The sequence below is a fragment of the Salmo salar genome, chromosome 01 (genome assembly GCF_965601325.2).
Source record: "Salmo salar chromosome 01, fSalSal1, whole genome shotgun sequence".
NCBI classification, from domain to species: Eukaryota; Metazoa; Chordata; class Actinopteri; order Salmoniformes; family Salmonidae; genus Salmo; species Salmo salar.
The window spans coordinates 81831964-82086223 of NC_138291.1; the positions used below are offsets into that span (position 1 = coordinate 81831964).

The 254260-nt window shown below is 41.1% G+C and overlaps 9 protein-coding genes and 1 pseudogene across 13 annotated transcripts; 8 read left to right on the top strand and 2 right to left on the bottom strand.

Moving 5' to 3' along the window:
* The first annotated feature begins 3112 nt into the window (after positions 1-3112).
* LOC106612469 (nucleolar RNA helicase 2) lies at positions 3113-22910 on the top strand. The gene is made up of 14 exons (XM_014213631.2): positions 3113-3281; positions 4239-4472; positions 6291-6431; positions 6555-6627; positions 8861-9039; positions 12966-13083; positions 15507-15692; positions 15850-15995; positions 16570-16719; positions 20964-21125; positions 21241-21594; positions 21759-21893; positions 22075-22119; positions 22450-22910. Exons 1-14 carry the CDS (start codon positions 3198-3200, stop codon positions 22678-22680), a joined length of 2238 nt encoding a protein of 745 aa, XP_014069106.1. The 5' UTR covers positions 3113-3197; the 3' UTR covers positions 22681-22910.
* Positions 22911-23143: 233 nt separating this feature from the next.
* LOC106612476 (interferon regulatory factor 1) lies at positions 23144-25968 on the bottom strand. The gene is made up of 8 exons (XM_014213663.3): positions 25838-25968; positions 25357-25456; positions 24499-24678; positions 24293-24385; positions 23989-24141; positions 23814-23866; positions 23584-23677; positions 23144-23450 (listed from the first exon to the last, which is right to left on the bottom strand). The coding sequence occupies exons 1-8, from the start codon at positions 25922-25924 to the stop codon at positions 23371-23373; spliced, it is 840 nt and encodes a 279-aa protein (XP_014069138.1). The 5' UTR covers positions 25925-25968; the 3' UTR covers positions 23144-23370.
* Positions 25969-40649: 14681 nt separating this feature from the next.
* Positions 40650-42880, top strand: LOC106611525 (KIF-binding protein-like; annotated as a pseudogene).
* Positions 42881-48294: 5414 nt separating this feature from the next.
* On the top strand, positions 48295-63806 carry LOC106612465 (uncharacterized). Its single transcript, XM_014213617.3, has 3 exons — positions 48295-48507; positions 57483-57621; positions 62997-63806. The coding sequence occupies exons 1-3, from the start codon at positions 48435-48437 to the stop codon at positions 63205-63207; spliced, it is 423 nt and encodes a 140-aa protein (XP_014069092.1). The 5' UTR covers positions 48295-48434; the 3' UTR covers positions 63208-63806.
* Positions 63807-68221: 4415 nt separating this feature from the next.
* On the top strand, positions 68222-87241 carry vps26a (VPS26, retromer complex component A). Its single transcript, XM_014213605.3, has 9 exons — positions 68222-68417; positions 72730-72879; positions 82454-82529; positions 83001-83157; positions 83375-83539; positions 83692-83798; positions 84001-84069; positions 84250-84392; positions 85023-87241. The coding sequence occupies exons 1-9, from the start codon at positions 68415-68417 to the stop codon at positions 85134-85136; spliced, it is 984 nt and encodes a 327-aa protein (XP_014069080.1). The 5' UTR covers positions 68222-68414; the 3' UTR covers positions 85137-87241.
* A 2055-nt stretch (positions 87242-89296) lies between these two features.
* Positions 89297-96468, top strand: supv3l1 (SUV3-like helicase). 2 transcript variants are annotated; one of them, XM_014213570.3, is made up of 15 exons: positions 89307-89797; positions 90184-90261; positions 90391-90498; positions 90622-90736; positions 90914-91082; positions 92124-92235; positions 92663-92740; positions 92956-93047; positions 93243-93423; positions 93622-93715; positions 93948-94167; positions 94285-94365; positions 94451-94627; positions 95256-95404; positions 95582-96468. In XM_014213570.3, exons 1-15 carry the CDS (start codon positions 89512-89514, stop codon positions 95988-95990), a joined length of 2349 nt encoding a protein of 782 aa, XP_014069045.1. In that variant the 5' UTR covers positions 89307-89511; the 3' UTR covers positions 95991-96468. The 2 variants fall into 2 exon arrangements, with proteins under 2 accessions (XP_014069054.1, XP_014069045.1); XM_014213579.3 differs by lacking the exon at positions 94285-94365 and having other exon boundaries at positions 89297-89797.
* A 1125-nt stretch (positions 96469-97593) lies between these two features.
* On the top strand, positions 97594-126923 carry hkdc1 (hexokinase domain containing 1). Of its 4 annotated transcripts, XM_014213559.3 has the most exons (18): positions 97595-97899; positions 101831-101993; positions 106217-106365; positions 117518-117637; positions 119583-119678; positions 119808-119907; positions 120011-120194; positions 120374-120529; positions 120667-120900; positions 121021-121325; positions 121548-121696; positions 121781-121900; positions 122045-122140; positions 123847-123946; positions 124037-124220; positions 124791-124946; positions 125597-125830; positions 126118-126923. In XM_014213559.3, exons 1-18 carry the CDS (start codon positions 97837-97839, stop codon positions 126245-126247), a joined length of 2739 nt encoding a protein of 912 aa, XP_014069034.3. In that variant the 5' UTR covers positions 97595-97836; the 3' UTR covers positions 126248-126923. The 4 variants fall into 4 exon arrangements, with proteins under 4 accessions (XP_045579192.2, XP_014069034.3, XP_045579191.1 ...); XM_045723235.2 differs by lacking the exon at positions 101831-101993 and having other exon boundaries at positions 97626-97899; XM_045723234.2 differs by lacking the exons at positions 97595-97899; positions 101831-101993 and adding an exon at positions 103536-106090.
* A 6842-nt stretch (positions 126924-133765) lies between these two features.
* Positions 133766-176925, top strand: hk1 (hexokinase 1). The gene is made up of 18 exons (XM_014213546.3): positions 133766-134059; positions 147695-147857; positions 165755-165903; positions 166059-166178; positions 166665-166760; positions 167130-167229; positions 168504-168687; positions 168841-168996; positions 169143-169376; positions 169676-169980; positions 170567-170715; positions 170945-171064; positions 171545-171640; positions 171954-172053; positions 173029-173212; positions 173345-173500; positions 173605-173838; positions 174124-176925. The coding sequence occupies exons 1-18, from the start codon at positions 133997-133999 to the stop codon at positions 174272-174274; spliced, it is 2760 nt and encodes a 919-aa protein (XP_014069021.1). The 5' UTR covers positions 133766-133996; the 3' UTR covers positions 174275-176925.
* Positions 175339-180470, bottom strand: tacr2 (tachykinin receptor 2). Its single transcript, XM_014213591.3, has 5 exons — positions 179816-180470; positions 178474-178668; positions 178126-178276; positions 177668-177864; positions 175339-177468 (listed from the first exon to the last, which is right to left on the bottom strand). The coding sequence occupies exons 1-5, from the start codon at positions 180211-180213 to the stop codon at positions 177270-177272; spliced, it is 1140 nt and encodes a 379-aa protein (XP_014069066.2). The 5' UTR covers positions 180214-180470; the 3' UTR covers positions 175339-177269.
* A 3202-nt stretch (positions 180471-183672) lies between these two features.
* tspan15 (tetraspanin 15) lies at positions 183673-229466 on the top strand. The gene is made up of 8 exons (XM_014213536.3): positions 183673-183935; positions 200133-200318; positions 202473-202547; positions 217623-217718; positions 220990-221106; positions 225172-225222; positions 225435-225551; positions 228068-229466. The coding sequence occupies exons 1-8, from the start codon at positions 183852-183854 to the stop codon at positions 228239-228241; spliced, it is 900 nt and encodes a 299-aa protein (XP_014069011.1). The 5' UTR covers positions 183673-183851; the 3' UTR covers positions 228242-229466.
* Positions 229467-254260: the final 24794 nt, after the last annotated feature.

Sequence of the window (254260 nt, forward strand, 5' to 3'; positions counted from 1 at the left end):
CTTCAAATCAAACTTTATTTGTCACGTGCCGAATACAACAGGTGTAGTACCGAGGAATGCTTACTTACAAGCCCTTAACCAGCAGTGCAGTTCAAGGAGTTAAGAAAATATTTACCAAATAAACTAAAGTAAAAAATAATAAAGTAACACAATAAAATAACAATAACGAGGATATATACACAGGGTACTGCCTCATTATTGTTATTTTATTATGTAATTTTTTTATTCTTTTTTACTTTAGTTTATTTGGTAAATATTTTCTTACTCATGATTCGGTCTTCTTTTTATTCCAGGTTCCCATTTGTCTTGAAAGCACCTTAACCATCAATCCAGTTAAATAAAAAAGCTAATTATTTCAATTTATACTCAGCTATGCTTTGCAAGTGATACACAAACTGATCTATTTTGTTATCAAAGCTCGAGTTTTCAAATATAATATGGTCTGAGAATACAATATTGGTAGGCCAGGTATATAGCCAATATGCTGTGATAATGTATTAGGCCTACTGCACAAACCTCATTCCTACAGAACTGTTTTTATTAGGTTAATGTTACATTTTTGTTATGTCATGTTTAAAGAAAACAAAGGTTGAGACGAGCACGCAAATGCTGATTGGCTGACAGCCATGGTATATCAGACAGTATACCACGGGTATGACAAAACATTTATTTTACTGCTCTAATTACGTTGGTAACCAGTTTATAATAGCAATAAGGTACCTCTGAAGTTTGTGGTATATGGCCAATATACCACAGCTAGGGGCTGTATCCAGGCACTCAGCATTGCATCATGCATAAGAACAGCCCTTAGCCATGGTATATTGACCATATACCACAACCCATCGGCCCAGAATATCATTGTGTTTGTCTGGTGTGGGCGCCAGGTAGGCTAGAGGTTGGCCAGCAGTCCCAGGATTGCCAGTTCGAATCTTAAGTCAGTGAGTGAACTGTCAACTGGAGGGTTGCTGCCGACATCTAGTATCAGTTGCAACCAATGACATACATTGTGTGTACGAAATATTTTTTCCATAACCAAAAATATTGTATTTTCAGCTGTTTGAAACTGATAGTAAAAGATGCAAAAACGAAACTGAAGAACAGGAAGCAAAGAAATCACACACATAGAACAAATCTACGCTTCTTAGACTTAATTTTAATGAGAATGAGAGATCTATAGCTCACATGTCTATGTGAATTTGGTCAGGTCCCCCAAAGCTTTAACAACTTCTTCGGGATAGCCCCCTTTTTTTCAATTTTTGCCTAAAATGACATATCCAAATCTAACTGCCTGTAGCTCAGGCCCTGAAGCAAGACTACGCATATTCTTGGTACCATTTGAAAGGAAACACTTTGAAGTTTGTGGAAATGTGAATTGAATGTAGGAGAATATAACACAATAGATCTGGTAGCAGAAAATACAAAGGGGAAAAAAACTTCTTTTTTTCTACCACCATCTTTGAAATGCAACATAAAAGTCCAAATTCTAGCCATCACTCTAATTCCGATGGTGTCCACAAGATGGCAGCAGTGTATGTGCAAAGTTTCAGATGGATAACTTGAAGTATCAGCGAACTACATGACATTTAGTGTGAAGTCACCCAGGTATATTTGGGCAAATCGTGAAGGAGACATTTGCATTCATATTACATTTTTCTGCAAGAATATCGTCAAATCTGTATACTTGGACTTTGATTTAGCTTTTCCAGTAATAGTAGCCATATTATAAGTTCAACATTTGCAAAACAACCAGTTTTCATAACTTCATAACTCTGAATATTCTTACAATTTTGGTCCAAAAGGAAAAGGCATGCTGTCGCACAAGGTTAGCAGCTACATTTCGCGACAGATACAGGGTTTCTGGGCCCAGCTCATTGGCTATCTAGCTAGCTTTGTTTGACCCCAATTGGTGCTTATTTGACAAAGTTAGAGTCGATCAAGTGTAGACCGCCGCGTCATCGGCGTGCCATGAAGGTGTCGCTCTCTGACCAAATTTGGTGTCGTATAGGATATACTACACCCCTAAAGATATAGTGAAGTCTGGTTACGTTCTAGGATGTAAATCTCTGAGGAATACATACGGACATGATTTGACTGGTTGAAACAACGTTTAGGGTTAGATTTTCACAGATTCCTTTCTTTGCAAATTGAACAAGTGGGAATACAAAATCGATGCATGCTATATGGACCTTTTTAAGACATGAAAAAGGATTTTATCTAACAAAACAACACTTCATGTTATCTCTGGGACCCTTTGGATGATAAATCAGAGCAAGATTTCAGAATGTAAGTACACATTTCACCTTCAGAGGTGAATTTATCAAACCTATCACGGTGAAAAAAGTGTTTTGTTGTTAGGAGCTCTCCTCAAACAATAGCATGGCATTTTTTCGCAGTAAGATCTTGTACACTGCCAATGATGAAGTCTGTAAAAAGACTTAGATAAGCACATGTGACATATGAAAAACATTAATATTTCTCTGGTAAAATATATACACACACTAACTGTACAAAACATTAGGTACACCTGCTCTTTCCATGACATAGACTGACCAGGTGAATGCTATGATCCCTTATTGATGTATCCTGTTTAATCCACTTCAATCAGTGTAGATGAAGGGAAGGCAAGGCACCTAAATTGCTGGGGCGCTGCATTGCGGCAGACGTAGTCTAATCTTGGTCGCAGTTGCAAATGAGAACTTGTTCTCAACTAGCCTACCTGGTTAAATAACGGTGAAATAATAAAAAATAATCTCTAAGAGGTGTTGGGATAAAGCAAAAATACAAAATAATCTGTGTACTCTGACACAGGAAAGCCCATCAACATAGAAATATCAATGTGTTATGACTCTGGCTTTCCATCATATCCCTAGAAGTAGCAGAAATATATATGTTGTACATCATTTTTCATAAAACCATATGTCTGCGCTGTTGAGAAATGAACATGTATGGAGTCCAAGGCGCATAAAGCACCTACAAAGAATACACTAATCTTTATAAACTAAAGAACAAATTTAAAGTTCCACATCACGGCGTGCAAGTTGCATTGTACTGGCTTCCAATGGGAGGTCCATTCTACCTACTTAATTTCTATGCTTGTAAAAGGTCTACCTCAACACCGCACAGTGGTGTAGTTCCTTTCTGTACGCGTGCCCGTAGGGTTAGCTAGTGTCCACTCGAAGGGAAAACAACCCGGGAAGATGCCATCAAAGATTATTTTTGAAACCGAAGACATCGGGATGGAAGGTGAACTGGACATTAGTGCGGGCAGTACGACACCCAAAGTAAGTAAAATAGAACACAAATAGCTGGTTGTTTACGTTTGCTAAAACAGCCGAAACTGCGTTAGCACCGACTGTTAGCAGCTACCGTAGCTTGCTAGTTACATTCTACAGCCGCATGGTAGCTAATTTAACGTTATGTCATATTTCTAATATTATTTCCATTACGCTAGCTAGAGGTAAGGAAAATACAAGTAGTTCGAGATTTAAATATCTGTCAATCACTGTAGAAAGTAGGTAGCGCCGCACATGACATGTTCATTGCTACCAGTGCACGCAGCCTCGTGCCCATGACACGTGTTTAGCTGATCTTCATAACAGAAGGATCAACGTGCCTCGGCGTGCTCTGGTACAATCACATCCGATCAATTTGTGCAACGTACAGCACTTGATGACGTTGCTGGACATGTTGCCATTCTAATGCCATGTTCAAGACAACTGGGAGCTCGGTAATCTCCAAATTCAGTGCTTTCAAACAACTGGGAACTAAGACAAAAACGGTCTCCGACTGGGAAATATCGATTTGAACGGTCATCCAACTCGGCCCTCTTTCTATACCTCCGATCTGAAGATCCCTGACGTCGTGATTTGACTTCGTAGTTTGAGTTCTCAATTGTTTTGAACGCGGCATAATTCCGCGTTCACATGCTAGTTAGAACCAGGAAACTCAGAAATGCCCGACGTTCTAATTGGTTGTAGTTAGACACACGTGCAAGGTTCATTCAGGTAAGAAGAGTCCGAGTTCCAACTATCAGTTGAACTGCAGCAAACCTAGCAAATCAGCATTGAACTTGCAACTATGTATCCAATACAGTATGTCAATAATGATCCATCTGTCATTCTACTCAGGTTCAAGTTCACTAGCGCTGTTATGTGGTAAGAAATGTAGCTATACATTGATATAGCTTGCTACTATTCTTTCCCCTTAAACTAATCCATGGCGCACTGTTTGGTTTGTAGAAAGTAAAGGAGAAGAAGACCAAGAAGGGAAAGAAAATCAAGAAACATAAAACAGTTGTTGAAGAGGAACCTGACTGTGAACCTCCTGTTCCCAAGAAGAAGAAAGAAAAAGTGGACAAAGCAAATGGGGATGTGAACAAATCCATTGATGTTAATGGAAATATTGAATCACCTTTGAAGAACAACACATCTTATTCCAATGAGGAGTCTACAGACAATGACAAAGCAACTGAGGTAACTTATAGTATGTAGTGTTTTGTTAACCTCTATGGGCTAGGCGGGACGAATTCGTCCCACCTACGTAACAGCCACTTGAAGCCTGTGGCGCGATTTTTCAAAACCTTAAAAATCCTATTACTTCAATTTCTCAAACATATGACTATTTTACAGCTATTTAAAGACAAGACTCTCGTTAATCTAACCACACTGTCCGATTTCAAAAAGGCTTTACAACGAAAGCAAAACATTAGATTATGTCAGCAGAGTACCCAGACAGAAATAATCAGACACCCATTTTTCAAGCTAGCATATAATGTCACAAAAACCCAGAAGACAGCTAAATGCAGCACTCACCTTTGATGATCTTCATCAGATGACAACCCTAGGACATTATGTTATACAATACATGCATGTTTTGTTCAATCAAGTTCATATTTATATCAAAAACCAGCTTTTTACATTAGCATGTGACGTTCAGAACTAGCATACCCCCCGCAAACTTCCGGGGAATTCGCTAACATTTTACTAAATTACTCACGATAAACGTTCACAAAAAGCATAACAATTATTTTAAGAATTATAGATACAGAACTCCTCTATGCACTCGATATGTCCGATTTTAAAATAGCTTTTTGGTGAAAGCACATTTTCCAATATTCTAAGTACATAGCCCAGGCATCACGGGCTAGCTATTTAGACACCCGGCAAGTTTAGCACTCACCAATATCAGCTTTACTATTATAAAAGTTTCATTACCTTTTGTTGTCTTCGTCAGAATGCACTCCCAGGACTGCTACTTCAATAACAAATGTTGGTTTGGTCCAAAATAATCCATCGTTATATCCGAATAGCGGCGTTTTGTTCGTGCGTCCCAGACACTATCTGAAATGGTAAATCAGGGTCGTGCGCATGGCGCAATTCGTGACAAAAAAAATCTAAATATTCCATTACCGTACTTTGAAGCATGTCAACCGCTGTTTAAAATCCATTTTTATGCCATTTTTCTCGTAGAAAAGCGATAATATTCCAACCGGGAATGTCCATTTAGCTAAACTGAGGAAAGTAAACAAAGCTTTCGGTCGACGCGGGCACGCGCCTGAGTCTCACAGTACTGTAACCAGCCACTACCCAAACGCGCTACTTTTTTTCAGCCAGAGCCTGCAAAGCCACGATTCAGCTTTTTGCCGCCTTCTGAGACCCTATGACAGCCGTAGGAAGTGTCACGGGACAGCTAAGATCCTCACTCTTCAATAAACAGAGACAAGAAGAACGACACCTTGTCAGACAGGCCACTTCCTGCCTGAAACCTTGTCAGGTTTTTGCCTGCCAAATGAGTTCTGTTATACTCACAGACACCATTCAAACAGTTTTAGAAACTTTAGGGTGTTTTCTATCCATGTGTAATAAGTATATGCATATTCTAGTTACTGGGTAGGAGTGGTAACCAGATTAAATCGGGTACGTTTTTTATCCAGCCGTGTCAATACTGCCCCCTATCCTAAACAGGTTAAAACATTCCTACACTTAGTACTGCATTACAACGGATGGCTATTTATTTATTTTGATATTTACATTTTAGTAATTTAGCAGACACTCTTATCCAGAGCGACTTAGTGAGTGCATACATTTTCATACTGGTCCTCCATGGGAATCGAAACCCACAACCCTGGCGTTGCAAGCGTCATGCTCTACCAACTGAGCTACACGGGATATCTCTTATCAAATACATTTATTTTTGCTCGTCTTAAAATAGGAATGAATATAATCAAATGTTAATTAGTAATCACCATGGCAAGGCATCTTTACTATGTCCCATTTTGTCATTACCAACAGAGAAAGAAGACGTCAGAAGAAGTTGTCAACAGAGTGTTGCCTAAGACTCCCAAGCTGATCGCACAAACTAATGGACATTCCACGACGACAACTCCAGCACAATCTAGCGAAGACTCCGGCAGTGACGGGGAAAAAGAAATCGTGAGTCTTTCCCAGTGACATTCTCATTCATCAGTGAAGATGTAGCATGGTGGTTTGTGGAAAAACAATTTAAATGAGTTTTTAAGAACATTGTATCAGTGTGTTTCTTTTTCATGCCTTTAGGAGACACCAGAACAAAAAGAGGGAGCCTTTTCAAACTTCAGAATCTCCCCCAACACCATCAAACTACTTCAAGGTATTTTTCCTTGTTTGTCAATTTTCATGCAACTAAAATGCTGTTTGAGTTGTTACCTATTTTTTAAAGGTGTAATCTATTATTTAATAACCTCTTACATCTAGACGTTCCGCTAGCGGAACACCTGCTCCAGTATCCAATGATAGGCGTGGCGCGAAATACAAATTCCTCTAAAATCCGAAAACTTCCTTTTTTCAAACATATGACTATTTTACACCATTTTAAAGACAAGACTCTCGTTAATCTAACCACACTGTCCGATTTCAAAAAGGCTTTACAGCGAAAGCAAAACATTAGATTATGTCAGCAGAGTACCCAGCCAGAAATAATCAGACACCCATTTTTCAAGCTAGCATATAATGTCACAAAAACCCAGAAGACAGCTAAATGCAGCACTAACCTTTGATGATCTTCATCAGATGACACACCTAGGACATTATGTTATACAATACATGCATGTTTTGTTCAATCAAGTTCATATTTATATCAAAAAACAGCTTTTTACATTAGCATGTGACGTTCAGAACTAGCATACCCCGCAAACTTCCGGGGAATTTACTAACAATTTACTAAATTACTCACGATAAACGTTCACAAAAAGCATAACAATTATTTTAAGAATTATAGATACAGAACTCCTCTATGCACTCGATATGTCCGATTTTAAAATAGCTTTTTGGTGAAAGCACATTTTGCAATATTCTAAATACATAGCCCAGCCACCACAGGCTAGCTATTTAGACACCCGGCAAGTTTAGCCTTCACCAAAATCAGATTTACTATAAGAAAAATGTTATTACCTTTCCTGTTCTTCGTCAGAATGCACTCCCAGGACTTCTACTTCAATAACAAATGTTGGTTTGGTCCCAAATAATCCATCGTTATATCCAAATAGCGGCGTTTTATTCGTGCGTTCTAGACACTATCCGAGGAGAAAAAAAAAAAAAAAGGTAAATCAGGGTCGTGCGCATGGCGCATTTCCTGACAAAAAAATTCTAAATATTCCATTACCGTACTTCGAAGCATGTCAACCGCTGTTTAAAATCAATTTTTATGCAATTTATCTCGTAAAAAAAGCGATAATATTCCGACCGGGAATCTGCTTTTCGGTAAATAGAGGGAAAAACAGAAAGACTGGGGCAGCCAGTGCACGCGCCTAAGCCCTTTGTCCTCTGATAGACCACTTAGCAAAAGCGCTCGTGTGTTTCAGCCAGGGCTTTGAATTACGTCATTCAGCTTTTTCCCGGGCTCTGAGTGCCCATGGAAGCCGTAGGAAGTGTCACGTAACAGCAGAGATCCTTTGTAATGGATAGAGATGACAAAGAAGGGGAAGAAATGGTCAGACAGGGTACTTCCTGTACAGAATCTTCTCAGGTTTTGGCCTGCCAAATGAGTTCTGTTATACTCACAGACACCATTCAAACAGTTTTAGAAACTTTGGAGTGTTTTCTATCCAAAGCTAATAATTATATGCATATTCTAGTTTCTGGGCAGGAGTAATAATCAGATTAAATCGGGTACGTTTTTTATCCAGCCGTGAAAATACTGCCCCCTAGCCATAACAGGTTAACAAGAAATTTGTGGAGTGGTTGAAAAACTAGTTTTAATGACTCCAACCGAAGTGTTTGTAAACGTCCGACTTCAACTGTAAATATATGGATGAGCGATGGCCGAGCGGCATAGGCAAGGTGCAGTAGATGGTATAAAATACAGTATAGACATGTGATATGAGTAATGTAAGATATATAAACATTGTTTAGTGACTTGACCCATTTATTAAAGTGTCCAGTGATTGGGTCTCAATACAGTATATACATGTGATATGAGTAATATAAGTTATGTAGGTATTATTTAGTGGCATTGTTTAAGGTGACTAGTTATCCATTTACTTAAAGGGTTATTTCAGGATTTTTCCAGTGAAGCCCTTTTATCTACTTCCACAGAGTCAGAAACTCATGGATACATTTTTTTTTCTCTTCATTCAGTATGAAGGAAGTTAAGAGGTAGTTTAGCACAATGACTGGAAGTATATTCTATCTTTTGCACACTTGTGCTAATGCTAGTTAGCAACTTCCTTCAAACTGTATGCAGAGACATAATAATCCATAAATTCATCTGACTCTGGGGATGTAGATAAAAGGGATTAATTGTCAAAATCCTGAAGTATCCCTTTCATTTCTGGTAAAACAACTTTAATTCACTAACCTACATTTTAACTTTATTTTCCCCCTAGCACGAGGCATATCTTTCCTCTTTGACATCCAAACCCAAACCTTCAATTCAGTGTATGAGGGAAAGGATGTAATTGGTCAGGCAAGAACAGGTACTGGCAAAACATTAGCTTTTGCCATTCCGCTGATCGAGAAAATCCAAAATGACCCGGATGACAAGAGGCGGGGCAGAGCCCCAAAGGTAGGTCTGCTGCAGATTCTGCCATAAAATATTCAGCATTTTCTGTTAGTGCGAAGATGTTGTCAATTGCATATTATTACTGAGTAGTTTGGGTCCTGGATGCTGATTGGCTGAAACAGCATGCCAGCAGTGTGTACAGTGCCTTAAAAGTAATCACTCCCCTTGACTTTTTCCACATTTTGTTGGGTTACAGCCTGAATTTTAAATTGATTAAATTGTGTTTTTTTTTGTTGTCACTGGCCTACACATAATGTCAAAGTGGAATGTTTTTTGAATAAAAATAAAATAAATTTTTAAAAAATTAAATGGAAGGCCGAAATGTCTGGTGTCAATAAGTATCCAACTCTTTTGTTATGGTAAACCCAAAGTTCAGGAGTAAAAATGTGCTCAACAAATTACATAAATTGCATGGACTCACTCTGTGTGCAATAATAGTGTTTAACATGATTTCTGTAACACACACACATACAATTATATGTAAGGTCCCCTAGGTGATCAGTGAATTTCAAACAGATTCAACCACAATGACCAGGGAGGTTTTTGCAATGCCTCCTACAAAAGGGCACCAGTTGAAAAATGTCTATCTCAGCAAAAAAAAGAACCGTCCCTCTATCAGGACCCTGTCTTTCGAAGATAATTCGTAAAAATCCAGAACTTAAGATCTTCATTGTAAAGAGTTTAAACACTGTTTCCCATGCTTGTTCAATGAACCACAAACAATTAATGAACATGCATCTGTGCAATGGTCGTTAAGACACTAACAGCTTAAAAACGGTAGGCAATTAAGGTCACAGTTATGAAAACTTGGGACACTAAAGAGGCCTTTATTCTGACTCTGAAAAACACAAAAAGAGATGCCCAGGGTCCCTGTGTGAATGTGCCTTAGGCATACTGCAAGGAGACATGAGGACTGCCGATGTGGCCAGGGAAAGCAATTGCAATGTCCGTACTGTGAGACGCCTAAGACGGCGCTACAGGGAGATGGGACGGACAGCGGATCGTCCTCGCAATGGCAGACCACGTGTAACAACACCTGCACAGGATCGGTGCATCCGAACATCACACCTGCGGGACAGGTACAGGATGGCAACAACAACTGCCCGAGTTACACCAGGAACGCACAATCCTTCCATCAGTGCTCAGACTGTCCGCAAATAGGCTGAGAGAGGCTGGACTGAGGGCTTGTAGGCCTGTTGTAAGCCATGTGCCTATGGGCACAAACCCACCGTCGCTGGACCAGACAGGACTGGCAAAAAGTGCTCTTCACTGACGAGTCGCGGTTTTGTCTCACCAGGGATGATGGTCGGATTTGCGTTTATCGTCGAAGGAATGAGCGTTACGCCGAGGCCTGTACTCTGGAGCGGGATCGATGTGGAGGGTCTGTCATGGTCTGGGGCGGTGTGTCACAGCATCATTGGACTGAGCTTGTTGTCATTGCAGGCAATCTCAACGCTATGCGTTACAGGTAAGACATCCTCCTCCCTCATGTGGTACCCTTTCTGCAGGCTCATCCTGACATGACCCTCCAGCATGACAATGCCATACTGCTCGTTCTGTGCGTGATTTCCTGCAAGGCAGGAATGTCAGTGTTCTGCCATGGCCAGCAAAGAGCCCGGATCTCAATCCCATTGTGCACATCTGGGACCTGTTGGATCGGAGGGCTAGGGCCATTTCCCCCCCAGAAATGTCCGGGAACTTGCAGGTGCCTTGGTGGAAGAGTGGGGTAACATCTCACAGCAAGAACTGGCAAATCTGGTGCAGTCCATGAGGAGGAGATGCACTGCAGTACTTAATGCAGCTGGTGGCCACACCAGATACTGTCTGTTACTTTTGATTTTGACGACCAAATCAATTTTGAAGGCCAAATCTACACTGGAGTTGCTTACCAAGATGACATTGAATGTTGCAGAGTTACGGTTTGACTTAAATCTGCTTGATAATCTATTGCAAGACTAGCAATGATAAACAACCAAGTTGACAGAGCTTGAAGAATTTGGAAAGAATGGGCAAATATTGTACAATACAGGTATGCAAAGCTCTTATACTTACTCAGAAAGACTCAGCTGTAATTCTTCCAACAATTGTTTACAGACAGATTATTTCACTTATAATTCACTGTATCACAATTCCAGTGGGTCAGAAGTTTACATACACTAAGTTGACTGTGCCTTTAAACAGCTTGGAAAATTCCAGAAAATGATGTCATGGGTGTAGAAGCTTCTGATAGGCTAATGGACATAATTTGAGTCAATTGGAGGTGTACCTGTTGATGTATTTCAAGGCCTACCTTCAAACTCAGTGCCTCTGCATGACATCATGGGAAAATCAAAAGAAATCAGCCAAGACTTTAGAAAAATAATTGTAGACCTACACAAGTCTGGTTCATCCTTGGGAGCAATTTCCAAACGCCTGAAGGTACCACGTTCATCTGTACAAACAATAGTACTCAGTAAACACCATGGGTCCACGCAGCCGTCATACCGCTCAGGAAGGAGACGCGTTCTGTCTCCTAGAGATGAACGTATTTTGGTGCGAAAAGTGCAACTCAATCCCAGAACAACAGCAAATGACCTTATGAAGATGCTGGAGGAAACAGGTACAGAAGTATCTATATCCACAGTAAAACGAGTCCTATATCGACATAACCTGAAAGGCCGCTCAGCAAGGAAGAAGCCACTGCTCCAAAACCGCATAATAAAGCCAGACTACGGTTTGCAACTGCACATGGGGACAAAGATCATCCTTTTTGGAGAAATGTCCTCTGGTTCGATGAAACAAAAATAGAACTGTTTGGCCATAGTGACCATTGTTATTTTTGGAGGAAAAAGGGGGAGGCTTGCAAGCCGAAGAACACCATCCCAACCGTGAAGCACGGGGTTGGCAGCATCATGTTGTGGGGGTGCTTTGCTGCAAGAGGGACTGGTGGACTTCACAAAATAGATGGCTTCATCAGGAAGGAAAATTATGTTGATATGTTGAAGCAACATCTCAAGACATCAGTCAGGAAGTTAAAGCTTGGTTGCAAATGGGTCTTCCAAATGGACAATGACCCCAAGCATACTTCCAAAGTTGTGGCAAAATGGCTTAAGGACAACAAAGTCAAGGTATTGGAGTGGCCATCACAAAGCCCTGACCTCAATCCTATAGAAAATCTGTGTGCAGAACTGACAAAGCGTGTGCGAGCAAGGAGGCCTACAAACCTGACTCAGTTACACCAGCTCTGACAGGAGGAATGGGCCAAAATTCACCCAACTTATTGTGGGAAGCTTGTGGAAGGCTACCCAAAACGTTTGACCCAAGTTAAACAATTTAAAGGCTATGCTACCAAATACTAATTGAGTGTATGTAAACTTCTGACCCACTGGGAATGTGATGAAAGAAATAAAAGCTGAAGTAAATCATTCTCTACTATTATTCTGACATTTCACAATCATAAAATAAAGTGGTGATCCTATCTGACTAGGATTAAACGTCAGTAATTGTGAAAAACTGAGTTTAAATGTAGTTGGTTAAGGTGTATGTAAACTTCTGACTTCAACTGTATGTAAATTGTATTTCTTTTTCAATAAAGTGAAAAAAATTGATTTAATCCGTTTTGAATTCGGGCTGTGACACAACAAAATGTGGAATAAGTCAAGGAGTATGAATACTTTCTGAAGGCACTATGTATCGGACAATATACCACAGGTATGAAGCAAATCTACTTGTTTGCTGTTATATTCATGTTGGTAACCGATTTATAATTGCAGTAAGGCGGGTATCTGTTTTACATTTTTTGGGGGGTATATGGCCATTATACCTCACCCCGTCGTGCCTTATTTCTTAAGAATAGTTTTGTGGAGCATCCATAATCTTTTGACCAGAAGGCTCCCGGAACGCTTTGTTTTTCCCATCATTAACCGGTTCTTTTTTTTGTAATTTTGTAGGTTCTGTGCCTTGCTCCAACGAGAGAATTGGCTATTCAAGTAGCCAAGGATTTCAAGGACATGACAAAGAAACTGTCTGTTACCTGTTTCTATGGTGGAAGCTCCTACAACCCTCAACGTGAGTAGTATTCCTACAATTGATCTGGTAAAAAAAATTGGCTTCATTGCAAAGTGCCTATTATTTACGAGTGACTGCGGGTCCGACCTTTCAGAACCTTCCCAACAGTTAAAGGTTCCGAAGTCTGCGCATGTGACTGAGCCTCACTCCACACACAATCGTAGAGATAACGCTACTCTGGCAGATGTTGCTTGTTTTTTAAAGTTAGATCAAAGCTTAATAAAGATCACATGTATTCTACATAATAGAACAGGATATAATACCATAGTATAATGTCAGTGTAAGATAAAAAAAAAAACACCACCCATTTCTTATGAAATTTTAAGATGATTGTGTGAATGGTCGCATTTTTCTCATGTGGCCACAACAGCGAGCGAGGCAAAATACAGTGAGGGGAAAGAAGTATTTGATCCCCTGCTGATTTTGTACGTTTGCCCACTGACAAAGAAATGATCAGTCTATAATTTTAATGGTAGGTTTATTTGAACAGTGAGAGACAGAATAACAACAAAATAATCCAGAAAAATGCATGTCAAAAATGTTATATATTGATTTGCATTTTAATGAGGGAAATAAGTATTTGACCCCCTCTCAAACAGAAAGATTTCTGGCTCCCAGGTGTCTTTTATACAGGTAACGAGCTGAGATTAGGAGCACACTCTTAAAGGGAGTGCTCCTAATCTCAGCTCGTTACCTATATAAAAGCAATCAATCAATCAGATTCCAAACTCTCCACCATGGCCAAGACCAAAGAGCTCTCCAAGGATGTCAGGGACAAGATTGTAGACCTACACAAGGCTGGAATGGGCTATAAGACCATCGCCAAGCAGCTTGGTGAGAAGGTGACAACAGTTGGTGCGATTATTCGCAAATGGAAGAAACACAAAAGAACTGTCAATCTCCCTCGGCCTGGGGCTCCATGCAAGATCTCACCTCGTGGAATTGCAATGATCATGAGAACGGTGAGGAATCAGCCCAGAACTACACGGGAGGATCTTGTCAATGATCTCAAGGCAGCTGGGACCATAGTCACCTAGAAAACAATTGGTAACACGCTACGCCGTGAAGGACTGAAATCCTGCAGCGCCCGCAAGGTCCCCCTGCTCAAGAAAGCACATATACATGCCCTTCTGAAGTTTTCCAATGAACATCTGAATGATTCAGAGGACAACTGGGTGAAAGTGTTGCGGTCAGATGAGACCAAAATGGATCTCTTTGGCATCAACTCAACTCGCCGTGTTTGGAGGAGGAGGAATGCTGCCTATGACCCCAAGAACACCATCCACACCGTCAAACATGGAGGTGGAAACATTATGCTTTGGGGGTGTTTTTCTGCTAAGGGGACAGGGCAACTTCACCGCATCAAAGGGACGATGGATGGGGCCATGTACCGTCAAATCTTGGATGAGAACCTCCTTCCCTCAGCCAGGGCATTGAAAATGGGTCGTGCATGGGTATTCCAGCATGACAATGACCCAAAACACACGGCCAAGGCAACAAAGGAGTGGCTCAAGAAGAAGCACATTAAGGTCCTGGAGTGGCCTAGCCAGTCTCCAGACCTTAATCCCATAGAAAATCTGTGGAGGGAGCTGAAGGTTCGAGTTGCAAAACGTCAGCCTCGAAACCTTAATGACTTGGAGAAGATCTGCAAAGAGGAGTGGGACAAAATCCCTCCTGCGATGTGTGCAAACCTGGTGGCCAACTACAAGAAACATCTGACCTCTGTGATTGCCAACAAGGGTTTTGCCACCAAGTACTAAGTCATGTTTTGCAGAGGGGTCAAATACTTATTTCCCTCATTAAAATGCAAATCATTTTATAACATTTTTGACATACGTTTTTTTAATTTTTTTTTTATTCTGTCTCTCACTGTTCAAAAACCTACCATTAAAATTATAGACTGATCATTTCTTTGTCAGTGGGCAAACGTACAAAATCAGCAGGGGATCAAATACTTTTTTCCCTCACTGTATGTGCTTTGATTGAAACTAAACATAGGTAGGCTATGCTACAGTTTGTTAACACCATCTGCTCTAATTCACTCGCTGCACATAATTCAAAACAACATTGTAGGCTACTTCGAATTTGTAGCTTATAGCTAAAGTTGATCTAAGTGCATATCCCCATGAAACTGATTGAGATCAAATGATAGTTATACAGATGCTGCATGGATGTTTTACCGGTGAAATTTGAAGAATTATCATCCGTGATTGACAGTGAGAAATGTGAAGTGAGGTTCTCTACGGGTAGAGCAAAAGTAGAGAATCCAACACATGCACATAAGCCACACGGCCCCAGCCGCCGGGAAGCGGGGTGCAGAAAAGTCAGATCCTCAGCCTTATTTTTTGGGTGAAAAGTAATACTGTAAATTGCATATGGTTAAGTTGATCATATTTGTGGAAAATTGTTTTTTTCCTCCTCAGTTGATGCAATCCGCAGTGGCATCGATGTCCTAGTGGGAACTCCAGGTCGTATCAAGGACCATCTACAGAATAACAAACTGGACCTGTCTCAATTGAAGCACGTTGTATTAGATGAAGTGGACCAAATGCTTGATATGGGCTTTGCAGAACAGGTGGAGGAGATACTTTCTGCATCTTACCAAAAAGGTAATGAGACGTTTTCATATAGGATTGTTTGATTTTAGGCCATATGCTGTAGGTTTACCTTAGGTTGGATGGGAGGCCTTGATAGTATACCTCATCAGTAGTACTGAGTCAGACGATAGTAAATGCACACATCTGATCCAATGTTTTCTGTGTGCAGACTCTGAGAGCAATCCCCAGACCCTGCTCTTCTCTGCCACATGCCCACCATGGGTGTATGTTGTGGCAAAGAAGTACATGAGGCCAACCTATGAGCATGTGGACCTCATTGGCAAAAAGACCCAGAAAGCTGCCACCACAGTAGAGGTAACAAAGAAAACATATGTTATGCTTTCAACAAGTGATGTTTTATTTTGATTGACAATGGTTTCCACTTTGGTTAAAATATTGGTCAGACTTAAGATTAATTCAGATGAAAATGTTGCTCTTTGAAATGTACATTTTAGAAAACAAATGTATAATTTATGCCTTTTTCTATTGAGTAACGTGAAGCCACCAGGCTGCTATTAATACTTTTTTTCCAGGTCATGGACATTTCGTTAATAGTTGCATGATTCTTAAGAAATGTACAACAAGTTTCTTAAATATCCTACTTGCTGAACCAGTTTCCTCTGGCTAAAGCTATGTGAGCCACATTTTTGCCACTTCTGACACACGCAACCCAGTTTCCATATAGCAGAGATATTTAACCTGCCTACACGCCGTCTACATTATTCTGTGGTTCATGTCAAACTGGTAAAATACCACACAATACTGACTTGGCAGTCATTTAGAAATGGTTTTTATTTTATGTTTGGTTCACTCGGGCCGACTGAACATTGTCGTTTTCACACTTATCAGCACTTTATTAAACGTTCTCCGTCTCTTGCTCCCCACCCAGCACCTTGCCATTGCGTGTCACTGGTCTCAGAGGGCTGCAGTCATTGGGGATGTGGTCCAGGTGTACAGTGGCAGCCACGGCCGCACCATCGTCTTCTGTGAGACCAAGAAGGATGCCAACGAGCTGTCAATGAACACCTCCATAAAACAGGTACCAGAAACCTGCCATAGCGTTTTTTTTATTTGTTACACAGTGCATACAGAACATTTGTGAGGTATGGCATTGATACCAGGATCAGAGCCAGTCCTGACCTCCCAGGGGCCCTAAGCAAAATTCTGCTAAGGGGCCCTCCTGCCTGACCCATGAGCCATGTAAACCATTTGCCATTGTCACACCTGACACCCCAGTGCTCCCACTACAATCCTCCCTCATTTAAAACAGCTTGCTCCATCTGTGGATCTAAGAATAAGTAGACCTATACAGAATGAGGAATAAACAAACAATATTTATTGAATATAATATTTCCTATAGAATCTTAAGATAAGTGAATATTAACATTAACATAAGAAATTGTAGAAAATATAAAATTGAGAAAATAATCAAATATAACAGTGAGCTTTGGCTTTGCTGCCTGGTAATTAGTCCAGTCCTCACAATATTATACAATTAGCTTTGTCTATACAATGTAAACATAAGCCTATAGGCTATGGCTGCAGCTATATGTCTTAAAATAGTAAAATAAAACCTATACATCTGTGTGATTAACTTTGGTTCCCTCTACAGCCTGGGCATTTTCAGCACCAGTCCATCTGGACTGTCTGGAAGAAATTAAGAGTATGTCACATAGTTAAGCAGTCATTTACAGAAATGCACTTCTGCCATACAATCTTAAATGTTACTAAGTGTGTAAACATTTGAATGTTTGAATTAAGATCTTACCAAAAAAAGAATCCTCTTCTGCACTTTCTTGAGGCAAAATCATCAATGATGTCATCATGATGGCCAGATGACTCAAAACGTTCCTGTGACATGGAAGACCTCGGGTAGTTTTTTTGAAGCTCCTCTCTGCCGATGTTACTGGTAGGGTGACTGCAATTCTTTGGGCTATCCAAAGGTTAGGATAGAGTTCCTCCAGGTTTTTCTCACAGAGAAAGGAAAGCAGCTCAAAGGCAGTCATCTTATCTGATGTCAGATCAAGTAAATTCTGAATCTCGTGTGCCAGATCCATTCCACTGATGTCACAGTCATCTCTGAAGGTTAGAGTATTTTCAACTTCCATGCAGTGAGCCTTTAAAGATCCACGGGACATCTGAGAGGCAGTGCTGAAGTTCAGCAGCACTCCATATTTGGTTTTCACCTGGTTGAGTGTTTCAAATCTCTCATCCATGGATGTCACAGCAGAGTCGTCCACAATGTTGAAGTAGTTGACTTCAAGGTTTTTCAGTGCATCAGTCACTGGTATATCAGGAGCCTCATGGCTTAAATGCCTCTTGCTGTTTCTCAGTCTACTCTCTTTCAGAATAGCCTCCATATTAATTTCTTCATAAATGCTTTTAGCTGTTGTCTGGGCCTCAGCGAATCCTGTTTCCCGGTATGTAGTGAGGGAGGCCTTTGCTTTTTAAATTCACTGCGATATCCAACTGCATTGAGGCGGATTGGAGGAGCTTGTTCACCTTGTTTGTCATTCTCATTATCTCACCATACGACACAGTAAATCAAGAAGCGGTAGGACCCAACTTACTCTGCAAGTTCTTCTGCCTCCACTTTGGCTACAGGATTGTTGATCATCTGACTGGCTTCCAGTAATGCCTCCCAAACCTCAGAAGCCTGATACCTGATTGCATGAACACTTTGGAGCCTACTCTCCCATCTTGTCACTCCATGACTTCACGGTTATGTTCACATGTTTCCTCAAAACACTCCCATCTTTGTGTGCCAGCTGAAAAGAACGTGAAGAGCTTTTGCACATGCAGCATCTGCAATGACAAGGTTTAGAGTATGTGCTCCACATGGGACGAACACGGCTCTGGGATATTTTTTGAGCGGTCTGGCTTGTACTCCTTGGTGCTTGCCCTTCATATTGGTCCCATTATCATAAGCTTGCCCTCTGCCATCTTCAAATGGAATCTTCAGTTCGTTCAGCTTATCTAAGATGACAGTGGACAGATTCAAGCCTGTTGTAACCTCAACATTCACAAAGCAGAGAAAGTGCTCCTTGATCTCTGGCTTTCCCTTTAAAGCCACACTTCTCAGAATAATGGACATTTGCTCCTGGTGACTGTCAGATATACAGTCCAAGATAATGGATAAGTTCTTTGAGTCTCTTAGTTGAGTCACTATTGCTTCCAGAATCTTGTCACTCACAATCTGTATCAGCTCATTCTATGCGCACTTCCCAAGGTAATGAGCATGTGTCTCTCCATCTTTGATTTTGCTGAGATGATTTTCCATAACGGGGTCAAATTTTGCCAGTAATTCAACCTCTTTCAGGAAGCTTCCATTATCTGGTTGGAAGAGTTTGTCTGATGAACCTCTGAATGCTAGGTTTCTTTCAGCCAGAGACTGGGTGATACTTATTAAACGTGTAAGGACATCCTGCCATCTCTTTCTTTCAGCCTCAAATTGTCATTTGTATCCGGTCAAGAATCTGTTCCTGACTTAGGCGCAGATCAAGTTCTCTCCACTTAATCATATTGTTTGTGTGTTCAGGACTACCCACATGGTGTTTCAGAATGGCGTTGATATTTGACCAGACATTCGCACCTTCCTTTTTTTGTAGTCTTTTAGAAAAGAGCTTACAGCAAAACAATACAAAGCGTAGTTTTTGATTATGAAAGCCAGCTCCTGGTCATCTTTTCCCCATTTGACAGCTGTCTCTGTAATAAGCCTGAATGGAAACTTCTTCTGGACTTGTCTTTAGGGTAAGAAAAATTCAATCTTGGTTTGAATGGACCTTTGCACGCTAATTATGTTAAGACTGGGGGCCAATCTGCTGGGTAATTTGGTGGAGCCGCAACTGTTCTATTAGGGTCTGAGCTGCTTGTATCTGATACTGGCTGTACACCTCTGGTTGTGCTAGTACTGGCTGAGGCTGCCTGTACTTCACCTGGGTCTGTGTTAGTACTTGCTGAAGACGGTTGTATTGGGTCTGTGTTACTATTAGCTGAAGCTAGCTGTACTGGGTCTGTGTTAGTACTTGCTGAAGACGGTTGTATTGGGTCTGTGTTACTATTAGCTGAAGCTAACTGTACTGGGTCTGTGTTAGTATTTGCTGAAGCCCGCTGTACTGGGTCTGTGTTAGTACTGACTGAGGCTGGATGTGGATCAACAGGATGGATGGATCCACATCCAGACTCAACTGAGTCTGTGCTTGAACTGGCTGATGATCCAGCATCTCCTCTATTGACAAATGTAAGCATAGTACCTGTAAATTATAGGTAAAATTAATAATAGTATTGTTATCAGCTACATTAGGCCCATTCAAACTGGCTCCCCCAGATTTCATTTTATACATTTTCAAATATAAAATACTATTTATACTATGGCTTGGCTGAGTACTTGATGGTTATTATTTACTGAGTGATGTGCATCCATATTTCCCAGTATGCCCAGCTAATCAACATTTTAAATTCAATATATAAATCAATGTCAGTCCATTGCTTTCCGTCTTGCATTAGTCCAGAGTTATAACTAAACCTTGACTGAGAGACTAGATAATCATTGTCTTGTTTTAAAATGATGTGCACCTATGAGGAGTGCCATCACGCCCCTATATTGTCTGGACTGGTCCCCACAGAGGTTGCTGCTGGAAAGCGCGAGTTTCATTTCGTTCACGTGGTTATCTTTTCCAAGCTGCAGTTTATAAACACCGTTGCCCGTTGGCGTTTATCAAACGTAATAAATAGTTGTATTTCCCTCTCACTTTTGTCAGGCACAAAGTCACAGGACACAGCACTGGAAGTGGCTGGCAAGCAAGCAAGACAAAGACAGACCAAGAGATGCACTGCCCAGCTAGGTTAGCATGACAGACAGACTAGAGAGAGATGCACTGTAAGCTAGCACATCAACTTAACATTCATGTTATTTGCTGACATCAATCTTGGAGAGAACACAAATTTACCTGATTGCTGTTCCCGCAATTCACTCTCATTGTGTTTTTTTTCTTTTCTTTTCGTGACCAGAAGGATAGTTCTGCTTCATCCTCTCATTGAAGTTGTAAACATTGACACCCACTTTGACACGAGGGGGAGGCGGGGCCCTTGCGTAATTTGCAGGGCCCTACGCAAATTGCGTAGTGAGTGTATAGGGCCGCCTGGCTCTGACCATGATAAACATGGAAGGTTAGACCTTGAGATGTAAATTACATTGAAAATGAAGTGAGGTAGTTGACTTTATTTCTAATGGGTTCATTGGCTGATTCATTATCTGATTGTGATAAATGTTGAATGTTACAGAGTTCCCAGTCACTTCATGGGGACATTCCTCAGAAGCAGAGGGAGATCACATTGAAAGGCTTCAGAAGTGGCACCTTTGAGGTCTTGGTGGCCACCAACGTTGCTGCTCGTGGGTTGGACATCCCAGAGGTAGACCTGGTTGTGCAGTGCTCACCCCCAAAGGTAGACAAATACTGTGATAACTGTTCGTTTGCTCTTATACCTGTGTAGGAACACTTTAATTGATCTAGTAAGAACAATGTATTAAAACATGACCGTTGCTTTGACCCTCTACCAGGATGTGGAGTCATACATTCACCGGTCAGGTCGCACTGGTAGGGCTGGCAGGACAGGCGTCTGCATCTGTTTCTACCAACGCAAAGAGGAAGACCAGCTCCGATACGTAGAGCAGAAAGCAGGAATCACATTTAAGAGAGTTGGAGTGCCCACTGCCAATGACATCATCAAATCCTCCAGTAAAGACGCAGTGAGGTTTTTAGACTCTGTGCCTCCCCAAGCCATTGAGTACTTCCGTGTGTCTGCTACCAAGCTGATTGAGGAGCGTGGGGCCGTGGATGCCCTGGCTGCCGCCCTGGCACACATATCAGGTGCTACTGCCCTGGAGCAGAGGTCCCTCCTCAACTCTGACGCTGTGAGTGTTCAGGCTCTACTAACTCACACATTCAGTGCCATTTATATGCAGCAATTGAATAATGAATGACATGTTGACATGTAAATGCCCTGAATGGTTTAAAATGCATCTTGAATGGTTTGAACTTATATTTAATGTTCATGTTTGTTGTTCAAACCTTCCAGGGCTACACCACAATGACAATGAACTGCTCCCAGGAGCTGCACAACATTGGCTGCGCTTGGCGTGGTCTAAAGGAGCAGCTGGGAGAGGAGATTGACAATGTGATCCGGGGGATGACCTTCCTCAAGGGCAAAATGGTAGGCTTTTCATTTAATGTGCCTCAGGTCGGGAGGGGACAGGTGACATCTCTGTTTTCATCTTTGAAATAAAACCACCCTCATTTACTGTTGGTACTATAATGACAATACTGTTGAGACTAATTGACTTGCCTAATGTTAAGTGAAAATATTAATATTATGAGTGAATTTTGTTTTGCAGGGAGTCTGTTTTGATGTTCCAGCTGACAAAGTAAAGGAGTACCAAGTAAGTAGAAAGCAGAGATACCTTTCCTCTTAACTGTGAGCAATTGGACACATGTAAAAGGCTTGGTGTAAGGTGATTCAAAGCTAAGAGGAGCAATTATCCAAGCCCTTTTTTTTTCAAACAGAATTTTCATCGTGTGCAGTTTGGAGTATTATTTCCCCAGCCGTACTGTCAAGCTTTGTATGAGTGATGCTACTCCTCAAGTTTCACAACAAAAGCAATCCCTCATTCGTAAAAAAACAAAACAAAACAAAAAACGTAGATAATGTGGTTAGTAACACAGAGACACTATTGTACTTGTGGTGACCACTCCAGTTTTATTTTCCTCAGGATGCATGGCAGGATGGTAGGCGTTGGCAGCTGTCAATCGCCACAGAGCTCCCTGAGCTGGAGGAGAAACAGCGCATGGGTGGTGACCGTGGATACGGACGCTCCTTCGGTGGACGTGGTGGTGGAGGACGGGGGGGTGGCCGTGGCTTCAGAAACGGCAGCGGTGGTGGCAACTGGAGAGGAGGTGGAGGAAGTCATAAACGCAGCTTCAGCAGTGCATTTGATTATTAACCACAGACTTCCCGTTCTCTGGACTGATGACATGGCTGTCTGTTTCCTGCACAGCAAGCTGGTGGTTTTTACTTGTGTTTGTGGGACTGGCTAACCCTGTGCCCGAAAGTATATCCCCAAAATATGTATGAGCTGATTGCTTTGCAATTATATATTTAACTATCTCTACTTGATAAACTCATTCATTGGAATGAGATGTTTTTTCATTAAAGGTGGTCTGAGGAATGAAATGGTTATCTGCTCTATTTTGGGGGGGGGGTTTCTTTCTTTTTTGTACCTGCTCCTTTTTATCCTAAAGAAAGAAATTCCTCCATGGACATTGCTTTATGTATCTTGAAGGGCATTTCCTGAGATACTGTGCTAATACTCTCAATTTAAGTTTCTAGAAGAGTTTGTAGTTATAATGAAAACAACTTTAAACATATAGGCCTTTTGTCAATTTAAGTTTAATAAAAGGCAAACATTTTAGGGGAAAACATCTATTCTACAATGACAGTCGTTACCTGTTCAGCTTAATGTGTTAAACTCAGTTTTTAATGTACTGTATGTGCTCTCAACTGCTTGGTCAGTCTTCCAGTTCATCTGAATACAGCATTATAGAGTTGTGCCTGGCTTGGAAGAAAAATGTCTCCACCTTTTTCAGGGATTTTAGCACGGCAGTCTGTTAGATGCATGTTGATCCCACTCGTCTTATAGAAGTGGTCTTTGCTGTGCACTGTGTGTGTAGCAATCGGTCTGTAAGGGATACCCCAAGTAATCCATATCCTCACCTGTAGAGTGGAGGATAAACATATTGAGAAGAATTTCCCACCCAAAAAAGTTAACCATATCTGAGGAAATTATTTGAAAAAGTTGTCTGTTTTAGAGAGTAAAGAGAAAGTAGGCAGTAGCCAAGTGCCTTACAGTAACAGTCCACCCAGCCGGTGGCTGCTGCCCTCCAGCTTCTGTTTTCATTAGACTGGCTCCAGTGCTCTATGGTTTTTAGGTGGTCAACTATCTGCAGGAGCACATATCACTGGTTTAAAATTATAGATGCATGGAATGTCATTTTAATTTATCTACATATATTAGCCATATTAATGAGCTTACAAATTACAATTCTGAAATCACAGTAACTTCAACTGCTAGTTTACCTTGAACACAGCCTCTGCTTGCTCATTGTCGTCAGTGGTAGTATCAGATCTTTCTGTAAACGTAAAAAGGAGGCCATGCATAAAGTTATTTCTAGAAAGAAAAAACGTTATGCGCTTGAACTACTTTTGTATGTACATACATTGGCACTTTAGCTATATACTTAGCAGCTCTTACCATGCACTTCAGGTGTTAAGGAAGACTGGTGAGAGTAGGACTGTTCTGGTGACTGTTCATCCTTTATGGTGTTGTAGGGAGGGTAACTGTCATTGACATGAAATATACCAGGGCTGTGACTGGCCTGCCCGCCTCTATACTTCAGGAAAACCTCTATGGAAACAGGGGTGACTGATGCTTAATTAAACATTGAATTTGACAGAAGGCTTGATACCAAGAGAACCCAATTCACTGATCAACACGCCATAAGAGAATGCAGGACAGTGACTTTCTGCCAATACACTATGTAGTTAGTTGTCCCTACCTGCAAATCTATCCAGTGGCGCACAAGAACCTGCCTGAGTTTCTGAGAGGGAGATCAAATTTTGTTTTATGGCAACTTCTGACTCCTTTAGTCCTAGACAGCAACAAAGTAAATGGCAGCAAATAACATATGACTGTCATTATTATCACTGGGCTATAGTCCGTCATTGAGATGTTTACTCTTGATAGCTTTCTAAAGCTACTCACCTTTTCTTTGTTTGGTCATTTTAATAACAGGCAGCATCATGTAAACCCTAAACGCATTACTGCCCTTCTTGATGCTCTTGTCTTGTAGCTCTTTCACATCGGGTAAAGAGTTCAGGGCACATCGGAAGTTAGCTTTCCATGTCTTTGGATCAGGCTTGTCTATCCCAGGTTTGTATCTGCCTTAAACCAAAGGGATAAAATGAATTAATCAAAGCAAAACTGAACAGTTTCATTTTACATACAAGCAAGGATGAGAAAGTATTGTTTTATCCCAAAGGTTCTCACTACTGACTTGGAAAACATGCACAAATAGGTCAATTTGTTGCCCTTGTCAGTACAGAAAAAAATTGTGGCAATTGATAAAAACATTCATATCTACAACAATGGAAATGGATTTTCCCATCCATAGATCTGAATAGATCATAAAAATGTTGTTGTGTGATGTGTTTACAGGCAGATGGCTTTTCAGGGATTCAGTTGCTATGGCCATTGAACATTGAAGATGAGAATAAGATTAAAATATTTGATAAGGTTTAATCCACAAGGGTCATGTAAAAATGCAGAACTCTGTTCTTTAGGTCCATGATCCAAACACTAGACACAATGAAGTGGATATTTAGTGCTGACCTGGATGTATTATAATTTATAATATCAAGTATCAGTGACAAATATTGGAGCAAGCAAACTGATACATTTGCTGCTATTCTAACTTGCTTTAGAGATGTGATAAATGCACTTTACTGGCAACGGACCATGCGAAACTTGGGTATACATAATACCTTCATGCCATGGTGGAAGACAGCTTTTCATGGTGCAATCAGAGAGCTTTGTCCATTGGTGTCTGAACTTGCTTCTTACCTGTGTGTATCGCCCAGTTTCGGAACAAAGTGGCGTCCTTGTCTATATTCCAACCATGTCGAGCCGCGTGCTTCCAAGGAATCTGAAAAACTTGAGCTGTCTAAAGATCAAAGCAGAGTAGTCCAAATGGTAAACCTTTTATCTTTCACATCTGGACTGTGACAAAAGCAGTATATTCCCAAAATAAATAACTGAGACCTCTATTAGAGAGGGGACTTAAATTATATTGGCTATAACCAGAAAGATATTTCACTTGAGATATGATACCTGTTGGATATGGACTTAAGCATTTTCTGGTGTGAGTGAAGTCTTACATAAAAATCTTGCTTTTGTTAGATATTTTGTATCAGACGTTGGACATAAATGCATTTAAGTGTACAGAATAACCATACTACAAATATACAAGAACAAAAGCAATGACAATCTGGATTATGACATTTTTATTGTAAAATGATTTAAAACATCTGAAACAATGTTTTACCTCATCACGCCAGGTGACCCCTGGGTATTTCCCTGACTGTATCTGCTCCTCAAGCCAGGGTCGCAGTCTTAGACGACCTTGATGCATCTTCTAATGAACCTAGGGTTGCAGTCTGCCTTACTTCACACCTGACATCCAATAAAACACATTTTGTACCAAAATGTATTTGTACTATGTTCAACTACATCAACGTCTTGTCCAGGGGATTCAGCATTCAGAACTGTGCTTGATAAGTGAGTATGTGTATGTCCTGGTGATTATAAAATGAGTTGAGGAATGACCCTAAATAGTCAGGTGAATCTCTCAAAGATTATAACAAATAGAAATAAATACTGCATGACAGCTTTTTTCTTAAACGATCCCACTCAACTAGTTATACAACTGACTCAATTCTGCAATCACCATGCACAATTTTGTCCAACTAGACTGCTTTTCAGACATGAACCAGACCATGGTTAATAATGACTGATGTCTATGTTTTGTGATACTTATCCTTTCATATTTGACTATAATTGATCCCCCACTGTTTAGAATAATCCTGATAATAGCTACTTCACTAACCTGCGCATGGAATCCTCAAACCTCCTGTGTGCTCGCACTGACGGGTTTCCTTAAACTACAGGTGCCCACACTAACAGGTAGTTAGGAAACTCTATTACACCCACACAGCACCCTTTAAGGCCCCTCCTCTATGTACAGTGGAAAGAAAAAGTATGTGAACCCTTTGGAATTACCTGAATTTCTGCATAAATTGGTCATAAAATTTGATCTGATCTTCGTCTTAAGTCACAACAATAGACAAACACAATGTGCTTAAACTAATAACACACATTATTTTTTTTTCTTGTCTATATTGAATACATCATGTAAACTTTCACAGTGTAGGTTGGAAAAACTGTGTGAACCCCTAGGCTAATAATGACTTCTCCAAAAGCTCAGTCAGGAGTCAGCTAACCTTGAGTCCAATCAATGAGACGAGATTGGAGATGTTGGTTAGAGCTGCCCTGCCCTATAAAAAGCACTCACAAAATGTGAGTTTGCTATTCACAAGAAGCATTGCCTGATGTGAACCATGCCTTGAAGAAAAGAGATCTCAAAATACCTAAGATTAAGAATTGTTGACTTGCATAAAGCTGGAAATTGTAACAAAAGTATCTATAAAAATCTTGATGTTGATCAATTCACGGTAAGACAAATTGTCTATAAATGCAGAAAGTTCAGCACTGTTGCTACTCTCCCTAGGAGTGGCCGTCTTGCAAAGATGACTGCAAGAACACAGCGCAGAATGCTCAATGAGGTTAAGAAGAATCAGCTAAAGTGTCAGCTAAAGACTTACATAAATCTCTGGGACATGCTAACATCTCTGTTGACGAGTCTACGATACGTAAAACACTAAACAAGAATGGTGTTCATGGGAGGACGTCACGGAAGAAGCCACTGCTGTCCAAAAAAAACATTGCTGCACATCTGAGGTTCGCAAAAGAGCACCTGGATGTTCCACAGCGCTACTGGCAAAATATTCTGTTGACAGATGAAACTACAGTTGAGTTGTTTGGAAGGAACACACAACACTATGTGTGGAGAAGAAAAATGCACAGCACACCAACATCAGAACCTCATCCCAACTATAAAGTATGGTGGAGGGAGCATTGTGGTTTGGGCTGCTTTGCTGCCTCAGGGCCTGGACAGCTTGCTATCATCGACGGAAAAATGAATTCCTAAGTTTATCAATACATTTTGCAGGAGAATGTAAGGCTATCTGTCCGCCAATTGAAGCTCAACAGATGTTGGGTGATGCAACAGGACAACAACAAAAAACACAGAAGTAAATCAACAACAGAATGGCTTCGAGAGAAGAAAATATGCCTTCTGGAGTGGCCCAGTTAGAGTCCTGACCTCAACCCGATTGAGATGCTGTGGCATGACCTCAAAAGAGCGGTTCACACCAGACATCCCAAGAATATCCTGAACTGATATGGTTTTGTAAAGAGGAATGGCCCAAAACTCCTCCTGACTGTTGTGCAGGTCTGAATGGCAACTACAGAAAACGTTTGATTGTTGCTGCCAAAGGAGGGCCATCCAGTTATTAAATCCAAGGGTTCACATACTTTTTCCACCCTGCACTGTGAATGTTTACACAGTGTGTTCAGTAAAGACATGAAAACGTAACATTGTGTGTTATTAGTGTTATTAGCAGACTGTGTTTGTCTATTATTGTGAGTTAGATGAAGATCAGATCAAATTTTATGACAAATCTATGCAGAAATCCAGGTAATTCCAAAGGGTTCACATATTTTTCTTGCCACTGTACATTATATACAGAAATATGACTCCCACACAAAAACAAACTTGGTTGTAACAACTTGTAGCCTTACATACACTAAGTATAGAAAACATGAGGAAAACCTTTCTAATATTGAGTTGATACCCCTTTTGCCCTCAGAACACCCTCAATTTGTCGGGACATGGGCTCTCAAGGGGTCGAAACCATTCCACAGGGATGCTGGCCCATGTTGACTCCATTGCTTCAGACATTTGTGTCAAGTTGGCTGGATGTCCTTTGGGTAGTGATCCATTGTTGATACACATGGGAAACTGTTGAGCGTGAAAAACCCAGCAGCATTGCAGTTCTTGACACACTCAAACTGGTGCGCCTGGCACCTACTACCATACTTAGTTAAATCTTTTGTCTTGACCATTCACCCTCAATGGTGCAAATACACAATCCATGTCTCAATTGTCTCAAGGCTTAAAAATCCTTCTTTAACCTGTATCCTCCCCTTTATCTACACTGATTGAAGTGGATGCAACAAGTGACATCAATAAGGGATCATAGCTTTCACCTGGATTCACCTGATCAGTCTATGTCATGGAAAGAGCATGTTCTTAATGTTTTGTACACTCAGTGTATAACAGCGCTTTGGTCGGCAAAGCTTTATGCTAGAAACAAGCTGTAAAACACCCAGGAAAGACCTGACTCCAATGCATATGGAGATATCATTGATCCATTTCTTTGACATTCAGATTCTGAGCTACAACCATAGTGGAGGAGACAAAAAATGTAATCTAATTATGTCACTATAAATTGATTAAGTTATTCACTTTCTGATTAAGCTATTCATAGGGTGGTGAAAGTGCAAATACTGCTCAGTGGCCAGGATGTGGACCATCAGACAAGACAACGCTTTACGTGAGGAGTTCTTAAATTTATGAAGATAGTTTGATTACTGGCATATAAATTGACAAGAGAAAAATACCATCTTGAGATATTATTTCAATGAATAACTTGCATGAATGTTGTGTGATGAGGATGGATGGATACTGTGCCATGATATTGTTTGTTTACCTAATGGAACTTCAGTGTCGTGATAGAGTGTTGAGAGCTTGCAGTTTGGCTCATTGTGGCATACGGCAAAAAACTGTATCTTGTCTCCATGTGTCCACTTTCTGCTCAAGATTAATGGTCAGATTCAGTGGAGGCTGCTGAGGGGAGGACGGGTCATTACACTCGATTCTAGCCAGTATTATGAGCCGTCCTCCCCTCAGCAGCCTCAGATTTCACTTGTATGTGTAACAGTATTGCTTCCGTCCCTCTGAGTGGAATCCTTTAAGAAACCCTAAAGACTAAGGCTTTTTTTTTGCCATTTTTCATTACCTTCACATTTTGGCTTCTACAGGCATTTATGTAATAGGCACCATCAACTGTTTTAGGTCTATGTATTCAGCACACTGTCAGCTACAAAAAATATATGTCAAAACAAAGTTTTGAGACGCTTACTGTATATGAGTGATAATGTGCCATAAAGGCAAAAAAAATCTAAAAACTCATATTGAAATTCTTTGTTTTTTATTGGAAAAGCACTGCAAACTATAATGAACAAGATATCCAACACCAGATTGTGGTTCACCCAGGTCTTGAGTACCTCTATAAGTTTAAGGGGGGAAAAATTTCAAACAAACCAACATCTACTGTCCACTGTCCACATGTGCTTTTCAACAGAACAAAAATCCCAATCACACAGAATTGCCATGTCTTTCACTCACATGTTATGCCACAGTTGGAAGCCATTCCTAATGTCACATTGGGTCACCTCATTAGTGGGACTAGTTCCCCATCCACTGGCCTTTCATGTGTATTGCGCCTTAGGGAAAGACTTTATAGGCATTGTTGTTGTACATGAAGTTGCAGCTGAATTTGTTTTTGTTAAAGGGTCCTGTACCATCTCTTGTGGGGCACAGTGTAGTACCAAAGATTTTTACAACTACACCAAGATGGGGCTTCCGAGTGGTGCAGCAGTCTAAGGCACTGCATCTCAGTGCTAAAGGCGTCACTACAGACCCTGGTTCAAACCTGGGCTGTATCACAACCAGCTGTGATCAGGAGTCCCATAGGGCAGCGCACAATTGGCTCAGTGTTGTCCGGGTTAGGGGAGGGTCTGGCCGGGGTAGGCAGTCATTGTAAAATAAGAATTTGTTCTTAACTGACTAGCCTAGTTAAATGAAGGTAAAAAATGTTATAATAATAATAATAATAATAATAATAATAAAACCTGTTGTTTCAAATGGGAACAAATGAGTCACAGTGGGCAGAACAAGCAAGGAGGTGGGCAGAGCCAAACAAGAGCTAGTGAGATCCTATTGGCGTGTTCTAGCAGACATTTGCTTATTTCCTTTAGGGAACGCCTACTCTGTGATATACGTATGAGTAATAACTCAGTTCGCCTTTGCTCTACTTCTAAACAAAAATTACTTTGGCAAAGTGTAAAGTCTACAAAACGCAGTCCACTCTGTCCGTAACAGATTTTAGTTTTGTGAACAGAAAACTGTATTGAGATCAAATGTTTAATTGATGAGAAAATCAGCAGAATGTTGGCCAAAATCCTTCTCGTTCCATCTTATTTGGTAGTGAGTGGAAACGTCAAGCGGATGTTTCAAATTTATACATCCGGTGAAATATCTGGCTCATTGTTCTGTCTGTGGTAGTACTGTAGTGCCCATCTTGTTTGGTCTGACTCATCTCATCTTCTTGACTAAAATAAACATTTATTTAGAAATTAGTTCTACATTGTAAAAATGTTGCCACATTTCAAAAGCAGAAAATCCTTCATTACCAACATATTTTTTTTTTCAGTGGTGTTTTTTTCCCTCCATTCAGCTCAGTGGTGTGAAGGGGTTAATGTTATAACTTGCCCACCAAGGTAAAGACAGTTTCAGGTTGGATATTCGAAGGATATTTGCCTGTAGATTTCCTTACATCCACCAACAGTAGTTAGGGACCGTCAACATAGTGACAAATCAAATTTTTCAAATTTCAATAGCTCTTTAACCATTACTCCTAAAACATTCAAATCTGGTTGTATTTAACCCGATGGCATAGACACACATTGCACACACTTTTTTGTTGTTGATTTACATCTCGCACTATTTTAAATTATTTATTTTGATTTTTGAATTTCAATAGCTCATTGGTCATATGACCTACTGACTTCACACAAGGTTCAGAATGTCCACTCAGTTGACCTACACATTTCACACCCTTTAGTTTATCCATTTTCATCTCACATGATTTTACATACATTTTTCTAAATTTAAAATGACAATAGCTCCTTGGTCATGTGACCTACTGACTTCAAACAAGGTTCAGAATGTACACTCTGTGTGCCTACACATTGAACACCCTTTAGTGTGTCCATTTTCATCTCACATGATTTTACATGAATTTTTCAAATGTAAAATGTCAATAGCTCCTTGGTCATGTAAATAATATCAAATATCAATGCAGTATGACGAACTAGCCATCCATTGTGTTATATCATAAATTGTCTTACATCTTACATGCCATCACTGTTGTCAAAAGATTATAAACATGTAAATATAGTTAATTACCCAGTCAGTCTTTGGGCCACATCCAGGTTCTTTATCAGTGGCACACATGAAGCAGTTGTTGGCTTTGTTGAACTCTAAAATCATAGGTATGAACTGAACATATGGCTGTCCCACACAATGACATAAAAATAAAGAATTAGCATTTACTTAGAATTAAATGTCATTACAAACCAGACATTTTCAGTATATCCTCAGCCATTTTTTGTGTTTTTGTGAAGGTTCTATATCAATTTGGGAGGGGTTGTTGGGTAAGTTCTGTGCAACTTCCTTAGTGACAAAGCCAGCAGCCAAGACAGCTTTTCACAGTATGTCATAAAAAATGATTACACTTATGAATGTATGTAAAATGCTAATATGTATTAGATCCAGTACAATGGAATAACTAAGAGCTGAATTTGAATGCAGCGTGTTCCGATTCCTCCTTCTCTTTCTGTCCAGCAGGGTCAACCAAAAACACTTGGCCTGATGGTTTATGCAGATACTGGGGAAGCAATATAGAAATGTATTGATCCCTTAAAATATTTTACTATTAAATGACCCATATCACAACCCTCGTACCCCTTCACAAAAATGTACCTAAATCAATTTTGGAAAAAGGATTTTACTCACAATGAACTTCCAGTGGTTCGGGTTCACGTTCAAGAAACTCATGACAGCATTGTAGTTACTGAAGTTCACCTGAAATAAATATTTTCACATGCTTGCCACTAAGCCAAAAATGTTTTATCAATAGTTAATCCTTTAAAATTCCACTAACAGATTGTATAAGTACCTTTGCCAGACTTTGCTTGCGCACTAAACTTCTTTCTCCATTTAGAATGACTTGGGCTGAGTAGTGATTTAGGATGTAAATCTTTGTCCCGTGACCGCAGCTTTTTGTGATTGCTTGAAAGTACCATTCGATTGTCTGTATAAGGAGAGAAAGTAAAACCACAAATGCTTTGAATGTGAAGAACATTATACAAATAATTAAGCATAATCTAAAATACATAGACATTTCACAGAATATTGGTTAGTTAGAATGATTGTTAATTGAGATTTAAAACAAAAGCAAATACATTTGTCTAATATATTCTGGCCACATGCAATTTGTTACATACAGTTGAAGTCGGAAGCTTACATACACTTAGGTTGGAGTCATTAAAACTCATTTTTCAACCACTCCACACATTTCTTGTTAACAAACTATAGTATTGGCAAGTCGGTTAGGACATCTACTTTGTGCATGACAACTAATTCACTGTATCACAATTCCAGTGGGTCAGAAGCTTACATACACTAAGTTGAATGTGCCTTTAAACAGCTTGAAAAATTCCAGAAAATTAGGTCATGGCTTTAGAAGCTTCTGATAGGCTAATTGACATCATTTGAGTCAATTGGAGGTGTACCTGTGGATGTATTTCAAGGCCTACCTTCAAACTCAGTGCCTCTTTGCGTGATATCATGGGAAAATCAAAAGAAATCAGCCAAGACCTCAGAAAAAATAATTGTAGACCTCCACAAGTCTGGATCATCCTTGGGAGCAATTTCCAAACGCCTGAAGGTGCCACGTTCATCTGTACAAGCAATAAATAGTACTCAAGTATAAACACCATGGGTCCATGCAGCCGTCATACCGCTCAGGAAGGAGACGCGTTCTGTCTCCTAGAGATGAATGTACTTTGGTGCGAAAAGTGCAACTAAATCCCAGAACAACAGCAAAGGACCTTGTGAAGATGCTGGAGGAAATGGGTACAAAAGTATCTATATCCACAGTAAAACAAGTCCTATATCGACATAACCTGAAAGGCCACTCAGCAAGGAAGAAGCCACTGCTCCAAAACCGCCATAAAAAAGCCAGACTATGGTTTGCAACTGCACATGGGAAAAAAATATCATACTTTTTGGAGAAATGTCCTCTGGTCTGATGAAACAAAAATAGAACTGTTTGGCCATAATGACCATCGTTATGTTTGGAGGAAAAAGGGGGAGGCTTGCAAGCCGAAGAACACCATCCCAACCGTGAAGCACGGGGGTGGCAGCATCATGTTGTGGGGGTTCTTTGCTGCAGGAGGGACTGGTGCACTTCACAAAATAGATGGCATCATGAGGGAGGAAAATGATGTGGATATATTGAAGCAACATCTCAAGACATCAGTCAGGAAGTTAAAGCTCGGTCGCAAATGGCTCTTCCAAATAAACAAGCATACTTCCAAAGTTGTGGCAAAATGGCTTAAGGACAACAAAGTCAAGGTATTGGAGTGGCCATCACAAAGCCCTGACCTCAATCCTATAGAAAATATGTGGGCAGAACTGAAAAAGCGTGTGCGAGCAAGGAGGCCTACAAACCTGACTCAGTTACACCAGCTCTGTCAGGAGGAATGGGACAAAATTCACCCAACTTACTGTGGGAAGCTTGTGGAACGCTACCCGAAACGTTTGACCCAAGTTAAACAATTTAAAGGGAATGCTACCAAATACTAATTGAGTGTATGTAAACTTCTGACCCACTGGGAATGTGATGAAAGAAATAAAAGCTGAAATAAATCATTCTCTCTACTATTATTCTGACATTTCACATTCTTCAAATAAAGTGGTGATCCTAACTGACCTAAGACAGGGAATTTTTACTAGGATTAAATGTCAGGAAATGTGAAAAACTGAGTTTTAATGTATTTGGTTGAGGTGTATGTAAACTTCTGACTTCAACTGTATATATGCCCTGTTAGGGAGATTAAGTATCATACATAAGCTGTTATGTAGTCAAAAAAGTGTGTTATTGCTGACAATACTGTGTTTACATGATGACACATCTTCGCTATTTACTTTAAAGTGACAGAATAAGGGCCATAAATATTCAAGTGTATGTCATCAAAAACATTCAACTACAATTCCAGTTAACTACATAATGATATTACATGTCCTTAGACTTGGTTAGGTGCACATCTAATGTACTTGTTCATCTTTCATACTGTATGAATTTTTTTACACAATACGTTTAGAATTGTGATTAGAAAAATGCATATTGTCATGTTATGACTAGTATTTATTACCTCACCCATAAGCATTTGTGGGGCTGCAGAGTTTTAAACTCTGAATGATGGAGAAGGAAAGAGGACTTTTTGTCTGTAGACCTCACAACAGCAACCGCCACCTTGCAATTGTTTCTTCGCCGCAGAGCTGTGACCTGCAATATGCAAATGAAACACATTTAGAAGAGTTATTGTCCTCTTAAACATGAACTGAAAACAAAATATCACAATCCTTTAACATTTGGGGAAAAAAACATTGTCACTGTGCTTGCATGTCATCTTTCTAGTCCTCTAGAGTCTCTGCCTCACCTTCTGTCCCTCTGTCTCTGGAGTAATGAACTAGTTGGTGTTGACTGAATTTCTGGCCATCATCAATATTTCCCTTTCCATTGTCATCTTTATTTGCCAGTTTCATGACACGCTCTGTTTCTAATGTGTTGTTAACTCTGTCATTTTGTTGTTGTTTTATGTTTTCTGTAATGACAATAAAAAGTTAATTAATCACTATGTCGATTCCTTTACGTCACTCAGAAATACAAAAAGCTATCAAAATGTAAGTTGATCACTGCACAGGAAAACTGTAGTTTCAACGTGTAGTTGTGGTTGGAATGTTATACATTTTGGTGTTACACAAAGACATAGGAATTTATTTTTCCGTCAAATAACTATATTCATCAGAAAAGGAAACCCTCAAATGCACTATAGCATTTTGTAAGTTGTCTGCAGGTGGCTTGTTGTGAATGCACTCAAATATCAAGTCATTATCAAGTTATGTAAACTGCATGCTAATACTCACAGTAGAAGGATTTGTGTTAATATTCAGTATACGAAAGTGATGCTATGAAAATGATTATTTCACGTTATCAAGCTCACTCTGACTGACAAATCCCTGCCTATTACTGTGATTAAAAAGAGCATATGAAACATTGTTTTTCATGAGGCCCACCTGTGCGCCTTCCTTTAAGCACCTCTGTTTGAACACCTCTCCTGTCCTTGATCCATACCACATACAGCCATTTGCGGATCTTTTCAGTGTCCATGTGAAAGATAGTTATTGCGAGGCTGAAACATTTGTTAATAACTTTAAAAAAAAAGTTGAACACCCATGTAAATGAAGGCCTGCAAAGCTTACAGATTTAAGTCTAATAGCAGTAGATGAAAGTAGACAAACATCAGACTGTGTGATATGAAGGCATAGTCAGTGGACATTCTGAACCTTGTTTGAAGTCATTAGGTCACATGACCAAGGAGCTATTGAAATTTTAAATGTAGAAAAATGTAAAATCATGTGAGATGAAAATGGACAAACTAAAGCGTGTGCAATGTGTAGGCCCAATGAGTGGACATTCTGAACCTTGTTTGAAGTCAGTAGGTCACATTTTTTTATTTTTTTTATTTCACCTTTATTTAATCAGGTAGGCAAGTTGAGAACAAGTTCTCATTTACAATTGCGACCTGGCCAAGATAAAGCAAAGCAGTTCGACACATACAATAACACAGAGTTACACATGGAGTAAAACAAACATACAGTCAATAATACAGTAGAAAAATAAGTCTATATACAATGTGAGCAAATGAGGTGAGATAAGGGAGGTAAAGGCAAAAAAGGCCATGGTGGCAAAGTAAATACAATATAGCAAGGAATGGTAGATTTGCAGTGGAAGAAAGTGCAAAGTAGAAATAGAAATAATGGGGTGCAAAGGAGCAAAATAAATAAATAAATACAGTAGGGGAAGAGGTAGTTCTATTGGCAAAATTATAGATGGGCTATGTACAGGTGCAGTGATCTGTGAGCTGTTCTGACAGCTGGTGCTTAAAGCTAGTGAGAGAGATAAGTGTTTCCAGTTTCAGAGATTTTTTGTAGTTCGTTCCAGTCATTGGCAGCAGAGAACTGGAAGGAGAGATGGCCAAAGGAGGAACTGGCTTTGGGGGTGACCAGAGACATGACCAAGGAGCTATTGAAATTTTAAATTTTAAAACATTCATGTAAAATCATCTGAGATGAAAATGGACAAACTAAAGGGTGTGCAATGTGTAGGCCCACTGGGTGGACATTCTAAACCTTGTTTGAAGTTAGTAGGTCACATGACCAAGGAGCTATTAATATTCGAATGTAAAAAAGTTTGTACTTTAGTTATGCTCCCTAACTAATTCCACTAGAAATACAAAATGCTGCTCACATTTCCACATATTTATTTGCTTTGGAAAGCGAATTAATGTCCAAATCGTGAAAATAAGACCTGTGCAATGTTGTGCGCAATTTTTCCAACATCATGACACTTATTTGGAGTCTGTGGCTCAAGTGGTTTGAAAGCTATTGAGGTTTGAAAGCGTGAATATCCATTGAATATCCAACCTGAAACTGTCTTTACCTCGGTAACCTGCCCTATGCTATTGTTTTCTTGTAATGGTACCGGTTTGGAGGAAGTTCTGTGCTGTGAAAATGTAGCATATTTGGCATTCAATGTACATTTTCTGTGCTGTAGCCTATAGGCCTATTCTAATATAAAATAAACCCTGTATCACCAAGTGTGTATATTGTCAATATCAATATAGTGAAATAATACAATGCCTTGGGGTTGAGGAAAGTTCTGTGCTGTGAAAATATAGCATAGTAGGCTACATTGTTGATTTTTTTTGCTGTAGCCTCTAATGATATAGGCCTTTTTCAATATAAAATCAACACTGTATCACCAAATGTGTATATTTGAATTTACAATTGAATTTATCAATTAAATATATAATAACGGAACAAAGTTATTGTAGACTAGGCTAATAAAATGCATTGGACGCTATGTTATCGACACAGTAAATAGTAAATGTTTTAAAATAAACCAAATAGCCAATGCGTTACGACACAGTAAATATTTCCAAATAATATTACAAGTATAACAAGAAAACTGTCTGGATCAGATCATCTCTTTCCTTCTTACATTTCTTCAAAGTCGCATCTAACTGTCACGTCCTGACCAGTATAAGGGTTATTTGTTATTGTAGTTTGGTCAGGACGTGGCAGAGGGTATTTGTTTTATGTGGTTCGGGGTGGTGGTTTATTTAGTAGGGTGTTTGATTTATTATTTTCGGGTTTTTGGGTACTGTTCTATGTTAGTGTATTTCTATGTTCTGTGTAGTTTTTTGTATTTCTATGTTTTGTTTATTGTTGGACTCTCAATTAGAGGCAGGTGTTTTCTCGTTGCCTCTGATTGAAAGTCCTATATATGGGTATGTGTTTGGTTTAGTGTTTGTGGGAGATTGTTCCATGTATAGCTTATGGCCTTACAGGACTGTTTGTTTGTCGTTGTGTTTGTTTGGTGTACATGTTTATTTAGGTTTTTCCTTCTTTCCGTAATAAAAGAAGATGAGTACACATATACCCGCTGCGTTTTGGTCTCAATCCGACGACATCCGTTACACTAACGCTTGTTTCGTGGTGAATGATTTACTTACCATACTTCTTCATGCACAAAACAAACAAAAACATAACATGTCTGCCTCACCACGACTCGGAGTTCCATCACTCACTTGCAGCGTTCAAAACATCTGGGAACTCGGATAATATAGAATTCAATTAGCTAACTGAAAAATCCCATTTTGTTTTTTTCCCTAAGCACTACACAGCTGATTGAAATAATCAAAGCTTGATGATGTGTTTAAAATTAAGCTGTAGGGGCAGGACCAAGTTTGGGAAACCCTGGTATGGAAAAAGGCCCGAGTTCCCGAGTTGGAATTCCGAGTTGAATGACCGTTCAAATCGATCTTTCCCAGTCGGAGGTCATTTTTTTCCCGAGTTCCATTGGTTTTGAACGCACTGAAGTCGGAAATTTCCGAGTTCCCAGTTCCGAGTTCCCACTTGTTTTGGGTGGCATCTATATGTACTGAGTGTGACCAAGGTTCTATTCTTTAGGCACCAACCGAAACCAAACAGACTGAAACAGGGAGGGACTACCTGAAGTTCTCCAACACTAAACCAAAGACAGTACAGTATGAAGATAAGGAGAAACTGTTTTTTGAATGTTTTATTATTCATATTTTAACAGGGGGTAGATCAGCTTTAATATTGCGGATAGATTGTAGCTTCCATCAATGTATACACTACCGTTCAAAAGTTTGGGGTCACTTAGAATTGTCCTTGTTTTTTTTTAAAGAAAAGCTATTTTTTTGTACATTAAAATAACACCAAATTAATCAGAAACACAGTGTAGGCATTGTTAATGTTGTAAATGACTATTGTAGATTTGTTATGGAATATCTACATAGGCGTAGAGAGGATCACTATCAGCAACCATCACTGCTGTGTTCCAATGGCATTAGAGTGTCTAGTTTGAGAAACAGACACCTCACAAGTCCTCAACTGGCAGCTTCATTAAATAGTACCCGCAAAACAGCAGTCTCAACGTCAACAGTGAAGAGGCGATTCCGGGATGCTGGCCTTCTAGGCAAAGTTCCAGTGTCTGTGTTCTTTTGCCCATCTTAATATTTTATTTTTATTGGCCAGTCTGAGAAATTGCTTTTTCTTTGCAACTCTGCCTAGAAGGCCAGCATCCCGGAGTCGCCTCTTCACTGTTGACGTTGAGACTGGTGATTTGCGGGTAGTATTTAATGACGCTGCCAGTTGAGGATTTGTGAGGCATCTGTTTCTCAAACTAAACACTCTAATGTACTTGTCCTCTTGCTCAGTTGTGGACCGGGGCCTCCCACTCCTCTTTTTATTCTGGTTAGTCAGTTTGCACTTTCTGTGAAGGGAGTAGTACACAGCGTTGTACGAGATCTTCAGTTTCTTGGCAGTTTCTCGCATGGAATACCCTTCATTTCTCAGAACAAGAATAGACTGATGAGTTTCAGAAGAAAGTTCTTTGTTTCTGGCCATTCTGGCCCACAAATGCTAATGCTCCAGATACTCAACTAGTCTAAAGAAGGCCAGTTTTTATTGCTTCTTTAATCAGAACTACAGTTTTCATCTGTGCTAACATAATTGAAAGAGGGTTTTCTAATGATCAATTAGCCTTTTAAAATGATAAACTTGGATTAGCTAACACAATGTGCCATTGGAACACAGGAGTGATGGTTGCTGAAAATGGGCCTCTGTACTCCTATGTAGATATTCCATAAAAAATCTGCCGTTTCCAGCTACAATAGTCATTTACAATATTAACAATGTCTACACTGTATTTCTGATCAATTTGATGTTATTTTAATGGACAAAAAAAATAAAATGCTTTTCTTTCAAAAACAAGGAAATTTCTAAGTGACCCCAAACTTTTGAACAGTAGTGTATGTCTGCATCATTTCCAATCCCCCATATATTTTGGGGGTAAATATACAGTACCAGTCAAAAGTATGGACACACCTACTAATTCCAGGGTGTTTCTTTATTTTCACTATTTTCTGCAAAACTATTGGCTACCAAAACTATGAAAAAACACATAAGGAATCATGTAGTAACCAAAAAAGTATTTAACAATTCAAAATATATTTTAGATTTGACATTCTTCAAAGTAGCCACCGTTTGCCTTGATGAAAGCCTTGCACACTCTTGGCATTCTTTGCACACTCCATTGCTTTTCCAACAGTCTTGAAGGTATGGTGGTAGGATATTTGTTTATTTATTTTTCAAGCAAACTATAAGGGAGTTGTACTCCAGTCTAGGAGGTGCGAGAATGCAACATATTGGATGCCAACCGCCGTTAAACCTCATCGAAGAAGAAGACCGCTCTCGTTGACTTCTCAAACCCCAGCCTGGTCTGTTTGGTCTGTTTCGCAAGCGTTCCCGGAAGTGTTGCGATGTTGCGCCTCTGGGTTTAGAAACTCTGTGACTTAACGCTCATGCATGTTTTCTGTTGCAAAACGCATGGCTACCGTGTGCCCTAATCTAATGAATATGACCCTACCCTAAATGTTGTGGACTGACATATATATATATATTTTATCAACTGGGTATACTGTGGGCTGGTAGGGATGAAATTGAGAGAACCCAAGGATTTTTGGAAACTGCAGAAACAATGTATATTTGTTACATGAAAGAGGTAGGCATGAGACTGTCTATGTGCAATTTGCCTGCCTATGCATAATTTGCCTACATTATCATTTTCTTTCTGGGAGAAGAGCAAGCAGCAGCATCATTGTCATCAGGCCTCATCATCTGTCATCTGGAAGGCCAGCTGTGGTGCATTCTATATGGTTTACTGTTCCGGCAGACTGAATCCTATGGCATCTGTTTAAATGTGACCATGACAATTCAGACTGGATAATCTATTGTTTTATTTCACAACATAGGATGGGCAACCCCCAATGGACCTCACTGAGTTCTTTGTGGCAGAGAAAGATGCATTACCACAACAGGAGAGGATAAAGAGGTAGGGAAGTCATTCTTGTGTTGAGTCTTTCATAAATGACAGAAATAAGTGAAGTTGCTCTTTTAACTTTAACTTTTCACTCTCTTCGAACAGATTTCAAATGGCCTACACCCACACACTGTACTATCCTGCACAAATGTACAAGAACTTGGAGCTGTATGAGAAAGCTGGGGGCTACTGCCACAGCACTCTTCAGAGACAGCTGGAATTCAACCAGTTCATTCCTCTGGAATGGGCCATCAACGCTGCCACGTTATCGCAATATTACATCACCAAGGTAAATTATAAACTGTATGTAATCTCTTCATCAAGATTAATTACTTATCATTTCTTTGCAGTGCGTAAATGACTTGATTTCTTTAAAATGATATTTTTATAGATTAATCTAACACATCTTTCTCTTCCCACCACTTTGTCTGCCAGACCCTCTACATGGAGGGCAGGCACTGTCTATCTGCTGCCATTGTCATAGCAGGCCTAGCTGGAGAGGTCCCCTCAGAAGCCGCTGCCCAGGAGAGTAAGTTCTCACTCTAAAGTCATATACTCAGCCTTGACTGTATATGTTCATTCTGAAATGTTTGTATGTTGTCGATCATTCTGTACTCATTAACACACATCTCAAACCTTTGTGTTTAGGTGAAGATGAGGCTGAGAAGTGAGACCAACTTAGACAGAAGAAAGACGAAATTGCAAGGTGTTGGATAAAATACTGTCTTAATTTGTTGCAAGATGCCAAGAAACTTCTCGAGGTAATTTAGACATCTTCAAACAATATGTAATTTTGTAGCTGATTAGCCTATATTGTGAGACAATATCTAATTTGTATGCCTGCTTCTCTGTACAGGACAACATTGGAGAGCTAGAGGTGGATCGACAGGCAGAGCTGAGAGTGACGCAGCTACAAGAGGAGGAGGAGAAGGAGAGAGGAAGGAAGAGTGCTGTTCTGTTTGGTTCCATTGACACCTTTGACTCCATCTGTGGCCTGGAGGAGAAGGTGAGTTGTGTCTTCCCCGTCAACTTTGAGGAGGCCCGCGCCATCTTTCTGGTTGGCCAGGCCTACGTAAACCAAGCTAAGGAGTACTTTGAGATGGACGGCCATGTCACAGATCACATTGAGATTCTGCAGGACCACAGCGCTCTCTTCAAGGCCCTGGCATTCTTTGAGGAGGACCTGGAGCGGCGCTGCAAAATGCACAAGCGGCGGGTGGACATGATGGAGCCCATCTGCAAGACCTGAACGCCCAGTACTACCTCCTCATCTGCTGCCAGCTGCAGTTTGAGCTGGCCGAGGACCTACTACTAGATGATGGATCTGAAGCTGTCCATGGCCAACAAGCAGGACGACCTGGACGTGCACAAGGTCAAGAAGTTTAACCACCTCTGCTCCTCCTCCACCAAGTTCTACCAGATGTTCCTCGACTGTGTCCGCTCGCCAGAGGGCAAGTGGCCGGATAAATTGGAGGACGAGGTACTGAGGCCGGTTCTTGTGGCTAAGTTCCGTGTGGCTTGTCTCCACAGCAGGCTCATCTCGACCAGCACAATCATTCAGCTGGAGAACCTGAACCGGTCCCTGGAGTGCTACAACTTTGTGGTCCAGTACTGCAAGGACAACTCAGAGGCCAAAATCGCCATCGAGACAGAGCTGGAGCTGAGCGAAGAGATGGCCAGCCATCTGCCCCTCAAGATCAACCGACTCAAGGCAAAGTTGGCCTCCTCTAACTGATTCTGAATGTGCCCTAAACTCCACACTACAAAGCCTGGTTAAACACCCCTATCATATATTAAATAGGTCATTCTCCTCAACCCCCATTTGATGTTCTGCATTTCCTGATGACTAATTAACCACTGAAAATAATTAGTTATATGCATGATGCCACATTCATTCCCTAATTTATTTGTTCTCCTGGCTGATTGAAAATAACTATAATGTTGTATGGTTTGTAGATATGTAGCTAAAAACAATATAATGGAAACATGAATTAACTGATGTGATATTTATTTTGAAAAGGATCTGTCTATTTCCAACTGACTACCGAAACCATAAATAAACATAACGTGCAAATAACCTTTTCTTGCCTCTCAAAAGCTTTCATTGTTGGAAGTTGCTTGATGTATATGAATATTTATTTCATAAAGGAAACATTTTATTGTAACATTCACACAAACGTGTAATACATTTCTTAAATAAGAAAAGATTGCCATCGATAAATGGACCCTAAAACAGCTTAGACAGACTTAGATGTACATAATTGTAACTTTCAGGTCCTGTGAGTAGTTAATTACAATTTTAAGAGGCATATATGTGTATCTGTGCCAAGATGTATTACCACTTCAGCTCTAAATATACTTTGAATGCAAAACCATCCGAATGTGAATTCTCTAGAGTGACACGTAAACAGAGCTGTGGATAGCATTTAGCTCGTCTTGGTATGACTTGGCTGTAAGATGAAACCTCAGCCTGACAATGACAGTGCAGTCTTCAAAACCCCAATGAAGAAGTATTTTCCTTTCTCTGTGTGTGCTAAAGAGAGATTACAGACCGCAATGACAGCTGACGAGCATGCTTGTTATTTTATAAACATTCCAAAATAGTAGCTAATACTTATTTTTATTAAAGCAAAAGCTGATTTCGGTGGCAAGGTGGAGAATCATTATTTTTGTGGGTCAAAAATGTGAATTTCATATATTTTACTAAACAAACATGGTGTCCACAATAACAAACTAAAAGAAACAACAATATTATAATTGAAACATGCTTTCTCACTGCTCTAGAAATATGACTGGTTTAAGACATTTAATTTACTAGGTCATCAAACTGCACATCAAACACTTCTGTTTTTGCTCACCTAGGGTATTTTACTCCCACTGATATTTGAGACAGACAGGCAGCAAATAATTTAGATGACCTCATTCACTGCAGTTTTAATGGTAGTATCGTTAGTGTCACGACTTCCACTGAAGTCGGTCCCTCTCCTTGTTCGGGCGGTGTTCGGCGGTCGACGTCACCGACCTTCTAGCCATCACTGATCCCTTTTTCATTTTCCATTGGTTTTGTCTTGTCTTCCTTCAAACCTGGTTCCAATCCCATCAATTACATGTTGTGTATTTAACCCTCTGTTTCCCCTCATGTCCTTGTCGGAGATTGTTTATTGTAAGTGAATGTGTACGTCTGTACTGGTGTGTATGTAACAGTATAGCTTCCGTCCCTCTCCTCGCCCCAACCTGGGCTTGAACCAGGGACCCTCTGCACACATCAACAATTGACACCCACGAAGCCGCGGCCCTTGCAGAGCAAGGGGAACAACTACTTCAGGTCTCAGAGCGAGTGACGTCACCCGATTGAAACGCTATTAGCGCACACCACCGCTAACTAACTAGCCATTTCACATCGGTTACATGTACTGGTGTGCGTCGGGTTATGTTTACCCATTGATTTTTATTATTATGTTTTCCGGTGTTTTTTGTTGTTGTTGTAATAAACTGCGCCGTTGGAAACAGTTATTTCTCTCCTACGTCGGACTTCTCTGCCGCCAGTTAAACACCCCTTACAGTTAGGAACTTGTCTAAGCAGAAAATAAAATGTCTCAAATATCTACCTTTCTCCAGAAAATCTTCTGTTTGCGTAAGTGCTCAACATAATGGGATGGTTTCCTGCAGACACAGATTTAGCCTAGTCCTGGACAACTATTTTTTTTGTTATGGATATTATCCATTGAGCTTGCTTTTTATTCCAGATGAGGATTGATCTGAAAAACAGCATGAGTACAAGTAACATAAACAAACACTTGATTATCAGTCATAAAATGTATAGTGGTATTAGTAAAGTTAGTCCAATAGTTGAAATATCCCAAGAAATGTGTTTTCATGGGATATGTGGTTGAAGGGTAAAGTATAATTTGTAAGTCGCTCTGGATAAGAGCATCTGCTAAATGACTTAAATGTAAATGTAAATAATGGAACTCTAATGAAAATTGAGGAGATTCCCACATCTGGATGAATGTAACCTTTATTCTGACAGCAGGTAGCAACAGGAAGATTGAGATAAATATGGAGCAGACATAAGGGGGTGGAAGACCAGACAGCATACTCAACACAAGGAGAGGATGAGGCATAATGGCACCTACAGATGCATTTGACTAAAGACAGTTGAAACAGTTCAGGAGAGAGAGAGAGTCTGGATTATCAGATGACTGCTTAGAAGAAATTAGAGGATTCTCATGTAAAAGAAAAATATATGGAATTTGGTCTCCAGTGCAATCTTTTCTGAAGAGGACAGTTTGGCAGAGCTTTATGTTTAGACCCATAAGAACAGTTGCAGTCAAATATATTGGCACCTTAGCACGATTCACTATTTTAAAATAAGTTGAAATTTAAAAACTTTGTCTTAACACATGTATTTGTTTGATTTACAACTGCACAGGACCAAGAAAACAAATCTAATCTGAAATTGAGATTGAGATTTTATAAAGTTATGAGTTGCAGTAGTGGCGTTGGATGTCTCAATAAAGAGATTGAAATGTAATTTCCCGAGGAAAGGTAAAATGGCCCGATACACCCACATCCTGTATCCTCTCACAGCTGAAAACAAGCGTTCATACACATCCACATGACCCTTTCAAAATAAGAATTTCAAGAGAACAATTAACATGAAAGAGATCAATCATCATACTTTACAGTACAGTGTAAAAAAATCTAGCTGGTCCAGCTCAAGATCTTTTAGTAAGTAGTTCCACAGCCTTTTTGAGTTAACTAAACTTTTTGGAGGAGTGTTGCATAAACTTCACATGAGAGTAAAGGACTGTCTTGTTTAGCGAGCTGTACCGCTTCCTCCTGATTTGGCTCATACCAGGACCTCTGCCTCACAAACACATGTGACTGCCCCCCTGAAAGCGTCTTACCCAGTTGCGCAACCGAAACGCTACCTATTTGGCAGCGCAAGTGGAGACACTTCAGGCTGAGGAGTGAGTTTCACAGATCCCCATCTGCTACATTCACCCCCCCAAACTCACTCAACAGCGCAACTGCAAACTTAATTAGTTAACTTAATTTTCCTAATTAAACTCAGATAGAGCACATTCAGCATTTTTCATTAATGTACTAAGATTTTATATGACTTAAGGTGACCAAAATAGGTAAAGTGCTTAGATTGCTTGTCAGATGCATCTAATTCTAATATTCTCACCCTTGTGTATTTTGAGTATGGCTTGTAATGCACCAAGTTGTTTGGTGTTTTCCACAGTTTTACATTCCAGCAGTCATTTGTTTTCCGACTCAAACCACATCCAAGATGGTGACTAACCACACTTCAACATTTCACTTGTTACCAATAACATCTGTAATATATAGTATCCATACAGTCACTTACAACAATATACACTACCATTCAAAAGTTTGGTGTCACTTAGAAATGTCCTTGTTTTTGAAAGAAAAGCAATTTTTTTGTCCATTAAAATAACATACAATTGATCAGAAATACAGTGTAGAAATTGTTAATGTTGTAAATGACTATTGTAGCTGGAAACTGCAGATTTTTTATGGAATACGTAGGCGTACAGAGGCCCATTATCAGCAACCATCACTCCTGGTGTCCAATGGCACGTTGTGTTAGCTAATCCAAGTTTATCATTTTTAAAGGCTAATTGATCATTAGAAAACCCTTTTGCAACTATGTTAGCACAGCTGAAAACTGTTGTTCTGATTAAAGAAGCAATAAAACTGGCCTTCTTTAGACTAGTTGAGTATCTGGAGCATCTGGGTTTGATTACAGGCTCAAAATGGCCATAAACAAAGAACTTTCTTCTGAAACTCATCAGTCTATTCTTGTTCTGAGAAATGAAGGCTATTCCATGCGAGAAATTGCCAAGAAACTGAAGATCTCGTACAACGCGGTGTACTACTCCCTTCACAGAAAGTGCAAACTGGCCCTAACCAGAATAGAAAGAGGAGTGGGAGGCCCCGGTGCACAACTGAGCAAGAGGACAAGTACATTAGAGTGTTTAGTTTGAGAAACAGATGCCTCACAAGTCCTCAACTGGCAGCGTCATTAAATAGTACCCGCAAAACATCAGTCTCAACGTCAACAGTGAAGAGGCGACTCCGGGATGCTGGCCTTCTAGGTAGAGTTGCAAAGAAAAAGCCATTTCTCAGACTGGCCAATAAAAATAAAATATTAATATGGGCAAAAGAACACAGACACTGGACAGAGGAAGTTTGGAAAAAAGTGTCATGGTCAGACAAATCTAAGTTTGAGGTGTTCAGATCACAAAGAAGAACATTCGTGAGACATAAAAAAATGAAAAGATGCTGGAGGAGTTCTTGACGCCATCTGTCAAGCATGGTGGAGGCAATGTGATGGTCTGGGGGTGCTTTGGTGGTGGTAAAGTGGGAGATTTTACAGGGTAAAAGGAATATTGAAGAAGGAAGGCAATCACTCCATTTTGCAACGCCATACCCTGTGGACGTCGCTTATTTGGAGCCAATTTCCTCCTACAACAGGACAATGACCCAAAGCACAGCTCCAAACTATGAAATAACTATTTAGGGAAGAAACAGTCAGCTGGTATTCTGTCTATAATGGAGTGGCCAGCACAGTTACCGGATCTCAACCCTATTGAGCTGTTGTGGGAGCAGCTTGACCGTATGGCATGTAAGAAGTGCCCATCAAGCCAATCCAATTTGTGGGAGGTGTTTCAGGAAGCATGGGGTGAAATCTCTTCAGATTTCCTCAACAAATTGACAACTAGAATGCCAAAGGTCTGCAAGGCTGTAATTGCTGCAAATTGAGGATTCTTTGACTATAGCAAAGTTTGAAGGACACAATTATTATCTCAATTAAAAATCGTTATTTATGACCTTGTCAACGTCTTGACTATATTTCCTATTCATTTTGCAACTCATTTCATGTATGTTTTCATGGAAAACAAGGACATTTCTGAGTGACTACTATGAATTAATCTATTGGATTATCTATTGGGTCAAAGAGAGAATTTTGATGATTCAAATGATGCTATGTGTCAACAGATTATGGTCTACTGCAGTTTTACAGTGGGACTACCAATTTTTATAGCCGTTGAATGTTCAGATATACTGTATTCATCATCTTTATTTAGGCTATATCTACGTTATTAACTCAATGTGGTGAACGTCGGCATGCCAGATATGGAAGACAATAACTTTCCACTGCGGATGTTAAACTTCTTACGAAGACGTCTGGTTTCAGGAAATAATGACGCATATATGGGCAGGGTTTGGAGACATTCAACAGCACGATTAAGTGTATTTAAGAATATTCACACAGAGGTTATTCTTTAAAGGATATATTGACGTCTTCTCATTACAAAGGAAATAATGAAGGGACTACTGAATTTGAAGATCTGTCTGACACTGGCTGTTATTTTCTTTCTCGCAGATAACGGATTTGGTAAGTAGCCTATTCAAATAAATAATAGGCTATATCAAATGTTTGGATTAGCCACATGTTGGGTTCTACAGTATTTAACTGTTGAGAAAAGTAAGTAGGTGTAGTTACGGATTTGTAACAATAACATTTATGTTGATTAATTCATGTTGAAAACGTATCTGAACTTCTGCTATCAATTTGATGTCTGCTTTTGGCACGCTTGACAAAATACCCTAGGTTGCTGACAAAATGTCACGAAACCGCGTCTGTGTATTTTCTGTCTGAAGGATATCTTTTTCACTACCAGAATAAAGTATGAGTAAGAGTATTAAAACATTTGAAGAACCACAAATTAGAACAATGCACATGTTGCTTATAACTTTAATCTGCCATTTAAAAGGGGTGGTTGCATAAGTGAAAGTGTAATTTGATCGGAAACGTTTTATTTTAATGGGTCCTTATTACAGCGTAATTACATATGGAATTAACCTAACAATTATTGTAATTACTTGTAATAATTCATAGTTACACTGTAATAACAATATGTAACTGTTGGTAATTGCAGTCTGTAATTACAGAGGTATAACAATGAATGCATGTTACCCAAGCGCATACACACACGTTTTTATAGCCTAGATTCAATCAGACAAGTACATATATAATCCATTTTAATTTCATATGATCTCTTTGGGCCTAGGCTTTGTAAATATTTGTCCTATCACTTTTAATATGTATTACCTTTTAATGTGGCATAAACACAACCAGTCATAGTGTTTTCATCTGATTGTCAAACAATCACTTCAAAAAGGCTCTCCTGTAGGGTACCAGCGCATGTTCGTCCACGCATTGTGCTCCTGCAATTTGATGAATGGAAAGAGACATCCGTCACAAAACACCCAAACGTGTATTGTAATGACATTCTGCAATTGTCATTAGGTTTACACAGCCTGCATTGATGCAACCACAGCTGTCCAAGCGCGTCTCGGTCGTTGCCACTTATCTCCGCTTGTCAAAATGTAATTTTTTTAATGTGGCTGACATGCGGTAGTGTTAAATAATGGTGTAAAATAGCCTATATTTTTCATGTGATTTTGTGTTAATTATTGTGATAGGCTCACGTTTTACCGGTACAGCACACCCCCAATATTTATTTTTTCCGTGATGCTGTACCAGACCATACCGGCTTACTTTCACCCCTGGTTATGGTTAAACTTGTGAAATAGTCAATCGTAATTGCCAAATTGTAAGCCTATTAAGCTTGGTTGAATAATGGTTTATAAATGCACTTAAAATGATCATAAGATAAACTCTTATTCCATCATGTAACCTTGCAAGGGTTTCGCTGTTGAGGAGCATTATCACTTTTTAATGGGATGCATTGGTGCAATTATTTATTTATCCCAGGAATTAAGGCATCATGTCAAGATTTGCCTATCTGTGCAACACGCTCGAAATAAGAATGACCTCGAACATGTCGAACGTGTTGACACTGGCGTCATGTGACAGTGCGCAGAGAATATTGTCGAGTAGGTCAGTGTGCAAATGCCACTTTTAAAACAACTGGGAAATCTCCGGAACTCGGAAAAAAATTATCTCTGACTGGGAAAATTGTTTTGAAAGGTCATCCAATTTAGAATTCCGAGTCGGAAACTCTGGCATCTTTCCAGAACTCTGACTTTCCGACCTGACGTCATGATTTGATCTGGTTTTTCCGAGGTCCCAGGTGTCTTGTAAGCACCAAAAATCCAGACATGAAAGAAACAAAGTGTTGTAGGTCAAAAACATCAACATGAGAGAGAAAGTATAGTTTCCATGCAACTTATTTTGCTTTTTTGAACACATGAATTCTGCTGAATGATTTAGCATAGGTAGTTAGCTTGCTAGCCTAATGTTAGTTAGCTAACTGTAACTACCTAGCAAACGTTAGCTCATGTTTTTGTTTGACCTACCAACAAGGTTAGCTAGCTAGTTACCATCTAATATAGTTTTTTGGGGATTAGCTAGCATGCTAACCTTGAATAACTAGCTAGCTAAAGCTGTCAATTATGCTATGGTCGCTACTTGCTAGCTAACTAGCTAGCTAACGTTAGCTTGGCTCGATGGTCTTATCTTCCCTGAACCTTGGGTATAACGTGAGACACACCCAGCATGTTAGCTAGCTAGCTACTTGTGTCAACACACTATGAGTAACGTTAGTGCATTTTCAATGTAGCTAATAATTTAACACTAGATAATTTATCAGCACAGATAGAACAGTGAGACAGATATTTCACCGGATGTGTAATTGTGAAGCATCCGGTTGGCGTATCCACTCACTACCAGTAGCCAGCAGTGCGAGAAGATTGATTTTGGCCGACATTCTGATCATTTTCTCATCGATGAAACATTTGATCTCCTACAGTTTTCTGTTTCCAAAACTAGAATCTGTAACAAACAGATTGGACTGCGTTTTGTAGACTTTACTCTTGCCAAAGTGTAAAAAATGGAGTTGTTTAGAATGAGTGCAAGGGTGAATCGAGTAATTGCACACGCGCACTTCACAGAGTAGGCGTTCCCTAACGGAAATATGCAAATAAATGCTAGAATGCGCCAATAGGTTCTCACTAGCTTGTGCTTGTTCTGCCCTCTATGATTAATTTGCTCCAATTGGAAACGACAGACTCTGATCTATCTTGGGTTAGTTAAACAAATCTTTGTTATTAGTGTTAGCAAGCACTAATATGGCAAGTGGGATATCACAACAAACTAGCTAGGTAGTTAGGTAGGCCAAGCTATGCCTAAATCATAGAAATCATGATGAAGATAACCAGAGGTAATGGTGTCTATGCTAAATTGTCATATATATTCTTCTTCTCTACCACAGATACCTACAATTTATTTATTTATTTTTTATTTATTTTATTTCACTTTTATTTAACCAGGTAGGCTAGTTGAGAACAAGTTCTCATTTACAACTGCGACCTGGCCAAGATAAAGCAAAGCAGTTCGACACATACAACAACATAGAGTTACACATGGAATAAACAAACATACAGTCAATAATACAGTAGAGAAAAAAAAGTATATATACAGTGTGTGCAAATGAGGTAAGATAATGGAGGTAAGGCAATAAAATAGGCCATAGTGGCGAGGTAATTACGATATAGCAATTAAACACTGGAGTGATAGATGTGCAGAAGATGAATGTGCAAGTAGAGATACTGGGGTGCAATGGAGCAAAATAAATAAATACAGTACGGGGATGAGGTAGTTGGATGGGCTATTTACAGATGGGCTATGTACAGGTGCAATGATTTGTGAGCTGCTCTGACTACTGGTGCTTGAAGTTAGTGAGGGAGATAAGAGTCTCCAGCTTCAGCGATTTTTGCAGTTCGTTCCAGTCATTGGCAGCAGAGAACTGGACTATAAGGTCTCTGCTTACAATAAAAAAACAGATGAAGACAAAGACAGTTGTCAGTTTCCATTTTGTAATGTTAAAAAGGGAAGAAAGAGACAATCCTGTTTTTCTAAATTATCTGTCTAGGCCAGTGTTTCCCAACTCCAGTCCTCGAGTACCCCCAACAGTATTTACATTTTTATTGAAGCCCAGGACAAACACATCTGATTCAACTTTTCAACTAATCATCAAGTCCTCTACCTCCCTTATCCTACCTCAGTTGCACACACTGTATATAGATTGTTCTATTGTATTATTGACTGTATGTTTGTGTATTCCATGTGCAACTCTGTGTTGTTTGTGTTGCACTGCTTTGCTTTATCTTGGCCAGGTCGCAGTTGTAAATGAGAACTTGCTCTCAACTAGCCTCCCTGGTTAAACAAAGGTGAAATAATATAGATATATTTTTAAATTAGTTGAATCAGGTGTGTTTGTTTGGAGCTACAACAAACATGTGTAGTGTTGGGGATACTCCAGAACTGTAGTTGGGAAACAATGATCTATGCTACTCACCATACTGTAGGATACAGATTTATGTTATTGAGTAGGCCTATATCTTTGTTTCGTCTAATTAATAAATGTATTAACAATAAAAAAATCCTTATTATTATTATTTACTAGTTGAGGTACACCAAACCATTTTTGATGTACTCAGAGGACCGTTATTAGCATGTTTTAACCACTCCAATACAAATGGCAGATTATCAGATACTCAACAAGATTTCATTATTACTGACACAGGACCCAAGTGGTAAATATATTATCTATAATGTATTGTCCATGTAAAAAAAAATGTCTGATTAGGTATAAGGGCCTCCAATTGTTTAAATGGACTGGATCTTTATTAGACAAGTACTGGAAACAATAGAACACTATGAAAAATCTGGGAACCAGGCCTGGTATTCATAGCTGACTTTGAAAAGGCTTTTGATAAAGTACGACTGGAATTTATGTATAAATGCCTGGAATCTTATACAAGGGGTTAATAAAAACTGTCAAGAGGAGTAAAACAAGGTTGCCCACTATCAGCATATCTATTTAATATGGCCATCGAAATGTTAGATGATTAAAATCAGATCCAACAATAATATCAAGGGCCTGGAAATCCAGGTCTTAAAAACAAAGGTGTCATTGTATGCTAAAGATTCATGTTTTCTTTTAAATCCACAAATTGGATCCCTCCTCAGCCTCATAAATAATCTAGATACTTTTTCTAACGTCTCTGGATTCCAACCAAATGTATGATATGTTTACAATATTAAGTATTGAATCACAAAAAATTACAACTTTTACATTACCGTGTAGTTTACCGATAAAATGGTCTAAAGGTGAAGTGGACATCCTCGGTATTCATATCCCGAAAAAAAGAAATGATCTCATTACAATACATTTTAATAGAAAGTTTGTAAAAACAGATAAGATCGTGCAACCGTAGAATTGAAAATACCTGTCTATTTGTTGAAAAATCACCCTGATTAACTCTTTAGTCATATCCCAGTTTACCTATTTGCTTATGGCCTTGCCTACACCTAGCGACTTGTTTTTTTAAAATGATATGTGCAAGAAATATTCAATTTTATTAGGAATGGCAAGCCAGACAAAATTAAACGGGCCTATTTATATAATGAATATGTCACGACTTCCGCCGAAGTCGGTCCCTCTCCTTGTTCGGACTCCGTTCGGCGGTCGACGTCGCCGGCTTTCTAGCCACCGCCGATCCACTTTTCATTTTCCATTTGTTCTGTCTTTGTCTTATCACACCTGGCTTCACTCACCAATCACTTGTTTATTATTTAACCCTCTGTTCCCCATGTTGTATTTGTGAGTGATTGTTATTTTGTTACGTGGATTATTGTCAGGCGTTGTACTTTTGTTTTAGACCGTGTTTTTGGCACTTGTATGTGTTATGCGCTGTCATTTGGTAACCGGTATTAAAGTGTGTCTGTTTATATTACTCTGCTCTCCTGCACTTGACTTCGCCTCCCATATACACGCATTACAGAATATGAAATCAGAGGGTAGAAATTATTACATATAAAAAAATTGACCTCTAACTAAAGGCAACAGTCATTCTGGTCGCAGGTTCAGGAATGGTTGAAGAATTGCAACATTTACTTGGAGCTAACTCTGCAAATAGCACTGCTGGGTTAAAAAGTCATAGTAAAGGGCCTCCCAAGTGGCGCAGCAATCTAAGACACTGCGTCACTACAGATCCTGGTTCGATCCCAGGCTGTGTCATGGCCAACCAGGAGACCCATGAGGCGGCGCACAATTGGCCCAGCGTCGTCCAGGTTAAGTGAGGGTTTGGCCGGCCAGGTTGTCCATTTGTTTGTAGGTATTTTCACTTGGTAATGAGTAATAAGTCATTACATACAACATTGAGTGGCGATTTTGTAGATGGGTTGGTAATTATAGCCTAGTGATCCTCCAACCTTTGTAATCTCTGACTCCCAGTGCATCTGTCCAAAAGAGATTACAGCCTTGGGACAGTTATTACTGAATCAGATGCAGCTGAGAAGAAACTTAACACTAAATTGGTGAATTTAGTGGAAACTTGCCCATTTGTAACAAGCATTTGCTGTTACACATCTGTAATTACAGACTCCAATTACCACCAGTTACATGTTATAACAGTGTAACTATGAGTTATGACAATTAACTACAATACTTGTTACAGTGTAATTACACTGTAATAAGGACCCCTTATTAAAATAAATTTGTACCTTTTTGGTTTAAAAATACAAATAAGTTGACCTATATCAATTGTCGAATGCAGTAATGGTCCTGTCCAACAAAGACTTAAGCTGTAGGCTACCTATTATTTATATTTTTTCAAAAGCAATAATTTACTCACAGATTGCAAGAACAAGTATCCTGGCAAGAAATGGGCAAGCGTCTCAGAGCAGGAGTGCTGATCAGGTCCCCTCTGTCCACTGTGGTCTTAAAGGCATAACTGATCCCTAATCAGAACTCCTAGTCTGCTTGGTACATAAGGCCCCAGAAGAGTTTAGATAGAGCACGTGTAAAACTCATTCCACTAAGGGCCGAGTGTCTGCGGGTTTTCGCTCCACGCTTGTACTTGATTGATGAATTAAGGTCACTAATTAGTAAGGAACTCCCCTCATCTGGTTGTCTATAGGTCTTAATTGAAAGGAAAAAACAAAAACCCGCAGACACTCGTCCCTCCGTGGAATGAGTTTGACACCCCTGCCCTAAACCTTTTCAGGCCTATTGATTATGCACAGGCTGCAGGCATTATAATCAGCATCGAGATGTGTAGAAATGAATAACCTTAGTGTATGTAGATGACAATACCCTTTCAAGCACAACTACAACTTGATGGCTCGCAATAATCACTTCAATCAAGTTCCTTTAGGTTAACACTATAAAGCAAGTCACTGTGTCCTGTTACTTTGGTTCTAGACAAATATTTACCAATTTCTTGCTACAATAGCAGATACAATGGTTATAAGCATGTACAGGTAACTGCCAAAATCGAAGAAACACCAACATTGTAATGAATACTCAGGGAGAAAAAGGTGTAGATTCACACGCAGAGCATGGCAGATGTTTATTAAGCCTTCCCAGAAGGCAGGAATTGTGGTCACAGGCAGGCAATGGTCAAACACAGGTAGGCAGTCAAAAACAAGCAATACCTCACAACCATACAAACAGAAAGAACTGAACTAAATACGGAGCTGATGAGACCAGGTGAGAAACGAACACAGGTGAAATCGATGAACAAAAATGAAAGACAGGGCTACGTTCCAGAACACAAAGAAACAGGGCTTACGTTCCAGAACACAAAGAAACAGGGCTTACGTTCCAGAACACAAAGAAACAAGGCTACGTTCAAGAACACAAAGAAAAATAACACAAGTTTGACTAAGAAAAGAAAAGCAGAACCTTACAAACATAGTGTCTTAATAACGTGTTGGGCCACCACGAGCTGCCAGAACAGCTTCAATGCGCCTTGGCATAGATTCTACAAGTGTCTGGAACTCTATTGGGGGGATTCTTACACAATTCTTACACATTCTTACACAGGAAATTCCATCATTTGGTGTTTTGTTGATGGTGGTGGAAAATGCAGTCTCAGGTGCCGCTCCAGAATCTCCCATACGTTTTCAATTGAGTTGTGATCTGGTCACTGAGACACACACACACACACACACACACACACACACACACACACACACACACACACACACACACACACACACACACACACACACCATTTAAACCCTCGATGCTCCTTTCAGACCCCTATTTGCTTATTTCAAAGTCATTGATATCTCTTCTAACCATGGTAGGCGAAATAATGGGCAACTGGACATCTTTATGCAAGACCCTAAGCATGATGGGATTGTGGTGCCAGGACAACATTCTCTCCCTCAACGTGATCAAGACAAAGGAGATGATTGTGGACTACAGGAAAAGGAGGATCGAGCACGCCCCCATTCTCATCGATAGGGCTGTAGCTGAGCAGCTTGAGAGCTTCAAGTTCCTTGGTATCCACATCATCAACAAACTAACATGGTCCAAGCACACCAAGACAGTCGTGAAGAGGGCACGACAAAATCTATTCCCCCTCAGGAGACTGAAAAGATTTGGCATGGGTCCTCGGATCCTCAAAAGGTTCTACAGCTGCACCATTGAAAGCATCCTGACGGGTTGCATCACTGCCTGGTATGGCAACTGCTCGGCCTCCGACCACAAGGCACTACAGAGGGTAGGGCGTACGGCCCAGTACATCACTTGGGCCAAGCTTCCTGCCATCCAGGACCTATATACCAGCCAGGCGGTGTCAGAGGAAGGCCCTAAAAATTGTCAAAGACTCCAGCCACCCTAGTCATAGACAGTTCTCTCTGTTACCGCACGACAAGTGGTACTGGAGCGCCAAGTCTAGGTCCAAAATGCTTCTAAACAGCTTCTACCCCCAAGCCATAAGACTCCTGAATATCTAATCAAATGGCTACCCCCCCCCCCCCCCCCATTTTTCGCTGCTGCTACTCTCTGTTATTATCTATGCATAGTCACTTTAATAACTCTACCTACATTTACATATTACCTCAATTACCTCGACTAACCGGTGCCCCCACACACTGACTTTACCGGTTCCCCCTGTATATAGCATCGTTATTGTTATTTTACTGCTGCTCTTAAATTATTTGTTACTTTTATTTATTTTTTGTAGGTATTTTTCTTATAACTGCATTGTTGGTTAAGAGCTTGTAAGTAAGCATTTCACTGTAAGGTATACCTGTTGTATTCGGCGCCTAGGTAAGTAAGCATTTCACTGTAAGGTCTACACCTGTTGTATTCGGCGCATGTGACAAATGCATCAAATAACATCACATTTAATTTAATTTCATTTGATGTTACTCAGGAACCACACCTGGAAGCACCTGCTTTCAATATACTTTATATCCCTCATTTACTCAGTTTCCTTTATTTTGGCAGTAACCTGCATTTCATATTCAATAGGAATATTGTCCATGAAGATTCTCTGTCACAAATGAGTTATGTTTATATATTGTTATTCCCTTATGAAACACAGGTGCTCCAGCAAAAGGTAGATATATGTGGGTTAAGTGCAGGCCAGACACCAAGAATCCCAACTGTGAGACACAGAGGGGTCCCTGGATGGACTTGCCTGGGCCTCCTGACAGACTCCCTCCATTTGCAGTAAAGGATATGTAAGTATACGTCATTGCAAATGTATTTATCAGGAGACCAAAGCTTGATGGGCTATTGAATTTCAGAATTGAACATAATGTGATAGAATTGTCCTGACTAAGTTAGCTTCTTTGCTCCATTGTTTTTGATGAGATATGTCCCCATAAAGGATTGCAATAATAGACTTGATCAATAACATTTCAGAATTTTCAAGAATCATTATACAATTTCCTGTAGTAGGAAATGTTTTTTAATGACAGAATCAGTCTGGTAGTTGCGTACTGTGACTTGAATGGCCTCATATTATTTCTCATTCCGAGAGTGATGGTAGCATACAAGAAGTAAGCACTTTATTGACTTACTACTATGAGTTTAAACTACACTCTATGGTTCTAGATTATCCTGCTGAAAGTTGAGTGTTTAAACTACAAGCCATATGAATTAGGTGATCTAATTATACATGGGTGAAGGAGCACCCAAGCATTAATATCTGCATTAATTATATTACAGCAGACAGAAGAGAACAATATGTACTCAGCTCTGTTAAACATTTTCACTATTGAGGAAGCTAGACATTTGCTATCATATGGTTATTTGCTATCATATGGCCTAAGACAGCGCTTCCCCTTTAGTGGTTTAAGTCCTCAGCAAGACATTGTATCAGTTAGAAAACATCAGGACCCAAAAGGGTTGGATCTCACGAAACCCTCTTCCCTATACTGTAGGTCGCACAGAAAGGGCTTATCATTATAAATTCCCTCTAAGCATGTTAAAAAAAACATTGGCAAAAAGTCAGGAAATACTGTTTAATTATAAATGTTGTGTACTACGGTTGTTAAAAGTACCATGCAAACAGAAGCATCGGTAAGTTTACTAATACGTAATATCTGTACTTTACTATTTAAATTTTGGACAACTTTTACTTCACGACATTCCTAAAGAAAATAATGTACTTTTTACTCCATACATTTTCCCTGACAACCAAAAGTATTCGTTACATTTGGAATGCTTAGCAGGACAGGAAAATTGTAAAATTCACACACTTATCAAGAGAACAACCCTGGTCATCCCTACTGCCTCTGATCTTTACATTACATTTTTATATTTAAGTCATTTAGCAGACGCTCTTATCCAGAGCGACTTACAAATTGGTGCATTCACCTTATGATATCCAGTGGAACAACCACTTTACAATAGTGCATCTAAATCTTTTAAGGGGGGGGGGGGGGGGTTAGAAGGATTACTTTATCCTATCCCAGGTATTCCTTAAAGAGGTGGGGTTTCAGGTGTCTCCGGAAGGTGGTGATTGACTCCGCTGTCCTGGCGTCGTGAGGGAGCTTGTTCCACCATTGGGGTGCCAGAGCAGCGAACAGTTTGGACTGGGCTGAGCGGGAACCGTGCTTCCTCAGAGGTAGGGGGGCCAGCAGGCCAGAGGTGGATGAACGCAGTGCCCTTGTTTGGGTGTAGGGCCTGATCAGAGCCTGAAGGTATGTAGGTGCCGTTCCCCTCACAGCTCCGTAGGCAAGCACCATGGTCTTGTAGCGGATGCGAGCTTCAACTGGAAGCCAGTGGAGAGAGCGGAGGAGCGGGGTGACGTGAGAGAACTTGGGAAGGTTGAACACCAGACGGGCTGCGGCGTTCTGGATGAGTTGTAGGGGTTTAATGGCACAGGCAGGGAGCCCAGCCAACAGCGAGTTGCAGTAATCCAGACGGGAGATGACAAGTGCCTGGATTAGGACCTGCGTCGCTTCCTGTGTGAGGCAGGGTCGTACTCTGCGAATGTTGTAGAGCATGTACCTACAGGATCGGGTCACCGCCTTGATGTTAGTGGAGAACGACAGGGTGTTGTCCAGGATCACGCCAAGGTTCTTAGCACTCTGGGAGGAGGACACAAGGGAGTTGTCAACCATGATGGCGAGAACATGGAACGGGCAGTCCTTCCCCGGGAGGAAGAGCAGCTCCGTCTTGCCGAGGTTCAGCTTGAGGTGGTGATCCGTCATCCACACTGATATGTCTGCCAGACATGCAGAGATGCAATTCGCCGCCTGGTTATCAGAAGGGGGAAAGGAGAAGATTAATTGTGTGTCGTCTGCATAGCAATGATAGGAGAGACCATGTGAGGATATGACAGAGCCAAGTGACTTGGTGTATAGCGAGAATAGGAGAGGGCCTAGAACAGAGCCCTGGGGGACACCAGTGGTGAGAGCGCGTGGTGCGGAGACAGATTCTCGCCACGCCACCTGGTAGGAGTGACCTGTCAGGTTGGACGCAATCCAAGCGTGGGCCGCGCCGGAGATGCCCAACTCGGAGAGGGTGGAGAGGAGGATCTGATGGTTCACAGTATCAAAGGCAGCAGATAGGTCTAGAAGGATGAGAGCAGAGGAGAGAGAGTTAGCTTTAGCAGTGCGGAGAGCCTCCGTGACACAGAGAAGAGCAGTCTCAGTTGAATGCCCAGTCTTGAAACCTGACTGATTAGGATCAAGAAGGTCATTGTGAGAGAGATAGCAGGAGAGCTGGCCAAGGACGGCACGTTCAAGAGTTTTGGAGAGAAAAGAAAGAAGGGATACTGGTCTGTAGTTGTTGACATGGGAGGGATCGAGTGTAGGTTTTTTCAGAAGGGGTGCAACTCTCGCTCTCTTGAAGACGGAAGGGACGTAGCCAGCGGTCAAGGATGAGTTGATGAGCGAGGTGAGGTAGGGGAGAAGGTCTCCGGAAATGGTCTGGAGAAGAGAGGAGGGGATAGGGTCAAGTGGGCATGTTGTTGGGCGGCCGGCCGTCACAAGACGCGAGATTTCATCTGGAGAGAGAGGGGAGAAAGAGGTCAAAGCACAGGGTAGGGCAGTGTGAGCAGGACCAGCGGTGTCGTTTGACTTAGCAAACGAGGATCGGATATCGTCAACCTTCTTTTCAAAATGGTTGACGAAGTCATCCGCAGAGAGGGAGGAGGGGGGGAGGGGGAGGAGGATTCAGGAGGGAGGAGAAGGTAGCAAAGAGCTTCCTAGGGTTAGAGGCAGATGCTTGGAATTTAGAGTGGTAGAAAGTGGCTTTAGCAGCAGAGACAGAAGAGGAGAATGTAGAGAGGAGGGAGTGAAAGGATGCCAGGTCCGCAGGGAGGCGAGTTTTCCTCCATTTCCGCTCGGCTGCCCGGAGCCCTGTTCTGTGAGCTCGCAGTGAGTCGTCGAGCCACGGAGCAGGAGGGGAGGACCGAGCCGGCCTGGAGGATAGGGGACAGAGAAAATCAAAGGATGCAGAAAGGGAGGAGAGGAGGGTTGAGGAGGCAGAATCAGGAGATAGGTTGGAGAAGGTTTGAGCAGAGGGAAGAGATGATAGGATGGAAGAGGAGAGAGTAGCGGGAGAGAGAGAGCGAAGGTTGGGACGGCGCAATACCATCCGAGTAGGGGCAGAGTGAGAAGTGTTGGATGAGAGCGAGAGGGAAAAGGATACAAGGTAGTGGTCGGAGATTTGGAGGGGAGTTGCAATGAGATTAGTGGAAGAACAGCATCTGGTAAAGATGAGGTCAAGCGTATTGCCTGCCTTGTGAGTAGGGGGGGAAGGTGAGAGGGTGAGGTCAAAAGAGGAGAGGAGTGGAAAGCAGGAGGCAGAGAGGAATGAGTCAAAGGTAGATGTGGGGAGGTTAAAGTCACCCAGAACTGTGAGAGGTGAGCCATCCTCAGGAAAGGAACTTATCAAGGCGTCAAGCTCATTGATGAACTCTCCAAGGGAACCTGGAGGGCGATAAATGATAAGGATGTTAAGCTTGAAAGGGCTGGTAACTGTGACAGCATGGAATTCAAATGAGGAGATAGACAGATGGGTCAGGGGAGAAAGAGAGAATGTCCACTAGTGAGAGATGAGGATTCCAGTGCCACCACCCCGCTGGCTCGATGCTCTAGGGGTATGCGAGAATACGTGGGCAGACGAGGAGAGAGCAGTAGGAGTAGCAGTGTCATCTGTGGTAATCCATGTTTCCGTCAGCGCCAGGAAGTCTAGGGACTGGAGGGTAGCATAGGCTGAGATGAACTCAGCCTTGTTGGCCGCAGACCGGCAGTTCCAGAGGCTGCCGGAGACCTGGAACTCCACGTGGGTCGTGCGCGCTGGGACCACCAGGTTAGAGTGGCAGCGGCCACGCGGTGTGAAGCGTTTGTATGGCCTGTGCAGAGGGGAGAGAACAGGGATAGACAGACACATAGTTGACAAGCTACAGAAGTGTTGTTTCTTGTATTATTGTCTCTTGTGTCTTTAGAGAACTGTTTCACTTTGATATCCTTTTTTTCTGTCCTGATTTTCTCTTTCTTTTCTTCTGTTAACTAGATATTCTGGTGATCTGAAAGACTCACTAAACACATGCTTCGTTTGTAAATAATGTCTGAGTGTTGGAACATGCCCCGGGCTATCCGTAAATTAAAATAAACAAGAACATTTTGCCATCTGGTTTGCTTAAAATAAGGAATTTGAAATTATTTATACTTAAGTATATTTTAGCAATTACATTTACTTTTGATACTTACGTATATTTCAAACCAAATACTTTTAGACTTTTACTCAAGTAGTATTTTACTAGGTGACATTCACTTTTACTTGAGTAATTTTCTATTAAAGTGTAATGAGTAGACCAAGGTGCAGCGTGGAAAGTGCTCATATTTATAGTAACTCTGAACACTCAAACAAAATAACAACCCAAGGAAACACGAACGTCACGTTCTGCAGGCTTACTGAGCTGTACAAAAACAAGATCCCACACTGAAGGAGGGAAAAAGGGCTGCCTAAATATGATTCCCAATCAGAGACAACGATAGACAGCTGCCTTTGATTGGAAACCATACTAGGCCAATCAAAGAAAAGAAAAAAAAGAAATTTGACACATAGAATGCCCACCCCATGTCACACCCTGACCTAACCAAACAGAGAAAAATGGCTCTCTCAGGTCAGGGCGTGACATAAGGTATCTTTACTTTTACTCAAGTATGACAATTGGGTACTTTTTCCACCACTCTTACTATGAAACAAATCCAATGTAGTGACTGGAGTAATAAGTGTTTCTTCACAGGTATTAGAGCAACTTTTTAATGTTTTACAACAGATTCATCTAAATGTGTTTATTTTCTAATTTACTTAGTTGATAATGTAAGCAAAGGAACACTATTTCAACAATATATTCTCTTCATAGAACGGTTTTAGAGTTATCACTCAGCCTTTCTTGTTAATCACTTTGTGAAATATTCTTGATTCAATGCACAATTCAACTGAATACGACTTAAGGCTCCCAGACAAAGGAAGCAGGGATGATGGGAGTGTAGAGACGCCCCAGCCTGTGCTGTAGTGAAAAATCACAGGAAGAGCTTAGAGGATGTAGACTGTAATGACTAATGGTCCTGTGCTTTTGTTTTTCTTCCAGAGTGCTGGAAGAGGGTGGCTCCGAGCTAGAGCAGTCAGGCGAGGGTTCTGACACTGGAATCCTCTTCACTGAGCAGGGCTCTGGCAACCAGTTGGCCAGTGCAGATGTGGACGGGATTGACTACTCTGACTTTGTTTACCCACAGAAAATGACCATGGATCAGGCTCTGCCTCCTGCTCGGGAATTGAAAGAGGATCACCTGATCCTGTAGCCTGCCAGAATGCAAAATATTGAAATGTTGATGTTAATCTGGTTGTGTAAAATGAATTGGCTCTTGCAACCTCTCAAGATTACAGTAGCACATGCTTTTTGACCCAGTTATTGATGCTTGGCTGTGTAAGATTGTATTTAATCTGATTTAGGTAACTGAAGTGTAGTTATTTTCCCATGGAACCAAAGAGATTAAATTAGTCTTCCGTGTGTTTTTTTCTGTATTTTTATTATTATTTGTAATACCAGCCAAGAATGTTAATAATTAGATTTTTAAACACGATTTTCAGGGGTATATCGTGCTTTTATTGTTTTACATTTTAGTCATTTAGCAGACGCTCTTATCCAGAGCGACTTACAGTAGTGAGTGCATATATTTGTTTACATTTTAGTACTGGTCTCCTGTGGGAATCAAACCCACAACCCTGGCATTGCAAGCGCCAGGGTCTACCAACTGAGCCACAATGAAAACTATATTATTCAGAATTTCCACGATGGTCACAATCTAACATGATATCATTCCACACTTGTATTTTCTCATCCGAGCAAAATGTTTTGACAATTTAAACGATTAAATAAACATATGTTTTAATCATCCAATGATTTATAACTCAAATACTGTTTTAGAGAGGATATGAGCTCCCTATGCTTCTGTAGCGGACATGAGTCGGGCTCATGGTCTCGTGATGAGGTAGTCATGCCTGTGACTTCAGAATCAGTCACGCTCAACACCACATGGTATTCCCTGTTAGTCTAATGGTCAATACATTGGTTTCTCCTGTGGGAGACCATGGTTCAGATCCAGTGGCAATGGGTGCCGTTTAAGATGAGGGAGGACGATTCTTTTTCTTATGAGCATGGCCTTATTTCAATTACAGCATATTGGATGACTGTCATTCATTCCATTCACCCAGCTCAAAGTAACATCGATAGGTTTAGGCTACAACATGATACTCAAATTTTCTCTACACCCATCAGGAGGATGCTACAACATAGCCTATGAATTAATGTTTTTAATGTAGGTGCACACAGGTCGAGAGACAAATTTGAGGTGACAGACAGTGACACACTGCCTTGCATACACTTGCCTGCATCTTGCTGATCTAGGGCTTAATCATTAGTCCAACATTTGCAAACAATAATTTCTATTTGCAAAATTAGGGTTGTTTATGCCCGTTTCATTCTGATTGCTCCTGTCTAAGAAAAGTTTTTCAACAGAATCGACAGAATGAATACACCCCTCATCACACTTAAACACAGTTCACTTTCATAGCAGCCACGTTGTATTCCTTCTCGCATCTACACACTCTCCTGCTCTCACCTTTTCCCTTTGCTTGTGGACTTCAATGCACAATACATTAGCTGTCTGTGACCAGGTGAAAAAACCTTTCCAAGCCAAACCACATCATAACCGCTGACTGCTACACACAGTCTACATCGTTGTCACCATATTAGCTAAAGTAACATCATAGTCAACATAGCCAATAGAACTAACGTGTTCGTAACCCTGCTAATCATGGGGCGGCAGGTAGCCTAGTGGTTAGAGCGTTGGGCCAGTAACAGAAAGATTGCTAAATTGAATCCCTGAGCTGACAAGGTAAAAATCTGTCGTTCTGCCCCTGAACAAAGCAGTTAACCCACTGTTTCTAGGCCATCATTGTAAAGAAGAACTTGTTCTTAACTGACTTGCCTAGTTAAATAAAGGTATAAAAGAATTAAATCATGCAGTACAGTGTATAGTCAGTAAGCAGTTTAGCAATTACACCGGTGGGCCCAGTGGCAATAAATTAGGTAAACCTTAACTTGACTTAGAATAGTTCCAGTGTTGTGTTGGATAGCCAACTAGCTAACATAGCATCCCTCTGTTTGAGTAGACTAAACTAGCTTGCTGCATTTGCTAGCGTTGAAACTAAGGACAAAATATAGCTCTTGTTTCTCCATTTTTGAAGAAATTAATTTGTTCAAAACATTTCAACTATTGTCTATCGCTCTCTTTGAGTAAACTACTCACCACATTTTATGCACTGCAGTGCTAGCTAGCTGTAGTTTATGCCTTGATTCTCTTATGCCTTGATTAATTCTCTGATCCTTTGATTGGGTGGACAAAATGTCAGTTCATGCTGCAAGAGCTCTGATAGGTTGGAGGACGTCCTCGGGAAGTTGTCATAATTACTGTGTAAGTCTATGGAAGGGGGTGAGAACCATGAGCCTCCTAGGTTTTGTATTGAAGTCAATGTACCCAGAGGAGGACGGAAGCTAGCTGTCCTCCGGCTACACCATGGTGCTACCCTACAGAGTGCTGTTAAAGATACTGTAGACCTTCATTGCATAACAGTGATTTTTGCTCAATTACTTGATGACGTGAATATATTTAGTATAGTTTGATCTGAAAAGGATAGCTTTTAAATGTTTCACTATTTAAACTTTTATGAAATTCACTGAGGATGGTCCTCCTCCTCCACTGTTCAGATCCCCACATGACACTTCCACCACACTGGGTCATTTCCTGAACTGCCCATAGTCTGTTATCACACCCTTGCGTTGAATATTTCCCTGAGCTTCGTCTGTAGAGTTTCTCATGACTTAGAAAACCTCTGTTACAAAATATATTAGCCTGTCATGAGTTAGTAAGCGGCAAACGCACTTGCCTCTCTTTAACAAAACCTTCCAGATGAGAATGCAGGATAAAAACACTAGACTGTATTGTTCCTTTTGGTACACACATAGTAGTGCACAGGTTTTTGTATCTTTAGCTTCAAGCTATAATGTTGATCTCACAGACTGTCAGTCTTGCATTCATTGATCCATCTTTGAATTTGAGAGTGGTTACATTTCTCCAGGCTGAATAACGAATTAAGGATTGTGCATTTAAAGGTGCAAGCCCACTCCACCTATTCATATGACTTTAGGTCACATGATAGCTCATGGATTTTAAAGTGTGATGTTGCAACAAGAGGATTTACAGTAAACATTTCTCTGCCAAAATAAAAGTTTACTGAGTAACGCTGGATGGTCACACAGTGCTATATATATCAAAGTGAATAGCCATAATCTAAATCTTTTGGAAAGAAAGTTACTGTAAACAATAGAGATAGTGCCAAAACCTTCAGAAATGTATTGTCATCCGCAAACAGTGCGTGTTAATTTACATATTAATGTTCTTGAATGCTCCTTTCCAGGTGAAAGCGATTTTTAGCCTATGCAAGCTGCTTTGTTATCATTATTTTCAAACTCAGGTGACACTTCGAAAAGAGATCTCATTCTCAATGTGATAACCTGTCTAAACAAAGAATTTATCATTTTTTTTATACATCTGCTACCTTCACTTTTTCAAATCAAATCAAATGTTATTTGTCACATGTAGCGAATACAACAGGTGTAGACTTTACCGTGAAGTGCTTACTTACAAGCCTGTTCCCAACAATGCAAAGTTAAAAAGTGGGAAACATTTGCTAAAAATAAATAGTAACACAATAAAATATTGAGAATATACACAAGGAGTACTGGTACCGAATCAATGTACAGGAGTACGAGGTAGAGGTAATTGAGGTAATGTGTACATTTAGGTATGTGTAAAAGTGACTAGGCAATCAGGATAGATAACAAACAGAGTAGCAGCAGCGTATGATAGAGTGTGAAAGTGTGTGTGTGTGCATTGTGTGTGTGAGCGTATGTGTGTGTTGGAGTGTCAGTGTAGTATCTGTGAATGTGGGTGGAGTCCAGTGAGTGTTCATAAAGCCGGTGCAAGATAGTCAGTGCAAATTAAAAGGGGTCAATGCAAATAGTCAGGGTAGCCATTTGATTAACTGTTCGGCAGTCTTATGGCTTGGGGGTAGAAGCTGTTTGGGAGCCTTTTGGACCCAGACTTGCGTTCCAGTACCGCTTACCGTGCAGTAGCAGAGAGAACAGTCTATGACTTGGGTGGCTGGAGTCTCTGAAAATGTTTAGGGCCTTCCTCTGATACAGCCTGGTATAGAGGTCTTCGATGGCAGGGAGCTCAGCCCCAGTGATGTACTGGGCCATACGCACTACCATCTGTAGCGTCTTACGGTCGGATGCCAAGCAGTTGCCATACTAAACGGTGACACAGCTAGTTCAAAACTTTTTAGGGATTTGTGTCCCTTCCACGGGACGGTTGAGTTAACGTAGGCTAATGCGATTAGCATGAGGTTGTGAGTAACAAGAACATTTCCCAGGACATAGACATATCTGATATTGGCAGAAAGCTTAAATTCTTGTTAATCAATCTGCACTGTCCCATTTACAGTAGCTATTACAGTGAAATAATACCATGCTAATTGTTTGAGGAGAGTGCACAATTTTGAACATAAAGTTATTAATAAACAATTTAGGCACATTTGGGCAGCCTTGACACAAAACTTTGAACAGAAATGCAATGATTCGTTGGATCAGTCTAAAACTTAGCACATACACTGCTGCCATCTAGTGGCCAAAATCTATATTGCACCTGGGCTGGAATAATACATTTTTGCCTTTCTCTTGCATTTCAAAGATGGTACAAAAAAATACAAAAGAACGGTTGTTTTTTTCTTTGTATTATCTTTTTCCAGATCTATTGTGTTATATTCTCCTACATTCCTTTCACAGTTCCACAAACTTCAAAGTGTTTCCTTTGAAATGGTACCAAGAATACGCATATCCTTGATTCAGGGCCTGAGCTACAGGCAGTTAGATTAGGGTATGTCATTTTAGGTGAACATTATTTTTTAAAAGGGGCTGATCCTTAAGAGGATTATTTTAAGACGCTGTCAATGTTGCAGCTGTAGAACATTTTGAGGACCTGAGGGCCCATGCCAAATTTTTTCAGCCTCCTGAGGGGGAAGAGGCGTTGTCGTGACCTTTTCATGACTGTGTTGGTGTGTTTGGACCATGATAGATCCTTAGTGTTGTGGACACCGAGGAACTTGAAGCTCTTGACCCGCTCCACTACAGCCCCGTCGATGTGAACGGGGGCGTGCTCGGCCCTCCGTTTCCTGTAGTCCACGATCAGCTGCTTTGTTTTGCTGACATTGAGGGAGAGGTTGTTGTCCTGGTCCTGAGCAAAAAAAATGACTTGACTAGACATGGGACTTTTATTTTGAAATTTCTGTGTTGCCATTATTACTGCTCTTCTCGTTTGTATCATCACAAGAATTAGCAACACGGAGGCTAGCTAACTAGCTGTCTACAACTGTTTAAACAGCTGAAATGGTGAGTTCAAAATGAAAGAAGTAGCACGTCACTATTTAATTTATACATAAATAGAGATGTACTAAAGCCAAGGTATTGTCATCCTTTGGCCCTTTAGTTATTTTTTATTATATGTCTTGGCTAACAGCTAGCCTAGTGTAACGTTATATGCACAGGTCGGAGGCCCTGGCTGGAACACCACTGTTCTTCCTAGCTTGGTAGATAGTTTTGATTCGTGGCAATTGGCTAGATTAGCGGTTATCTCGTTTCCCACTGATTATTATCCCCGCAAGCTGAACATTTAGTTACACATAAAGCATTAACTAGATGGCTAATGTTAACTAGTTACTGCCTCATCGTCTTGTCTGAACGTCACGAGAAATGTTGACTGCTAAACGTTAGCTGTCAAGCGTGCGATTTGCCTTTAGCCCATGGCACCTCTAACGGAATTAGTCTTCACTGTAGCATGTTTCATTATGTAATTTAGCTAACTAGCCAAAACACCCATCTGTTAACTAGCTAGGTAATTATCAAAGTCCCATAAATTAACGTAGCCCCATGGGAAATATATCTGACTCGGTACCTACTGGGGCAGTTGTTGCAGAAACTATTAAAAAATAGTTCCGCCATTTCCTGGTTGCAAAAACATTCTAATAGTTCGCCTAATTTCAGTTTGTGACAAAACAAGCCAAGTATAGTGTAGAGAGTCATTGTACCATATAAAACGCTGTGAAATATATTTTCCATATCCAAAAATATTGTATTTTCAGCTGTTTGACGCTGGTATACAAACCCGAAAGTAAAATACGCAAAAACTAAATTTAACGGGAAGCATAGAAATAGAACAGATCTATCTACAGCTTCTTAAACTTGCTTTCAATGCGAATGACAGATCTATTACAGACGTTTGCTATGTGAATTTGGTTGGGTCGCCCCAAAAGTTACATGGTGCAGTTAACACATCACTTGTGGTATGGTTTTGGAAGCATAAGGACCTTATCTTGCGGTACCAGAGCACCAAGTCTGGGACCAAAAGGCTCCTTAACAGCTTCTACCCCCCAAGCCATAAGACTGCTGATCAGTAAATCAAATGGCTACGCAGACTTTTTTTTTTTTTGCACTGACTCTCTTGCACAGGCTCAATGTACACACTGGACTCTAACCGCACACTCACACATACTACACTGACACACCAACACACACACGCAAAACGCACACATATGCATGCATATTTAAGCCATATACATTCACATTCCTTCACACTCTTCACATACGCTGATGCTACTCTCAAATCAAATTTTATTGGTCACATACACGTGTTTAGAAGATGTTATTGCGCATGTAGTGAAATGCTTGTGTTTCTAGCTCCAACAGTGCAGTAATATCTAACAATTTCTCAACAATACACACACTACAACTAATCTAATGTAAGGAATGGAATGAAGAATATAAATATTTGGATGAGAAATGTCAGAGCGGCATAGACTAAGATACAGTAGAATAGAATACAGTATATACAGTTGAAGTCGGAAGTTTACATACACTTAGGTTGGAGTCATTAAAACTCATTTTTCAACCACTCCACAAATTTCTTGTTAACAAATTATAGTTTTGGCAAGTCGGTTAGGACATCTACTTTGTGCATGACACAAGTAATTTTTCCAACAATTGTTTACAGACAGATTATTTCACTGTATCATAATTCCAGTGGGTCAGAAGTTTACATATGTAACAGTGTAGGTTCCGTCCCTCTCTTCGCCCCAACCCGGGCTCCTTGCACACATCAACAACTGACACCCCACGAAGCATCGTTACCCATCGCGCCACAAAAGCCGCGGCCCTTGCAACGCAAGGGGCAACCCTACTTCAAGTCTCAGAGCGAGTGACGTCACCGATTGAAACGCTATTAGCGCGCACCACCGCTAACTAACTAGCCATTTCACATCGGTTACACTCACCCCCCCTTTGACCTCCTCCTTTTCCGCAGCAACCAACGATCCGGGTCAACAGCATCAATGTAACAGTGTAAGTTCCGTCCCTCTCCTCGCCCCAACCTGGGCTCGAACCAGGGACCCTTGCACACATCAACAACTGACACCCATCGAAGCATCGTTACCCATCGCGCCACAAGAGCCACGGCCCTTGCAACGCAAGGGGCAACCCTACTTCAAGTCTCAGAGCGAGTGACGTCACCGATTGAAACGCTATTAGCGCGCACCACCGCTAACTAACTAGCCATTTCACATCGGTTACACATACACTAAGTTGACTGTGCTTTTAAACAGCTTGGAAAATTCCAGAAAATTATGTCATGGCTTTAGAAGCTTCTGATAGGCTAATTGACATAATTTGAGTCAATTGGAGGTGTACCTGTTGATGTATTTCAAGGCCTACCTTCAAACTCAGTGCCTCTTTACTTGACATCATGGGAAAATCTAAAGAAATCAGCCAAGACCTCAGAAAAAAATTGTAGACCTCCACAAGTCTGGTTCATCCTTGGGAGCAATTTCCAAATGCCTGAAGGTACCACGTTCATTTGTACAAACAATAGTACGCAAGTATAAACACCATGGGACCACGCAGCCGTCATACTGCTCAGGAAGGAGATGTGTTCTGTCTCCTAGAGATGAACGTACTTTGTTGCGAAAAGTGCAAATCAATCCCAGAACAACAGCAAAGGACTTTGTGAAGATGCTGGAGGAAACAATATCTATATCCACAGTAAAACGAGTCTTATATCGACATAACCTGAAAGACCACTCAGCAAGGAAAAAGCCACTGCTCCAAAACTGCCATAAAAGAAGCCAGACTACGGTTTGCAACTGCACATGGGGACAAATATCATACTTTTTGGAGAAATGTCCTCTGGTCTGATGAAACAAAAATGGAACTGTTTGGCCATAATGACCATCGTTATGTTTGGAGGAAAAAGGGGGAGGCTTGCAAGCCGAAGAACACCATCCCAACCGTGAAGCACAGGGGTGGCAGCATCATGTTGTGTGGGTGCTTTGCTGCAGGAGGGACTGGTGCACTTCACAAAATAGATGGCATCATGAGGTAGGAAAATTATGTGGATATATTGAAGCAACATCTCAAGACATCAGTCAGGAAGTTAAAGCTTGGTCGCAAATGGGTTTTCCAAATGGACAATGACCCCAAGCATACTTCCAAAGTTGTGGCAAAATGGCTTAAGGACAACAAAGTCAAGGTATTGGAGTGGCCATCACAAAGCCCTGACCTCAACCCTATAGAAAATTTGTGGGCGGAACTGAAAAAGCGTGTGCAAGCAAGGAGGCCTACAAACCTGACTCAGTTACACCAGCTCTGTCAGGAGGAATGGGCCAAAATTCACCCAACTTATTGTGGGAAGCTGGTGGAAGGCTTCCTGAAACGTTTGACCCAAGTTAAACAATTTAAAGGCTATGTTACCAAATACTAATTGAGCGTATGTAAACTTCTGACTTCAACTGTACATATGAGATGAGTAATGCAAAATATTGAATCATTATTAAAGTGACTAGTGTTCCATTATTAAAGTGGCCAGTGATTGCTAGTCTGTGTATATAGGGCAGCAGCTTCTAATATGCTAGTGATGGCTATTTGGCCTTGAGATGGAAGCTGTTTTTCAGCCTCTCGGTCCCAGCTTTGATGCACCTGTACTGAACTCGCCTTCTGGATGATAGCGGGGTGAACAGGCAGTGGCTCGGGTGGTTGTTGTCCTTGATGGTCTTTTTGGCCTTCCTGTGACATCGGGTGCTGTAGGTGTCCAGGAGGGAAGGTAGTTTGCCCCCGGTGATGTGTTTGGCAGACCGCACCACCCACTGGAGAGCCCTGCGTTTGAGGGCATTGCAGTTGCCATACCAGGTGGTGATACAGCTCAACAGGATGCTCTCAATTGTGCATCTGTAAAAGTTTGAGGGTTTTGGGTGCCAAGCTGTTTATTATCTATGTATAGCCACTTTACCCTTACCTTCATGTACATATTACCTCAATTACCTTGACAAACCGGTACCCATGCACATGGACTCTACCAGGACTGTGTTTAAACGGGTTTAAACAGTGTACAGTTATTTTGCATTTGTGAAATTATTTTCATGTAGTATGAAAATAGAGGGATTTATATTTCTAGAACCGTACTGCAATTGAGATTTGATTCTCATTTAGTTGGAGTATTTGGCTGTTTTGGCTTCCAGAGTCAATTCAACCTTTAAGCAGAACATGTAAGGTCCTTGGACTAAGGAGAAACGTTAAGTTCCTTTAGTCCATTATTGAGAGAGCTATTTCTGATTGTATGTGCCTTTTAAGTTGATTGTAAAGTCTTCCTGTTTTTCAGAGTTTCCTGGGTGGTTTATTTGGTCCTGTGTGTGAAATTGATGTCCTACTCAATGATGCAGAGACTAGGAAGACAGCAGAACTCAAGACAGAGGATGGAAAAGTGGAGAAGAACTATTTGTTTTATGACGGAGAATCGGTCTCTGGGAAGGTGAGCATTGCACACAGACACACATTAGGGTTTCCGTTAGGACATTTTCAAACATTTGCCAAAATATGGAAATCTAGGAAATATATAGTTGGCTACGAATAATATGGATGAGAACTCTCTTGGTAGATAGTGTGGTCAACAGCTTATCATAAGGTACTCTACATCAGGTAAGCAATACCTCAAGACTTCTTTAATATTAGACATCGCGCACCAGCTATTATTGACAAATAGACACACACCCCCACCCCTCATCTTACCAGACGTAGCTTCTCTGTCCTGCCGATGCATGGAAAATACCGCCAGCTCTATATTAACCGTGTCGTCGTTCAGCCACGACTCGGTGAAACATAAGATATTACAGTTTTTAATGTCCCTTTGGTAGGATAATCTTGATCGTAGGTCATCCATTTTGTTTTCCAATGATTGCACGTTGGCCAATAGAACGAATGGCAGTGGCGGTTTACTCACTCGCCTACAAATTCTCAAAGGCAGCCTGACCTCCGTCCCCTTTTTCTCCATCTTCTCTTCATGCCAATGACGAGGATTTGGGCTCGTTCCCGAGAAAGTAGTATATCCTTCGCGTTGGATTCGTTAAAGAAAAAAATCTTTGTCCAGTTCGAGGTGAGTAATTGCTGTTCTGATATCCAGAAGTTATTTTCGGTCATAAGAGAAAGTAGCAGCAACATTATGTCCAAAATAAGTAAAAAAAAAATAAAAAAAGTTACAAACACGAAAAAACTAACAAAACAGCAAAATTGGTTAGGAGCACATAAAGCGGGAGCCATCCCCTCCGGAACCAGTTCGTAGCCGTCTATTTACCACCACAAACCGATGCTGGCACTAAGACTGCACTCAACAAGCTGTATAAGGCCATAAGCGAACAAGAAAATGCTTATCCAGAAGCGGCACTCCTAGTGGCCAGGTACTTTTAATGCCGGCAAACTTAAATCGATTTACCTAATTTCTACCAGCATGTCACGTGCAACCAGAGGAAAGAAAACTGTAGACCATCTTTACTCCACACACAGAGATGCATACAAAGCTCTCCCTCACCCTCCATTTGTCAAATCTGACCATAATTCTATCCTCCTGATTCCTGCTTACAAGCAAAAACTAAATCCAGGAAGTACCAGTGACTCGATCAATACGGAAGTGGTCAGATGACGCGGATGCTAAACTACAGGACTGTTTTGGTAGCACAGACTGGAATATGTTCCGGGATTTCTCCAATGGCATTGAGTATAATAACACCTCAGTCATCGGCTTCATCAGTAAGTGCATCGACGACGTCGTCCCCACAGTGACCGTACGCACATTTCCCAGCCAGAAGCCATGGATTACAGGCAACATGCGCATCGAGCTAAAGGCTAGAGGTGCCGCTTTCAAGGAGCAGAACACTAATTCGGACGCTTATAAGAAATCCCGCTATGCCCTCAGACGAACCATTAAATAGGCAAAGCGTCAATACAGGACTAAGATTGAATCCTTCTACAGTGGCTCTGAGGCTTGTCGGATGTGGCAGGGCTTGAAAACTGTTACGGACTACAAAGGGAAACACAGCCGCGAGCTGCCCAGTTCCTCACTTCGAGACAAGCAACACTGAAGCATGCATGAAAGAACCAGCTGTTCTGGATGACTGTGATCACACTCTCAGTTTCCGATGTGAGAAAAACCTTTTAAACAGGTCAACATTCACAAAGCCGTGGGGCCAGATGGATTACCAGGACGTGTACTCAAAGCATGCGCGGACCAACTGGCAAGTGTCTTCACTCACATTTTCAACCTCTCGCTGAGTCTGTAATACCTACATGTTTCAAGCAGACCACCATAGTCCCGGTGCCCAAGGAAGCGACGGTAACCTTACTAAATGATTACGTCGGTAGCCATGAAGTGCGTACCACTCCAAATAAACGTTTTTTTTCTTCACGTTTTCAAACAGTCCATTTATATTTTCCAACAGGGCTATACATTTGGGTGAGTTTTTTTTCTCGCCTGAGTAGCCTCGTTTCACTGCCAAAAATAAAATTAAACCATCTAGTGTTCAGCGAAGTAACAACACACTGGCAAATACAGGTATCCTTGTCAAATAATTAACATCCAATCACATTAACCGTTACTCTATCCCGGGAATTCCACTAATGGTCCGTATGTAGCCAAACGTAGCTGCTTCTCATTCCGTTTGCTCGAAAATGTATAAATGGTTAAAAAAAAGTAAGGCCCGCGTCCATAGACACACATACCATCTCTACTGGTAGTACTGCTACTACCAGCAGTACTGCACCTGTCGACGACACAAGTTGTTCTGCTTCCACGAGCACATCCAATGCTAGCATCAGTAATTCTACATTTGTTGGTAGCCCAGCTAGCATGGACACTGACAGTTCTAAAACTGATGTAGCCTAAGAGCTACTGCCCTCTTACCCGGGAAAGCACCCGCAAAACAGACAGGGACATTGGACCATTTGAAGAGGTGCAAATATGACGAGAACTACATTGATTTGGGGTTCACTTATATTGGAAGTAGTGCCTTTCCTCAGCCACAGTGTGTTATATGTGCAAAAGTACTATCTCACAACTCGATGAAACCTTCACTCTTGCACGGACATTTAGAAACAAAACATGCCAATTTGAAAAATAATATTTCGTTTTTTGAGCAAGAAAAATACTTTTGAGTAGTAAGACATGTATAAAAGAAACAGATACCATTAATAAGAAGGGGCTTGAAGCATCTTTTATGGTGAGCTACCGAGTGGCTTAGACAGGCAAGCCCCATACTATTGTGGAGGACTTAATTCTTCCTACTGCTGGGACAATGCTGGGGGAAAAAGGCCCAAAAAACTATACAGACAATGCCTACATCAAACAACACTGTTTCACGACGCATCTGTGACATGGCAGGAGATGTTTTGAAACAATTACTGCTTCGCATACAAGCCAGTGAATTCTATACGTTACAGCTGGATGAGTCAACAGACGTGGTGGGCTTGGCACAGCTCCTGGTATATGTCCATTACGTTTATGGGGGGTCAATTAAGGAAGACATCCTCTTCTGCAAGCCACTGGAAACTAGGACAACAGGAGAGGACATTTTTTAAGTACTGGACAGCTTTGTGACATCAAATGGACTTTGGTGGTCAAGATGTGTTGGTATCTGTACTGATGGCGCAAAAGCCGTGACAAAGAGACAGTGGAGTGGTAACGCGCGTGCAAGCAGTTGCTCACGACGCCACTTGGGTACACTGCAGCATTCACCGAGAGGCTCTTGCTGCCAAAGGAATGCCTGACAGTTTGAAAGACGTTTTGGACACTACAGTGAAAATGCTTAACTTTGTTAAAGCAAGGCCCTTGAACTCTCATGTATTTTCTGCACTATGCAATGATATGGGCAGCGACCATGTATCACCTTTACAACATACAGAAGTGCGCTGGTTATCAAGGGGAAAAGTATTGACACGTTTTTTTGAATTGAGAGACAAGCTTAAAGTTTTCTTTACTGACCATTATTTTCACTTGTCTGACCGCTTGCATGATGACGAGTTTCTCACACGACTGGCCTATCTGCATGATGTTTTTTCTCACCTGAATGATCTGACTCTAGGATTACAGGGACTCTGTGCAACTATATTCAATGTGCGGGACAAAATTGAGGCTATGATTAAGAAGTTGTAGCTCTTTTCTGTCTGCATTAACAAGGACAACACACAGGTCTTTCCATCATTGTATGATTTTTTTTTTGTGTGCAAATTAACTAAAGCTTAGGGACAATGTCAAATGTGATATAGCGAAGCACCTGAGTGAGTTGGGTGCGCAATTACGCAGGTACTTTCCTGAAACGGATGACACAAACAACTGGATTCGTTATCCCTTTCATGCCCTGCCTCCTGTCCACTTACCGATATCTGAACAAGAGAACCTCATCGAAATTGCAACAAGCGGTTCTGTGAAAATTTAATTTAATCAGAAGCCACTGACATATATTTCTGGATTGGGCTGCACTCCGAGTACCCTGCCTTGGCAAATCGCGCTGTTAAGACACTGATGCCCTTTGCAACCACGTACCTATGTGAGAGTGGATTCTCTGCCCTCACTAGCATTAAAACTAAATACAGGCACAGACTGTGTGTGGAAAATGATTTAAGACAGACTCTCTCCAATACAACCCAACATTGCAGAGTTATGTGCATCCTTTCAAGCACAGCCTTCTCATTAACCTGTGGTGAGTTATTCACAATTTTTGATGAACAAATAAGGTTTTATATGTAAGATGGCAAAATAAGACTAAATTATTGATTATTATTATTTGTGCCCAGGTCCTATAAGAGCTCTTTGTCACTTCCCATGAGCTGGGTTGTGACAAAAATTCTCACTCATTCTTATGTTTAATAAACGTATTGTATAGTGTGTGTGTGTGTGGCAGGCTTACAATGATGGCAAAAAAACAACATTTGAGAGTGCGCTGACCCTGGTGGTAGAGGGGTACGCAGCTGGAGGTTGAATGTTTGAAGGGGTTCGGGACTATAAAAAGTTTGGGAACCACTGCCCTAGACCCACTCCAATTCGCATACTGCCAAAACAGATTCACAGATGACTCAATCTCACTCCACATTGCCCTTTTCCACCTGGACAAAAGGAACACCTATGTGAGAATGCTGTTCATTGACTACAGCTCAGCATTCAACACCATAGTGCCCACAAATCTCATCACTAAGCTAAAGACCCTGGGACAAACACCTCCCTCTGCAACTGGATCCTGGACTTCCTGACGGGCCTCCCCCAGGTGGTTAGGGTAGGCAACAACACGTCTGACACGCTGATCCTCAACACTGGGGCCCGTCAGGGGTGTGTGCTTAGTCTCATCCTGTACTTGTCCGTGTGGCCAAACACGACTCCAACACCATCATTAAGTTTGCTGATGACACAATATAGGGAGGAGGTTAGAGAGGAGAACAACCTCTCCCTCAATGTGAGCGCGACAACAGAGCTGATTGTGGACTACAGGAGAAGGCGGGCTGAACAGGCCTCCATTAACATTGACGGGGTTGGAGCGGGTTGAGAGTTTCAAGTTCCTTGGTGTCCACATCGCCAACGAACTATCATGGTCCAAACACACCATTTTTAAAGATTTTACCTTTATTTAACTAGGCAAGTTTGTTAAGAACAAATTCTTATTTTCAATGATGGCCTAGGAACAGTGGGTTAACTGCCTTGTTCAGGGGAAGAACGACAGATTTTTTTGCCTTGTCAGCTCGGGGATTCGATCTTGCAGACTTTCGGTTACTAGTCCAACGCTCTAAACACTAGGCTACCTGCCGCCCCACCAAGACCGTCGTGAAGAGGGCATGACAACACCTTTCCCCCTCAGGAGACTGTTTGGACCATGATAGATTGTTAGTGATGTGGACACCAAGGAACATGAAACTCTCGACCCGCACCACTACAGCCCCGTTGATGTTAATGGTGGCCTGTTTGGCCTGCCTTTTCCTGTAGTCCACGATCGTCTTCTTTGTCTTGCTCATATTGAGGGAGAGGTTGTTGTCCTGGCACCACACTGCCATCTCCCCCTTAATAATCACCAAGCCTCGGTGTGAAAGAGCAAAATATCATCACTTGATGATCCCATATATCCAGTGGAAACATCATAAAATACCTTTCCCTTGCTCAAAAAAAGCTGTCTGTCCCGAGCTCACTGTCGTGGGAAACTCTGAGGGCCCAGAATAGGCTAGTTGATGCAAGTTTGCTAGAGACCACTTCGGGCCTGACCCAGTTCATTGATTTGATACGTTGCACTTCACTAGCGACAGCTCAAGTGAAAACAGATAGTAATGGAGGCAGACAGGCTGAGTAGAAAGATGAATGTGATTGAAAGAACCAGAATTTATCAGTATATTTTCTGTTTTTATTTGTCGTCTTTTGGTATTTTTACTTAATTGACAATGGAAGTTATAGTCCAACGGCTGAATTGGCCATCTCTGAGTTCCATGCGCTCATTTAGGCTATTTAGCCGCCAGTGATCACGGTGTAGCCTATCAATGTGTCCATATGGTAGAGGCTGGTGCTCTTGCAGTAGTTGACTTTTAAATGGTATATTTCATTATTTATTTTTTATTTTACCCCCTTTTTTATCCCCAATTTCGATCGTGTCTCATTGCTGCAGCTCTCCAACTGGCTCGAGAGGCGAAGGTTGAGTCATGCGTCTTCCGAAACATGACCCGCCTAACCACGCTTCTTAACACCCGCCCGCTTAACTTGGAAGCCAGCTACACTGTTCAACTGATGACCGAGGTCAGCTATAACGCGATGAGCCAAGTAAAGCCCCCTCGGCCAAACCCTCCCCTAACCTGGATGACGCGTGGCCAATTGTGCGCCGCCCTATGGGACTCCCGATCACGGCCCTTTGTGATACAGCCCGGGATCGAACCCGGGTCTGTAGTGACTCCTCTAGCACTGCAATGCGGTGCCTTAGACTGCTGTGCCACTCTGGAGGCCCATATTTTAATCATTTTAATTACGATTTGACTAACCACGTGACAATGATTTTGAGAAACAAAAATTTTAATATTGAAATGAAACTGTTTCACGAAAATGCATATATGAAAATCATAACTGACAAGCAGATCGGTAGAAATGGTTGGATAAATTGTATGCTTCCTCAATCTTGAAACTCACACGCCGCCTAAGAAGTCTTTAAAAAATAAATGCCTCCAACTTTTTATGGTCGGATATTCAAGCAAGGTAAGACATGCCTCATAATATGAAGTTAAACATTCAGGTTTCAAACAATTAAGTAGGTTTTCAAAATGCATACTGCCTCCAGCTCAGCTTTAGTTTTTTCTCCCGGTTAATTTGGCCGGCAACAATTTGAATTTATCCGTTTTTCTTTTTTTTTGTCAAAAGCTGGCAATTACCGGCTAACTGAAACCGTGACACACACACATGGTATGACATTATGATGGCGATCAATGCTGTGCATCGGACTGCTTCCTATGTCAATGTGTGCTATGCCAATTAATGATGTGCAGTTCGCAAATAATTCGTTATTTTTCAACAACTCTTTTTACTGACTTGAGTCATGATACGTTTTTCTGAGTGACTTGTTTAATCTGCTGGCCGCAATGAGTCCTACAGCAGAATTGATAAACTCAGCAAAAAAAGAAACGTCCTCACTGTCAACTGCGTTTATTTTCAGCAAACTTAACATGTGTAAATATTTGTATGAACATATATGGCAGAACACTGACATTCCTGTCTTGCAGGAAATCACGCACAGAACGAGCAGTATGGCTGGTGGCATTGTCATGCTGGAGGGTCATGTCAGGATGAGCCTGCAGGAAGGGTACCACATGAGGGAGGAGGATGTCTTCCCTGTAACGCACATCTTTGAGATTGCCTGCAATGACAAGCTCAGTCCGATGATGCTGTGACACACCGCCCCAGACCATGACGGACCCTCCACCTCCAAATCGATCAAGCTCCAGAGTACAGGCCTCGGTGTAACGCTCATTCCTTCGACGATAAACTTGAATCCAACCATCACCCCTGGTGAGACAAAACCGCGACTCGTCAGTGAAGAGCACTTTTTGCCAGTCCTGTCTGGTCCAGCGACGGTGGTTTTGGGCCCATAGGCGACGTTGTTGCTGGTGATGTCTGGTCAACAGGCCTACAAGCCCTCAGTCCAGCCTCTCTCAGCCTATTTGTGGACAGTCTGAGCACTGATGGAGGGATTGTGTGTTCCTGGTGTAACTTGTGCAGTTGTTGCCATCCTGTACCTGTCCTGCAGGTGTGATGTTCGGATGTACCGATCCTGTGCAGGTGTTGTTACATGTGGTCTGCCACTGCGAGGACAATCAGCTGTCCGTCCTATCTCCCTGTAGCGCTGTCTTAGGCGTCTCACAGTACGCACATTGCAATTTATTGCCCTGGCCACATCTGCAGTCCTCATGCCTCCTTGCAGCATGCTTAAAGCACGTTCACGCAGATGAGCAGGGACCCTGGGCATCTTTCTTTTGGTGTATTTCAGAGTCAGTAGAAAGGCCTCTTTAGTGTCCTCAGTTTTCATAACTGTGACCTTAATTGCCTACTATCTGTAAGCTGTTAGTGTCTTAACGACCGTTTCACAGGTGTTCATTCATTGTTTATGGTTCATTGAACAAGCATGGGAAACAGTGTTTAAACCCTTTACAATGAAGATCTGTGAAGTTATTTTGATTTTTACGAATTATCTTTGAAAGACAGGGTCCTGAATAAGGGACGTTTCTTTTTTTGCTGAGTTTACATGCTTTTACATGTTTAGAACTGATAATTTATCGTATGGTGCAAGAATTAATTCAATTACTATGAATACTATGATTAACACAGCTTTATAGAACCAAAACATACACAGCCTCTGCTCAACAAACTCAAACTCCAGAACAAATCGTTTTGGGGGCTGCAGTTTGCAAACGATATTGTGCTTATCACCCTCACAGCAGTCAAGCAATGCATTCCGCCAAGAGTCGTTCACAATCTTGCCCGGTTGCGGCCACAACTAGACCTCGTTTCAAATGTGTCAAGAAATAGTCTTATTTGTGTGCCTAGCAATCAACAAATGTATGCTGAATAAATATGTAAACGCAACATGTAAAGTGTTGGTCCCATGTTTCATGAGCTGAAATAAAAATTCCTGAGATTTTCCATTCGCACAAAAGCTTATTTCTCTAAAATTTTGTGCACAAATTTGTTTACATCCCAGTTAGTGAGCATTTCTCCTTTGTCAAGATAATCCATCCACCTGACAGGTGTGGCATATCAAGAAGCTGATTAAACGGCATGATCATTACACAGGTGCACCTTGTGCTGGGTAAAATAAAAGGCCACTCTGTTGCAAGAGAATTTGTTAATTTCTCTACCATATGCCACCTCCAACGTCGTTTTAGAGAATTTGCCATTGTCTCTAATCGGCCTCAAAACCGCAGACCACGTGTAACCACGCCAGCCCAGGACCTCCGCATTTGTCTTCATCACCTGCGGGATCGTTTGAGACCAGCCACCCAGACAGCTGATGAAACTGAGGAATATTTCTGTCTGTAATAAAGCCCTTTTGTGGGTAAAAAGTAATTCTCATTGGCTGGGCCTGGCTCCCAAGTTGGTGGGCCTGTGCCCACCCATGGCTACACTCCTGTCCAGTCATGTGAAATCCATAGATCATTAGGGCCTAATACATTTTATTTAAATTGACTAATTTACTTTTATGAACTGTAAACCAGTAAAATCGTTAAATGTTGCATGTTGCGTTTTATATTTTTGTTCAGTATACATTGTTTAAAGCACGCTTTTACAAGCCTCAGTCACAAATTATATCTCCAATAAACCCTCTATGGTGAACGACGTGAAGGAGAGGCTTGTAGAAGCATGACTCAAGTTTTCAGTTAATTGTTAGCCAGTGTGGGGTCCTGCATGCTCTGACTCAAATGAACATAAATGAGTCGAAAGATTTGTTCTTTTGACTGAACGAGTCGAAAAGATCAGAGACAGTAAAAAGAGCCAAACTTCCCATCACTAATGCCAATATCCGACAACTTGTTTGTTTTCTTTTAAGGTGAATCTCAATGTGAGGCAGACAGGCAAGAGACTAGAACACCAAGGGATTCGAATTGAGTTTGTTGGGCAGATTGGTGAGTTTATGTTAATTTATATTTTGATATTATAACCTTGCAGCAGCGCACCACCTCAAACACCAGCCATGCATTGTTTATTGGTTCACAAACCAAGTGCACTGTCGGTCTCATTTAAGCTAAACGGCTTAGCAAACCATGTGCTTGTCATGTGAAAACTACAGTGGACTACACTCCACACCACACACCCTGGCCTGGTGGCAAAGTGTTTCTGTGAAGACTCCTTGACCATTACTGAGGGTTCAATGTTGTCAAACCGACTGAGGAAGTTTTAGGGAAGCCTTCAAATAACACACTATTTTCTCTGAACGTCTGATCATAGGCCAATCTAGGTTATTAGATTCAGGCCTACTTCCTTATTTATAAGTTTGTTCAAATGAATGCGTCCCGGATTTGCCTATTGGAAATATTAGGTTCCTGTGTGTGATGAACCTAACATAAGTGTTTAAACTTGTGCTCTATGTCTTTCAGAGCTTTTCAGTGATAAAAGCAACACGCATGAATTTGTGAACCTGGTAAAAGAGCTTGCCCTGCCAGGGGAGTTGACTCAGAATCGAAGCTACGACTTTGAGTTCATGCAGGTGGAGAAGCCATATGAGTCTTACGTTGGAGCCAACGTCCGACTGAGGTTAGCTCACAATATTCTCTCATACAAAGCCAGATATTCTCTGCATTGTCCCTGAAACCAACCATTCTATTCTACACAGCTTGAGATGATCAGTGAAACTGCATTAGATGGCTTCTTGTCATTGCTACAGCCGCCTTGTTATGAATATATGCACTGTGTCATTTGAAGTTCATTTGCATTGTAAGCCAGCCATAACTCCTATTGTTATTTCCTACAGATATTTCCTCAAAGTGACAATAGTGAGGAGACTGTCTGATCTGGTGAAAGAGTATGACCTCATTGTCCATCAGCTGGCCACTTACCCTGATGTGAACAATTCCATCAAGATGGAAGTTGGTATTGAAGACTGTCTACATATAGAGTTTGAATACAACAAGTCCAAGTAAGATGTATACCATAATGAGAAATGAATGCATTCAAACACCTTTTAAAAAGCATAGCATAGTAGCACATTCGCGTGTCAAAATCTCTTATCAAATTCAGAATTATAAAAATGTAACTTAATTTCGACCTGACCCTAATCTGTCTTCTCAGATACCACTTGAAAGATGTAATTGTGGGTAAAATCTACTTCCTTCTTGTGAGAATCAAAATCCAGCACATGGAACTTCAGTTGATCAAGAAGGAGATGACTGGAATAGGTGAGATGAGGCTTACTTGGGGAGAGAGTTCACTTAAACGGCATAAGGTGTTGCTTTATTTTTTAGATACTTTTTTATTTGAAATTAGTGAATTCCATATTTTTCAAGTTTTGTAAACCTAAAACTGTCCCTGTAATCTTGGCTTTTGTTTTAAGAACAGTGTGAAGTAGATGTATTTAGTCATGTGAAATTCCTTTCCCAGGTCCTAGCACAACTACTGAGACAGAGACTGTTGCCAAGTATGAGATAATGGACGGAGCCCCTGTGAAAGGTAGGCACAATATGGTGTTGGTGTGAATGTCCCAATATTATGATTTTATCTATTTTATGTTATTCGACCCCACCAAAGCAGCATAATGTTTTCAGGACTTGTAGTGTACATGGAAATCTATCTCTTCTTGCCATTTACCTTGTTTCAAAATCCTCTTTATGCCTGTCCTTTCCCTCTTAGGAGAGTCTATTCCCATCCGTCTGTTTTTGGCTGGCTACGACCTCACAGCCACCATGAGGGACGTCAACAAGAAGTTCTCTGTGCGGTACTTCCTCAACCTGGTGCTGGTGGATGAGGAGGACAGGAGATACTTCAAACAACAGGTACAAAACCTGAAAGCCAACCTCCATTTACCTACCTGTCTGTCGTACAATCAACTACCTGTCTGAGTGTACAAAACATTAAGAACACCTTCCGAATATTGAGTTGCACCCCTCCCTTGCACCCCTCCCTTTTTTGGGGGGTGGACCATTTTTGATACACATGGGAAACTGTTGAGTGTGAAAAACCCAGCAGAGTTGCAGTTCTTGACAAAAACTGGTGCACCTGGCACCTAATACCATACCCCCACACTTAAATCTTTTGTCTTTCTCATTCACCCTCTAAATGGCACACATACACAATCCATGTCTCAATTGTCTCTAGGTTAAAGAATAATTTTTAAGCCTGTCTCCTCCCCTTCATCTAGGCTGATTTTAAGTGGATTTAAAAAGTGACATCAATAAGGGATCATAGCTTTCACCTGGTCAGTTTGTCATGGAAAGAACAGGTGTTCTTAATGTTTTGTACACTCAGTGTATGTCTGGCAGAAACATTACAGTAGATAAATATTACAGTAGTTTGAATTAGGCCAATATTATTATTATTGAAAGCAATTATCTTCTCTCAATATGAACATTTTATAATAACTTGAGAGGATCAATCTGACTCTTGTTGACTGTCTCTATTACCAGGAGATTGTTCTGTGGAGGAAAGCTCCTGAGAAAATAAGGAAACGGAACTTCCACCAACGCTACGAGTCTCCTGAGCCACAGCCGACCCTTACTGCTGAGCAACCCGAAATGTGAAGACCACTGGAAACAGAAAATGATTCTGATTATGCTTAAAGCAAACAAGGAGAGGGGGGCGCAACTCGACACATGCAAGGTGAAAATAAAGCGTCAGACAGCCATTTAATACAACTACCTTCTGCAAGGTTACAGTCTCTTGCTGCTACACCTGAATGGGCTGGGTCTACTCTGCTGGCCGCAGCAAGCACTCTTGTTAGCTTACTGTATGGACTCGTCTGTTTGACACACAATGGAAAGCACTGGAATGGGAGCTACCATTTCTTTTATATTGCAAAAAGGTTTGACCTACCCTTCCTGTAAAATATGCACTTGGTTAGGCTCAACACTGGGGACATGACGTACAATCATACACTACTAGATATTGCAAAGGATGTTCCAGTGCATGTAGGCAGGTCAAATTGAATATGATGGGTTAATGTTGATTTCAGCGTTGGCTGTAAGGTCATGCTGTAAGACAATAGGCATGCTTTGAGCTCAAAGGGTGCCATATTCATAATTCACTGAAATACAGTGAGCTTCAAAAGTATTGGGACAGTGACATTTTTGTTGTTGTTTTGGCTCTGTACTCCAGCACTTAGGAATTGAAATGATGGTGACTGGGAGGTTAGTGCAGGCTGTCAGTTTTAATTTGAGGGTATTTTCATCCATAGCAGGGGAACCGTTTAGAAATTACAACACTTTTTGTACATACATATGTGTATTAAAGTAGTCAAGTTTAGTATTTGGTCCCTTATTCTTAGCAGATTATTTTGTGCCCAATAGAAATTAATGGTAAATAATGTATTGTATCATTTTGGAGTCACTTTTATTGTAAATAAGAACATAGTGTTTCTAAACACTTCTACATTAATGTGGATGCTACCATGATTACGGATAGTCCTGAATGAATCGTGAATAATAATGATGAATGAGAAAGTTTGAGACACATCTTACCCCCCACAAAAATGCTAAGAGTTTAGCATGTCTTGGGGCTATGATTTGTGCGTCTAACTTTCTCATTCATAATTTTTCCATTTTTCGATTCATTCAGGACTGTCCGTAAACATGGTAGCATCCACATTCATGTAGAAGTGTTCAGAAACATTCTATCCTTATTTACAATAAGAGTGACTCCAAAATGACACAATACATGATTAACCATTCATTTCTATTGGGTACAAAATCTGAAACGCAACCAAAACAAACAGCAAATGCATCCAGCAAGTTTGTAGAGTCACAAGCTTAATGTAATCATTGCGTGCTAGGAATATGGGACCAAAAACTACACTTTTGACTACTTTAATACATAAGTGAATTTGGCCCAATACTTTGTCCCCCAATTTTATGGGACCATGTACAAAAAGTGCTGTACTTTCTAAACTGTTCACCCGATATGGATAACAATACCCTCAAATTAAAACACTTTAACCTCATAGTCATTGTATAATTTCAGATCCAAAGTGATGGAGTACAGAGCCAAAACAACAGTGTGTCACTGTCCCAATACTTTTGGAGCTCACTGTATGTAAAAGATTTCTATCTCCTAAGTTATTTAGTGTAGAACCTGTAGTTTTTTTTTTTTTTTTTCACTTCACTTTTTCTTGTATTTTGTGCTTTTCTTTTTCGAAATGCAAATATACTGTATATTAATAAATGCTTTTGCTAGTGGCATTGGATTGAGGCACTACAAAATGCTGTTTTAAATAAAATGATTTTGATCAACGGTTAGGTCCTACATGTATATCTGTATGTCATGTTCGATGATGGTTGAATGGGTACTTAAATTTATTTTGGTTTTGTCTATATTTAGAGAAGTGCCACTTTACATAATTTCCATAAGGATACATATTTAAGCTCAGATGGGGCTGTGCTACAATCACGTAACAATGTTGTTATGTCTTCATTTCTGAATACTATACAGGCAATATTGTTTTGTTTTTTTAGTTAAGTGCCTGTAAGGTCATGAAGAAACTTTTGCCAAATACTGGCCTGACTCACCATTGCATGTTCACCACATTTTATACTGTGTTCAATATGTATCTGACTTGTGTGGACGTTGAACATTTGTATATATCTAGCCTCAGTCTATATCCATCATCAATTATAAAAGAAATGCAAATTTATACTTATGTATTGGAGTGAGGTCTTTAATACTTTCTCTGATGACTTATTTCAAAGATGATATCATGCTGTTTACCATTGAAATAAATGGTCACAGTTCCAGTCTAGTTAAGGGGTGGCTCTCCCATAGACACCAATGCAATAGCAGCTGGGTCTGGTCTACTTACATTGACTGTATATCACGTGTCAAACTTCATTCCATGGAGGGCTGAGTGTCTGCGGGTTTTCACTCGAACCTTGTAATTCATTGATGAATTAAGGTTTCTAATTAGTAAGGAACTCCCCTCACCTGGTTGTCTAGGTCTTAATTGAAAGGAAAAACAAAAAAACCTGCAGATATTCGGCCCTCCGTGCTGAGTTTGACTCCCCTGCTTGTATATGAACTCGGAAAAAAAAAGAGGGAGTGGGATGTCTCGCTTCATGTCCTGTCTCTGCTTTTATTAGTGTTTCCAATTGGTCCGTGCTATCCAGGATCATTAGGACATCCCTACTCCATTGACGTTTGAATGTAAAATGGTTGAGATTAGGTAAAGGTTATGGTAATCGCGTGTGGCCATACCTCCAGAATCAAGTCAGGTGAACCAGTATATGTGCGTTAGTGATAGGCATTCCGAGTCTTTTGGGTGAGACGGCTCATTTGGCTCCGTTCATGTTAAAGAGCCGGCTCATTTGGCTCCGTTCATGTTAAAGAGCCGGCTCATTTGTCCCCGTAACGGCTCTTCATTCAAAATCGATATACAACTATGATAAAATGGCAAATCTCCAATTTAAAGCCCGAAAGAAAGGCTACCATTTTCAGATGGTAAAATGCCAGCTCAAATAAATATTTACCTGGCCAAGTTATTAGATTTTTTTTCTTACACTGAAAAAAATCAGAATGGATCAGATTGACACACTCCCCACTATTTATTGTTTCTGCAGTGAGGATTCACACTCTTTAGATAGTTATTTATGCATACTGCTACTACTATAGCTGTGGGAAGTAGGGGTGCTGGAAAGTATTTTTCTCCCTCATACAGGAGCACTAAAGGCCTAGTTTCATATTTTGTTTATTTATCAGTAGGTGTTGCATCACCCCTACTTCCCGCGGCTATGGTAACAGCAGTATGCAAATCAGGGAGCCAAATGAAAGGCTCTTTCACCGATGTGATTCAGTTCGCGATGTTCACCAAAAATATCTGTTCAAAAAGAGACTAGGTCGCGAACGACGCATCACTATGCTAGGTTAATGTATATGGTTAGAGATCTCTAACGCCCAGAAAGCTCCGATTCCAAATCATATTCACCAGCTATGCAAGAGTTATAATATCAAAATACGTTCGTTCATCACCAAATAGGGGTTCGCTAAGCAGCAATCTTAATTTACTCCCTTTACAATCGGTATGTACTTCCAAAAAAGGTCTAAATAAAAATGTACAAGCAACCTAAAAAATGCCTATTCGGCACCTTCAAGGTATAATGTTGGTAAATGGGAGTTTGCACCGGACCTTTATGGGCGTTAGAGATTTCTAATGCACGGGTTAAAAGGGTAGGGATCCCAAGGATTCTGGATAGCGCTTACATTTTCAATCCTGGTCTTACCTACACACTGGTTATATGGATTTAACTGGTTATATGCATTCAAATAAAAAATGTTTCACAATATTGTGTGCCACTGATCGCACTCAAATGCTGAGTCATAGTAGGCATTCTATTTTCGTGATTGAAATGTCAATTTGCTGCTTCAGAGAGTTTCTAAACCCAGAGGCAGAACATCACATGACATCGCCTACAAGTGTTATCGGGGATTTCTTTGGGAGAAGCAGTTTCTGCCTATCTTTATACTGTACTGTCTTCGATTTGTTTTCATTTTCCTTTTCTTTTTTCGCACTTTGACGTTTTTGGGGTCCGTTTGGTTTGTGGAATTTATGCACTACAGATTTACCAGAAGTATTATCAGTAGACTTGTGCTGCCATAATACATGTATTATTTGAATGTATCATCAAGTCATTTCTATAGAAACAGTTTGTATATTTTCTAACTAAAGCACTGCATTTTGTGAATTAATATAATAAACACATCTAACAAATCGCTACAGGCATATTTCTGGACTGCAATCCAAACAAGGGTCCTCCTGCACGTTGTATCACAGAATGAAGCCGACGTTGACTGTCCTCTGCAAAGTGTTACCAGGGAAAAGATTGATCAACTGCAAAATGGGACATTGAAAAGTGTTTATTGACACAAACCAGACAAGGCAACATAATCGCGGACTATATCTAGCAACTAAGAATGTCAATAAACCGCTGTATGCTTCTGTTCTCACGAGTACAACACAGAATATGCGCCATATCTGTACGAAACACAAATGCTCTGGTGGACAGTCGTTGTGTACACTTTGGATCTATAACGTTATTGAAAGGGTCCTTGTCTGGTTCTGTGTCCACCCGACAAGGTGTTTCTTCAAACAGTTCGTCACGACCACCAGACACCTCACTATTTGTGCCTCTCAGTATTAAGAGTGATGTCGGCAGTGATGGGGCAGTGGGAGCTGAGCTCACGCAACCTTTGGACAAAAGTACTGTACATCCATATTGTAGTGCTAACTGTTAATGTTGATTGCCATCTACACAGATTAGCTGTCAATTGAAAACTGTCAGTATATCTGTAGCTGACTGCTACTAAACTGTTGATGATATCCTCCACTTAGCTGTCATCAACAGGCTAACGTTAGCCGTTGGCCCTGAGACGTGGCTGTATTCTAACTGTATGCTATGGAGTCTACAGTCATGTCTCAGTCTGAGACTTTTCAAGATCTTATGAACTGCTGGACAAATGCCCTGTCAATAGATATTTTGTAAACGTGTTCGCTGTGACTTGCTTTCAATAATGTTTAGCCTATAGCTTTAAGAATAGGTCTACTGTATGGCAATTTTACCAGACCCATGTGGTTTCTCCTAACAGATGAACTTCTCAAAATGTTGAACAAGTTCTACAAAAGGAAAGAGATGCAAAAAATTGCAGCGGATCAAGGTCTCGATGGTGAGAACAACATAATCATTTCAACTGGCTGGCATAACGGTCTGGTACTCTCATCAAATATATTTTTTGTGATGATACTTCTCCAACTTGCCTTATGGTCATACTAAAACATTGATCTCTCCATGTCAGCTCGCCTCTTTCACCAAGCCTTCATCAGTTTTCGGAAGTATGTGCTAGAAATCTCTATGCTCAGTGCAGACCTTCATATCATCTTCAATGACATATGCTGTGGAGCAGGTGAGTTCAACACTGTGCTTATCATTTACGGAATCAAGTGATTTAAAGAAACTGCAAGTTGGAACTTAATTCCAACCCCTCACACCCTGTCAACTGATGAGTGTTTTTGCTTGTTCTCGTCAGGCCACATAGATGACCTTTATCCTTACTTCATGAGACATGCCAAGCAGATTTTCCCCATGCTGGACTGCATGGAGGATCTACGCAAAATCAGTGATCTGCGTGTACCAGCTAATTGGTAAGTATCACACGTCATCTTTAGGTGACCTCAACTATCTACACAATGTGTGTGTGTGTATATATATATATATATATATATATATATATATATATATATATATATATATACACAGTGCCATGTTCATACAATACTCCACACAACTGTCTTTCAGCCATCCACTTGAATGTTTCCCAGGTACCCTGAGGCTAGAGCCATCCAGAGGAAAGTGATATTCCATGCTGGCCCCACCAACAGTGGAAAGACCCATCATGCAATTCAGAGATACCTGGCTGCCAAGTCTGGAGTCTACTGTGGACCGTTGAAGCTGTTAGCACATGAGATCTTTGAAAAGAGCAACAAGGCTGTTAGTATAACCCCTCTTTCACTAGTATACCCTTCCATAGAGAGAATACGTCATTTAGAAGGCTTTTTGCATACTGTGGCAAATGGGCAATTCCATGCTAATGGAATTATGTTGAGACTCAGATTTTTTACTTTAAAATGCCAAACAGAAACCATTGATTTCAAGGTTTAACAAACCATACAACTCAGTGCACAATGACTACTTTAGACTACTTTGGCCAGCAGCATACCACCCTGCATACCACTGCTGGCTTGCTTCTGAAGCTAAGCAGGGTTGGTCCTGGTCAGTCCCTGGATGGGAGACCAGATGCTGCTGGAAGTGGTGTTGGAGGGCCAGTAGGAGGCACCCTTTCCTCTGGTCTAAAAAATATCCCAATGCCCCAGGGCAGTGATTGGGGACACTGCCCTGTGGAGGGTGCTGTCTTTCGGATGGGACGTTAAAACGGGTGTCCTGACTCTCTGAGGTCATTAAAGTACCCATGGCACTTATCGTATGAGTAGGGGTGTTAACCCTGGTGTACTGGCTAAATTCCCAATCTGGCCCTCAAACTATCACGGTCACCTAATAATCCCCAGTTTACAATTGGCTCATTCATCCCCCTCCTCTCACCTGTAACTATTCCCCAGGTCGTTTCTGTAAATGAGAATGTGTTCTCAGTCAACTTACCTGGTAAAATAACAGATAAATAAAAAAAACTATTTACACAATACATAAAAATGCAGATGCAAAGTTTTATGGTAAAATGTATTTTATTCTCCTGTTTTTGTAACATCTTCAGTGGAAATTGTTGAAATTGGGCCTTGTGAATAGAGTTCTATGGTTTGTTCAACTTTTAAATCAATGTTTGGTATACATTTTAAAGTGAAAAATATGAGTCTCAACATAATTCCATTAGCATGGAAATGCCCATTTACCTTGAAAAAATTGAAGTAAAATTTGTTTATCTAAGCGTTTCTTACCAATAATTTCCAAAATGTTTAAGTTAATTCTCAGAGCACTATGTCAAAGGAAGATGTTAAATTTCCTTTTTGTTTCTCCCAGGGTGTGCCATGTGATTTGGTGACAGGAGAGGAGAGAACATTTGTGGATGAGGAGGGGAGACAAGCTGAGCATGTGGCCTGTACTATCGAGATGTGCAGTGTCACAACACCATGTCAGTATCTTACCTTATCGCTCAACTTGTTAAACATATTTAATGTACATTAGGGCTGCATTCAGTCTTCAACGAGGTCCAGAGGGCCGCACTGAAAATCGGTTATATTTCCTCGCTGTCAAAATTTGCCAAAAATAGTCCTCTATCTATTGTTTTGGGGATTTCCGATGCTCCCTGACTATCCAGCTTTCATTCAGGTGATTTTTAGCGAGCTGGACACAGTCAAGAAGCTGTAGGAGTGTAGGTCCATTATAATTTCAAAACAATTTCAATTTGGTTTTAGTCATTTTAAAGTATACCATTTGTTTGACACCCTTGATTTAAGTATTAGATTCATGTTCTGATAGAGCTCGATTGCATTTGACGTTTCTTATTACCATCTGAGTGTTGACTAACATGTGAAACGTGTCTTGTGTGTTTTTTCTAGATGAAGTTGCGGTCATTGATGAGATCCAGATGATCAGAGACATATCGAGGGGATGGGCCTGGACTAGGGCTCTTCTCGGTCAGTAACTTCACAGTGACAGTTAGGACAAACTACAGGCCATTGTTAGATCACAAAATCAGAATATTTGGTTGCACTTTGTTATGGTAGATAAATGACAAGCTATTTATTAAGTCAATAATGATAAGGTAAAATGATGATTTCACAGTAATAACTAATGGATTGTTCTTTTTCCGCTTTCCCTCTTATGCCTTTACTCTGTGTCCCGGGAATAGGTTTGTGTGCTGAGGAGATCCATGTGTGCGGAGAGCCTGCAGCTATTAACTTTGTCACAGAGCTCATGTACACGACAGGGGAGGAGGTGGAGGTGAGTCTGGCCAATCTAGTGAACATTAGTGTGTTTGGCTTCTAATGAGACTGTTCCCGTCATCATGTCATTAACATGATTATACTGAATATCAACGGTCTTATCCTATGAGAATAAAAACTCGGGATTCTAGACCGGCTCCCAAAAAATACTTGTGACGTCAAGTGTCTTACAGTTGACCCAATCTACTGGTAGGTTCGTAACTACAAGAGGCTCACTCCTTTCTCAATCCTGGACCATGCTGTGGAGTCTCTGGATAACCTGCGACCAGGCGACTGCATCGTATGCTTCAGCAAAAACGATATTTACTCCATCAGTAGGCAGATCGAGATCAGAGGCCTGGAGTGTGCGGTCATCTACGGCAGCCTTCCACCTGGTAAGGTTGTTTTTAGATGTCAGTGATTGAGGTGATGGAGAGTTAGAATGGTGTGAAAAATGTAAAATACGGACATTCAACTTGTTCAGGTGCTGGACGGAAAAACAAATAACTGATATACTCCCGCTGTGACATTACTCATCCTTAAATGTATAATAGTGTGTATCATTAAAGCTCTGTAAATTATATGGTCAACAGGCACCAAACTATCTCAAGCAAAGAAGTTCAATGACCCAGAGGACCCGTGTAAGATCCTGGTTGCAACAGATGCCATAGGGATGGGACTAAACCTGTGAGTTGACCATTGAAACTGATTTTGTTAGCATATTGTTGAAGCCTTCTTTCATTTTAATTTATCGCTGACAATACATATTACGTTTGAAGTACATTGTTCTACAGATTGTCATAAAAATACTAAACAGAAAAAATATACACATTTCTTCCATGATTAGATGATTTTTGGTTTGCTGTAAAGTTGTAGTTGTTGCCTCTATAAGCGCGCTACCATGTCCCTCCCACACTAGGAGTATCAAGAGAATCATCTTTAACTCACTGGTGAAACCCAACATCAATGAGAAGGGTGAGAAGGAGCTGGACACCATCTCCACATCTCAGGCTCTCCAGATCGCCGGGCGGGCCGGACGCTTCAGCTCCATCTTCAAAGAGGGCGAGGTCACCACCATGCACCGCGACGACCTGCCAATCCTCAAGGAGATACTAAGCAGGACCGTGGACGCCATAGAGGTGAGGAACAGCACATGGGCCATTTCTGAATTTTGTCCTTCTGTTCGGACTATTCAATATCCTTTATTTTATTTAATGACAATCAAATATGACATGGTGTTAATTTCCTAATCCTAGACAGCTGGGCTGCACCCCACAGCAGAGCAGATTGAAATGTTTGCCTACCACTTACCTGATGCCACCTTGTCCAATCTGATAGTACGTTTCTTTACTTCATTGCAAAAAAATTATATTGAATTATTTGTGTTCATTTAAAAGTAACCCATTTTCTTTCTACCCCCAGGATATATTTGTGAGCCTCTCCCAAGTTGATGGTATGTACTTTGTGTGCAACATTGACGACTTCAAGTTCCTGGCTGACATGATCCAGCACATTCCCCTCAACCTGCGCTCTCGATATGTGTTCTGCACTGCGCCCATCAACAAGAAGCAGCCCTTTGTGTGCACCTCCTTCCTGAAGGTAGGAGCAGAGACATGTTTACAGAAGAATCCCTTTCCCATTAGCAACACTTGTTTAAACATCTGGGCCCGCATTCAGAAAGTATGAGTAGGAGTGCTGATATAGGATCAGCATTGCCTTTAAGATCATAATGAATAAGATTGTATGGACAGGGGGGACCTGATCCTAGATCAGCACTACTACTCTGAGACACTTTGTGAATACAGACTTTGACCTCTGACTGAATTAGACTGGTTAACACCCTAATTTCATGTTATTCAGGGATAGGTCCACCATTTGGAATATAGAATTTGTCATAGGAAGCACATGTCCTTGCTTGAGTCACGCCATTGATTAATATTCTGGCATGACGTTGCCAGTTTGCCTCTGATATGAACCGTCTCACTGGAACTATAACAGCATTGATAAGGTTTTATTGTTGGTTGTTGGGCTTTAAGGGACGGGACATGAGTGGTGTTCAGGCAACAGTATTGATAAGATCTGTTGTGGATTGGATGAATGACATATTACTGTGACTATGGTCTAAGTGTAATCCTATTGATAAGGTTTATAGCACTATAGTGTTTGGGGCTGGATGATGAGACTGATTGGGAGAGCGTCACATCACACACAATCTCTCCGTGTCCAGTTTGCCAGACAGTTCAGCAGAGATGAGCCCCTGACCTTTGACTGGGTGTGTCGGCACGTCAGCTGGCCGCTGGTCCCACCCAAGAACATCAAGGACCTGGTGCACCTGGAGGCTGTCCATGACGTGCTAGACCTCTACCTCTGGCTCAGGTGATTTCATCTCTACCTTACCTATACCAAACCATTCACCAAGCCAAATTACCAATTGCTCTTGTGCTAATAGTCATCACAGAATTGAGTAACACAATGTGTATAATGAGGTCATTGATTGTCTTTATTGCAAATAATCTCAATTAGATAGTAATAATCCTCTCCACATGTCGCCAGCTACCGCTTCATGGACATGTTCCCGGACGCCAATCATGTCCGAGAGATTCAGCAGGAGCTGGACAGCATCATCCAGGTGGGTGTGCGCAACATCACACGACTCATCCGAGCCACAGAGACCAACGCCCCCCCGGGGACAAACCCGCTGTCCAACCAGAGGAGGCTGGGGCCCAGCCCAGTATCCCCAAGGAGGGGCCGAGGAGCCCCCAAGGCCCAGGACAGTGGAGTAGAAGGTTCGCAGCTGGACAAGTCCCTAGGCTCCCGCCTGGTACAGGAGGGCTTACTGACTCCTGACCTCCTAAGGCGACTTCAGAAGGAGTGGTCCAAAGTGCACCGCCAAGAGGAAGAAGGAGTCAAACTGGTTGCGGGGAATAATAAAACGAAAGGGAATAAGAAGAAAAAGAAGTGACCGTCCCAGTTTCTGCCTGAGGTCCTAACTAAAACGGAGCAGGTTTTGTCTCATTTTGACTGGACTTCATACCAGGCGGTGTCATGCATTTTCAGTGGCTAAAGATGTGATTAATTGTATGTGTATGCCCCAGCTCCTTTGTATACCTGCTCAAAAACAGATAGTCATTGTATGGGAAAAAAGGTGATGTAAAAATCCAAAGTAGTATCTTATCTTATTACACAGTCATTTTGCGGTAATCTTTTCATTACTTGAAAAGTAAAGTGGTTGACTGCATCTTCATGTAGACGGATAGTCTGTCTCGCGCAGCAAGTAATGACAATGTTACACTATGTGCCCATCACATGCTTGGGCTAGCCTAGTGTAACTGCCGGAAACTCAAATGTTACCACCAGTGATTTATATGCCCCTATGTATGATTTAAGGAATTGAAATACCATAAATGATAAGGTGATTGATTAAAAAAAGTGTAATAATATTTTTGTTTTGATGAGGCCTTTTGTATTTATTTGATGTGAGACATAAGGTGGAGAATGTCTCTATAATAATTTGACACTTTACTCGGTAATGACAATGTTGTAGACCTGTCATACAGCTTCTTAACCTATCAACAATTGTTAAATGGTTATAAGATATGTCATGACAATGATTTTCTTGCCTTTTGACACGGCTTATAACACCTTAATTGTGTCATGACCATTTCATAGACCATGTGACAAAGGTCATGAGACACTTTCAGGCCATGTGCTGCATTCAAAGCATTCTCTGCAATGGGATCAGTTTTAGCCACTTTCAAAACACAACAGCCATTGGGAGTTAGTCTGGTTGACACGACCCACTTGATTCAGTGCATGGAGAGTTGTGGCTACACTGGTCTGGAAGTGAGGCAGTTTGTTAATGCAATATTCTCTCAGAAATTGTACGACGGGTTTGATTGATTCACTCATGTATTTTGTGCCTTGGGGGTTGAGACCTCTTGTTGTTAGGATTTGAAAATCCAACTGTTGTAATGGAAGGGAGTGGCACTTGGGGGCTGTGTGTGGCTTTGGGTGTTTGAGTGAAAAAGACGGAGAGCCAGTCAGCCCCCTTCATTATCAACACATTGTGCAGAGTCCGACAACATCAAAAAGACATTCCAGACTTTGAGGACTTTGAGAGTTAGGTGTTTGCCAGACTAACTGGGAGTGAGAACATGGACAGAATTTCATTATTTACTAATTTGTTACAAAAGAATCCCAATATTTGTGAACTGATTGAAGCTGTTGTTTAGAAGTTTGGATATGATGATGACGTTTCAACCTTCTGAATTGTTAGAAATGGAACCAGTGAGCACCCTTATACTGGGCCTAAAATAACCCTAGATCTTCCAACCAAGGTACCCATTATAAAAACATGGCCTTGATATATTGATCTATGTTTCCATTTCTATTGTTGAACCCATCCTTGTCTTTTGAATTAGAAATGGTAAAAGACCCCATGGTTCCAAAGGAAAGTGATCTTTGGAACTGAGCCAAGGCATTGCTAGGAGAGATCCAAGAAGTAGACCAGTAAGAGAGAGAGCTAGGAGCTAGGCTATTAATTATTGAGCCAATGGAAGGGCTGGTTATGGCTTAACTCGCAAAGTCAGGGAGAGGTGGAAAACAATCCACTGAGGGAGAAAAAAAACACTCATACCACACTCACATTGGAGCTGAGGGGACAGAGAGCAACAAGCTCATGGACTGAAACTGGACAGCTTCAAGAGAGGAAAACTGTTAATATCTATGAGATTATTCTGATTCAGGTTGTATTGCTTTGAGCAGAGACATTAGTTGCAGGATATAATTTACAGGTAACAGAAGTGAAGATGTTTGCGGTGCACTTGCTCTCTTTCTATTTCTCCAAGCTGCAGGAGGACCAAATCAAGAAGGTGAGACATTTCTGAGATGTCAAGTGTTGTATTTGATCAGAAGTTTGTTTGTTATGGTTATGTATACATACTGTAAATAGCCTAGTTACTATAGAAATACAGATTTTGGTGATACTGTAATCATGTCAGTTGCATGTAATGCATGGGCAGGATTACTTTTTTTGTATTTTCTCCAACAACTTGTTTGTGAATTACAGCGCAAAGGATGGTTTAGAGTTTCTAGAGAGAGAAACATTTGGCTAAAATGTTAGTTTGTAGAATTTAAATGATATTTGCTGGAGTTTCCAAATAGTTCATAGCAGTATTTACTGCAGTCTACAGGATTACTGTAAATGTATTTCATTTATGCCTGAATGTGAAATGTCTGAGTCAGTTGAAGCCTTTTGATGAGGAGGCCCTTCATTCAGGTATGAAATCCTGACTGGTGTGGTGGCTTAATGGGGCTACATTTATTTCACAATGTTGCTTAAGGAATGATTAACCATCTTGTTGCATTACTCATTTACACGGATAGATAGTAGGGATTGCAAGACAAAAGGGGACCTTGTCCTCTGAAACCATGTACATTGGAAAGGGATTTGTCATCACAGTTTGACAGCTTTACTGATATGCAGTGCATTCGTAGAGTATTCAGACCCCTTCAGTTTTCCCACATTTTGTTAAGTTACAGCCTTATTCTAAAATTGATTAAATGCATTTTTTTTTCATCATAAATCCACACACAATACCCCCTAATGACAAAGTGAAAACAGGTTTTTAGAAATGTTTGCAAATGTATAAAAATGTGAAATACCTTATTTACATAAGTATTCAGACCCTTTGCTATGAGACTTGAAATTGAGCTCAGGTGCATCCTGTTTACATTGATCATCCTTGAGATGTTTCTACAACTTGATTGGAGTACACCTGTGGAAAATGTAATTGATTGAACATGATTTGGAAAGGCACACACCTGTCTATGTAAGGTTCCACAGTTGACAGTGCATGTCAGAGCCAAAACCAAGCCAGCCATGAGGTCAAAGGAATTGTCTGTAGAACTCTGAGACAGGATTGTGTCAAGGCACAGATCTGGAGGAAACCAGGCACCGCTCATCACCTGGCCAAAACCATCCCTACGGTAAACCATGGTGGTGGCAGCATCATGCTGAGGGGATGTTTTTCAGCAGCAGGGACTGGGAGACTAGTCAGGATTGAGGGAAAGATGAACGGAGCAAAGTATAGAGAGATCCTTGATGAAAACCTGCTCCAAAGCGCTTAGGACCTCAGACTGGGGTGACGGTTCACCTTCCAACAGGACAACAACCCTAAGCACACAGCCCAGACAACGCAGGAGTGGCTTCGGGACAAGTCTCAATGTCCTTGAGTGGCCCGGACTTGAACCCGATCGAACATCTCTGGAGAGACCTTAAAATAGCTGTGCAGCGATATTCCCCATCCAACCTGACAGAGCTTGAGACGATCTGCAGAAAATAATGGGAGAAACTCCCCAAATACAGGTGTGCCAAGCTTGTAGCGTCATACCCAAGAAGACTCAAGGCAGTAATCACTGCCCAAGGTGCTTCAAGAAAGTACAGAGTAAAGGGTCTGAATACTTATGTAAATGTCATATTATATACATTTGCAAACATTTCTAAACCTGTTTTTTGCTTTGTCATTATGGGGTATTGTGGGTAGATTGGGGGAAAAAACTATTTAATCCATTTTAGAATAAGGCTGTAACGTAACAAAATGTGTAAAAAATTAAGGGATCTGAATACTTCCTGAATGCACTGTATGTAAAGAGTTTAATGTATTATATTCCATGTTTTACTTTCAAGTAGTCAGCTGTGTGGTTGTCAGCTGTGTGGTTGTCATCAGGGGTTGAATCCGTATTCGGGATGAAAACTATCCCATAATTGATGACTTTGGCATGATCATTTAAAACCAAAATACTGCATTCAATTCCTTTTCCACCGCATTAGTAACAGTTAAATCCCATGTGTCTTAGCCTCTTTAAACTCTTTCTTCTCATGCTCTGTATTCAACTGTTTGTTTGGTTTTGTTTGAAGTGTGGATACAGGAAACTAGAAGATGACTTTTTATTTTTTTCCACAGATGGGCCTCTGAGAAAGCATGGGACAGATTTGATTTTGGATTATAGGAGTAGTTTCAGTCATTATTCTGAATCATTCACACTTGCAAGGCTAACTTTACAATATTTATGTTTGGTCCTTTACTTGGATATAGTCAAGTCATTCTATAGCTCTGTAGGTTCTTTGTCAGTTACAATGGGGGGGAAAAAGTATTTGATCCCCTGCTGATTTTGTACGTTTGCCCACTTACAAAGAAATGATCAGTCTATAATTTTAATAGTAGGTTTATTTGAACAGTGAGAGACAGAATAACAACAAAAACATCCAGAAAAACGCATGTCAAAAATGTTATAAAATGATTTGCATTTTAATGGGGGAAATAAGTATTTGACCCCTCTGCAAAACATGACTTAGTACTTGATGGCAAAACCCTTGTTGGCAATCACAGAGGTCAGACGTTTCTTGTAGTTGGCCACCAGGTTTGCACACATCTCAGGAGGGATTTTGTCCCACTCCTCTTTGCAGATCTTCTCCAAGTCATTAAAGTTTAGAGGCTGACGTTTGGCAACTCGAACCTTAAGCTCCCTCCACAGATTTTCTATGGGATTAAGGTCTGGAGACTGGCTAGGCCACTCCAGGACCTTAATGTGCTTCTTCTTGAGCCACTCCTTTGTTGCCTTGGCCGTGTGTTTTGGGTCATTGTCATGCTGGAATACCCATCCACGACCCATTTTCAATGCCCTGGCTGAGGGAAGGATGTTCTCACCCAAGATTAGACGGTACATGGCCCCGTCCATCGTCCCTTAGATGCGATGAAGTTGTCCTGTCCCCTTAGCAGAAAAACACCCCCAAAGCATAATGTTTCCACCTCCATATTTGACGGTGGAGATGGTGTTCTTGGGGTCATAGGCAGCATTCCTCCTCCTCCAAACACGGCGAGTTGAGTTGATGCCAAAGAGCTCCATTTTGGTCTCATCTGACCACAACACTTTCACCAGTTGTCCTCTGAATCATTCAGATGTTCATTGGCAAACTTCAGACGGGCATGTATATGTATTCTTGAGCAGGGGGACCTTGCGGGCACTGCAGGATTTCAGTCCTTCACGGCGTAGTGTGTTACCAATTGTTTTCTTGGTAACTATGGTCCCAGCTGCCTTGAGATCATTGACAAGATCCCCCCCGTGTAGTTCTGGGCTGATTCCTCACCATTCTCATGATCATTGCAACCCCACGAGGTGAGATCTTGCATGGAGCACCAGGGCGAGGGATATTGACAGTTCTTTTGTGTTTCTTCCATTTGCGAATAATCGCACCAAATGTTGTCACCTTCTCACCAAGCTGCTTGGCGATGGTCTTGTAGCCCATTCTAGCCTTGTGTAGGTTTACAATCTTGTCCCTGACATCCTTGGAGAGCTCTTTGGTCTTGGCCGTGGTGGAGAGTTTGGAATCTGATTGATTGATTGCTTCTGTGGACAGGTTTCTTTTTTACAGGTAACAAGCTGCGGTTAGGAGCACTCCCTTTAAGAGTTTGCTCCTAATCTCAGCTCGTTACCTGTATAAAAGACCCCTGCGAGCCAGAAATCTTTCTGATTGAGAGGGGGCAAATACTTATTTCCCTCATTAAAATGCAAATCAATTTCTAACATTTTTGACATGCGTTTTTCTGGATATTTTTGTTGTTATTCTGTCTCTCACTGTTCAAATAAACCTACCATTAAAATTATAGGCTGATCCTTTCTTTAGCAGTGGGCAAATGTACAAAATTGGCAGGGGATCAAATACTTTTCCCCCCACTGTATTTGGCTGAAGATCAGTTGCACAGTGACTCTCCTACTCTTTGCCCCCCCCCCCCCCACCAGGTGGACAGATTCCTGTATGCCATGCGTCTCTCCGATGACCAGTTAGTTGACATTTCAGCTCGCTTTCGTGCAGGCATGGAAAAAGGACTGTCCAGTGAAAGCAATGCTACAGCCGCGGTCAAGATGCTGCCCACACATGTCCTCTCAACCCCTGATGGATCAGGTGCTGACATGTCACTGATGACATTAATTATTGAAACTACTGCTTTTGTCTGTCTGACACCATATACAGTGCATTCGGAAAGTATTCAGACCCCTTTACTTGTTCCACATTTACAGCCTTATTCTAAAATTGAATAAATTATTTTTTTCCCCTCCTCAATCTACCCACAATACCCCATAATGACAAAGCAAAACAGGTTTTTAGAATTATTTACAAATGTATTAACCTCTTACATCTAGACGTTCCGCTAGCGGAACACCTGCTCCAATATCCAGTGATAGGCGTGGCGCGAATGACAAATTCCTCAAAAATACAAAAAATTCAATTTTTCAAACATATGACTATTTCACAGCATTTTAAAGACAAGACTCTCCTTTATCTAACCACACTGTCCGATTTCAAAAAGGCTTTACAGCGAAAGCAAAACATTAGATTATGTCAGCAGAGTACCCAGCCAGAAATAATCAGACACCCATTTTTCAAGCTAGCATATAATGTCACAAAAACCCAGAAGACAGCTAAATGCAGCACTAACCTTTGATGATCTTCATCAGATGACACACCTAGGACATTATGTTATACAATACATGCATGTTTTGTTCAATCAAGTTCATATTTATATCAAAAAACAGCTTTTTACATTAGCATGTGACGTTCAGAACTAGCATACCCCCCAAACTTCCGGGGAATTTGCTAACAATTTACTAAATTACTCACGATAAACGTTCACAAAAAGCATAACAATTATTTTAAGAATTATAGATACAGAACTCCTCTATGCACTCGATATGTCCGATTTTAAAATAGCTTTTTGGTGAAAGCACATTTTGCAATATTCTAAGTACATAGCCCAGCCATCACGGGCTAGCTATTTAGACACCCGACAAGTTTAGCACTCACCAATATCAGATTTACTATTATAAAAGTTTGATTACCTTTTGTTGTCTTCATCAGAATGCACTCCCAGGACTGCTACTTCAATAACAAATGTTGGTTTGGTCCAAAATAATCCATCGTTATATCCGAATAGCGGCGTTTTGTTTGTGCGTCCCAGACACTATCCGAATGGTAAAGAAGGGTCGCGCGCATGGCGCAATTCGTGACAAAAAATGTCTAAATATTCCATTACCGTACTTCGAAGCATGTCAACCGCTGTTTAAAATCAATTTTTATGCAATTTATCTCGTAAAAAAGCGATAATATTCCGACCGGGAATCTCCTTTTCGGCAAACAGAGGAAAAATCACAAAGACGGGTGCGGCCAGGGCACGCGCCTAAGCCCACAGTCCCTTGATCGGCCACTTGAGAAAGGCGATAATGTGTTTCAGCCTGGGGCTGGGATGACGACATTCTGTTTTTTCCCGGGCTCTGAGCGCCCATGGAAGACGTAGGAAGTGTCACGTTAGAGCAGAGATCCTTTGTAAAAGATAGAGATGGCAAAGAAATTCAAGAAATGGTCAGACAGGCCACTTCCTGTAAAGGAATCTCTCAGGTTTTGACCTGCCATTTGAGTTCTGTTATACTCACAGACACCATTCAAACAGTTTTATAAACTTTGGAGTGTTTTCTATCCAAAGCCAATAATTATATGCATATTCTAGTTACTGGGCAGGAGTAGTAACCAGATTAAATCGGGTACGTTTTTTATCCAGCCGTTAAAATACTGCCCCCTAGCCATAACAGGTTAACAAATGAAAAATGGAAATGTCACTTTTGCATAAGTATTCACACCCTTTACTCAGTACTTTTTTGAAGCACCTTTGGCAGTGATTACAGCCTCAAGTTTTCTTGGGTATGATGCTACAAGCTTGGCACACCTGTATTTGGGGAGTTTCTCCAATTCTTCTCTGCAGATCCTCTCAAGCTCTGTCAGGTTGGATGGGGAGCGTGTCTGGACAGCTATTTTCAGGTCTCTCCAGAGATGTTCGATCGGGTTCAAGTCTGGGCTCTGGCTGGGCCACTCAAGGACATTCAGAGACTTGTCCCGAAGCCACTCCTGCGTTGTCTTGGCTGTGTGCTTAGGGTTGTTGTCCTGTTGAAAGGTGAACCTTTGTCCCAGTTTGAGGTCCTGAGCACTCTGGACAAGGTTTTCATCAAGCATCTCGCTGTACTCTGCTCCGTTCATCTTTCCCTCGATCCTGACTAGTCTCCCAGTTCCTGCTGCTGACAAACATCCCCAGAGCATGACGCTGCCACCACCATGCTTCACCGTAGGGATGGTGCCAAGTTTCCTCCAGACGTGCCGCTTGGCATTCAGGCCAAAGATTTCAATTTTGGTTTCATCAGACCAGAGAATCTTGTTTCTCATGGTCTGAGAGTCCTTTAGATGCCTGTTAGCAAACTCCTGCCATGTGCCTTTTACTGAGGACTAGCTTCCGTCTGTCCACTCTACTATAAAGGCCTGATTTGGTGGAATGCTGCAGAGATGGTTGTCCTTCTGGAAGATTCACCGATCTCCACAGAGGAACTCTTGAGCTCTGTCAAAGTGACCATCGGGTTCTCGGTCACCTCCCTGACCAAGGCCCTTCTCCACCGATTGCTCAGTTTAGCCTCGACACAATCCTGCCTCGGAGCTCTACGGACAATTCCCTAGACAAATGCACTGTCAACCTTGGGACCTAATATAGACAGGTGTGTGCCCTTCCAAATCATGTCCAATCAATGGAATTTACCACAGGTGGACTCCAATCAAGTTGTAGAAACATCTCAAGGATGATCAATGGAAACAGGATGCACCTGAGCACTATTTTGAGTCTCATAGCAGAGAGTCTGTATACATGTAAATAAGGTATTTCAGTTTTTTATGTATAATTTGCACAAAAAAAATGTCAGCATGGGGTATTGTGTGTTGATTGATGAGGATTTTTTTATTTATTTAATCCAATAAGGCTGTAACGTAACAAAATGTGGAATAGTCAAGGGGCCTGAATACTTTCCAAATGCACTGTATACAAAAGTATGTACTCTAGACACCCCTTCAAATGAGTAGATTTGGCTATTTCAGCCACACCCGTTGTTGACAGGTATAACAAATCAAGCACACCGCCATGCAATCTCCATAGAAAAACATTGGCAGTAGAATGGCCTTACTGAAGAGCTCAGTGACTTTCAACGTGGCACCGTCATAGGATGCCACCTCCAACTCAGTTTGTCAAATTTCTACCCTGCTAAAGCTGCCCCGGTCAACTGTAAGTGTTGTTATTGTGAAGTGGAAAAGTCTAGGAGCAACAACGGCTCAGCCACGATGTGCTGGCTCACAGAACAGGACCGCCGAGTTTCAAAACCTACTCACTACCATGTTCCAAACTGCCTCTGGAAACAACGTCAGCACAAGAACTGTTTGTCGGGAGCTTCATGAAATGGGTTTCTATGGCTGAGCAGCTGCACACAAGGCTAAGATCACCATGCGCAATGCCAAGCGTCGACTGGAGTGGTGTAAAGCTCTCCGCCATTGGAATCTGGCGCAGTGCAAACGCGTTCTCTGGAGTGATGAATGACGCTTCACCATCTGGCAGTCCGACAGATGAATCTGGGTTTGGCGGATGCTCGGAGAACGCTACCTCCACGGATGCATAGTACCAACTGTAAAGCTTTGTGGAGGACGAATAATGGTCTGGGCATTGTTTTTCATTCTTCGGGCTAGGCCCCTTCGTTCCAGTGAAGGGACATTTTTAATGCTACAGCATACAATGATGTTCTAGATGATTCTGTGCTTCCAACTTTGTGGAAACAGTTTGGGGAAGGCCCTTTCCTGTTTCAGAATGACAATTCCCCGTGCACAAATTGAAGTCCATACAGAAATGTTTTGTCGGGATCAGTGTGGATGAACTTGATTGGCCTGCACAGAACCCTGACCTGAACCCCATCAAACACCTTTGGGATGAATTGGAACGCTGACAGCAAGCCAGATCTAATCGCCCAACATTAGTGCCCGACCTCACTAATACTCTTGTGGCTGAATGGAAGCAAGTCCCTGCAGAAATGTTCCAACATCTAGTGGAAAGCTTTTCCAGAAGAGTGGAGACTGTTATAGCAGCAAAGGGGGACCATCTCCAAACCCATGATTTTGGAATGAGATGCGGTGTCCACATAATTTTGGTAATGTAGTGTATGTAACAACTTGCTAATCATAAACTTAATAAATTCAGTTATATGTGACAGGAGGTGTAGTGCTGTTTTATGAACAGATGGTCAGTCAAAGTTAAAATTGTGTTGTCTCCACAGAGAAGGGAGAGTTCCTGGCGTTAGATCTGGGCGGCTCCAAGTTTAAAGTGCTCCAGGTGAAGGTGTCTGAGAATGGGAAGAGAAGGGTGGAGATGGAGAGTGAGACATACCCTATCCCAGAGGAACTCCTGAACGGTAGAGGGACTGAGGTGAGTAGAATGCAGGGTTGGGGAGTAACGGATTACATGTAATCCGTTAGATGTAACGGATTACAGAATTTCAGAAAGGTTTGCGAAAAAATCTTTGACACTTTTCTGTTTTCTCAATGACATTCAAATCAGCATTGAAAAGAGGCGCAAGTTTAAGTTTACCAGCAGCATACCACCCTGCATCCCATTGCTGGCTTGCTTCTCTGAAGCTAAACAGGGTTGGTCCTGGATGGGAGACCAGATGCTGCTGGAAGTGATGTTGGAGGGCCGGTAGGAGGCACCCTTTCCTCTGGTCTAAAAAAAATCCCAATGCCCCAGGGCAGTGATTGGGGACATTGCCCTGTATAGGGTGCCGTCTTTCGGATGGGACGTTAAATAGGTGTCCTGACTCTGTGGTCACTAAAAATCCCATGGCACTTATCATAAGAGTAGAGGTGTTTATATACTGCTGAAAAAAATAAAGGGAACACTTAAACAACACAATGTAACTCCAAGTCAATCACACTTCTGTGAAATCAAACTGTCCACTTAGGAAGCAACACTGATTGACAATAAATTTCACATGCTGTTGTGCAAATGGAATAGACAACAGGTGGAAATTATAGGCAATAAGCAAGACACCCCCAATAAAGGAGTGGTTCTGCAGGTGGTGACCATAGACCACTTCTCAGTTCCTATGCTTCCTAGCTGATGTTTTGGTCACTTTTGAATGCTGGCAGTGCTTTCACTCTAGTGGTAGCATGAGACGGAGTCTACAACCCACACAAGTGGCTGAGGTAGTGCAGCTCAACCAGGATGGCACATCAATGCGAGCTGTGGCAAGAAGGTTTGCTGTGTCTGTCAGCGTAGTGTCCAGAGCATGGAGGCGCTACCAGGGGACAGGCCAGTACATCAGGAGACGTGGAGGAGGCCGTAGGAGGGCAACAACCCAGCAGCAGGACCGCTACCTCCGCCTTTGTGCAAGGAGGAGCAGGAGGAGCACTGCCAGAGCCCTGCAAAATGACCTCCAGCAGGCCACAAATGTGCATGTGTCTGCTCAAACGGTCAGAAACAGACTCCATGAGTGTGGTATGAGGGCCCGACGTCCACAGGTGGGGGTTGTGCTTACAGCCCAACACCGTGCAGGACGTTTGGCATTTGCCAGAGAACACCAAAATTGGCAAATTCGCCACTGGCGCCCTGTGCTCTTCACAGATGAAAGCAGGTTCACACTGAGCACGTGACAGATGTGACAGAGTCTGGAGATGCCGTGGAGAACGTTCTGCTGCCTGCAACATCCTCCAGCATGACCGGTTTGGCGGTGGGTCAGTCATGGTGTGGGGTGGCATTTCTTTGGGGGGCCGCACAGCCCTCCATGTGCTCGCCAGAGGTAGCCTGACTGCCATTAGGTACCGAGATGAGATCCTCAGACCCCTTGTGAGACCATATGCTGGTGCGGTTGGTCCTGGGTTCCTCCTAATGCAAGACAATGCTAGACCTCATGTGGCTGGAGTGTGTCAGCAGTTCCTGCAAGAGGAAGGCATTGATGCTATGGACTGGCCCGCCCGTTCCCCAGACCTGAATCCAATTGAGCACATCTGGGACATCTTGTCTCGCTCCATCCACCAACGCCACGTTGCACCACAGACTGTCCAGGAGTTGGCGGATGCTTTAGTCAAGGTCTGGGAGGAGATCCCTCAAGTGACCATCCACCACCTCATCAGGAGCATGCCCAGGCAATGTAGGGAGGTCATACAGGCACGTGGAGGCCACACACACTACTGAGCCTCATTTTGACTTGTTTTAAGGACATTACATCAAAGTTGGATCAGCCTGTAGTGTGGTTTTCCACTTTAATTTTGAGTGTGACTCCAAATCCAGACCTCCATGGGTTGATAAATTGGATTTCCATTGATTATTTTTGTGTGATTTTGTTGTCAGCACATTCAACTATGTAAAGAAAAAAGTATTTAATAAGATTATTTATTTCATTCAGATCTAGGATGTGTTGTTTAAGTGTTCCCTTCATTTTTTTGAGCAGTGTATATAAAATGTATATCTCCATTGATTCTTGAAGAATATAACTTAGAAATGCCTCATGAGCTTTGTTCAACTGTCACTCTCCATGAGAACCCAAAATATAAGCTTGGTTTTCTCCAATTTTTGTAAACATTGTAAATGTAAACAAACACTGTAAAGCCTCATAACATATTTAAAACTATAATGTTGATATCATGGATGGTCAGTCCTTGCATCCATAGCTCTGTCTATTAATCTGAGAGTGGTTACATTTCTCCAGGCCCATCCCTCAGCTTTTTACCAAAACAGAGGTGGGGTGCCCGTTTTGTTATTGTTTCATCTGTGGATTTGCCCTTTAAACAGCTGCATATTATCAAGATATCAAAGTGTCACCAACAAAAAGGTAAACAATAGGCCTATAGCAAATGCAGCATATGACATTAATTTTTGACATGTAAATAGCACTTTTCAGTAGTGCTCAAAGCATGCCATTCTATGAGCACAGCATTTATTTTTCAACTCGAATCAATGAGCCCAATCAGTCCTCCATGACAACAAATACATAAACAACAGAGTAGGTCTGGCTACTAAGTCCTTCATTTTGGGGTTATGCTCAGGTAAAACAATTTGGCTAATCTATACTTCCATATTTCTAAGTCCTTTTCTTGAAGATCAAGGGGTATAACATTTATTAGAATGACTGGAATTCTGATAGATTTTGGTTTTTAATGTAAAGATATCATTTAATTGTATTATTATATGTACAGTCGTGGCCAAAAGTTTTGAGAATTACAGAAATATACATTTTCACAAAGTCTGATGCCTCAGTTTTTATGATGGCAATTTGCATATACTCCAGAATGTTATGAAGAGTGATCAGATGAATTGCAATTAATTGCAAAGTCCCTCTTTGCCATGCAAATGAACTGAATCCCCCAAAAACATTTCCACTGCATTTCAGCCCTGCCACAAAAGGACCAGCTGACATCATGTCAGTGATTCTCTCGTTAACACAGGTGTGTGTTGACGAGGACAAGGCTGGAGATCACTCTGTCATGCTGATTGAGTTTGAATAACAGACTGGAAGCTTCAAAAGGAGGGTGGTGCTTGGAATCATTGTTCTTCCTCTGTCAACCATGGTAACCTGCAAGGAAACACGTGCCGTCATCATTGCTTTGCACAAAAAGGGCTTCACAGGCAAGGATATAGCTGCCAGTAAGATTGCACCTAAATCAACCATTTATCGGATCATCAAGAACTTCAAGGAGAGTGGTTCAATTGTCAAAGGGCGCCCAAGAAAGTCCAGCAAGCGCCAGGACCATCTCCTAATGTTGATTCAGCTGCGGGATCGGGGAACCACCAGTACAGAGCTTGCTCAGGAATGGCAGCAGGCAGGTGTGAGTGCATCTGCACGCATAGTGAGGCGAAGAATTTTGGAGGATGGCCTGGTGTCAAGAAGGGCAGCATAGAAGCCACTTCTCTCCAGGAAAAACATCAGGAACAGACTGATATTCTGCAAAAGGCACAGGGATTGGACTGCTGAGGACTGGGGTAAAGTCATTTTCTCTGATGAATCCCCTTTCCGATTGTTTGGGGCATCCGGAAAAAAGCTTGTCCGGAGAAGACAACGTGAGCGCTACCATCAGTCCTGTGTCATGCCAACAGTAAAGCATCCTGAGACCATTCATGTGTGGCGTTGCTTCTCAGCCAAGGGAGTGGGCTCACTCACAAGTTTGCCTAAGAACACAGCCATGAATAAAGAATGGTACCAACACATCCTCCGAGAACAACTTCTCCCAACCATCCAGGAACAGTTTGGTGACGAACAATGCCTTTTCTAGCATGATGGAGCACCTTGCCATAAGGCAAAAGTGAAAACTAAGTGGCTCGGGGAACAAAACATCGATATTTTGGGTCCATGGCCAGGAAACTCCCCAGACCTTAATCCCATTGAGAACTTGTGGTCAATCCTCAAGAGGCGGGTGGACAAACAAAACCCCACAAATTTTGACAAACTCCAAGCATTGATTATGCAAGAATGGGCTGCCATCAGTTTAAAAAGGATGTGGCCCAGAAGTTAATTGATAGCATGCCAGGGCGGATTGCATAGGTCTTGAAAAAGAAGGGTCAACACTGCAAATATTGACTCTTTACATCAACTTCATGTAATTGTCAATAAAAACTTTTGACACTTATGAAATGCTTGTAATTATACTTCAGTATTTCATAGTAACATCTGACAAAAATATCTAAAGACACTGAAGCAGCAAACTTTGTGGAAATTAATATTTGCGTCATTCTCAAAACTTTTGGCCACGACTGTAGTAGAAAGCGATGGGTTAGAGGAAGCCTACATAACCAAAGCATAAAGTAAAATGTAACATCCATATATGGCCAGCTATGTAACCTTTAACGTTGATTTATCCAGCAATAGATGTCGTTCAATTGGGAACATACATTTTTGTCTTCTTCGAATGCCTTTTTTTATAGGTAAAGTAATCTAAAAGTAACTGAATATAATCAGATTACGTTACTGAGTTTGGGTAATCCAAAAGTTTCATTACTGATTTAAGCAGGTAACTGTAATGGATTACATTTAGAAAATAACCTACCCAACCCTGGTAGAATGACAACAGATGTTGTTATGCAGAGAGACATAAACTGTTCAAAAATGGGAATCATTCAAACCTGCACTGTTAAAAAATTGTAAAACAAATAAAATAAATGATGGTAATGTACTGGCAGCCAGTTACCTGTAAGTTACTGTAAAAAAAAGGTACAGTATGTTACCATACATTTCAAATAAACTTTGGTTTAACAATACATTACTGTAAAGAAAGCACTTCTTTACAGTAAAGCACTTATTTACAGTAATGTACTGTAAAAAAAATAATCTGGAATGAATGATAATATTCTGTTACTTTTTTTAAAGGTAAGTGGTACACTGTTTAGCTAAAATAGTGTAAACCTCTTTAATCAATATGATTACATTTGATGGCGCCAGGGGAGATGGCTGCCGTTTTACGGGCTCTTAACCAATTGTGCTATTATGTGTATGGTTTTTTTGTGTGTGTTTTTTGTAACTTATTTTGTACATAATGTTTCTGGCACCGTCTCTTATGACGGAAAATAGCTTCTGGATATCAGGACAGCGATTACTCACCTCGTACTGGACAAACAAGTCGGACGCTAAGAATGTACTTCAGACATCTGACAAGGCCCAAATCCCCGCCATTCGCATGAAGAAGTGACGGAGATATCGGGGACGTAGGTTGGGGTGCCTTGTGAGGATCCGACGGCGAGTGAATAATCTGCCTGTACCATCAGTCCTATTTGCCAACATGCAATCATTGGATAACAAAATGGATGAGCTCCGATCAAGACTATCCTACCAACGGGACATTAAAAACTGTAATATCTTATGTTTGACTGAGTCGTGGCTGAAAGACGACATGGATAACATACAGCTAGCTGGGTTTTCGGTCCATTGGCAAGATATAACAGCTTTGTAGGCCTATGTAGCCAAATTTTTATCTATGATTGTATGCTATCATTCATGTTTTTTGTATGTTATTTTTATATCTAAAAATTAACCATCAAGCCATGATTACAGACACCTGTGTGTGTCCTTTGACACTATATAAACTAGTGACCTGCAGTGTTTGTCATTATACGCTGATGAAGACAGCTAGTCTGTTGAAACGTTAAATATTAGGTTATTAAATTGCATTAGAGGTCCTAAAGTGTGTGGCTCTCCTTTTCTTTTTTAAGATAGAACAGCTGCCTCTAATAAAACAAGGGGTGCAGTCAATGTATATTTGTAAACAACAGCTGGTGCACAAAATCTAAGGAAATCTCAAGGTTTTGCTCACCTGAAGTAGAGTATCTCATGATAAGCTGCAGACCACACTATTTACCAAGATAGTTTTCATCTATATTCTTCATAGCTGTCTATTTGCCACCACAAACTGATGCTGGCACTAAGACCACACTAAATAAGCTGTATACAGCCATAAGCAAACGGGAAAATACTCATCCAGAGGCGGCGCTCCTAGTGGCCGGGTACTTTAATGCAGGGAACTTAAATCCGTTCTAATTCATTTCTACCAGCATGTTACATGTGCAACCAGAGGGAAAAAACTCGCGACCACCTTTACTCCACACACAGAGACGCGTACAAAGCTCTCCCTCACCCTCCATTTGGCAAATCTGACCACAATTCTATTCTCCTGATTCCTGCTTACAAGCAAAAACTAAAGCAGGAAGCACCAGTGACTCGGTCAATAAGAAAGTGGTCAGATGAAGCAGATGCTAAACTAAAGGACTGTTTTGCTAGCACAGACTGGAATATGTTCCGGGATTCTTCCGATGGCATTGAGGAGTACACCACATCAGTCACTGGCTTCATCAGTAAGTGCATCAATGACATAGTCCCCACAGTGACCGAACATACATACCACATACATACATACACTGGCTCCGATGCTCGTCGGATGTGGCAGGGCTTGCAAACTATTACAGACTACAAAGGGAAGCACAGCCGCGAGCTGCCCATTGACACAAGCCTACCAGACGAGCTAAATTACTTCTATGCTCGCTACGAGAAAAATAACACTGAAACATGCATGAGAGCATCAGCTGTTCCGGACGACTGTGTGTTCACACTCTCCATAGCCGATGTGAACATATCAACATTCACAAGGCCGCAGGGCCAGACGGATTACCAGGACATGTACTGCGAGCATGCGCTGACCAACTGGCAAGTGTCTTCACTGACATTTTCAACCCGTTCCTGACTGAGTCTGTAATATCAACATGCTTCACCATAGTCCTTGTGCCCAAGAACACTAAGGTAACCTGCCTAAATGACTACCGGCCCGTAGCACTCACGTCTGTAGCCATGAAGTGCTTTGAAAGGCTGGTCATGGCTTACATCAACACCATTATCCCAAAAACTCTAGACCCACTCCAATTTGCATACCACCCCAACAGATCCACAGATGATGCAATCTCTATTGCGCTCAACACTGCTCTTTCCCACCTGGACAAAAGGAACATCTATGTGAGAATACTATTAATTGACTACAGCTCAGCGTTCAACACCATAGTGCCCTCAAAGCTCATCAATAACCTAAGGACCCTGGGACTAAACACCTTCCTCTACAACTGGATCCTGGACTTTCCGACGGGCCACCCCCAGGTGGTAAGGGTAGGTAACAACACATTCGCCACGCTGATCCTCAACACAGGGCCCCTCAGGGGTGTGTACTCAGTCCCCTCCTGTACTCCCTGTTCACTCATGACTGCATGGCCTGGCATGACTCCAACACCACCATCAAGTTTGCTGATGACACAACAGTGGTAGGACTGATCAACGATGAGACAGAATATAGGGAGGAGGTCAGAGACCTGGCCGTGTGGTGCCAGGTTAACAACCTCCCCCTCAACGTGATCAAACAAAGGAGATGATTGTGGACTACAGGAAAATGAGTACAGAGTACCCCTCCATTCTCATCAATGGGGCTGTAGTGGAGCAGGTTGAGAGCTTCAAGGTCCTTGGTGTCCACATCACCAACAAACTATCATGGTCCAAACACACCAAGGCAGTTGTGAAGAGGGGCACGACAAAGCCTATTCCCCCTCAGGAGACTGAAAAGGTTTGGCATGGGTCCTCAGATCCTCAAAGTTCTACAGCTGCACCATCGAGAGCATCCTGACTGGTTGTGTCACCGCCTGGTATGGCAACTGCTCGGTCTGCAACAGCAAGGCACTACAGAGGGTAGTGCTTACGGCCCAGCACATCACTTGGGCCAAGCTTCCTGCCATCCAGGACCTCTATACCAGGCAGTGTCAGAGGAAGGCCCTAAAAATTGTCAAAGACTCCAGCCACCCTAGTCATAGACTGTTCTCTCTGCTACCGCATGGCAAACAGTACCGGAGCGCCAAATCTAGGTCCAATATGCTTCTTAACAGTTTCTACCCCAAGCCATAAGACTCCTGAACACCTAATCAAATGGCTACCCAGACTATTTGCCCCCCCCCCCCCCTACAGTTATTTTATTGTTGCTCCTTAATTATTCGTTATTCTGCCATTTTTTAAATTTATTTTCTTAACACTTATTTTTCTTAACTGCATTGTTGGTTAAGGGCTTGTAAGTAAGCATTTCACTGTAAGGTCTACACATGTTGTATTCGGCACATGTGACAAATTTAATTTGATTGGCTGACTTTTCAATATGACCCCACCTGGGATTTGAGCTCACAACCTCTGGATTTGGGGTACGCTGATCTTTCTACTGTACCACAAAGTCTGTAGCATTTTACAGATTCATTACCTATAATAAATCTCTGCACTTTGCACTTTTTGATATCTGCGCTGCGCTTAACTGTTATCTGACTAATCTCTCATAATTTATTTAATTTACTTATTTCAGAAATGTTAAGGTTTGCTGTATAGTTGCCTCATGTTGGTGGGGTATATTATTTTGTATTAATTTTACTCCTGAATCACTATGATACATATAATAGCTTTTCTTGAGTGTATTTAAAAAAAAAGCTGACATTTACTTTGAAGTCCGAAGTGTAGCAATACAGGTGAAATCACTTATTGACACAGACATGGTGGTGTAGCAGGAAGATCGTAATACCATGAACCAGGAGGTTCTGAGTTCAAATCCCAGGTCAGGTCCTGAGGACATGCTGAATAATAATTACTTTATAAATGAACGTACATGATTAAGTGTATGTCAAAGTGTGTCAAATATGTAAGTTGAAAAGACAGCGACTTTGTAGGGCATCACCTGTAAAACCTCATGAAAAATATCCACGTGAGACTTGTGGTGTACTCCTCAATGCCATCACATGTTTCACCTGATTAAACACGTGAAAGGTTACAGTGCATTCGGAAGGTATTCAGACCCCTTGACTTTTTCCACGTTTTTTTACGTTACAACCTTATTCTAAAATTGATAAAATACTTTTTTTCCCTCATCAATCTACACACAATACCCTATAACGACAAAGCGAAAACAGGTTTTCAGAACATTTTGCAAATGTATTAATTAAAAAAAACGTATCTTATTTACTTAAGTATTCAGACCCTTTGCTATGAGACTCGAAATTGAGCTCAGGTGCATCCTGTTTCCATTGATCATCCTTGAGATGTTTTTACAACTTGATTGGAGTCCACCTGTGGTAAATTGTATTGATTTGACATGATTAGGAAAGGCACACACCTGTCTATGTAAGGTCCCACAGTTGAAAGTGCAGGTCAGAGCAAAAACTCAGAAACAGGAATGTGTCAAGCACAGATCTGGTTGAAGGGTACCAAAACATTTCTGCAGCATTGAAGGTCCCAAAGAACAAAGTGGCCTCCATCATTCTTAAACAAAGTTTGGAACCACCAAGACTCTTCCTAGAGCTGGCCACCCGGTCAAAGTGAGCAATTGGTGGAGAAGGGTTTTGGTTAGGGAGATGACCAAGAACCCTGGCCTTCCCTGTAGCTCAGTTGGTAGAGCATGGTGTTTGCAATGCCAGGGTTGTGGGTTCAATTCCCATGGGAGGGGCATGTATGAAATGTATGCATTCACTACTGTAAGTCGCTCAGGATAAGAGCGTCTGCTAAATGACTAAAATGTAAATGTAAAAATGTAAAACCCTGAAAATATTTGTGCAGCGACACTCCCATCCAACCTGACCGAGCTTGAGATGATCTGCAGTAAAGAGTGGGAGAAACCCCCCAAATACAGGTGTGACAAGTTTGTAGCGTCACCCAAGAAGACTCGAGGCTGTAATCATTGTCAAAAGTGCTTCAACATAGTACTGAGTAAAGGGTCTGAATACTTATGTAAATGTCATATTTCAGTTTTTGTTTTTAATACAATTTCAAACATTTCTAAAAACCTGTTTTTGCTTTGTCATTATGGGGTATTGTGTGTAGATTGAGGGCAAAAAAAATTATTGAATCCATTTTCAAATAAGGATGTATCGTAACAAAATGTAAAAAGAGTCAAGGGTCTGAATACTTTCCCGAATGCACTGTATGTGGTCATGGGAACATTTCACATGTGAAATCATTGTGTTTCCATAAGGGATGGCAGATTTTTTTAAAATGTCTTTGAAATCTGAGCCATACATGTAACGTGCGTCGTATAGAGGGGACCAAGGCGCGGCGTGTTGAGTGCTCATGATTATACTTTAATGAAAATGAACACTTATACAAAAGAAACAAAACGACAGTCAACAGTTCTGTCAGGTTACGTGAACGAAACAGAAAACAACTACCCACAAAACATAATAGAAAAAAACCCAACTTAAATATGACCTCCAATTAGAGACAACGCGAACCAGCTGCCTCTAATTGGAGATCATCCCAAAAACCTCCAATATAGAAATAGAATAATAGAACTAAACATAGAAACAAAAACATAGAATGCCCACCCATATCACACCCTGACCTAACTAAACAGAGAAACAACAGCTCTCTTAGGTCAGAGCGTGACAATACAGCTCGGAAGTCACCTTTCACTGAGAATGGACGCTTTTTCCTTCTGTTCTGTTCTAATCTATTTGAAATTTCCAAATTGCCATATTTTCTGTCATTGGTTGGCTTTCCACAGATACTTTTTTACCAGAAAAGTCAGACCCCCACTTACTCAGAACTGAATCATCACACATTTCATCAGGATCTTTGTGTCTGGACATTTTTGGTTAGTCAACACAGCTCCATTCTGTTCATTTCCCAAGCACTGTGATGACGCACATGACAAATCAGCTGTTTTCTTAGCTGAATCTCTAGTTTCAGTGGAAACAAGTACACTAACATCTACTTGTCTATCTTTGCACACAGATCTACGCCTATAAATATACAATCAAATAATGATTATGGAGCTTGACAGGGAAGCTGACCTTTTAGCAGTGATGCCATTTCATCAAGAAGATGCAGCAGGCATCTGTGCTAGCATTTTCCCAAGGATGCTGGGCAGTTCTGTGGGCAGGGTTCGAGAGAACTAATAGGTCTACAGCATAAAGGAGGCCGAAGTAATTCAGAAGGAATCAGAGTACTTTACTCATTTTGAGTAATCAGATTACATTACTGTAATTAGTCACAGATTACATGTTGTAAGTAATCTGTCCAACACTGTCTCTTTTACAGATGTTTGACCATGTTGCAGAGTCTCTGAAAGACTTCCTGCAAAAGAAGCACATCAACCAGAAGAGGAAAGCTTTGGGCTTCACCTTCTCTTTCCCTTGTGGACAGTCCAAAATAGATGAGGTATTTAAGCCATATGGCACGAGAGGGTGTGGTATATGGTCAATATACCACGTCTAAGGGCTGTTCTTAAGCACGACACAACGGGGAGTGCCTGGATACAGCCCTTAGCCCTGGTATATTGGCCATATTCCTCAAACCCCAGAGGTGCCTTATTGCTATTATATATATATATTTATTTATTTTATATTTAAAAAATAGATATATTTTACCTTTATTTAACTAGGCAAGTCAGTTAAGAACAAATTCTTATTTACAATGACGGCCTAGGGACAGTGGGTTAACTGCCTTGTTCAGGGGCAGAACGACAGGTTTTTATCTTGTCAGCTCGGGGATTCGATCTAGCAACCTTTCAGTTACTGGCCCAACGCTCTAACCACTAGGCTATAAACTGTTTACCAACGTAATTAGAGCAGTAAAAATAAAAGTTCTGTCATATCCGTGGTATACGGTCTGATATACCACGGTTGTCAGCCAATCAGCATTCAGGCCTCGAACCACCCAGTTTCAAAAAGGCTTTACAGCGAAAGCAAAAGATTAGATTATGTTAGGAGAGTACATAGCCAAAAACTATCACACAGCCATTTTCCAAGCAAGCATATATGTCACAAAAACCCAAAACACAGCTAAATGAAGGACTAACCTTTGATGATCTTCATCAGATGACACTCCTAGGACATTATGTTATACAATACATGCATGTTTTGTTCAATCAAGTTCATATTTATATCCAAAAACAGCTTTTTACATTGGCATGTGATGTTCAGAATATGCATTCCCACCCAAAACTTCCGGTGAATTTACTAAATTACTCATCATAAACGTCGACAAAATACATAACAATTATTTTAAGAATTATAGATACAGAAGTCCTTTATGCAATCGCAATGTCAGTTTTTAAAATAGCTTTTCGGCGAAAGCACATTTTGCAATATTCTGAGTACATAGCTCAGCCATCACGGCTAGCTATTTTGACATCCGCCAAGTTCGGGGCTCACTAAACTCAGAATTACTATTAGAAAAATGGTATTACCTTTGCTGATCTTCGTCAGAATGCTCTCCCAGGACTGCTACTTCCACAAGAAATGTTGTTTTTGTTCCAAATAATCGATAGTTATGTCCAAATACCTTTTGTTTCGTGCGTTCAGGTCACTATCCAAAGGGTAACACGCGAGCGCATTTCGAGACCAAAAAATTCTAAATGTTCCTTTACCGTACTTAGAAGCATTTCAAACGCTGTTTAAAATAAATTTTTATGGTATTTTTCTCGTAAAATAGCGATAATATTCCAACCGGACAATAGTGTATTCATTCAAAGAGGAAAAGAAAAAATAGCATGGTCGCGTGAACGCGCATATCCAATCTCTTTGTCACCAGGCAGACCACTGACAAACTGAGCTACTATACTCTGCCCAGAGACAGAAGACGCCCAATCCGCTTTCTGAAGGCTTTAGAGAGCCAATGGAAGCCTTAGAAAGTGTTACGTAACCCCACAGATACTGTAGTTTTGATAGAGAATCAAAAGAAGAACTACAAATTCTCAGACAGGCCACTTCCTGCTTGGAATCTTCTCAGGTTTTTACCTGCCATATGAGTTCTGTTATACTCACAGACACCATTCAAACAGTTTTAGAAACTTCAGTGTTTTCTATCCAAATCAACTAATAATATGCATATTCTCGTTTCTGGGGAAGAGTAGTAACCAGTTTAAATCGGGTAAGTTTTTTTCATCCGGCCGTGAAAATACTGCCCCCTATCCCAAACAGGTTATCACTCCAGAAATATCAGATGGGCTCCAATTGATTATCAGTAAAAATCAGATACCTGCAAAGCCACTTTCATATGATGTAACAGAATGTGTGAACTGCATTGACAAACTTGTTCATTGTGTGACTATCTATTCAGAATGTAATCCTTGCTTTCTTTCAACAATCAAAACCTGTTTTAGGGAGTGCTGTTGTCATGGTCAAAGAACTACAAGGCCAGAGGAGTCCTGGGGACCAATGTGGTGCAATCCTTGAGACAGGCCATTGATAGAGTCGGGGTATTAAGGGAGATCTTATTCACTACTTATTATCACTCATTTCATTTTTTTCTTGCATTTCTGTATATACTACAGTATATATATAAAAAGGAATTTGTCAATTAAAACACCAGCCAACACTGTTTATAGGGAACCAATGTGGATGTCCTGGCCCTTGTTAATGACACAGTGGGAACCATGATGACCTGTGGCTATGACGACCAGCGTTGTGAAGTGGGGGTCATCATAGGTCAGCCTGATATTAATTTGCACCCTTCATTCAGAATGGTTGTTTCATTGTCAGTATTATCAGCCTACAAATAGTCTTTCTCACCATCGCTATGTAATCTCAGGCACAGGTACTAATGCTTGTTACATGGAGGAGCTGAGACACATTGACCTGGTGGAAGGAGACGAGGGCAGGATGTGCATCAACACAGAGTGGGGAGCCTTCGGGGACGATGGGGCACTCGATGACTTCATTACACATTTTGACCGAGAGATTGATGCTGCCTCCACCAACCCAGGGAAGCAACTGTAAGCACCAAAATCCATAACCAACCATATTGGAAATACATTAAGTATTAGATATCATTGTAAAAATTCTGAGTAAACCAACGATATGGTTTCCCTTTATTTACAATTGACGGAATAGGGGCCTTACACTAGTAGGAATGTAAATAATGACTGTTAACACTAGTGTGTTGCTCTGTTAGGTTTGAGAAGATGGTGAGTGGGATGTACATGGGGGAGTTGGTGAGACTCATTCTGTTAAAGATGGCCAAGAAGGGACTACTGTTTGATGGCAGAGTTTCCAATGCTCTACGCACCAAAGGGAAATTTCAAACCAAACACATCACTTTAATTGAACAGTAAGAGCATTTTCCATGAGTCTTAATGCTCACACTATAAATATATTGTATATAATTTATTTGTACTAATTTTCACAGACATTATTCAGGGAAATGTATGTTACACTTTGACAACTATGTCAGAACTATACTTCCAGGTACAAAGACGGGCTGAAGAACACCAGGGAAATCCTTACAGAGCTCGGCCTTTCCCCCTCAGCAGATGATTGCCTTGCCGTCCAACACGTCTCCACCATCGTGTCCTTCAGGTCAGCTAACCTCTGCGCCGCTGCGCTGGCTGCCATCCTCACCCGCATCCGCGAGAACAGGAAGCTGAAGAGCTTGCGGATCACTGTTGGGGTTGACGGAACTGTCTACAGAACACATCCACAGTATGTAGCCATAAGTCACGGAAGGTTTCTGCTCAGAGTGGCAGTTTTCCTCTTTGCCTGTGAACGCTGACAATAAACTCTCTCCCTCTCTGTCTCGCTCTCTCTTTCTCTCCCTCCCAGGTACCCCAAGAGGCTCCACAAGGTGGTGCGCCGGTTGGTGCCAGAGTGCCATGTGCGCTTTGTGCTGTCTGAGAGTGGTAGCAGTAAGGGGGCTGCTATGGTAACAGCGGTGGCTCAGAGGCTGGCGGCCCAGAGGAGGGAGATCAATGACACTCTTGCTCTACTCAGCCTGAGTCCAGAGAACCTCCAGCAGGTCAGGGACAAGATGAGAGTGGAGCTAGAGAGAGGCCTTAGGAAGGATTCCCACAGAACTGCCTCTGTTAAAATGCTGCCCTCCTTTGTGTACAGGACACCTGATGGGACAGGTGAGAGGACTGGCTACAGATTGCTATGCACTGGATCTAAAGGTTTACCTTGTTGTTCATAATGCGGAAAGTTATCATGTTATTACCATGCTATAACCCATTATTACACTTTATTCTGTACCATCACCTTAACAGTTTATGAAATGTTGCTGTCTAAAATCACATCATTAGGTGCAAGTTGTTTCATTTCAAGTCAAGTGATTACAATGTTTATTATTGCAGAGCGAGGAAAGTACTTGGCTTTGGACCTGGGAGGAACTAACTTCCGGGTGTTGGTGGTGAAGATCCGGAGTGGAATACGCAAGTCTGTCCGCATGTACAACAAGATCTACGCCATCCCTCTGGAGATCATGCAGGGCACAGGAGAGGAGGTGAGCCCACACACACCCCACCACCCCCCGCTGACTGCTAACTAGGTCCCTAACCCCTTAGCCTGACAAACTCTTTGTTTCTAGCTGTTCGACCACATTGTCCAGTGCATCTCAGATTTCCTGGACTACATGGGGATGAAGAATACTCGTCTCCCGCTTGGTTTCACCTTTTCTTTCCCCTGCAGACAGACAGGAATCGATAAGGTAAAAGTACAATCGTCATGATGACGAAATCATCCTCAATGCCAAAGAATGGCAGTTATTTCAATGACCGGTGTGCTTAATCAGGGTAAGTCATTCCATTATTAAGTATGTTACCAGTCTCCATTGTAATACTTCCTTCCTCAGGGAAGTTTGGTTAGCTGGACCAAAGGGTTCAAAGCCACAGACTGTGAAGGAAATGACGTTGTGGAAATGCTCCGAGAGGCTATCAAAAGACGGAATGTGAGTGAAATGGAACAAGACCCACTGTTCTCTGTAATAGGTAGTCTGGAAAACATATACTATTGCCCATTATGAAAGTGAATATATACACTATCGTTCAAAAGTTTGGGGTCACTTAGAAATGTCCTTGTTTTTGAAAGAAAAGCAAGTTTTTTGTCCATTAAATAACATCAAATTGATCAGAAATACAGTGTAGACATTGTTCATGTTGTAAATGACTATTGTAGCTGGAAAGGGCAGATTTTTCTTTTAATGGAATATCTACATAGGCGTACAAGAGGTCCATTATCGGCAACCATCACTCCTGGTGTCCAATGGCACGTTGTGTTAGCTAATCCAAGTTTATCATTTTAAAAGGCTAATTGATCATTAGAAAACCCTTTCGCAATTATGTTAGCACAACTGAAAACTGTTTTGCTGTTTAAAGAAGCAATAAAACTGGCCTTCTTTAGACCAGTTGAGTATCTGGAGAATCAGCATTTGTGGGTTCGATTACAGGCTCAAAATGTCCAGAAACAAAGACCTTTCCTCTGAAACTTGTCAGTCTATTCTTGTTCTGAGAAATGATGGCTATTCCATGCAAGAAATTGCCAAGAAACTGAAGATCTTATACAACGCTGTGTACTACTCCCTTCACAGAACAGCTCAAACTGGCTCTAATCAGAATAGAAAGAGGAGTGGGAGGGTCCGGTGCACAACTGAGCAAGAGGACAAGTACATTCGAGTGTCTAGTTTGAGAAACAGATGCCTCACAAGTCCTCAACTGGCAGCTTCATTAAATAGTACCCTCAAAACACCAGTCTCAACGTCAACAGTGAAAAGGCGACTCCGGGATGCTGGCCTTCTAGGCAGAGTTCCTCTGTCCAGTGTCTGTGTTCTTTTGCCCATCTTAAGCTTTTCTTTTTATTGGCCAGTCTGAGATATGGCTTTTTCAGCATCCCAGAGTCGCCTCTTCACTTTTGACGTTGAGACTGGTGTTTTATGGGTACTATTTAATGAAGCTGCCAGTTGAGGACTTGTGAGGTGTCTGTTTCTCAAACTAGACACTCTAATGTACTTGTCCTCTTGCTCAGTTGTGCACCGGGGCCTCCCACTCCTCTTTCTATTCTGGTTAGAGGCAGTTTGCTCTGTTCTGTGAAGGGAGTAGTACACAGCGTTGAACGAGATCTTCAGTTTCTTGGCAATTTCTTGCATGGAATAGCTATCATTTCTCAGAACAAGAATAGACTGACGAGTTTCAGAAGAAAGGTCTTTGTTTCTGGACATTTTGAGCCTGTAATCGAACCCACAAATGCTGATGCTCCAGATACTCAACTAGTCTAAAGGCCAGTTTTATTGCTTCCTTAATCAGCAAAACAGTTTTCAGCTGTGCTAACATAATTGCAAAAGGGTTTTCTAATGATCAATTAGCCTTTTAAAATGATAAACTTGGATTAGCTAACACAACGTGCCATTGGAACACAGGAGTGATGGTTGCTGATAATGGGTCTCTGTATGCCTATGTAGATATTCCATAAAAATCTACCGTTTCCAGCTACAATAGTCATTTACAACATGAACAATGTCTACACTGTATTTCTGATCAAATTTGATGTTATTTTAATGGACAAAAAAAAATGCTTTTCTTTCAAAAACAAGGACATTTCTAAGTGACCCCAAACTTTTGAACGATAGTGTAGGTCAAAGTAATATTTTGTTTCCTGTAGGAATTTGATCTTGACATTGTTGCTGTGGTGAATGACACAGTGGGCACAATGATGACATGTGCATATGAAGACCCCAAGTGTGAGATAGGACTCATTGCTGGTATGTAGGGCCTATTCTCAGCCTTGTTGGTTTTACATTGTACTATAGAGTGACGTATGTATGATCTTAGTGTGAAATGCTGCCCCCTAGGGACGGGGAGTAATGTGTGCTACATGGAGGAGATGAGGAACATTGAGATGGTGGAGGGGGACGAGGGACAGATGTGTGTGAACACAGAGTGGGGCGGTTTTGGCGAGAATGACTGCATCGAGGACATCCGGACCAGGTTTGACAGAGAAGTAGATGAGGGGTCATTGAACAACGGCAAACAAAGGCAAGTTGTTAACATCCAAACCTGACTGACCACTTCCTGTACCACTACAGGACACATCCAGACCTGACTGACTACTTCCTGTACCTCTAGAGGACACATCCAGACCTGACTGACCACTTCCTGTACCACTACAGGATACATCCAGACCTGACTGACCACTTCCTGTACCACTAGAGGACACCCTGGTGCCAGGGATTGTCATTCAATTATTTTCTTATCCATAGCTCAGTCTAAATCTAATGTGAATTAGTTATTCAACCATGCTAAAGGGAGATGCTTAATTAATGTTTGTGGACACTGTCCCATAATCCGGTTTGGTCAAGGTTCTACAAGTATCTACATGATAAATGCTAAATATTAGTTATTCAACTGTGCAAAGAGATATGCATTATACTTGATTATGCTTATGGGAATTTTCCCTAACACATGATCGTTTAAAAAGGCTTGATTAAAATTATGCTTGACCATATTTTGGTTAATTGGAGGTCTAGACTATTGGCACAGTGAAATATTGAATAATTGAAGCTGTTTTGCATGTCGCCTATTTCATGTCATATCCTGTTGCCCCAGGTTTGAGAAGATGACCAGCGGTATGTATTTGGGGGAGATAGTGAGGCAGATTCTCATCGACCTAACCAGGAGAGGTCTTCTGTTCCGAGGCCACATCACAGAGCCTCTGAAGACCAGGGGCATCTTCGAGACCAAGTTCCTGTCCCAAATAGAGAGGTACAGAGTTGTATAAATGATCACGTAGTACAGCAACTCAGGCCTCTAATAGTAGACAGATCGAATGTAAGTCCACATAGGATATAGGATTACTAATATGAATATTTGAACATATGCTTTTAAAGTCGGTTAGGAATACTTAAGTATTTACAGTTGCATGAATAGGCTTTTATACTATGGTTTCCAGAAACGTAACAAAACGTTTTGCAACAGAAACCGTTTACTCCAAACGGAAAACATTTCAGTTTCTATTGGACAAATTCAGGTGGGTCCCTCCCTGTTTTGTTCTGTTTGCTTATGAATGCCTCTGTTTGGTTCCTTCGGTTCTGAGTCCCTGCCCATCTTCCGAAAACATTTAAAAAACCTACCTATTCACAAAGTATCTTGATTAATCCCACAGGACCCCTCACCCCTACCCTTGTGTTTCTCGCGCTTGTCTTTTCTTAATAGCACTGACTTTGCTGATAGCTACTTTGAGGAAACAATTACTTACTATGATTTGTGGTTGTCTCTCCTAGCTAGCTACCTTAAGATGAATGCACTAAATGTAAGTCGCTCTGGACTAAAATGTAAAATGTAGTGAATAGGTGTACAAGAATATCCAGATGTACAAGAATATCAAGTGTGTGACTCCTCTATCTCCTACCCAGTGACCGGTTGGCGCTACTGCAGGTGAGGTCCATCCTGCAGCAGCTGGGTCTGGACAGCACATGTGATGACAGTATCATCGTCAAGGAGGTGTGTGGTACAGTGTCTCACCGGGCGGCTCAGCTCTGTGGAGCCGGAATGGCCGCCATTGTCGACAAAATCAGAGAGAACCGTGGGCTGAACCAAATTAACATCACCGTGGGGGTGGACGGAACACTCTACAAGCTGCATCCACAGTGAGTAGCCACCAGGGGCAAGGGATATTTAGATTTAACAGGGTTATAATTATTCTTGAACAGACTGCAGAGTTTTGTTTATGTCGTTTTATTTTTATAGAGAGAGAAGGGGAGATAGTATTTCTGGTCAGATTAGAGTGCAAGGAAGGAAGCAAGGAAATCAACCCACCACCTCTAGGGGCAACATGTAGCCAGGAGTCAAATTAAGCCCTAGTTCAGACTTTGGCACAGTTTTAAAGAGTTTTAAAGCACAACACATCTAACACAGTACCTCTTGAACTGTGCAGCTTTTCCAGAATCCTCAAGGACACGGTCAAGGCTCTGGCGCCACAGTGTGACGTGGAGTTTGTCCTATCAGAAGATGGCAGTGGAAAAGGGGCCGCCCTCATCACAGCTGTGGCGCGTGGAGAAACTTAACACAAGATTAGACCTCGTGTATGCACAGTTTTTTTGTGCCAAACACACAAAGGAATTGGGACCCTTGTGGTTCTTTCTAATCGTCGTCTGCCATTGTAAATGTAATGTAAGGAAGGTGTGATGCTGTGCAATATTCTCTGGCCATAGTACCACTGCAATATAATCAAATAGCTACTGTTAAAATTCTGTCTGTATTTGGATTATCCACCTCTACACTGCTATACCTATCCAGACCCTCTTGCAAAACATTGAATGGGTTAGGACGAAGGGGAAGAGGTAGGGAGCAGATTGAGACTCACTGCTACTATCTAGATGTGTTATTGCGTTGTTTTGAAATGGTCCTCATGCTCTCAGCAGACAGGAACAGCAATGGGAGTGGCCCAGAGCAGAGGGAGTTGGAAAATGGAATGGATCAGACTGGAATGTCATAACAACACTATTCAGCATTGTGATGATCTGGTGGGTGAAGTCTGAGGAAGTTAAACTTGCAACTTTGTTCAAGCTCTCCATATGCAACAGAGTATGTGTCAACTTGTATGATGCTTTTTTATTTTAGATATCAACAGGACTAATTCCACTTATATGAATATATTAGTACTGAAGGAAATCCCTCTCAATGTACAGAATATACCCATTAAAATTATCTGTATTCAATAAACTACTCCAAATAATACAATTGAAATGCCAAGTTTGTGGAATGTATCCCTTCTCTGTAGAGATTCTAGCATGTGTTGAGTAAGACATATTGGCACTATCAGTGGCTTAAAGCTGTTTCCAAATCTATATTCAATTGTCACATCGTGTAGAATTCAATTACACAACCCCGTTAATAATTTTGAGTCATATCCTGGGTTACAACATTGGAATGCCCCCTCTTATATTGCCTAAATTAAGCCCCTAGTGGGATAAAATGGAAGCGTTAAACCAGGGCAGCTGCATGCTACGTCAACAGACCATGCGCAGTAGTAGAGGGAACCTCACTCACACTAATCCCTCTCTGTCCTAGCAGTGATCTAGCCTCCTGGGCTAATTATTCAGCTCACTTCACACCTCGCAAAACCAGAATCTAAACAGCACCCCTGTGGATAGGCATGTAAATAATATAAATACTATGCACTGACATACATGCCCCCTGTAAATACTGTATACAGCATAGGATGATTATTATGATTGTGTCTGGCAGATTAAGTGTAGCCTTTGTTGCTCCTTTGGCTGAAAATATTTGGGTGCATTCATTCAGTATTCTTGTTTGTTATGTTGTAACAGTAAGAGCTTTCAGTCAGAAATATCACAAGGGGAATCAGCATAGATGTGTGGTTCTGAAGGACTACAGACACACTGGGCCCAGCAAAGTAGCGTAGTCACCGTTTGATTATATAATGAATCACCTTCTCTTAAATCCCGGCCAATCCTATCTGGAGGAACAAGTTCGTAGCACAGATTTACATTGAGATTATCTAATCTTATTGAGGAGAAGACTTTCCCTTTTCTTTCAACCATGGAGAACATGAAGAGGATGAGAGAGGTGGCACGATGCGCCCTTTTTGGGTGAGGATCATAGCCCCCCCCCTCTCTCACCACAGGTTTATGACGGTCATAAATACCAAAAGTCCCTTCCCCACTCTGCCAAAATGAAAGCTGTGAATCCCTTTGTTACCACAGAGAAAGACTTTGCAGTATGGTAACGTCAAAAGGTTGAATAATGTAACAATATTTCTGTATTCCAAGCAGTTGGAGTGGTCCGTGGACACTTATTAAGGAGCAGTCATGTTGAGTTTGTTTCATTTGGGGACAGGAGACACACATTACTGTTTATTTGTTTGTATACACTTCTCAATTATGGGGTTTGCACCTGAATGTTGTATAAAATGAATGATTAAATCAAATCAAATCAAATTTATTTATATAGCCCTTCGTACATCAGCTGATATCTCAAAGTGCTGTACAGAAACCCAGCCTAAAACCCCAAACAGCAAGCAATGCATGTGAAAGAAGCACGGTGGCTAGGAAATACTCCCTAGGAAAAACTCCCTAGAAAGGCCAAAAACCTAGGAAGAAACCTAGAGAGGAACCAGGCTATGAGGGGTGGCCAGTCCTCTTCTGGCTGTGCCGGGTGGATATTATAACAGAACATGGTCAAGATGTTAAAATGTTCATAAATGACCAGCATGGTCAAATAATAATAATCATAGTAGTTGTCGAGGGTGCAACAAGCACGTCCGGTGAACAGGTCAGGGTTCCATAGCCGCAGGCAGAACAGTTGAAACTGGAGCAGCAGCATGGCCAGGTGGTCTGGGGACAGCAAGGAGTCATCATGCCAGGTAGTCCTGAGGCATGGTCCTAGGGCTCAGGTCCTCCGAGAGAAAGAAAGAAAGAGAGAATTAGAGAGAACATATTTAAATTCACACAGGACACCGGATAAGACAAGAGAAATACTCCAGATGTAACAGACTGACCCTAGCCCCCCGACACATAAACTACTGCAGCATAAATACTGGAGGCTGAGACAGGAGGGATCAGAAGACACTGTGGCCCCATCCGATGATACCCCAGGACAGGGCCAAATAGGCAGGATATAACCCCACCCATTAAGTTTGACTACTTTTGAAAATATGAAATGTGATGTTAGCCTTCTAAATGAGAGTATGGTTTTTCACATAAAGTTTTAACTAGTCAGTGACCACGCCCCCGTGAGCACAGACATTATACCCAAACGTCATGGAACCACCCCCCAAGTCGAGTGCTTATAAAGACCTGTACTCTGGAGCGGGATTGATTTGGAGGTGGAGGGTTCGTCATGGTCTGGGGCGGTGTGTCACAGCATCATCGGACTGAGCTTGTTGTCATTGCAGGCAATCTCAACGCTGTGCGTTACAGGGAAGACATCCTCCTCCCTCATGTGGTACCATTCCTGCAGGCTCATCCTGACATGACCCTCCAGCATGACAATGCCACCAGCCATACTGCTCGTTCTGTGCATGATTTCCTGCAAGACAGGAATGTCAGTGTTCTGCCATGGCCAGAGAAGAGCCCGGATCTCAATCCCATTGAGCACGTCTGGGACCTGTTGGATCAGATGGTGAGGGCTAGGGCCATTCCCCCCAGAAATATCTGGGAACTTGCAGGTGCCTTGGTGAAAGAGTGGGGTAACATCTCACAGCAAGAACTGGCAAATCTGGTGCAGTCCATGAGGAGTAGATGCACTGCAGTACTTAATGCAGCTGGTAGCCACACTGTTACTTTTGATTTTGACCCCACCTTTGTTCAGGAACACATGATTCCATTTCTGTTAGTCACATGTCTGTGGAACTTGTTTAGTTTATGTCTCAGTTATTGAATCTTGTTATGTTCATACAAATATTTACACATGTTAAGTTTGCTGAAAATAAACGCAGTGAGAGGACATTTCTTTTTTTGCTGAGTTTATGATGAAGCAGCATCACAGGCAGCCCAGATCTGATTCCATATTTTGTGGGTTTAGATGGTATGTTCTGCCTGAAGGGGCAGCGGCCCCTAAATGGTATAAGCTGCTCATCAACAGTAACGTTGGGCCCAGGGTTGTAAAACAGGGGACGGTGGTCCACCCACTTGTCCCACACTGACCTGATTGCAGCCAGCTTGTCTCTCTGCCGCCAAACTGGTCTGGTGTCTCAGTTGTCGAAGCGGGTAATCCTGGAAATAATGTGGAAGTTTTCCAGAGACATTGTTTCACGGAAAAGTTCTCTAACAGTTTCTGCATCCCACAGTGATTCTGTGGATTCCCCATTGGATCTGAAAACACCAGCAAGGATAAGAACACCAAAGTATGCATGTAAATGAGTTTGGTCCATCTCATTCCAAAAACACACCTTCCCTCCAAATTAGTGCAGTTCAGAATGATTTTCTGGATGGTGTCTGGGATTAACAGTTCAAAAGAAGACAATGTCCTGCACATGAATAACCGCCATCCGCGTTGGCCCTGGTTGCATCCTTATCACATTGGCAGCCATGCGGAGTGGCTTATTCCTTGAGCAAGAAGACCATTAAATTTCAATTTTTTTTGACATCCCTATTTCTCCTCAGGCAGGCTGTTGATGAGCTGGTTGCTGACGGTTCCTGGGGCTGGCTGCTGACGGGCTGGTCCTGTGGCTGGCTGAGGGTCAATCTCATTCTCTTCTTCCAACTCACTGTCAGACTCCGAATTAACAGAGACACGATCCTCATATTTGGAAAATTCTTAATCTTCCAAAGTGGAAAACATTAGCTTTTCTGTCTGCAAAAATTATTTCTAAGGCCCTCTGAGCAGAGATTATTTTTGCCATACTGATTGATTGTGTTAAGGAGCTATTTATTTATTGTGTCCCTCCCCCAATTTTCACCTGGCTGGGGTAGAGTGTGGGAAAATACAGAATATTTTTCAATGTATCGAAATAATGTACTGTAATAACATTGTGCAGTTTTACACACTACAAAGGGTAAAGATTGCGAGAAAAGACAGGCAGACAGGTTATTGGTGCTATGTTGAAACAGCAGGCCAAGGGAGGAAGACAGAGTGAAGACATTTTCGCTTGTTTTCACCTACACACACACTTTTCCACAGTTCCCCTAGGTCCAGTGGACCTGAACACCACATATGTAATATAAATGTGTAGGGGGGTGCACAGTGTGCACTCAAAGAAAATGTGTTATTTTACATGTTCTTCACAGAAGATGAGCCAAGGCCAATGAGGTTCAGGTTGAAAAAATAATTAATTGTATCATTTTTATTTTAGTAATCATTGAAAATGGGTCCCACAGACACGAACACCACGCAAGAGTTAAAGCTAATTTCGTTTAAATTCTACACATTTTGCCATGATTTATGCCATTATGATATCTGAGTGAGAGTAACAAAATAAATCTGTGGGGGCCCCCTGGAGGTCAAGGGGGGCCCTGGTATGTCATCTTCATGCCCGGTTGGTAATTCAGCCATGATTACTACAAGTTTAGATAGCTGGCTAGAATAACTTACCAGTCTAAAAAATGCGAGCTGACATGGGCTAATTGAGTGACTGTCAGTGACTGACATAACAAAAGGAAAATCGCTGATGAACAACCAAATTTAGAAATTGCACCTTGTGTATTCTACTATTCTAAGGCCTAGATTCAATCAAATCAAACATTGACCAGCGATAGCCAACACCCGCATAGCTGATGTTTTGGTGGTGTCGCAGTTGTAACTCCGTTGGAGCTGACAAAATTGGTCAGCAGCTGCTCTTGATCATTGTCACGAAGCCACACCAGTCCCACTCACGTTAGAAGTTCAGAACGAGAAAGTGTAGGCTATATAGAAATAATGACGTTCAAATTGAAAATCATTAAACAAAATAAGGAGGATTTCTATCAGCCTAATCGAGGTGTAGATTATATCTCACATTCCAGTGTTCATACTTGTAACAAGGCTGCATGGGATTTCTATCAATGCTACTCCATGCAGCCGATGGGAATGTCCGCTTTAGGTATAATGCCAGGAGCAGCTTGTGGATTTTACAGCTCTAACGCAGTTCCACCTAAGACACTGCCAAAACAACCGCTATGCGTTTTTAGGGGTCATAGGCCACCTGGCGGCCAGGGGTCCTAAGTAACTGCTTATGTCACTTATGCCCAGGGCTGAAGATGTTTTGTTGATGGTTTGCGATATATGGCTAATATACCGCAGCGAAGGGCTGTTCTTTTGCCTGGACCCAGCCCTTAGTCATGGAATATTGGCCATATATCACAAACCCCTGAGGTGCCTTATTGCTATTATAAACTGGTTACGAATGTAATTAGAACCGTAAAATAAATGTTTTGTCATACCCATGGTATACGGTCTGATATACCATGGCTTTCAGCCAATCAGCATTCAGGGCTTGAACCACCCAGTTTATAATCCAAAATATTCCACAGCATAGGGCATACAGAATAGGGCGTACACTCAAACACATATTATTGATATCTTCTCCCCACCAATGCCAAAACTGTTCAATTTATATGTGTCAATAAAATAAAGTGAATATTTGAATGATCAACTCATAAAATGTGTTTCATGCAGTGCACATGATCAAAATCATATTATATTGCTCAGTGTGAATTCCTACTTATCCCAGCTCTTTGGAGGAACATTTCCTCTGTTATCTACTGTGTAAACATCCTATACTCTATGTTGTCCCCATGGTGATTGTAACCAAATCTGTCACTGACAGGAAATTGCTTTATGTTTGCGAAGTCTGTGTTTATTGGTTGTGTTTGTGCATGCATATCCAATGTGTAAGAATCACTCCCTCTCAGACTCTATAGTAAACTATACGTGGGTAATACAGAGTTTTGACATTTTGAATTATTAACCTGTTTTAGTAGTATTGATGGAATATCATACACTGTAAAGGGGTTGTGGTGAATTTGACAGTAACTTACAGGCAGCTAAATTTCAACTAAACTTTGGTTTAAAAGTACATTGCTGTAAAGAAACGTGTTATCAATTTGTAGTGGTCATAAAGTCAGTTGCTGTGCCTTTGCAACACAACTGGACCTCTAAGCATCATTTTAGTGACAGTGGGTAGATTGAGGATTAAATGCTTGTGGCACCAAATCATTTTAAAAATAATGAGACAAATCTACAAATCATGCAGTCCACTCGACTGGCAGATTGCCACCCAGGCAAATTCCAATTGAGGGCAAAGTCAAAGTATGTTTCAAATAGTCAAGAATGAAGACAAACAAAAATATCCTCTGGATTGTATCCCTGGGGGTAATACCTGTTCTCCTAATGCTCCCCATTGATTCTCACAGAATGCCTGTCCAAATCCCCTCATCTTTGTTGTCACTAACAGCACTAAACCTTTACAACGCTGTGATAAATTTCCTTCAAGCAGCTTGTAAAACTGACCATTGTAGGCTGTAGTGAGTTAACAGACCGCAGCAACATAGTCGACATTAAAGGAATTCAACATAAGTATTAGTCAGCAAAATGAGCTCCCTGACAAGCTGCAGTGACCCCCTTAGAAAAAGCCCTTCAGAGGTGAGAGGACACTTGAGTGACCCAGGCCCAACCAAAAAGCAAGGACAATAATTATTAATTGTAATCTAACCCCTTTCTCTGCCTACTCTTTAACCCCTATGAGCCATCACAAATAAAATAAAATAATTTCATTGGTAACATACACATATTTAGCAGATGTTATTGTGAGTGTAGCGAAATGCAGCGTGATGAATGTGTAACCTCTCTCTCTGCCTACAGTTTAACCCAGATGAGCCATCACCACAGCAATGTGATGAACGTGCCTGTTTGTTTCCTATTTAGCACAGTAAAAAAAGGATCAAGACCAGTTCTCTATCCCTTCCTTCTTTGCCTCCTCTACTTCCTCATTTCCTCCACCACCCCATGTTCTAGTGAAGGAGAGTGTGTGTAACAGGCAGCCAGTCATCGTGTCAACTGGGTTCTGCCCAGGAGGCCCTGGCTTCAGCAGCTTAGCCAATCAGAGCACAGGCAGTAGGCAGGGCTTAAACCAGTCCCCATCCCAGCTCTCCTGCTGCCTGTATCTGCATTCAAGTTAAAATTACTCCATGTAGTCTGACTTCCTGGGAACCAGGGAGAGAGTGTTGCGAGCCCCATACATGACCAATTTCTCTAGCTTTGTTTGGATTGAAACTGGGATCTTTTTTAAACCTCCTCGCCGGGGAGAGGGGACTACAGGGATTTCCCTTTTTATTTAGCTCTCTGTTTATTCTTTCACCACATCGGTGGACAGGATGATCGCAGCACAGCTTCTGGCCTACTACTTCACTGAATTGAAGGATGACAAAGTCAAAAAGGTGAGTGCCCTGTAGGAATGTGGCTACAGCAAGCAGAGCCGTTGTTACCTACCTTCCAAAAATAGGACAGCTTTGAGGCACAGAGCTCAGGGCCGTGTGACAACAAGTGACACAATTTGAAGCCCTGGGCTTATAGATTGTCTTAAAGGTGGTAGATTCACTCTCAGGCTTACATTACCCTGTCTTGTGATAGCATGCAGCAGCATCTACAGCGCCGGTCAGGCATCTTGTAACACTGCAATGCCCTTGAAACCAGGATGTAGCCTGCCCTGAGCAGTGGGCCCTGGGTTTTTCCATGTCTGTTGTGACTGAATGTGTAGGGTGTGTTTAGCTCTAACCTTGTGAGGGGGCAGTTCAGGAGCATCTACCAGATTTCAGCCTTCAAATGACATTGCGCCAACCCGCTTCCTGGAGGCCCTTGCTGTAATCATTTCGCTCTATCATTGTTGAGAGAGAAAGGATTGCAAACTTTGAGAATGCACATGTTGAAAATGCCCAATACCTCCTTTCCTGGCTGTTGCAGGACTACTAGCTAGGGTGTGTTAGTGGCAAATGTGCCTAAATAACAGCTAGCAAGAACATACTGTAGCTGGCAATCCTATATCCTTGTGATAAATGTAATCAAATCAAAATCAAATCAAATTTTATTAGTCACATGTGCCGAATACAACCTTACAGTGAAATGCTTACTTACGAGCCCCTAAACAACAATGCAGTTTTAAAAGTACAGATAATAGCGAGACTATATACCGGGTACCGGTACAGAGTCAATGTGCATAATATATACATGTAGGTATAGTTATTAAAGTGACTATGCATAGATGATAACAACAGAGAGTAGCAGCGGTGTAAAAGAGGGAGAAGGGGGGGGGGGCAATGTAAATAGTCTGGGTAGCCATTTGATTAGTTGTTCAGGAGTCTTATGGCTTGGGGGTAGAAGCTGTTTAGAAGCCTCTTGAACCTAGACTTGGCGCTCCGGTACCGCTTGCTGTGCGGTAGCAGAGAGAACAGTCTATGACTAGGGTGGCTGGAGTTTTTGACCATTTTTATGGGCCTTCCTCTGACACCGCCTGGTATAGAGGTCCTGGATGGCAGGAAGCTTGGCCCCAGTGATGTACTGGGCCATTCACACAACCCTCTGTAGTGCCTTGTGGTCAGAGGCCGAGCAGTTGCCATACCAGGCAGTGATGCAACTAGTCAAGATGCTCTCGATGGTGCAGCTGTAGAACTTTTTGAGGATCTGAGGACCCATGCCAAATCATTTTAGTCTCCTGAGGGGGAATCGGTTTTGTCGTGCCCTCTTCACAACTGTCTTGGTGTGCTCCTGAGGGGGAATCGGTTTTGTCGTGCCCTCTTCACAACTGTCTTGGTGTGCTTGGACCATGTTAGTTTGTTGGTGATGTGGACACCAACGAACTTGAAGCTCTCAACCTGCTCCACTGCAGCCCCATTGATGAGAATGGGGGTGTGCTCAGTCCTCTTTTTCCTGTAGTCCACAATCATCTCCTTTGTCTTGATCATGTTGAGGGACAGGTTGTTGTCCTGGCACCACACGGACAGGTCTCTGACCTCCTCTATATAGGCTGTCTCATCATTGATCAGGCCTACCACTGTTGTGTCATCGGCAAACTTAATGATGGTGTTGGAGTCATGCCTGGCCATGTAGTCATGAGTGAACAGGGAGTACAGGAGGGGACTGAGCACGCACCCCCTGAGGGGCCCCTGTGTTGAGGATCAGCATGGCGGATGTGTTGTTACCTACCCTTACCACCTGGGGGGCGGCCCGTCAGGAAGTCCAGGATCCAGTTGCAGAGGGAGGTGTTTAGTCCCAGGGTCCTTAGCTTATTGATGTGCTTTGAGGGCACGATGGTGTTGAACGCTGAGCTGTAGTCAATGAATAGCATTCTCACATAGGTGTTCCTTTTGTCCAGGTGGGAAAGGGCAGTGGAGAGTGCAATAGAGAGTGCATCATTTGTGGATCTGTTGGGGCGGTATGCATATTGGAGTGGGTCTAGGGTTTCTGGGATAATGGTGTTGATGTGAGCCATGACCAGCCTTTCAAAGCACTTCATGGCTACAGACGTGAGTGCTACGGGTCGGTAATCATTTAGGCAGGTTACCTTAGTGGTCTTGGGCACAGGCACTTGGACAGGGAGAGGTTGAAAATGTCAGTGAAGACACTTGCCAGTTGGTCAGCGCATGCTTGCAGTACACATCCTGGTAATCCGTCTGGCCCTGCGGCCTTTGAATGTTGACATGTTTAGAGGTCTTACTCACATCAGCTGCGGAGAGCGTGATCACACAGTCTTCCGGAACAGCTGGTGCTCTCATGCATGTTTCAGTGTTATTTGCCTTGAAGCAAGCATAGAAGTAGTTTAGCTCATCTGGTAGGCTAGTGTCACTGGGCAGCTCTTGGTTGTGCTTCCCTTTGTAGTCTGTAATGGTTTGCAAGCCCTGCCACATCCGACGTGTGTCAAAGCCGGTGTAGTACGATTCGATCTTAGTCCTGTATTGATGCTTCCGGGTTAGAGTCCCACTCCTTGAAAGCGGCAGCTCTAGCCTTTAGCTCAGTGCGGATGTTACCTGTAATCCATGGCTTCTGGTTGGGGTATGTACGTACGGTCACTGTGGGGACGACGTCATCGATGCACTTATTGATGAAGTCAATGACTGATGTGGTGTACTCCTCAATGTCATCGGAGAAATCCCAGAACATATTCCAGTCTGTGCTAGCAAAACAATCCTGTAGCTTAGCATCTGCTTCATCTGACCACTTTTTCTATTGATCTAGTCACTGGTGCTTCGTGCTTTAATTTTTGCTTGTAAGCAGGAATCAGGAAGATAGAATTATGGTCAAATTTGCCAAATAGAGGGCGAGGTAGAGCTTTGTATGCGTCTCTGTAGGTCGAGTAAAGGTGGTCTAGAGTTTTTTTCCCTCTGGTTGCACATTTAACATGCTGATAGAAATGAGGTAAAACGGATTTAAGTTTCCCTGCATTAAAGTCCCCTGCTACTACGAACGCCGCCTCTGGGTGAGCGTTTTCTTGTTTGCTTATGGCGGAATACAGCTCCTTCAATGCTGTCTTAGTGCCAGCCTCTCACTGTGGTGGTATGTAAACAGCTACGAAAAATACAGATGAAAACTCTCTAGGTAGATAGTGTTGTCTACAGCTTATCATGAGATACTCTACCTCAGGTGAGTAATAGCTCGAGACTTCCTTAGATATCGTGCACCAGCTGTTATTTACAATAATATAGTCTGCCGCCCCTTGTCTTTCCAGACGCCGCTGTTCTATCCTGCCGGTACAGCGTATAACCAGCCAGCGTATAACGTTGGTCATTGATTTTATTCTCCAAAGATTGCACGTTTTCTAGCAGAATGGAAGGAAGAGGGGGTTTATTCGATCGCCTATGAATTCTCAGAAGGCAGTCCACCCTCTGGCCCCTTTTTCTCTGCCTCCTCTTCACACAAATCTCAATGATCTAGGCCTGTTCCCGAGAAAGCAGCATATGGTTCAAGTCGGGCTCGTCAGACTCGTTAAAGGATTAAAAGGATTCTGCTAGTCCGTGGTGAGTAATCGCAGTCCTGATGTTCAGAAGTTATTTTTGGTCATAAGAGACGGTAGCAGCAACATTATGTACAAAATAAGTAAAAAAATAAGTTATGAATGAACAAAAAAACACAATCGATTGGGGACACGTAAAACGTCTGCCTTCTTCTCCTGCGCCATTTTATAATGTCATTAGATTAAAGCCAGCAAGTATTAGGAAGTATCAAACATCTTTAGGTTTCTCTGGCAAAGCCATGTTAACCTCTCTAGGGTCGGCGGGACGAAATCGTCCCACCTACGTAACAGCCAGTGGAATCCTGTGGCGCGTTATTCAAATACCTTAGAAATGCTATTACTTCAATTTCTCAAACATATGACTATTTTACACCATTTTAAAGACAAGACTCTCGTTAATCTAACCACACTGTCCGATTTCAAAAAGGCTTTACAATGAAAGCAAAACATTAGATTATGTCAGCAGAGTACCCAGCCAGAAATAATCAGACACCCATTTTTCAAGCTAGCATATAATGTCACAAAAACCCAGAAGACAGGTAAATGCAGCACTAACCTTTGATGATCTTCATCAGATGACACACCTAGGACATTATGTTATACAATACATGCATGTTTTGTTCAATCAAGTTCATATTTATATCAAAAACCTGCTTTTTACATTAGCATGTGACGTTCAGAACTAGCATACCCCCCGCAAACTTCCGGTGAATTTACTAAATTACTCACGATAAACGTTCACAAAAAGCATAACAATTATTTTAAGAATTATAGATACAGAACTCCTCTATGCACTCGATATGTCCGATTTTAAAATAGCTTTTCGGTGAAAGCACATTTTGCAATATTCTAAGTAGATAGCCCGGCATCACAGGGCTAGTTATTTAGACACCCAGCAAGTTTAGCACTCACCAAAGTCAGATTTACTATAAGAAAAATATTATTACCTTTGGTGTTCTTCGTCAGAATGCACTCCCAGGACTTCTACTTCAATAACAAATGTTGGTTTGGTCCCAAATAATCTATAGTTATATCCAAACAGCGGCGTTTTGTTCGTGCGTTCAAGACACTATCCGAAAGGGTAAAGAAGGGTGACGAGCACGACGCATTTTGTGACAAGAAAATTCTAAATATTCCATTACCGTACTTCGAAGCATGTCAACCGCTGTTTAAAATCAATTTTTATGCAATTTTTCTCATAAAAAAGCGATAATATTCCGACCGGGAATCTGCGTTTAGGTAAAAAGACGAAAGAAAATAAAGCATGGAGTCGACTCGTGCACGAGCCTAAGCCCATTGTCCTCTGATCGGCCACTTGCCAAAAGCGCAAATGTGTTTCAGCCTGGGGCTGCCTCGATATCATTCAGCTTTTTCCCGGGCTCTGAGAGCCTATGGGAGCCGTAGGAAGTGTCACGTTACAGCAAAGATCCTCAGTCTTCAATAAACAGAGACAAGAAGAACAAGATCTTGTCAGAGAGGGCACTTCCTGTAAGGAATCTTCTCAGGTTTTTGCCTGCCATATGAGTTCTGTTATACTCACAGACACCATTCAAACAGTTTTAGAAACTTTAGGGTGTTTTCTATCCAAAGCCAATAATTATATGCATATTCTAGTTACTGGGCAGGAGTAGTAACCAGATTAAATCGGGTACGTTTTTTATCCGGCCGTGTCAATACTGCCCCCTACCCCCAACAGGATAACAATTTACCACAGGTTATTCATTCTCTGAAGGTTATTTGTGTGGATATCTGAGATGTGCTGCAGCATGACTCGTAGTGCTAATGAAAGAAACACTCAGTTTCAAATTGTTGGGCTGAACTTGTTTTTTGTAATATGGATCTGCTTTTACTTGTTTGGTGTGCTGCAAATGTATTCCCCCTTAAATGGAGTAGTATTCAGAAATGTTTTACAATATGTGCAATATGATCAGGTGTACACAGGGATAATGAATGTTATATGGGCATCACATAGTTTGTCTGTGTTTGTACTCACTAATTAAAATTATTTATATGTCAGACGATTAGGCCCACGTGCCCAAGACATTACACACATTTCCTGTTTTAATCATTTCATTAGCATTTACATTTACGTCATTTAGCAGACGCTCTTATCCAGAGCGACTTAGCCTTGAGACTAGGCTGATGAAATTTGGTAATAAGTATTGTACAAAAATGTCTCAAAATATTTATTGTGTTGTAAGTATTGTCTTCACCTGTCCTTTGTCATTATATGTACACATAGGACACATAATTACACTGTAGATACAACTAACTCTGTAGGGAATGCTATTGTATTGACTTAAAATTGCCCCTTGTTGACTTGGCACAACTTCTTTGCATTGAGTGAAGGAAAAACTGTTTGACAGTTTAACCTGATAACCAGATGTAACATGGGTATGTTTCTCTAGCCACTGGAGTATGCCTAACAAGGTATTTCAATATGTTTTTTTACTACCACAGCACACATCTCAATAAAGGAGAGGGGGTACGTCCACTTAATTATCACTGGTCACTGTAGACAGACAGCATGGTTTGCAGTCATCATATTGTTCCCTGTTTCCTGAAGATGTAGAACGGAGTGAGGCCTATCAGCACGTCCTAACACTTTTTTGGTTCCTACATGATTCCATATGTGTTATTTCTAGTTTTGATGTCTTCACTATTGTTCTGCAATGTAGAAAATAGTAAAAATAAAGAAAACCCTTGAATGAGTAGGTGTGTCCAAGCTTTTGACTGGTACTGTATATATACATAGGGTGCCGTCGGAAAGTATTCAGAACCCTTGACTTTTTCCAAATGTTGTTACTTTACAGCCTTATTCTAAAATGGATTAAATACGATTGAGCTCAGATGCATCCTGTTTCCATTGATCATCCTTGAGATGTTTCTACAACTTGATAAGAGTCCACCTGTTGTAAATTAAATAGATTGGACATGATTTGGAAAGGCACACACCTGTCAAAAAGGTCTCACAGTTGACAGTGCATGTCAAAGCAGAGGTCGAAGGAATTGTCCGTAGAGCGCCGATACAGGATTGTGTCGAGGCAAAGATCTGGGGAAGGGTACCAAAAAATGTTTGCAGCATTGAAGGTCCCCAAGAACACAATTGCCTCCATCATTCTTAAATGGAAGAAGTTTGTAACCATCAAGGCTCTTCATAGAGCTGTCCGCCTGGCCAAACTGAGCAATCGGGGGAGAACGGCCTTAGTCAGGGAATTGACCAAGAACTCAATGGTCACTCTGACAGAGCTCTACAGTTCCTCTGTGGAGATGGGAGAACCCTCCAGAAGGACAACCATCTCTGCAGTAGTCCATCAATCAGGCCTTTATGGTAGAGTGGCCAGACGGAAGCTACTCCTCAATAAAAGGCATAGGACAGCCCACTTGGAGTTTGCCAAAAGGCACCTAAAGGACTCTTAGACCATGAGAAACAAGATTCTCTGGTCTGATGAAACCAAGATTGAACAATTCGGCCTTAATGCCAAGTGTGACGTCTGGAGGAAACCTGGCACCATCCTTATGGTGAAGCATGGTAGTGGCAGCATCATGCTGTGGGGATGTTTTTCAGCGGCAGGGACTGGTAGACTAGTCAGGATCGAGGCAAAGATAAACAGAGCAAAGTACAGAGAGATCCTTGATGAAAACCTGCCTCAGCGTTCACTACTTCAGACTAGGGTGAAGGTTCACCTTCCAACATGACAATGACCCCAAGCACACAGCCAAGCCAAGGCATGAGTGGCTTCGGGACAGGTCTCTGAATGTCCTTGAGTGGCGCAGCCAGAGCCCGGACTTGAACCTGATCAAAACATCTCTGGAGAGACCTGAAAATAGCTGTGCAGCAATGCTCCCCATCCAACCTGACAGACCTTGAGAGGATCTGCAGAGAAGAATGGGAGAAACTCTCCAAATACAAGTGTGCCAAGTTTGTAGCGTCATACCCAAGAAGGCTCGAGGCTGTAGTCGCTGCCAAAAGTGCTTCAACAAAGTACTGAGTAAAGGGTCTGAATATTTTATTTGTATAATTTAGCAAACATTTCTAAAAACCTCTTTGCTTTGTTATTATGGGGTATTGCGTGTAGATTGATGAGAGGAAAACTATTCAATACGTTTTAGAATAAGGCTGTAACGTGTGAAAATGTGGAAAAAGTCAAGGGGTCTGAATACTTTCCGAATGCACAGTGCATATATAGATATATGTTGTGTCTTTACTGTCATTAAATGTGAAAACTTGTTTTATCAAATCAATTCTCTATGTGTAATTATTATTATGTGATTAAACTAATAATGTAAACTTAATTAACTAGGAAGTCGGGGCACCACAGAAAATGTTGATTTACAGAGCTATAATTTTCCGAATATAACTCTTCAGATATTTTAATATCTGATCGATTAGTCATTCTCATTCATGTATTATCCTCTTACAGCTACTTAAGGATAGGGGGCAGTATTGACAATTTCGGAAAAAATATGTGCCCATATTAAACTGCCTCCTACTCAAACTCAGAAGCTAGGATATGCATATTATTAGTAGATTTGGATAGAAAACACTGAAGTTTCTAAAACCGTTTGAATGGTGTCTGTGAGTATAACAGAACTCATATGGCAAGCAAAAACCTGAGAGAAATCCTACCAGGAAGTGGAAATCTGGATGCATGGGCTCTCTTCAAGTCGTTTCCTATTGAATACACAGTGACGTAGTAATAATTGTGCACTTCCTACGGCTTCCACTAGATGTCAACAGTCTTTACAAAGTTGTTTGAAGCGTCTACGATGAACAGAGACCGAATGAGAAGGAGGGGAAGTTGTTGAGGCAGGGAATGACATCACTTCTTGGCGCGCGTTCATGAGGGTGGACCCTCCGTTCCAAAATGTTTTTCAAGACACAGGAACCGTCCGGTTGAAATATTACTGAATCTTCACATTCTGAAGGCCCTAAAGATTGATGTTTTACAACGTTTGACATGTTTGAACGAACGTAAATACAACTTTTTTTAAACTTTTCGTCGTGACATCATCCGCGCGCTTCCTACATTTGGAGTAGCTTACTGAACGCGCGAACAACAAGGAGTTATTTGGACATAAATTATGGACTTTATCGAACAAAACAACATTTGTTGTGGACCTGGGATTCCTGGAAGTGCCTTCTGATGAAGATCATCAAAGGTAAGGGAATATTTCTAATGCAATTTATGATTTTAGATGACTCCAAGATGGCGGCTATCTGTATAGCCTAGTGTATTTTTCTGAGCTCAGTACTCAGATTATTGCAGAGTGCTTTCCTCATGAAGCTTTTTTGAAATCTTTCATAGCGTTTGCATAAAGGAGCTGTTCATCTATAATTCTTTGAATGACAGTTTAATTTTGTATACATTTTTATGACAAGTATTTTTGTAAATTGTGGCGCTGATTCACCGGCAGTATTTGAGGGAAAATATTTTCTGAACGTCATGCGCCGATGTAAAATGCTGTTTTTATATATAAATATGAACTTTATCGAACAAAAAATGCATGTATTGTGTAACATGATGTCTTAGGAGTGTCATCTGTTGAAGATCGTGAAAGGTTAGTGCTGCATTTAGCTGTGTTTTGTGTATTTGTGATGCATGCTAGTTGCTTGGAAAATGGCTGTGTGGTTATTTTTGTCGATGTACTCTCCTAACATAATCTAATGTTTTGCTTTCGCTGTAAAGCCTTTTTGAAATCGGACAACGTGGTTCGATTCAGGAGAAGTGTATCTATAACATGGTGTAAAATAGTCTTATGTTTGAGAAATAGAAATTATTAGATTTGGTTTTGAATATGGCGCTCTGATTTTTCACTGGCTGTTGATCCCGCTAACGGGATCGGAGCGGTAAGAGGATTTATTATTACCTTGTTAGTCTCATTCCAAACGTCGTAAAATTCTTGGTTATCTGCACAAACTCTAGCATAAATTATGAATCAGTGATATACAAATTGGCTTAAATATTTATTTATTATCTAACTAAATAATCACAGAAATACACAACAGACAAACAGTAGATATTGGTTTCTAACAATGATAGAAAAGTCCCTAGTGGGCTAAGCCGATATGACAGCTTGGTAGACAAAAGGAAAGGAGTGGGACTGAGAAAGAACGGGAAAGACAATATGGATTCATTACACACAGTCTATAATTATATTCATTGAAATGCTAGTCCTTTGCACATTAAAGGCCGCTCATTCGAGAATAATTGCAATGTATATATATATATATTTACGCCCGTATGTCATTGTTGTCTTCTCTGTAAGAATCCTTGATTGTCATGTAAGGTTCATCAGTCTGTGGTTAACTTTCATTGAAGTCACAACATCTTTTGCGGTTGTAGAATGGATACTTCAGAGTACCATTCAGAAATGTTGTCGGTATTCTCGTTCTAGGTTTACGTAATTTCTAGCTGCAGACTAGTAATTCGTGTCGTCTAGAATTTGCTTCTTCTGTACTGAATCAATTGTCTCAGAGTTTAACCATTTCCAGCCGTGTAGCCAACGCTCCACGTGGGATGGTTTTCTAGTCTTATGGTTTGCGTTGTCTTAACCAATCGAGACGTCCGGCTTACATCTCTTTGGCTTGAAATGTAAATTTCGTCACAGGTGGTTTTATACATTTCAAAGAAAAGGGCGGTTCCATGACGCCTGATGTAATGGCTGGCTAACGGGGGCGAGGCCACTGACTAGTTAAACTTTACATTGAAGACAATTCTCTCATTTTAAAGGTTAATATCCCATTACATCATTTCACAAATAGTTTAATCTTAACTCATTCATTTTATACAAGAATTAGATGCAAACCCCATAATTGAGAAATGTACAGTTATGTGTGTTTCCTGTCCGTCATCATCAAATGAAACACACTCAACATGACTGCCCCTTAAGTGTCCACGGACCACTCCCACAGTAGAAATATTGTTTAATTCTCCCATTTTGGGGATTTAGGAGTTTGGCCAAGTCTTTCTTTGTTCTCTCTAGGCTCTCTACCCCCATACTGCATGGATGTTTCTACCCAGTATTTATGACCTGAGGTAAGAAACCTGGTTTAGGAGAGGGGTGGGGGTGCCACGATCTATACCCAGAAAGGGCCACGTCATGACAGTCCCCCCCTGGTGGTTTGGATCTTGTGATTATCCTGCAAGTTACAAACCAACATAATAATAATGACCACGTGATGTCCTGGTTGTAGATCATCATTGCAATCCCACTCTGGTGGTTGACCTTGGTAGGTTCTCTGAAAGCAGAGCAGACCAACACAAGGATGGGCAGTGGATGTCCGGTTGGTAATCGCCATTGCAGTCCCCCTCTGGTGGTCAACCCAGGTAGGATTTCTGCAAATGGAACAGGCCGCCACAAGGATGGGCAGCGGATGTCCGGATTGGGATCGCCGTTCCGGACCCATCATCTGGTTGTACAGACTGGAAGAACTGAGCAGTAACTTAGGCAGACGTTAACTTCCCTGGGCTTCCCAGTCAACAGCCAGTGGAATCGCGTGGCGCGAAATACAAATACCTAAAAAATGCTATAACTTCAATTTCTCAAACATATGACTATTTTACACCATTTTAAAGACAAGACTCTTGTTAATCTAACCACATTATCCGATTTCCAAAACCTTTACAGCGAAAGCAAAACATTAGATTATGTCAGGAGAGTACCCTGCCAAAAATAATCACACAGCCATTTTCAAAGCAAGCATATATGTCACAAAAACCAAAACCACAGTTAAATGCAGCACTAACCTTTGATGATCTTCATCAGATGACACTCCTAGGACATTATGTTATACAATACATGCATGTTTTGTTCAATCAAGTTCATATTTATATCAAAACCCAGCTTTTTACATTAGCATGTGATGTTCAGAACTAGCATACCCACCGCAAACTTCCGGTGAATTTACTAAATTACTCAAGATAAACGTTGAAAAAAATACATAATTATTTTAAGAATTATAGATACAGAACTCCTTTATGCAATCGCTATGTCCGATTTTAAAATAGCTTTTCGGCGAAAGCACATTTGCAATATTCTGAGTACATATCTCGGCCATCACGGCTAGCTATTTTGACATCCGCCAACTTCGGGGTCACCTAAACTCAGAATTACTATTAGAAAAATTGGATTACCTTTGCTGTTCTTCGTCAGAATGCACTCCCAGGACTTCTACTTCAACAACAAATGTTGTTTTGGTTCCAAATAAACCATAGTTATATCCAAATACCTCCGTTTTGTACGTGCATTCAGGTCAGTATCCGAAGGGTAACGCGCGAGCGCATTTCGTGACAAAAAAATTCAAGCTATTCCATTACCGTACTTAGAAGCATCTCAAACGCTGTTTAAAATCAATTTTTATGCTATTTTTCTCGTAAAATAGCAATAATTTTCCAACCGGGCAACGTTGTATTCATTCAAAGAGAGAAAGAAAAACATGGCGAGTTCTCCTGCACGTGCGCATCTCCAGTCTCACTGTCCCCAGGCTGACCACTTACAAACTCTGCTCCTATACTTTGCCCAGAGACAGCAGACACCCTATTCCACTTTCTGGCGGCTTTAGAGAGCCAATGGAAGCCTTAGAAAGTGTCACGTTACAGCACAGATGCTGTAATTTCGATAGAGATGTAACAGAAGGACAACAAATTGTCAGACAGGGCACTTCCTGCATAGACTCTTCTCAGGTTTTGGCCTGCCATATGAGTTCTATTATACTCACAGACACCATTCAAACAGTTTTAGAAACTTTAGAGTGTTTTCTATCTAAATATAATAATTATATGCATATTCTAGTTTCTGGGCAGGAGTAGTAACCAGATTAAATCGGGTACGTTTTATATCTGGCCGTGAAAATACTGCACCCTATCCCAAAGAAGTTAATTAACTAGGAAGTCGGGGCAGCTGGGAAAATGTTGATTTAGAAAGCAAAATATTTCAGAATATAACTCTTCAGATATTTTAATATCTGATCGATTAGTCATTCTCATTAAATTTACTACCTGGTGATGTCATCAAAACAGGCTGAAATTTCAGGTTTTGACTGCACTGGGCCATTAACAGGCTCTTATTTAGCTCTTTATAAATAGTACACTGTTCTGAAAACTATTCCTGAGATATTTACCTATTAGAAACAATTTGAATATCAAACTCACAAAAATTATAATTACACAATTACACACACTTACCATAACATGTGCTAATTGTGATGGTAATTGTGATAGTAGCCATTTTGAAGAATCAGAAATAAAAAAATATCAAGGTAACACCCCCACACATGTGATATCATTGAAAAGCCCAGAATGTCCTCTCAAAGATACAACGGGACCTAACACAATGCCATGTATGGACTTATAGACCAAAAACGAATGTCCATTAGAGAGGACAAAAATTAATTGCTTGTCCTCAGCAACTCTGCCTTCATTCCCCTGGACAGATGTGGAAAGACTTTAGAGAGAACAGCTCACTCTCCCAAGATTAAGGCTTAGAGGGGTGGCCTTCATCGTGATTGTAATGAGTCCTAGGTGTAGCTGGTGTAGAGAGTCAGGCGCAGGACTGCAGATATGAATAGTCAAAGTACTTTTACTCAAAATGTCAAATATACAAAGTAACAAATACATGCACACCATGACAGACCAAAAATACAACAAACAATCACTCACAAAAAAACATGGGGGAACAGAGGGTTAAATAATGGAGCACTAATTGTGGGATTGAAATCAGGTGTGTAAAGCAAAGACAAAACAAATGGAAAATGAAAAGTGGATCGGCGGTGGCTAGAAGGCCGGTGACGTCGACCGCCGAACGCTGCCCGAACAAGGAGAGGGACCGACTTCGGTGGAAGTCGTGACAGTGATACTGGATCCATTATGTCATAGGACAGCTGAATCACTACTAGTAGATGTTTTGCAACTGTTAGTGTCTTTTGAGAGCTCATTGTGTTCCCTCTTAAGGAGAAAGTAGATCATATCATCTTAATGTTATGAATTATGAATGAATTACTCCCTGGATTAATCTGAAGAAACTGGTTGTAAATGATCAAAGATGATGATGTGTTGGTGTCTTTCAGATCGATAAGTACCTGTACGCCATGCGTTTCTCCGACGAGACGCTGATGGACATCATGAAGCGATTCAGGAGGGAACTGGGGAATGGGCTGGGTCGGGACACTAACCACACAGCAACTGTCAAGATGCTGCCCACCTTCGTCAGGTCCATTCCTGATGGGTCAGGTGAGCATGGACACTCCAACCAGATACTCAGAGGAAGAAGAGTTGTGGGAAATCTGTGCCTGGTTCTTTCTTTTTTAAGGACAATATGTAATTACATGTTAAAGATTTGTACAGTTACAAATCCAGGTGTGAGGCAGAAACCAGTTGGTCAAGTGGCATGGTTTCTGTTTTTTCACCCATTGGCTAGAGTCACAATAGAAATAACAGGGTCTGGGCCCATATCCACAAAGAATCTCAGAAAAGGTCCTAAGAATGAAAAAACTCTCAGCTCAGAATAGGTTTTAGGATGATGTTAAGACACTGCCCAGACAAACTCTGAGCAAGGAGTAAACTCAACTCATAAAAGTTTCTCAGCTGATAATCACAACAGTTTGAGTTACCGCAAAGGAAAGATAGTTATGACTTTTGTCATGTCTTTGGCATCATTAAAGTGAAGACTTATTTTATCAAATAAATTCTCTGCAATTATTATTACGTGATTAAACTAATCATGTAAACGTAATTAACTAGGAAATTGGGGCACCAAGGAAAATCTTCAGATTACAAAGTTATAATTTTCCTAATATAACTCTTCAGACATTTTAATATCTGATCAATTAGTCTTCTAATTAATGAATTATTCTTTACCTCACGCTAGTCTCATTCCAAACGTCGTAAATTGTTGGTTATCTGAACGAACCCAACCTTTACTATGAATCATCCATACACCAATTGTCTTAATTATTTATTTACTAACTAACTAAATAATCACAGAAATGCATAAACAAACAACACAGTAGATATGGTTACAAGGAAATGATAGGGGAGGTTCCCTAGTGGGCTAAGCCGATATGATGGCTTGGTGGACAAAGGGAAGTGGGTGTACTGAGAACAGCGGGAAAGACAAAAAAATGAATCACTACACAGTTGATAATTATATTAATTGAAATGGTAACCCTTTGCACATGAACGCTCACTTATTTGGGAATAACTGCAATCAATATATATTTACACTCAGTGTGTCGTCGTGATCTCTGTTGGAATCCTCCATTCATCCAAGCGTCTCTCTCTCTGCTTCCCTAAAGATCAAAGTCTTTCATGGTTAGAATGGGTACTTCAGAGTACCATTCAGAAATGTTCTCATACCATAGATGTTTCGACGGTTGTCGGTCTTCGTATCCCAGGTTGACATAATTTATAGCTGCAAACTAGTAATTAGTATCTAAGATTTCCTCATATTCTGTAGAGATCGATAGTCTCAGAGTTTAACCATTTCCAGCCGTGTAGCCAATGCTCCATGTGGTATGGTTAGGAATTCAATAACTATTCGCAATCACAGCTCACGCTGTGGGTTTTCTTAATCTAAACTCAAACCTGTGCCTGCGTTTTTCTGGATTTTTTTGTTGTTATTCTGTCTCTCACTGTTCAAATAAACCTACCATTAAAATTATAGACTGATAATTTCTTTGTCAGTGGGCAAAGGTACAAAATCAGCAGGGGATCAAATACTTTTTTCCCTCACTGTATGTGTTCTTCAATTCTAAGTTTGATTTGAAGGAGCAATGTGAACTAGAGCAATCAAAGTGTCTGCCAAAGTGCTGGTTAAAAATGTGTGCAATTCCTAACAAGCAAGCAGGGGAGGAAGTCTAGTGGGTTTGACTACCTCTCGACATACTATTGCTATGCTACACTGAAGTTTCTGACTTTCTCCCATCAGGAGACCAATTTGGCAGAGAGTGAATAATAGCAGATACAGTGTTGTTGTCAGGCAATAGCAGTAGGGCAAAATTATGTTGTTAATCCGTCTGCACTCAGTGTTTTAGTAAAATAAGCATATTATCAGACCATCACTTTGAAGTGCAGTACCAGTCAAAAGTTTGGACACACCTACTCATTCAAGGGTTTTTCTTTATTTGTACTGTTTTGTACATTGTGGATTAATAGTGAAGATGTCAAAACTATGAAATAACACATGGAATCATGTAGGAACCAAAAAAGTGTTAAACAAAGGTTTTTATATATCATTTAGATTCTTCAAAGTAGCAGCCCTTTGCCTTGATGACAGCTTTGTACACTCTTGGCATTCTCTCAACCAGCTTCACCTGGAATGATTTTCCAACAGTCTTGAAGGAGTTCCCACATATGCTGAGCCCTTGTTGGCTGATTTTCCTTCACTCTGCGGTCCAACTCATCCCAAACCATCTCAATTGAATTGAGGTCAGATGATTGTGGGGGCTAGGTAATCTGATGCAGCTCTTATCACTCTCCTTCTTGGTTAATTAGCCCTTACACAGCCTGGAGGTGTGTTGGGTCATTGTCCTGTTGAAAACAAATGATAGTCCCCCTAAGCGCAAACCAGAGTATCGCTGCAGAATGCTGTGGTAGCCATGCTGGTTAAGTGTGCCTTGAATTCTAAATAAATCCATGACAGTGTCACTAACAAAGCACCATCACACCTCCTCCTCCATGCTTCGCGGTGGGAACCACACATGCAGAGATCATCTGTTCACCGTTTCTGTGTCTCACAAAGACACGGCGATTGGAACCAAACATCTCAAATTTGGACTCATCAGACCAAATGACAGATTTCCACCAGTCTAATGTCCATTGCTCGTGTTTCTTGGCCCAAGCAAGTCTCTTCTTCTTATTGGTGTCTTTTAGTAGTGGTTTCTTTGCAGCAATTAGACCATGAAGGCCTGATTCATGCAGTCTCCTCTGAACAGTTGATGTTCAGATGTTCTGTTACTTGAACTCTGTGAAGCATTTATTTGGGCTGCAATCTGAGGTGCAGTTAATTCTAATGAACTTATCCTCTGCAGTAGAGGTAACTCTGGGTCCTCCTTTCCTGTGGCGGTCCTCATGAGAGCCAGTTTCATCATAGCGCTTGATTGTTTTTGCGATTGCACTTGAAGAAACGTTCAAAGTTCTTGAACATTTCTGGACTGACTGACCTTCATGTCTTAAAGGATGGACTGTCATTTCTCTTTACTTATTTGAGCTGTTCTTGCCATAATATGGACTTGGTCTTTTTCCAAATAGGGCTATCTTCTGTTTACCACCCCTACGTTGTCACAACACAACAGATTTGCTCAAACGCATTAAGGAAAGAAATTCCACAAATTAACTTTTAACAAGGCACACCTGTTAATTGAAATGCATTCCAGGTGACTACCTCATGAAGCTGGTTGAGAGAATTCCCAGAGTGTGCAAAGCTGTTATCAAGGCAAAGGGTGGCAACTTTGAAGAATCTCAAATATAAAATATTTTTAACATGTAGAAAATTGTAAAAATAAAGAAAAACCTTGGAATGATTAGGTGTGTCCAAACTTTTTACTGGTACTGTAAATCAGATCAAAAGTGAAATAAATCCCACTGTGAGTGTGTTAGCTAGTGAATGACGTAAGAGATTATATGGAGTAGGCCTTTAGGGTTCATCGTTTGTATTCCCTCTTGTTTTTTAAAAAACTTTTCAGTTCCTTTGGTTTACAAAAAATAGATTGTCACGCCCATAAAACTACTACTGCTTTAATTGCGACATGTTCTCAAGATAGTGTGAAACTGTCTTTAATTCCCGGGAAGAGTGGATTTTTGGCAGGAGCCAGGAGCTTTTGACAAAATGACATCTGATATACTATTGCATGGCAATGCCAACAGTAGTCAGCCCAGACATGACAATCATTGGGCAACACAAAGATTTGAGTCACTGAGTACAGTTGCATGCACACAATATTGCGATTATTGTGGATAGTCAGATTAATATAATAGTTTGATTAAAATGTTTACATGCTTTACAAGAAGAACGATTTCCCTAATAATCCTGTTTACATGGACACATCTGAAATCAGGCTACCTAGTTTAAGTTTTAATGTTACATGCACAAGTACAGTGAAATGCCTTTCTAGCAAACTCAAAACCCAACAATGCAATAATCAATAACAATGTAATACTAGTGTCACGTATGTCGTAGTGTGTAGACCAAAACGCAGCGGGAAAATGTATACTCATCTTCTTTTTATTAGTGAAGGAAAAACAAACAACGTATACAAAAACAAACGAACTAGACAGTCTCGTCAGGCACACAGCAAAACAAGAAACAATCTCCCACAAAATCCCATGACAAACACATTCCTATTTATAGGACCTTCAATCAGAGGCAACGATAGACAGCTGCCTCCAACTGAAGGCCCCAGCACCAATTAGCTAAACATAGAAATACAAACGACTAGACTGAACATAGAAATAAATTAACATAGAACAATAACCAAAACCTTGGACTAATAAATCAAATACCCCTCTACATACACAACCACCCCGAACCATATAAACCATATAAACCAAATACCCCCTCTACATGAACACATGAACACATACACAAACACAAACACACCCTGAACCACATCCTGACCAAACTATAAGAACAAATAACCCCTTTACTGGTCAGGACGTGACAACTAGAAAAAAACACAAGAAATAAGAAGAAATATGAAGAACACAATAAGTAAGTAAGCATACTATATACAGGGTAAGTTCCAATACCATATTTACAATGTGCAGGATACTGGAGGGATGGAGATAGATGCAGTATGTATAGGGATAAGGTTACTATGCAACAGGATATAAGATAAACAGAGTAGTAGCAGCTTGTATGTGAGTGGGTGTTGTGATAGAAAAATTACATATTTACCTGATTTGTTTAATATTAAAAGATAGATATTTGTTTGACAGTTTCTGATTATTGTTGCTTGGTTTTATAGTTAGGTAACACCAGTGAATTTGAGCAGGAAGTTAATGTATTCTAAAATTGTAATCTGTTTTGATTACGTGGAACAGTGTCCAGTAATTAAAGTAGATTGAAATAAGTATTGACTATTAAGCTGATAAAAGAGGACCAACTTTTTGAAGGTTCTACATTTGTTAAACAACAGGTTTATATTTTTACTAAATTAAGGCAACAGGTTGCAATGTTTACATTGCCGGAAATGGGTTATGGGTTTGTTTATTTTAGACGGTGTCGATTCCACATAATGAAACACTGTATTAGAGCTCCCGAGTGGCGTAGCATCCTAAAGCACTGCATTTCAGTGCAAGAGGCATTGGCGAAAATCTGATATCAACTTTCGAGGGGACAATTACATTACATTTTCTCAAGAGCAATTCCTGAGGGGGACACCAAAACTAGTGCCGTAAAACATAGCCTACATTGTAATATGGTAAATGTATATTGAGGAACCAAAGAAATAAGGTGTTTGCCGTACTCCTAACTACCGGTACCAAAAACTACACAACTAATCACAACAGCAATACCATTGCTTTTAACAAATCTTAGTTCAGTCACCAGTTTAAGTTGAGAGTGGGGGTATCCATGGCATTTTCCAATTATGTTCCTATTTTACAAGTCAAAAAAATTGAGAACCTTTCATAATGTTGCCAAACAAAGACTCAACAAACTTACCTGAGACTCCATGTCTCAGCCAGTCTGTCCCTGCATATCTGTCCCCAACTCTGCTGTCTGTGTGCCATCTGTTGCCTGCTCTGCCTAATGACATCATTGTGAAACATTTCCATTAGAATTTCATTTCTTTCTTATGAACATTTTATCAACTAGTCTTTGAGATATTAGGCTACTAGGGTTCTTACTATGCGTTTTGGTGTACTGAAAAATACTCAGATGTCCGTCTTTTATTTTTCTGCCATTTTTCTACCTGGCTGGCTGGCTACACACACACACACAGTGTGTAGGTTATTTACAGTAGGAGATGGGCTTCTATCATCTTCAATCATTCTATTTGGGCTTCGATCTAAAAGGTAGCTAGCAAATGTGAAACGGATTAAAATGACGAGTTGACAGCTGTATGAGTTCACCATTTACACAACATATGCTGCAACCTTTTGTAATTTTAATAGTTTGTTTCATATTGGCTGGCTTCCAACAATAGCTGAATTTGCAAAGCTAGTGAGCACCAATTCAGTTTCAGTGGTGTTTGCTATAATCTTTGCTACCCGGGTTAAATAAAGGTGAAATAAAATAAATAAATAAAAGTTCACTTGCGACAATTTAGCTTTTGCAACGAGACCATTAAATATATTTAAGACAATGGTAGAAGAGAGTGTAGTTCTGTTCAGTTTGGATTTCAGTTTATCGCTAACCTTATCACAGGGACTTTGAAGCACTAACTTACATCATCTGCATGCTGATTCCATCTTTGACGACGCCACATAACTGGAATAGGTACTAGCTAGCTTAATAGTTAATATTTGCGCGCTAGCTCTGCAAATTCAGCTAATGTGTGTGCGCGATTGACTGGATTAACCTCACGTCAGTTACGTGCATTGAGTGCCTTTCAGACAGTAGATACGACCTCTCTGTTACCTAGCAAGCTAAGGAACTGGCAGTGGATCAAACCATTGTGAGGCAAAGGGTGGGGGGGTTGCAATCTTTTGAAACTTAAAAACGCGCTATTAAGTGTCTATAATCAGCACAATTGCTTTCATTGCGTATTATTAATATTATTTAAATTACATAGTTATGTTTCAGTGATATATTGGGAGGGACAAATCATATTTTTCCCAGGATGGGGGGGTCGTGTCCCCCCCGTCCCCCCCGGGATTTCCGCCCCTGGCAAGAGGGGTCACTATAGTCCCTGGTTCGAATCCAGACTGTATCACATCTGGCCGTGATTGAAAGTCCCATAGGGCGGCTCACAATGGACCAGCGTTGACGAGGTTTGGCCCGGTAGGCCGTCATTATAAATAAGAATTTGTTCTTAACTGACTTGCCTAGTTAAAGAAAGGTTAACAGGAACAATCTAAGGTGACAATATAGTAACAATATCATGATAATTTGACATGGTGATTAAAAAGAGAGACCAGTCATATAATACAATATGGGAGTGAATTGTTAGACTCAGTGGAGAGATACATGTTGCCATGTCTAAGGGTAGCACAAGCTAAATTAAGCGCACATAAACGTTGGGGTACATTAAAATTAATGATTATCATGATCATGATTTGTTTGTAGTTAAAACCTTTGGGTTGCTGATTATGATATTATTATACTGAATGCTAAAGAAATGTACATTTCTCTTCCAGGAGAATGGGGATAGTCATTTTCTCTCTCTTTGAAATGTTTCCTGAGGCTATGGTCTTGGAAGAGGGGTTAGTGAAATTCAGCAATTTTATAGGTAAAACGGTATCTGGATTCGGTGGTAAAGAGGAGTTACCAAATTAAATAAGGCCTGCCCATTTTTGTTGGATTTTACTAATGTTCTCAGTTTTAATTGACCACGTGAATTATTCTGATATTAAATGTACTGAGGAAACTTACTGTAAACCTGGGATACAAAATGTATGAAATATTTTACTGTTTTTTTATTAATTTGTCTAACATAAACTCAACAAAAAAAGAAACGTCCCTTTTTCAGGACCCTGTCTTTCAAAGATAAATCGAAATAACTTCACAGATCTTAATTGTAAAGGGTTTAAACACTGTTTCCCATGCTTGTTCAATGAACCATAAACAATTAACAAACATGCACCTGTGGAACGATTGTTAACCTAGTATCCCACCTCGACAACGCTAGTGTCCCACCTCGACAACAGCCAGTGAAATTGCAGGGTGCCAAATTCAAACAACAGGAATCCCATAATTAAAATTCCTCAAACATACAAGTATTATACACCATTTTAAAGATAAACTTCTTGTTAATCCAACCACAGTGTCCGATTTCAAAAAGGCTTTACAGCGAAAGCACACCATGCGCGTTATGTTCAGTAATGTATTGTCTCAAATAACATCTGGTGAAATTGCAGAGCCAAATCAAATTACAGAAATACTCATCATAAACATTGATGAAAGATACAAGTGCTATACAAAGGATTAAAGATAAACGTCTTGTTAATCCAGCCGCTGTGTCAGATTTTAAAAAGGCATTACGGCGAAAGCACACCATGCGATTCTGTTAGGACAGCGCCTAGCCACAAAACACCATACATACATTTTCCAGCCAAGGAGAGGACTCACAAAAGTCAGAAATAGCGATTAAATTAATCGCTTACCTTTGATGATCTTCATCTGGTGGCACTCCCAGGACTCCATGTTACACAATACATGTTTGTTTTGTTCGATAATGTCTTCCTTTATGTCCAAAAACCTCTGTTTTGTTGGTGCGTTTAGTTCAGTAATCCAAAGGCCCAAAGCGAGCTTTTAACATCCAGACGAAAAGTAAAAAAAGTACAATAAAAGTTCGTAGAAACATATCAAACGATGTTTAAAATCAATCCTCAGGTTGTTTTTGTCATAAATAATCAATAATATTTCAACCGGACAAAAGCTTCGTCAATAGAAAAGGAGAAACAAGAAAGGTGCGCTACCGATCACGCGCTGGACTCATGTCTGAAAATGTCCACTGTCCACTCATTGAAAGTGCTGTATCTCCCTAATTTTTCAGAGTAAAAGCCTGAAACAATGCCCAAAGACTGGCCACATGTAGAAGAAGCCATAGAGATCGTGAACTGGGTCCTAAGTCTTTGTATGGTGGATAGGCTTTCAATGGAAAAACAGCCTTTCAAAATAATAGTACTTCCTGGATGGATTTTCCTCAGGTTTTCGCCTGCCATATCAGTTCTGTTATGCTCACAGACATTATTTTAACCTCTATGGGCTAGGTGGGACGCTTGCGTCCCACCTACTCAACAGCCAGTGTAATCCCGTGGCGCGATATTCAAATACCTTAGAAATGCTATTACTTCAATTTCTCAAACATATGACTATTTTACACCATTTTAAAGACAAGACTCTCGTTAATCTAACCACACTGTACAATTTCAAAAAGGCTTTACAACGAAAGCAAAACATTAGATTATGTCAGCAGAGTACCCAGCCAGAAATAATCAGACACCCATTTTTCAAGCTAGCATATAATGTCACATAAACCCAAACCACAGCTAAATGCAGCACTAACCTTTGATGATCTTCATCAGATGACAATCCTAGGACATTATGTTATACAATACATGCATGTTTTGTTCAATCAAGTTCATATTTATATCAAAAAACAGCTTTTTACATTAGCATGTGACTAGCATGTGACTAGCATTCCCACCGAACACTTCCGGTGAATTTACTAAATTACTCACGATAAACGTTCACAAAAAACATAACAATTATTTTAAGAATTATAGATACAGAACTCCTTTATGCACTCGCTATGTCCGATTTTAAAATAGCTTTTCGGTGAAAGCACATTTTGCAATATTCTGAGTAGATAGCCCGGCCATCAAGGTTAGCTATTTTGACACCCACCAAGTGTGGTACTCACCAAACTCCGATTTACTATTACAAAAGTTTGATTACCTTTGCTGTTCTTCGTCAGAATGCACTCCCAGGACTTCTACTTCAATAACAAATGTTGGTTTGGTTCCAAATAATCCATAGTTATATCCAAATAGCGGCGTTTTGTTCGTGCGTTCAAGACACTATCCGAAAGGGTAAAGAAGGGTGACGCGCCCGACGCGTTTCGTGACAAAAAAATTCAAAATATTCCATTACCGTACTTCGAAGCATGTCAAACGCTGTTTAAAATCAATTTTTATGCGAGTTTTCTCGTAAAAAAGCGATAATATTCCGACCGGGAGTCGTTGTTTTCGTTCAAAGAGAGAGAAAGTAAACATGGTGTCGGCTCGTGCACGCGCCTCCAGTCTCATTGTCCTCAGATCGACCACTATCCAAATGCGCTAATGTTTTTCAGCCAGGGCCTGCAAAGCCACCATTCATCGTTCTGGCGCCTTCTGAGAGCCTATGGGAGCGTTAGAAAATGTCGTGTTATGCCAGAGATCCCCTGTTTTGGTTAGAGATGACGTGCCTTAGGCATGCTGCAAGGAGACATGAGGACTGCAGATGTGGCCAGGGCAATAAATTGAAATATCCGTACTGTGAGAGGCCTAAGACAGCGCTACAGGGAGACAGGATGGACAGCTGATTATCCTCGCAGTGAAAGACCACCTGTAACAACACCTGCACAGGATTGGTGCATCCGAACATCACACCTGCAGGACAGGTACAGGACAACAACTGCCCGAGTTACACCAGGAATGCACAATCCCTCCATCAGTGCTCAGACTGTCCGCAATAGGCTGAGAGAGGCTGGACTGAGGTCTTGTAGGCCTGTTGTAAGGCAGGTCCTCACCAGACATCACTGGCAACAACGTCGCTTATGGACACAAACCCACCGTTGCTGGACCAGACAGGACTGACAAAAAGTGCTCTTCACTGATGAGTCACGGTTTTGTCTCACCAGGGGTGATGGTCGGATTCGCGTTTATCGTCAAAGGAATGAGCGTTACACCATGGCCTGTACTCTGGAGCGGGATCGATTTGGAGGTGGAGGGTTTGTCATGGTCTGGGGCGGTGTGTCACAGTATCATCATACTGAGTTTGTTGTCATTGCAGGCAATCTCAACACTGTGCGTTACAGGGAAGACATCCTCCTCCCTCATGTGGTACCCTTCTAACAGGCTCATCCTGACATGACCCTCCAGCATGACAATGCCACCAGCAATAGTGCTTGTTCTGAGTGTGATTTCCTGCAAGACAGGAATGTCAGTGTTCTGTCATTGCCAGCGAAGAACCCGGATCTCAAACCCATTGAGCACGTCTGGGACCTGTTGGATTGGAAGGTGAAGGCTAGGGCCATTCCCCCCAGAAATGTCCGGGAACTTGCAGGTGCCTTGGTGGAAGAGTGGGTTAATAACATCTCACAGCAAGAACTGGCAAATCTGGTGCAGTCCATGAGGAGGAGAGGCACTGCAAAACTTAATGCAGCTGCTGGACACACCAGTTTCTGACTGTTACTTTTGATTTTGACCCCTCATTTGTTCAGGGACACATTATTCCATTAGTCACATGTTTGTGGAACTTGTTCAGTTTATGTCTCAGTTGTTGAATCCTGTTATGTTAAGTTTGCTAAAAATAAATGCACTTGACAGTGAGAGGACGTTTCTTTTTTTTCTGAGTTTAGTAAGAAACACTAATTTGAAGGGTTTGAATGACATCTGACCTCAATCCTGACTTTCTAGTGTGATTTTTATCACCCTCGCTGGAAAGCTGAGAGACATTGGATGATGATTTGAAGGTAATTTGTAATGCTGTTAATTACGGAGATGTTTTATAACTAATAGGAAGTGTTGTTGTTTTTACACATTAGTCAATATTGTGAATTATTTGTCAAAATGGGGGAATTACAATTTTTTTTGGTTTTTGTATTGAAGTTTACACACCTTGAGTTATATGTAGGTATGTATTGAGTGATGTATGAAGGAGTGTATTGTTGCCTTGTTTGTTTTGTTTTGATAAATCTCACCAGATTGGGTCTGCTGGATGATTGGGATAATTTCCTGATCCTTTGACTGCGATGAGGTTGACAGTGTGATAAGGGGAGTATAAGCTCATTTGGGAAAAGATGTTTCAACAGAATGTGTTGTTATTTTCTTCAACATTTGTTTTAGAAATTTGCATTAAGAATATTGGTAGAAGTAATAATTTGTCATATAGTCAATGCTTGTCTGGATTTCCTGGATCAGAAATGAACTGAACTGAATTGTTGTTCTGATTTGTCCTCTCGAGGTTAAGGTGGAAATGGTATCTAAATGCACGAAAGGGATAATTTGACCAAACAGGGTGTGGACCTCAAAACCCCCTCTAACCGGCTGAAGAAATGGCGTTCACTACAGCCCTGTCCTGCATCACTTCTATCGAGAGACCTGAGTCCGAGCCAGCAACCGGTGTACAGCATCCAGTTCTCTCATATTGCTGGTATACTGGTTGGCAAATGAAAAAGAGATAATAGGAGTTGTGGTGGGGTTCAGGTGAGACATTATCATGGGCCATACACTTTGAACTGTGAAGCTATCTGAAGAAGGAAAATGAAGAAATGCCAGAAGATTGAGTGCCGGAGAAGGGAGGGGGTTGGTCAACTGTGCCCGTAATTGATTTAGACTTATCTGAAATTGTTATTTGGTGTATCAGGTTGATGGGGGAGGTCTACAGTGCTAAATGTATAGTTATTTAGGGTAAGAATGCATTGAGATACTGATCTGTAATTATAACGCTGACGAGAGAGTTAATTGGGTTAATCATAAGGTGAATATATTGTATGTTAATATGGATGTACATTCTGCCAGTGTTGATGTATGTTAAATTGAGGGTTTTCATTTTGAGTGATAGAACCAATGTGAATCACTGAGCTATGTCATTCAACATTTTGGTTGGATAATTAATTTGGTTTTGAAATATGATTTGGAAACGAAATTATTTTTTTTAAACTGACTGATTGATTTGAGTAAGTTTTGGTATGTTAACCTCCCTGGGCAAGGTGGGACGTTTGCGTTATGTCAGGAGAATACCCTGCCAAAAATAATCACACAGCCATTTTCAAAGCATGCATACATGTCACAAAAACCAAAACCACAGCTAAATGCAGCACTAACCTTTGATGATCTTCATCAGATGACACTCCTAGGACATTATGTTATACAATACATGCATGTTTTGTTCAATCAAGTTCATATTTATATCAAAAACCAGCTTTTTACATTAGCATGTGATGTTCAGAACTAGCATACCCACCGCAAACCTCCGGTGAATTTACTAAATTACTCACGATTTAACGTTCACAAAATACATAACAATTATTTTAAGAATTATAGATACAGAACTCCTTTATTCAATCGCGGTGTCAGATTTTAAAATAGCTTTTCGGCGAAAGCACATTTTGCAATATTCTGAGTAGATAGCCCGGCCATCAAGGCTAGCTAATTTGACATCCACCAAGTTTGGCCCTCACCAAACTCAGATTTACTATAAGAAAAATTGGATTACCTTTGCTGTTCTTCATCAGAATGCACTCCCAGGACTTCTACTTCAACAACAAATGTTGTTTTTGTTCGAAATAATCCATAGTTATATTGAAATAGCTCCGTTTTGTTCATGCGTTGAGGTCAGTATCCGAAGGGCGCATTTCGTGAAAAAAAAATGACAAATATGCCATTACCGTACTTCGAAGCATGTCAAACGCTGTTTAAAATCAATTTTTATGTGATTTTTCTCGTAAAATAGCGATAATATTCCAACCGGGCGACGTTGTATTCGTTCAAAGAGAGAAAGAAAAAAATTGAGTCCTCTCGTGCACGTGCGCTCCAGTGTCAGTGTTCCCTGCCTGACCACTCACAAACACTCCTGCTGTTTTTCGCCCAGAGACTGCAGAGCTCTCATTCCACTTTCTGACGCCTTCTTAGAGCCAATGGAAGCCTTAGAAAATGTCACGTTACAGCAGAGATGCTGTATTTTTGATAGAGATGCCCTAGAAGGACAACAAATTGTCAGACAGGGCACTTCCTGCATGGAATCTTCTCAGGTTTTGGCCTACCATATGAGTTCTGTTATACTCACAGACACCATTCAAACAGTTTTAGAAACTTTAGAGTGTTTTCTATCCAAATCTACTAATTATATGCATATTCTCGTTTCTGGGTAAGAGTAGTAACCAGTTTAAATCGGGTACGTTTTTTTATCCGCCCGTGAAAATACTGCCCCCTATCCCCAACAGGTTAACTATATGAGTGGAGCAATTAATGTATTATGGATTGATTGTTTAGATTGTTGTTATGCTAATGATGACATGGGTAAAGAAGTTGTGTACTATGTTGAGACTATTCTCAGCAAGCCTTGGTAAAAGGAGGGGTAAACTCTGATCCTGAGAGTGAAACTCATCTTAATCGATTTGATTTATATCCATTACCAAATTGAAATGTTTAATGATAACACTCAGGAACTATAGCAGGTTTATGCTAATGGCACATGGAGTCCATAGGTGATGCCTTATTGTCACGTCCTGACCAGTAAAAGGGGTTATTTGTTATTGTAGTTTGGTCAGGGCGTGGCAGGGGGTGTTTGGTTTGTGTGTTTCGGGGTTTTTGGGTTATGTTCTAGTTTTTCTATTTCTATGTTTCTATCTAGCTTTTCTATGTTGGTTTTGGTAGGACCTCCAATTAGAGGTAGCTGGTTGTTGTTGCCTCTAATTGGAGTACATATTTAGTTGGGTTCGTTTTCTCTTGTGTTTTGTGGGTGGTTGTTTCCTGTTTAGTCTGAGCACCTTACGGGACTGTTTTCGTTGTTTGTTTTGTGTAAGTGTTTTTTTCCTTCTAATAAAAAGAAGATTAGCAATATACCCGCTGCATTTTGGTCTACCTACAGCGACGCTTGTTACACAACCACCCACCAAAGAAGGACCAAGCAGTGGAGGAAGGAGCAGCAGGAAAACTACCTGGAGTCGTGGACATGGGAGGAGATATTAGATGGTAAAGGACCATGGCACCAGGCTGGGGAGTACAAGCGTCCGAAGGAGGAGCTGGAGGCAGCTAAGGCAGAACGACGGAGGTGTGAGGCATTATATCCTCCATTTCAGGAGGAGAGGAGGCAGCCCCCAAAATGTTTTTTGGGGGGGCTTACGGGGAGTTTAGTTGAGTCAGGGGGAGCCCTGACCTAACTACCCGGGCATACAGGAGAGAGCCGTGGAGGAAAAGGGAGCCAGTCATGGAATCAAGCGAGGAGCTTGACGCGAGATTCCGGAGAGAGGTACTTGCGGAAAGGGCACAAAGGGGCACCTGTGTTTATTATGGGGAGCAACGGATCAAGCAAGCACCATGTTATGCAGAGATACGCACGGAATCGCCAGTGCACAGCTACAGTCCAGTGCGCTTGGTGAAAGCTCCTCACAGGTGTCATGCTAGAGCTAGCATCGAGCCAGGACCAGTGATGCAAGTTGCAAGCATCAGACCGCCGGTGAGGGTTCATGGCCCAGTGTATCCTGTTCCTGCTCCTCGTACTCTTCCTCCAGTGCGCCTGCCCAGTCCAGTACGTCCTGTTCCTGCTCCTCGCACTAGCCTTGAGGTGCGTGTTACTAGGCTGGCGCCTCCAAAGCCAGCCCCACGCATCAGCCCTCTAGTGCACCTGCCCAGTCCAGTACGTCCTGTTCCTGCTCCTCGTACTAGCCCTGAGGTGCGTGTCAATAGTCTGGCGCCTCCAAAGCCAGCCCCACACATCACGCCTTCAGTGCGCCTGCCCAGCCCAGTACGTCCTGTTCCTGCTCCTCGCACTAGCCCTGTGGTGCGTGTCACTAGTCTGGCGCCTCCAAAGCCAGCCCCACGCATCAGGCCTTCAGTGCACAGTTCCCGTCCAGAGCTTCCGGCGACAGTTCCCCGTCCAGAGCTTCCGGCGACAGTACCCCGCCCAGAGCTTCCGGCGACAGTTCCCGTCCAGTGCTTCCGGCGACGTCCCACAGTCCGGAACCGACAGAGACGTCCCACAGTCCGGAGCCGGCAGAGACGTCCCACAGTCCGGAGCCGGCAGAGACGTCCCACAGTCCGGAGCCGGCAGAGACGTCCCACAGTCCGGAGCCGGCAGAGACGTCCCACAGTCCGGAGCCGGCAGAGACGTCACCACAGCCCGGAGCCTGCAGAGACGCACCTCAGCCCGGGAGGCCTCGCAGAGACGCACCTCAGCCCGAGGTCTCCAGAGACGCACCTCAGCCCGAGGTCTCCAGAGACGCACCTCAGCCCGAGGTCTCCAGAGACGCACCTCAGCCCGAGGTCTCCAGAGACGCACCTCAGCCCGAGGTCTCCAGAGACGCACCTCAGCCCGAGGTCTCCAGAGACGCACCTCAGCCCGAGGTCTCCAGCGACGCACCTCAGCCCGAGGTCTCCAGCGACGCACCTCAGCCCGAGATCTCCAGCGACGCACCTTAGCCCAGAGCCTTCAGCAGTGGTCTACAGCCATGAGCCTTCAACGGGGGTGGGCAGGTTACAATGGGGACTAAGCCCAGAGCCAGAGCCACCTCCGTAGTGGGAGGATTAGGGGAGGTGTAGCACGGGAGCCGTAGTTGACGGTGGCCACCCTCCCTTCCCTCCCTTTAAGTTTGGGGTTATTTTTGTGAGGTTTTTGTGTTTTGTGTTTGGGGGGGGGGTACTGTCACGTCCTGACCAGTAAAAGGGGTTATTTGTTATTGTAGTTTGGTCAGGGCGTGGCAGGGGGTGTTTGGTTTGTGTGTTTCTGGGTTTTTGGGTTATGTTCTAGTTTTTCTATGTTTCTATCTAGCTTTTCTATGTCTATGTTGGTTTTGGTAGGACCTCCAATTAGAGGCAGCTGGTTGTCGTTCTCTAATTGGAGGCCATATTTAGTTGGGTTAGTTTTCTCTTGTGTTTTGTGGGTGATTGTTTCCTGTTTAGTCTGAGCACCTTACAGGACTGTTTTCGTCGTTTGTTTTGTAAGTGTTTTTTTCCTTCTAATAAAAAGAGTATGATCAATATACCCGCTGCATTTTGGTCTACCTACAATGACGCTTGTTACACTTATACATAGTGGGATCATGATGCTTGTTCTGGGTTATGTTCATTAGGCACTAAATGGAATACATGTCTTTTTAAACCTTGTAATTTTACTTTTAAGTTGAGAGAATTCTCAAAAAGGGGGAATGTGATAGAAAAATTACATATTTACCTGATTTGTTTGATATTAATAGTTAGCAATTAATACTTAACAAATAGGAGGATATTTCTGTCCTGTTAGTGTCTTTGTTTTCATGGGCTCCACTCTAGTTCCCTGCAGCTAATCAGGGCGTATGGTCACTGGAGATGGCTTGAGCTGACAAATGGGTTAAAGACTGCATTACAGAGACAAGAATGTGTTTTACTAGAGATAGCTTAGGAGTAGAACAATCCTTCATTGTCTTAAAATCATCCTTGCATCTGGGAAACTAAGCCAGGGTGGGGTTAAGACAACAACCCACGTGCAGATAATGACAGGATGAACCCAGAGTGGCTTATGATGCCCCAATCTGCATGAGGGGGGTTGAACCAACCATAACTGAGCATTGTTAGTGTCAGCTATATATAGTACTCTGCATTTGTGTAAAGGTTAGGTTACTCGGTCCAACACTCAAGGGTGATCAGCTCCTTCGTCTTACTGACGTTGAGGCACCACACTGCTACTACACTACCACACTGACCTCCTCCCTGTAGGCTGACTCATCATCACCGGTGATTATACCTACCACTGTCATGTCATCAGCAAACTTGATGATGGTGTTGGAGTCATGCGTGGCCACACAGTCGTGGGTGAACAGGGCGTACAGGAGGGGACTAAGCACACACCCCTGTGGGGACCCTGTGTTAAGGGTCAGCATGGCAGAGGTGATGGTGCCAACTCTCACCACCAGGATCCAATTGCAGAGGGAGATGTTCAGACCCAGAGTCCTAAGCTTGGTGACGAGCTTGGAGGGGAAAATGGTGTTGAAAGCTGAGCTGTAGTCAATGAACAGCATTCTCACATGCCTGATGGTAAATCGGCAATCAAAATAAACGTTTTACCACAGCAACCATGTTATTTTTGGGAAGCACATTTCATTCTGAGTTCGGACATACAGTGCCTTCGGAAGGTATTCAGACCCCTTGACTTTTTTCACATTTTGTTACATTACAGCTTTATTCTAAAATTGATTAAATTGGTCTTTCCCCTCATCATTCTACATACAATATCCCATAATGACAAAGCAAAACCAGGAAAAAAATGTGTTGCTGATTTATGAAAAATAAAAAAACTGATATCACATTTACATAAGTATTCAGACCCTTTACTCAGTACTTTGTTGAAGCACCTTTGGCAGCGATGTTTACATGACTATTGCATAATCTGTTTAATATCAAATTATTACTGTGCATGTGAACATACTCACTGTCGCCTGTAGTACTGTAACGCACGTACCTTGATCAGTAGGTTCCCCTTCTGTTTCAGTGGACATGATGCCTCTGTTCACAGTTCACATATTTGCTTGCTGTGAGCACATGCATATTTGTTATGCTTGTTACAGAGAAGGGGGACTTCATTGCTCTGGATCTGGGAGGCTCGGCCTTCCGCATCCTGCGAGTGAAGGTGTCCCATGAGAAGAAGCAGACAGTTCAGATGGAGAGCCAGATCTATGACACTCCAGAGGACATCATCCATGGCAGTGGCGCTCGGGTACGGGATACCTTTCAAACTCTTACTGTATATAAATGTCTAAGAGTCTAGTGGCCAGGGAAATAAATCAGAAATGTGCATTACAGTCTCTCCTTGTGCACAGATTGCTTTCGAGATAACCATCCCTAACTTAATTATTTTCCTTTCCCTTGCAGCTGTTTGACCATGTTGCAGAGTGCCTGGGTGACTTCATGGAGAAGCAGAATATCAAGGATAAGAAGCTTTCTGTCGGCTTCACCTTCTCCTTCCCCTGTGCACAAACCAAACTGAATGAGGTGAGAGAATGAACAAGCCAATAGTACTGTACACCTGAGCTTCAGTTATTAGCTTTGTTTTTTTATTTTACCCCCCTTTTTCTCCCCAATTTCGATCTTGTCTCATCGCTGCAACTCCCAACGGGCTCGGGAGAGGCGAAGGGTGAGTCATGCGTCCTCCCGAACATGACCTGCCCAAGCTCGCTCCTTAACACCCACCAGCTTAACCCGGAAGCCAGCCGCACCAATGTGTCGGAGGAAACACCATTCAACTGGTGACCGGTATCAGCCTGCAAGCACCCGGCCCTCCACAAGGAGTCGCTAGGGCACGATGAGCCAAGTAAAGCCCCCCGGCCAAACCCTTCCCTAACCCGGACGACGCTGTGCCAATTGTGTGCCGTCCTATGGGACTCCCGTCACGGGCGGTTGTATTAGCTTCAGTTTTGAAGACAGATCATATCATACTATCAGTGATCTTTAGTCTAGCTGCCTGTTTGTCTTTTGTAGAGTTATTTGCTCACTTGGACAAAACGCTTTAAAGCCAGTGGAGTTGAGGGAATGGACGTTGTGACTCTTCTGAACAAGGCCATCAAAAAACGTGGGGTAGGTTTGATGTTTTTAAGCACGCTTGCCTAATGCAATGACAATGAACCCACTGGGCAAAACTACTTGAATCAACATTGTTTCCACATCATTTTAACCAAGACATTCAATATGATGATGTTGCATGAACGTGGATAACTGATTGGATTTGTAAAAAGTAATCTACGTAAGGTCATTTTTATTTCACTCAACTTTTAACCTAAATCCAATGATAGGGTGAAATTGTTGGTTGATTTCACGTTAGTTGACAACTCAACCAAATGTAAATCAAAACTAGATGTTGAACTGATGTCTGTGCCCAATGGGAAGTTCAGTCATAAGCAAATCTGTTGCACCATGGTTGTATAATTGTAACCCTGTGCTTTTCAGGACTATGACGCAGACATCATGGCAGTGGTCAATGACACAGTTGGAACCATGATGACCTGTGGCTTTGATGACCAGCGTTGTGAAGTTGGTATCATCATAGGTATAAAATCCATTTACCTCCCACCAGACCATTAAAGGACATCCCCCCCACCCTCCCCCAGAAGAAGTTGGTGCCACTATTTCAATGTAATGTCCTGTCTTAGAGAGAAAATGCACGTTTAGGTTCCACCTCTGAAGAATGATAAAGGCTACTTACACATATTCACGAATTGGGTGTAGGAATTTCCACGTGGAGTTAAACATCAACAAATAGGGCACCTAGCTTGCTAACCATATCTAGCAGGCTAATGTTGTCTGGTGTTGCTGTTTTTTTAACTACACTGTATTCAAAAGATTAGCCAGCTCGATCGATGGCTAGTTCTGGAGTTGGATTTGTCATAAGCATTGATTTAGGGAAAACTTCGCCACAGATGAAACCACTGGTCTATCTTTGACTTCGCCATCTAAAAGTTTTGACATCTTCCATAAATTGCGGCCGCAAATCCACCATAGAAATAGTTCGAAAAATAAGATGAAGCTCAGATAATATCCATAACTATAGAAAAATAGCTGATATGCGTTTTTCTACATTGTAATGGACATGGTGCAACTTTTCGTAGGTAGGCTGCTGACAGGCTTTGGCTGCGATACAGCAAAGCCAAGTCAGCCCTTGCTCATGGTTCTCACATGGGAAGTGAAATGATAGGCTACAATGACTTTGCTCAAGATCATGCACGCTGCAAATTACATGTAACTAACACATTTCATGTAACTAACAAATTACATGCACCCTTAAATTGTTTCTCCATGGCTCAGGTGGCAAAGTGGAGACAAGACTGTGTGGCTCATGTCAGTCACAAAGAGGAATAACTTTTCTGCTGTTTCTGATTAATTAACAATGCCATGCTGGTGGGTGGTAATATTCGAATAAAAACCAACCCTGAAACTAAACGTAGGCTGAAAATAATTGTTATGTCATATCATAGGAAATGACACCACATTCACACGGATTTGCACAAAGTGGGCAGTTCGGATTTGTCACTTCAAGCCAATTTGACTAAAACTATGACTTATTGACTTACATCGTTATGCACCATCATGGGTAAGCTCTGGACATTGTTTTTCAGCTTGAAAAAGTGGATTTCTACCGGTGTGGGTGTTTAATTATATTTATTCCAAAATGTTCAATCATTTTGTCAGAACAGATAGTGCTGTGTTTGGTTTCAATGTGCCCCTGCACCCTTTTAACCTATTTTTGTTCAAGCCGAGCTGAAGCTCATTGGGTACACTTTTACTTTTGCATTACTCACAAGTTTTTTGTTGGTGTCTCCTCAGGCACAGGTACTAATGCTTGTTACATGGAGGAGCTAAGGCACATTGACCTGGTGGAGGGAGACGAGGGCAGAATGTGTATCAACACAGAGTGGGGAGCCTTTGGGGACGATGGAATGCTGGAGGACATTCGCACAGAGTTCGACAGAGAAATTGACAGGGGCTCTCTAAACCCAGGGAAACAGCTGTATGTCCCACATATTAATACACTATAAATCAGACCTTCCCAAATTTCTTTAAGACATGTAATAATCAGTTAAGTGCATTGATAGTAGTAGTCATCTTACATGTCACCTTTTCCCTCAGTGTTTAGCAACGTATTGTATCTTTTTCTCTCCAGGTTTGAGAAGATGGTCAGTGGGATGTACATGGGCGAACTTGTGCGACTCATCCTGGTCAAGATGGCCAAAGAGGGATTTTTGTTTGAGGGTCGGATAACGCCTGAACTTCTTACCAAAGGGAAATTTGAAACTAAACACGTTTCTTCCATTGAAAAGTAGGTGTCAATCAGTTTTCTGATTGTGTCATGTAGCCATTTGTAAACTGAGCACTGCTTTGGGACTGCACACCATTACTGTACACCTTTGTAATGTTATTTGCCACCACTGAGCTCATCTCTTCTCCGAACCTGTCACTGTCCAGGAGTAAAGAAGGCCTCACTAAAGCCAAGGATATCCTAGGTCGGCTGGGCGTGGAACCATCCGCAGATGACTGCATTGCTGTGCAGCACGTATGCACCATAGTCTCCCACAGATCAGCCAACCTCATCGCTGCCACTCTGGGCGGCATCCTCTCCAGGCTAAAGGACAACAAAGGGAACCCTCGCCTACGCACCACTGTGGGCATCGACGGCTCTCTCTACAAGATGCACCCGCAGTGAGTAGCCTATACCAGTAGAGGACCCCCTGGGTACAAGGTAGACTGTAACCAGCTCTTATTGTGCATCTTAATTGTGTATCTTGCGTTGAAGCTATGCAGTTCTGTCAAATGGCTTAGGGAGTACTACAATGGACTTTGAAAAAGAGACATTGATACAGAATACAATGTCAAAGTTATATTTTAGCTACTAGGGCCAAGAGCCTGTTGTGTTGAGATACATAAAAGGTTGAGTTACACGTGAGAATCCAAGGTCAGGATTTTTGTCTGACTGAGAATCACCCTCCCCATCTCCTCAGATATGCCCGGCGTCTCCACAAAACAGTCCGCCGCCTAGTTCCTGAGTCAGATGTCCGCTTCCTGCTTTCAGAGAGTGGGAGCTCCAAGGGCGCTGCCATGGTGACCGCCGTGGCCTACCGGCTGGCTGACCAGCGTCGTCAGATCACAGAGACCCTGGCTGAGTTCAGACTGACCAGTGACCAGCTGCTGGAGGTGAAGAAGAGGATGAGGACGGAGATCCAGAATGGCCTGGGGGAAAAGACCCATGACAGCGCCACCGTCAAGATGTGGCCCACATATGTACTCAGCACACCAGATGGATCAGGTGAGAGAAGTTCAACTTGGATTTAAACTAGTTTGCCAGGCTGTGATTCTACCAGTTGACCAGAGTGGTTTAGCTCTGTGACAAAACATTTAGAGATTCATCCCATTAATTCCATTTGACATAAATGGGAATTTACCCCTCTTCTGCTCCCCCTGCTGTATATAACCATATCAACAACTTAAAAGCTCCTTATCACTCGTTAATGCTTTAACACGCTACTGTATGATCCAGGCTTCCATGTAAACATATGATATTGTGTATTTTTTTGGCTTAGCACTTCTTGCAGTGCCCTGATTAAAGTCAAAGTATTTCTAAGTCTAACACAATTACTTCACAGCACTCCCACATCTTCATGCAAGTCAAAACATCCAATATCAATGAGAAATTCAACTCGACACACTGTTTGTCACTAATTTCAAATGGCTATGACAGTGGCAACAAGTACAATGCGTTGTAAAACTTTTCATAAGCATTTAGGAACCCTTTATAATGTGTTATTATGTCTCATAAACAAATATATGGAAAATCAAACCATTATTATCTCTTTTTACTAAAGACAGTATTGTTATTTTGTTGTGTTTTCCAGAAAATGGTGATTTCTTGGCTTTGGATTTAGGAGGGACAAACTTTAGAGTGCTGTTGGTGAAGATTCGCAGTGGCAAGCGGCGAACAGTAGAGATGCATAACAAAATTTATGCTATTCCTATGGAGGTGATGCAGGGGACTGGAGAGGAGGTGAGTGAGTTTGGGAGTTTCCTGTGAGTATGGACATATATCTCATTCTGTACCAAAACAATGTCAGTTGTCTCACACATTTGAAAAGGAAGTTACTGTAAATGCAATAGCTCCTATTATAGATACAACAGGACATACGTTAAGCATATTCTAAGAGCCAACCTTGTGACCTGTGTAACTTAAGCAAATGTGCTTGTGCTTGTTGAAAAATACCCTCCATTTCCCACAGCTGTTTGACCACATTGTCCAGTGCATATCTGACTTCCTGGACTACATGGGTATGAAGAACACTCGCCTGCCTCTGGGTTTCACCTTCTCCTTCCCCTGCAGACAGACCAGCTTGGATGTGGTGAGCTGACTGCTTCTTTTACAGTAATCAGCCATCTATCAACTTTTTCATCTCAGACATACTGCTCATTACATCTATATTATATAGTCTATATATCTATATTAAAATACAGCCGCAAAACTGAGCTGGGATCTCCATCTTCAATTCTGCGCTTCCTTTTAGGCTCATAAAAAGCTTGTCGTCCTGTTACATGCCGCTGGCTACCGCCACTTCATATTCTGCTGTGTTTTGTATTTCAATTTTTTTATTTTTTTTAAGTGTGTGTTTTGGAGAGTTATTATTCCTGATATACCATACTGTCACAATGCATAATTAGGATGTATGCCGTTGTAGGCCAATTTAGAAACTGTTGAATGACTACATTACCAATAATTCTATCGGCATCCATTCCATTATATGTGTGTGTGTGCGTAAGTGTGTGCGTCAGTGTGTGCGTGTGTGGGTACGTCACTAATAGAACATCTTTCTGTCTTTGTTCAGGGCATCCTGGTAACCTGGACCAAAGGCTTCAAAGCCACTGACTGTGAAGGGGAGGATGTTGTCGGGCTTCTCAGAGAGGGGATAAAAAGGAGAGAGGTAAGTGAAGAGATGGCATGATACTATAACCAGGGCCCAAAGTTTTTCCTGACCATGGGTCCAGAGCAGAAAAACTTGGTATTAGTGGCTGTTCTACAGGATTACACAAAATATAAAAGCTAATATCTTATGGGCATCTATTGACAACCGAAAGTAACTTTATGCTGCTCTTTTTGTTAGTTTTTGTCATGATATAGAAGGTTGTGATACAATATTTTTAAGTGGTATTGCTATAAAAAGGAAGTTCTCATTTCCGTAAGCATTGCTTCCCAGAGACATCCCGTACATGTGTTTCTGTTGGTCGTTTCTCCAGGAGTTTGACTTGGACGTGGTGGCAGTAGTTAATGACACAGTGGGGACCATGATGACATGTGCATATGAAGAGCCTACCTGTGAGGTCGGCCTGATCGCAGGTTGGTCATCCGTGTAGCTTTTGATGTGGTGTATTCATGCATCTTAATAAACTACACCTAATTAATTATTACCTCCAACTTGGCCCCATTCACATTTCCAATTGCACACCCTGACATACCAAACTAGAACGGGCCCTCCATCTCAAACAATACTCAAAATATAGGTTAAATATCCCAAGCAGGGTTACAGCAACTTCCAGAGATGGTCAGGCTCCCTGGGCTTTGCGGTGGCCACTCTGGTTTGGGTGTTCTCCGCAACACTAAGTGGTCAATCACATTGTTCTGGGTTCCACTTCACAAGAGGAGGTCAGTAAAATGTTATGAACATCATGGCAAATGGTGAATTTGATTTTTTTTTAATGTTCTGATTGGCCAAAGTGGTCAAGTCTCCGATGGGCCTCCGCAGTGAACTCTTGTAGCCTATAGTTCTTCATCATTTTTTGAGTAACAGGGTTGACTTGTTATGCTAAACCCGCTCAGGTTTTTTCCACAAAACACCAGAAAATGGCCAAAAATGAGTAGAACTAACTCACCTGCTTTTTCTCTATGATTCGACTATTAGATGTTCAATGTTTCTTTCCCATTTTTTTTTTTAAAGGAATAGTTTCACCATATTTAAATGAAAGTTCAATTCACATAATAGGGTTGACCTTAAAATGAGGGATAGACGTAAATTAATTACTAATCACATGAAATAAATAATCTTCAGAAATGACTTTGTCAGAGCAACAAAATAACTAGGGCTTTACAATGACGGTGAAACAACAATCTGTTGTTCATGTAATATTAATGTAAAAATATGAATGTAAAAAATATATATATATTTAATTTTTTTGAATTTGAGATTTGGCCTGCAGTACCTCCGTGGACCCCACTTTGAGAACCACTGATCTAGACAACTACATAATATTATTATTATTGTTTGATACCTGTCAAAGGTATGATTGCTGAATATGGTATGGTTTCTGGTTTCAGGAACTGGCAGCAACGCCTGTTACATGGAGGAGATGAGGAACATTGAGATGGTGGAGGGGGATGTGGGGAGGATGTGTGTCAACATGGAGTGGGGCGCCTTCGGGGACAATGGGTGCCTGGATGATATCAGGACAGAATATGACAGAGCTGTGGATGACTTTTCACTCAACCCTGGAAAACAGAGGTGATTGGGCTGCTCTCTCTCCCCATCGAAATTACTTCACTTCAGCTAACTTTTGTTGATATTTGATTTTGAATAGTCTTGTTATTAGAGATCTATAAATACCTAAATGATCGTGGTTCTTTTTCATCTCAGGTATGAGAAGATGTGCAGCGGTATGTATCTCGGGGAGATTGTGCGAAACATCCTGATCGACTTGACGAAGCGTGGCTTTCTCTTCAGAGGGCAGATATCAGAGACTCTGAAGACCAGAGGCATTTTCGAAACTAAGTTCCTCTCCCAGATTGAAAGGTTGGTAGACATTTTGGATCTGCGATTGAAATGGTGACTGACTGAGTCATCATAACTGCCTTTTGTTGTGCAATGGTCTCAACAATATGTCCTCTTACCCTCAGTGACCGGTTGGCGCTACTGCAGGTGAGGTCCATCCTGCAGCAGCTGGGTCTGGACAGCACATGTGATGACAGTATCATCGTCAAGGAGGTGTGTGGTACAGTGTCTCACCGGGCGGCTCAGCTCTGTGGAGCCGGAATGGCTGCCGTTGTCGACAAAATCCGAGAGAACCGTGGGCTGAACCAAATGGACATCACCGTTGGGGTGGACGGAACACTCTACAAGCTGCATCCACAGTGAGTAGTAATGATGTGATTGCAATTGGTTGAAATGACATGTATCATACTCATTAACTGTGTGTTTCAAGTTGACAATGACGTTATGATGAATGTTGAGTATGTGCCAGCAATGGTTGTGTAGTTTATTGCAGTTATAAAATATCTTCCTTCTATTCTGTATTCTCTTTGATCAGGTCCTACATCTGAATGGCTTCATTGATTTACATTTTCAGTGTAACAATAGCATGAACAAAGTCAAGTGTGTAAGTGAGACTATCCATGTCTTTTTCTATCCCTTCACAGCTTCTCAGGGATCATGCACCAGACAGTGAAAGAGTTGGCCCCTAAGTGCAACGTCAACTTCCTTCTCTCTGAGGACGGGAGCGGCAAGGGTGCAGCCCTCATCACCGCTGTGGGCTGTCGCATGCGTGAGCAGGAGGAGCAGAAGAGCTGAGTCTGTTTGGCTTACCCCCCTCTCCACTCCTCTTCCTCCTCCTCTTCTTTCTCTCCTTATAGTAGCATACCACTCTAGCAATGACACTTACAGTATTTTCCACTTAACCACTCTGCTTCAGAAACCACCCATTGTTCGCCTGTGGTGGGCAGATCTCAAGGGCACCAATGACAGAACATGTACATGCTTTAAACAATTTCACTTCTTCACCTGCTATTACCAGCTATTTGGTCTTTGTGTTGATCTGCTATTCCGTATGCAAGGAACAGGGCTCTTTGTTTGATTTCATCTTATTTCTGATGTTATAACACTGCTTTAGGCATTTGGGTATATGTATAATAGGAAATATTTCTGCTTTGAATGTTGTATACCTTGCTCAGGTATATAAATGTAAATGTTATTTATTTCATTTTTGTATTGGGTGGATGTTTTGACATAATGAGTTGTAAGAGAGAATCATTGCAAGGTTAAGAAGTTATCTTGTGAAATGTGGTTTTAATTTTTAACTTGGCATTCTTCTTTAAGTGTTTCAAAGATATCAAATGTCAACCTTTTTTGTATTTGCTTGATAGAATTTCTAGGGTTGTTATGAATGAACCATTGTTCCTTGACCTTTGAGTATGTTTTCATTGCTCAAGGGCAGGCTGCTCACAAGCTCATTCAAAGTAAATGCAGCCACGCTGTAGGATGCTTCCTCAATGCATTGCTTTGGCAGTCGTTGTGAAACCTCTTAGGTTGAGTCATGTTAAGGGCCAGATTCAATCAGATCCTGCTGAAAATCAGATATCTAAAGCAACGGTATCAATAAAACTGGCTTTTGTGAATAAGATAATGACTTGAATTCCAGCAGTGCACAATGTACAAAAGAAGACATAACAGAATGAATGGAGCAAGATGTGTGTGAGCATATGTTTGTATACTGCAGTTGAATGTTCAAACCTTACTGTAAGAAAGAAAATAGCTATAAGGTTATATAATAAATGCTTACCTTATTTAGTGTCAGAAATCTAGAATACAATTATTTTGTACAATCAGAGATGCACAAAACTGGTCAAAAGGATGCATTGGGATTCAATTACATTTATTTTGATGTGCAACCAAATATAAAGCTGTTAGTCATCAGATAAAGACCTATTGTAAATAAAGGTCCACTTCCATTCTGAGGTTTTGTTCATGAAATGTTCCAGTGATAGTATAGTACATTAATAATACAGTATAAATCAAACAGTTAAGCCCCTGGACAAAGATGCTATATCAGCAACAAGATTGTAAGTTATTTTGTGAAATCATTTCACCTACAATACTATATGTCTGCACAGTCATGCAAAGCTACATATGTTTTTCATTTCAGTTATGGTGATGTTAAAATAACATTCTGCACATGAACACAATGTTTTATGAAGAAATAACTTTAACAGGAACTTGCCCTCATAAAGTAATTTATGAAATACACTGGCATTATCTTGAGGTGGAAAGTCATCCGACCTGAGTTGTCTACACTGTTATCAACATAGCCGTAATTCATTTCCAAAGTAGCCAGCACATTACAATAATGCACAGCGTAACATTTTACAATACTTTAAATGTATCAATTCCTCAGGAGTGACTTTTCTATGCTACACTATATCAATATCAACTTTACAAAATACAACAATATTACAATAAGCATGACCAACATCATGTGACACCATAGGTAGCAAAAAATTTTGTGAGATATAACTTTGACAATTACATTTTTTGACCACATCACAAGTCACATGAAAAAAAAAGAGTAGTCTAGGGCACAGAACAAAAATTCAATACACACTGTGATATTTAACAAAGGCAACAGTTACCACATATTACATTATCCTTTTTAAATTCACATGCTTTGTTTTTGACTGTTTGTGTTCTAAACAATGTGTTGATAGTCTTTTTTCTGATTTCAGAGAACCATTGAATAATGTACACGGCTACTGTACTCCAATACTATTTTAATTGTACCATCTTGCACTGACAAACACTTGCTAAAGATTATTTTCAACATTTTACACCATAGCTGCAAACATGGGCTCTATGGGACACTACAGCTATCCCATATACAGTACCAGTGAAAAGTGTGGACACACCTACTCATTCTAGGGTTGAGAGAATGCCAAGAGCGTTCAAAGCTGTCATCAAGGCAAAGGGTGGCTACTTTGAAGAATCTCAAATATATCTTTTACCACTTTTTTGGTTACTACATGATTCCATGTGTGTTATTTCATAGTTTTGATGTCTTCACTATTATTCTACAATGGAGAAAATAGTAAAAATAAAGGAAAACCCTTGAATGAGGTGTGTCAACTTTTGAATGGTACTGTAACTCTTTCAATCCCCTTGCCACAAAACTATTAAAAGGTTGCCTCTTACAAGTCAAGTTCTGTTGTGTATGGATTTTGGTAACAGTTCTATTGCTGTAGAAAAGATTGCAATATATTCTACTGGAGAACTTTCATTTCCCCAATACCATCTAGGACTACAGTGGTTACATATTTCAGAGGTGTGATGAAAAATAATCTGTATAGTTTAAATATCACAGTCCATTCCTCAAATTATATTGTGGCAGATGTTACCCCATTATTCATTTGTGTAATAGAATTTGTGTACTATTAATAAAGTGTGTTAATTTATCAGTCTCTTATCAGTTACTTTATATTTCAGCAAATATTTACAAGTGGGTTCACTTGCATGTTTCACAATCTGGTCTACAAAGCCAGGTAACACACAACATATACCAATATTATGCTAAAACACAAATAAAATCACTACTTAAACACAGCAACATATAAGGCCTGGTGCTAATGCCATGGGAGATCTCCTTCCCATTCTCCTGGAACCCATTCTCCTCCTGGATTAACAGTCATCTGTGAGGTATTTGGTGTGACTGAGTGACTGTACACAATCATAACATGATTTGTTTCACTTGACCTCTCCTAGCAACTGTCATCATGAGCATGAGCATGTCCTCGTGTCCTTAGCATTTCATGAGCTTGACTGTGGTGTGGTCATCATGTTGGGTGGAGTTGTGGCGAACCACATTGCCCTTGGTGTTCTCAGTGCGATAGCTGCGTGTCATCCTGAAGGTCTGTGTGTGCTGCAATTCCATCTTGTCCTCCTCCGACACCTTTATGAAGGGCAACCAGCTGAAAGCATGACGGAACCCCGAGCGGAATCTAGAAAAAGAGATGCCAAAGGGAATATCAGCTGGTTCACCAAGTTAGCCAGCTAAAGTTGATAAACATTCCTAAATTAACTATTGCTTTATTGCTTCATTAATAAAATTCAACCTAAAAAGGTGGATTGTAGGTTGTTGAATCAATAATATCATGCAACTGCCACAATATGAGTTTAGTGATGTCCCTCTGGCTTTACCTTTGGTTGAGGCAGCAGTAGATGATGGGGTTGTATATGGTGGAGCTCATGGCCAGCCAGAAGATGGCCAGGTATACCTGCTGGATGTACGTCTGCATGTAGATTTCCTTGTTGAAGCTGCCCAGGATGAAGTAGATGTGGTAGGGCAGCCAGCACAGGGCAAAGGTCATCACCACCACTATCATCATCTTCACCACCTACATGGAGCACAAAACATCACAACTCACTGAGACAGCCAAGCATCTGATGCCATGGCAACTATATGCACCAGACCTGGGTCTAAGCGCTTGCTTTAGTGCAGCTCAAGCATATGAAGAGTTTGTTTTTGGTATGTATTTGCAATGGCCATACTGGTGGAATACTGGACACAATGCTTTCAGTAAATAGAGATACACATAAAAAAGCAGGTTCTTATAAACTGTTCAGTCAAGGCTTTTCATCAATATGACATAGCTGACCTTGCGTTTGGCCTGGATCTGATTCTGGTAGTGATCTGAGGCCTCCCCTGGTATCTCACTGCCCCACAGTGTCTGGCCAATAAGGCTGTAGGTGATCAACATCACCAGCAGGGGGAGCAGGTAGATCAGTATGATCATAGCTATCTGGTATCTGTGAGACAGTAGGATATTGTTCAGTCTCAAGTATTCCAGACAGAATTATTTGATAATGTGCACTTGGGCTTCGAACATGACATAACATCCATTTCTAACCATGAAAAAAAGAAGACACTTTGATCTATGTTGGCATTATAGCAACAACGTCTAGACAGACACACATTACTGGAAAAGGTATTGTGGGTGTCTCACGTGAGATGGTGTTTCCCACCATAGTCATCAGGCCAGTTGACCATGCAGATGGTCCGTGGTGGATAATGCTGGGTGACAGAGTAGTAGCACTGGGGGAAAGCCAGGGAGAATGCCACCGCCCAGATGAGACCAATCACAATCTTGGTGGATGTGGAGGACAGCCTTGGTTTCAAAGGGTAAATTATGGCCATGTATCTGTGGAAGAGAAACAAGCAAAAATCAGATACAGACAGAGATGTATAACAGTACATGTCATAGGCTGCTTAGAGTGCTGAAGACTGAAATGTTCTGAAAACCTCACACGGTCATGACAAGTGAATGGTAGCGCACTTTGCCAATAATCATTCTGTAATATGAGTAACTTTTGTTCATCAGAGCTTTGAAAACAGCAATGTCTACAATACAGTGGATTGTTTAAAACTCATTAAGATCTATCGAATTGAATACAAAATGATGTGGTGCAGCTTTCAGGGTGATGATGCAGTCAGAGTTATCCAGCTGTTAATGGAATATCTCATTGAATAGCATGCATATCATCGAAACACACACGGTGAGAGAGAGATGTAGAAAGGTTGAGATAAAATGGGAATGTAACTAGGACTATTAAATCAGCATCGCAGAAGTTCAGTTTTACAGCGTGAATGAAATTGAAAAGGCAATGCTCCCGCTTTAGCGGAGACTGCATTCACTGTAAACGCTGCATATGTTGGCTCAATCATAAATTACCTTTACATTACTATCGCGGAACCCGTAACGCTTCAGCTTTACAGATAGCCTACTGTTTAAGGGCTCTGTTCTATAGCTCCATAGGGATATACAGAATAATATATGAATTGCCCTTAGATCAACAGAATAGGTGGATTTAGGAAGGCTAGCGCGCTCTTTACCCGCACAAAGACAGACAGACTTCACAGTGTCACACACCCAGACAGGACTAATAAAACCTTTTGAAGGGATACATGGGAAAATATGTTGTAAGCAAATTCAATAATAAGAATTACAATGTATTGCACCCTTAGGATCTACAGTGCCCAGTAAGCTATATTTAAAAATACATTTGAATATAACTCAGAAATATAATACGCTAATTTGTATGTGATGATTACTGGATTATTGTCTACTTCAATGACAAGTAGCGTCATTACACATGTATCTGACTGATGCAGCCATTGTAGAGGTTGATATGATTATGTCTTTGGAATGTGCCTAATTTAAATAAATTCCCCATGGTTTGAGTGGACATTTTTACTTTTGATGTCCCTGAACAATTGTGTGTTCTCTACAGACTAGAGTATGCAGGCTATATCACATAATAGGAAGAAGGCTCGTTGTATGTTCTTACCTGTCAACCGCTATAGCTGCCATAGAATAAATGCTTGAAAACATGGCTGTGATGGGATAGAAGTTCTGAAACCTACAGTATCCCAACCCGAAGTACCAGTCGTTGTGTATCGCATAAACAAAATTGAAGACAGTGTTAAAAGTAGCCATCGAAACGTCCGAGAATGCAAGATTTACTATAAAATAGTTAGTCACTGTCCTCATTCTTTTGTGCGCCAAAATTATCCAAATTACAGTGACATTTCCTGTGACAGACACAATCACTATCAGTGAATAAGCAATTGCCCACAGTGCCACTTGCCAATCCGGCTGTTCAAAACGATTGATGGTCGTCTCGTTTCCATAATCCTGAAAATATATGGTCGTTGAGAGGTTGAGCGGCTTCGAAGTTGTATCCATCTCTACCTCAAATTCCACAAAATAATTTTGGAAACAGCATTGGACAATTAATAATTAGTTCAGATGTCATCCTCGAGCACATTGTCCTCTCCTTGAACAAAAACTATCCATTTCAGAAACATTAAGATTTTGTTAAATCAGAGGACCCTCTCCAGCTATCTTCTTAGTAACGGTAGCCCCTGCTGAAGTGGGCTCCATCCAACCTCTGGAGCCTTGCCAGTGGCGCGTGCGTAAAACTGAGCTGCCAGCAGTGGTTGGAGAGCTACGGTTTTGGAATGTGCGCAAGAGCCTACTGAAGTGTAGGGTTTGAGAGTTCAGGATGATATAACAGCTGTGAAAGTACAGGTGCGCACTTTCAACAATAACATCTGATTTTATAAGTGGTGTCAATAACAAATAGCAAACATAGCCACATGGAGCAGACTTCCAGAAACCTGCAGAACACAATGAAGCAAAGCAGGCACACAAAAAGGAGCAGGTTTGGAACAGATTACATGATTACAAAAAACGGTAACTAATCTACTACATTACCAGAAAAAAACATTGTAAACAGATTACTAATAGTTTAGAAAAACTAGATGATTCATTCTTGGATTACTTTAAATTCAGAAAGGATGTTTGCTGAAAAAAAAAAAAACACATTAATGACACCTTTCTGTTTTCTCAATGACATTCAATGCACCTTTAAAAAAAGGCACAAGTTTAAGTTTGTTCCACCAGAGTGAGTCGGACCACACTCCTTTGTGTCTTCTTCTGGGGTCCCGAGTGGTTCAGCGGTCTAAGAGTGCTTGAGGTGTCACTACAGACCCCAGTTCAATTGCAGGCTGTATCACAACCGGCCGTGATTGAGTGTCCCATAGCGCAGCACACAATTGGCCCAGCATCGTTTGGCCAGGGTAGGCCATCATTGTAAATAAGAATTTGTTCTTAACTGACTTGTCTAGTTAAATAGAGGTTAAATAAATACAAATAATGCCTCTTAAGGGGATAGTCATCCAAAAGTAAGTGAAATTAATCAGGTTACCTTACTGAGTTTGGGTAATCCAAAGTTTCCTTACTTATTACAATTTTGGATAGGCAACTAGTAACTAACAGATTACATTTACAAATCAAAGTTTATTGGTCTCTACATAGATTTGCAGATGATGTCACAGGTGCAGTGAAATGCTTGTGTTGCTATCTCCAACAGTGCTGCAATACCTAGCGATAAAATTTTATTTTTTTATTTTTAAACAATTCTGTATTATATAGGATGAGCCATGACTAGAATACAGAATATACATATAAAGTGGGTGAAACAGTATGCAAACATTATTAAAAGTGACCAGGGCAGTGTAATGATGATTGTTTAACAGTCTGATGGGCTGGAGATGGAAGTTGTTTCTCAGTCTTATGGTCCCATCTTTGATGCACCTGTACTGTCTCCGCTTTCTAGGTGGGTGAACAGGCCATGGCTCAGGTGGCTGACATCCTTGATGATCTTCTTATCCTTCCTGTGACAACCCTGGATATGAGTTAGTGAGTTAGTTAATCAATAAGGCCCGAGGGGGTGTGGTATATGGCCAATATACCACGGCTAAGGGAGTTGCGTCATGCATAAGAATTGCCCTTAGCCGTGGTAAGTTGGCAATATACCACAAACCCCCCCGAGGTGCCTTATTGCTATCATAAAGTGGCTACCAATGTAATTGGAGCAGTAAAAATACATGTTTTGTCATACCCATGGTGTATGGTCTGATACAGTATACCACGGCTGTCAGCCAATCAGTATTCAGGGCTCAAATGACCCAGTTAATCATTTATATTGGTCATATACCACACTTCCTCGGGCCTTATTGCTTAAGTGTTTTATATAGAGGATGGAGAAATTGCATCAGGGCTCTTTCAGGCAAATGGCTCCATATAGCTGATAGGGGTCAAGGGGTCAAGAGGTTTAACTACAATGAGGCCATGTGACCAAATATCAACACACCCATGGGCTAATATTGCACTATTGATGCCACTTGGTCAATTTCTTGAGGTACCAACTTGTCCATTGCAAATTGGACACTTAGTGATGTATTGCATTAGTGTAGCATTGATTAATATTGGAATATAAAAGTCTGAGGATTAGTACTATGGCCCGGTTGTTTTCAAAAGCTGAACATGATATCGGCATGCAGAGCAATGTCTACAATACAGCTATATTTTTTTTACTCATTAAGATATTGAATACAAAAAGGATGTGGTGCAGCTTTAGGGTGATGATGCAGTCAGAGTTAACCAGATGTCAATGGAATATCTCATTGAATAGCATGCATATCATCGAAACACACGGTGAGTGAGAGAGATGTAGAGAGGTTCAGAGTCCAACACACTGGCAACCACTCCCCAATGATTCAGGCTCAACATACCAGATATGTGCCATTCTATTTCAAGTGGCCTACCACAAGAAAACAACATCATACAGTATGTGGCAAGAAAAGGTTTAATGAAAGCTTCTTTCAACTTACTGTCTAAAATCAACAATATTAAATCCACTGTCTGGGTACCATCCAGGTACTCTCCCCACCTGAGACAAATACCAGCAAGCCAAATTAATCAAAATATATTTGTAATGAATCTGCAGACAGGCAAAACAGACGGTTAGAATTGTTGAAATGTTCCATTGGTTCAGTAAAGACATCTTTCAGAGTACCTGGGCTAAAATCAATCAAAATTAGTTAGATATTGTTTAGCCACGTTGTGAAATTCATTTTTTGTCTCTGAAAGGTAACTCTGCTGACATAATATTGAAAAAAAATGCAATACCTTTGTGCATGAAGTTTTATGTTTTGGTTTCAAAATTCATAATAGAATCTAATGTTGCTACATTTGACATGGCCTACCCTACCACATTTGAGAGTACCCTTTTGACAATCTTACAAATAATCACATCAATGATTGTATAGTCCTCAAAATATGGGGTAAACAAGAAAACAAGGGAGCAAGAATAACATTGGTATAGGCCTATATCAAAACCAGGTGTTGTATAAAGTGTACCCTACATGTCCATATAAATTAATAAAAACAATATTACCAGTAAATATGTTTGGTCTGTAATGTCAGAAAATCTACATATTTGTTCATGGTGTAGCCTACGATTGCTTTTTGAATGTACCTTGCTTTAATATGTGGATGCTTTCATTTGTAAATGGTAAAACATGTATGAAAACACACTCAAATAAAAAAAAAGGTGACATTCTGTACTGTCGCCTCATATAAAACATTTTCTCAAATCCAAAATGCTGGAGTATGGAGATAAATGTAAAGTTTTAGCTTCACTGTCCAAATAAATACGTAGGCTATAACTCATTATGCCTGGATATGTGCATTTGATTTATGCATTGAATTTCTTCCAACAGTGAAACCAAAATAAAACTGAATTGATTGCCTTACTGAAATAGAGGAACGACCAGGAAACACAAAATGTTTTACTTATGAAGTAAGCAAGCCTACCAAAATCAGAAGCCACAGTGGCAGAAGTGCTCCATTCATTCCTAGCAGTGTCCTAATTGGGGCGTCTATCTATTCAGCCAAATAACTGGTCAGACAGCACGAGGCACAGAGTTCAAAGTGTGGGGGACGAGAAACAGGAAGTAAATCGTTCAGGATCAAACATGTCCAATGATGTTAGATATTGCGAGAGGTTCTCCTACGTTTTTCTGAAGTTTACCGTCATTGTATATGCCACTATCTTCTGGGTGAGTAGCCTATGCTTTAATATCCCGGTGTCGTCAAATAGATAACCAAGGCAGAATCGATGCACACGGCGGATGAACGGACTCGTGCATTCCGGCAATTATCCCTTGCTGATGTTTGACAAAAGGGCAATGCGTAAATATTGTAGCCTATTAGGATTTTTGATACGTTCTGTTGAATCGACAGTTGCCAGATCTTGTAGCCTATAGATGGTGGAGGTTTGATAGGCATGGGTACGTATTTGCTACATTGTTTACGTTTTTGCTGGTGGCTCACTCCTGAGTCCGATGGAATTCACATTTTACAGTGTGTGGCTTTGAAGGGCATGTGACAGTATAAGTGCTAATAAATGTCATGTCGTGTTTGGATAATTAAACGACGTATGAGAGGACCCAGCAAATATTCTACCCATTGTGGGTAGAACTTTATAGTTCACAAGTTATTTGTGTAACTGTTACCGAGTGTCGTTCCAGTGTAACTGTTCTGATGTCAACTTACTTTGTACACCCAATGATAGTCTGTAAAAAAATACTTTAGATAAGTGCATGTGACAAAGTTTCTGGTAAAACATATACACCGTGTACAAAACCATTAGGAACACCTGCTCTTTCCATAGACTGACAAGGGCTGCGTTTCAAAGTCATAAAAGACACATCCTCAGCCATTTACCCTCTCCTTATGGGAATCCCCGCGGCCATATGTCGTTGGTCCAAATTATTAGCCAAGCAAGGGAAGTTTGCGACATAAGCCCCTCAGCCCTCGAGTTGAGTGTACAATTATGTTTACTTCAGGGCCTGAAATGTCCCATAATTCAATTTGTGATGACTGCTAAGAAAAGTCCACTAGCTATCATACAGTAGGTGTATATGAATAATTATATAGTTAATATAAGTAGACATGCAGTCATTGACTGTAGCAGATATAAAGCACCCACAAGCTACAGGTGGCTGAAAACACAATCGTCTAGTGACGAATTTCCAGATAAGGCCTGTCCATTTTAAAATTAATTCCTCCTCCCTTGCCCTGCAAGTGTAAACTCGTCAGAAGTGTCCACTTAACCTGAGGGGAGAGGGTTTGTCTGTTAAGTGTTTGGAATGCAGCCCAGGTGAAAGCTATGAGCCCTTAATGATGTCACCTGTTAAATCCAATTCAATCAGTGTAAAAAAGGGGAGGAGAGAGGTTAAAGAATGATTTTCAATATATGTATATGTGTGCCATTCAGAGGGTGAATGGGCAAAACAAAATAAATGTAAGTGCCTTTGAATGGGGTATGGTAGTAGGTGCCAGGCGCACCGGTTTGAGTGTGTCAAGAACTTCAATGCTGGGTTTTTCACACTCAACAGTTTCCCATGTGTATCAACAATGAACCACTACCCAAAGGACTTTGTCAACTTGATGCAACTGTGGGAAGCATTGGAGTCAACATGGGCTGCATCCCAGTGGAACGCTTTTGACACCTTGTAGAGTCCATGCCCTGAAGAGTTGAGGCTGTTCTGAAGGCGAAAGGGGGTGCAACTCAGTATTAGGAAGGTTTTTCTATTGTACGTATGATAGCAATAGTGATGGGAAGTTCAGCTGTTTTTACTGACTCGTTCAGTCAAAATAACACAGCTTTCAACTTATTTTGTTCATTTGAGTCAGTATTGCCCAGAGCACGTAGGATCGCCTATAGGCAAACAATGAACTAAAAACTCAAAATAGTCTTGATTCTACAAACCTCTCATTCACTTGTCGTTCACTATAACAGGCTTGTTGGAGCTGTCATCTGGGACTGAGGCTTGTAAAAGCGTGTTTTAAATCATGACCGTTTGTTGATTTATGGGCATACAAATAAGATGAATTCTTGGTAGCCTAAATTTGAAACAACGTCTAGTTGTGGCCACAACTGGACTAGATTGTGAACGACTCTTGGCGGAATGCATCGATTGACTGCCATGAGGGTGAAGCACAATATCGTTTGAGAACTGCAGCACCCCAAATGATTTGTTCTGGAATTTGAGTTTGTTGAGCAGAGGCTGTGTATGTTTTGGTTCTGCAAAGCTGTGTCCATAACATTCAGTAATCAATGAATTGCATTCATTCTTGCTCCATGCGATCAATTATCAGTTCTAAACATGTTTTTTTTCTTCTCTATGCTGCCTACAGCATGATCCATTTTGCCTGAGCGCATATACAGTGTATGACTGACAGTGGTTGGTTGGAGCATGTCACCGGAGGTGCACATATTAATTCTGTGGTAGAATTCATTGCTGCCAGCAGGTCAAACAAAATACTAAAATTAATGAGTCACTCAGAAAAAAAGAATCATGACTCTCAAGTCAGTAAAAGCAGTTGTTCAAAACAAACAAATCGTTCACAAACTGCAGATCACTAGATAGCAACAACTTTGTCTTTGATACAATTGTAACGGGCAGCCGATCCAAAGGAGTAGGCTTATTTCAGGTGACGTGAGAGCTGCCCTTGGGGCCACCAATGTGGAGCCGCTGAGCAAGGGTGCATCGGCCCAATGTGGGCAGCCTACATGAGTCCAATGTTTTAACCCGCATTGGGCCCACATCGTGCCAATGTGGGTATGTTTGCTGGGAGAAGATGGGCTTATTTCAGGCAAAGTGAGGGCTTCCCTCACCAGATATGGGCTGTCAACATTCGGCCAATACCTTTGGGGCCAATGTGGAGCCGATGGGCCATTGCGCCTTTGCTCAATGTGGGCAGCCTATGTGGAGCCAATGTTTTAGCCCGCATTTACCCCACATCGTGCCAATGTGGACATGTTGGCTGGAGAGTTATAGCGTAGAAGTTCTGTTTCAATTATTCGTTTCGACATCTCAGTGCGATTCACAGAATCTGTAAGATGCTCGAAGAACCAATCACACATGTCTGTCAGAGACAGACCAGTCGAGTGGCGAATGAGGTGAGCCCCTCCCCTTATACTAAAGAGCCACTCGCCTGCACTCTGGTCATTCTCAGCTCTCCTCAGCACGACTTGATTTGTTTTCTGGTTCAACTGTTCACAGGTGTGCCACAAGGTTATGCCACCGAGCGCAGGTTTTTCAGCTTACGTCTTGTTGGGTGACTTTACCGAAAGGAACGTTTTTGCTTTGGCTTAGAATTAGCGTTTTCTTCCCTTTTGTCTCCTGTGGTAGCTAGCGTCACACGGCTATCTACTAAGGCTTTTTTAGCTTAGCTGCAAGGTTAAGATAACCTGGCTAGCTATCCTAGCGACTGTCTTTTCTACCTGGAATGGTAGAATAACTAGCTCACTCTCTTGTTTAGGTCAACTTACTAGCATGCCACGTTGACTAGACCGACCGTCCTAGCTTCACTACTTATCAGTCGGGAGCCAGACTTTTGTCCGTCCCAAGACCAACATAGGGCTAACTTTCTTTGGCTAATATTGTGCTAACTAGCTAGGCTACTAACCCACGACGCAAACGCTGGCTATGTTCACATTGTTGAACGATTAGCTTCTCCATCTAACATTGCGCTAACATTCTACCGTCTAGACGTCACTGCGCATTCTTTGGTACATACTGTACTCTGTTGGGGCCTCTGAGGGTTGATGCGTTGAGACTACCTGGCTTCAGAGAGCATGTGTGATACAGGAATTGGCCAATTCCCGCTGTGAGATATCAAAACAAATAATTGAAAGAACTAAAGGTTACTTGCGTAACCCCGGTTCTCTGATATTATGAGTGAGATACATTCCCCTACTCGCAACATTATGAGGAAGTTCAGCATGCTCGAGAATGACCAGGGGGCGGGCGAGTGACTCTTTAGTTTGAGGGTGCTCATCTCACTCGCCACTCGACCGGTCTCTGACAGACATGTGATTTGGTTCTTAGAGATTTTGTGAATCCCACTTTGATATTAAAAATGACTGTAGAAGCAACAGGAAATCAACTCCAAGTGATTTTTAAAATTTATTTAAGAAATCTGTTCCCAATATTCCCACACATACTATACTGTAAGAGACAAACGTGATTGCATACAAGCATAAGCAAGGTTTGAAATTGTTGTAGTCAAACATGTTTCGAAGGACCTCCCGAGTAGCACAGTGGTCTAAGGCACTGCATCACAGTGCTTGAGACGTCTCTACAGGCCCCGGGCTGTGTCACAGCCGGCCGTGACCGGGAGACCCATGAGGTGGCGCACAATTGGCCCAGTGTCCGAGTTAGGGTAGGGTTTGGCCGGTCGGGATTTCCTTGTCCCATCGCGCTCTAGCGACTCCTTGTAGCAGGCTTGGTGCCTGCAAGCTGACTTTGGTCGCCACCTGGACGGTGTTTCCTCTGACACGTTGGTGCAGCTGGCTTCCTGGTTAAGCGAGCAGTGTGTCAAGAACCAGTGTGGCTTGGCAGGGCACTCGACTTTTGCCTCACCCGAGTCCATAGGGGAGTTGCAGCGACGTGACAAGACTGTAACTACCGATGGGAAGGGGTAAAAAAATAAAATATATATATAATATTTTTTTTTACATAGTGTCTTTGGAAACTATTCAGACCCATTGACCTTTTCCTCATTTTGTTACGTTACAGCATTATTCTAAAATTGATTCAATTGAAGAGAAATTCTCAGCAATCTACACATAATACCCATAATGAAAAAAGCAAAAAGAGGTTTTTAGAATTTTTTGCAAATGTATTAAACATACCTTATTTACATAAGTATTCAGTCCCTTTGCTATGAGACTTGAAATTAAGCTCAGGTGCATCCTGTTTCCACTGATCATCCTTGAGCTGTTTCTACTACTTGATTGTAGTCCACCTGTGGTAAATTCAATCGATTGGACATGATTTGGTAAGGCACACAACTGTTTATAAGGTCCCACAATGCATGCCAGAGCAAAAAGCCATGAGGTCAATGGAATTGTCCGCTGAGCTCTGAGACAGGATTGTGTCGGCACAGATCTGGGGAAGGGTACCAAAACATTTCTGCAGCGTTAAAGGTCCTTAAGTGAACTGTGGCCTCCATCGTTGTTAAATGTAAGACGTTTGGAACCACCACGACTCTTCCTAGAGCTGGCCGCCCAGCCAAACTGAGCAATCGGGGAGAAGGGCCTTTCTGTTAGGGAGGTGACGAGAACCCGATGGTCACTCTGACAGAGCTTCAGAGTTCCGTGGAGATGGTTGTCCTCCTGGAAGGTTCTCCCATCTCTGCAGCACTCCACCAATCAGGCCTTTATGGTAGAGTGACCAGACGGAAGCCACTCCTCAGTAAAGGGCACATGACAGCCGCTTGGAGTTTGCCAAAAAGCACCTAAAGGCTCTCAGACCATGAGAAACCAGATTCTCTGGTCTGATGAAACCAAGTTTGATCTCTTTGACCTGAATGCCAAGCGTCACATCTGGAGGAAACCTGGCACCATCCCTACGGTGAAGCATGGTGGTGGCAGCATCATGCTGTGGGGATGTTTTTCAGCGGCAGGGACTGGGAGACTAGTCTGGATCGAGGGGAAAGATGAACAGAGAGATCCTTGATGAAAACCTGCTCCAGAGCGCTCAGGACCTCAGACCGGGGTGAAGGTTCACCTTCCACCAGGACGACGACCCTAGGCACACATCCAAGACAACGCAGGAGTTGCTTTGGACAAGTCTCTGAATGTCCTTGAGTGTCCCAGCCAGAGCCTGAACTTGAACCCGCTTGAACATCTCTGGAAAACCTGACAATAGCTGTGCAACAACACTCCCCATCCATCCTGACAGGGCTTGAGAGGATCTGCAGAGAATAATGGGAGAAACTCTCAAAATACAGGTGTGCCAAGCTTGTAGCGTCATACCCAAGAAGACTCAAGGCTGTAATCACTGCCATTTATTGTAATACAAATTAGCATAGAATTCTTCTAAACCTGTTTTTGCTTTGTCATTTATGGGGTATTATGTGTAGAAATGAGAGGGGGAAAAAAAATCTATACATTTTAAAATGAAGCTGTAACCTAACAAAATGTGGAAAAAGTCAAAGGGTTTGAATAGTTTCCGAAGGCACAGTCCAAACTTTTCACTGGTACACCACCTCATTCCAGGGTTTTATTTTTACTATCTTCTACATCGTAGAATAATAGTGAAGACATTAAAACTGAAATAACATATATATGGTATCATGTAGTAACCAAGAAAGTGTTAAACAAATCAAAATTAATTTTATATTTGAGATTCTTCATTCTTCATTTGCCTTGATGACAGCTTTGCACACCTAAAGATGTTGAGAGGTGCTTCAGGGTCAACCGTGCAGAAGGCACTGCGTGACAAAACGTTGGTTTGTTGGGAGCGTATTTCTAAATTGTTGGGAGCATATTTAGTTTGCGACTTTCTTTTTATACTGTTGATCAGAGGGAAACATGAGGACCACAGGGTTTGGCAAACATTTTGGTAATGTATTACCTACATAACACATTCATAATGAGATGTTAACAGAAGTCAACAACCACAAGTGGATATTTGCCTGTTTTGCCACTGTTAACATAAGCATGTACTGCTTATGAATGTGTGGGTCAAACGTGTTATGTAGTAGGTAGCCTACCCTTCAAGTGTAGAGTCACCAGTATTTTGATATAGACTCGGAACTAGCTAATTTCTGTTTAGTACATGCTCTGCACCTGTTAAAAACCTTTTTGAACATGATGGTTAGCTTACCTGTCAATCATCATAATTAGGGCTACCATCAAATCTTTGTTGTGGAGGATGGAGATTTACAGTGAGGGGAAAAAAGTATTTGATCCCCTGTTGATTTTGTACGTTTGCCCACTGACAAAGAAATGATCAGTCTAATTTTAATAGTAGGTTTATTTGAACAGTGAGAGACAGAATAACAACAAAACAATCCAGAAAAACACATGTAAAAAATGTTAGAAAATGATTTGCATTTTAATGAGGGAAATAAGTATTTGACCCCTCTGCAAAACATGACTTAGTACTTGGTGGCAAAATCCTTTTTGGCAATCACAGAGGTCAGACGTTTCTTGTAGTTGGCCACCAGACCAGGTTTGCACACATCTCAGGAGGGATTTTGTCCCACTCCTCTTTGCAGATCTTCTCCAAGTCATTAAGGTTTCGAGGCTGACGTTTGGCAATTCGAACCTTCAGCTCCCTCCACAGATTTTCTATGGGATTAAGGTCTGGAGACTGGCTAGGCCACTCCAGGACCTTAATGTGCTTCTTCTTGAGCCACTCCTTTGTTGCCTTGGCCGTGTGTTTTGGGTCATTGTCATGCTGGAATACCCATCCAAGACCCATTTTCAATGCCCTGGCTGAGGGAAGGAGGTTCTCACCCAAGATTTGACGGTACATGGCCCGGTCCATCGTCCCTATGATGCGGTGAAGTTGTCCTGTCCCCTTAGCAGAAAAACACCCCCAAAGCATAATGTTTCCACCTCCATGTTTGACGGTGGGGATGGTGTTCTTGGGGGGTCATAGGCAGCATTCCTCCTCCTCCAAACACGGCAAGTTGAGTTGATGCCAAAGAGCTCCATTTTGGTCTCATCTGACCACAACACTTTCACTAGTTGTCCACTGAATCGTTCAGATGTTCATTGGCAAACTTCAGACGGGCATGTATATGTGCTTTATTGAGCAGGGGGACCTTACGGGCGCTGCAGGATTTCAGTCCTTCACGGCATAGTGTGTTACCAATTGTTTTCTTGGTGACTATGGTCCCAGCTTCCTTGAGATCATTGACCAAGATCCTCCCGTGTAGTTCTGGGCTGATTCCTCACCGTTCTCATGATCATTGCAACTCCACGAGGTGATATCTTGCATGGAGCCCCAGGCCGAGGGAGATTTACAGTTCTTTTGTGTTTCTTCCATTTGCGAATAATTGCACCAACTGTTGTCACCTTCTCACCAAGCTGCTTGGCGATGGTCTTGTAGCCCATTCCAGCCTTGTGTAGGTCTACAATCTTGTCACTGACATCCTTGGAGAGCTCTTTGGTCTTGGCCATGGTGGAGAGTTTGGAATCTGATTGATTGCTTCTGTGGACAGATGTCTTTTATACAGGTAACAAACTGAGATTAGGAGCACTCCCTTTAAGAGTGTGCTCCTAATCTCAGCTCGTTACCTGTATAAAAGACACCTGGAAGCCAGAAATATTTCTGATTGAGAGGGGGTCAAATACTTATTTCCCTCATTAAAATGCAACTCAATTTCTAACATTTTTGACATGTGTTTTTCTGGATGTTTTTGTTGTTATTCTGTCTTTCACTGTTCAAATAAACCTACCATTAAAATTATAGACTGATCATTTCTTTGTCAGTGGGCAAACGTACAAAATCAGCAGGGGATCAAATACTTTTTTCCCTCACTGTAACTGGGCTTAATGTTTCAAACAACAGGAAATTGTGGGAGCCAATGATTTACCACAGGTGCTGACTGAAACAACATATTGAGGAACAGGACTCTGGATTATAAGTGCCCAAATTTTATTAGAATAATATACTTATTTTAAATGTCCTATTTTTCTCCCTCCACTATTTACTGTCAATTAAATGTAGCACTATCAGGGTGTAAACAAAGGTATGGTAGGCCCACTGTTTCAGCCTCTTTTTTTTTACTGTTGTTTTTATTCAGTGTCTCATCGGAAATTAAACTTGCTGAGTCTGCAAGCCAGGCGGGTATTCCTGTATTTGTCGACTGCAACAGCTTTTGACATGTTAGCCTATGATCTGAGTGCATTTGGTTCTCTGAGAACCATTGTCACTTTTGTCTCAAGTGTATGTTTTTGCTATTTTCAACCTCCGCTTTCTTTCAATCAAGAAATACACTTTTGATGTTCTACTGATTAGACTATGTCATGAAATATTGGTTCTCTTATCAATCTTGGTTCAGGAAGTCTTTACTCTGTCTTCAAGCAACTATCACAGACTTTGATGCTCAAACTTGGCAGGTTGTTCCAAGCCAACATCTCTTGTTACCAATCTCGGTTCAAAGAGTTGATTGAAGACCGAGCAAACACTATCACAGGCTTTGCTATCACTGATACTTTTTAAAGAGATTTTGGCTTGGAACAACCTGCCAAGTTTATGTTGCCAAAGTTAAGCAAGTTGGTTGGAAATATCTTTTGATTTATTGTACGCAGTAGATTATATTTTCAACAAATCAAATGGTTGTACTTTGTTTAACAAAATTACTCAGAGGGATTGTATTCAGTGATGGATTCACCCATTGTTGTGCTTTTGAGTGTTTGGAAAATTGTTTTAAAGCATATTTCACGCTTGAAGTTTTAACCTCTCACTGTTTTTGCATTTGCATTCCTGGAGATCTACCAACAAACTTATAACTGTACTGGTCTCAGACTTGCAGTTGAAGTCAGACGTTTACATACACTTAGGTTGGAGTCATTAAAACTTGTTTTTCAACCACTCCACAAATTTCTTGTTAACAAACTATAGTTGTGGAAGGTTTCTACTTTGTGCATGACACAGGTAATTTTTCCAACAATTGTTTACAGACAGATTATTTCACTTAATTCACTGTATCACAATTCCAGTGGGTCAGAAGTTTACACACACTAAGTTGACTGTGCCTTTAAACAGCTTGGAAAATTCAAGAAAATGATGTCATGGCTTTAGAAGCTTCTGATAGGCTAATTGACATTTTTAGTCAATTGGAGGTGTACCTGTGGATGTATTTCAAGGCCTACCTTCAAACTCAGTGCCTCTTTGCATACTCTTTGTCATACCGCTCAGGAAGGAGACGCATTCTGTCTCCTAGAGATGAACATACTTTGGTGCGAAAAGTGCAAATCAATCCCAGAACAACAACAAAGGACCTTGTGAAGATGCTGGAGGAAACGGGTACAAAAGTATCTATATCCATAGTAAAACGAGTCCTATATCGACATATCCTGAAAGGCCGCTCAGCAAGGAAGAAGCCACTGCTCCAAAACCGCCATAAAAAAGCCAGACTATGGCTTGCAACTGCACATGGGGACAAAGATTGTACTTTTTGAAGAAATGTCCTCTGGTCTGATGATACAAAAATAGAACTGTTTGGCCATAATGACCATCGTTATGTTTGGAGAAAAAAGGGGGAGGCTTGCAAGCAGAAGAACACCATCCCAACCGTGAAGCACGAGGGTGGCAGCATCATGTTGGGGGGGGGGGGTGCTTTGCTGCAGGAGGGACTGGTGCACTTCACAAAATAGATGGCATCGTGACAAAGAAAATATTATGTGGATATATTGGAGCAACATCTCAAGAAATCAGTCAGGAAGTAAAGCTTGGTCTTCCAAATGGACAATGACCCCAAGCATACTTCCAAAGTTGTACAAAATGGCTAAAGGACCACAAAGTCAAGGTATTGGAGTGGCCATCACAAAGTCCTGACCTCATCCTATAGAAAATTTGTGGGCAGAGCTGAAAAAGCATATGCGAACAAAGAGGCCTACAAACCTGACTCAGTTACATCAGCTCTGTCGGGAGGAATGGGCCAAAATTCACCCAACTTATTGTGGGAAGCTTGTGGAAGGCTACCTGAAACGTTTGACCCAAGTTAAACAATGTAAAGGCAATGCTACCAACTACTAATTGAGTGTATGTAAACTTCTGACCCACTGGGAATGTGATGAAAGAAATAAAAGCTGAAATAAATCATTCTCTTAGCTATTATTCTGACATTTCACATTCTTAAAATAAAGTGGTGATCCTAACTGACCTAAAACATTTTTTTATTTTTTACTAATATTAAGTGTCTGGAATTGTGAAAAACTGAGTTTTTAAATGTATTTGGCTAAGGTGTATGTAAACTTCTGACTTCAACTGTAAGTGAAGTGTCTCCCTTGAAGCTCATAATGTTCTTGTACAGCAGGGCATTGTGGGCTTGTTAAGGCCAGGAACAGCGGTGTTATGATTCTCGCTGCTCCTTAACAAAAGCACATCCACCAGGGAACAGGCAGTCAGTCACATGTTAGAAGCCATCATTGTGAACATAAACAAAAGGCTGCATGTACCTCCCACATTGGTGAGAAAATAAGCTGTTGGATTTCTGTCAGGGAGATGTATGACCGTCCGCTGGCTCTAAGGTATAGGTTTATTCACAAGGCACCGGAGTGTGTGCATGAATAGTGGCAGGTAGGGTTGTACTGCATTTGTATAGACTTTAAAAAAAAATAATAATTATAGATACATGCTGCATTCCAGCTTTATAGGTAAAAAAAAAAAACTTTCATTGTTTGCTGCTTCCAATAAGTTGATGCAGATATCGAGTACTTTGCCATAGGGAAGAATTGTGAAATAGTCAGACCACGAAATCAGTCTGATGAATGTGCACTACTGCAGGTTGTTGAGAATCCACAGAGTCATGTCAATGTGCTTGCCAGATCCTTGCAATGTCTGGATCCCCTCAGCAATACCAGATAGGTGTTAGTTTATGCACTACATGGTATTGTTTTTATAAAACAGACAGTATCTGCTGAACTACTGTACTTGAATATAGTCATTTTTTTATTCATTTGAATATTGTCATCGGTATTTTACATGTGACCCAGAATACTGTATTAAATAATTGAAAAGGTGAATGCCTTTTGTGCAGGTTTTTCATTTAAGGATTTGACATGCTTATCTGAGCCACATGCGAGTCCACATGTAATTTAACGTTACAGTACCGGCCACTGGTTGCAGTGGAAATACGATAAATATACAACAGTAAGTTACTGTATTTTTACTGCTGAATTTCCTGTAATTTTAAGATGCACTACCAAAACCTGATTGCAGTGAAAATACAGTAAATGTACAACAAGTAACTGTATTTTAAGTTTACGGTGTTATTGCCGTAAAAGGACAGTATGCTGCTGTATTTTGATTACTTGGGACTCAACCTCACATGGAATTTAAACTCCCAGCATCTTGTTTGCCAGCAACCTGACTTTCCAAAGAGCACTATTTTCATTTCATCCAACAAATTTAAACACCTGCAGTTTGCTAAACGGTATTGGCACTTGGATGAGAACCGGTGCTATGGTCAGATGACCTGAAAAGAGCTCTTTAGCAACACACACCAGTGGTGGGTTTGGTATCAAAATAAGGATGCCTAAGCAGAAAATAACCCCATACATACTGTAAAGGAATCTTTGATGATATGGGGCTATTTTGCTTCCGCTGGTCCTGGGGGACCTTGTCAAGATCAACACATCATAAACTTGACCAAGTACCAGGATGTTTTAGCCAAAAACCTGGTTGCCTCTGCCAGGAAGCTGAAACTTGGTCACAAATGGAACTTCCAGCAAGACAACAACCCCAACCACACATCAAAATATGAATTAACCATAAAATCTAAATTTTGCAATGGTCGTCTTGAATTAAACCCCATTGAAACTCTGTGGAAAAGATTCTGTATGGAAAAATGGTCCAAGATCCCTCCCAATGTCATCTCCAATCTCATAAAACATTTCAGAAAAAGGCTCAGTGCCGTTATCCTCGGAAGGTGAGGTATTAAAAACAGAGGAGACATTGATTTTAACTAGTCTTTTAGAAACATTTTTAAATAACTTGTTAAACATATCTTTCTCTGAGAAATTGTATTAGTACAACAGAACCTAATAAAAAAAAAATTGGCATACAATATAGCTCAGTTTTTGTATTTTATACAGTCTTTTTTGCTCATCTTTATCAAGGGTGCCAATAATTTTGGACTTGACTGTTTGTAGATGAGTTTGCCTAGCAACCACAGCTCCCTCCATTTGGACTGGTATCAAGCGATCAAAAAGCCTTGTAATTTCCTGTGTAGGCATACCGTATCAGTCACAGTTCAGAACACAGTGCCGCCTCATAGCTGCTTGGTGTCTCTTTTAATTACAAATCCACCTGTGACATCAGAACAGTCAGTCACGATCTCAGAGCCAATTCTTTTTGCAATAAAAACCTCTGTCAGAGCTGTGCACAATAGGTTTCCTTGAACTACTCCCAAAGCCAGAAATCTCTGCATTGGTGTTTGAAGAGAAAATCAAATTGGCCCTGAAGCGGGGAAAGCTGTCCAATCAGCTGCCTGTGGCACACCTGGGGAGACAGGCATTCATAGACCTAGAGTCACTGATTAGTTGTCACAGGTATAGGATGTAATGCACACCAGAGAATGTGTACTTTTGTAATAAACCAGCATTACATACTGGTTCATTAGTGCTGGAGGGGTTAATTCTCCCATTATCGTTACCTCACATTCACTTTTCAACCAACGTCTGTGAACAGTGAAGTAAGCTGAAGAGGGCAGTTTGAGTTTCTGCGTTTGCATTCATGTGTTATAAGTGATTTTAATTGTCTTTACTTTTAAAGAGGGAGCCCTTCTCAATGCTGTAATTACTTTGATACTTAGAGTAAAATATGGATTGCTAATGCTTAGCAAACTAATCAGCTAATTGAAATGGCAATGGACTGCCAATTAACTTAATCGTAGGGCTGTGACAATACCAGAATCGCAAAAATTTTTCAAAGGCAAAAATGAAAACACAAACCGTTGTAGGCATGATTACCAACAATGACGACACTGCCTACAAGGTGGAGGTGAGGGCCTGGCTGACTGGTGCAAGGAAAATAACCTCTCCTTCAACAAAACAAAGGAGCTGTTCATGGATTTAAGGAGACAGCAGAGATAGCATGCCCCCATTCACATCTACTGGGCTGCAGTAGTGTGTGAAAAGCTTCAAGTTCTTCAGGGTGCACATCACTGACAACCTGAAATGGTCCATCCATACAGACAGTGTGGTGAAGAAGGGACAGAAAAACCTCTTCAACCTCATTCTGAAGACCCCTGCTTGACCCCTAACACCCTCACAAACGTCTACAGATACACCATTTGAGAGTATCCTATGTATTTATATTCCGGACTCTGACATTGCTCATTCTGATATTTCTTACATTGGATTCGGAAAGTATTCAGACCCCTTGACTTTTTCCACATTTTGTTACTTTACAGCCTTATTCTAAAATTGATTACATTTGTTTTCCCCCTCATCAATCTACACACAATACCCCTCAACTAATCGGTGCCCCCGCACATTGACTCTGTACCAGTACCAGTACCTTTATATAGTCTCACTATTGTTATTTTACTGCTGCTCTTTAATTAGTTGTTACTTTTATTTCTTATCTGTATTTTTTTTAACTGCATTGACTAATAACATTTGATTAGATAATGACAAAGCGTAAACAAGTTTAGACATTTTTGCAACAAAAAAAGAACCAATTTGCATAAGTATTCAGACCCTTTTCTCAGTACTTTGTTGAAGCACCTTTGGCAGCAATCACAGCATCGAGTCTTCTTGGGTATGACGCTACAAGCTTGGCACACCTCTATTTGGAGAGTTTCTCCCATTTATTCTCTGCAGAACCTCTCAATCTCTGTCCGGTGGGTTGGGGAGAGTTGCTGCACAGCTATTTTTAGGTCTCTCCAGAGATGTCGGGTTCAAGTCCGGGCTCTGGCTGGGCCACTCAAGGACATTCAGAGACTTGTCCCGAAGCCACTCCTGCATTGTCTTAGCTATGTACTTAGGGTTGTTGTCCTGTTAGAAGGTTAACCTTCGCCACTGTCTGAGGCCCTGAGCAGGTTTTCATCAAGGATCTCTGTACTTTGCTCCGTAATTTTTTTCCCCCTCGATCATGACTTGTCTCCCAGTCCCTGCCGCTGAAAAACATCCCCACAGCATGATGCTGCCACCACCATGCTTCACCGTAGGGATGGTGTCAGGTTTCCTCCAGGCGTGACACTTGGCATTCAGGCCAAAGAGTTAAATCTTGGTTTCATCAGACCAGAGAATCTTGTTTTCTCATGGTCTGAGAGTCCTTTAGGTGCCTTTTGGCAAACTCCAAGCGGGTAGTCATGTGCCTTATTACTGAGGAGTGGCTTCCGTCTGGCCACTATCATAAAGGCCTAATTGTTGGAGTGCTGCAGAGATGGTTGTCCTTCTGGAAGGTTCTCCCATCTCCACGGAACTCTGGAGCTCTGTCAGTGACCATCGGGTTCTTGGTCACCTCCCTGTTCTTGGGAACCTTCAATAATGCCGACATTTTCTGGTACCATTCCCCAGATCTGTGCTTCGACACAATCCTGTCTTAGAGCTCTACGGACAATTCCTTTGGCTTAGTTTTTTTCTCTGACATGCACTGTCAACTGTGGACCTTATATAGACAGATGTGTGCCTTTCCAAATCATGTCCAATCAATTGCATTTACCAAAGGTGAAACATCTCAAGGATGATCAATGGAAACAGGATCCACCTGAGCTCAATTTTGAGTGACATAGCAAAGGGTCTGAATACTTATGTAAATAAGGTATTTCTGTTTTATTTTTAATACATTTGCAAATATGTAAAAAAAAAAAAAAAAAAAAATGTTTTTGCTTTGTCATTATGGGAAAGGGTATTGTTTTGTAGATTGAGGATTTTTTTATTTAATACATTTTAGAATAAGGCTGTAATGTAACAAAGTATGGAAAATGTCAAGGGGTCTGAATACTTTCCATTGCACTGTCATTCTTTTTTTGATTTGTAAGTGTTGTGGTGTTTTGTATTGTTAGGTATACTGCACTGTTGGAGCTAGAAAAATAAGCATTTCGCTGCAGCTGCGATTAACATCTGCAAATGTGTACGCGACCAATAACATTTGATTTGAATCTAGCAGTGTATCTAGCACAGATGTTATTTACATTTCAATGTTGATGAATTACCCTCAGCAGGGAACCATCCCACAAGGTACAAGCCTACTGAATCAATGTTGTTTACATGTCATTTCAACAACAAAAACTTAAATGTGATGCTGAATGAATGTGAAAAAGTGATTTTTAGATTTGCAAAAAATCATCAACATAAAGGGTTTTGGGGAAATTGTAACACCCCCCCCCCCCCCCCCCCGACTTTAAACCTAAATCCAATGTTTCAAATGGTTGTTGATTTCACATTTGAAATCATGTTAGTTGACAACTCAATCTATGTAAATCAAAAATAGACATTGAACTGATGTCTTTGCCCAGTGGGATTAAAGTTTGTGATCATAATGAATTCGATTTCTGTGGTCCTTCATTAACTATTTACAGAAAATATTAATTCATCTATAAGCATTAAATTAACATGAAACCATTTACATAGATAAAGCTCTGTTTTCTGATTTGACATTGCATTTTATAGGTAACCACTCAGTATAGGTAACCACTTAGTATACTATAGGTAACCACTCTTAGCCCCTATACTTAATTCTCATCTCCATGTCTGTCTCTATTTCTGGTAGCTGATTGGGGGGTTCATCCTAGCCATCGGTATCTATGCGGAGGTGGAGCGGCAGCGCTACAAAACCCTGGAGGGGGTGTTCCTGGCCCCCTCGATCATCCTGATCGTCCTGGGGGTGATGATGTTCATTGTCTCCTTCATTGGCGTGTTGGCCTCCCTCAGGGACAACCTGATGCTCCTCAAAGTGGTGAGTACTAGGCCTACACAATTAAATACAACACTGTGATATAGGCTTGAGGTTCACCACTCACCAGACCTGGGTCAAATACATATCTCAAATATTTTTATGTATTTAATATGCACTTGATTTACCTTGGGCTTTATCGTTTTGGGACTAAATCATTGGTACAATTGTACCACTAAATTCAAGGACATGGACCGTGTACAGTCCTTGAAACATATTTCTCTATTATAATTTCAGGTCTTCAGTGCTAGGTGCATGAGACAATGTAGCTCTCATGTCAGTATGCAAAATATGAACGCTAAACCATAAATGTTACCTGAAATATTTAGCATAGCATCAGTTGGTTGGGTTTCAGGTTGATTTGTCTGCAAGGTCCAACAGGGTAATTAAGACACAATTACTAATGAAAGTCCACTAGCTACATAATTATCATTGATTTATTAATTTGGCACAGTTTAGCCACCCGCATTGACAACATTTGAAATATGTAATCAGACTTTAGCAGGCCCTCATCCATCTTAGATATGACACATTGCTCTGATTAATTCATGACTGGAATAATATTAATCATATTTTGAGATGTTTGCGTCTACTTTTTAGTAGATGTATTGGTGCTTGTATTGGCTTGAGTTTGATTCCTTCTGAACGAATTACAGATTTTTGTCTTCTAAAAGCAAGGTATTTTTTTTGCCTAAACAAATTCTGCTATTTATTTCACTGGGGAAATACGTTTTGTAATGCTACTGTGCAGAAACTACAATACAGGCATTTTTAAATGGCTCCTGATATTCAAAGACATTAGGCATGCAATTGGCAACATCTTAGAACAGTGCCCCTTCAATTTCATCATGCAATGATCAATACGTTTGTTTTTCGTGTATGAGGGCACCACAAGTGTCCCCTATTCATTATAAAAAATGTTTTGCCTTAGCTGAACTGCTATCAAAATGTCAAAGAGCAGCAGCATTTAAGATGCTACAGCAAACATGTGGTTTTGTGGTTCACAAGATATGATCAAAGGAAAGCTAACCAGACAGATCCATTTACCTCTCTTGGGTAGGGGGCAGTATTTTGATGTCCGGATGAAAAGCGTGCCCAAAGTAAACTGCCTGTTACTCAGGCCCAGAAGCTAAGATGTGCATATAATTGGTAGATTTGGATAGAAAACACTCTAACGTTTCTAAAACTGTTAAAACTATGTCTGTGAGTATAACAGAACTGATATGGCAGGCGACACCTCGAGGACAAACCATCCCCCCCAAAAAACATCAGCCTACCACTATTTTCAATGGCTATCACTTTTATTATAAGGCCAAGTCCTCCCAGATTGCAGTTCCTAGGGCTTTCACTAGATGTCACCAGTCTTTAGAAAGAGTTTCAGGCTGGTTTTTGGAAAAATGAGCCAGAAATTGTAGTTTTTCTAGGTGGCTCCCATTTTGGCTGTAGTGTTTCCAAGCGTGTGGAAAAGAGCGCGTTCTTTGGTATTTTTCTCCAGTAAAGACCATAACGATTCTCTGTCTTAAATTGTATTGTTTATTTACATGTTAGGGTACCTAAGGTTTGAGTATAAATGTTGTTTGACTTGTTTGGAAAAGTTTATTAGTGACGTTTGGGATTCATTTTGTATGCATTTTGATGGAGGGAAACTGGGTGGATTATTGACTGAAGCGCGCCAGCTAAACTGAGTTTTAATGGATATAAAGAAGGACATTATAGAACAAAAGGACCATTTGTGATGAAACTGGGACCTTTTGGAGTGCCAACAGAAGAAGATCATCAAAGGTAAGACATTTTTATATCGCTATTTCTGACTTTCGTGTCGCACCTGCCTGGTTGAAATATGTTTTTCATGTGTTTGTATGCGGGGCGCTGTCCTCAGATAATCGCATGGTTTGCTTTTGCTGTAAAGCCTTTTTGAAATATGACACAGCGGCTAGATTAACTTGAAGTTAAGCTTTATTTTGATGTATTACACTTGTGATTTTATGAAAGTTACATTTTTATAATACTGTAGTTTGAATTTCGCGCTCTGTAATTTCACCGGATGTTGACCAGGTGGGACGCTACCGTCCCACCTGCCCATAAGAAGTTTTAAACTGTTTTTATAAATAAAAATATTCTGTGTATTAACCTTGTAAATGTGATTTTGTTTTTCAGTTTCTCTACACCCTGACAGTCTGTCTCATTCTGGAGCTCCTCGGTGGCATCCTGGCTCTGATCTTCAGGCATCAGGTACCGTAAACCCATTACTTAGCCATTATTAAACTCATAATCATTGAGAGAAAGCCAATCTTTATATACACAAAAGGGACTCATGCCACCTCTTATTGGATACATTTACCTTGGCTTGTGCAAGTAGAAAGCTAACAAGTTTATGAAACGGTGTACGTTACAATAAGTCAACATAGTGGGACTAAATCAATTGTGTTATCAGGCAAGGATATTAACTGTTCTTTTCACCGTTCTCGGGGTATTTCAGATTGGCCCTTGTGGTTTCCATATACGAATTTTCCAATGTATTGTCTGACATTCCATTCCCGTTATGTTTTGAAATTTGTGAAAAGATTTTTGGCCGGATAAAATTGACAAACTTGCAAAGAGGGAAAGATGAAGGAGGACTATCCGTACCAAACTTTAAATTATATTTACAGTGTTAGCAGTTGTTATTCTTTAATAACACAGACCCCAAAGCAAATCAGGGGGAGGAAAATAGGTTTATTTAAAGAGGATAAATCATAGATGTTATGCTGAGGGGTAGATGGTCGTTCCTTCCCTGTCCTCAGTGATTCTCTCCTCCAGTGAACAAAGGGACAGGATATAGTTTATAACCTAGCCCTAGCCTGTGGTTGGCCAGTTAGAAGTCCTTGCAATAAAACTGGGCCAATGGCCAAATAACAAGTATCTTATTTCAGGCTCACTGTATAGACAAATTCCTCCCATGTCTCTGACCCATTGCTCATTAATCCCCTATTACAGAAAAACACTTTCCATTGATTGTTAGTACTTTATTGACTTCTCGTCCTCTGTCTCTCATACTCTGTCTCTGTGTTGTGTATTTATCTTCAAAATATTCTTATACTCCCCCTAGACCATTTTATATATATATATATATATATTTAAAATGTATTTTTAGAAAAATTGAAAACGTGAAAAAATAGACAGTATAAAAAACATTAACAGTAAGCATAAAATCATTCACATTAAACACCATGCATTTCTATAAAACACAAAGGGCATATTGTACTTGCTGTTACAATAATACATAGATTTCAAACAAAGAAAATAAGTATTAACATGTGTAATGATGATGTCCCTTACGATTCCTACCACATCCTGTATTAGGAGGAAACTCACAAAAAATGTTTTGTCTACAAGACAATAATATTAATTCGTCCTATTGGCAAGGTAATCATTCACCAAGTCATTTAAAAGTGACCAGCTCTTCCACACTGGTATCAGTCCCACATAGATAATTTTGTCAGAACATCATTTATAATAGTTATGTTCAGACAGTCTGCCGGTAATGAGGAATTCTTCTTCCGTTGCACTTCACCGGTGATCTTCTATCGTTTCAGGTACAGTCCATGGTTCAAGGGATATTGCTGCAGCTTCAGACGATAGATTCTCATAACCTGTAAACGAAGGAAACAAAAAGTGAAAGTAACATGTCCTGGTTTCAGGAGAAATGTACATTTCACATAGATTTCCCTAAGTAAGCATGTCTATATATATATATATATATATATGAGTGGCCATTTTTCAACATTTTCCTGAAAAAAAAAAACAAACAAAAAAATGATAATAATAAAAAAATATATATATTTTATTATTTTTTTTATTTTTTTTTCCAGGAAAATGTTGGACATTTCACCTAGATATCCTTAATATAATGACTGCGGTGTACAACACAGAAGCTTATCAGGTTCTGATCGTCTGATCTTTTTTTTTACCATCACCCACTGTCCTTGTACTACGTCATGTCCCCCCTCGGGACTTATTCCCCACGCCTCTTTTACTTGTCTTTCTGCTTCCCCTACTGCATTAGAGAGTTGTATGCAATAGTTAAGCATTGTGTCACTCATGAAGTAAACATCTGCTTTTCTCAAATCTAACGTGCCTGGTAGGGACATGGGTTGACCTGTGACGACCTCAAACAGACTCAACCCTGTGGTTTTATTATGTGTTGCTCGTATACTACATAATACCGTAGGCAATGCATCTTTGAAATTCTCTTTCCAAACTCGATTTGTGCATTCTACCTGCCTACACGATTGAGAATGATAAGGGCATTGTAGTTGCCAGTCTATGTTCAGAAGTTGAGCTATCTCCTGACACACTTTTCCTGTGAAATGAGTGCCTTGGTTGGAATCTAATTGTTCTGGAAATCCCCATCTGGGATTGATTTCTCGAATCAGAATTTTAACTCTATTGTGCAGTTCCTTTCTTAGTAGGGTAGGCTTCAACACATCGTGAGAAACGATCAACAATGACCAGCACATCTTTGTGTCCTTTACATTTGGGCATTGTGATGTAATCAAGCTGTAGATGTCTGAAGGGTCCTGGTGGAGCAGGTGCTTGTCGTGTCTGTACTTTCACTCGTCCCTTGGTGTTGTTTTCCATACAAATATTGCAATTCGCCATAACAGCCTCAGCCTCTTTCTGCACACCATGATTCCACCATTTGCCCACAAAACGATAAACTATCTTGTCCACACCAATGTGTCTCAAAGAGTGGATCTGTGTCACCAAGTAGGGTAAGAGTGCATTTGGCGCTATACATCCCAGGTTGTATTTCCACACACCTTCTTGATTGAGTTTGCATCCTGCAGCCATCCTTTCCCACACTTCATCTTTTGGTGCACTGCCTTGCATATCTCTAATGTATTGCAATGTATCCAAGGTGTATCTCCTAATCAGTTTAGGAGACAGAGGTGTTCTCTTGGCAGCCGCTTTGGCAGCTCTGTCAGATGAATCTTAATAAACCCATCAAAGAGCTGATCCAAAACCAACTCACAGCAGTCGTTCAAGTAATGTGGTATCTGGAGGAAGCATCAGAGTAGCTGGATTACATGTTGTGCCACATTGTATGATGCCGTTAGGAGCCTCCACTACTTTAGTAGCGGCCATAGCTTCTTTGCTAGCACCAGCATTGTCTTTGGGGACCCTGCTTCTCCTGGCCATTCCTCATAAGAACACGTTTTCTTTTCTGACATTCTCGTTGCCAGTGGCTCTCCATCCATCAGCCACATTTTGTTCTTCACCACCCACAGCTCTATAAACCTTTTTCTTCAAGAACACCATGTTCACGGTTGTTCAAAACAAAAGCTTTTAGCTGTAACCCATCATAAGGATGTAGATTGTGGAGTTTCTTATAACGCTTCAAATGGTCCCATGTTTTCATACCCACTTCTCATGAATGTTTCAACATTTTTGACCATTCATCCAACTGTTTTGGAGATGCTGATTTGTGTGTGATTACTGTCACTAGAGGTTTATCTTTAATACCTTTTACAGCCTGTGTTCTGGATGGACTAAAACATCGTTCGTCACTGCTGTCAGTATCTGTTCACTCAAAGCTAAGCAGTGCTGATTAGATGCTTGAAACCTGATCTGCCTTGTGCAATTCAGAGTGGGGGTAGATTGAGGGAACAAAGGATCCACTTGTTGGAGCCATGTCTGTTTTTACGACCCTTGCCTGTAATTGTTGAATTTCTTCTTCCAAGGTTTTGATCTGTTCACCAAGAGCTTTCAAACTTTCTTTATCTCCAATGTGCTGTCATGATTCTCCAGAAAGAATTTCTCATCCCGTTTCCTTACTTCGGCTAATACAGTTAACCTCTCTAGGCTAGGCGGGACGAATTCGTCCCACCTACGTAACAGCCACTGCTATCCTGTGGTGCGATTTTCAAAACCTTAAAAATCCTATTACTTCAATTTCTCAAACATATGACTATTTTACAGCCATTTAACCTCTATGGGACCGGCGGGACGAATTCGTCCCACCTACGTAACAGCCACTGCCAGCCTGTGGCGCGATTTTCAAAATCTTCAAAATCCTATTACTTCAATTTCTCAAACATATGACTATTTTACAGCCATTTAAAGATAAGACTCTCGTTAATCTAACCACACTGTCCGATTTCAAAAAGGCTTTACAACGAAAGCAAAACATTAGATTATGTCAGCAGAGTACCAAGCCAGAAATAATCAGACACCCATTTTTCAAGCCAGCATATAATGTCACCAAAACCCAGAAGACAGCTAAATGCAGCACTCACCTTTGATGATCTTCATCAGATGACAACCCTAGGACATTATGTTATACAATACATGCATGTTTTGTTCAATCAAGTTCATATTTATATCAAAAACCAGCTTTTTACATTAGCATGTGACGTTCAGAACTAGCATACCCCCCGCAAACTTCCGGGGAATTCGCTAACATTTTACTAAATTACTCACGATAAACGTTCACAAAAAGCATAACAATTATTTTAAGAATTATAGATACAGACCTGCTCTATGCACTCGATATGTCCGATTTTAAAATAGCTTTTTGGTGAAAGCACATTTTGCAATATTCTAAGTACATAGCCCAGGCATCACGGGCTCGCTATTTAGACACCCGGCAAGTTTAGCACTCACCATAATCATATTTACTATTATAAAAGTTTCATTACCTTTTGTTGTCTTCGTCAGAATACACACCCAGGACTGCTACTTCAATAACAAATGTTGGTTTGGTCCAAAATAATCCATCGTTATATCCGAATAGCGGCGTTTTGTTCGTGCGTTCCAGACACTATCCGAAATAGTAAAGAAGTGTCACGCGCATGGCGCAATTCGTGACAATAAAATTCTAAGTATTCCATTACCGTACTTCGAAGCATGTCAACCGCTGTTTAAAATCAATTTTTATGACATTTTTCTCGTAGAAAAGCGATAATATTCCGACAGGGAATCTCCTTTTCGGCAAACAGAGGAAAAAATCCCAAAGGCGGGGGCGGTCGGGGTCACGCGCATAAGCCAGTGTCTCTTGATCGGCCACTTGAGAAAGGCGATAATGTGTTTCAGCCTGGGGCTGGAATGACGACATTCTGTTTTTTCCCGGGCTCTGAGCGCCTATGGACGACGTGGGAAGTGTCACGTTAGAGCAGAGATCCTTAGTAAATGATAGAGATGGAAAAGAAGTTCAACAAATGGTCAGACAGGCCACTTCCTGTAAAGGAATCTCTCAGGTTTTGACCTGCCATTTGAGTTCTGTTATACTCACAGACACCATTCAAACAGTTTTAGAAAATTTAGGGTGTTTTCTATCCATATGTAATAAGTATATGCATATTCTAGTTACTGGGTAGGAGTGGTAACCAGATTAAATCGGGTATGTTTTTTATCCAGCCGTGTCAATGCTGCCCCCTAGCCCTAACAGGTTAAAGACCATCATGTCTTTGTCAACGAATTAGACATTCTCTGTATTTTCCCCCAAGATTTTTGTATATCTGACATATTCCATATTTTTCATTAATGACAGAATATTTTTATCTTGCCTACAGCTCTACTTTGAAATGGTTCTTCATTTCACTAGACAGTGAATTTAAAATCTCTTTCATGCTCACATCAGGAGGAGCTGTGCTGCCCTTTTTCAGAGTGGTTTTCTCACTTAACAATGGCATTATATTAACTTCAAAAGTTTTTTTAATATATATCTCTATGTTTATATATTTATTTGACTGCAAAATATAACCCCTTCTAGAACACATTGTTTCTGTAGGGCTTAGCTACCCATAAACTTATGTTCACTTCAAAAAGCTTGTTGAATGCTTACAGTGGTTCCTCCTTTAACCTCTTACATCTAGACGTTCCGCTAGCGGAACACCTGCTCCAATATCCAATGATAGGCGTGGCGCGAATTACAAATTCCTCAAAAATACAAAAACATCCATTTTTCAAACATATGACTATTTTACAGCATTTTAAAGAAAAGACTCTCCTTTATCTAACCACACTGTCCGATTTCAAAAAGGCTTTACAGCGAAAGCACAACATTAGATTATGTCACCAGAGTACCCAGCCAGAAATAATCAGACACCCATTTTTCAAGCTAGCATATAATGTCACAAAAAACAAAACCACAGCTAAATGCAGCACTAACCTTTAATGATCTTCATCAGATGACAACCCTAGGACATTATGTTATACAATACATGCATGTTTTGTTCAATCAAGTTCATATTTATATCAAAAACCAGCTTTTTACATTAGCATGTGACGTTCAGAACTAGCATTCCCACCGAACACTTCCGGTGAATTTACTAAATTACTCACGATAAATGTTCACAAAAAAACATAATTATTTTAAGAATTATAGATACAGAACTCCTTTGTGCAATCGAGGTGTCCGATTTTAAAATGGCTTTTCGGTGAAAGCACATTTTGCAATATTCTGAGTACATAGCCCGGCATCACGGGCTAGCTATTTAGACACCCAGCAAGTTTAGCCTTCACCAAAGTCAGATTTACTATTAGAAAAGTTTGATTACCTTTGGTGTTCTTCGTCAGAATGCACTCCCAGGACTGCTACTTCAATAACAAATGTTGGTTTGGTTCAAAATAATCCATAGTTATATCCAAATAGCGGCGTTTTGTTCGTGCGTTCAAGACACTATCCGAAGTGTAAATAAGGGTCACGCGCATGACGCATTTCGTGACAAAACATTTCTAAATATTCCATTACCGTACTTCGAAGCATGTCAACCGCTGTTTAAAATCAATTTTTATGCAATTTTTCTCGTAAAAAAGCGATAATATTCCATCATAACGAGTTAAGCAAAAAATGTACAATTGAGAGACATATGTTGGTTAATGTAGAGACAAATGATTGCATATGTTTTTGTTATAAAGTTAATTTACGAAAATTGCTATTTAGCAAGTTGGCTGACTAGCTAACATCAGCCAGCTAGCTAGCTAGTGTTATGACATGAGTATGAAATTGTAATTTGTGTTTAATGTTATTTAGGGACTCCTGGGAAACCAGGCTGTCGTCTTGTGAAACAGTGGATGTAAAGAATCTAACTAGCTAAAGCATTTACTGCAAATTGAATGTACAATTCTGTAAGCTTGCCTTGCTTATATTTGCCATGCAATGCAGCTGAAGTAACATAGTTAGCTAACTATTTATTTGCTTATTGTGTGGTGGAGGATAAATATAACTGTATGCCTATGGATGTGTAGCTAGCTACAGTATGTAGCCGATCTGTGTATGAACCCTAAAACATTTGGTGTGAATATTAGTTCAGAACCTATGAACCTCAGCTATCATAGTTGTTGTATTGACTTCAAGTCTGAATGGCATTAATGAAGCCTATGGATTGAGTAGAATATAATAACTTTGTGCAAGTCCTATATACATGTACTGTAGTTATTACCACGCATGAGATCCCCACATTGTAGCCTGTACATTGAATATATTCACTGCACTGATCATGTGCTCTTCCTTGGCAAATAAAGGTGTCTCGCAGAGATTCATACCTGAACCGCATTCTTTTTCAGTCATATCCAATACCAGGTGTATCAAACTCCATGGTGTGTGTGTGTATTACAATTATACTCTTCAACAGTGTTTACCTCACATTGTAACTATGCAATAGACTAGAAACATGATTTAAGTAAAGGCTGATTTGTAATTCATATATACAGAAAAACAGTACACTACACTTCCTATGCATATTTTAAGTCCCTTCATCTGCATTAATCTGAGGACACAGGATAGGTGTAGTATTCCAATGAGATACTTAATTTAAACCAGCGGAGAATGTGAAACGCTTTATTGAAAGTTCATTATCCAGGTGTTATAAATGCATATTACATGCATTATAAATACAAGTTCAATCTGTACTTCAATGCACATATGGTGTGCATTATTAAAAAAAGAGGAGGTGGGGAGAGAGGTATAGAAGAAGGAGGTAAAAGAGAGGAGCAGGGAAGACGGCATATAATTTAATGAATTACAGTGCTACCCTAATATTCTCTCATTAAAATTACATAGTGTCTCTAGCGGTGTCTCCTAACCAGCCTTGGGCTCCCAGTCGGCCCGACGGTTATCTTAAGAGCAGGTTAGGTGGCAATGACGGGACTGGGTTCCTCTCTCACATCAAAACATACCTGCAGACGAGAGACCGAGAGAGAGCATGATTAAGCTTTGTTTTTTTTTTTTTTTTATTCGAACACGGTCAGTCATCATAATCATCAGGAGGTGAAATGCAAAACTGACCTTGGATCATTGACTCTGGGACTACTACATCTCTATCTGTATTTCAATGTAAAGCATCTCTTCAATAATACTTCCTGTTGACCTGACCAAGTGACCCCTCATCTATGATCATGCTGTGCCCTCTGTGTCAGCCAGTTCAGATACGGGACGGGTTCAAGAACACAGCTGATATAACCTAGAGGATTTAGGGGGGAGGGATAAAGTGAAGGAGAGAGAGACTGTTATTGAGAAAATAAGGTAGTTAAAAAGAGACGGGGTGGGGGGTCTCACCTGGTGTCCACACTAAGTGGCTACAGAGTACTTTATGCTGAAAAACAGACACATGAGGAGAAACAATAGAAGATAATATCATTATTAGACTTTTACATTACCAGATCAGAAATGAATAGATAAATGCCACTTGAAGCTTGATGATGACTTGATCATTTGAATCAGTTGTGTAGTGCTAAGGCAACAGCTGGGGAGGTGTCAGGTTCGCCTCTGTACTTAAAGGGTGATTATTCCAACTCTCTGAAATGCTGCAGATCTGCCCGCAGACAAGGTAGGAACACGTATCCCACATAGAATAGGTGGATAGAATTCGACAGGTCAAGGTAGTTTTCTTCCTCCAAACTGTGCAGCAAGTTGTAGTAGTGACATGTCACAGCACTCCAAACATCTCGCCATAAGCAGTCCACTCTAACAGAGAGAAAGAAAAGGTTTTGGGGTGGAACCTGATCTCTGTGGTCTTACTCAATGAATAGTGAACACTGAGGTGGGTCCGAGGTTATAGAAATGCAAGTTGTGAGTGGTCACTGACTCTACGTGACGCAGACACCTATCTGAGTGTACCTGAAACGTTTAAATATAGAGGGCTATGTGTCTCACCACTTGGTTATTGCAAGGCTAACCCCCAGGGAAATCATGACTTGGCAGTAATAGGGGCTTGATAGTCCAGTGAAAATGGTTGAGTGTTTGGGGTGTAAATCTGAAAATTAGCAGCTGACATCTTAAGGGTTTTTAAATGAATGCATATGAGACAGCTTCCATGTACAACAAGACAGGAAGAGAGAAAAAGAACACAGAACAGTTTCATTACCTCTGGTTATGGACACTTTTTCCAGCAATAAAGCTTCCACAGCCTGTTCCTCGGACAGTGAACATAGATCTGGCAATATCTACATTTTCGATCCCTTGGTCAGCTCGCACTCTGAAAGTAAATAGCTTATTTTTTGAAGATATGAACGGTCATATCGCAGTCATTGTTTTCAATCTAAAGCGGCAGTTGTCATTTTCATGATACGTTAATACAGCACAGAAAGCTTAACCTCTATGGGCTAGGTGGGACGCTTGCGTCCCACCTACTCAACAGCCAGTGTAATCCCGTGGCGCGATATTCAAATACCTCAAATGCAAAAACTTCAATTTTTCAAACATATTTTACGCCATTTTAAAGACAAGACTCTCGTTAATCTAACCACACTGTCCGATTTCAAAAAGGCTTTACAACGAAAGCAAAACATTAGATTATGTCAGCAGAGTACCCAGCCAGAAATAATCAGACACCCATTTTTCAAGCTAGCATATAATGTCACATAAACCCAAACCACAGCTAAATGCAGCACTAACCTTTGATCATCTTCATCAGATGACAACCCTAGGACATTATGTTAGACAATACATGCATGTTTTGTTCAATCAAGTTCATATTTATATAAAAAACCAGCTTTTTACATTAGCATGTGACTAGCATTCCCACCGAACACTGCCGGGGAATTTACTAAATTACTCACGATAAACGTTCACAAAAAACATAACAATTATTTTAAGAATTATAGATACAGAACTCATCTATGCACTCGCTATGTCCGATATTAAATTAGCTTTTCGGTGAAAGCACATTTTGCAATATTCTCAGTAGATAGCCCGGCATCACAGGGCTAGCTATTTAGACACCCAGCAAGTTTAGCACTCACCAAAGTCAGATTTACTATAAGAAAAATGTTATTACCTTTGCTGTTCTTCATCAGAATGCACTCCCAGGACTTCTACTTCAATAACAAATGTTGGTTTGGTCCCAAATAATCCATTGTTATATCCAAATAGCGACGTTTTGTTCGTGCGTTCAAGACACTATCCGAAAGGGTAAATAAGGGTGACGAGCACGGTGCATTTCGTGAAAAAAAAAATCTAAATATTCCATTACCGTACTTCGAAGCATGTCAACCGCTGTTTAAAATCAATTTTTATGCCATTTTTCTCGTAAAAAAGCGATAATATTCCGACCGGGAAAGCGTATATATGTACAAAGAGAGAGAAAATAAAAACATCTCGTGCCCTCGTGCACGAGCCTGAGTCTCAGAGTACTCTGACCGGCCACTATCCAAACACGATAATGTGTTTCAGCCTGGGGCTGCCTCGATATCATTCAGCTTTTTCCCGGGCTCTGAGAGCCTATGGGAGCCGTAGGAAGTGTCACGTTACAGCAAAGATCCTCAGTCTTCAATAAACAGAGACAAGAAGAACAAGATCTTGTCAGAGAGGGCACTTCCTGTAAGGAATCTTCTCAGGTTTTTGCCTGCCATATGAGTTCTGTTATACTCACAGACACCATTCAAACAGTTTTAGAAACTTGAGGGTGTTTTCTATCCAAAGACAGTAATTATATGCATATTCTAGTTACTGGGCAGGAGTAGTAAACAGATTAAATCGGGTACGTTTTTTTATCCGGCCGTGTCAATACTGCCCCCTAGCCCTAACAGGTTAATAGTCCGGAAATTACGGTACTCAATTAGCAACTCACTTCTATGCAACAAGAAGGTTTCACAAAAAGAAAGGACTCTAACCTTTTGTAATAGAGGACTTGAACCCCTATAATTGAGAACAAAGCTGTAACGGAGGACTCAAACCCCTAACCGAGCAAACAAAGGAAGTCTGTAATAGAACAAAGGACTTGAACCCTTATACGTCACAGATATGTATCAATCAGTGCATGCACTAATTTTAACTTGAGTTGTTTCTTTTTTAAATTATATTGGTCTAGACTCACCCAGCAATTATGCCATCAATCAGGAAATTAAGTTGACTCCCAAAGTGTGGGTTGCGCTCAGCCTTCTCTCTTTCCTCTGGATCAACACACAGTTGATACATTTTTCTTGTTGTTTAGACCAATTCATCTGGGTCACAGCACCAAATGTTAGCAGTTTGTTATTCTTTAATAACACAGACCCCAAAGCACATCAGGGGGAGGAAAATAGGTTTTGTTCGAAGAGGATAAATCACAGAGGTTATGCTGAAAGGTAGATGGTCATTCCTTCCCTGTCCTCAGTGATTCTCTCCTCCAATGAACAAAGGGGACAGGATGTAGTTTATAACCCAGCCCTAGCCTATGGTTTACCAATTTAGAATTCCTTGCAATAAAACTGGGCCAATGGCCAAATAACAAGTATCCTATTTCAGGCTCACTGTATAGACAAATTCCTCCCATGTCTCTGACCCATTGCTCATTAATCCGGCAGGTAGCCTAGTGGTTAGAATGTTGGACTAGTAACCGAAAGGTTTCAAGATCAAATCCCCGAGCTGACAAGGTAAAAAATCTGTCGTTCTGCCCCTGAACAAGTCAGTTAACCCACTGTTCCTAGGCCATCATTGAAAATAAGAATTTGTTCTTAACTGACTTGCCTAGTTAAATAAGGGTAAAATAAAATAAAAAAATCCCCTATTACAGAAAAACCACTATTTCCAATGATTGTTAGTACTCTATTGACTTCTCGTACTCTGTCTCTGTGTTGTGTATTTATCTTATACCAGGCACTAGCGTTTCATTCCATCCAAATTGGTTTAGACATGATTATTCCGCCCCCCGGCTGAGCATTCAGAAAGTATTCAGCCCTCTTCCCCTTTTCCACATTTTGTTATGTTACAGCTTTATTCTAAAATGGATTAAATTGTTTTTTTTCTCGCCCATCTACACACAATACCCCATAATGACAAAGTGAACACGTTTTTAGACATTTTTGCAAATGTATTGAAAATGCAGAAATGTCTCATTTACACAAGTATTTACACCCCTCAGTCAATACATGTTAGAATTACCTTTGGCAGCGATTTAATCTGATTATTACTCCTGCCCAGAAACTAGAATATGCATATAATTATTAGCTTTGGATAGAAAAAACTCCAAAGTTTCTAAAACTGTTTGAATGGTGTCTGTGAGTATAACAGAACTCATTTGGCAGGCCAAAACCTGAGAAGATTCCATGCAGGAAGTGCCCTGTCTGACAATTTCTTGCCCTTCTTGATTATCTCTATCCAATACAGGGGATCTCTGCTGTTACGTGACACTTCCTACGGCTCCCATGGGCTCTCAGAAGGCGGCAAAAAGCTGAATCATGGCTTTGCAGGCTCTGGCTGAAAAAAAAGTAGCGCGTTTGGATAGTGGCTGGTCACAGTACTGTGAGACTCAAGCTCGTGCCCGAGTCGACCCCATGCTTTATTTTCTTTCGTCTTTTTACCTAAACGCAGATTCCCGGTCGGAATATTATGGCTTTTTTACGAGAAAAATGGCATAAAAATTGATTTTAAACAGCGGTTGACATGCTTCGAAGTACGGTAATGGAATATTTAGAAATGTTTTGTCACGAAATGCGCCATGCTCGTGACCCTTATTTACACTTCGGATAGTGTCTTGAACGCGCGAACAAAACGCCGCTATTTGGATATAACAATGGATTATTTTGAGCCAAACCAACATTTGTTATTGAAGTAGCAGTCCTGGGAGTGCATTCTGACGAAGAACACCAACGGTAATCAAACTTTTCTAATAGTAAATCGGAGTTTGGTCAGGGCTAAACTTGGTGGGTGTCTAAATAGCTAGCCGTGATGGCTGGGCTATCTACTCAGAATATTGCAAAATGTGCTTTCACCGAAAAGCTATTTTAAAATCGGACACCTCGATTGCACAAAGGAGTTCTGTATCTATAATTCTTAAAATAATTGTTATGTTTTTTGTGAACGTTTATCATGAGTAATTTAGTAAATTCACCGGAGGTTTGCGGGGGGTATGCTAGTTCTGAACGTCACATGCTAATGTAAAAAGCTGGTTTTTGATATAAATATGAACTTGATTGAACAAAACATGCATGTATTGTATAACATAATGTCCTAGGGTTGTCATCTGATGAAGATCATTAAAGGTTAGTGCTGCATTTAGCTGTGGTTTTGTTTTTTGTGACATTATATGCTAGCTTGAAAAATGGGTGTCTGATTATTTCTGGCTGGGTACTCTGGTGACATAATCTAATGTTGTGCTTTCGCTGTAAAGCCTTTTTGAAATCGGACAGTGTGGTTAGATAAAGGAGAGTCTTTTCTTTAAAATGCTGTAAAATAGTCATATGTTTGAAAAATGGATGTTTTTGTATTTTTGAGGAATTTGTAATTCGCGCCACGCCTATCATTGGATATTGGAGCAGGTGTTCCGCTAGCGGAACGTATAGATGTAAGAGGTTAAACTGATTAATCATGTAACTGTAATTAACTAGGAAGTCGGGTCACCAAGGAAAATATTCAGATTACAAAGTTATAATTTTCCTAATATAACTTTCAGATCTTTTAATATCTGATCAATTAGTCTTCGAATTAATGAATTATTATTTACCTCACATTAGTCTCATTCCAAACGTCGTAAATTGTTGGTTATCTGCACGAATCCAGTCTTCACTATGAGTCATCCATATGTCAATTGTCTTAAAATAATTTATTTACTAACTAGGTAATTCACCGAAATGCATAACAAACAGTAGATATGTTTACAAGGAAATGATAGGAGAATGTGCCCTAGTGGGCTAAACCGGCATGGCGGCTTATATTTACGCTCAGTGTGTCGTCGGGATCTCTGTTGAAAAGTTAGTTTCTGTTGGAGAGTTAGTCCGCCCCCTCTCTCTCTCTCTCTCTGTCTCTCTCTCTCTCTCTGTCGTGGTTAGAATGGATAGCTCAGAGTAACATTCATTCATGTCGTTATAGAATAGCTGTTTCGGCGGTTGTCGGTCTTCGCGTTCAATGATACCGAATTCCTAGCTGCAGACTAGTAATTAATATCAAAGACTTGTTCTTATTCTGTCGGTATCGATAGTCTAAGAGTTTAACCACGTGGTATGGTTAAAAGTTCAGCAAGAGAAATGCATGGTCTCGAACCTTGGCCCTCTCGTTATTGAGGTAAGCTGGTCTCCTCTCAAACCTTGGCCCTCTCGGTATCAAGGTAAGCTGGTCTGGTGATATAAAACCCCCACCTAGGTTTTCTTCGGAACATTGAAAAGGCTGTCTCATGATGCCAGGTCCTGTCTGTGCCCCTGGGGGCGTGCCAAGGACTTAGTGAAACTTTAAACAGAAATACAATTCTCTCACATTAACATCATTACATAGCATCCCATCATCTCACTAATATCTTCATCCTTATTCATTCATTTTATACAACCATTAGATGTAAGTCTCATACCTGAGACTCTTCTATAAACATGGTTATGGTAATGTGGCGGTATTGTCTCTCATAAGTTTCACAAAATTGTACCAAACGGACCAGTTCGTAGCTGGATTCTTCACCGATCTTTTATACCTTCTCCAGAACATAAATGTCGTTCGGTTCTCCAGTTCTGTGAGGTGGAAGAAATTCCTTTGTCCTCTCTATGAAAACTCATTCTCTCTCTATACTGTGGCCATGAGGAGAGGATCTCCTCATAGGAATTTACGACCTCTTCTGACTGAGCCTGGTGTCAGGAGTATAGAGGTAGGGGGATGGTGCATAGAAAAGGGCTGGTGCAGAGGGAGGCGGGGTATAGTGCTCGATGTACCCAAAGAGGGCAACGTCATGATCCCAGGATTTAGGAAAATAAAGTACTTTTTATTGACAGGAGCAATATAGGGAGAGTTCAAGTGTTGGTGCATTGAATTCCTTATTAAATGTTTAAAAAAAAATTGTACTCGATTGTTTTAAAGCTGCCTACACTATCAATCCTACAGTCTTAATATATTTCACCCTCTATTTTTCTTTTCCACCACCATAGACTGTGGACCTCTTAAACAAAAACATTCGTAAAGGAATAGTGAATTACTACGATGATCTGGATTTCAAAAACATCATGGACTTTGTTCAAAGAAAGGTAAGATTTCATTTTTTTAACAATTAATGGATATTCTTTTTAAACTGTTTGCGATGTTTTGTGTCTGCGATTCTTTGTGTTTTTCATTGATGTTGAATAAATGTAATTTGTGATTATTCACTTTGAAATAATGGAAGCGGTTATGTCACAAGGGAAAAGTGGTTTGTTGTAATTAGAAGGTTCCTTCCGGGTGGGGGAGAGATGGATGCTGTCAATGCAGCATTGGAGTTCTCATTCTCACACCTAACCTTGACAAAATCTGTTACAGAGAACTCATTTTCTCCAGCAATCCTGCTTTTCCATAAGTTGTTACACAGGAGGACTACTAATGATAAAAAGTAACCCGGGTACAGTGCTGTGAAAAAGTATTTTCCCCCCCATCAAATTCTTTCTACTTTAGCAATTTTTTTTATACTAAATGTTATCAGATCTTAACCAAAACCTAATATTAGATAAAGGGAACCTGAGTGAACAAATAACACAACAATGACATGCTTCATAAACAAAGTTAGGCAACACCCAATGCCCCTGTGTGTGAAAGTAATTGCCCCCTTACACTCAAAATTCCTCCACAGCGACGTGAGAGACTGATCAACAACTACAGGAAGTGTTTGGTTGCTGTCATTGCAGCTAAAGGTGGCACAAGCAGTTTTTGACTGTAAGGGGGCAAGTACTTTTTCACACAAACTGGGTGTTGCATAACTTTGGTAATTCAGTAAAAAAAAAAAATATTATTTGTAAAATCAGGTTCCCTGTATTTAATATTAGGTTTTGGTTGAAGATCTTACAACATTCAGTATCAAAAATATGCAAAAATAGAGAAAATCAGCAAGGTGGCACATACTTTTCCACAACACTGTATTTGCCAAACAAGTATTGTGCTTTATTTCAAGCATTTATACTCACCACAAGCAACACAAAGCTGTTTGTAGAATGGAAAATGTTTAAAGAAATAACTACTTGTAAATTGGGACTCTGAATGTTGGAGGACAGCTTTGTCTGTCTCCCTTAATAGAACGTCAATGTGTCATTCCGTCTCCATTCTCTCCAACTGTGTGATGTGTTTTGACATTATCCTAAAGCAGGTCGAACGGGAGCTTTGAAAATCCCAACTGAGGGAGATAGTTGTGGTTGTTTGGGCTTGTTGATAGAAGGAAGTAGATCAATACAACTGCATCAAGTGCTGCTGTCCCCCTTTTTAAAAACTTTTTCTAAACTCACTATTGAATATGATTTTGTTTGTAACCACAACTGTGTGCTGTAGCTCTTAACTAGTATTAGACCTAGCCTAAGGTACTTTGACAGGGTTTTCATAGATACTATTTTTCTTAAGCGCTACCTTATGGTCAAATGTTGAACTGCATCAGATTAGACTGTATTTTTAAAAGGAAGTAGGTGTAGTTCTGCTTGCTTTTAACTCTGAGGCGTTTCGCCAGCCAAGTTGAAGACTGGCTCTCGAAGTGGTCACTCAGATGGAAGTAGGTTCTATAGGGGGTAATGTACGTTATGTATTGTGCTTTATTTGTGTACCATAGATGTCTTTCATGATGGTTTTGGTGGCGTCAGAGACACAGCTTTTTAGAAATACGTGACATTCTGCCACTCGATTGAGACATCATCTGTAAATGTATTCGTATAAAAACGTTCACTTCATGCGAATGTGAAAGGTGCATGTTTTACCAGCCACACGCAATACATTTGTGAATGTTCATTGCCTGTCTTTATGATTTTTAAGCAAAGGTCTCTGCTATTCCAGGTCATTACATTTGTATGTATTTATTAAGGACTATAATTACAGCAGGATATTTTAATAGCACTCAAATGGATGCACACATCTCAAGCCTCTGATTTCTGGCTTGTATATTTGGCTTCTAGGTTTTGTGTGTTTTAAAACTGACGTTTAACACAGGCCAGTATTTGTTTAATGATCGCTAGAGTAGGCTTAGTATTGCTTTGGCTTGGGTTAGTTCTTACTCTGATGAAAATCTGAACTGGACTACTTGGTCTCTGTGGTGAACCATGAATTGGTACAAAGTGCTTGTATGAGCTGCTGGAGGAAAGGTTACTTGCTAATCTCCCTAAGCACACACAAGATCCCTCTCCCTCATGTTCTTGTAACTCAATAATGTCAGTGCCACTACAACTCATTAGTTATATACTGAACAAAAATATAAACGTAACATGTAAAGTGTTGGTCCCATGTTTCATGAGCTGAAATAAAAGATCCCAGAAATGTTCCATCCGCACAAAAAGCTTATTTCTGGGCCTGGCTCCCCAGGGGGTGGTCCTGGCTCCCCAGGGGGTGGGCCTGGCTCCCCAGGGGGTGGTCCTGGCTCTCAAGTGTTGCGTTTTTATATTTTTGTTCAGTGTATATATCATCACATCCATGTTTTGTGAGTTTTCTTCAGGAATACATTTGTTAATGGGTAAAGATACCGGATTTTCCTAAAATATTGATTTACAATCTAGATTTTTTTTTTACCTAGTCACAGAAGGTGGAAATGGCATGTAACTGCCAAAATACTGTTTCTTTTAGTTACCTGTACCTCAACACATTATAAATAATCGTGTTAATTTTGATCCCTTTACTGAAACTTTACAGGATTCTAAATGACAAAATGATATTGTACAACCATAATGCTATAGCTCCTGAAATAGTGTACTTAAAACTTTCAGAGAATCCTATCCAGGTAATTGGAGTAATTACTAGCAATGGCTCTAGGCATTTTAAGAGCCTTTTCAGATCTTTGCTTTGAAGACAAAGCAGATGCACAGTGTATAGCTCAGCTCCTTTGAATTATAGTCTTGCAAAATACTTCCTTTAAACCTAAATTGTGTTTTATGCTAATACAAAAGCTCAACATGTAAACAACATTGCTGTACCAGACCAGAAGAGTTAGAAAATGTATTTGAAGCTCAAATGATCCACAATTTAAAAAACGTGTTCATAAACCCTTTTATAAGGCCTTCATAGTCTATGCTTCACAAATCACGTAAGCAAATGGCATGCTAGAGGTTGACAAAGGGGTTATGCCACATTGTGTGCCTGATTTAAGGACCTGTTAAAAAGCTTGTATAGGATGAATTGCTTAAAACAATGTGTATCTGTGTAGGCATAAAGGGTTTATGACAGCTTAAGTAAGCCTTTAAAGTTGTGTGTTTTTTAAAGAGGAACCTAGGTTTTTCATAATACTGAATACCATTTTAGAACTGTTTTTGATTTATTAATATGTTTGTCAGTCTGTGCTTTGTCGCTGTCTGTTCTTTACAGTTCAAGTGTTGTGGAGGGCAGGAGTATGAAGACTGGGAAGTGAACATGTACCATAACTGTACAGCTCCTGGACCACTGGCATGTGGAGTTCCTTACACCTGCTGCCTCGAAAACAAGGTCTGTGCTGCTCTTCCATTGAGAGCTCATGATGCAAATTAGAATATAATAGATCTTTATTTAAATCAATTTGAACGCAAATTGTTTGGTGTCACTGTACCCAACCCAACACCCCACACACATGACAGTCTGGGAGCAGCACAGGGTCAGCTCAGCAGAGCAGGGACCCTGAAGCAGTTTCTTTCAAAATGGCAGTAGGTAGCATATTGGATAATGATGCCAGCAACCCTATGGCTGCAGTTCACTCCAGTCTGCTTTTACGTGTCAGCCCTGTGATTCAAACCGACAACCTTCCTCTTATTGGTCCGAGACTCTAACCTTGAGGCTACCATTGTCTCCAAATGTCACTTTGTCTTTTTCTTAGTGTCTTTGTACTAAACAAATCTCAGGTTGGCAAGATCACACATTCAAATTTTTGTCTGGCAAGAAACATGGAAATGTACAACCAACTCTGGTTATTTACACTCATAATTGAACTGTTTAGCATTGTGGGGTTTCAGCAGAGAATGGTAGATTAGAGACTACATCCATGACAACACTTCATGTCCCCTAACACATTTGCAGACTTGTTGAAAACTATTAATCAGTACAGCTCAGATTAGTTTATCTCTAGATGCCTCCTATGCCATATTTGTTCCCCTCCGTGTTGTTCTGATCTCTAAATATAACACTAGGGTCGTTCTTGAATTACGGTCGCATTTGGGCATTGCATTATGGGGAAAATGAACAAAAAATGTTTTTCTTCCCATTCTAAATCAATTAATATGGTAACTGAATGACTTTTTTAAAATAGTTTTGATAATAAATTATATAACATTGTGACACCAGTAGGAGTAGAAACACCAATAACATAGGTAATTGAGGATTTTCCTAAATGGAGGCCACAGATGCTCATATCTAAGGTCGTTAACCCTTTAAAAATCCATTGATTAGTCATTTTGCTCACAATGTAATTTCCTTTCATTTAAATTGAGTAACACCAATTACACTTTTTATATAGACACACCAACTTTTCTATGGAATCCTCAAATATATGACATACTAAAAGGTTGTGATTAACTCATAGTTGTCTTTAATATAGACCCCTCCCCTGCAAAGTTTGCCACTGGAGGGAATGCTCAAGGTCCTTGTACAGTGCCTTCAGAAAGTATTAACACCCCTTGACTTTTTCCACATTTTGATGTGTTACAGCCTGAATTTGAAGTGGATTACATATAGATTTGTCACTGGCCTACACACAGTGCCCCATAATGTCAAAATGGAATTATGTTTTTAGAAATGTTTACAAATGAATGTAAAATTATTAGCTCAAATGTCTTGAGTCAATAATTATTTAACCTCTTATGCCAAGCCTAAATAAGTTCAGGAGTAAAAATGTTCTTAAGTCAAATAATAAATTGCATGGTGTTTAACATGATTTTTTAAAATGACTGCTTCATATCTGTGCTGCACACTATGACACAATGACTATGATTGTTTTTGAAAGAAAAGCTATTTTTTTTGTCCATTTAAAATAACATCAAATTGATCCAAAATACAGTGTAGACATTGTTAATGTTGTAAATGACTATTGTAACTGGAATCGTCTGATTTTTAATGGAATATCTACGTAGGTGTACAGAGGCCTATTCAGCAACCATCACTCCTGTGTTCCAATGGCACGTTGTGTTAGCTAATCCAAGTTTATCATTTTAAATGGCTAATTGATCATTAGAAAACCCTTTTGCAATTATGTTAGCACAGCTGAAAACTGTTGTGCTGATTTAAAGAAGTAATAAAATTGGCCTTCTTTAGACTAGTTGGGTATCTGGAGCATCAGCATATGTGGATTCGATTACAGGCTCAAAATGGCCAGGAACAAAGAACATTCTTCTGAAACTCGTCAGTCTATTCTTGTTCTGAAATGAAGGCTATTCCATGCGAGAAATTGCCAAGAAACTGAAGATCTCGTACAACGCTGTGTACTACTCCCTTCACAGAACAGCGCAAACTGCCTCTAACCAGAATAGAAAGAGGAGTGGGAGGCCCCGGTGCACAACTGAGCAAGAGGACAAGTACATTTAGTGTCTAGTTTGAGAAACCGATGCCTCACAAGTCCTCAACTGGCAGCTTCGTTAAATAGTATCCGTAAAACACCTGTCTCAACGTCAACAGTGAAGAGGCGACACCGGGATGCTCTTCCGGGATGCTGTAGCGTGCCCGGGGAAGTCAGGTCAGGTGTCCACAGCTGCAGTCGGAATAGCAGCACAGGATCATCAGCTCAAACAGGTGGACTTGGGACAGGAACGGCAAGGAATCATCAGCTCAGATTTTCTTCAGGCAAGGTCCTAGGGCTCCAGCCCTCCGGGAAGGGAGACGGAGACCTCATGCTTTATGAGTTCTTTCTGTGGATGTGAGCCTTAACCATCCCCTCTCTCTGAGAGCACAGCTGGTCAGACAGGATGTCACTCAGCAGAACTGGCAACCACTTTGTGTTCTTAAAAAGTACAAAGATAACATCCTCCCAGGCAGCTGGGGATGGGGTCTCGTGCTCCATGTAGGAGGATCTGGCTCTGAATCCTAATATGCTATCCTGATTTTAAATGGCAAGGTAAAAAAGACTGTTGGTCTATTTATTAATCTTATTATGGGCATGCGAACCTTTTGTCTGTCATCTCAAAGATTACGTTTTAACCTGATTGGTAAAAATAGCAAGTCATAATGAGAGATGTGCATGCTGTCTTTCAAGCTCATGATTTTCAACATATATTTGCTGGGATTTGAGATATAGAAGCAGATAACCTTCAGCGATCCCCATGGCTGAATGTATTATCTTATCTCTAAACTCCAAATATTGACACCTCAATAGGCTTCATATAAAAGGGTGAGACAAAAAAATGCATTGTTTGTTCCCAATTAAAATTCCAGTCTCTGAAGTGAATAAAAAGCTGGAACATGTCTGTCTTAGCTGTTTTTGTTTAAAACAATTTAGGTCTATTGACATTTAAAGGGCCTCTACTCTGCAACTTTCCTGATGTTCCAGTTTTTTTTAATGCATGTCAAAATGCCCATGGTCTTGCGGCCATATCACATGTTCTCCCCTATGGTAACTGTCATTATTGAACAAAAAGATTAAAAGACTTCTAATTTTGTTTTCTGAACATGCACAGTTGCTCAGTGCTCAGGGATATTTATGTCAAAGTACACTGAATAATGTATACCTTCTATCATTCAAGTGGAATTAATTCAAGTAAAATAGAATGGACAACTTCTTACAGCATCATTTTGTCTATGAAAAGAGAGTTAGGTGTCTGTCTGGTTTAAAAGTTGTAGAGCTTTTTACCAGTTTTCCACAAAGTACTCCATCTCTGCTGTGAACCACCCAAGCTGAAGCGAGTAGATTTCCCTGGTGTGGGTCATTCATGTTGTGTGTTTTCCCTCAGTTATCACTGTCTACTGTTTGCTCCTTAATAAGTAATGGGGATCCTGGGGGGCAAAGCTAGGATTTTAGCAATGTTTGTCAACTTGTTCCAATAAGACTTGGAGCATTCGGTCACATGACTTACTAATATTTTCATTGAAGTCTTAGCTAATATTTAACATTTTAACATATTTATTGATTGATCTTTTGAACATGGTCTTAGGCTGGATATTAGCCTACATATCCATTCCCTAATGTTGGGACTGATTGATCTCTCTCACTCATCACAATCACTAGCCAAGGGCCAAACTTCTAAAATAGTTCAACTAGACCAGGCGTGCCCAACCTTTTTGACATGAGATCTAATATTTCCATTACCAGTTTAGAAGATACCAATCACAGGGTTCCCACGTTTATACATTTTATTAACTTTCCCACAACTTTTCATGCCTACAGAAATACATGTACTTTCAAAACAAGCTATTTGATTTTCCATTGTAGAAAAGCAGGTGGACATTGTAGAGAAGATTCCTCATTATGATTCATTATTTGAATAATCCTCAAGGGATGAATCCTAACTTCAAATATGCTTAGGTAACTTGCTAGTAATGTGCTCAAATCTGTTATCACTTTTACTTAGTATTATGTTCTTCCTTCCTTTTCAGCCTAATGAAGTTACCAACACACTATGTGGATATAAGGTCCTTGACAAAGAGGTAAGACTATCTGAACAAAATCTTGTCTCAGTGTCTCTCACGGTCTCAATTTCTAAATGTGAAAGTCTAAATGGGAAATTGATGTTTACAGAGGGACAGTGCATTCATTTTTTTATTTGTTATCACATATGTAAGAAAGGTATCACACACACATCAGTCATACAGATTTGCACAAAGGCCTGCCATTTTAAATGTATATCCCTCCTGCTTAGAGGCTGGACTTGCAGAACGTCATCTACATCAGAGGTTGTACTGATGCTGTTTTCATCTGGTTCATGGATAACTATAAGATAATGGCTGGCTTGCTGCTTGGCATCTTATTCCCCCAGGTAAGAGTTAACCACCATGACATTTCAGACTGACATCTGATGTCCACCAACAATACACAAGTAATGATTCACACAGAAATGTTATGGGCACAGCTCTTTAGTTAATGGCTGTAGCAGGAGGCAGGTACTGGTTTCCACATAATGGTTTACAAACTGCTTTTCGGGGGGGGGGGTTAAAGATTAAAAAAAATATGCTGTTATATTGTGAGCGCTTTCCTTTTTTTCTTCATTTAAAAAAAAATGTAAGTAGTGGAAGCCCCTACAAGTGTTTTCTTATCACTTTATAATTTCTGCCTCTCAGAACTAATCATTGATTTGCACGTTGGACACTTTCCAATGGTTTCAAATTCCATGTCCATCTTATTAAGCACAGCGGGAAAACAAGACAAATATGCAACATTGAATTTACACCTTCAAATTCTGAGTAGTTTTTCAGTTCTTATGAGCTTTTTGGAGTTATTTGGCACAAATGAATGTTTAATCGTCACCATAATATGTCAACTGGAACTTTAATCCACTATCAATCTGCAGTAGAAAAATCAAAATCCATTTTTCGAGGTATGACTGTTATTGTAAATTGCATTACTGTAAGCCAAGCCCCCATCTGCTGCCTAACTACTCTTATCTTTTAGAAGGGTTCATGTGGTTTATATGCAACACAAACCTACAGGTACACAAGAGCACCATGAAAAGTCTAGGCCCATGTTCCCATGAATGGGGTCTCCACAAACGCGGAAAACATTGCCCTTAAAAGGTGCATAGCCGACCAAATAGTGATCGGATTGAATCTTGGACCTAGTACCAGTCAAAAGTTTGGACACACCTACTCATTCCAGGGTTTTTCTTTATTTTTACTATTTTCTACGTTGTAGAATAATAGTGAAGACATCAAAACTATGAAATGACACATATGGAATTATGATAAATAAATAAAAACCCATGAATTAGTAGGTGTGTCCAAACTTTTGACTGGTATTGTAGATCCATTCAGAATATGAGTGTGTTTGGCATGCTTCATGGGCCTCCCAGTTATAACTTCTTCTCCACTGCAAAGATTAGGCATATTGGTTTATGTGACACATCACCCCATTCGCAGACATTCCCTATGGAGACAGCACTTTGATTTATGTTGTTTACCTGGTTCTGCTATAGATGGGCCAAGACAGAGCAGTATCTGCACAGCAGTGAGTCTAGATTAGTGCATTACTTACAGTTGAGAACTAATCATGAGGCCATTTTGGGGTAAGGGAGGTTGGAGGACATAAGCAAGAACCCTCTCAATAATGGACTTGGGCTGAACACATTGAGGAAATGTATTGTGTTGTCCATGTAGGTTCACTGTTGAAGCCTCTCTGTTGAAGTGTGACCTTGATGAGTAAAGGAACCTAAAGGACTGTTTGTAATGTCCATGCTCCTCTACCATAGCTGGGATTAATTAGGTACTATAAATACGGAAAATATATTTCTTTTCTGCAGTTGGTGAAGGTGTTCCATAACGGTCCCAGGAGCCTTGGTTCATTACATGCTCCATATAATTTCCTGTTAATTAGCTATGTTCAATTATAAACATTATTACCACTTGTATCTTATAGAAAAAAAGTTATGCTCATAAGACTGAAAATTGTCTTTGAAATTTTGTAGACAGACTGTAGTCTACTGTGAAGTCCCAATGATGTCACATGTTAATTATGTGTCCAAATGCAATCTGTTCTTCTGAAAACAACGAATACAACGAATACAAGTTTATCTAGCAAGATTTTGAAGACTTTTCAAGACCCCTTTCAATCAAAAGATTGTATTCTAGGCTATTTTGACATAGTCACGTCACACTCCACACAAAATTACAACCAAGTCAAGTTTCAGACCCCTCAGTCAACGAGTTATGGAACTAAAATGATGTCACTTCATAGCTGACTTGACTTGCCGTCTGCAGCACTTGAATACTTTTAACATGCCATATACCCACAAGGATACTTTTTAAAAGAAAGTAATTGTTTCATGCATTCTTAACCAGAAATGTTTACCTCAAGATGATGCAGATGTACTGTATGGATTATTTCATGCTTTTTGCACACTGCTGCTTGACAAAAGTAAAATCAAATTCTCTGCAGTGTGATTTGCTACATCCTTTTTTTTTAGGACTGTTGACGGTAAGAGCACATAGCTTGAGCTTTAGAATCAGAAAAAGCTATGGTTGCCTGTTCATACATCATTGCAGTTCTTGTCTGTTTCATGTTTGTGCTGTTGGTTGAAAAGGCATGCTTCAGACTTTTTGTATGTTTTGGAAAAGTGTTGTATATCAAGGACAAAATGTAATGATGTGACATTTATTATTGAAAGCCCCCCCCCCCCCCCCCAAAAGAAAAAAGGCAGTGGTCAGTAATGGACTGCAGATACAACGTGCCCCAATATATGCTATCTGCTTACAATACATTGAACTTGTGGCCACCTACCCCAAGCCCATAGTTTAAGACCATATGTCCCATCCATAACTCTGAATCTCCTTGTGTTTGCAGTTCTTCGGTGTGATCATTAGCTGGCTCTACATCACGCGGGTGGAGGATGCCATTGCTGAGTTTGGTCACTACCAGGATGGACTGCTGGACACAGTGGACAGTGGTGGCTTCAGGGCAACCAAGAAGCAGGGCAGAATGGCCAAATGTTGCATTTGCATGCCTGAGATCGACTGAGCGTGCCTCCTTTTTATCTAATAAGCCTAAAACACTGCTGTGCCTGTGTGAGCTCAGAGAGAGAATACAGCCATGCACTGCCTGCCTCAGCTCCAGTATGTAGGAAGGCTATCAGTTCCATTTTACAACGCTGTTCATTAGCCTTTTAATTGGTTTCATTCAGGGATTGTTGTTTTTTCAGGGGTTAAGTTATGAAGGTTTTAGTAGGATGGAACAGTATGAAACGTGAATAGCCTTTTTTCTCTTTGGTAAAATTTAGTTTATATTAATTCACAGCAAAAACATTGAATGCTTTTGAATTTTAATTTATGGAGATTGTAGCTCTAGCCAGTCCTGTAAAGTATATTTTTTGCTTTTCAAAGGGATATATTTTCTATGGGGAATTTTATGGAGGGTATCTTACCTTAATCCAATTGTTGATTTTCAGAATCATTGGCGATGTCATGGGTTCAACACATTAATGGTTTTGTGAGTACAAATGTAATTCAGTAAGTTTTTAGTCAGTCACTCAATGTGGCTTAATTTGAGGAGCTAGGAATACCAAAGTTGTCAATCATGTATAACATGCACATGGTCAGTTGCCCACATTTTATTAGGATGTTGTACTGTGTAATGGTTTGAAATCTACATGTATGACTTTGCTCAGTCAGTGATATTTACCTCCAATATGTGAGAGTTGAGGGATCTGCTAGTAATGCTGGTGACCTCTCTCAAGATGGACGAGTGCTTATGCTCTCATGATTACTCATACTCTTCCCAGAACAGCATTATGTGAATGGTCTTCCTGCCAATGATTGTTATTGCTGTCAAAAGCATGTTATCGTATGGGATTGCATGCCTAGCTTTAACGGCTAACATACTTATTCCGCAGCCTGTGTCCGTGGCAATGGACTAAATGAGGTTGTTATCCTGAGACAGAACGATATTTAAATCCACCCACACACAATAGAAAGTCAAACTTTTTAAAATCTTATCTTCAAACTTATTTCAACTCAAAATACATCAAATTAATTAAAGTCAAATCTACAGGTTATTTATTTGACCAACTTTTAAGGTGCTGTATTTGTAAATCTTTTGGTCTTTCTTCTTTTTCAAAATGAAACTATTTGTACTTTTATGCTGTTCATTTTTTTTTTTTAAATGTGTGTGTGTGAGCTCACTAATACTTTTTAACATTTTATATAGTGAGTGATCTGGTGAAATGAATAAATCATGTTTACAGTCATGTTATGCAGCCTTTGTAGTGGAGTTGCTCTTCCTGTCCTGCTGGTTTTTCTGTGCATGCAGAGGGTGTCCGGCTGTGACGATGTAAATATTTTACTCTTTCATGGAGCCTAGTTCACCCAAAATACCCCATTTGTGTAATTGTTATTCTTCAGCTTTCTCTCTGTCCCATTACAAACCCATTAGTCATCATGAATATACTTTACGTTCTTCAACCTTTTCAAACACCTTTCTAATACAAAACCCATATTAGTCTACAAGCCAACATATTTTTTCCATGATGCCTTTGGTTTTCCTTAAGAGAAAATACTGACATTTTTCGCCAGAGATCTATACAGTTGATGTCGGAAGTTTACATACACTTGGAGTCATTAAAACAAATTTTTCAACCACTCCACAAATTTTTTGGTACAAATTATATCGTTTTGGCAAGTCGGTTAGGACATCTACTTTGTGCATGACAAGTCATTTTTCCAAGAATTGTTTACAGACAGATTATTTCACTAATAATTCACTATCACAATTCCAGTGGGTCAGAAGTTTACATACACTAAGTTGACTGTGAAATTAAACCGCTTGGAAAATTCCAGAAAATTATGTCATGGCTTTAGAAGCTTCTGATTGGCTAATTGACATCATTTGAGTCAATTGGAGGTGTACCTGTGGATGTATTTCAAGGCCCACCTTCAAACTCAGTGCGTCTTTGCTTGACATCATGGGAAAATCAAAATAAATCAGACCTCAGAAAAAAAATTGTAGACCTCCACAAGTCTGGTTCATCCTTGGGAGCAATTTCCAAATGCCTGAAGGTGCCACGTTCATCTGTACTAACAATAGTATGCAAGTATAAACACCATGTGACCACGCAGCGTCATACCGCTCAGTACGGAGACTCGTTCTGTCTCCTAGAGATGAATGTACTTTGGTGCAAAAAGTGCAAATCAATCCCAGAACAACAGCAAAGGCCCTTGTGAAGATGCTGGAGGAAACAGGTACAAAAGTCACTGCTCTATCCACAGTAAAACAGCAAGGGAGAAGTCACTGCTCTAAAACCGCCAAACAAAAGCCAGACTATGGTTTGCAACTGCACATGGGGACAAAGATCATACTTTTTGGAGAAACGTCCTCTGGTCTGATGAAACAAAAATCGAACTGTTGCTCTTGCTGCTGGTGATTCTCTGATCCACCTCTACGCAGACGACACCATTCTGTATACTTCTGGCCCTTCTTTGGACACTGTGCTTACAAACCTCCAAACGAGCTTCAACGCCATACAACACTCCTTCCGTGGCCTCCAACTGCTTTTAAATGCTAGTAAAACTAAGTGCATGTTCTTCAACCGAATGCTTTCCGCACCCTCCCTCCCGACTAGCATCACTACTCTGGACGGTTCTGACCTAGAATATGTGGACAACTACAAATACCTAGGTGTCTGTTTAGACTGTAAACTCTCCTTCCAGACTCACATTACGCATCTCCAATCCAAAATGAAATCAAGAATCGGCTTTCTATTTCGCAACAAAGCCTCCTTCACTCATGACGCCAAACATACCTTCATAAAACTGACTATCCTACCGATCCTTGATTTTGGCGATGTCATTTACAAAATAGCCCCCAACACTCTACTCAGAAAGACTACATCCAGTTATCACAGTGCCACCCATTTTTACCCACCACTGCGACCTCTATGCTCTCGTTTGCTAGCCCTCACTACATATCTGTCGCCAAACCTACTGGCTCCAGGGCATCTATAAGTCTTTGCTAGGTAAAGCCCCGCCTTATCTCAGCTCACTGGTCACCATAGCAGCACGCGCTCCAGCAGGTATATTGCACTGGTCATCCCCAAAGCCAACACTTCCTTTGGCTGCCTTTCCTTTCAGTTCTCTGCTGCCAATGACTGGAACAAATTGCAAAAATCTCTGAAGCTGGACTCTTATAGTATATATACCCTGTGGACTGAGCTGACGTCATGTTAGCATTGTACTTTTTATAGGTGTTGACATTCTTGCAGTGTCTCTCTCTCTCACTAAATCAAAGCATGTCTGCTTGTTTTGAATTTCCAGTGCCCTCAGTCTCTCTCACTTGCCTTTCACTTTGCTTTAACCCTTCACTTACATTTAATGTTGGGGGTAAAATGCTATGTACCGTTAGTGCTCCAGTGGGAAAATAGCCTTAAGTATAAATAAAAACATCTGCATGAAGGATACCTACAAAGTACTTTAATAACCTCTTAGAGACCCCTTCGCGCTCTAATCCCGTTAACGGGATTGATTTTGACAACAGCCAGTGGAAAATCAGAGCGCCAAATTCAAAACAGCTAAAATCTCAGAATTCCATTTTCTCAAACAATCAACTATTTTACACCATTTTAAAGATAAGACTCTCGTTAATCCAACCACATTGTCCGATTTCAAAAAGGCTTTACGGCGAAAGCCTAAAATTAGATTATATTAGGACATAAACTTCACAAGAAAAACCACACAGCCGTTTTCCAAGCAACTAGATGCATCACAAAAACCAAAAGTACAGCTAAAATATTCACTAATCTTTGATGATCTTCATCAGATGGCACTGATAGGACTTCATGTTACACAATACATGCATGTTTTGCTCGATAAAGTTCATATTTATTTATTATAAAACCCCATTTTACATATGTTCAGAAATGTTTTCCCTCCAAACCCCCCGGCGAATGAGCACAATGAGCACACATATTACAGAAATACTCATCATAAACTTTGATCAATATAGAAGTATTATGCACAGAACTATAGATACACTTCTCCTAAATGTAACCGCTTTGTCAGATTTCAAAAAAGGTTCACGGCGAAAGCACAATTTGCAATAATCTGAGTACAGCCCAGAAGACACCAACAACTAGCAAACAGAAACCCGCCATCTTGGAGTCAATAACACTAAGAAATTCCATTAGAAATATTCACTTACCTTTGATTATCTTCATCAGAAGGCACTCCCAGGTACCCCAGCTCCCCAATAAATGTTCGATAAAGTCCATATTTATGTCCAAATACATCCATTTTGTTCACGTGTTAGGTTCACTATCCAAATCCACAATGCGCATGCTTACGAAAAGTCTAAAAAGTTATACTACAGTTTGTAGAAACATGTCAAACGATGTATAGAATCAATCTTTAGGTTGTTTTTAACATATATCTTCAATAAAATTCCAACCGGACTTATCCGTTCTCTTTAGGAGTGAATATGAACTCAGCTCGCTCCCAAGTCCTTGCGCGTGACTGAGCCCATGCCTTATTTTACATTTAAGTCATTTAGCAGACGCTCTTATCCAGAGCGACTTACAAATTGGTGCATTCACCTTATGATATCCAGTGGAACAACCACTTTACAATAGTGCATCTAAATCTTTTAGGGGGGGGGTTAGAAGGATTACTTTATCCTATCCTAGGTATTCCTTAAAGAGGTGGGGTGTCAGGTGTCTCCGGAAGGTGGTGATTGACTCCGCTGTCCTGGCATCGTGAGGGAGCTTGTTCCACCATAGGGGTGCCAGAGCAGCGAACAGTTTTGACTGGGCTGAGCGGGAACTGTGCTTCCTCAGAGGTAGGGGGGCCAGCAGGCCAGAGGTGGATGAGCGCAGTGCCCTCGTTTGGGTGTAGGGACTGATCAGAGCCTGAAGGTACGGAGGTGCCGTTCCCCTCACGGCTCCGTAGGCAAGCACCATGGTCTTGTAGCGGATGCGAGCTTCAACTGGAAGCCAGTGGAGAGAGCGGAGGAGCGGGGTGACGTGAGAGAACTTGGGAAGGTTGAACACCAGACGGGCTGCGGCGTTCTGGATGAGTTGTAGGGGTTTAATGGCACAGGCAGGGAGCCCAGCCAACAGCGAGTTGCAGTAATCCAGACGGGAGATGACAAGTGCCTGGATTAGGACCTGCGCCGCTTCCTGTGTGAGGCAGGGTCGTACTCTGCGAATGTTGTAGAGCATGAACCTACAGGATCGGGTCACTGCCTTGATGTTAGTGGAGAACGACAGGGTGTTGTCCAGGGTCACGCCAAGGTTCTTAGCACTCTGGGAGGAGGACACAATGGAGTTGTCAACCGTGATGGCGAGATCATGGAACGGGCAGTCCTTCCCCGGGAGGAAAAGCAGCTCCGTCTTGCTGAGGTTCAGCTTGAGGTGGTGATCCGTCATCCACACTGATATGTCTGCCAGACATGCAGAGATGCGATTCGCCACCTGGTTATCAGAAGGGGGAAAGGAGAAGATTAATTGTGTGTCGTCTGCATAGCAATGATAGGAGAGACCATGTGAGGATATGACAGAGCCAAGTGACTTGGTGTATAGTGAGAATAGGAGAGGGCCTAGAACAGAGCCCTGGGGGACACCAGTGGTGAGAGCACGTGGTGCGGAGACAGATTCTCGCCACGCCACCTGGTAGGAGCGACCTGTCAGGTAGGATGCAATCCAAGCGTGGGCCGCGCCAGAGATGCCCAACTCGGAGAGGGTGGAGAGGAGGATCTGGTGGTTCACAGTATCAAAGGCAGCAGATAGGTCTAGAAGGATGAGAGCAGAGGAGAGAGAGTTAGCTTTAGCAGTGCGGAGAGTCTCCGTGACACAGAGAAGAGCAGTCTCAGTTGAATGACCAATCTTGAAACCTGACTGATTTGGATCAAGAAGGTCATTCTGAGAGAGATAGCAAGAGAGCTGGCCAAGGACGGCACGTTCAAGAGTTTTGGAGAGAAAAGAAAGAAGGGATACTGGTCTGTAGTTGTTGACATCGGAGGGATCGAGTGTAGGTTTTTTCAGAAGGGGTGCAACTCTCACTCTCTTGAAGACGGAAGGGACGTAGCCAGCGGTCAAGGATGAGTTGATGAGCGAGGTGAGGTAAGGGAGAAGGTCTCCGGAAATGGTCTGGAGAAGAGAGGAGGGGATAGGGTCAAGCGGGCAGGTTGTTGGGCGGCCGGCCGTCACAAGACGTGAGATTTCATCTGGAGAGAGAGGGGAGAAAGAGGTCAAAGCACAGGGTAGGGCAGTGTGAGCAGGACCAGCGGTGTCGTTTGACTTAACAAACGAGGATCGGATGTCGTCAACCTTCTTTTCAAAATGGTTGACGAATGGGACACCTACATCCTTGGGCTGTTATTCCCATCAAATTCACCATAGAATCCTCAAACAATGTTCTAAAGACTGTTGACATCTAGTGAAAGCTTTAGGAAGTGCAAAATGAACCCATAGTCACTGTATATTAGAAAGGCAATCACTTGAAAAAACTACAACCTCAGATTTTCCACTTCATGGTTGGATTTTTCTCAGGTTTTTGCCTGCCATATGAGTTCTGTTATACTCACAGACATCATTCAAACAGTTTTAGAAACGTCAGAGAGTTTTCTATCCAAATCTACTAATAATCATATTCTTGTTTCTGGGCCAGAGTAGTAACCAGTTTAATTTGGGTACGTTTTTCATCCGGCCGTGAAAATACTGCCCCCTATCCCTAAGAGACACTATTCAGCACTTTACTCCTTAAAACCTCTCTATGGTCGGCAGGACGAAATCGTCCCACCTACTCAACAGCCAGTTGAATCCCGTGGCGCGTTATTCAAATACCTTAGAAATGCTATTACTTCAATTTCTCAAACATATGACTATTTTACACCATTTTAAAGACAAGACTCTCGTTAATCTAACCACACTGTCCGATTTCAAAAAGGCTTTACAACGAAAGCAAAACATTAGATTATGTCAGCAGAGTAGCACTAACCTTTGATCTTCATCAGATGACAACCCTAGGACATTATGTTATACAATACATGCATGTTTTGTTCAATCAAGTTCATATTTATATCAAAAACCAGCTTTTTACATTAGCATGTGACGTTCAGAACTAGCATACCCCCCGCAAACATCCGGTGAATTTACTAAATTACTCACGATAAACGTTCACAAAAAACATAACAATTATTTTAAGAATTATAGATACAGAACTCCTCTATGCACTCGCTATGTCCGATTTTAAAATAGCTTTTCGGTGAAAGCACATTTTGCAATATTCTCAGTAGATAGCCCGGCATCACAGGGCTAGCTATTTAGACACCCACCAAGTTTAGCACTCACCAAAATCAGATTTACTATAAGAAAAATGTTATTACCTTTGCTGTCTTCGTCAGAATGCACTCCCAGGACGTCTACTTCAATAACAAATGTTGGTTTGGTTCAAAATAATCCATAGTTATGTTCAAATATCCTCTGTTTTGTTCGTGCGTTCAAGACACTATCCGAATGGTAAAGAAGGGTGACGCGCACAACGCATTTCGTGACAAAAAAATTCTAAATATTCCATTACTGTACTTCGAAGCATGTCAACCGCTGTTTAAAATCAATTTTTATGCCATTTTTCTCGTAAAAAAGCGATAATATTCCGACCGGGAATCTGTGTTTAGGTTCAAAGATGATAGAAAATAAAAACATGGGGTCGACTCGTGCACGCGCCTCAGCCCATTGTCCTCTGATAGAGCACTTGCCAAAAGCGCTAATGTGTTTCAGCCTGGGGCTGGAATTACATCATTCAGCTTTTTCCCGCCTTCTGAGAGCCTATGGGAGCCGTAGGAAGTGTCACGTTACAGCAAAGATCCTCAGTCTTCAATAAACAGAGTCAAGAAGCTCAAGGAATGGTCAGAGAGGGCACTTCCTGTAAGGAATCTTCTCAGGTTTTTGCCTGCCATATGAGTTCTGTTATACTCACAGACACCATTCAAACAGTTTTAGAAACTTTAGGGTGTTTTCTATCCAAAACCAATAATTATATGCATATTCTAGTTTCTGGGCAGTAGTAATAACCAGATTAAATCGGGTACGTTTTTTATCCGGCCGTGTAAATACTGCCCCCTACCCCCAACAGGTTAACAACACGATCATTTCACTTGATTTTTACAATGCCTTCAGAAAGTATTCAGACCCCTTGACTTTTTCCATATTTTGTTATGTTACTTATTCTAAAACTTTTTAAATAAAACATTTTCCTCAGCAATCTACACACAATACCCCATCATGACGAAATGAAACATTTTTTATTTGTTTTAGCAAATGTATTGAAAATGAACCAGAAATACCTTATTTATATACAGTACCAGTCAAACGTTTGGACACAGCTACTCATTCAAGGGTTTTCTTTATTTTTACTATTTTCTACATTCTAGAATAATAGTGAAGACATAAAAACTATGAAATAACACATGGAATCATGTCCCACAGTTGACAGTTCATGTCAGAGCAAAAACCAAGGCATGAGGTTAAAGGAATTATCCTTAGAGCTCCGAGACAGGATTGTGTCGAGGCACAGATATGGGGAAGGGTACCAAAACATTTCTGCATTATTGAAGGTCCCCAAGAACACAGTGGCCTCCATCATTCTTTAATGGAAGAAGTTTGGAACCACCGAGGCTCTTCCTAGAGCTGGCCACCCGGCCACACTGGGCAATCAGCGGAGAAGGGCCTTGGTCAGGGAGGTGACCAAGAACCCGATGGTCACTCTGACAGAGTTCCAGAGTTCCTCTGTGGAGATGGGAGAACCTTCCAGAAGGACAACCATCTCTGCAGCACTCCACCAATCAGGCCTTTATGGTAGAGTGGCCAGACGGAAGCCGCTCCTCAGTAAATGGCACATGACAGTCCGCTTGGAGTTTGCCAAAAGGCACCTAAAGACTCTCAGACCATGAGAAACCAGATTCTCTGGTCTGATGAAACCAAGATTGAACTCTTTGGCCTGAATGCCAAGAGTAATGTCTGGAGGAAACCTGGCACCATCCCTACGGTGAAGCATGGTGGTGGCAGCATCATGCTGTGGGGATGTTTTTCAGTGGCAGGGACTGGGAGACTAGTCAGGATTGAGGCAAAGATGAATGGAGCAAAGTACAGAGAGATCCCTGATGAAAACCTGCTCCAGAGCGTTCAGGACCTCAGACTGGGGCGAAGGTTTACCTTCCAACAGGACAATGACCCTAAGCACACAGCCAAGACAACGCAGGAGTGGCTTTGGGACAAGTCTCTGAATGTCCTTGAGTGGCCCAGCCAGATCCCAGACTTGAACCCGATCGAACATCTCCGGAGAGACCTGAAAATAGCTGTGCAGCAACGCTCCCCATCCGACCTGACATAGCTTGAGAGGATCTACAGATAGGAATGGGAGAAACTCCCCAAATACAGATGTGCCAAGCTTGTAGCGTCATACCCAAGAGGAGTTGATGTTGTAATCCCTGCCAAAGGTGCTTCAACAAGGAACTGAGTAAATGTTCTGAATACCTATGTAAATGTTATATTTCAGTTTTTTATTTGTAATAAATAAGCCAACATTTCTAAAAACCTCTTGCTTTGTCATTATGAGGTATTGTGTGTTCCTTGATGAGGGGGAAAAAACAATTTAATCAATTTTAGAATAAGGCTGTAACGTAAGAAAATTTGGAAAAAGTCAAGAGGTCACAATAGTTTTCAAAGTGCGTATGTTACGTAATTTACGAAAAGGGTTTTGATACCCTTATGCTAACCTGAAATGCAATCTTTGTACAAATGTGTTATACCCTTTCATTCTTTGGCCCTGCCATCAACACTGCAATTTTAATAGCAAACCATTCAACATTTCTCACATACAAAAAATTCTTCCTCAGCTTTTGGATTTTGTACAACAGCCATCTGAGGAGGTTCTATTCTAATCAGGTAAGTTTTGGCCACTGAAAATGGCCTACAGCTAAAACCTATCCAGAGGAATAATTGGGCCCTTCAGCCATCTTTGTGCTGTCACATTTAAGAGATACTCCTTGGGAATTGGATGCTCATTTCAGAAATAGTGCTCTGTGCCCCCAGGACAGAACCAACCTTTGCTGTGACACAACAAACAATCTTTTTTGTTGTTGTTTACATCCCAATCAAGGAGGTATCCTGCAAGGATGACACACTTACTCATACATATACAGCCTCTGTGTCATCCAGATTACTAATAGAGACCCACTGGGCAAAAACTGGTTGAATCAATGTTGTTTCCATGCCGTGTTAACAAACAAATATATCTGATGATGTTGATTCAACGTGGAAAACTGATTGGATTTTTAAAAAGTCATCAACGTAAGGGAATTTTATGTTTTTCACCCATTTTTTTTCACCTAAATTCAATGAAATTGTGAATTTTTTGTTGATTTCACGTTTAATCCAGGTTAGTTGACAACTCAAATGTAAACTAAAAGTTGAACTGATGTCTGTGCCCAGTGGAGAGTGGGGAATGGGCTCCTCTTGTTTCCCCCCCCCCCCCCCACAAGCTAACGCAACCAACACAATCTCCCCCCTTAGTAAGTAGTGGAGTGGGCTATATATTTCAGCCAACACTATTCCACTCTGCTTCATCATAACTGTCAGGAGGATCCTCATCCCCACCACCACTGATGGGTGTTCAGAGGACATCAAGCCTTTAGAATGATGTCTAACGTATTAACATTAGTATTCAGTGTGTGTCATACTACTGTCAAGTCTTGAAAAATAATGTCAATTATATATATATATATATATATATATATATATATATATATATATATATATATATATATATATATATATATATAAATGAATAAGTGATATTTCCTATATCAGAAGTGGACCATATTTCATGATAACACTATGGTGCTTCTGGTGTTGCAGCTGCCAGTGTTTTTCCCTCAGTTGGGTTTTGGTTGAGTCAGCACATTTGTCATGTTTGTCTGATGGTGTATGTATTCTAAAAGAGGTATCTTCATCTAATCTGTTGACATGGCTACTGTAAAGCAACAAAGGATGCATTAGTTGGCCTATGTATAGATGAAAAACTGATCGGTTTACTCACTCATACACTCAAGCAACTTAACAATTGATTTCCCTAGAGCAGTTAATTTACATCCAAGGACATAAGCACTGGTTGCGAAGAGATCCTTTTCATATTTCTTCGGTTGCTTCAGTTTGTCTGTGTTTGTCCAATGCCCAAAATAGTACAATGCTGCCAAATGTGATTGTTGTAGAAGATGCATATGATATTAAGAGAAAGTGCACATTGAATCTGCCATTTCAATTTTGAAATTGATTTTTTATCTGTCTGCCCTCCATTTACAGTGTTCTACCTGGTTGCTTGTCACCCAGTCTGGCGAGGTGGGTCCATGCTTCTGAAAAGGTTACCAACCTGTGTCCTATATTCTGTGGCATTCTACACTGAACCAAAATATAAACGCAACATGTAAAGTGTTGGTCCCATGTTTCATGAGCTGAAATAAAGATCTCCCAAATTTTCTACACGCACAAAAAGCTTATATTTCTCTAAAATGTTGTGCACACAAATGTTTACATCTCTGTTAGTGAGCATTTCTCCTTTGCCAAAATAATCTATCCACCTGACAGGCGTGGCATATCATGAAGATGATTAAACAGCACGATCATTACATAGGTGCACCTTTTGTTGGGGGCAATAAAAGGCCACTCTAAAATGTGCAGTTTTGTCACACAACACAATGTCACAGATGTCTCAAGTTTTGAAGGAACGTACAATTCACATGCTGACTGCAGGAATGTCCACCAGAGCTGTTGCCAGACAGTTGAATGTTAATTTCTCTACCATAAGCCGCCTCCAACGTCATTTTAGAGAATTTATCAGTACGTCTAACCGGCCTCACAAGTTCCCACCAATATCTAGCAACTTCGAACGGCCATTGAAGAGAAGTGGACAACATTCCACAGGCCACAATCAACAGCCTGATCAACTCTATGCAAAGGAGATGTGTCGCGCTGCATGAGGCAAATGGTGGTCACACCATATACTGATTGGTTTTCTGATCCAAGCCCCTACATTTTTTTAGGTATCTGTGACCAATAGATGCATATCTGTATTCCCTGTCATGTGAAATCCATAGATTAGGGCCTGATGCATTTATTTCAACAGACTGATTTCCTTATATGAACTTTAACTTAGTAAAATCTTTGAAATTGTTGCGTTTATGTTTTTGTTCAGTATAATTACCTGGGAGATTACATCTCCCTGTCAACTGGATCCCCTTCTCCCAGTGTGTCTGTTTCCATAACGAACATCCCTCAACAGGCAGCAGAATATGAGTCAACACCCGTTTCAACCTAATGGTCCTCCTGATGCAGCTCACTCAAAGGGCCTCTTTCATATCTTCTGACATGAGGTGACTGAGGAGATATGCCTCTCTCCTACCTGCAGGTTTAATAACTCTGGTTCTCTCCAAGATTGCTCTGTCCGATGCGGCTGGCCTAGAGGATGTGATTAATCGCATGAATTAACAGCATGTGGGATGAATCATATGGTTAATAACATCTGTACTTGCCTAGCACTGACTTTGAAGGTAGCTGCTCTATTGAGGAAAAGTTTGACTGACTACGACTGTGAAATGTGGTTATCTTACCCAGCTACCTTAAGATGAATGTAAATATAGATGACTAACGTGTAATGTAATATAATGTAAATTCGCTCACTGCCCTCACTCCAGCTTGCTGTTTTGAGTCACTCCACTCTCTGTTCCAATGTCACCCTGGGATGCCAAGAACCGAGTGACGCACTTCTGTTTGCTTCACAATTAGTTGTCGTTGTACCATACTGTTTGAACTGGGAGATTAAGAGGCATGACAAGTGTGGTAAGATTAGAATCATGGGTGTGCATTTTTCTGTTTAATAAAACAGCAACAGACAACAATCGAGACTAGAATGACCTTGAAAACAGGACTTCGGTAGCAACCACATAAACTTTCATCCATCATGAAATGGCGTTACAACTAACTTATAGGAAATGATGAGCTTTCCTTTTTAAATTTGATCAATGTATGTGAATGAAAGGCATGAAAAATGTTATCTGACGATAGAGCATTTGTTAATATACTGAGAAATTGTTTATTTGATTAATGTTTAATACAGTGATCTGGTGCCTCATTGATTTTGGACCATGTCAGGTATAAACCACTCAGGTATATATAATTACTTACATTTTCATTAAAAAGCAAAATCCCACCAGTAACCCTCTTTGCTCTACTAATTCTCTGCCGGTCTGGAGAACAGAAAGATTTATGTAAGAGAATGTGGAGGAGCGAATGCAATCAGCTGAATGGGCATGCTTTCATGTTTTCCTCTGATAACAGGAAAAGGACACACTTCAGTGTTTGCACTGTTTACTTACAACCTTGAGTGGTAGGACCAGTTAGCGTTTCATTATATTTTTTCTGTTAGTGTGATTAGTCTGTAGCACTAGCCTGAAGACAAACTAATGTTCTCTCCCAACCCTAACCCTAGGGACTGCCAGGGGGTCTAGACCAGCGATCATCAACTTATTTTTTTATTGAGCGGTTGGTCAGGGGGCCAGAACATACAATCTTTGGACTGCAAATTGACCGCAAGAATCCAAAACAGATATAATATTGGACTAAAACATAATAATTTCAAAATGTGCTTACATTTGTATACGATCACATAGCCTATATCTCTCTATTTATTTTTATTTTTATTTAACCTTTATTTAACCAGGTAGGCTAGTTGAGAACAAGTTCTCATTTGCAACTGCGACCTGGACAAGATAAAGCAAAGCAGTTCGACATATACAACAACACAGAGTTACACATGGAATAAACAAACATACAATCAATAATACAGTAGAAAAGTCTATATACAGCATGTGGAAATTAGGAAGGATAAGGGAGGTAAGGCAATAAATAGGCCATGGTGGCGAAGGAATTACAATATAGCAATTAAACACTAGAATGGTAGAATGTGCAGAATATGAATGTGCAAGTAGAGATAGTGGGGTGCAAAGGAGCAAGATAAATAAATAAATACAGTATGGGGATGAGGTAGATTGAATGGGCTATTTACAGATGGGCTATGTACAGGTGCAGTGATCTGTGAGCTGCTCTGACAGCTGGTGCTTAAAGCTAGTGAGGGAGATAAGAGTCTCCAGCTTTAGTGATTTTTGCAGTTCGTTCCAGTCATTTGCAGCAGAGAACTGGAAGGAGAGGCGGCCAAAGGAAGAATTGGCTTTGGGGGTGACCAGTGAGATATACCTGCTGGAGCGCATGCTACGGGTGGGTGCTGCTATGGTGACCAGTGAGCTGATCTATTATGGGTGGGAATACTTTTGAACAGATTTCCAAAATTAAAATCACTTGGAGCTGATATGCTAGTGTTTTTACAGTCTTTTATGTACAACAATAAAAAAAATAAAAACAGTAATTAATTAATGAGAGCCTGTGTTTACTGTTTACCACCGAAGTGGTCGACATTTAAAAAAGTAATCTGTAAAAGAGATGGGATGAAGTTAAATGGGTAAGTTTTACATAATGGTGATCTTTAAATAGTTGGACATAGCCTTAATTAAATGTTAAGGCATTCTTAATAATGGACCACTAACCTGCAGGGGTACTGCCAACTTTTCCATGATTAAACCTATCCTTGCAGGTTGAAATACATAGGGCAAGTTGACATCTGTCTGATGTCATCTTAGCTGATATAATGTTAAACATTAGCAGAATTTTTATTGAGTATTTGTTTGAATAAGGATCTTATTAAGTGATCTATGGGTAGTGTTATACTAGTGATTTAGATTACAAATGTCTAAACATTTTCATATAATGCATCAGCACCACAAATATGGAATGTTTTGATGTCTGACACAGATAATCATGCCTGAAAGAAGATAAATGTCAGATTACGTTTAACACTGTATTGCCAATGTTGAATATACACACCAAATGTGTCTATTTATCTATCTAAAGACCAATTACTGCGCTCTGTGACCTTTGCATATTTAGAGAATGGAGCGTGCCCAGAAATGAAATGACTAAACCAATTGAGACCTCATGTTAAATACCAACCACCAGTCTTCTTCTGTTTTCTTGTATGAGCAGTGCCATACATACACATAGTTATTGACATACAGAAGTTGGCATCTCCAAGACTTACTCATGCCTGTGATGACACTTCACTTATCAACAAGATGGAAAAATGTATTTTTTTAAATCCAACTTGTTATGGCTTTGCATCACATGTTTGGAGAGTTACTTATCCAATAGAACTCAGAGAGTATTCTTCAATGGAAGCTTCTAAAACATCAGACATGTATAGTGCGGTATACCTCAGGTTACTCTTTTCCATTTTTACGAATGATTTGTCACTTGTCTTACAAGAAGCTAAAATGACTACTGTATGTATGCTGATGATTGCAGACTCTACACATTAGTACCTACAGCCAGTGAGATCCCTGAGACTCTTAGCAAGGAGTTACAGTTAGTGTCAGAATGGGTAAATAACAATAAACTGGTCTTAATTCATCTAAAACCAAAAGCATTGTTTTGGTTAAATGCATTCTCTTAGACCTGAACCTCAACTGGAGGTGTGCATAAAGGGTGTGACCACTGAACAAGATGAAGAAGCTGAACTCCTAGGTGTAGCATTGGATGATCAGTTATCATGATCAAGTCATAATTACAGTTTTTGCGAAGATGGGAAGAGGTATATATGTCTGTTGACACAAAGATCAACTGTCCTAATTGTTCAGGCTTTGATCTTGTCCAATCTTGATTACTGTCTGGTAATATGATCAGGTGCAGCAAAGAAAGACCTGGCAAAGCTGCAGCTGGCTCAAAACAAAGCAGCACGCCTTGCCCTTAACTGCACACACAGAACTAACAACATCGTACATGATAGACTTTCATGTTTGAGGGTTGAGGAGAAATTGACTGCTTCTCTTTTAGTATTTTTAAGAAACATTTGTGTGTTGAAAATGCCTAACCACTTGTACAATCTATTTGCATACACTTCAAACAGACATACAGTACATACCCCATCAGACACGTCACTATGGTTTCACGGTACCCAAACCAAAAACAGATGTAATTCATCACTTAGTTATGTATAGAGCCATGTCATCATGGAATGCTCTGCCACCAGAGGTTACTCAGGCAAAAAGCAAATGTAGCTATAAAAAACATATTGTATCACAGTGCCACTCCTCTTTCTAAAGATCTAATTTAACTGTACTGTATATAAGAATATGAATATGTATATATGAAGTGTGTAAATAGTATTTTTGTTGTCTCTTGATGTCTTTCCTATATATAACTCTTATTTTACTTTTTATTAATTTAATATCTTAGGTTGTTCTTGTCTCTTGCTGTTCTATACTTTGTCATGTATTTGTACGTTTTATGTGGACCCCAGGAAGTAGCTAATGGGGTAGCTAATGGGTATCCTAATAAACTGTACTGTACTGTACTGTACAGTACACTGACTGGTCAACAGAATAGATGTTTGCTAGCAATGGGTTCCAATGGGTTTTAGCAATAGAATACCACCCAGAGGCCTTTTAGGTGCTGATAGATTACTGGATTGGCCCTGTCCATACATTTTCTGTGACAGCTCATTTATAGCAAAGGTAAAGATATAGTCTCCCATACCCCTGGGTAAAGCTGCAACCAGAGATGTAGGTGGAAAATAAGACACAGTGGGTTACGTTGACATACTCAAACAGGTAGTTAACAGAGATTATCTCGCTCCTTATATGTATTGGTCCCACTGGCATACTTTTGTTTGAGTCACCCTGAAGCCTATAAAAACAATACCATATATGACTGTCAATGGTATTGCTGGAGAAAGACTTTGAGCATTTTGTTTCTGTGGACATGGTTGTGACTTATAAAATGTGTTAAAATGACTACCTGTTTCATCAAAAACGAAACTACTTTGTTCATGAATGATTATTAGTCGATGTCGATGACTAATAATGTTACTATTAGCAGTGTGTTATTACCAGTAGTCTGGGCCCTTTCATGGCAACGGGTGAACAGTATCTGAATTGCTCTCATATTTCGTATTATATTTTGTCAAAGAATGACAAGGCATAATAGGAAAGCTGAGTGCAATTCAGATACTTTTCAACCAATAAAGGCCTGTGTGTTGTTACAGTTACCTAATTTTAAATCCCCTTATCAAGGGGATTTACCTCTGGGGGATTTACCTCTGTCCTCAGATCGAGGCTCCCTGCCTACCTGATAAATGACCTGCTGCTGACCGACTCCATAGCCTTTATTGACAGGTAACTGTCACAACACACAGGGCCTATTGATCGCTCAAGTATGGAAAGCTGTAACGGTTGTCGTTGGATAAAGTGGACCAAAACGCAGCAGGAATATGTGCACTCATCTTCTTTTATTAAGGAAAGAAGGAAAAACCAAAATAAACACACCGACGAATAGACAGTCCTGTAAGGCCATAAGCTATACATGGAACAATCTCCCACAAACTACAAAACAAAACACATACCTATATATAGGACTCTCAATCAGAGGCAACTAAAAACACCTGCCTCCAATTGAGAGTCCAACACCCAAACCTAGACATAGAAATACAAAGAACTAGAAAGAACATAGAAATAGAAACATAGAACATAACCCAAAACCCCCCGGAATACATAAATCAAATACCCTACTAAACAAACCATCACCCCGAATCATACAAAACAAATACCCTTCTGCCACGTCCTGACCAAACTACAATACAAATAATACCTAAATACTGGTCAGGACGTGACAGAAAGCCTTTAGATTAATTACCCACCAGCCACCACCCTGGCCAAATAGCTACTAGTGTTATTCTGATGATCCAATAAACAGAAGAAAAGGATTGCTTGAATTGATGTGACAGGGTAGAAACCACTATTTTGGTAAACATTTCCCTGGGGACCCTATTTAGAGGAGGGCTTGCAGGAAACTATAAACATGTCCAGGGAAGCAGAAGACAACGAAAAATAGACCGGAAGTGGGTGTGCATTGAAAGAGGTCCAGCGTCAGAGAGACGAAATAACTGGAGAGCTGAAGGTTTTCCGCCGCGACGGGAGTCGAACAGAGTTGAGTTTTGTGGTCGTTTTTCTGTGTGTGGCCGGCCTGCTCATGCTCTCAAAATGTTGGCACCCGGAAAAGACACGTTTCTGAGGTGAGCAGGACGATTATGAGATGGAGTTACGTTGGGATGCCACCGGGCCGCAAGCAAAGTTGAGAGGAGGAATTTTGGGGCAGGGAAACAGAAAGGTGGATTTCTGAGGAGCAATGGAGGGGAAGAAAGGAAGAAGAGGTTGAAGAGAATGAGGAAAGCAGAGGTTGGATTTCAATTTGAGGAAGATGGCGATAAAATGGAGATGGGTTGTCGAAGGGGATTGGTGTCAAGTGCAAACAAAGTGAGCCGTGCGCCAGACCGAGTTCTGTAGGTAAAATGGAGGTGAATGAGGGCGAGTTAAGTGAGGTGGAAGATGTGGTGAAGAGCTCGGAACCCGAGCCTGACATCAATGGACATAATAAAGAAGAATCTGGTCCAGTAGGAGTGACATTTTTGGAAAAAGTGGATCCTTGCCTTTTGACAGATCCATTTGTGGTTTCAGGGTGGGTGGGAAAGGAGGTAGGTGCAGTTGCATCAGTGAAGGTAACCTGTAGTGGACTTGTAATATTTGTTTGTGTTTCTTATGACCAGAGGGAGCGGGCGCTCCATGTCACGCAACTTGGGTCGAGTTCTATTCCTTGCTTTGCTCTTAGGAACAGGGCACCATTGAAAGGAGTGATTTCTAGGGTAGCGTTAAGTGTGGAGGTGGAGCAATTGAAGTTGAAAATTCCCAGTGTTTGTTGCGACGCAGAATGGTGGTGAGCGTGGTGAAACAGAGCAGTCAATGTCAGTCCTTTTGAGTTTTGAGTCAGAGTCTTTACCCGACAAAGTCATGTTAGGAAATATCAGATATCCTGTTAGAGATTTTGTGCCAAATCCACTGTGCTGTTTTAGGTGCAACGTTTATGGTCATGTCGCAGCAGTTTGTAGGAGGGAGATTCCAACATGTGGAAAGTGTGCAGGAGGGCAGTGGATAAAGTTGTGTGTGTCAACTGTAAGGGTGCCCATGTTGCTGGGGATCAGAAGTGTCCGGTGCAAGAAGGGCAGGTTGAGGTGGCTAGAGTAAGAGTAGTGCAGAAGGTGTCGTAGTTCGTCTTTTAAAAGTTGCAGCGTACTGCAGCACAGCTTACGTGGTGCCGCAGAATTCTATGGCATGTTATTTAATAAGTGCCAACGACTGGTACCATTAATGCTAGTTAGTGATAGTTTGACCACCAGAGGGCATCTTTGAGAAGCATTTGACAGCCTTCAATAGTTGCTATACTAAAGAATTTAAAACCTTTATTTGTAAGAACATAGTATATGGAACTGATTTTAAGATATTTTACTTAATTAATTTGATTAATATTATGGAGTTTCTATTCCAAGAAAAACGAAAAACCCTCTGGGTTTCCGTTAGGATGGAATGGAAAATATGGTGCTGTACAACGTGACTGTTGAGTGTAGGCTACAGTACTTCGCTATTTAGCTAAAGAATCCCATGTCGTGCGGGAGACCGGGGTTCAATTCCCCTTGTAAATAAGAATTTGTTCTTAACTGACTTGCCTACTCAATCAGAGATTCAGTAGAAATAACAATCTCATTGATTTTTCAAGACCAGTCCCCATGCTTGTCTCAGAGCAGAGCGAAACGGTGCTAAAATAGTTGTAGGCTTTTGCTTCTAACTTCAATATGCTCTTTAAATAAATAAGACCTACACCACATTACTCAACACTAGTGAGACTCATGTCGCCTACAGTATATCGAAAAATATGACGTGACTCTCCACCAATAATTACATATTTATTTTACCTTTATTTAACTAGGCAAGTCAGTTAAGAACAAATTCTTATTTACAATGACGGCCTACCACGGCCAAACTCGGAAGATGCTGGGCCAATTGTGCGCCGCCCTATGGGACTCCCAATCACGGCCAGATGTGATACAGCCTGGATTCGAACTAGTTCGCTGCGCCACTCGGGAGCCCACCACTGGTACCATGTAGAGGATTGGAGGATATTTCTGTAATTCAGTGATATTTATTCCCATAGTAATTCTTTACCGATCCATAACTAAATAAACATCGGCATTTTGAAAGAGTATTTTTATAATTATTTTATTAACGAAAGTATAAAGATGCCATTATTAGTTACGTTGTTTTAGTTTGAACGTGCAGACTGGCACTAAGAACAGCGGGAATGTTTCCCTAGTCAGCTCCAGTATTAGTGCAATGCCCCTGAAAGTGTTGCTCTGTGCTACCCAGTGTGGCGGGGTGGGGGTCCACTCCCCCTCTCCCTTATCTCTCGTCCTCCTCCTCCTCCCTTCCCCATGGGCTAGGTCGGTCTTCTGTGCGTCTTCTGTGGGCTCTGCGGCCCATCCCGTGCCCCCTGCCCTCGCCTTGAACCTCGCACTCTTTCAGTGGATACAGCTGGAGAACTGCAAGGCAATCCCATTGTGCGCCACTTGGGAGCCATGACCAATATGACCAATATATATTGTCCTGCTAATAACAGGGTTAATAATATATCTGTGAGAATATCCAAGGGGCTTTTATATAATTCTAAATTAATAATAATAATAATCACTTTATAATATAATATAACAATATATAACAATATAATATATAACAATATAATATAACAATATTTTGGAGAATATTTTGTTTTCAAATAGTGTAAAATGAGCGAGAAAAAGGCCATTCTTGAACATGGGTTGAGACATTGTTACTAATTTGTAAATGATGCCAGTTTGTTATTTAGAATTATCTCCCGGCCACATGCAAGCTGCATGCCCTGCTCCTCGGTGGACCCGTAAGGCTGTGCCGCCAACCATCACTTCCGAATCCCGGTTATTCAACCATCGCCCATACAGTATTTCATTTATTACATTCCGTATTCATTTCCATTCACATTGAGTAGTTGATAAAAGCTGCTTGCCACTCCTCATTATGCCATTAATTAAAGCTTGTCCAGGTGATGTGTTCCACAGGCTGTGACGGCAGGCCACATAGTATCAGGTTGTTGCAAATTTGCCATATATTGGCCACATCCTATCATCCTGCAGACCTGCGTTCTCACTCTAGAAATGCCATCTTCATGTCATTGCATGGCATCCATCCAGCCATGATTGTTCTCGTTATTTTACCTTTGTAAAATATTGATAAGGGAATCTATATGCTTAAAGGTAATGATTAAAGAATTCCACCCTGAAACGTAACTATTAGTGATTATTAGTTTATGTAACATGTATAATGAATTAGAATGGTAAACTTCAGTGTGACTAAGGAGAGACCGAGAACCATTGAACTATGCATGACCCGACCTGGCTAGAAACTTCCGATAGGACAGGGTGTCCTTTCAAGGTTCCTCTAATCTCGGGGGAATGGAACTCTCGGCTTGGGAGTGATAAACAGTGGATACAACTCACCTAGTGTATGTATGTGCGTAGGATATCTACTGTTTGTGTGGAGGTATGTGCGTAAGTAGGGAGTGAATTATGTCTTTGTCTAATGGACTTCAGAGCGCTCTTGTGAATAAACTGTACGAACCTTTTGCATAAGCTGAGTCTTTGCCTAATTATTATTAAACCCAGGGTCTTACAAACCTCGGGGATCGGTCAAAGCTTATTGATTGTTAATTATTATCATTGGGATTGAAAATTCTCATGACAAATATTGTCAAATATTATACCTTTGTGCCCCTTTTCTTCCACTAATCTACATTTCCCTCTCTCCGGTCGGTTGAGTATGGCTGCCTGTCCCACCTGGACCACATCCCCCCCTCCACCCATGTTAACTACTGCATGGTGACACCATGCACCCAAGGGCTACTGTGACAACATCCCCTAGTACCTTCACTGCCACATATTCATTCCAACACCACCAACTCCGCCTCCAAGCCTTAGATGAGGCCTCAAAGACTTTGACCCAGGCCCCCAAACCAGCTCCGGACCTTGGCTTTTCACCTAGCCTCCGACTGAAGTTGTCCAGCCCACCCTGCCTGAATCTAGTTTTCCTCGACACCAGCTGTCCCTGTTGCATCCCCTGCACTGCCTCTGCTTGCTGGTCCACTCTGCCCCCCTTCCTTCGGCCGGCGTCCCCGTGCTCCAACAACCTGGTTACTACGTTTGCCTTCGGCGGCGGCTCACGCCCTCTCTCTGCCAGTAACTACTTCTCTCTTCACCTCCGGTCCCGCTGGTCCCGTGACTGGCACCCCTGAAGCGTCTCATCTTCCATCCCTACCAGCAATGAACTCTCACATCCCAGTTAGCTAAGCCAACTGCTCTTGCAGGGGTTTGGCCCCTGGTCCTATCAGCTGAGACCATCTCCTATATTAGTGAACCAACTGCCTCTTAGTCTTCAACTGCTGGCCACACTTCAGCCTTGCTGAATTGCGTCCCCCCCCCCCCCCCCCGGCCCATCACCACTGACATCCTGTCTGCCTGCATCCAGATGCTGAGACCAGGTTATGTCTCCAGCGCAGTCTCTCCACACTGGGATTGACATTATATTGCTTCCTGCTATGTTTGGAGTTAAAATCTTTATCTTCTATCATTTGGACCATGTTCCTTGACTTTTGGATTAAACAGTAGTTTTTTTTTTTTTTTTTTTTTTACATTTTTGCAAATTTAGCACAAAACCCCCCTGGAAATATCATATTTACATAAGCATTCAAGGCAGCGATTACAGCCTTGAGTCTTTTGGGGTATGACGCTACAAGCTTGGCACACCTGTATTTGGGGTGTTCCTCCCATTCTTCTCTGCAAATCGTCTCAAGCTCTGTCAGGTTAGATGGGGACTGTCGCTGCACAGCTATTTTCAGGTCTCTCCAGAGATGTTCAAGTCCAGGCTCTGGCTGTGCCACTCAAGGACATTCAGAGATTTGTCGCGAAACCCCTCCTGCATTGTGTTGGCTGTGTGCTTAGGGTGGTTGTCCTGTTTGAAGGTGAACCTTCACTCCAGTCTGAGGTCCTGAGCGCTCTGGAGCAAGTTTTCATGAAGGAACTCTCTGTACTTTGCTCCGTTCACCTTTCCCTCAATCCTGACGAGTCTCCCAGTCCCTCCCACTGACAAACATCCCCACAGCATGATGCTGCCACCACGCTTCACCATAGGGATGGTGCCAAGTTTCCTCCAGACGTGATGCTTGGCAATCAGGCCAAAGAATTCAAACTTGGTTTCATCAGACCAGAGAATCTTGTTTCTCATGGTCTGAGTGTCCTTTAGGTGCCTTTTGGCAAACTCCAAGTGGGGTGTCATTTTCCTTTTACTAAGGAGTGTCTTCTGTCTGGCTATTCTACCCTGTTCATCCACGACTGTGTGACCAAACACGGCTCCAACACCATCATTAAGTTTACTGACGACACAATAGTGGTAGGCCTGATCACTGACAACGATGTGTGGTGCCAGGACAACAACCTCTCCCTCAATGTGAGCAAGACAAAGGAGCTGATCGTGCACTACAGGAAAAGGCGGGCCAAACAGGCCCCTATTAACATCGACGGGGCTGTAGTAGAGTGGGTTGAGAGTTTCAAGTTCCTTAGTGTCCACATCACCAACGAACTATAAGCATTTCACGGCAAAGTCTACACTTGTTGTATTCGGCGCATGTGGCAAATAAAGTTTGATTTGATTTGAACCAGTTAAAAAGAGGATTAGCTCCCCAGCTGAGCCTGGTTCTTCAATTTTTGAAAAAAACAAAATTGTCACTGTCATTTCTGCTTGCTCTCCTGGGGTCTAAGGTTGAGTCCCTCTGTGGGTATCTCGTCCATATGCCTGTACTACCTCAACTATACTGAACAAAAATATAAACACAACATGTAAAGTGTTGGGCCCATGTTTCATTAACTGAAATAAAAGATCCCATAAATGTTCCATAAGTACAAATCTTATTTCTCCCAAATGTTGTGCACAAATGTGTTTATATCCCTGTTACTCATTTCTCCTTTGCCAAGACAATCCATCCACCTGACAGGTGTGGCATATCAAGAAGCTGATTACAGGATGATCATTACACAGTTGCCCCTTGTGCTGGGGACAATAAAAAGCCACTCTAAAATGTGCAGTTTTGTCACAATGCCACAGATTTCTCCAAGTTGAGGGTGCATGCAATTGGCATGCTGACTGAAGGAATGTCCACCATAGCTGTTGCCAGAGAATTGAATGTTAATTTCTCTACCATAAGCCACCTCCAATATCGTTTTAGAGAACTTGGCAGTACGTCCAACTGGCCTCACAACCGCAGACAACGTGTTACTGTCCCAGCCCAGGACCTCCACATACGGCGTCTTCACCTGCGGGATCATCCGAGACCAGCCACCCGGACAGCTGATGAAACTGAGGAATATTTCTGTCTGTAATTAAGGGGAAAAACTCATTCTGATTAGCTGGGCCTGGCTCCCAAGTGGGTGGGCCTATGCCCTCCCAGGCCCATCCATGGCTACGCCCCTGCCCAGTCCACTACCTGGATCCTTCATCTGCTGCCCTCTGCTTCATCCAGTCCATTCTCATTCCCCTCCTGAATCCTAATTCTCATTTCCATTCCCTCAAATATTCTAAACCCATTTCAATGTCTGGTCCTTAAACTCGTGAATTTCCATCAGTATTTGAGTCAACCAATATTCAGTATATGTATTGTTCTGTAAAGCCACTGCAATAATCTCCTTTTGGTTCCCAGTTGATTTGTGTTGGGAGGCTTTGGGGTTCAAGCAGTGTGATGGTGCCCTCCCTTAAGGTGATTATTTATCTATTGTGTATTTTTTTTAATTCTGTTTAACTTAATATGTAAGTTCAGTGGCTAATTGTTTTGTCTTTCATCAGGACAGTTTGTTACTGTTCTTGGTCAACAACTGTGAGCAGAGTAGTTGATTTCAAGCCATTTTGTGTACTCTTACTGTTTTCCTATTGCAAACCTTTAACATTCATTTAACTTTAGTTTTTTTTATCTGCCTAGAACATTCCACTTTTAAATGGGCCTAGAACCTGTGACTTTAAACAGATATTACATTGAGTCAAAGTTATTTAAACAAAAGGGCACTTACATTGCACTAAATAAAATGTTCAAACACTGGTTTATGAAGGGTGCATTAGTTGGAATGTGTGATCATGTTAGTGCCTGGCAGCTGACTTTGAATAGGAACCACAAATTATTTTGTTTTCTTTCCACCATCCCTGTTTGACCACATGGTCAAAAATTGCCATTATGATCCGTCATTGCTTTTATCAACACAAATTTGACAGATTCTCAATCTGATGGCAGGAGCTGGTACCATGACTCTTGCCTTGGGAGCTACTGCTACCTCCTGGGTAGAATATAGAACAGCATCATGGAAAGTAAATAAGAACTTTTTACTGATCGGACCATAGCCCCTTTTTCCAGTACACGACACACTGTCATCTCACACAGATGCAAGCGACTCTTGGGGGCAGTAAGAACGCCATCGCCATCAGCGCCCATTCAATTCAAGTGTTTTTTTTATGGTATAATGCAGTTGATTTGCAATGATGACACAAACATATTAAGCAGGACATTCATACGAGCCTTAAAAAATCGAATTATAATCCAAAAGTAGTGTGAAATGCACTCAAAAGAAACATGTAAATAGAGACTTTTTTTGCCTCTTATTCTGCCACCAATTTGAGCGCAACGCCCTCGTGTGGCAATGTTTGCAAACACAGAAAGGGATGTATAGACCAGACAGTTGGATAACCATTTGAACGTAAAAGGGCAGTTCTTTGTTGTATGTCTTAATTAAAACCATGTGCTTCTAATTAATACAAATATGTTACTAAATTATTTGAAATTAATATCCATATTAATATTTACAGAATTGGTCACTGATACATATTGAGTGATCCTTTTATGACTATCATCTTAATATGTGTATGTTCCATGCATTTAGCTAG

What these genes read in the sequence shown, in the direction of transcription:
- LOC106612469 (XM_014213631.2), top strand. Translation starts at nt 3,198, where the DNA reads ATGCCATCAAAGATTATTTTTGAAACCGAAGACATCGGGATGGAAGGT. An exon ending in AAGCTGCCACCACAGTAGAG is followed by an intron (nt 15,996 to 16,569) that starts GTAACAAAGAAA and finishes CTCCCCACCCAG; the next exon opens with CACCTTGCCATTGCGTGTCA. An exon ending in TGCAGTGCTCACCCCCAAAG is followed by an intron (nt 21,126 to 21,240) that starts GTAGACAAATAC and finishes ACCCTCTACCAG; the next exon opens with GATGTGGAGTCATACATTCA.
- LOC106612476 (XM_014213663.3), bottom strand. Translation starts at nt 25,924, where the DNA reads ATGCATCAAGGTCGTCTAAGACTGCGACCCTGGCTTGAGGAGCAGATA. An exon ending in GGGTCACCTGGCGTGATGAG is followed by an intron (nt 25,457 to 25,837) that starts GTAAAACATTGT and finishes TTTGATCTTTAG; the next exon opens with ACAGCTCAAGTTTTTCAGAT. An exon ending in CTTAACACCTGAAGTGCATG is followed by an intron (nt 23,867 to 23,988) that starts GTAAGAGCTGCT and finishes TTACGTTTACAG; the next exon opens with AAAGATCTGATACTACCACT.
- LOC106612465 (XM_014213617.3), top strand. Translation starts at nt 48,435, where the DNA reads ATGAAGGGACTACTGAATTTGAAGATCTGTCTGACACTGGCTGTTATT. An exon ending in TCTCGCAGATAACGGATTTG is followed by an intron (nt 48,508 to 57,482) that starts GTAAGTAGCCTA and finishes TATGAAACACAG; the next exon opens with GTGCTCCAGCAAAAGGTAGA. An exon ending in CCATTTGCAGTAAAGGATAT is followed by an intron (nt 57,622 to 62,996) that starts GTAAGTATACGT and finishes TTTTTCTTCCAG; the next exon opens with AGTGCTGGAAGAGGGTGGCT.
- vps26a (XM_014213605.3), top strand. An exon ending in GAGAATCGGTCTCTGGGAAG is followed by an intron (nt 72,880 to 82,453) that starts GTGAGCATTGCA and finishes TTTTCTTTTAAG; the next exon opens with GTGAATCTCAATGTGAGGCA. An exon ending in TGAGTTTGTTGGGCAGATTG is followed by an intron (nt 82,530 to 83,000) that starts GTGAGTTTATGT and finishes TATGTCTTTCAG; the next exon opens with AGCTTTTCAGTGATAAAAGC.
- supv3l1 (XM_014213570.3), top strand. Translation starts at nt 89,512, where the DNA reads ATGTCAATAAACCGCTGTATGCTTCTGTTCTCACGAGTACAACACAGA. An exon ending in CTGGACTAGGGCTCTTCTCG is followed by an intron (nt 92,741 to 92,955) that starts GTCAGTAACTTC and finishes TCCCGGGAATAG; the next exon opens with GTTTGTGTGCTGAGGAGATC. An exon ending in GACCTCTACCTCTGGCTCAG is followed by an intron (nt 95,405 to 95,581) that starts GTGATTTCATCT and finishes ACATGTCGCCAG; the next exon opens with CTACCGCTTCATGGACATGT.
- hkdc1 (XM_014213559.3), top strand. Translation starts at nt 97,837, where the DNA reads ATGTTTGCGGTGCACTTGCTCTCTTTCTATTTCTCCAAGCTGCAGGAG. An exon ending in GTCTACAGAACACATCCACA is followed by an intron (nt 120,901 to 121,020) that starts GTATGTAGCCAT and finishes TCTCCCTCCCAG; the next exon opens with GTACCCCAAGAGGCTCCACA. An exon ending in TGCAGGGCACAGGAGAGGAG is followed by an intron (nt 121,697 to 121,780) that starts GTGAGCCCACAC and finishes CTTTGTTTCTAG; the next exon opens with CTGTTCGACCACATTGTCCA.
- hk1 (XM_014213546.3), top strand. Translation starts at nt 133,997, where the DNA reads ATGATCGCAGCACAGCTTCTGGCCTACTACTTCACTGAATTGAAGGAT. An exon ending in TGAGGTCGGCCTGATCGCAG is followed by an intron (nt 172,054 to 173,028) that starts GTTGGTCATCCG and finishes TTCTGGTTTCAG; the next exon opens with GAACTGGCAGCAACGCCTGT. An exon ending in CTCTACAAGCTGCATCCACA is followed by an intron (nt 173,839 to 174,123) that starts GTGAGTAGTAAT and finishes ATCCCTTCACAG; the next exon opens with CTTCTCAGGGATCATGCACC.
- tacr2 (XM_014213591.3), bottom strand. Translation starts at nt 180,213, where the DNA reads ATGGATACAACTTCGAAGCCGCTCAACCTCTCAACGACCATATATTTT. An exon ending in GCAGCTATAGCGGTTGACAG is followed by an intron (nt 178,669 to 179,815) that starts GTAAGAACATAC and finishes TCTCTTCCACAG; the next exon opens with ATACATGGCCATAATTTACC. An exon ending in GGTGGGAAACACCATCTCAC is followed by an intron (nt 178,277 to 178,473) that starts GTGAGACACCCA and finishes ACTGTCTCACAG; the next exon opens with ATACCAGATAGCTATGATCA.
- tspan15 (XM_014213536.3), top strand. Translation starts at nt 183,852, where the DNA reads ATGTCCAATGATGTTAGATATTGCGAGAGGTTCTCCTACGTTTTTCTG. An exon ending in CTCTGATCTTCAGGCATCAG is followed by an intron (nt 202,548 to 217,622) that starts GTACCGTAAACC and finishes CCACCACCATAG; the next exon opens with ACTGTGGACCTCTTAAACAA. An exon ending in ATAAGGTCCTTGACAAAGAG is followed by an intron (nt 225,223 to 225,434) that starts GTAAGACTATCT and finishes CCTCCTGCTTAG; the next exon opens with AGGCTGGACTTGCAGAACGT.